We start from the raw sequence: 288,358 nt of genomic DNA, 5'->3' as shown, positions 1-288,358 counted from the left end.
GTGTTGAAGGCTGAGCTATAGTCAATGAACAGCATTCTTACATAGGTATTCCTCTTGTCCAGAAGGGATAGGGCAGTGTGCAGTGTGATGGCAATTGCATCGTCTGTGGATCTATTGGGGCTGTAAGCAAATTGAAGTGGGTCTAGGGTGACAGGTAAGGTAGAGGTGGCATGATCCTTGACTAGTCTCTCAAAGTACTTCATGATGACAGAGGTGAGTGCTACAAGGCGATAGTCATTTAGTTCAGTTACCTTTGCTTTCTTGGGTACAGGAACAATGGTGGCCATCTTGAAGCATGTGGGAACAGCAGACTGGGAAAGGGAGAGATTGAATATGTCCATGATTACACCAGCCAGCTGGTCTGCGCATACTCTGAGGATGCGGCTAGGGATGCCGTCTGGGCCGGCAGCTTTGTGGTGGTTAACATGCTTAAATGTCTTAATCACGTCGGCCATTGAGAAGGAGAGGCCAAAGTCCTTGGTAGTGGGCCTCGTCAGTGGCACTGTGTTATCCTCAAAGCGGGCGAAGAAGATGTTTAGCTTGTCTGGAAGCGAGACATCAGTGTCGGCGACGTGGATGGTTTTCTTTTTGTAGTCCGTGATTGTCTGTAGACCCTGCCACATACGTCTCGTGTCTGAGCCGTTGAATTGCGACTCCACTTTGTCTCTATACTGATGTTTTGCCAGTTTAATTGCCTTGCGGAGTGAGTAGCTACACTGTTTGTATTCTGCCATATTCCCAGTCACCTTGCCATGGTTGAATGCGGTGGTTTGCGCTTTCAGATTTGCACAAATGCTGCCGTCTATCCACGGTTTCTGGTTAGGGTAGGTTTTAATAGTCACAGTGGGCACAACATCACCTATACACTTCCTAATAAACTCTGTCACCGTTTCAGTCTATTTGTCTAAATTATTTTCGGAAGCTACCCGGAACATACAGTGAGGGAAAAAAGTATTTGATCCCCTGCTGATTTTGTATGTTTGCCCACTGACAAAGAAATGATCAGTCTATAATTTTAATGGTAGGTTTATTTGAACAGTGAGAGACAGAATAACAACAAAAAAATCCTGAAAAACGCATTTCAAAAATGTTATAAATTGATTTGCATTTGAATGAGGGAAATAAGTATTTGACCCCACTGCAAAACATGACTTAGTACTTGGTGGCAAAACCCTTGTTGGCAATCACAGAGGTCAGACGTTTCTTGTAGTTGACCACCAGGTTTGCACACATCTCAGGAGGGATTTTGTCCCACTCCTCTTTGCAGATCTTCTCCAAGTCATTAAGGTTTCGAGGCTGACGTTTGGCAACTCGAACCTTCAGCTCCTTCCACAGATTTCCTATGGGATTAAGGTCTGGAGACTGGCTAGGCCACTCCAGGACCTTAATGTGCTTCTTCTTGAGCCACTCCTTTGTTGCCTTGGCCGTGTGTTTTGGGTCATTGTCATGCTGGAATACCCATCCACGACCCATTTTCAACGCCCATTTCCAAGTGATTGACTTGGAGTTACATTGTGTTGTTTAAGTGTTCCCTTTATTTTTTTGAGCAGTGTATATAAACCCCAGTCGTACTTTATTAAATGCCTTTTCAAAGTCTGCTATGAATAGCAGGCCTGGTTTCACAGATTTTTCATAGTGTTCTATTGTTTCCAGTACTTGCCTAAAATTATCTCCAATGTATCGTCCATGTAAAAAACCTGTCATATTAGAATGAATAATGTCCGACAATACCTTTTTAATTCTATGCGCTATACATTTTGCTAGAATTTTTGCATCACAACACTGAAGTGTAAGGGGCCTCCAATATTTTAAATGGACTGGATCTTTATATTTTCCACTTGTATCCTGTTTCAGTAATAATGAAATCAGACCTTCTTCTTGAGTGTCTGATAATCTACTATTTACATAGGACTGGTTAAAACATGCTAATAACGGTCCTCTGAGTATATCAAAAAAGGTTTGGTATACCTCGACTGGTATGCCATCCAACCCTGGAGTTTTCCTCCCCTGTAATTTCACCTTCACATTAGTCTTTCTGTATGGCTGTTAATTTTACATTATCAATAGAAAAAATCTCTACAATTAGCTTCAGTTAGAGGAGATGGAGGCGACTGAAATGAAAACATATGATTAAAGTACTTTGTTTCCTCCTTCAAAATATAATTTGGTGAATCATGGGTGACTCCGTCATTTGTAACCAGTTTCAGTAAATTCATTTTGGTAGCATTTTTCCCCATATTCCATCCATTTTGCTTTATTTTTATAATATATTACACTTGAGCTTTCTTGAATAAGTTTCTCAATTTCTTTTTGTTTTTCCTCTAATTTATTTTGAGCCTCTATGTTACAGTTTTTATTGCTATCTATCTGTTCTGTTAGACCTTCTATTTCCTTTGTTAGTATGGACTCTTTTGACCTAAATTGCTTTTGTTTTCGAGATGAGTACTGAATTGCATGGCCTCTAAAGGCACATTTAAAGGTGTCCCATACAATAAGGGGATTTGCTGTACCTATGTTATGTCAGAAATAAAACAGTTATAAATTCCTCTGTCCTAGTTAAAAACAAGTTATCATCCAATAGGCTTTGATAAAATTTCCATTATCCTCGCCCACGTGGAAATTCAGTATATGACGGTCCGACTGGATTCTGTCCCCCATCAACACTTTTTAAACTTTTGGTGCCAATGAGAATTACATAAATTTGAGACATCCAGGTAAAGATTGAACATAAAAGAAAACCGAGGTGAATTGTGTGGTGTGCTTGTGCCTGTCTGTTGTACAGTGTGTAGGGGCTGAGCCATATCAGGCACACTGAAGGAATGGGAGTGTTGGGGAGAATGGTGATCGTGACTGGCACTCTGTTATTTTGCAGCACTCAACAGCAAGGTGGCTGCGACAGTCTTTATGAGAGCTCACCCCACAGGCTAGATTAGAGAAGAAAATGAGTGGTACTGTGAGGTCAAATCTTTTGTAACATCAAAATGTACTTATGACTGTAATATGTGATTGTCTCACCTACCTATCTTAAGGTAAATGCACTAACTGTAAGTTGCTCTGGAAAATGACAAAACATGCCAAAAAATAATAATATTGCTTTTGTGTTCAACTTGGAAAGGTCTTGGAAAGGTTTTGCTTGAGGTACAGTGCATACACTGTCTCACTGAGCAAGAGTGTTATTTACCAGATAATCTCTGAAAGATACACTGAACAAAAATATAAGCGCTACATGTAAAGTGTTGGTCCCATGTTTCATGAGCTGAAATAAAAATCCCAGAAATGTTCCATACGCACAAAAAGCTGTTTGTGAGCATTTCCCTTTGCCAAGATAATCCATCCACCTGACAGGAGTGGCATATCAAGAAGCTGATTAAATAGCATGATCATTACACAGGTGCACCTTGTGCTGGGTAAAATAAAAGGCCACTTTAAAATGTGCAGTTTTGTCGCAACACAATGCCACATAAGTTTTCAGAGAGCGTGCAATTAGCATGCTGACTGCAGGAATGTCCACCAGAGCTGTTGCAAGAGAATTGAATGTTCATTTCTCTACCATAAGCCGCCTCCAACGTCATTTTAAAGAATTTGGCAGCACAGTACGTCCAACCGGCCTCACAACCGCAGACCACTGTGATGCGTGATTTGAAGGAGTCAGGCACAGGAGGGTAAATCACAGTATACAGAGTTTATTCCGTAATCCAGCGTAACCAGTCCAGTGAGCAAAACAGACGCACTGGAACAAACATGCACACGGGGAAAATACCCCAGCAATACAAAAATACTGAGCTCAACCGAGCTACTAATCCTCACAATCACCCACAAAGACAAGGGGGCAGAGGGAACACTTAAACACGTACTAATGAGGGGAATATGAACCAGATGTAATGACAAGACAAGACAAATGGAATGATGAGATATGGAGCGGCAGTGGCTAGAAGGCCGGTGTCGACGAACGCCGAAGCCTGCCTGAACAAGGAGGGGAGGCAGCTTCGGAGGAAGTCGTGACAACCACGTGTAACCATGCCAGCCCAGGACCTCCACATCCGGCTTCTTCACCTGCGGCATCATCTGAGGGGGGGCGCTGAGGAGTATTTCTGTCTGTAATAAAGCCCTTTTGTGGGGAAAAACTCATTCTGATTGGCTGGGCCTGGCTTCCCAGTGGGTGAGCCTGGCTACCAAGTGGGTGGGCCTATGCCCTCCCAGGCCCACCCATGGCTGCACCGCTGCCCAGTCGTGTGAAATCCATAAATTGACTGATTTCCTTATATGAACTGTAACTCAGTAATCTCTTTGAAATTGTTGCATTTCTAATTTTTTCAGTATAATAAGCTATTATTAATATATTACACAACGTTGTGCGTGTGGTGCCGGAGGTGCAGAATTCTGACAGATCCTTATATTACTGTACCTTTAGACTTGTATCTTTGTTTGTAAAATCCCCACATCTGAAAAAGACAGCACATCGTTCACTTTAAGCATTTAAAGTACAGGTTGGTGGTAACTTAGAAAATTATATTGATTGCCGAATGATCTTTTTAACCAAATTGCACAAAGCAACTCAAATCTGTTGTCATCAACAGTGAGCAGTTAAGTCTTGTTTGTAACTCTCCCTTTCAGCATTCTCAGGAGTCAACAAAAGTCAACTGCTGACAGCTTGATTGTTCACAATGATTAGTAAAGAACAGACCTAAAGTTGGGGCATAGGCTAAAGTATGAAACAGAAAATGAAGTGGTGTCCACAGAAAGATAGATGAAATGTGTGTGAGAGCCAGAAAGAAACACTTCAAAATAGGAACCAGAACTGATGTGTGGGTGTGTTTTGTTAAGTATTGTCACCATCAGCACCTTCACCTTTCTACATCCAAAATGGTGTTCTTTGAATATCTTATTCCACCAGCTCGACTATGCTAGTCATAATCTGAGCTTTCGCTGATATGCGTATCTTTACATAACTTGTACATACAGGTCTTGGTACTAAATGGTTTATACCATATTGTTTCATATGTATTCACTTATGATTCAATAATGGCTAAAATAATAGCTTTTACATGGAGTTCTACATAGTTGAAGCATAGGCATTCTTACAATGCCTTTACAGTGATGCAAAGTGTAGGCTTCATGCAGGTCATCGCTGAAAACGTGTGGATGAACCCCATCTTGCTGTACAGTAAAGAGCTGACCTTGGTGAAGTAGTCGATCATCTCCTCCTGACTGATTCTACCATCCCTGAGAGGGTGAGGGGTCAAACGTCAATATTACAGTAACAAGACTTTGTGTGACTCATGGAACTAAACATATGTAGTTAAGATGTTGGCCATTATGACCAATACAGTAGCTTGAATTATTAAATGTACTATAACTGTCATGAATAGTTATGACATGTGATACTCACCGATTCTTGTCCAGGTCATCAAACTTGCAAAGGTATTGGAAGTTGGTCCAAATGATCTCAAATTCCTTCTGAGAGATGTAGCCGTCTCCATCAGTGTCTAACTTCTTAAACACTGACTGCGAAATATGACCAAACAATTAATTATCATTGTCATGTTTCAAAATTACATTCAATATTTCAAATATGTTGAACAGCCTACCTCTACCATCTTCTGTATGTGTTTGCTGATGATGGTGGGGTTGGCTTTGGGCTTCACTGAAGATGGCCATTCCTCTATCACAGGCAGGCTCAGGGTAGACTGACAAACCAAAATAGAAATGTGACAAGTATGAACCTTTCCTCTAGATTACACACAATTTCACCTCGGTGTCTGTGTGTCCCTGACACATAGTCGCCAATGGCCTGGCGGTGCGTGGCTCCCTCTGCAGGGACAGCTGATAGATCTCTTCCTCGGAGTGGTACTGGTCAAGAGATACTTGACAGGAACAAAACACGCTAATTTTAATGCCAACCGGTAACACAAATCTATCAAGTCATACAGTATCAGTCACCCGGGCCAGACCTTGAGCAGGTCCATGTTGGGATCAACACTGGGTGGTGTGGTTTGGATCAGCGGTAGCTCCTGGAGGATCGCATACAGCTGCTGGGTCTTGGCCAGGTTGATCTGGGTCTTTTTGCGGTCGCTCCAGTCGGGCAGGTCCAGGTGCACTGCGATCAGGTCCTTGAGGTGCACTCCCAGGATGGGGAAGCGAAAGCCTGTGCTCTCTGAGATACGCTGGCGGTACTGGCTGTAGTTCCCACAGGATGTCACCAGCTCCACCAGGTTGTTGAACACCTGACACAATAGGGACGTCACAGAATGATGGACATCACTTACGTTCCCCAGCAAGAAAACCAAACATGTCACTCAAACAGAAGGGGGAACTAACAAAGACTCACTGACCAACAACCAAAATGAAACAGGTGGGAGTTTTAGGAGGGGTTCTGAAAGACACACATTGGGGTGTCCACTAAAAGTTGACTAGCAACAACAACTGGAACCTAAAAGACACCTACCACGAGCGCCCACTAAATTTGCCCAAGAAGAGGCAAACAAAATTTAAAAAACACACCAAACTTAAAGACAGGAAGCACACCAAAAAGGTGGAGCAAAACAAAATCAGACAAAGGAATGTTTTTCTAGAGTTCTTCCACATCTCTCAAGACAACTGGAGCACCTGGGCCAGCACAGGTGGGACTGTGTGTCTTTGAGGCGTGAGATGGAGCTGTAACTGAGGCCCCCCACTACTGCCATCAGTGTTGAAGTTCTGCAGTTGTAACAACCTCTACAGAGAGACCAGAGAAAAACATATAACCCATCTGAGCACTAACATAGCCAACAAAAGCACAACAGGGAACACAAGACATGACCAACTTCAAGAGGCAGTTTAGATTTCTTTAACTGAGAATCAGTGGTACTCAAGAACTGACATAACTGACTTATCTTTATCTGAGGGAGGATTCGCACTGACCTAGTCATGGGTGTTGACTCTGTCTGACCTGGCAGTTGACTCTGTCTGACCTGGCAGTTGACTCTGTCTGACCTGGCAGTTGACTCTGTCTGACCTGGCAGTTGACTCTGTCTGACCTGGCAGTTGACTCTGTCTGACATGGGAGTTGACTCTGTCTGACATGGGAGTTGACTCTGTCTGACATGGGAGTTGACTCCGTCTGACATGGGAGTTGACTCTGTCTGACATGGGAGTTGACTATCCTTCGGACCTGCAAGTTGACTCTCTTTCTGAACTGGGGGTTGACTATCACTGACCTGGAAGTTGATTGACTGACCTGTGCGACCCTGATGAAGTGGGAGATGACTGCAGCCCTCTGGGAGGTGGTGGGCTTGCTGAGCACCATCAGCTGGATCCACTGAGACACACTGTTGAAGAGGGTGATGAAGCGCTCCAGGATGGGGTTGTCCACTGTGCAGCCATGCATCACAAAGCTGTGGTAGTCCTGGAACTGGAGGACAAGGAACCGTTTTAGACACACCGTCCAATATGCACGTATACACCCGGTCAAATGTGCACACAAACACACTGTCTCTCTCACACAAGTACAAATACAATGTATACTGCATCATTCAGCCAAAAGCAAAGAAGTCAACTGAGTAAGACCCAGAAAGAAGCTGGTGAACAGAGCCACCTGCTGGCCAGCCACTCACTCACCAGTATCCTACAGAAGGACATACTCCATGTAGGTGAGGTGCTCTGCTAGTTCAGAGGAGTCCAGGTGATCAAAGAGGAGAGATGTCTTCCTCTTCTTTGAAGTCAGACTGTGCTTGTTGGCTTACCGGTCTTCTCCACTCATATGGCAGCCTAGAGAGAATAAAAAAGGAAAATAAACTATCACTAGAAGTACTGTGAGAGTGTAGATGCACTCATGCACTCTGAAATTCTTTATACTCATTTAAATGATATGCTAAGCTGTCACTGTGAGGAGACTATGGCTGCCTGGCTGATTGCCTGGCTGCAGACAGGCGGCACTTACACACTGTCAATGTTGATGAGTGTGCTCTGGTGCTCCTCTTCCTACTGTTCCAGCTGCTCCTTCAGCCCTCTGATCTGCTCTGCCAGCTCTGGGTTCAGACCAAACTCTGCTGGGAACTCACTGATCCAGCACCTTATGGAGAGACAGGGTTAAAGGGAAAGAAAGTCAGGAAGGGAGATGTTAGTATTGTCATTTCTGGCACAGAGCCAGAGAGTATGGAAATCCTATACCTATGTGGAAATCATACCTGCATTGATGTCATACACCTACATGGATGTCATACACCTACATGGATGATGTATACATACAGTGAGGGAAAAAAGTATTTGATCCCCTGCTGATTTTGTAAGTTTGCCCACTGACAAAGAAATGATCAGTGTATAATTTTAATGGTATGTGTATTTGAAGCTGAGATTAGGAGCACACTCTTAAAGGGAGTGCTTCTAATCTCAGCTTGTTACCTGTATAAAAGACACCTGTCCACAGAAGCAATCAATTAGATTCCTAACTCTCCACCATGGCCAAGACCAAAGAGCTCTCCAAGGATGTCAGGGACAAGATTGTAGACCTACACAAGGCTGGAATGGGCTACAAGACCATCGCCAAGCAGCTTGGTGAGAAGGTGACAACAGTTGGTGCGATTATTCGCAAATGGAAGAAACACAAAATAACTGTCAATCTCCCTCGGCCTGGGGCTCCAAGCAAGATCTCACCTCGTGCAGTTGCAATGATCATGAGAACGGTGAGAAATCAGCCCAGAACTACATGGGAGGATCTTGTCAATGATCTCAAGGCAGCTGGGACCATAGTCACCAAGAAAACCATTGGTAACACACTACGCCGTGAAGGACTGAAATCCTGCAGCACCCGCAAGGTCCCCCTGCTCAAGAAAGCACATATACAGGGCCGTCTGAAGTTTGCCAATGAACATCTGAATGATTCAGAGGAGAACTGGGTGAAAGTGTTGTGGTCAGATGAGACCAAAATCGAGCTCTTTGGCATCAATTCAACTCGCCGTGTTTGGAGGAGGAGGAATGCTGCCTATGACCCCAAGAACACCATTCCCACCGTCAAACATGGAGGTGGAAACATTATGCTTTGGGGGTGTTTTTATGCTAAGGATCAGGACAACTTCACCGCATCAAAGGTTGGTGTCATAGTTAGGCATCGTGGGCTGTTGTGGGTAGTTACTGTAGGTTGGCATTGTCTTCGGCGGTGTAGCACGAAGCTAGCTAGCTAGCCGTTTTTCGAACAGAGTCAACACAGTAGCCACTGTGTGCTGTACTGTGGCAGCTAAATACAATATATTTGTGCTAAGCTAGCCAACGTTTAATTATTGCTGCGTTATGAAAGGAACTAGACACGGACACGAATTATCTGCTTAGTGTGTTAACACACTATTGGTGGTTTGTTGTGACCAAGTGTTGGTGCTAAACTGTGTGTTATTGGATGCTAGCATGCTAGTTAGCTATGGTGTCATAGTTAGCTAGCTGAATAAAGTGGGTTGAGTCTATTCCTTTAAACATTGAACCGCTGTGGTTCACAACTATTCTGATTTCTAAAGGTGGAAGTTGGGAGAGTTTTTGTTCGGGTGGTTCAGTGAAACAATTATAGTTTCTGAGGTGGAAGTTTTGGTGAGGGAGGCCCTGCTCTCTCCTCTCCCAGATGTTTAGTTCATTTCATTCCGATCTCCTCTGCATTATTGTAGCCATTTGCTACAGCCTGTCAACTATGCCTCTGCCTATCCCTGTTCTCTCCTCTCTGCACAGGCTACACAAACGCCTCACACCGCGTGGCTGCTGCCTCTCTAACCTGGTGGTCCCTGCACGCACCCCACACCTGGAGTTCCAGGTCTCAGGCAGCCTCTGGAACTGCCGTTCTGCTGCCAACAAAGCTGACTTCATCCCAGCCTATGCTAACCTCCAGTCCTTCGACTTCCTGGCGCTGACGGAAACATGGATTACCACTGAAAACACTGCTACTCCTACTGCTCTCTCCTCGTCTGACCATGTGTTCTCGCATACCCCGAGAGCATCTGGTCAGAGGGGTGGTGGCACAGGAATCCTCATCTCTCCCAAGTGGACATTCTCAATTTTTCCCCTAACCCACCTGTCTATCTCCTCATTTGAATTCCATGCTGTCACAGTCACTAGCCCATTTAAGCTTAATATCCTTGTCATCTATCGCCCTCCAGGTTCCCTTGGAGAGTTCATCAATGAGCTTGACGCCTTGATAAGTTCCTTTCCTGAGGATGGCTCACCCCTCACAGTTTTGGGGGATTTCAACCTCCCTATGTCCACATTTGACTCATTTCTCTCTGCCTCCTTCTTTCCACTCCTCTCCTCTTTTGACCTCACCCTCTCACCGTCCCCCCTACTCACAAGGCAGGCAATACGCTTGACCTCATCTTTACTAGATGCTGCTCTTCTACTAATCTCACTGCAACTCCCCTCCATGTCTCCGACCACTACTTTGTTTCCTTTTCTCTCTCGCTCTCCTCCAACACTACTCACTCTGCCCCTACACAGATGGTAATGCGTCGCCGCAACCTTCGCTCTCTCTCTCCCACTACTCTCTCCTCTTCCATCCTATCATCTCTTCCCTCTGCTCAATCCTTCTCCCTCCAATCTCCTGATTCTGCCTCCTCAACCCTCCTCTCCTCCCTTTCTGCATCCTTTGACTCTCTGTGTCCCCTATCCTCCCGGCCGGCTCGGTCCTCCCCTCCAGCTCCGTGGCTTGATGACTCATTGCGAGCTCACAGAACAGAGCTCCGGGCAGCGGAGCGGAAATGGAAGAAAACTAAACTCCCTGCCGACCTGGCATCTTTTCACTCCCTCCTCTCTACATTTTCTTAATCTGTTTCTGCTGCTAAGGCCACTTTCTACCACTCTAAATTCCAAGCATCTGCCTCTAACCCTAGGAAGCTCTTTGCCCCTCTCTCTCTGCCGTCAACCACTTTGAAAAGAAGGTTGACGACATCCGATCCTTGTTTGTTAAGTCTAATGACACTGCTGGTCCTACTCACACTGCCCTACCCTATGCTTTGACTTCTTTCTCCCCTCTCTCTCCAGATAAAATCCTGCGACTTGTGACTGCAGGCCGCCCAACAACCTGCCCGCTTGACCCCATCCCCTCCTCTCTTCTCCAGACCATCTCCGGTGACCTTCTCCCCTACCTCACCTCGCTGATCAACTCATCCTTGACCGCTGGCCATGTCCCTTCCGTCTTCAAGAGAGCGAGAGTTGCTCCCCCTTCTCAAAAAACCAACACTCGATCCCACTGATGTCAACAACTACAGACCAGTATCCCTTCTTTCTTTTCTTTCCAAAACTATTGAGCGTGCCGTCTTTAGCCAACTCTCTTGCTATCTCTCTCAGAATGACCTTCTTGATCCAAACCAGTCAGGTTTCAGGACTGGTCATTCAACTGAGACTGCTCTTCTCTGTGTCACGGAGGCTCTCCGCACTGCTAAAGCTAACTCTCTCTCCTCTGCTCTTGTCCTTCTAGACCTGTCTGCTGCCTTTGATACTGTGAACCATCAGATCCTCCTCTCCACCCTCTCCGAGCTGGGCATCTCCGGCGCGGCTCACTCCTGGATTGCGTCCTACCTGACCGGTCGCTCCTACCAAGTGGCGTGGCGAGAAGCTGTCTCCGCACCACGTGCTCTCACCACTGGTGTCCCCCAGGGCTCAGTTCTAGGCCCTCTCCTTTTCTCCCTATACACCAAGTCACTTGGCTCTGTCATATCCTCACATGGCCTCTCCTATCATTGCTACGCTGACGATACACAACTAATCTTCTCCTTTCCCCCTTCTGATAACCAGGTGGCGAATCGCATCTCTGCATGTCTGGCAGACATATCAGTATGGATGACGGATCACCACCTCAAGCTGAACCCTGGCAAGACGGAGCTGCTCTTCCTCCCGGGGAAGGACTGCCCGTTCCATGATCTCGCCATCACGGTTGACAACTCCGTTGTGTCCTCCTCCCAGAGTGCGAAGAGCCTTGGCGTGACCCTGGACAACACCCTGTCGTTCTCCGCTAACATCAAGGCGGTGACCCGCTCCTGCAGGTTCATGCTCTACAACATTCGGAGAGTACGACCCTGCCTTACACAGTAAGCGGCACAGGTCCTAATCCAGGCACTTGTCATCTCCCGTCTGGATTACTGCAACTCACTGTTGGCTGGCCTCCCTGCCTGTGCTATTAAACCCCTACAACTCATCCAGAATGCCGCAGCCCGTCTGGTGTTCAACCTTCCCAAGTTCTCTCACGTCACCCCCCTCCTCCGCACACTCCACTGGCTTCCAGTTGAAGCTCGCATCCGTTACAAGACCATGGTGCTTGCCTATGGAGCAGTGAGGGGAACGGCACCTCTGTACCTTCGGGCTCTGATCAGTCCCTACACCCAAACGAGAGCATTGCGTTCATCCACCTCTGGCCTGCTGGCTCCCTTCCTCTGCGGAAGCATAGTTCCGCTCAGCCCAGTCAAAACTGTTCGCTGCTCTGGCACCCCAATGGTGGAACAAGCTCCCTCACGACGCCAGGACAGCGGTGTCACTCACCACCTTCCGGAGACATTTGAAACCCCACCTCTTTAAGGAACACCTGGGATAGGATAAAGTAATCCTTCCACCCCCCAAAACAAAAAATTGGTAAAGTGGTTATCCCACTGGCTATAGGGTGAATGCACCAATTTGTGAGTCGCTCTGGATAAGAGCGTCTGCTAAATGACGTAAATGTGCCCTTGAGCAAGGCACTTAACCCTAATTGCTCCTGTAAGTCGCTCTGGATAAGAGCGTCTGCTAAATGACTAAAATGTAAATGTAAAGGGGCGATGGTCGGGGCCATGTACAGGCACATCTTGGGTGAGAACCTCCTTCCCTCAGCCAGGGCATTGAAAATGGGTCGTGGATGGGTATTCCAGCATGACAATGACCCAAAACACACGGCCAAGGCAACAAAGGAGTGGCTCAAGAAGAAGCACATTAAAGGTCCTGGAGTGGCCTAGCCAGTCTCCAGACCTTAATCCCATAGAAAATCTGTGGAGGGAGCTGAAGGTTCGAAGGTTCAGGCCCGAAACCTTAATGACTTGGAGAAGATCTGCAAAGATGAGTGGGACAAAATCCCTCCTGAGATGTGCGCAAACCTGGTGGCCAACTACAAGAAACGTCTGACCTCTGTGATTGCCAACAAGGGTTTTGCCACCAAGTACTAAGTCATGTTTTGCAGAGGAGTCAAATACTTATTTCCCTCATTGAAATGCAAATCAATTTATAGCATTTTTTACATGCGTTTTTCTGGATTTTTTTGTTGTTATTCTGTCTCTCACTGTTCAAATAAACATACCATTAAAATTATAGACTGATCATGTCTTTGTCAGTGGGCAAACGTACAATATCAGCAGGGGATCAAATACTTTTTTCCCTCACTGTACATGGAAATCATATATAGTAATACATACACTGAGTGTACAAAACTCTTTCCATGAAGGACTGACAGGTGAATTCAGGTGAAAGCTATGATCCCCTATTGATGTAACTTGTTAAATCCACTTCAAATCAGTGTAGATGAAGGGGAGGGGTCAGGTTAAAGAAGGATTTTTAAGCGTTGAAACAGTTGAGACATGGATTGTGTATGTGTGCCATTCAGAGAGTGAATGGACAAGACAAAAGATTGAAGTGCCTTTGAACGGGGTATGTTAGTAGGTGCCAGGCTTGAGTGTGTCAAGTGTGTCAAGAACTGTAACGCTGTTGGGTTTTTCATGCTCGACAGTTTCCCGCGTGTATCAAGAATGGTCCACCATCCAAAGGACATGTGGGAAACATTGGAGTCAACATGGGTCAGCATCCCTGTGGAATGCATTTAACACCTTGTATTCCATGCCCCGACGAATGGAGGCTGTTCTGAGGGCAAAATGGGGTGCAACTCAAGATTAGGAAGGTGTTCCTAATGTTTTGTACACTCAGTGTATGTCATATACTGTACTGTACATACATGGAAATCAAATACCTACATGGATATTACACATAGTAATACATACAGAAAGTATATCATACTCCCGAGTGGCGCAGCGGTCTAAGGCACAGCATCTCAGTGCTAGAGGCGTCACTACACAATCTGGCCGTGATTGGGAGTCCCATATGGCGGTGCACAACTGGCCCAGCGTCGTCTGGGTTTGGCCGGGGTAGGCCGTCATTGTAAATAAGAATTTGTTCTTAACTGACTTGCCTAGTTAAATAAAGGTTAAAATATAATAAAAAATATACTGTACATGCATGGTAATAATGGCTATAATATACATATCTTTACATACCTAAATGAATATCATTTACATACAGTGCCTTCGGAAAGTATTCAGACATCTTTTGTTACATTACAGCCTTATTCTAAAATTGATTAAATTGTTGTTTTTGTCTCATCAATCTACACACAATACCCCATAATGACAAAGCAAAAACAGGTTTATAGAATTGTTTGCTAATTTATTAAAAATAAAAAACGGAAATATCTCATTCAGACCCTTTACTCAGTACTTTGTTGAAGCATCTTTGGCAGCGATTACAGCATCAATTCTTCTTCGGTACGCTCCCCTTCTTGAGTTTCTCCCATTCTTCTCTGCAGATCCTCTCAAGCTCTGTCAGGTTGGATGGGGAGCGTAGCTGCACAGCTATTTTCAGGTCTCTCCAGAGATGTTTGATCGGGTTCAAGTCCAGGCTCTGGCAGGGCCACTCAAGGACATTCAGAGACTTGTCCCGAAGCCACTCCTGCGTTGTCTTGGCTGTGTGCTTGGGGTCGTTGTCCTGTTGAAAGGTGAACCTTCGCCCCAGTCTGAGGTCCTGAGCTCTCTTGAGCAGGTTATCATCAAGGACCTCTCTGTACTTTGCTCCGTTCATCTTTGCCTCGATCCTGACTATTCTCCCAGTCCCTGCCGCTGAAAAACATCCCCACAGCATGATGCTGCCACTACCATGCTTCACCGTAGGGATGATGCCAGGTTTCCTCCAGACGTGACGCTTGGCATTCAGGCCAAAGAGTTCTATCTTGGTTTCATCAGACCAGAGAATCTTGTTTCTCATGGTCTGAGAGTCTTTAGTTGCCTTTTGGCAAACTCCAAGTGGGCTGTCATGTGCCTTTTACTGAGGAGTGGCTTCCGTCTGACCACTCTACCATAAAGGCCTGATTGGTGGAGTGCTGCAAAGATGGTTGTCCTTCTGGAAGGTTCTCCCATCTCCACAGAGGAACTCTAGAGCTCTGTCAGAGTGACCATCAGGTTCTTGGTCACCTCCCTGACCAAGGCCCTTCTCCCCCGATTGCTCAGTTTAGCCGGACAGCCAGCTCTAGGAAGAGTCTTGGTGGTTCCAAACATCTTCCATTTAAGAATGATGGAGGCCATTGTGTTCTTGGGGACCTTCAATGCTGCAGAAATGTGTTGGTACCCTTCCCCAGATCTGTGCCTCGTCACAATCCTGTCTCGGAGCTCTACGGACAATTCCTTCGACCTCATGGCTTGGTTTTTGCTCTGACCTGCACTGTGGGACCTTATATAGACAGGTTTGTGCCTTTCCAAATTATGTCATGGAGGTGACACACAAGCACAGAATCTCACAACTAAGACTTATAACAGTTATTTCTCTGTGGCACCTCCATGATGTTCTATATTCACTCACTTGATAAGATGGCAGATTTGTGACCTGAGTTCAGGTGGACAGTTTTCCTCCAGAGACCTGTTGCGTGGTTAAGGAAAAAAATGACTTTTCCACCAAAATGATTTGAATCCCTTTGTCTGGTAATCTTATGGGCCATCGCTATCTGTAAAAAATTGCCCTGTGCTAGCATCTGGCACATACGTTTAAGAGAATAGTGGTGTGTCATTTGTCTGAAAGGATACTCATTGGAGAGTTTCTTGGCCAGGTCAGCAGAGGAGATGTACCAGGGATGCATCATGAGAAACATCCGGCCCAGAGGCTCATCATTCAGCCTGCCTTCATCATCTACCAGGAGAGGAGAGATACATGGATGACCTTCACTGTACAAGGCATTATCTACCAGGAGAGATACATGGATGACCTTTACTGTACAAGGCATTATCTACCAGGAGAGGAGAGATACGTGGATGACCTTCACTGTACAAGGCATTATCTACCAGGAGAGGAGAGATACATGGATGACCTTCACTGTACAAGGCATTATCTACCAGGAGAGGAGAGATACATGGATGACCTTCACTGTACAAGGCATTATCTACCAGGAGAGGAGAGATACATGGATTACTTTCACTGTACAAGGCAAGCTGCCAGATATTGTGTAAATCATTTAAATGGAAACTGCTGTAGTGGTGCACACTAAAAAACAAATCAAAATGTTTTCGAAGCAGGCACTGTCTGCAACTAAATCAGACACTACACCAGAAGAGAAGCAATTAGTGTATCCTTACCAAATGCTTCGACGCAAGCCTCTGTAAGATCATCCTGTCGCTGACTGATCCAATTTGATGAACTTCATCCTCCTCTGGCCCTCTCTGTTGTCTCCTCCGTTCACACTTACATTGAGACTGTGATGAGGTGTGGGAGTTAGAAGAAAGGCTGGGTGTTTGCTATTCTGTTGGGCAACCTTCCAACAGAGCCCTCTGATGAGTCTGTTAGTCCTCAGGCAGGCAGCTACCCTGCTCCAGTCAACAAGCCAAGAAACTGTCTTCCTCTTTTATGAGGCTTTCAGTGGAAGTCTGCTTCCTGCCCCACCTAAAACATGAACGTTGGTATAGTCATGAAAACAAAAATCAACTCTCAGATGGGTATTCAACTGTTCGCTTACTGATGTTAATACAAAATGGTCTATTTTTGTGACATAAGAACCTGCAATATTGCAGTATGTTTGTGTAATAATTCATCCTTCCACATCAGTGTTTTATCTGATTATAAATGATGAAAGGAAAAGATAATCCCAGCCAAATGATTACTCATCAGACAGAGATCAAAGTGTGTTGGTGACTGTTCAATCTTTCCCACATATCAAATAAATGTCAACAGTTATCTCAAACAAAATTCGACATTGCTCTGTTTTGCATACATTTCCTGACCTATTAGATACAGTACATGAGTCATTATAAAATTATTCCCAGCACTTGACACCACAACCAGTCTAACAACCAATTTATATTAGATCATAAAAATGTCTTACCCTCTTGAATTGACCCCAGCAGAATTGTCATAAAATGTGTAAAACTGGAAAATTGTCTGTCATCAAGTGGATTGCAAACATCAAGAGAACTTCGTTGACCCTGTTAAGACCTCATTAACTATCTCACTAAATGTAAATGTTAATGCTGTATATGAAAAGTAATTAGGATTCCATCATAAGACTATGAAAGCTGTGTGAACCCCTCCATTCCGTAATGTATTCAAAGCAGTTCGACTGACTCAGTTTCCTTTTTGCTGAGCAATTTAATGCGGTCACATTGCCTTTTCTTGACCGTGCCTGTTACGGATACAGGTACAATGTATGTGTTTTTGTGTTTTTCCTCTCCTTCTGCCCTAATCACAGGTGTCCTTTGTGTTCCTGATTGGTGGCCGTTGGGGTGTCCCACCTGTCCGACATCTGTTTGTCTGCTGATTGCTGAGGTGGACCAATCAGTGGACATTCCTCTGCATTGCACCACCTGTTTCTGGTTTTTCACTCACATCACACATCCCATTGTTTTAAAAGCCAGTCAGTTGTGTTTGCTGACAGAGACTCTTTTTGTTTGTGAGTATGGATACTGTGGTGTCCTGTTTTTTTGTGTATGCACCCATTTGCTGGTTACTCTGTATGGTAACTATGTTGTGTGTTCCTGGGAAAAGGGGGATTTAGCAAGTTGCCCTTGGGCATACATTACCCGTAGAAAGAACATTGTCTAAAAACACTAGTTAGACCCGAGCGGACCACCCACTGTATTTTTGTATGATTAGCAGTAGCTTAGCGGTTCTTGAGGCAGGCAAGATCAGTTTAGGGTTTTTTGACATTATTGTTTCATTCCTTGGGTCCTGCTCAGCACTTTTTCCCAAACCTTTACAGTGTGTTTGTAAATTTAAAAAAATTGTTTGACAGTAGCTTATGGTTGTCGGTGTATTTTTGTTCTCACTGTTTCCGTGTCACTATTCTAATTTGCATGAGTTATGTTACGGGTCTCTTGTCCATCCACCCTAGACTTTTAAAGCCACAGGGTTCGTAACAGTGCCCCAAAGTGTCAACCACCTTTCCTCTTAATAAAGTAAATGCGCTGACAAAGTATTGCTGTTGGTGGTGTGAATTATTATTAATTAATTATTAAGGGTTCTTGGTCAGTTGACATAACAAAACACTTACATGTTGTGATGGAAACATGTTTCTCTCCCCTCTGTCTCTCTCCCTCTTCCTGTCAACACACATACACACATCCTGAGGGTGGGGGTGTAATTGTGGTTATCCTTTCTAGTTATTCCGTTTCTTTGAGGTTGCAAATCCGTGACGTCATATGTCTGTGTGTTTTCACCATATCCTTGCTCATCCAGATTCACTACTTGCCTTTCTATGTAAATACATATGCCAACATATGCATATGACATCGAGAACATTTTTGGAGAATATTTGTATTTTCACATCTTTTAAATGCATCTGCAAGATAACTATAAAGATAAAGTAAATAAGATTATCAATAATGCAAATTCCATTTGAGCTGATGTACTCAGAGACAGTAACTGTGCCCAAGCTATCAAGCTCTAGTTTCCTGCTCCCTCTGTCCAGGCCAAGGGGTCATTTCCCATGACCCTATTCTACTGATGTGTGCTAGGAAACATGTGACTATAACAACAACAGTAGGAGGAAGATTGAAATGCTGTGAACCAAGCGGTTGTGAGTTGAAATCCCAGGTGAGGACATTACTTTATAAATGAACATGCCCATTGTAATCATGTGTCAAATATGTAAGTTGTATGTTAAAAGCACTGTGTGTAACTAGTTTCACATTATTTTTTAGGTAAAATGCCCAAATAATAATTTCTAGTTGAATGAACATATGAGACAAGCAAACACATCATTTTAAGTTGACTGCATTTTTTCCTATGTTTTCTCAAGTTTGGGCCAACAATATTTTTTTTGTTCAGCTAACACTTGGACTGAAAAGTTGAGTAAACAAAAAAAAGGCTGTGGAACACGTTACTTAATAATAATTTGTTGAAACTACTTTTATTTTTAATTTTTACAGTGTAGGGTGTTCATTACTGGAAGTAATTGGAGTACATGTACTGTACCCTTTCATGATATCAATGACAAAGACTGCAAATGAAATGTCATCCAATCATGGTTTGTTGTAAGTATTATATATCATATATAAAACAATTTAATTTAATCTCACAAGAAATGGAAATTGTTAACATATTTTAAGAGTTTAAATCATTTTTACATTTTCAGTATGAAACAGTTTCTACTGTAAGTAACCTCACTGCAGGGACAAGACACAGTAATGATTATACCATCCTAATGCAGAAAAGTCACAAACAAATATTGCCTTTCCCTTAAAGCTGTGGTCTTGCTTGGTTTGTGTCAGGCTACAAGTGTTGTCTACTGGCTCCTGACATTAACCACACATGCCTTTCAAATATCATGGCCTTTGGGACTGGGTCAGAGCTGCTATTAATGGACCATGTCTCCATGATAGTACTGCTGTGACTCTTGAACATTGCTGAGGAGGAGCAAGGCATGCTGGGGGCTGTAGTGAAGTGATACAAATAGGCTACAGTTATTTTCATCCCAGTGTTATAGAGAGAAATAACCAGAGGTGTCTGGCCACAGACTAGTAGAACAAATTCATAGCTATTACTGTACATTTTATACCAGCTGAACACTGTTCACATCTCCATGTCTCTTTTATTTTCCTGCAAATAAATAATTGTAATTTGCAACAAGTACTGTATGTTTTACATGACAATTCAATTTAGATTAATTTAGTTTCTAGATGTGAAATAGGCCTAATCTACACATATTCCCATGGAATAATAGGGACTGAGTAGTAATTGGCGCTCTATTTTGAGTATGCCCCGCCTTCTTCTCAATAGTAACGATCACTCCTATAAATATGGGAACATGACCCATCCATGTTGGTGCTTCAGTAGTAGTGTCTGGACTGGGTGGAAGTGCACCTGTCATTTTGTTATAACAAGGAAGCCGGTGTTAGAGCCGACACAAGAGTAGCATTATGTCAAAACCGTTGTCAGATCACGATAGAAAGAAGCAGATCTCCGTGAGAGGTCTTGCCGGTGTGGAAAATGTCGCAGAACTGAAGGTCGCTTTCAACAGGCATCTCCATTTTACACTGGTCAAGGACAGAAATGTGGCAACCAAACGGGATTACTACTTTGCTCTCGCCAACACCGTGCGCGACCACTTGGTGGGCAGGTGGATCAGAACCCAGCAGCACTATTATGAGAAAGATCCCAAAGTAAGTTCAACTATTGTAATGTTCGTATCACCTGTAGCCTACTAAAACCCATAGAACAAAAACCAATAGAAATGAAAATAAACAAATGGAATAAAATGTCAAATGTTCCCTTTGGTTTCACAAAATAATGCAGGTAATATAAAGCAAGTAAACAACATTGTAATATCAAATTCTAGTGGTCCTGGGTATCCCGTACAGGTATCCCATACATATACTGCAAAATGTATTTAAAATGCATCTGAAAATGTATTTAAAATGAATCTGAAAATGCATTTAAAATGTATTAAATATATTTTTTTTAATATTATTTTGCAAATGTTTTATATTTCACATCTTACATGTATTTCAATGAAATGCAACATAAAATAAAGTAACAAAGATTTTATTTTAAAAATTGTGGAACTGAAATTGGGTTGTTGATTGCCTCTGGGGTGTTTCATTTGATTTCATATCTGTAAAGAACAAGGAATTGTTTAGTCAAATTGGGAAAACATTTTGATTGCTTGAGCGTTTATATACCACACAATATTTTAGTCATGAATTTATTATTGTGTACCTCCGACCTCAGGTAATAGGCCTACCGTACCAGTGGCCAGAGGTATTGGCAGGATAACCATGCCAATTTAGGACACATAGGTTTAAAACATCATCTGATCTCCATGGCAATTTAATATGACACATATCATACATAATGTATACTTACCACTGAGTGAAAATGACAGATTTGAAGCCTGATTTTAGGTTTTCCCTAGTCACCCCCCATCAAAGTACTGCTGTCCACAGAGGGACCCTGTCCCTGGGTTAAGTCTCTTTGCCAAATGTTGCCTTGCTGCATGCAAGCGGTATCACCTTCTAATGTCACTGTAATGTTACGCCATGACATTTCCAATCCACTAGTGCTCCTCGGCCTGCGGGACCAAGATGGTTGTGTTGTAATTCTAGACCTCTCTGTGACCTTCTGTCCCCTCCTCTCCTGTACACATACTTTAGTTAATACAGGAGACTATATAGCTACAGTTGTAGGAGTAGCAGAAATGCCAATTGACATCAACAAATGTAAAGTAACAGGGAACAACTTTGTTTCCATGTCTTCATTGATTCGTTTTATCAGACGGAGCCTTCTATCTAGTTATGAATCAGCTTCTTCCATATCTACCTTATTAATGCTAAATCCTTACAGACAGTGACAGATAGTCAGTACAGTTGAACATGATCAAAAGCCGTAAGAAATCTTGACACAAAAAAAAGATATCATATGTATCACAGATATGTCACAAATATCATATATAATATTCCCTTTGTAAAATATGTATTTATGTATGTTTTAATACCATGTTTATACCAACTATGGTAATTACTATACATCAGAAAGATGCTGCCTGTACAGTACTTGCCCCCTGGCCTTCTATTTTATCACCCCATCCAAGGTCAGCTGGTGGTTATGGTGTCCCTAGCTGAAAGGTCAAAAGTTATTACCTCAAAGAAAGGTCAAGATAGAAACCCATATGAGCAGGGAGGGCAAGAGGACATTTAATCTTTGGAAAAAAACCAGGAGGCTGGTTAGTCTAAATTTATGAGAACATAGAGAGCTCTTCTCCTTACATGCCAAAAACGACCATTTATATGCACATTCTAATGCATCTAATAAATCTGCATATGATGTGTTCTTAGATAGGAAAACAGAAACAGGTAACCCACTGGGCAACTTTTTAGTGATATTAAAATGTAGGTGCGGTGGCTCATTAGAATATTTTGGGGTGTGGTTTTCTCACAGATCTTTTTGTGCAACCGTGAGTGAGTGTCATTCCAGTTGATCTAATCTGTTATACTGTCACATGTAATACACGACTATTGCCAGTGTCTTGTGAAAGACTCATGTGTGGCCTTGTGTCAATTGAGAACAATTGAAAAAAGTTAGTAGTTCTCAATTCTCTCCTCAGAGACCCACAGCTGTTCCAGAGGTAGCACACCTGTTTCAACATGTTAATAAACAAAATAATAAAACCTTTTGGAATTTCAACAATATAATATGGCTATTAAACCATAATTCTTAAAAAAAACTATGTTTCTGCAAAGAACCTTTGAGATTGTGGAAGGTTCTTTATAGAACCTTTCTCCATAACAATTCTATAAAGAACCATAAAAAATGGTTCTATATAGTCCATAACCATAGCGGAACCATTCTTGGTGCTATTTATAACTTTTTGTTATGGTTCTTTATAGAACCTTAGGAAAGGGTTCTTTACAGCACCATGCAGGTTCCATTTAGAACCTTATGAGCATGGTTCTTTATAGTGGCACCAAAAAGGGTTCCGCTATGTTACAAGTCAAAGAACCCTTATTTGGCACTATATAGAACCATTGTTTTCTGGTGTGAAGGGTATGTACTAAGATTTTTTTATACCTTGATGCTGGAGCTCCTCGCCACTGTTTAATAAACAAAACAAAAACAATAACAAATGCGCCTGGGGCGGCCAGAGGCACTGTTTCTCCTAATGCGGATCCCAGTTTTAACCCAATGTATCCAAATGATTACCAATTTTATGATAGATGGTCATATTTGTTTAGTACACATTTCCTCGATTTGCACACATTTATACAAGATAGAAAGCGCTTATGGAGGGTTCATTTAAACACTGTACCCCTAGAGTACAACATTAAAGGGAAATTTCAAAATGTTTCAACTTCATATTCATCATCTCCAGCACCACCCCAACATCAACATGCTGTATGTGAAAATGGCGCGTTTCTATGTTTTGCATAAAAGAAGATAGAGGAAGATAAGTGTTTCCAATGACATTGTCAACCAATTAGCAGGCAATGCCTACTAATAATTGGTTAAAATCATGATGCACACCGATGATATCTTTGGTGTTTCCATCTTTTTTTCCACAAAACATAGAAATGTGCCATTTTCACGTATGTTGATGTTGAGATGGTGCTGGAGATGATGAATATGAAGTCCCCGTGTAGCTCAGTTGGTAGAGCATGGTGCTTGCAACGCCAGGGTTGTGGGTCGATTCCCACGGGGGGCCAGTATAAAAATAAATAAAAAATGTATGCACTCACTAACTGTAAGTCGCCCGGGATAAGAGCGTCTACTAAAATGTAAAGTTGAACAATTTTGAAATATTCCTTTAAATAATTTATTACATTTGATAAAATAGCTCTCTACTGTATCAATTCCCTACCTGATACAGTTATGTTTTCAGACCTCTCTTTCACTATTCATGGTTATCACACTCAGACTAACCTTTACAACAACCCCAGCTGAAGCTATTTTTACCTAATCCAAAATGCCAGTGTTATGTAACACCAACAGCAATCTGTCTCCCGTAGCCCCTCTTCCCCCCTCCTCCCTGCCCTCTACCCCCTTCTCTCGCCTCTTGCTAAGTCTAAGGTGTCAGATTTCCACACGCAGACCATAAAAAGTAAAATCAATATTATTGGAATTTCCTTGACAGTTTGAATGGGTGCCCCTACAGTGAAATATTGTTACAGTATATCTGAATCATAAAACTCACGTCAACATTTGGGTTCAGCAAATGACTGTGACTTATCGGGTATTACCTGTAAGGCTAGAGATGCAGTACAACAATCAATAAGATGGTCATACTCTCAATATTGTCTCTTCTCTGGTTATTAGCTCTCCTATGGTATCCCTCTCATCTCTCTATCTCTCTCCCCCCCCCTTCCTTTCCTGTCCTCAGCGGGTGTACTACATCTCCCTGGAGTTCTACATGGGTCGCACCCTGCAGAACACCATGGTGAACCTGGCCCTGGAGAATGCCTGTGATGAGGCCATATACCAGGTGAGGGATGCTGACAGCCATACATCATGTCATGGATTCTGGCCAACATAGCGAAATGGGCTTTTCATTGCTGTAGCTCGCCATGGCAGTCAAACTGACTGCTACTTGTGTAACAAACATCCTCATTTTCAAATGTGTTTAAAGGTCTACCTGAAAGAAATACACTGAAGAAGAGTCTGTAGTGTGCCCAGACTAAAGACTAAGTTGTGGGTGGATGTTAAAGGTCCAATGCAGCCGTTGTTATCTCAATATCAAATCATTTCTGGGTAACAATTCATTACCTTACTGTGATTGTTTTCAATTTAAATGGTCAAGAAGAAACAAAAATAGCTTCTTAGAAAATAGCAATTTTTCAAGCAATAATTTTGCTAGAACTGTCTGGGAGTAGTCTGAGTGGCAGGGGAAAACTGAAAACGAGCGGTTATTGGCAGAGGTTTGGAACTTTTCTTATTGGTTTATTCACTTATTTACCGCCTGGTGTTGTCACCAGACAGGCCAAAACTCCATCCAACCAAAACAGGCTGACATTTCAGGCGGCCTTTTCAAACAGCTCTTACACTAAGGGCATCATCATCTTTTTCACAATTACACAGTATTATTCCAACCTCATTGTTTGGAAATATATATAAAACACAGGAAAATCACCTTTTTGACCTCACTAGGCCTTTAACCGCCAATTGGGCTCTGGTTAGACAGTGACCAGGACAAGATTCCAAAGAACATTTAACCATATTATTGGCACCAATCCGGCTCTGTTTTAACTGAATGTCATTGCCACAGAGCTGTGGTTTGAACCTGACATGACCTGAGCCCCTCTGTTCCATAGCTGGGTCTGGACATGGAGGAGCTGGAGGACATGGAGGAGGATGCTGGCCTGGGAAACGGTGGTCTTGGACGTCTTGCCGGTAAGCTGTCTAGCTACTTCCTCTCACAGAGAGAGCGTGACATTCTTGTGCCTTAGACAGTTTAGATCACTAGAATGATCTAAACATGATATAATGGTATAACATGATTATAAACATGATAAGTTAATTTGGCCAGTGTAATCCAAACCTTTCCTCAGCCTGCTTCCTGGACTCTATGGCTTCTCTGGGTCTGGCTGCGTATGGCTATGGTATCCGCTATGAGTTTGGCATCTTCAACCAGAAGATCGTCAATGGATGGCAGGTAACATACGCTCATGTGCTTTTGGGGGGCTTTACCCCATCATTTCCAGACCATAAGACACGGAGGAGTACTGAGAAACAACTGGTTTTGCTGAAAGTGCCCTACAGACTGTTATATAACTAAATGATTGACAGGTTGAGGAGGCTGATGATTGGCTGCGTTACGGCAACCCCTGGGAGAAGTCCCGCCCCGAGTACATGCGCCCCGTCAAGTTCTATGGCAGGACTGAGCACACCCCAGATGGTGTGAAATGGGTTGACACTCAGGTGAATAAAGGACAGGGGTTGGGGTGAGATTGAGGGTGCATATGAGGAAGACGAGTGAGTGCGTGTATATGTGTGTGTGTGTATGTGTGTGTGTGTGTGCGTTCGTGTGTGTGTGTTTGAGAAGGGAGCTGAAAAACAAGGTGTTGATATGGCACTGGATGCCAACAATGAACCATCATTGAATCATCAATGAATATGGATTCCGTTAGCAGGTTTGTCTAATCTCAGTCTCTTGTAATTGTGTTGACAGGTAGTGTTGGCTCTGCCATATGACACCCCTATCCCCGGGTACAGAAACAACATTGTCAACACCATGAGACTGTGGTCTGCAAAGGCCCCATGCGACTTCAACCTGAAAGACTGTAAGTGTCTGACAGAGGCCAGGGCACTATGTATGCGTTGCTTGGATAATTGTTTTCACCTTGACTCGCTGCAATCCACCAATTCATATGCTTATTTTGTTAGATCTGCAAATTGCTAACATTACTCATGTAACTCATGTTACATAATTGGCCACTGGGAACCATTGCCCTGAGGGTGTATTTTTCCTTTTCTCAACAGTCAATGTTGGTGGGTACATTCAGGCTGTGTTGGACAGAAACTTATGTGAGAACATTTCCCGAGTGCTGTACCCCAATGATAACGTAAGAATATATCTGAATGTCTCTCTAATATCCGGTGCAGTGTGGGATTTGATTATATACTGTATATAGATATACTGTAGAATATATTGCAACAGGTCTGCTCTATACTCTGTATTTCTTCACTTAAAAAAATGACTGGCATTGACTGGAATTTGAAATCTTATGTATTGTGATCACAGGAGGTTGGTGGCACCTTAATTAGGGAGAACGGGCTCGTGGTAATGGCTGGAGCGGAATCAGTGGAATGGTATCAAATACATCAAACACATGGTTTCCATGTGTTTGATGCCATTCCATATACTCCATTCCAGCCATTATTATGAGCCGTCCTCCCCTCAGCAGCCTCCACTGATTGTGATGCATTCAAGATGGCGACAAACAGATATGCAGGTCAGTGTGGGCTCACCTCTATATGTCTTCCTCCCCAGTTCTTTGAGGGCAAGGAGCTGCGTCTGAAGCAGGAGTACTTTGTGGTAGCTGCCACCCTTCAGGACATCATCCGTCGTTTCAAGGCCTCCAAGTTTGGCTCCAGAGAGATCGTCCGCACAGACTTTGCCCAGCTGCCCAACAAAGTGAGAACTACCTAGTGGTGATTCAAACATATACTTATTTGTCTCCATGTCACTTATGTCTTCATGTCACTGTTGATGTCTTGTTCAGATGTGGTGGTTTTGTATTCATACTTGTGGATCTCTGTATTTATATTGGTAGTACATTCTAAAGTTATACTTTATCAGTATAGTTATACTGCACGATGTGAATTATTTTCACTTGAACAGAAATTGTGATATAATAAAAAATTATAATAATGTACTCAATGTCTGCCACATCCAGGTTGCCATCCAGCTGAATGACACTCACCCAGCCATGGCCATTCCTGAGCTGATGAGGGTACTGGTTGATGAGGAGAAGCTGGATTGGGACAAGGTGAGTGGAGGAGATGACTATCATCATGACAACTGAATGTGTTTTAGAGGGATTTTACAGCTGTACAACTACACTGGTTCTGATGCATCAAACTAGGTAGACTGAATTATTTTCATTGGCATAGAGCTCGCCAGCTTGTAGTCCTAAAAACCGTAAATTAGTTAACTCTGGTTCTTTCAGTCATTCCTATGGGGAAAATGAATGGGGAAAGAATACCGTTTTGGGATAAACGCAGAAAATAAGGTCTGAGGTTAACACAGGCTTAAGAGATCTTATATGTTCTATGATATAACAGTCAGTTAACCAGACCTTAATGAATTATGAAGCCTTTATGTGATTTTTTAAAATTACATGAATGCTTCAAAATTAATAAAAAGTGACGTTAGCTGATGAAGATGATCTCATAGAACAAAACGTATAAGATCTCCTAAGCCTGTGTTTACCACAGACCTTATTTTCAGCGTTTATCCAAAACCCCTCCAGAAACTCAATTTATTTCCTCATAGGCTTTGGCCAAGAGCCATGGCAGAGTTGGTGCCTACTGCTAAATGACGTAAATGTAAATGTACAAAAAGACGCCATTACTATTGCTCTCTATTGCCCTGGACAGTAGTGTACTGTACATCTGGTATTACTGCCCAGGCCATTTCATATGGAGTTGTACTTCAGTAATTATACCAGCAGGGGGCAACAACGACCAGCATAGTAGAATGTGTTGGCTTGGGCCATAGAGATAAATAGAGGACTAGTGCCCAAAAGCCTGTTTTATCATGGGCAGCACCATTGAGGACTTTCACCATTTTTAATTATTCAACTGGGTCGGACTTCCTATTGGTTAAAGAAGGATCACATAATTCCATCCGGGTCTTCAGGAGGGATCAGCCATTCGATAACTGCAGGTGGCAGTAAGTCGCCAATCTTGGCTTTATACCTGTTCAAACAACACACTCCAGGTGGCAGTATGCACCCTTTCAGATTGTTTACCAACTCAGAAGTAGTAGAAGAAGACGCCATAATGGGACAGATACAAAGAGGAGTCCTCTATCATTTTCTATTGCTTTGGCATTTTTTACATTTACATTTTAGTAATTTAGCAGACACTGTTATCCAGAGCGACTTACAGTTAGTGAGTGCATACATTTTTCATACTTGGCACACACTACAAATAAATATTTAGTACAAATGTAAAGCTAAGACTACTAAGACTACCATTAATTTATCCTACTACTATCTAGAGAGTGTCATGAACCATGAGGTAAATAAATGTTTTTATTTAATTTATTATTTTCACCTTTATTTAACCAGGTAAGCCAGTTGAGAACAAGTTCTCATTTACAACTACGACCTGGCCAAGATAAAGCAAAGCAGTGCGATAAAAACAACAACAACAACACACAGTCAATAACACAATAGAAAATCTATATACAGTGTGTGCAAATGTAGTAAGTTATGGAGGTAAGGCAATAAATAGGCCATAGTGCAAAATAATTACAATTTAGTATTAACACTGGAGTGATAGATGTGCAGAAGATGATGTGCAAATAGAGATACTGGGGTGCAAATGAGCAAAATAAATAACAATGTAATAAACAATATGGGGATGAGGTAGTTGGGTGGGCTAATTACAGATGGTCTGTGTACAGGTGCAGTGATCGGTAAGCTGCTCTGACAACTGATGCTTAAAGTTAATGAGGGAGATAAGAGTCTCCAGCTTCAGAGATGTTTGTAGTTCGTTCCAGTCATTTGCAGCAGAGAACTGGAAGGAATGGCGGCCAAAGGAGGTGTTGGCTTTGGGGATGACCAGTGAGATATTCCTGCTGGAGCGCATACTACGGGTGGGTGTTGCTATGATGACCAATGAGCTAAGATAAGGCAGGGATTTGCCTAGAAGTGATTTATAGATGACCTGGAGCCAGTGTGTTTGGCGATGAATATGTAGTGAGGGCCAGCCAACGAGAGCGTACAGGTCACAATGGTGGGTAGTACAGTGGGGAAAAAAGTATTTAGTCAGCCACCAATTGTGCATGTTCTCCCACTTAAAAAGATGAGAGAGGCCTGTAATTTTCATCATAGGTACACGTCAACTATGACAGACAAAATGAGAATTTTTTCCAGAAAATCACATTGTAGGATTTTTTATGAATTTATTTGCAAATTATGGTGGAAAATAAGTATTTGGTCAATAACAAAAGTTTCTCAATACTTTGTTATATACCCTTTGTTGGCAATGACACAGGTCAAACGTTTTCTGTAAGTCTTCACAAGGTTTTCACACACTGTTGCTGGTATTTTGGCCCATTCCTCCATGCAGATCTCCTCTAGAGCAGTTATGTTTTGGGGCTGTCGCTGGGCAACACGGACTTTCAACTCCCTCCAAAGATTTTCTATGGGGTTGAGATCTGGAGACTGGCTAGGCCACTCCAGGACCTTGAAATGCTTCTTACGATGCCACTCCTTCGTTGCCCGGGCGGTGTGTTTGGGATCATTGTCATGCTGAAAGACCCAGCCACGTTTCATCTTCAATGCCCTTGCTGATGGAAGGAGGTTTTCACTCAAAATCTCACGATACATGGCCCCATTCATTCTTTCCTTTACACGGATCAGTCGTCCTGGTCCCTTTGCAGAAAAAACAGCCCCAAAGCATGATGATTCCACCCCCATGCTTCACAGTAGGTATGGTGTTCTTTGGATGCAACTCAGCATTCTTTGTCCTCCAAACACGACGAGTTGAGTTTTTACCAAAAAAGTTCTATTTTGGTTTCATCTGACCATATGACATTCTCCCAATCCTCTTCTGGATCATCCAAATGCACTCTAGCAAACTTCAGACGGGCCTGGACATGTACTGGCTTAAGCAGGGGGACACGTCTGGCACTGCAGGATTTGAGTCCCTGGCGGCGTAGTGTGTTACTGATGGTAGGCTTTGTTACTTTGGTCCCAGCTCTCTGCAGGTCATTCACTAGGTCCCCCCGTGTGGTTCTGGGATTTTTGCTCACCGTTCTTGTGATCATTTTGACCCCACGGGGTGAGATCTTGCGTGGAGCCCCAGATCGAGGGAGATTATCATTGCTCCCACAGTTGATTTCTTCAAACCAAGCTGCTTACCTATTGCAGATTCAGTCTTCCCAGCCTGGTGCAGGTCTACAATTTTGTTTCTGGTGTCCTTTGACAGCTCTTTGGTCTTGGCCATAGTGGAGTTTGGAGTGTGACTGTTTGAGATTGTGGACAGGTGTCTTTTATACTGATAACAAGTTCAAACAGGTGCCATTAATACAGGTAACGAGTGGAGGACAGAGGAGCCTCTTAAAGAAGAAGTTACAGGTCTGTGAGAGCCACAAATCTTGCTTGTTTGTAGGTGACCAAATACTTATTTTCCACCATAATTTGCAAATAAATTCATAAAAAATCCTACAATGTGATTTTCTGGATTTCTTTTTCTCAATTTGTCTGTCATATTTGACGTGTACCTATGATGAAAATTACAGGCCTCTCTCATCTTTTTAAGTGGGAGAACTTGCACAATTGGTGGCTGACTAAATACTTTTTTCCCCCACTGTATATGGGGCTTTGGTGACAAAACGGATCGCACTGTGATAGACTACATCCAATTTGCTGAGTAGAGTGTTGGAAGCTATTTTGTAAATGACATCGCCAAAGTCAAGGATCGGTAGGATAGTCAGTTTTACGAGGGCATGTTTAGCAGCATGAGTGAAGGAGGCTTTGTTGCGAAAAAGGAAGCCGATTCTAGATTTAACTTTGGATTGGAGATGCTTAATGTGAGTCTGGAAGGAGAGTTATGGTCTAACCAGACACCTAGGTATTTGTAGTTCGATTGAAGAGCTTGCATTTAGTTTTACTAGCGTTTAAGAGCAGTTGGAGGCCACAGAAGGAGTGTTGTATGGCATTGAAGCTTGTTTGGAGGTTTGTTAACACAGTGTCCAATGAAGGCCAGATGTATACAAAATGGTGTCGTCTGCGTAGAGGTGGATCTGAAAATCACCAGCAGCAAGAGCGACATCATTGATATACACAGAGAATAGTCGGCCCGAGAATTGAACCCTGTGGCACCCCCATAGAGACTGCCAGAGGTCCAGACAACAGGCCCTCCGATTTGACACATTGAACTCTATCTGAAAAGTAGTTGGTGAACCAGGCGAGGCAGTCAGTTGAGAAACCAAAGTTATTTAGTATGCCAATAAGAATGCGGTGATTGACAGAGTCATGGGCAAGTTGCAGCGGAGGGTGCAGAGCTGGTGGCCGGGGTAGGGGTAGCCAGGTGGAAAGCATGGCCAGCCGTAGCAAACTGCTTATTGAAATTCTCGATTATCGTAGATTTATCGGTGGTGACAGTGTTTCCTAGCCTAAGTGCAGTGGGTATCTGGGATGAGGTGTTTTTATTCTCCATGGACTTTACAGTGTCCCAAATCTTTTTGGAGTTAGTGCTACAGGATGCAAATTTCTGTTTGAAAAAGCTAGCCTTTGCTTTCCTAACTGATTGTGTATATTGGTTCCTGACTTCCCTGAAAATGTGCATATCGCGGGGGCTGTTCGTTGCTAATGCAGTACGCCACAGGATGTTTTTGTGCTGGTCAAGGATAGTCAATTCTGGGGTGAACCAGGGGCTATATCTGTTCTTAGTTCTGTAAATTTTTTGAATGGGGCATGCTTATTTAAGATGGAGAGGAAAGCACTTTTGAAGAACATCCAGGCATCCTCTACTGACGGAATGAGGTCAATATCCATCCAGGATACCTGGGCCAGGTCAATTAGTAAGGCCTGCTCGCTGAAGTGTTTTAGGGAGCGTTTGACAGTGATGAGGGGTGGTCGTTTGACCGCGGACCCATTACGGACGCAGGCAATGAGGCAGTGATTGCTGGTTGAAGACCAGATCCTGGTTGAAGACAGCGGAGGTGTATTTAGAGGGTAAAATAGTCAGGATGATATCTATGAGGGTGCCCATGTTTACGGATTTAGGGTTGTACCTGGTAGGTTCCTTGATAATTTGTGTGAGATTGAGGGCATCTAGTTTAGATTGTAGGACGGCCGGGGTGTTAAGCATATCCCAGTTTAGGTCACCAAGCAATACGAAATCTGAGGATAGATGGGGGGCAAGCAATTCACATATGGTGTCCAGGGCACAACTGGGGGCTGAGGGAGGTCTGTAGCAAGCGGCAACAGTGAGAGACTTATTTCTGGAAAGGTGGATTTTTAGAAGTAGAAGCTCAAACTGTTTGGGCACAGACCTGGATAGTATGATAGAGCTCTGCAGGCTATCTCTACAGTAGATTGCAACTCCGCCCCCTTTGGCAGTTCTATCTAGACGGAAAATTTTGTAGTTCGGGATAGACATTTCAGAATTTTTGGTGGCCTTCCTAAGCCAGGATACAGACACTGCTATAACATCAGGGTTGGCAGAGTGTGCTAACGCAGTGAATAACTCAAACTTGGGGAGGAGGCTTCTGATGTTAACATGCAAGAAACCAAGGCTTTTACGGTTACAGAAGTCAACAAATGATAGCGCCTGGGGAATAGGAGTGATACTGGGGGCTACAGGGCCTTGGTTAACCTCTACATCACTAGAGGAACAGAGGAGGAATATAATAAGTATACGGCTAAAGGCTTTAAGAACTGGTCTTCTAGTGCGTTCGGTACAGAGAATAAACGGGGCAGATTTCCGGGCGTTGTAGAATAGATTTAGGGCATTATGTACAGACAAGGATATGGAAGGATATGAGTACAGTGGAGGTACACCTAAGCATTGGGTAACGATGAAAGAGATAGCATCACTGGAGGTACCGATTGAGCCGGTCTCCGCGTGTATGGGGGGGTGGGACAAAGAAGCTATCTGAGGCAGGTTGAGCGGGACTGGGGACTTTAGAGTGAAATAGTACAATAACAATTAACCCAAACAGCAATAGGCTAGGCATATTGACATGGGAGAGAGGCATAACGCAATCACAGGTGTTATTCGAGAGGGCTAAGACAACAACTGGTAATGGCGACGAAAGTTTGGGCTGAGGCTAAACAGATAAACAGGACGGGGTACCGTGTAAAGGAACAGTCCAGCGGGCATCAGATGTGTAGCTGAGTGATCATAAGCTCCAGTGAACAGCAATAGGTAAGTCCGGGAGCAGTTCGTAGGCTGCTACAGCACAGGCGAGCAGGAGGCACGGCTGTTGATTGCGCGTGCTAGCGGGCCGGTACTAGCAGATGGATCTTCGTGGTCATCGCAACGGGAAGCCTGTTGAAACCACATCAGACGATTACGTCGGCAGACCAGTCGTGATGGATCGGCGGGGCTCCGTGTCGACACTAGGAGGTCCCGTCCGGTTGACGGAGAGGTGGATAGCCGGGAGATGTGCCTGGCTCGAGGCTAGCTCAAGGCTAACTGGTGCTAGCTTTGGGACAAGTGGTGATTAGCCAACAACAACATCCATTCGGTTGCAGCTAGCTAGTTGTGATGATCCGGTGGTAAGGTCCAGTGATTCAGTGATTCCGGCAGAAAATCCTAAATGCTCTGGATCGATAGCACGCTGTGCAGACTGGCCGATAATTGTCCAGGCTAGAGCTGGCTGGTAGGTAGTGCAGGCCACGGACAGTGGTGAAGACCGCTAACGGTGGCTAATAGCAATAGTTAATAGCAAGTAGCTAGTTAGCTGGCTAGTTTCAGCCCTGGGTTCTTGATAAAAGGTATGAAGAAATAATAGAATCCGTTCCACATTGGGTGAGGCGGGTTGCAGGAAAGTATATTTAGTTAAGGATGGAAAGTGAGATAGAGAAATATATACGAAAAACAAACAAAAAATCTGGCTATTTACACGAGGACACAACATAATACACGACCGCACTGCTATGCCATCTTGGATCTTACCTCTGTCCCTGTGTGTTTCCAGGCCTGGGACGTGTGTGTCCGTACCTGTGCCTACACAAACCACACCGTGCTGCCTGAGGCCCTGGAGCGCTGGCCCCTTGACCTGTTCCATCACCTGCTGCCCCGTCACCTGGAGATCATCTTCGAGATCAATCGTCGCTTCCTGCAGGTACGTACGTGTGGCAGATGGCAGCAAGACTAATGGTACCATATAGGAAGTGTTATTACAGATCAGTGTTCCTTATGCTTTATCTAACTGGAGCTATTGTACCACAAAGTGTTATTAGAGGCTAACTTTATTGAAATCCAACTGAATAACAAAACAATACCTAAATCTTGGTCACACCTGTCCCTCCAGTATGTTGCCTCTAAGTTCCCTGGTGACAATGACCGCCTGCGTCGCATGTCCCTGATTGAGGAGGGCGGATGCAAGAAAGTCAACATGGCTCATCTGTGTATCGTTGGTTCCCATGCGGTCAACGGCGTGGCCCGCATCCACTCTGAGATCCTCATCGCCACTCTGTACGTGTCCTACACAAACACATTGTTATGATTTACCAGTATTAGAACCCAAATGCAGACAAGTACACCAAGCCAGAGAAGGTTTAACAGGTTTATTTAAAATGTTCAATAGTCCAGGTTTCCAATAATAGGGGAAGAGCAAGTCCAGGTTACAGGGAGGGTAACAGATCCAGGTCAGGGCAGGTGTGGTACCGTAATGTCCTAGTGTCCGTGGTGAGTCCAAAAGAGAGGTCCGGTAGTGGAGAGCAGGATGGTGGTGGCAGGAGTGAAGCGGAGGCAGGAGTCAGGTTCCAAATATCTGTGGCACAGGAGAAAAAGTAAATAGAACAGGCCAAAACACAAAGAGCAAAAATAAACAGGTTGAGTCGGCAGCGAGACTAACATGGTCGTCTTGACTATGATCTGACGATGAGTGGTAAGTTTGACCGGGTCTTAAAGGCTGAGGTGATTATGGTGAATGAGCTGCAGCTGGAACCCTGACTCCCGCACACCAGACTTCACTCCTGCAATCAAGGACAGACAGAGGGAAGGGAGAGAGCAGAGAGAGAGCTACCTAGCAGCAGTAGGCCTAACAGTACCCCCCCCTCTACGGACGCCACCTGGCGGCCGGCAGGGGTTTATCGGGATGTAACCTATGAAACTCTCGGACCAGAGCAGGATCCACAATGAAGCTCCTGGGCACCCAGGAACGTTCCTCAGGACCATAACCCTCCCAATCCACCAGGTACTGGAAACCACGACCCCGGCGGCGAACATCCAGAAGTCGCCGGACAGTGTAGACCGGACCCCCACCCACGATCCTGGGCGGAGGAGGGGGGACGAGAGGGCGGGCACAGAGGGCTAACCGACACAGGCTTAATCTGGGAAACATGAAAGGTGGAATGAACCCGTAGGGAGGCAGGAAGCTGTAGCTTAACCGCGCAGGGGTTAACAATAGACAGTATCTTGAACGGTCCTATAAAACGAGGCGCCATCTTCTTAGACTCCACCTTCAATGGAAGGTCCCGTGACTTCAGCCATACCTCTTGACCAGGAGAGTAACCGGGAGCCTGGGACCGGTGACGGTTGGCTTGCCTCTGCATGTACGCCGAAGCTCGGGACAGAGCTACCCTGGCCTTCCTCCAGACCTTGAAGCAGCGGCGCATGTGGGACTGCACAGAGGGTACCGCCAGTTCCCTCTCTTGAGAAGGGAACAGGGGAGGTTGATAACCCAGAGCACACAGAAAAGGAGACAAACCAGAGGAAGCGTTAGTCAAGGTGTTATGAGCATATTCCACCCAGGGGAGCATGGAGCTCCATGACCCAGGGTTAGACCCTGTGACACAGCGAAGAGCGGTCTCCATCTCCTGGTTCGCTCTCTCGGCTTGCCCGTTGGTCTGGGGGTGATATCCAGAGGACAGGCTGGATGTAATGCCCAAAGCTTTACAGAAAGCTTTCCACACCTGGGAGACAAACTGGGGACCCCTGTCAGAGACGATATCCGTGGGTAGACCATGAGAGCGGAACACATGTTCAACCAAAATATCAGCCGTCTCTCTGGCAGTGGGCAGTTTAGGTAGGGCCAAAAAATGAGCGAAACTTAGAAAAACGATCAATCACCGTAAGAATTACAGTCTTTCCAGACGAGGGGGAAGTCCAGTGACAAAATCCATAGCGATATGCGACCAGGGCCGGCTGGGTATAGGTAGAGGTCGTAGATGACCAGCGCTGGCCTGGGTGGAGTTCTTACTTCGTGCACATACCGTACAAGCGGCAATGAAGGCTCGAGTGTCCGCCTCCATCGTGGCCCACCAGAACTTCCGTCGCACAAAGTCAAGGGGTCCGCGAAACTCCAGGGTGACAGGTAAGGGGAGACGAGTGAGCCCACTGAAGTACCTGGGAGCGAGCAGACTCAGGGACAAACATCCGGTTAGGAGGACCCCTCCCAGGGTCAGCTTGATGATGTTGAGCCTGTCTAACAATCCCCTCGATGTCACATGTGACGACCGCAATACTGCAGGTAGGAGGCAAAATGGGTTCAGGGTTACTACCAGTATCAACAGCCGAATGAACACGAGACAGGGCGTCAGGCTTGACGTTGCGTGATCCAGGACGGTAAGACAGAGAAAAATTGAATCTCCCAAAAAATAGTGCCCACCTGGCTTGGCGGGGGGTTGAGCTGCTTCGCTGACTGGAGGTAAGCCAGATTCTTATGATCCGTCCAAACGATGAAGGGTTGTTCCGCCCCCTCCAACCAATGTCGCCACTCCTCGAGAGCCAGCTTAACGGCGAGCAGTTCACGATTGCCAACATCATAATTCCTCTCTGCCTGAGAAAGTTTCCTTGAGAGAAAAGCACAGGGATGCAGTTTGTTATCTTCAGGAGAACGCTGTGACAACACCGCACCTACCCCAGTGTCGGATGCATCCACCTCCACGACAAACTGGCGGTCGGGGTCCCGGCTGCATCAGAATGGGAGCCGAGGCGAAGCGATGTTTCAGTTCTTCGAACGCTGATTCGGCCCCTTCATTCCAAGCGAACGGTCGTGAGATGGAGGTGAGAGCGGTGAGTGGCGCCGCAATGCGGCTGTAGTCCTTGATGAACCTCCTATAGAAGTTCGCAAACCCCAGAAATCGTTGAAGTTGTTTGCGGGTAGAGGGGGCTGGCCAGTCCGTGACAGCAGAGATCTTAGCTGGGTCCATCCGCAACTCCCCCTGAGCGATGATGTAACCCAAAAAGAGGTCTCAGACACATGAAATTCACATTTCTCCATCTTCACAAACAGTTTGTTCTCCAACAACCTTTGCAACACCTGGCGCACATGCAGTTCATGTTCCTGGGAGGACTCTGAGAAAATCAAGATATCATCCAGATAGACAAAAACAAACCGATTCAACATGTCCCGAAGGACATCATTGACTAGTGCCTGAAAAACAGCAGGGGCATTAGACAACCCAAAAGGCATAACCAGATACTCAAAATGTCCCAAGGGTGTGTTGAAGGCAGTCTTCCATTCATCACCTTTACGAATGCGCACCAGGTGATACGCATTTCGTAGATCCAGTTTCGTAAAGATGGTAGCACCATGAAGGAGGGGAAAAGCAGAATTAATCAAAGGCAGAGAATACTTGTTCTTAATGGTGATGTTGTTAAGTCCACGGTAATCAATACAGGGTCTGAGGGTCTTATCCTTCTTAGCAACAAAAAAGAATCCCGCTCCTACAGGTGACGAGGAAGGACGCATAATACCTGCCGCCAAGGAGTCCCGAATGTAGTTCTCCATAGCCTCCGTCTCCGGCCGGGAGAGATTGTACAGGCGACTGCTGGGGAGCGGGGCTCCTGGCTGGAGGTCAATGGCACAGTCGTAAGGCCGGTGAGGAGGAAGAGAAGTAGCTCTGTGTTTGCAGAAAACGGATGCCAGGTCATGATACACGTCAGGAACATTAGAAAGATCCATGGACTCCAGTGGAGGTCGAGGCACAGTACTGGCAGGAGTCAGAGCAGAACACAAACAATTCACATGACAAAATGTGCTCCATGAAACAATTTTACCTGTCACCCAATCAATGTGTGGATTGTGTCTTATGAGCCAGGGGATACCAAGGACCAGAGGGGTCTGTGGGCAGTCGATAATATGGAATTGAATGTTCTCCTGATGATTTCCCGACACTCTAAGACAAACAGGAACAGTCTGATGGGTAATATGGGTCAACAATTGTCCATTCAGACCCTTAGCCTGCAGCGGACAGTCCATAGGAACAGTCTCCAAATCCATTTGTTGAGCCCACTCTCTATCCAAAAGCTTTCGTCTGCACCAGAGTCAATCAGCGCACTAACAGAGAGATTCTGGAACTGCCACTGGAGGGATGCCTGGAGCAGAATGCGGGGAGAAGAGGAAGAATCCGCTGCTCGGCTCACCAAAACTTCTCCCATTAATGATGAGCCGGCCCTTTTCCCGGACGAACTGGGCAGGAAGGAACGAAATGACCAGCTTCTCCACAATACAGGCAGACCCGAGCCTGAATGCGGCGTGCACGCTCCTCTGAGGACAACCGTGCACGACCCACCTCCATGGCTTCGGGTTCAGTGCTCCTCGTATCGACTCGGGAAGACACGGCTTTCTCCGTAGGGAAGATGCGGGGAGGAGTTTGTTGATGACAGACAGGTTGCTTGGAACTAACACTCCTCTCCCGGCGGCGCTCCCGAATCCGATTATCCAACCTGATGGTGAGTGAAATAAGATTATCCAGCGTAGGCGATTCATCATATGACACCAATTCATCTTTTAAAGTCTCCGACAAAGCATTGATGAACACTCCTTGTAATGCCTCGTCATTCCAACCACTCACTGCTGCTAAAGTCCGAAACTCCACTGCCATCTCCGCCACACTGCGAGCCCCCTGCCGAAGAGAAAACAACCGTTTCGCAGCCTCCTTGCCTCGTACGGGGTGGTCAAAACCTTCCTCATCTCAGTGGTGAAGGCAACGTAAGCGTTGCAAATGTCCGACTGACTCTCCCAGACCGCGGATCCCCAGGCACGAGCGGAACCGCTAGTAGAGTTGATAAGGTAGGCAATACGGGCTCTTTCTGAGGCGTAGGTGAGGGGCTGTTGTTCAAACACTAACGAGCATTGAGTCAAAAAATCGCCACAGGTTCCCATGTTCCCGTCATAGCGCTCTGGAGCAGGAACAAAAGGCTCTCTGATCTGGGCTGAAGGGGTAGTAAGGGCAGACACTTGATTGGTGAGTAATTGAACCTGATTAAGCAGCACCTGACTGTCCTCAGCAATCGTCTTAAACAGGGTATCATGTTGGCCAAGTAAAATGCCCTGATTGGCTATGGCAGTCCAAATTTGAGTGCACTCTGGGGTGGTATCCGAGCTACTGTCTGCTGGGTTCATGATGGTCAGATCATACTGTTATGATTTACCAGTATTAGAACCCAAATGCAGACAAGTACACCAAGCCAGAGAAGGTTTAACAGGTTTATTTAAAATGTTCAATAGTCCAGGTTTCCAATAATAGGGGAAGAGCAAGTCCAGGTTACAGGGAGGGTAACAGATCCAGGTCAGGGCAGGTGTGGTACCGTAATGTCCTAGTGTCCGTGGTGAGTCCAAAAGAGAGGTCCGGTAGTGGAGAGCAGGATGGTGGTGGCAGGAGTGAAGCGGAGGCAGGAGTCAGGTTCCAAATATCTGTGGCACAGGAGAAAAAGTAAATAGAACAGGCCAAAACACAAAGAGCAAAAATAAACAGGTTGAGTCGGCAGCGAGACTAACATGGTCGTCTTGACTATGATCTGACGATGAGTGGTAAGTTTGACCGGGTCTTAAAGGCTGAGGTGATTATGGTGAATGAGCTGCAGCTGGAACCCTGACTCCCGCACACCAGACTTCACTCCTGCAATCAAGGACAGACAGAGGGAAGGGAGAGAGCAGAGAGAGAGCTACCTAGCAGCAGTAGGCCTAACACACATAAACATTACATTTAGGCTACATTACATTTGACACATTTAGCAGACACTCCTATCCAGAGCGACTTACAGTTAGTGCCTTCAGCTTAAGGCAGTTAAGCGAGACAACCACGTCACAGTCATAAGCCATTTTTCCCCCTCAGTAAGTAGTTAATTACACATTTAAATCATAATATTTAAATGTAACACATACACATCAGGTGTCAATTGATAGATTAGTAATTTGATGTGTGCACATTTTCAATGGATTAGTTTGAAGAGCTGAAGCAAACTAATTTGATAATATTTTGTACTACTGCATGTTCTGTGTGCAGGTTCAAGGACTTTTATGAGTTGGACCCACACAAGTTCCAGAACAAGACCAATGGCATCACCCCCCGTCGCTGGCTGGTTATGTGCAACCCCGGCTTGGCTGAGGTCATCGCAGATGTAGGGGAACTGTTGCAAAAACATTTAAAAAGTAGTGACAGTTTTGCATTGAATTTGTAGCCATACGTTTTAAATAATTTGTACAAATATTTATAATATCAGTGTTGTAAAATAGATGTTTCTGTTCATGATGAGAGCATCAGTAACCTGATACTTGCACACTAACATTTCTCATGTCATCTCTTTTGTCAGAGAATTGGAGAGGACTTTGTCCGTGACCTAGACCAGCTGAAGAAACTGTTGAAGTTCATTGATGATGACGCTTTCATCCGTGACATCGCCAAAGTCAAGCAGGTGAGTCTCGCTAAGTCACCAGCACGTTGTTTACCAAGATACTGTAGTACATCACAGGAGGCTGGTGAGGGAAGGAGGCTCATAATAATAGCTGGAATGGAGTGAATGGAATGGTATCAAACACATGGAAACCATGTATTTTATGTGTTTGCTACCATTCCATTAATTTCTTTCCAGCCATTACTATGAGCCCGTCCTTCCCAGTTAAAGTGCCATCAGCCACCTGTGGTAGTACTTTCTGTAATTTGGCAAGTTCTGTGCTAACTTCACGCCCCCATCATATCCTCCCTAATGTAGGAGAACAAGCTGAAGTTCGCTGTGCACCTGGAGGAGCACTACAAGGTCAAGATCAACCCCCAGTCCATGTTTGACTTCCAGGTCAAGAGAATCCACGAATACAAGAGACAGCTACTCAACTGTCTGCACATGATCACCTACTACAACCGTTAGTACTTCTCTCTCTCACTCACACACACACACACACACACACACACACACACACACACACACACACAATACCCCCCTCTTATCTCTTTCTCAGGTATCAAGAAGGAGCCAAACAAGCATTGGACCCCAAGAACCATCATGGTCGGAGGAAAGGTATGTTTGGTGCCCTTCAGCCTTCACAGTAACAGCATTTAGTTACAGGAAGTAAATATAGACCAATAACTCACATCCACAACTCATTATGTAACACCCTCTCCCCCATCTCCCAGGCTGCCCCAGGCTACCACACAGCCAAGATGATCATACGTCTCATCACAGCTATCGGTGAGGTTGTCAACCACGACCCCGTTATCGGCGACCGCCTCAAAGTCATCTTCTTGGAGAACTACAGAGTCACCCTGGCTGAGAAAGGTGACCGACTAACCCATAAACCCATGGGTCTCTGTTGTTGTAACATCTGACTAGACGTAACGTCTGGTATAATGTTTAGTTTACCCTCATCCTCAATCTACAATACTCTCCTCTTGTACTGTATACCTCTCTCCATCTTTCATTTTCTCTCTTCCCTCGCTTTCTGTTTTTCCCCACACTTATCGTTTCCCCTCACACTCCTTGTCCCCTCCCAGCCATCCCCTCTGCTGACCTGTCTGAGCAGATCTCTACAGCTGGCACAGAGGCCTCTGGCACTGGCAACATGAAGTTCATGCTGAACGGCGCTCTGACCATCGGCACCATGGACGGAGCCAACGTGGAGATGGCCGAGGAGGCCGGAGAGAAGAACCTCTTCATCTTCGGCATGAGAGTGGAGGATGTGGACGCAATGGACGCCGGCAAAGGGTGAGCAGGAAGACATGGACATGGGGACAGGCTGTGGGATACAAAGAGAGGGCAGGCTGTGCCAGAGGGCGATACACAAGTGGCAGGGTGGAGATACTGTTTGGCCAGGTCTCACTTGAATAAGAGATATCAGTCTCAACATCTAAGATAATATAGTGTATGTTTTTCTGTTGACGATGATAGAGACAAAAACAACCTGGAGAGCGCGTCGATCTGAACAGTGTGCTTTAAACACTGACCTTTGTCTTGTACAGATACCACGCCTCTGAGTACTACAACCGTATTCCCGAGCTGAAACAGGCCATGGACCAGATCGCTGGTGGCTTCTTCAGCCCTAAGCAGCCAGACCTCTTCAAGGAACTTGTGGACCTGCTGATGCACCACGACAGGTAATCACATACACACACACACACACACACACGTCTTTTCTTCAACGTATTCTTAACTAATGTTTTATGTACAGGTTCAAGGTGTTTGCTGACTATGAAGCCTACATCAAATGCCAGGATAAGGTCAATGAACTGTACAAGGTCAGTGTTATGCCTAAAAGACATAGGTCACCTGGTTCAGGTATCCGTCCATACCTTCTCAAATATTGATCTCCTCATCTTTCCTACCCTTCTGTCTGTCCATCTCTCTAAAAAACAGAAACCCAAGGAATGGACCAAGATGGTGATCCATAACATTGCAGGCTGTGGTAAATTCTCCAGCGACCGCACCATTGCCCAGTACGCCCGGGAGATCTGGGGCATGGAGCCCAGCCTGGAGAAGATCCCTGCCCCTGATGAGCAACTCAAATAAGCTGTGCGTCCACTCCACACAGTTCCCTTCTTCACCACTTACCCCACACTACCGCTGTTAGGAAATAAGCACCATTAGATGTGCCTGAGGGAAATGGCAAATAATTTCTTAAAGCACTTCCTACTGGGCACACATTGGTTGAATCAACATTGTTTCCCCGCCATTTCAATGAAATTATGTTGAACCAACGTGGAATAGACGTTGAATTGACGTCTGTGCCCAGTGGGTTGAATGACTTTAGTGATTGATGTCTTACTAGTCTGTCTCATACATAGAGTTCTGGCTGTTCTGGCTATTCACATGAATCATACCATCATTGTTCAAACCCCTTATCATGACATGCATTGAGCCCACAATAGCAGTAAAGGAGAAATGAAGCAATGCCTTCTGTTTTGTGACAACAGAGACATGAATTTACCGGTATTCACTGTTCTGTCACTAATCAGACCATGCAGGTATTAAAGTCTAAACTGCTGTTGTTGTGGAGAGGGCATAAGAGCTGTGTGGTGGGTTTTGTCTTTGGTTGTGCATTCTGTAGTATATATTTATGTATGTGGACTTGGATCCATTCTGAAAGAGTTTCTGTGGTTTTTCTGTAGTTTGAGCTATATGTATTTATCTTAGCTTGAATGCCGTCAATATTGTACATGCATTCTCATAGCATAGTCTCTAGTCAATGATGAGAACCATCATTCTCTTAGGGAACTGCCATGATTGTCACATGTTTGCCCCTCCTACATCCCCCCACCCCATCTACCTGATACGTACAGTGAGGGAAAAAAGTATTTGATCCCCTGCTGATTTTGTACGTTTGCCCACTGACAAAGAAATGATCCGTCTATAATTTTTATGGTAGGTTTATTTGAACAGTGAGAGACAGAATAACAACAACAAAATCCAGAAAAACGCATGTCAAAAATGTTATAATTTGATTTGCATTTTAATGAGGGAAATAAGTATTTGACCCCTCTGCAAAACATGACTTAGTACTTGGTGGCAAAACCCTTGTTGGCAATCACAGAGGTCAGACGTTTCTTGTAGTTGGCCACCAGGTTTGCACACATCTCAGGAGGGATTTTGTCCCACTCCTCTTTGCAGATCTTCTCCAAGTCATTAAGGTTTCGAGGCTGATGTTTGGCAACTCGAACCTTCAGCTCCCTCCACAGATTTTCTATGGGATTAAGGTCTGGAGACTGGCTAGGCCACTCCAGGACCTTAATGTGCTTCTTCTTGAGCAACTCCTTTGTTGCCTTGGCCGTGTGTTTTGGATCATTGTCATGCTGGAATACCCATCCACGACCCAATTTCAATGCCCTGGCTGAGGGAAGGAGGTTCTCACCCAAGATTTGACGGTACATGGCCCCGTCCATCGTCCCTTTGATGCGGTGAAGTTGTCCTGTCCCCTTAGCAAAAAAACACCCCCAAAGCATAATGTTTCCACCTCCATGTTTGACAGTGGGGATGGTGTTCTTGGGGTCATAGGCAGCATTCCTCCTCCTCCAAACACGGTGAGTTGAGTTGATGCCAAAGAGCTCGATTTTGGTCTTATCTGACCACAACACTTTCACCCAGTTCTCCTCTGAATCATTCAGATGTTCATTGGCAAACTTCAGACTGCCCTGTATATGTGCTTTCTTGAGCAGGGGGACCTTGCGGGCGCTGCAGGATTTCAGTCCTTCACGGCGTAGTGTGTTACCAATTGTTTTCTTGGTGACTATGGTCCCAGCTGCCTTGAGATCATTGGCAAGATCCTCCCATGTAGTTCTGGGCTGATTCCTCACCATTCTCATGATCATTGCAACTCAACGAGGTGAGATCTTGCATGGAGCCCCAGGCCGAGGGAGATTGACAGATATTTTGTGTTTCTTCCATTTGCGAATAATTGCACCAACTGTTGTCACCTTCCCACCAAGATGCTTGGCGATGGTCTTGTAGCCCATTCCAGCCTTGTGTAGGTCTACAATCTTGTCCCTGACATCCTTGGAGAGCTCTTTTGTCTTAGCCATGGTAGAGACTTTGGAATCTGATTGATTGATTGATTATGTGGACAGGTATCTTTTATACAGGTAACAAACTGAGATTAGGAGCACTCCCTTTAAGAGTGTGCTCCTAATCTCAGCTCGTTACCTGTATAAAAGACACCTGGGAGCCAGAAATCTTTCTGATTGAGAGGGGGTCAAATACTTATTTCCCTCATTAAAATGCAAATAAATTTATAACATTTTTGACATGCGTTTTTCTGGATTTTTTTGATGTTATTCTGTCTCTCACTGTTCAAATAAACCTACCATTAAAATTATAGACTGATCATTTCTTTGTCAGTGGGCAAACGTACAAAATCAGCAGGGGATCAAATACTTTTTTCCCTCACTGTATGGTGCCTAAGGGACAACCTCTGTGCAAACTCTCTGAGGGGACATAGGCCTGCATTAATATGTTGATCTGTATCTACAGTCTTTTTACTCAATCAGGTAGAAAACCAATGTTAAACAGCTTTATGTTTGCCAACTTGTGTATATGTTTTGTTTTTACCTAAAGAAACTGACGTATGCGTATAGTCCATTTGAAGACCTCTGAGGGCTAGCCTGGGAACCAGAGAAGAAGAGCCGTGGAGGGGTGGAATAACACAGCTGCTCCACAGTTGGAGGAACCGTCAGTGATTTGATGTTGAGAAACCCACACCATGGCCTTCCCAGCAGTCTTTTAGTTTCACCTTACGGCTGTCAATAATGCCAACTGTGGCCAACAAATCCCCATCTCCCCGTCTTTTTAGAATGTTCATCTAGACATACTAAGACAATAAAGTATACTAGACCCTTTGGCTTTTTGTTCATCACACACAAAGATTCCACGATCAGCATGTGTAGTCTAGATATGTTTGTATCTTAGAATTGAAGACCACAAACTCAAATGATGAAACAAGTATAGTTGCCAACTACTTTAATATGGACTCTGATTGATCATACTGACATGGTCAACATTGTCAGTCTGTGTGTTGATAAGTAACCCCATAAACAGAGCTGCAACGCATTGCAAATGGAAACCACGTGCCCTCCAAATTATTTGCCGCCCTCAATGTATTTATTAAGGCAGACTTTTTTTAAACACGCACACATACAGTACTAACATATACCAGTTCACTTCACGTTCAAATACAAATACTGTGTAGGCAACTCAACACTGAAACAGTCTCTGTGACTTGCAGTCTCTGTGACTAGGACCCAAGCTGTTATCAGTATACTGCCAGAGAGCTGTAAAGCATTAAAAGGCATGATGACGTAACGTGTCACCAGTTCTTCCAGATCATTAGTGTACTGAGACTGTGGGATGAATTCACAGAAGGACAGTCCTCTGACACATCCACATGCCCTGCTTCAACGGTTGATTACAATACAAACTTACATTCAATGTATGCACTTTATAAACAGTTGCTGTTTACTTTATATGGAGAGCACTTGCAGCAAATGCTAATACATAGTGAACGGTCATTCGAATTTAGAGATACACTATGGAGGTTTAGTTGCTAGTTGTTTATGCCAAATTTGGCTTGAATGTTGACTATATGGTGTATATGATATACCTTGTCTTACGCAAACATTATATGCTTTTGATCATGGGTGTAGGGAGGTGTGCCCCTTTCTGTCCAATGAGGTCAGTTTTGGATAATATTTCTGCAAGTAAGAATAAGAATAGAGAAACACTAATAAAACCCTAATCTTCTACTCCATAAAAACCTAAAGCTGGAACAGTACAGTGGGAACTCTTGTTCAATGTGTCTCTAAATAACTCAGGCTCAGCTGTTCTGGAATTGTCCGGTGGCACCTTCCAACTAGATTCATTCTGACAACTCATGCGGTTTCTTACTGGAGCAGTGCAGATTCCTCCAAACCAATTGCCACTATGGTAGATATCTGTTACTCGGCTTGCAACGTTTCTTACTTATAGACAGTACATGCATTGATAGCTAAGGGAAATAGAATGACTAATGTAAAATATCTACAGTATAGCTGTATGTCTTTCACCCTGTCCCCTGGTTCACTTTCTCAGGTCAAATGTCTATACAATACCCATCCGTTTCTCCTAATTCATGCTTATAAAATCTTATCATTACTTTTTTCCTATGTCAGAACTGTTACAAAGTATTGCTGAATCACAGTACTCTGGGTCCAAATGTCAAACGAGTTGAATAACCAGATTGGACAAGGTGAGTGGGGTTGCGGTCACATACAGTATTGGCCACAAATTGTCTTATGGAAAACAATTGTGAGACAAGAGATAGAAAAGTCAATAAATTAGCACAAGAGAACACCTTTCACCCACTACTAGTTGAATATGTCTCACTACCTTTTGTGACATAATGGTTTAGTCATTGGCTGTCCTCATGGACTGAATCCCTTTCTCGGTTTACTTATTGTCATTTCCATGTAAAAGGCCCCATGAACAATAACAAGTGAAGTTTATAGGCACATGTGAAATTGGGTGTCAAATGAAAGCTAAGAGTCTATATTTTGGAGAAATTAAGTCATACCATGGATTCGGAAAGTATTCAGACCCCTTGACTTATTCTATATTTTGTTAAGTTACAATCTTATTTTGATTAAAACTCAAAATTCTGTTACCAAATTGGTAATGAACTTTCTGCCATTGAAATTGTCATCTGCTACTGTCCTCCCTTCCACTGGCATACTGTTATGTTCTGTTGATAACTATTTTCTTTCTCCTTCATCTGGTGGTCAAAGCAAGATTGTGAAAAGGCTGGACAATCCCTCCTTCCCTCCAATTAATGTCACCTCTCCCAGCTCTTAGTGCAGGGGTTCTCAAACGGTTTTAACCTACAGAAAGTGTAATGACAACAGTTCCTCTCTCAATGCGAAAAATATTTCCAACACTCCCCCTCGATAACCACAAAGCCTCGTGTGAAATAGAACATTGTCATGCTCTGATCCCATATCTCCACATAGTTTTGCTAACAGGTGTCCAGGCAGTGAGTGTAGTTTGATGTAGTTTACAATTGAAGTTACCTGCTGCAGTATATCTCCGAGTTCTGTGCTCAGCACTTTTGGCTCCAGTTGCTCTTGGTGTATCATACAATACGTCCATATGGCAGAGGGAGACATATTCATAATTAGAGTGCAGAGGCCTGTCCGCCTTCCCGCCATAGATGGAGCCACATCGTGCAAAAGCCAACCATTTGATCCCATGGGTTCTGTTTTTCGTCAATATAGCCACGCAGCACACTGAACATCCCCTGTCCCATTGCATGCTCTGGAATCGTGAGACAGAACAATATAGCATCCCCCGACATGTATAGTGAACAAAAGTCAATGCATGGGCATCACAGCTAACGTCCATTTGGATAGGATAAACTTGGGAGTTTGAGTCATTCAGTCAGAGTTTCCTTTTGATTGCTATAGCATAACTTATTAGTTTAAAAGTGTTATCTGACAAAAGTTATTGATGTGAGTTTCTGTGCCTCTGCCTCCCAATTAATATGTTTCACCATATTAATTGCGGCCGATAATATCAAAGTCTCTGCAATAGTGTGTGGTTTCATAGCATAGTGGGCCTAGCCATTCACCGTGGGAATGATTCAAGTGCAACGTGAAAAGTGCAGCCTTTTCCTACGATCTAAGGGCACTCTCTGGTTGAATAATTTTCATTTAGATTTGAATAATTGTAATATAGATTTTTTTTAAGTTAACCTCATTACAATTATTTTGAGATACAAAGACGATATAATAATATATAGATTTTTTTGTATATAGATTTTTCTCCGGATTTTGGAAATTCCCCTGCACCCCATTTTCATGTCAGGTGACAAATTAGGAATGTTACAGATAGAAACGCAGGGACGAGAGTTGATGTGATTCCTTATCAGAGACACATTTGTTCTACATGGTATACAGTGCATTCGGAAAGTATTCAGACCCATTCACTTTTTTTCACATTTTGTTACCTTACAGCCTTATTCTAAAATGGATTAAATAATATAATTTGTTTTTTAAAAATCTACACACAATACCCCATAATGATGAAGTGAAAACAGTATTTTTTTTATTTTTTTTTGCAAATGTATTAAAAATAAACAACTGAAATACCTTATTTAAAAAAGTATTCAGACCCTTTGCTCTGAGACTCGAAATTGAGCTCAGTTGCATCCTGTTTCCATTGATCATCCTTGAGATGTTTAAAAAATTTGATTGGAGTCCACCTGTGGTAAATTCAATTGATTGGACATGATTTGGAAAGGCACACACCTGTCTATATAAGGTCCCACAGTTGACAGTGCATGTCAGATCAAAAACCAAGCCATGAGGTCGAAGGAATTGTCCGTAGAGCTCCGAGACTGGATTGTGTCGAGGAGCAGATCTGGGGAAGGGTACCAAAAAATGTCTGCAGCATTGAAGGTCCCCAAGAACACAATGGCCTCCATCATTCTTAAATGGAAGAAGTTTGGAACCACCAAGACTCTTCCTAGAGCTGGCTGCCGCCAAACTGCGCAATTGGGGGAGAAGGGCTTGGTCAGGAAGGTGACCAAGAACCCGATAGTTACTCTGACAGAGCTCTAGAGTTCCTCTGTGGAGATGGGAGAACCTTCCAGAAGGACAACTATCTCTGCAGCACTCCACCAATCAGGCCATTATGGTTGAGTGGCCCGATGGAAGCCACTCCTCAGTAAAAGGAACATGACAGCCCGCTTGGAGTTTGCCAAAAGGCACCTAATGGACTCTCAGACCATGAGAAACAAGATTCTCTGGTCTGATGAAACTAAGACTGAACACTTTGGCCTGAATGCCAAGCGTCACATCTGGAGGAAACCAGTTTCCCCAGCCCCACCGCTCATCACTTGGCCAATACCATCCCTACGGTGAAGCATGGTGGTGGCAGCATCATGCTGTGAGGATGTTTTTCAGCGACAGGGACTGGGAGACTAGTCAGGATCGAGGGAAAGATGAACGGAGCAAAGTACAGAGAGATCCTTGATGAAAACCTGCTCCAGAGCGCTCAGGACCTCAGACTAGGGCGAAGGTTCACCTTCCAACAGGACAACAACCCTAAGCACACAGCCAAGACAACACAGGAGTGGCTTTGGGACAAGTCTCTGAATGTCCTTGAGTGGCCCAGCCAGAGCCTGGGCTTGAACCCAATCGAACATCTCTGGAGAGACCTGAAAATAGCTGTGCAGCGACACTCCCCATCCAACCTGACAGAGCTTGAGAGGATCTGCAGAGAAGAATGGGAGAACTCCCCAAATACAGGTGTGCCAAGCGTGTAGCGTCATACCCAAGAAGACTCAAGGCTGTAATCGCTGCCAAAGGTGCTTCAACAAAGTACTGAGTAGAGGGTCTGAATACTTATGTAAATTTGATATTTCAGTGATTTTTAAATATTATTTTAAACCTGTTTTTGCTTTGTCATTATGGGGTATTGTTTGTAGATTGATGAGGAAAAAAACAATTTAATAAATTTTAGAATAAGGCTGTAAGGTAACAAAATGTAGAAAAAGTCAAGGGGTCTGAATACTTTCCAAATGCACTGCACATTTTTTTTCATGGTTCTTCTTTATTTTTACTATTTTCTACATTGTAGAATAATGGTGAAGACATCAAAACTATGAAATAACACATATGGAATCATGTAGTAACCAAAAAAGTGTTAAACAAATTAAATATATGTTATATTTGTGACGAGTACTGAGGATATTAGCTAGCTGAATAAACTAAGTTAGTCTATTCCTGGAAACATTGAACTACTGTAGATTACAGCAATTATAATTTCTAAAGTGGAAGTTGGAAGAGTTGTATTTGATTGTTTCAGTGAATGGCTAGTGAGGGAGGCCTCACTTCCCCAGATGTTTAGTTAATTTCATTCCGATCTCCTTTGCATTAGTGTAGCCTTTTCTTTAGCCTGTCAACTATGTGTCTGTCTATCCCTGTTCTCTCCTCTCCACACAGGCCATACAAACGCCTCACACCGCGTGGCTGCTGCCTCTCTAACCTGGTGGTCCCTGCACGTATGACCCACGTGGAGTTCCAGGTCTCCGGCAGCCTCTGGAACTGCCGTTCTGCGGCCAACAAGGCAGAGTTCATCTCAGCCTATGCTACCCTCCAGTCCCTCGACTTCTTGGCGCTGACGGAAACATGGATTACCACAGAAAACACTGCTACTCCTACTGCTCTCTCCTCGTCTGACCATGTGTTCTCCCATACCCCGAGAGCATCTGGTCAGCGGGGTGGTGGCACAGGAATCCTCATCTCTCCCAAGTGGACATTCTCTCTTTCTCTCCTGACCCATCTGTCTATCTCCTCATTTGAATTCCATGCTGTCACAGTCACTAGCCCATTCAAGCTTAACATCCTTAACATTTATCGCCCTCCAGGTTCCCTTGGAGAGTTCATCAATGAGCTTGACGCCTTGATCAGTTCCTTTCCTGAGGATGGCTCACCCCTCACAGTTCTGGGTGACTTTAACCTCCCTACGTCTACCTTTGACTCATTTCTCTCTGCCTCCTTCTTTCCACTCCTCTCCTCTTTTGACCTCACCCTCTCACCGTCTCCCCCTACTCACAAGGCAGGCAATACGCTTGACCTCATCTTTACTAGATGCTGTTCTTCTACTAATCTCACTGCAACTCCCCTCCATGTCTCCGACCACTACTTTGTATCCTTTTCTCTCTCGCTCTCCTCCAACACTACTCACTCTGCCCCTACTTAGATGGTAATGCGCCGTCGCGACCTTCGCTCTCTCTCTCCCGCTGCTCTCTCCTCTTCCATCCTATCATCTCTTCCCTCTGCTGAATCCTTCTCCCTCCAATCTCCTGATTCTGCCTCCTCAACCCTCCTCTCCTCCCTTTCTGCATCTTTTGACTCTCTATGTCCCCTATCCTCCCGGCCGGCTCGGTCCTCCACTCCTGCTCCGTGGCTTGACGACTCATTGCGAGCTCACAGAACAGGGCTCCGGGAAGCCGAGCGGAAATGGAGGAAAACTAGACTCCCTGCCGACCTGTCATCTTTTCACTCCCTCCTCTCTACATTTTCTTCCTCTGTTTCTGCTGCTAAAGCCACTTTCTACCACTCTTTGCGTCCTACCTCACAGGTCGCTCCTACCAGGTGGCGTGGCGAGAATCTGTCTCCGCACCACGTGCACTCACCACTGGTGTCCCCCAGGGCTCAGTTCTGGGCCCTCTCCTATTCGCTCTATACACCAAGTCACTTGGCTCTGTCATATCCTCACATGGTCTCTCCTATCATTGCTACGCAGACGACACACAATTAATCTTCTCCTTTCCCCCTTCTGATAACCAGGTGGCGAATCGCATCTCTGCATGTCTGGCAGACATATCAGTGTGGATGACAGATCACCACCTCAAGCTGAACCTCGGCAAGACGGAGCTGCTCTTCCTCCCGGGGAAGGACTGCCCGTTCCATGATCTCGCCATCACGGTTGATAACTCAGTTGTGTCTTCCTCCCAGAGTGCAAAGAGCCTTGGCGTGACCCTGGACAACACCCTGTCGTTCTCCGCTAACATCAAAGCGGTGACCCGATCCTGTAGGTCACCGCTTTGATGTTAGCTCTACAACATTCGCAGAGTACAACCCTACCTTACACAGGAAGCGGCACAGGTCCTAATCCAGGCACTTGTCATCTCCCGTCTGGATTACTGCAACTCGCTGTAATTACTGCCTGTGCCATTAAACCCCTACAACTCATCCAGAACGCTGCAGCCCGTTTGGTGTTCAACCTTCCCAAGTTCTCTCACGTCACCCCGCTCCTCCGCACACGAAGCCTGCATTTGCTACAAGACCATGGTGCTTGCCTACGGAGCTGTGAGGGGAACGGCACCTCCGTACCTTCAGGCTCTGATCAGTCCCTACACCCAAACGAGGGCATTGCGTTCATCCACCTCTGGCCTGCTGGCCCCCCTACCTCTGCGGAAGCACAGTTCCCGCTCAGCCCAGTCAAAACTGTTTGCTGCTCTGGCACCCCAATGGTGGAACAAGCTCCCTCACAACGCCAGGACAGCGGAGTCACTCACCACCTTCCGGAGACACTTGATACCTCACCTCTTTAAGGAATACCTGGTATAGGATAAAAGTAATCCTTCTACCCTCCCCCTACCCCCCCCCAAAAAAAATTTAATAAATAATAATAATACAAATTGATATATTGTAAAGTGGTTGTCCCATTGGCTATCATAAGGTGAATGCACCAATTTGTAAGTCGCTCTGGATAAGAGCGTCTGCTAAATGACGAAAATGTAAATGTATGATACGAAGAGGCAGGACGCAGAAATCAATAATGTAAAGGTTTACTTAACACTTGAGCAAGAGAACAATAATATGCCATTTAGCAGACGCTTTTATCAGAAGCGATTTAAAGTCATGTGCGCATACATTTTTACGTATGGGTGGTCCCGGGGATCGAACCCACTACCCTGGCATTACAAGCGCCATGCTCTACCAATTGAGCTACAGAGGACCACAACAAAGAGTGAGTACACGACATGACACTAAAAATCACACACAACACACTGAACAGTCCAAGGCTATATAGGGGTGTTGATGAGATGAGGTGCAGGTGCGCTGGAGGTGATTAGGGTGCATTGGGTTTCCATTCCTGTGTTGCCGAGGTGGTGCGCTCAGACCGGTGGCTCAGTAGACTGGCGAATCAGAGAACTGGAGGACGTCCCCCCCCCGACGCGCAGCTCCCGCCGCAGGACATCGCCAGCCAGGAGGACGACCCCGAGGACGAGGAGCGTGCCGGTCATGGCGGCGAAAGTCCCGAATTAGGTTGGGGTCCAGAACGTCCCCAGCCGGAACCCAGCTCCTCTCCTCAGGACCATACACCTCCCAGTCCACCAGGTAACGGAGCCGTCCCCCACGGAACCTGGAGTCCAGCAGGTCCCTCTCCGAATACGCTGGACTCCCGTCAATGTCCAGGGGTGGGGGGGGGGCGTACCCCGGGGGACGGCATCCGCAAGAGGACCAGGAACCACCGGCCTGAGGAGAGACACATGAAAAGTGGGTGAGACACGGTAGTGAGGGGGAAGGAGCAGCCGGTACGATACCTCATTTATCCGCCGGAGGACCAGGCTGTGATCCTCTTGGTGATCCAATTGATGGTGGGGTTGTGTAGTCTGAGTCAGGGCAATCCCAAGACGATCCGATGAAGGGGTGACGTGACGATGTGGAAGGACAGCTCCTTGTGGTGCTCCGGTAGTGTAGGAATGGTGATGGGGAGAGTGACGTGCGTAATGGTGGCTGATCCAAGTGGTTTATTGTCCAACGAGGTGACGTGTAGTGGAGAAGGCAGTGGCACAGTGGGCAACCCCCATTCAGAGACCAGCTCCCTATCAATAAGGTTCCCTGCTGATCCGGAATCTATCATTGCCGTGGAAAGCGAAGAGAAGGAAGAACCATTCACCATTAGGGGAACTAAAAACAATGGTTTGGTGACAGGTGATGACGGAACACTCACGCTGCGGCGACGGGAGTCATACCGCCTAGATAGGGAGCCGCCAGGAAATCTGTGGTCCGTGGTGGTGTAGGGGGTGCTGCCCACCTCCATGGGTGAGGACTCGGAGGCAGGGCAGCTTCCATAGCTCAGATGGGGTGAGCGTCGAGGCTCCGGGTGGTGTTGGGAATGCCGTCGGTCTCTCAACACGTCGTCAAGATGAATGGACGTGGCGATGAGGGTATCAAGGTCCATCTCGTCATCCCGACATGCGAGTTCCATTGTGATGTCCTCCCGTAAACCTCTCCTGAAGGTCGTGTGCAGAGCACGCTCATTCCAGCCGGAAGACGCCGCCACCGTGCAAAAGCTCAGGTTGTAATCGAACGCGGCCTCCTCTCCCTCTTGTAGCCGGAGGAGACGCTCACCCCCGTCCTTTCCCTCCATGGGATGATCGAACACCGCCCTGAACCAAGCAAGGAAGGTGGAGTAGGGAAGCTTTGCGGCCTCACCTCCTTCCCAGACTGCCGTGGCCCAATCCAGTGCCTTTCCCTTCAGTAGCGAAATCACCAACGCTTTCCTGGCTTGGTCCGATGGAGATGCCCCACGCTGACGCACCAGATACAGAGTAGCAGGAAGCCTCTATATTTCGTCGTTTTCCCGTCATAGCGCTCCGGAAGGGCGAGGGGTCCCTCAGACATTGGGGATAGCAGAGAGGAAGTGGACTGGGTGCACTCGCCGCTCCCTGAGGTGGAACCGGAGCGATGGTCAGTTATGCAGCGTTTGGAGCACTTCCTGCATGGCGGCGTTCAGCTGGGCAATCTGCTGCTGCTGCTGGTCAAGGAGCTGGGAAACTCCAGGAGGATTACCTGCTGCATCCATCTTCGTGATAGGTGTGTGATTCTGTGACGAGTACTGAAAATATGAAGAGGCAGGACACAGACGCAGGAATCAACAACGTAAAGGTTTACTTAACACTTGAGCAAGAGAACAACAAAGAGCGAGTACACGACATGCCACTAACAATCACACACAACACAACACTGAACAGTCCAGGGCTATATAGGGGTGGTGATGAGATGTTGAGGTGCAGGTGTGCTGGAGGTGATTAGGGTACGTTGGGTTTCCATTCCGGTGTTGCCGAGGTTGCCTGCTCCCCGCACCAAGCCAGTGGTGCGCGTCGTCAGCCCAGTCCGGCCCGTTCCTGCTCCCCGCACCAAGCCAGGGGTGCGCGTCGTCAGCCCAGTCCGGCCCGTTCCTGCTCCCCGCACCAAGCCAGTGGTGCGTGTGTCCAGTCCGGCACGGCCCGTGCCTGTTCCACCGGTGCCTGGTCGGCACCGGTCAGCTGCTCCACTCCGAGCCAGAGCAATCCGCTCCACCGGGGGTCCAGTCCAGCTCCGGTCAGCGGCTCCACTCGGAGCCAGAGCAGTCCGCTCCACCGGTGCCTGATCCAGTTCCGGTCAGCGGCTCCACCCCGGAGCCAGAGCAGTTTGATCCACCGTTGTCGGGTCCAGCTCCAGTCAGCGGTTCCAGTCCAGACCCAGATGTCAGCCCCTCTCCAGGTTCGGGGTCTCCCACACCAGGGTCCAGACAGGGCGTGGTACTTCGTGGGAGGAAGGAGAGAGGAAGCAGCGCGCCAAGGTCCAGACCAGACCAGGGGCGCAACGGGGAGGTGGAGAGTAAGTGGTGGTTACACCCGGAGCCGGATCCGCCTCCGAGGCGGAATGCCCACCCGGCCCCTACCCTGTTAGGTTTATGTGGCGCGGTCGGAGTCCGCACCTTTGGGGGGGGGGGTACTGTCACGCCCTGACTCAGGGGACGGTTATTTGTTGAGTCAGGGTGTGTATATTTCGTGTTGTGTTTATTTCTATGTTTAGTTTCTAGATCATTTAGATCTATGTTGGCCAGGGTGGTTCCCAATCAGAGGCAGCTGTAGCTCGTTGTCTCTGATTGGGGACCATACTTAGGCAGCCTTTTGGCACCAGTCAGTTGTGGGATCTTGTTCTGTGTGAGGTATGTTATTTTGTCTACCTTGGACTTCACGTTTCGTTTGTTGTTTTGTCGTGTGTTCATACGTAAATAAATATGAATACATATCACGCTGCGCCTTGGTCCTTCTCGTTAATGAACGATCGTGACAATTTCTTTAAGCAATGGCTTTTTTCTGGCCACTCTTCCGTAAAGCCCAGCTCTGTAGAGTGTATGGCTTAAAGTGGTCCTATGGACAGATACTCCAATCTCCGCTGTGGAGCTTTGCAGCTCCTTCAGGGTTATCTTTGGTGCCATTGTTGCCTCTCTGATTAATGCCCTCCTTGCCTGGTCCGTGAGTTTTGGTGGGCGGCCCTCTCTTGGCAGGTTTGTTGTGGTGCCATATTCTTTCCATTTTTTTATAATGGATTTAATGGTGCTCCGTGGGATGTTAAAAGTTTCTGATATTTTTTTATATCCCAAACCTGATCTGTACTTCTCCACAACTTTGTCCCTGACCTGTTTGGAGAGCTCCTTGGTCTTCATGGTGCAGCTTGCTTGGTGGTGCCCCTTGCTTAGTGGTGTTGCAGACTCTGGGGCCTTTTAGAACAGGTGTATATATATTGATATCATGTGACAGATCATGTGACACTTAGATTGCACACTGGTGGACTTTATTTAACTAATTATGTGACTTCTGAAGGTAATTGGTTGCACCAGATCTTATTTAGGGGCTTTATAGCAAAGGGGGTGAATACATATGCAAGCACCACTTTTCCGTTATACATTTTTTAGAATTTTTTTAAACAAGTAATTTTTTTTATTCCACTTCACCAATTTGGACTATTTTGTGTATGTCCATTACATGAAATCCAAATATAAATCCATTTAAATTACAGGTTGTAATGCAACAAAATAGGAAAAACACCAAGGGGGATGAATACTTTTGCAAGGTCTAGAACAAGAAACAATCGTAACAACATACAACAAATATGTTCACATATTTACCAAAACAAGGAATACATCCGCCGTCTTAAAAGCCAGAGAGGGAATCTAGAAGAAAATTGCAGACAGAGTAAATGTGCAAGTGAAGTGGCACGATTCCAATATCTAATAGGCCTAGATTACACACATGGGTGATTAGTAATAATGATTTCACTTTATAGAGAGAGCACCTTTATTGCAATGCTGGTGATATTAAGTGGCTATGGCCTAATATGTAAGTTGTAGTAGCGTATATCACAACTGCAATGATAGGCCCATTCCATAGCTTATGTAGGATGAATAATAATGTATTGAATTCATAGAGTGCTTTTCATGACAACACGGGCAACAATGTGTTCTATGTTTAGTTGTAAAATTTAGATTTAGATTTACGTAATTTAGCAGACGCTCTTATCCAGAGCGACTTACAAATTGGTGCATTCACCTTATAGCCAGTGGGATAACCACTTTACAATATGTTTTTTTTTTTTTTTATGGGGTGGGGTAAGGGGGGGTAGAAGGATTACTTTATCCTATCCCAGGTATTCCTTAAAGAGGTGGGATTTCAAGTGTCTCCGGAAGGTGGTGAGTGACTCCGCTGTCCTGGCGTCGTGAGGGGTGCCAGAGCAGCGAACACTTTTGACTGGGCTGAGCGGGAACTGTGCTTCCGCAGAGGTAGGGGGGCCAGCAGACCAGAGGTGGATGAACGCAATGCCCTCGTTTGGGTGTAGGGACTGATCAGAGCCTGAAGGTACGGCGGTGCCGTTCCCCTCACAGTAGGCAAGCACCATGGTCTTGTAGCAGATGCGAGCTTCAACTGGAAGCCAGTGGAGTGTGCGGAGGAGCAGGGTGACGTGAGAGAACTTGGGAAGGTTGAACACCAGACGGGCTGCGGCATTCTGGATGAGTTGTAGGGGTTTAATGGCAGAGGCAGGGAGCCCAGCCAACAGCAAGTTGCAGTAATCCAGACGGGAGATGACAAGTGCCTGGATTAGGACCTGTGCCGCTTCCTGTGTAAGGCAGGGTCGTACTCTCCGAATGTTGTAGAGCATGAACCTACAGGATCGGGTCACCGCCTTGATGTTAGCGGAGAACGACAGGGTGTTGTCCAGGGTCACGCCAAGGCTCTTTGCACTCTGGGAGGAGGACACAACAGAGTTGTCAACCGTGATGGCGAGATCATGGAACGGGCAGTCCTTCCCCGGGAGGAAGAGCAGCTCCGTCTTGCCGAGGTTCAGCTTGAGGTGGTGATCCGTCATCCACACTGATATGTCTGCCAGACATGCAGAGATGCGATTCGCCACCTGGTTATCAGAAGGGGTAAAGGAGAAGATGAGTTGTGTGTCATCTGCGTAGCAATGATAGGAGAGGCCATGTGAGGATATGACAGAGCCAAGTGACTTGGTGTATAGCGAGAATAGGAGAGGGCCTAGAACTGAGCCCTGGGGGACACCAGTGGTGAGAGCACGTGGTGCGGAGACAGATTCTCGCCACGCCACTTGGTAGGAGCGACCTGTCAGGTAGGACGCAATCCAAGAGTGAGCCGCGCCGGAGATGCCCAACTCGGAGAGGGTGGAGAGGAGGATCTGATGGTTCACAGTATCAAAGGCAGCAGACAGGTCTAGAAGGACAAGAGCAGAGGAGAGAAAGTTAGCTTTAGCAGTGCGGAGAGCCTCCGTGACACAGAGAAGAGCAGTCTCAGTTGAATGACCAGTCTTGAAACCTGACTGGTTTGGATCAAGAAGGTCATTCTGAGAGAGATAGCAAGAGAGTTGGCTAAAGACGGCACGCTCAAGAGTTTTGGAGAGAAAAGAAAGAAGGGATACTGGTCTGTAGTTGTTGACATCGGAGGGTCGAGTGTAGGGTTTTTTTGAGAAGGGGTGCAACTCTCGCTCTCTTGAAGATGGAAGGGACATAGCCAGCGGTCAAGGATGAGTTGATGAGCGAGGTGAGGTAAGGGAGAAGGTCTCCGGAAATGGTCTGGAGAAGAGAGGAGGGGATAGGGTCAAGCGGGCAGGTTGTTGGGCGGCCGGCCGTCACAAGTCGCAAGATTTCATCTGGAGAGAGAGGGGAGAAAGAAGTCAAAGCATAGGGTAGGGCAGTGTGAGCAGGACCAGCAGTGTCTTAACAAACGAGGATCGGATGTCGTCAACCTTCTTTTCAAAATGGTTGATGAAGTCATCCACAGAGAGGGAGGAGGGGGGGAGGGGGAGGATTCAGCAGGGAGGAGAAGGTGGCAAAGAGCTTCCTAGGGTTAGAGGCAGATGCTTGGAATTTAGAGTGGTAGAAAGTGGCTTTAGCAGCAGAAACAGAGGAAGAAAATGTAGAGAGGAGGGAGTGAAAAGATGCCAGGCCCGCAGGGAGTCTAGTTTTCCTCCATTTCCTCTCGGCTGCCCGGAGCCCTGTTCTGTGAGCTCGCCACGAGTCGTCAAGCCACGGAGCAGGAGGGGAGGACCGAGCCGGCCGGGAGGATAGGGGACATAGAGAGTCAAAGGATGCAGAAATGGAGGAGAGGAGGGTTGAGGAGGCAGAATCAGGAGATTGGAGGGAGAAGGATTGAGCAGAGGGAAGAGATGATAGGATGGAAGAGGAGAGAGTAGCGGGAGAGAGAGAGCGAAGGTTGCGACGGCGCATTACCATCTGAGTAGGGGCAGAGTGAGTAGTGTTGGAGGAGAGCGAGAGAGAAAAGGATACAAAGTAGTGGTCGGAGACATGGAGGGGAGTTGCAGTGAGATTAGTAGAAGAACAGCATCTAGTAAAGATGAGGTCAAGCGTATTGCCTGCCTTGTGAGTAGGGGGGGGGGACTGTGAGAGGTTGAGGTCAAAAGAGGAGAGGAGTGGAAAGAAGGAGGCAGAGAGAAATGAGTCAAAGGTAGACGTAGGGAGGTTAAAGTCACCCAGAACTGTGAGGGGTGAGCCATCCTCAGGAAAGGAACTTATCAAGGCATAAAGCTCATTGATGAACTCTCCAAGGGAACCTGGAGGGCGATAAATGATAAGGATGTTAAGCTTGAATGGGCTAGTGACTGTGACAGCATGGAATTCAAATGAGGAGATAGACAGATGGGTCAGGGGAAAAAGAGAGAATGTCCACTTGGGAGAGATGAGGATTCCTGTGCCACCACCCCGCTGACCAGATGCTCTCGGGTATGGGAGAACACATGGTCAGACGAGGAGAGAGCAGTAGGAGTAGCAGTGTTTTCAGTGGTAATCCATGTTTCCGTCTGCGCCAAGAAGTCGAGGGACTGGAGGGTAGCATAGGCTGAAATGAACTCTGCCTTGTTGGCCGCAGAACGGCAGTTCCAGAGGCTGCCGGAGACCTGGAACTTCACGTGGGTCGTGCGCGCAGGGACCACCAGGTTAGAGTGGCAGCAGCCACGCGGTGTGAGGCGTTTGTATAGCCTGTGCGGAGAGGAGAGAACAGGGATAGACAGACGCATAGTTGACAGGCTACAGAAAATGGCTACAATAATGCAAAGGAGATCAGAATGAAATGAACTAAACATCTGGGAAAGCGAGAGAGCGGGGCCTCCCTCACTTACGTTTCACTAAAACACCCAAATATAACTCTCCCAACTTCTACCTCAGAAACTATAATTGTTGTAAACTACAGCGGTTCAATGTTTTCTAGGAATAGACTAACTAAGTTAATTCAGCTAGCTAACTTGGTACAGTATTCTTCCGTGAAAACAGTCCAGGGCACCGAATCCTATGACGCCACAGCCAACTAGCATGCCAGCCTCCAACAACACGGTTTAGCACAAATACTTGGCCACAACAAACCACCAGTGTGTCAACACGCCAAGCAGATCATTCGTGTCCGTGTCTAACGTTGTGGGTTAGGCCCGACAGCTTGAGCGAGTCCGTCGTCAACTTATTCAGCCAGTTAGTTAGCTAGAATAGTTAGCATACTAGCTAGCCATTGCTTTCTGCCAATGAAAAAAACCCTCCTCCCACGGCACGAACACACAGAGAGAGCCAAGCTAACGTTAACTAGTCACCCATGTCCCGAATTCCCTTGAATGACTCTGGTTACCAGTATGTAAAAACAAAACAAAAATGTAGGTTATAACTTACCCCTAGCAGCTACTGTTAGGTAGCCAAGTGCAAAGCTAGCCACTGAATTGACTCAGCCAGTTCACGTCTGTTCGCTAGGTGGTTCCAGCTATTGTTTAGTAGCTATCCAGGTAGCAACAAGCTAGCTACATTTCGAGCACAGTAGCTACTAACTACCTAATGTTAACACTTCAGACAATGAGGTTAGAAAAACAGCTGAATGGTAGGCAGCTAGCTGGCGTAATTACAGGTACTCTCAAGCGTGAATCAACTATCTACAGTTGCTAATAGTTACCAGTAGCTACCCGCTAGCTAGTCCAGGTAGTGGGTTAGCTAGCCTCGTGCTTCACCGGGCTCAGCCGAATACAATACTTACCTACAATAATTACATACAATAACCTACGATAACTACCTACAATACCTAACTACAATCTAAATACATGGTTTAAGCTTTACTCGACACCATATAAGCCATATATGCCAAGCTTACCTCCCGCCAGAGAGAGACACAACCTCACCCGACGACTGCACCGACAAAATAAGTTAAAAATATAATTGAATTGAATGACTGTTTCTGAAAATGATTTGGTTTGGTGAAAGTTTAGTCTACAGTATTCAATAGCTAACCTGTTTGTTTATGCTATTCACGTAGTCTCCTTCATTTGGTCCAGAGGGTATTTGAATGGGGGATATGTGTCCAATCTATAACAGCAATGACGTTTTGAAAATCTGTGGGATGAATTAGGCTATTTATCATTTTTATCATGTTGCCTAGGTTTATTAATTTGAGATTAGCAAAGCATCACTGGCAGTCAACTGACCGCAGCCTACTGTACCTGCCATTCTGTAAAAGTCGTCCATGATTATATGGACAGCTTGATGGCCAGGGAATTTAACAAAGACATTAAAAAACTTCCAGTGGTAAAAAAAGGGTTACATTTGTTATATGGGTTGAGTACATTGACCAGATATGAGTGATTGTGCAGAAAAACGATAACGTTAAAAAATAAATTATTCTGAATGATCTAAAGGATGTATTCAAGGTCCAATAATTAGTTCCCTTTGTAAAGCACGGCGAACAATGCAGGCACTGATGTCAAGTGGATTATCCAAAAAGGGACAGGCCATAGTGACAAACAAAAATCTGAAGTCCCATATTTATTTACCAAGACAGGCTAAGATGAAGTTAACCTAATAGGTAGCAGGTGTGCTTCAGAGCATTCATTGCTATGGTTTCTGATCAGGCTCTCTTTCAAGCTCTCTTTCTGGAGCTGGAAATTCTGAGTTTACACAAGTTCTGGTTTGACAGATTTCTGGAATACCCCTCAGGTCTAAGTTCATGTAAAATACAACACAGCTATTAGATCTATCCTAGGCTACTTGTCCATGTTCTTCAGCATGAACTAGTCAAAAGCTGCTACTACTAGAATAGGGATCGTTTGTCTACATCTTTTGACCTGAGAACTACAACAAAAACAGTAGTTAATAAATGGAATGGATGTCCTGTTCTGATTTAAGTCATTGTGGAAAGTTAGTTGAATTAAGAGGTATTCAGCCATGGCATTGTAACCATTATTTTGGTTAACTAGCTAGCTAATGCTAGCATAACTAGCTAGCTACTTCTGTACAAATTGTTTTAGCTGTTACAGTGCCTTCAAAAAGTATTCATAGACATTGACTTATTCCACATTTTGTTGTGTTACAGCCTGATCTCAAAATGGATTAAATACATATTTTTTCTCACCCATCTACACACAATACCCCATAATGACAAAGTTAAAACATATTTTTATGATTTTTTTGCAAATGTATTGTAAATTAAATTCAGAAATATCTCATTAAAATAAGTATTCACACCCCTGAGTCAATACTTTGTAGAAACACCTTTGGCACAGATTACAGCTGTGAGACTTTCTGGGTAAATTTCTAAGAGCTTTCCACGCCTGGATTGTGCAACATTTGCCCATTATTCTTTTCAAAATTCTTCAAGCTCTTGGTTGTTGATCATTGCTGGACAACCATTTTCAGGTCTTGCCATAGATTTTCAAGTAGATTTAAGTAAAAACTGTAATCGGCCACTCAGGAACATTCACTGTCTTCTTGGTAAGCAACTCCAGTGTAGATTTGGCCTTGTGTTTTAGGTTATTGTCCTGCTGAAAGGTGAATTAATATCCCAGTGTCTGGTGGAAAGCAGACTGAACCAGGTTTTCCTCTAGCATTTAGCCCGTAATTAGCTCCATTTATATCCATAATATGATGCAGCCACCACTATGCTTGACAATATGAAGAGTGGTACTCAGTAATGTATTGAATTTGCCCCAAACACAACACTTTGTATTCTGGACAAAAAGTGAATTGCTTTGCCACATTTTTTGCAGTATTACTTTAGTGCCTTGTTGCAAAAAGGATGCATGTTTTGGAATATGTTTATTCTGTACAGGCTTCCTTCTTTTCACTCTGTAATTTAGGTTAGTATTGTGAAGTAACTACAATGTTGTTGATCCATCCTCAGGATTCTCCTATCACAGCCATTAAACTCTGTAACTGTTTTAAAGTCACCATTGGCCTCATGGTGAAATCCCTGAGCAGTTTCCTTCCTGTACAGCAACTGAGTTAGGAAGGATGCCTGTATCTTTGTAGTGACTGGGTGTATTCATACACCATCCAAAGTGTAATTAATAACTTCACCATGCTCAAAGGGATATTAAATGTCTGCTTTTTACCCATCTACCAATAGGTGCCCTTCTTTGCAAGGCATTGTAAAACCTCCCTGGTCTTTGTGGTTTCATCTGTGTTTGAAATTCACTGCTCGACAGATAATTGTAAGTGTGGGTTTCTGAAGGCACTGTATCTAAAGAAACGCCAGGGAATATGTTTATGGTTGAACTTTCTGTAAGTTTTCCTTCAAAAATGTTGCTCAAAGCTGCGTGCATAGTGCACTACAATAAGGACAGACAGTGCTTCCGAGCACGAGGTTGTGTTCCGAAATGTGCACTTGTGTTCTCCTGTTCTTTCAAGGGTGATCTTCCAAGAACACCTGAGAGAGCATACTGTCTAGTATGAGAGAACGCAGAGCGCTTCAAATCCGTTACATTTTAAATGTACTTAGATGTGACCTCTAACCTAAACAGGAAACTGCATCATCGCGCAGCCGGCGTGGTCATGGCTAGAAGGGATCAAATTAACATCATTTTAGCTAACCCTTTTCCTTACCTAATTCTCCTAATCTGCTATGTTAGTTATCCTAAACTGCTACGATACATCAAAACTGATGTTAATTTGACAAAAGCTGGATCCCTTTTAGCCATGACCAGCCTGCATCAACAAAGCTAGCTTTTATCAAAACAGTACGGTATTAACGTGTTTCTTTGACAGCCCTAAATAATATACATCTCTGAATTGATTTGGTAAAATGTAACAGAGTAAAAAGTAAGTTAGTTCCTTCAGAAATTACTTGAGTAAGAGTACAAGTACAGCGCTAGCAGAGAGTAACTAGAAAAGTACTAGTTCCTCCAAAAATGTAATTAAGTACATGTAACGCGTTACTTGTAGTGTGTTACTACCCACCTCTGATGAATGGAATAGCAGTTGTACAATATCATATGAATTAGAGGATGTATAGTATCATACATCTTACCCTGTCGTACAATAGTATACAAATTGGATGACATAACTTATCATATATCTTGGAGGACGTATAGTATTGCCCATCTATCTGACAACAGATTGCTTGTTTGACCATAACAGGACAATTATAGGAGAATTTACATTGGTGGGGAACTAACGACAAAGATTAGGATAAATAAAACGACAAAGGTTAGGTGAATTGGGTTACATTTAGAACAAAGGTTAGCTACAATTCTACAGTCATCCTTGACTTGACTCGAACATGCAACCTTTGGATTGCGAGAACTGTCACGGATTCCGCATCCCATCCTACTCGACCAACTTCCCTACGAATTTTAAGGTACGAATTTCACTGTACTGTTTTACACCTGTTTTATCACGTGCACGTGATGAATAAACGTTGAAACTTTCGTTTCTGTCTCAAGTAACTACTAACTAAACTCAGTCCATGCCCAAAGACATTTAACTAACCCAAGATAGACCAGAGCCTGTAGTTTCCAATGAGAGCAAATAAATCATAGTGGACAGAACAAGCAAAGAGGTGGGCAGAGCCAAGCACGAGCTAGTAAGATCCTATTGGAGCTTTATAGCATTTATATTCACATTTCGTTAGGAAACGCCTACTATGAATTGCGAGTGTGCAATAACTCAATTCGCCCATGCACTCCTTCTAAACAACACAAATTTTTTTGAAACTTTGGCAAAGGGTAACGTCTACAAAACGCAGTCCACTCTGTTTGTTACAGATTCTAGTTTTGGAAACAGATAACTGTATGGAGATCAAATGTTTAATCGATGAGAAAAGTAGCAGAATGTCGGCCAAAATCATTCTCGCGCCATCTTCCGCCACTGGGCTTCCTCTCATCGCTATATTTTGGTAGTGAGTGGAAACGCCAACCGGATGCTTCACATTTATACATCCGGTGAAATATCTGGCTCATTATTCTGTCTGTGACATGGTAATGCGCACACGTTAGTCATTTTGTGTGACAACTACAACTCCCACATTGCCGTTGTGATATCCCAGAACCGACCGGCCGATCACCTCTTCCGCAACCAACTTCCCCATTATTCAATCGAGAACCTTGTACTACTGAGCAGAAATGTCTGGGCTCCTCAGAACAATTTCAACCCGCACTGCTCCAGCTCTGCGGGGACCCATGATCACCCAGAGGGCCAGTGTCTTCACCAGACCGGCTAAAGACCCTCTCGGCCCCGCTGTAAGTAGCTTTATCTGTAATCTTGATACTGGCAATAATATAATTAGTAACTAGCTCGTACTAGGTGTTGTGGCATACGCTATGGTGTTGGGCCTGTGAGTCAACGTTATCTAGCTAACTAATTGATAGCTGAATGTTTATCAATGTATTATTGTCCTAATTCCACTATGGCGGGGTAACATCGCAACGACACACGAGTGTTTCATAGATTTGTCTTATTTTAGCAAAACATCCATTGAACATTTTAGTTAGACTGGAAGGTCACGTTAGCAAGTTAGCTAACAGTTAGCTAGCTAGGTCAGTTCGTGACAGGCCAGGGCAGAGATGCATAACTACCAAGCCAACGCCGGCTGACACACTGACAGGTCGCGGTTCTATTTTGCAGTATATTTTACTATATTATACCTTTTATAAATACCTCTGCTTTCCTATCAATGTAAAACGTTATTTCATTATTGCTATTGTGCTAATAATTTATTAACGTTTATTGGCGCGTTAATCTACAAGGTCGTGTTAGCTATGTAGCTACGTTAGCTTGTTAGGTAACATTGCTAGTCACTGATGATTCACCACATGACATTGAGGCAATCATCAGTTATATACATTTGAACATTCTGTAACGTTATACAACACCCTCAACATGGCACATTGCCTGGAATAACGTAACCATGTTTACGCTCTACCTCCCTTTTTGTAGGAGACAGTCATCGGACTGGGGATGTTCGCGGTGGCTATCCTGGGACCCTCCGGTTGGATTCTCGCCAACATTGAGAACTACAAGAAGAAATAATAACTTAACATGGACTCTGTCTTTTAGCTGGGACGTCCCGTACATTCTCTACTTACTTAAGACCCTCCTGGGACCATAATCACTTCAAAAACTCCTCTCTTAAAACCATGGAACAAATCCCCAACGTCCATGAACTACCTCTCCATCTCCAGTTTACTCTTCACTCCAGTCTGTTGACTGTCAGCCAATAAAATTGGCTGCACAACATCTCAAGAATTGTGCATTTTAATTGGCTTCTTCAAACAAGGAGTATGTTACAATAATGATAATAAAACGTATTTAAACTTTAAATGGTCTAGTATCAAATGTGCATGTTATGTGCGTCTCAAAAATGCCAACACCACCCATTTTAAAATTGCATGCGGAAAAATAAGCTGTAAGAGCTGTCTGTTTAATATCAGTGGCCACCAACAGTGTATCAGGTTCTTTCTGATTTACTATGGGTACTTGGAAGTTTGAAAATATAAACCATTTTACAATATTTCACATACCTGCAAATAATTGTTTTATGGGTTATGATGTAAGAAAGTACTGTAGCACTGATATTCTTGAAATAGTTATTTCAATCTAGTTGTCATCAAGTTGTCATCTCAATTATGATTTCATTTTACATTTACATTTTAGTCATTTAGCAGACGCTCTTATCCAGAGCGACTTACAGTTAGTGAGTGCATACATTTTTTTAAATAATAACAATTCATACTGGCCCTACTCCAAACGGAAAACGTTTTGCCACGAAAACGAGAGTTTCTATTGGACAAATTCAGGTAGGTCGCTCCGTTTTGGTTCTTAAACGGTTTCTGTTGCAAGATGTAATAATTACACCCCAGACTTAACTGGGCAGAAAAAATGCAATGTAACGTTCAATTAAACGGGAACGGTTCGGTTCTGAGCGACCAGTTGAAAAAAGAGGAAGGGTTGGGTTGCTGTTTGGGGAAACGTGCCGTTTAGTACAAGCCCATACGCAACGTAGTAAAAGTTTAATCGGAACTGAACGCACCCCTGGTGCGGTGGGTGGGTGTGACTGGCGCTCTCTCAAAACGGAGATCGGATATGATCTGAAACCCGCTGGCTCCTTTGACTACTAATTGCTACTTTTTTTGCCGTTACTCTAAATTAGCATTTTACTTCAATGAATTATAGCCTGGCAGACTAGGCTTGCTCCTCCAACTGGCTATTTCAGTTACAGAGGCAGAGCATACATTGAAATACAATCTCAGTGTAGTTTATAGCCTATAGCAGGGGTGTCAAACATACGCGAGGGGTACAATCATTTACATTAGTCATTTAGCAGACGCTCTTATCCAGAGCGACTTACAGGAGCAATTAGGGTTAAGTGCCTTGCTCAAGGGAACATCGACAGATTTTTCACCTAGTCGGCTCGGGGATTAGAACCAGCGACCTCTTGGTTACTGGCACAACGCTCTTAACCACTAAGCTACCTGCCGCCCCACCAGCCTACGGGTGGTTTGAGTAAAGACAACAATTTACTTAAATGACTAAACCAAATCGAAACTGAGGTCCCTCCCCTCTGACCTTCTCCAATGGGTTTTGAGGAGGTGAGAAGAGGTGGTGAGGAGTATGCGATTGAGATTCTCCCTGTGTAGAAATTATAATGGACCTACATTCATCAGCTTGCTAATAATCACTGTTGATAGTTTCATCCTAAAACTATCAATACCACCATCTGTTGGCAAGTAGCTGCTGTTACAATATAATACGCTGCTATAGAAATTAACATACTCTGGTGCATTCGCTTTTTTGTGCACCTTTGTGCTATGTCAATTATTGAGGCAAGGAGTTGGCTTTCATTTGCCTCAGTTACATTTGTTAGTGTAGATTTCATGTATCTAAGTCTGTGCATTTGAAAGTTTTAAAATATGTACAGAGTTGTGCTCACATGACCCCTAAAAAGTACTTATTGAATATGTCCGTCTCGTATTTAATGCCAATGCCATCAGGTTAAAACAGACAAAAGGAGTCAAGATGTTTGTTTACAATATATTTAGTTTATGACGTAATTACTTAAATGAGGAGTAGGAAGTGGAAAATGATCTGATGCATCACGATTAACTCAAATGAGGGCATCAAAGAAACTTGTCAGTGCATGATCGCTGTTCTGCTCTGCTTTGTCACAGAAAGGAGGAGGGTTGAACATTTCAGGTTCTTCCAATCCGAGCACCATGTCATAGAAACTCATACTGAGGATAAAAAAGACAGGCGGTCACATAAAAGGCTCTTTCGCAATTCATTTTTCTCTATTCCTTGCATCCTCTTTCCTTGCCTCCTTCTCAAACCACATTGAAGGAGATGGCCCAATCTTCCCCTAAGCCCGGGCTCCTGTAGCACCAAACCCTTCAAAAGGTAAGTGGTACACAATCTCAATTTTAGGCGCATCCTTGGGGATCTCCATTGGCGTCCAGGGATCCTTAAAGGGGACCTTCTCACAGGTTTGGTTATGGTGGAATATTTGATAAGCTATGCCCTGATAAGATGAACAATGATGGACACAACGTCAGAATTATTTTTTGCCCTAAATTTGGATTGAAATTGCACCATATCCTAGCTTCAATCTATTCAATTGTCTTTACACTTTGTCATTATACAGTTCAACCCCCTGATTAACAAAGATACTTGGCAAGATACTGGGTTGTGGCGTCTCAGGCTCTGCAGACTCTTGGATTGCATCCTAACTGGCATGTCGCTCCTACCAGGTGACGTGGAAAGGATCTGTGTCTGCATCACATTCTCTCACTACTGGTGTCCCCCAGGGCTCTGTTCTAGGCCCTCTCCTCTTCTCTCTGTACACCAAGTCACTCATCTCATTTCCTCACAAATATACTTACTGTGATATGTGGTTGTCTCACCTAGCTACCTTTAAAATGGATGCACTAACTGTAATTCACTCTAGATAAGAGCGTCTGCTAAATGACTAAAATGTCAATGTTATATGGCCGAAAAAATTATCATAATGGTTATGGGTGTCCTAAAAACCTACTACTACTTCCAGGTAGGCTCCTTTCACAGATAGCTGCTTCCAGATTCCAGAGGTCTGTGTGTGCATAGGTAGTGGTTTGTAAAAAAAGACATGTAAATATTGCTCTGGTGGGTTTGATGACATTTTTAAAGACTTACCAGTGCCCTCGACCAAAGGTGGTGATTCTTTAATGTGAAAAACATGAATTAGAAACATTCATTCTCAAAAGTACAGTCATACCAATGGGTAGTACTTTCCCAAATAGAGATGCAATCTGGCATGCCTCATACTTTTTGCATGTTTAGGCTATGGACAATATGTATGGTGCTATTTGATTAGCATATTGACGGTGGAATTAGTATGGTTCATTGTTATGATACTTTTAAAATAACAACGTTTTTCTGACTTACTGCATGGATGAGGGCGTTGGGCCAAGCTCCCAACAGCCAGACACAGGCTGATGGAAAACAGAAGGTAGGCTTGCATTGTTTGGCTCTAACATTGGTCTAACATGTAGTACCAGTCAAAAGTTTGGACACACCTACTCAAGTATTTTTATTTTTTACTATTTTCTACATTGTAGAATAATAGTGAAGACATCAAAACTATGAAATATGTGTCATATAGTAACCAAAAAAGTGTTAAACAAATCAAAATATATTTTAGATTCTTCAAAATAGCCACCCTTTCCTTGATGACAGCTTTGCACACTCTTGGTATTCTCTCATCCAGCTTCATGAGGAATGCGTTTCCAACAGTCTTGAAGGAGTTCCCACATGCTGAGCACTTGTTGGCTGCTTTTCCTTCACTCTGCGGTCCAACTAATCCCAAACCATCTCAATTGGGTTGAGGTTGGGTGATGCAGCACTCCATCACTCTCCTTCTTGGTCAAATAGGCCTTACACAGCCTGGAGGTGTGTTTTGGGTCATTGTCCTGTTGAAAAACAAATGATAGTCCCACTAAGCACAAAACAGATGGGATGGCGTATCACTGCAGAATGCTGTGGTAGCCATGCTGGTTAAGTGTGCCTTGAATTCTAAATACATCACCGACAGTGTCACCAGCAAAGCACCATCACACCACCTCCTCCATGCTTCAAAGTGGGAACCATACATGTGGAGATCATCCGTTCACCTACTTTGCGTCTCACAAAGACGGCGGTTGGAACCAAAAATCTCAAATTTATGTATTTTGTTTCAGAGACTTTTGCCGCCCAAAAACTTCAACATCCATTAATGAACATTGGGACAATATATTTCAACATCCAAACATTGGGAATGATGAGAAATGGAATATGGAAAATTAATGTCTATTTTGTGATGTCATAAATTTTTTTATAAAGGCGTTATAATGAAAACATTGTGACTTGAAGAGCTTTTACACTGTGTCTATCAGGGTTACATCCTTTACCTTGTGTAGAAAATATCAAGGAGGAAGACAATGTTTTCGTGAAGATAGGAACGTGATTTTAGCTTAACAACACTTTTGCCTCGTAACTAGCCACCCACGAGGGAGCTCAGAGAGCATGTCAGTATGACGGAAACGCCCCTCTTTACCAGGTTGCATAAAAGACTGAGATAAGAATTATCAGATCAGACTAGACGGACCTCAAGCTGCAGCTTTTGTCCATATTGGTCCCGACTCTGAAAATCAACACGAGGTGAAGACGACAAAGTTGCCTCCACTAACAATCAATGTTATGGCTGAGTAGCTGTTCTAAGTACTGTATCTAAGAAGTTGAATTTAAGTGGGACCATCCTGTTACTCTTCAAACCATCGTCTACTACACTGCTCTCATCACCCCACAGGGGATCATCGACACGGCTGATTAGCCGTCCTCAGAAGACCACTTCCAGAACGAGTGAAAGTAAACAGACAACTAAGAAGAAGGACATTGTGACCTCTTGTGGACAATCAGAGCCTTACATTTAAAAGGCCATCCAAAAGAGAAAGACCAATCGACCCCTTCCCACAAAGACCCGGGTCCAACAGAGATACACGACAAAGACCTCCAACACGTAAATACATGCATTGCTTCTTACCAAACGGGCGACAGTTCTGGGCAAAGTATTAGGATTACTATGAGCGTAGGTCCATGTGTATCCAAGTGTTTTCTCTCTCTCTCTCTCTCTCTCTTTAACTCGCCATCTTTTGTAATAAGTGTCATATTGTGTTAGTCCACTAGGGACCCGTTTTCATTGTATTAAGTTTCTAATCCCTACCTATACTGTGTACGTGTTTGTATCTTATGTTATCATTTTTAATTAGTTAATAAATAAAGAATGAAATCAATTTGTGTGGTACGGAATGATCAGTAAGACCCGGGTTCGTGCAGACTTAAAGAGCCTATGACTTTCAGAATGAGACTGATATGAGGTAAATGATTCATAATTCACTGTTAAATGATAAGAGATATCTAGATATCTTTAGAGTTAATTCGGGAAACGGGAACTCGTTAAACTAAATCCGAGATGGCGTAGCAGTGCGTTCGTGTTTTCTATAGTGTCCTCATGTAAATAGCCTGTTTTTTGTTTTTTTTGTCTTTTTCGTATATATTTCTCAATCTCACTTTCCATCCGTTAACTAAATATACTTTCCTGCAACCCGCATCACCCAATGTGGAACGGATTCTATTATTTATTTTTATCCAGAACCTCTGGCTGAAACTAGCCAGCTAACTAGCTACTTGCTATTAGCCAATGTTAGCGGTCTTCACCATTGTCCGTTGCCTGCACTACCTACCAGCCAGCTCTAGCCTGGACAATTATCGGCCAGTCTGAACATCGTGCTATCGAGCCAGAGCATATCGGAATTTCTGCCGGAATCACTGGACCTTAACACCTGATCATCGCAACTAGCTAGCTGCAACCGAATGGCTGTTGTTGTTGGCTAATCACCGCTGTCCGAAGCTAGCCCCAGTTAGCCTTGAGCTAGCCTCGAGCCAGGCCCATCTCCCAGCTATCTACCTCTCTGTCAACCGGATGGGACCTCCTAGTGTTGACACGGAGCCCCACCGATCCATCACGACTGGTCTGCCGACGTAATCGTCTGATGTGGTTTCAACAGGCTTCCTGTTGCGACGACTACTAAGATCCATCTGCTAGCCCCGGCCCGCTAGCCCACGCAATCAACAGCCATGCCTCCTGCTCGCCTGTGGCGTAGCAGCCACCGAACTGCTCCTGAACTCACTTATTGCTGTTCACTGGACCTTATGATCACTCAGCTACACAGCTGATGCTTGCTGGACTGTTCCTTTATACAGTACCCCATCCTGTATCTGTTTACCCTCAGCTCAAACTTTCATCGCCATTACCAGCTGTTGTCTTAGCTCTCTCAAATAACACCTGTGATTGCTTTATGCCTCTCTCCCATGTAAATATGCCTTGCCTATTGCTGTTTCGGTTAGTTCTTACAGTTCTCTTTCACTGTAGAGCCCCCAGTCCCGCTCAACCTGCCTAAGGCAAATCCTTTGTCCCACCCCCCACACACGCGGAGACCGGCTCAATCGGTGCCTCCAGTGATGCTATCTCTTTCATCGTTACCCAATGCTTAGGTTTACCTCCACTGTACTCATATCCTTCCATATCCTTGTCTGTACATAATGCCCTGAATCTATTCTACAACGCCCGGAAATCTGCCCCTTTTATTCTCTGTACCCAACGCACTAGAAGACCAGTTCTTAAAGCCTTTAGCCGTATCCTTATTATTTTCCTCCTCTGTTCCTCTGGTGATGTAGAGGTTAACCCAGGCCCTGTAGCACCCAGTATCACTCCTATTCCCCAGGCGCTATCATTTGTTGACTTCTGTAACCGCAAAAGCCTTGGTTTCTTGCATGTTAACATCAGAAGCCTCCTCCCTAAGTTTGAGTTAATTACTGCGTTAGCACACTCCACCAACCCTGATGTTCTAGCAGTGTATGATTCCTGGCTTAGAAAGGCCACCAAAGATTCAGAAATGTCGATTCCCAACTACAACATTTTCCGTCTAGATAGAACTGCCAAAGGGGGCGGAGTTGCAATCTACTGTAGAGAGAGCCTGCAGAGCTCTATCATACTATCCAGGTCTGTGCCCAAACAGTTTGAGCTTCTACTTCTAAAAATCCACCTTTCCAGAAATAAGTCTCTCACTGTTGCCACTTGCTACAGCCCCCCCTCAGCCCCCAGCTGTGCCCTGGACACCATATGTGAATTGATTGCCCCCCATCTATCCTCAGAGTTCGTATTGCTTGGTGACCTAAACTGGGATTTGCTTAACACCCCGGCCGTCCTACAATCTAAACTAGATGCCCTCAATCTCATACAAATTATCAAGGAACCTACCAGGTACAACCCTAAATCCGTTAACATGGGCACCCTCATAGATATCATCCTGACTAATTTACCCTCTAAATACACCTCCGCTTTCTTCAACCAGGATCTCAGCGATCACTGCCTCATTGCCTGCGTCCGTAATGGGTCCGCGGTCAAACGACCACCCCTCATCACTGTCAAACGCTCCCTAAAACACTTCAGCGAGCAGGCTTTTCTAATTGGATGGATATTGACCTCATTCCGTCAGTAGAGGATGCCTGGTTGTTCTTTAAAAGTGCTTTCCTCTCCATCTTAAATAAGCATGCCCCATAAAAAAAAAAATCAGAACTAAGAACAGATATAGCCCCTGGTTCACCCCAGACTTGACTGCCCTTGACCAGCACAAAAACATCCTGTGGCGTACTGCATTAGCATCGAACAGCCCCCGCGATATGCAACTTTTCAGGGAAGTCAGGAACCAATATACACAATCAGTTAGGAAAGCAAAGGCTAGCTTTTCCAAACAGAAATTTGCATCCTGTAGCACTAACTCCAAAAAGTTTTGGGACACTGTAAAGTCCATGGAGAATAAGAGCACCTCCTCCCAGCTGCCCACTGCACTGAGGCTAGGAAACACTGTCACTACTGAAAATTTCAACAAGCATTTTGCTACGGCTGGCCATGCTTTCCACCTGGCTACCCCTACCCCTGCCACCAGCTCTGCACCCTCCGCTGCAACTTGCCCATGCAGTACTGTGCAGCCGTGTTCATCAACCTGGCCAAGGCTTTCGACTCTGTCAATCACCGCATTCTTATTGGCAGACTAAATAGCCTAGGTTTCTCAAATGACTGCCTCGTGTAGCTCAGTTGATAGAGCATGACGCTTACAACGCCAGGGTTGTGTGTTTGTTTCCTACGGGGGGGCAGTATTAAAAAAGTATGAAAATGAATGCACTCACTAACTGTAAGTCGCTCTGGATAAGAGCGTCTGCTAAATATGTAAAATGTTCACCATCTACTTCTCAGATAGAGTTCAATGTGTCAAATCGGAGGGCCTGTTGTCTGGACCTCTGGCAGTCTCTATGGGGGTGCCACAGGGTTCAATTCTCGGGCCGACGCTATTCTCTGTGTATATCAATGATGTCGCTCTTGCTGCTGGTGACTCTCAGATCCACCTCTACGCAGACGACAACATTTTGTATACATCTGGCCCTTCATTGGACACTGTGTTAACAAACCTCCAAACGAGCTTCAATGCCATACAGCACTCCTTCTGTAGCCTCCAACTGCTCTTAACGCTAGTAAAACTAAATGCATGCTCTTCAATCGAACGCTGCTTGCACCCGCCCGCCCGACTAGAATCACTACTCTCGGCAGGTCTGACTTAAAATATGTGGACAACTACAAATACCTAGGTGTCTGGTTAGACCGTAAACTCTCCTTCCAGACTCACATTGAGCATCTCTCCAATCCATAGTTAAATCTAGAATCAGCTTCCTGTTTCGCAACAAAGCCTCCTTCACTCATGCTGCCAAACATGCCCTCGTAAAACTGAGTATCCTACCGATCCTTGACTTTGGCGATGTCATTTACAAAATAGCCTCCAAAACTCTACTCAGCAAATTGGATGTAGTCTATCACAGTGCCATCCGTTTTGTCACCAAAGCCCCATATACTACCCACCATTGTGACCTGTACGCTCTCGTTGGCTGGCCCTCACTACATATTCGTCGCCAAACCCACTGGCTCCAGGTCATCTATAAATCACTGCTAGGCAAATCCCCGCCTTATCTTAGCTCATTGGTCACCATAGCAACACCCACCCGTAGTCTGCGCTCCAGCAGGTATATCTCACTGGTCATCCCCAAAGCCAACACCTCCTTTGGCCGCCATTCCTTCCAGTTCTCTCCTGCCAATGACTGGAATGAACTGCAAAAATCTCTGAAGCTGGAGAATCTTATCTCCCTCACTAACTTTAAGCATCAGTTGTCAGAGCAGCTTACCGATCACTGCACCTGTTCACAGCCCATCTGTAATTAGCCCATCCAACTACCTCATCCCCATATTGTTATTTATTTTGCTCATTTGCAACCCAGTATCTCTATTTGCACATCATCTTCTGCACATCTATCATTCCAGTGTTAATACTAAATTGTAATTATTTTGGACTATGGCCTATTTATTGCCTTACCTCCATAACTTACTACATTTGCACACACTGTATATAGATTTTCTATTGTGTTATTGACTGTACGTTGTGTTTATCCCATATGCAACTCTGTGTTGTTGTTGTTTTTATCGCACTGCTTTGCTTTATCTTGGCCAGGTCGCAGTTGTAAATGAGAACTTGTTCTCAACTGGCTTACCTGGTTAAATAAAGGTGAAATAAAATAAATAAATAAATAAAAACAACCTTTCCCGTGATTAATTTAATCTAGTAACAATTAAACGTAGTAGGCAATTATTCGATAAATAATAGTCATCACAATAATGAAAGTCACGTCAAGACACTGGGTAATGTGACTATGACCTATGTCCTGTACATGTTAACACAAATATCAAACAAGCAGAGTTCGCAGTAATACTGTGAAATAGTGCAAACAATGCCTTTCCACTTGGTCGTTTTCCCAAGAATGAGCATGTCATCATTCACAGCAACCATAGAGCCTAAACTCCAATATACACATTCTACTAACTACAGATTTATCACAGGCAGCTATAATTGTAAAGTACATTGCCTCTAGGATGTTCATTGCCCCTAGAATGACGTCATGATATTGCACATTCTGTGTTGCCCAATAAAGTGTATTGCCTTCCATTGTGTTTTGCACTCTAGAACAAACTTTTTTCTACTCTGGGTTTTTGCATTGTGTTTGTGAGAATTGAAACCAATAAAAAAAACTGTGCTGGATAAAGATGCTCTCTTGATTTGTATATGTACATTTGATTGTTTGTATTAATAATAACATATTATTATCATACACACACTGAAGAAGGCTGACACCTAAATGTCTGTGTGAATTCCCCCCCTGCCTGCTGTAAAACAAGAAAAAGGGACATTTAAAAGCAGAAAATAGATTTCAGACGTTTTGTGTTTTATGTGTGAACCATGCTTCAATTCTTGGATTATCATCAATTTGACCTAGCATCATCTCCTGGGTGGTGTGCGTTATGACTGTCTTTGTTTGGCTCATTATGCCGTTAGTCTGCTATAAGCATAGAGTGAGTCATCTCTGAGGATGAGAAGTAGGATGTCACAAATGATTTGATCACGGAATCTTTTACTGTATGTAAACTAGAGGGTTTGATTTAGTCAGTGATTCAGGGCTTGTACTGATAGGAGATGAAGGCACATGGTCCAGTACTAAGTATTGTTCTATTTCATTGAAGCACACACAATGCACAACTGGAAATTAATGGAGGTTATGGAACAGGGAGGTTGTTAGAAATAGATCCATGCCTTTGAACAACCTTTATATTGTCTAGGAATTGTTTGATTAGTTTATCATTGCCTGTTGTAAAATGGAGGATGTGAACCTTGGGGCCTGGTGGCTGATTGTATAGCACTAGTAGTTTTGTATGGGAGGCTGGGGAGAGGATTACGTCTGCTGCAGCTCCACACAGTGGGCATGCCTTGTGCTGTGTAGTATTACTGAACTTTATGGTTGTCCAGACAGCAGTGGATGGTGTTGTGATTGTGGGTGAATAGCCGTATTCGGCTTGAATACCATTTTGGAGATTGGTGTGTTTATGTTATTAATTTAAAATTTTCACAAAAACATTCCATATTTTAAGTAAAGATTATTTATTGTTGTATGTATCAGATTCAAACATACATACAGTAATATACCTTTGGATAGTTTATAGCACGGTTCTTCAATTCCGGTCCTGGAGGGCCGAAACACCTCTGTTTTTCATCCTCTCCTTCTAATCAGGGGCTAATTCAGACCTGGGACACCAGGTGAGTGCAATTAACTACCAGGTAGAAATAAAAAACAGAAGTGTTTCAGCCCTCCAGGACTGGAATTGAAGAACCCTGGTTTATAGTTTATTATAAACTGGGTGGTTCGAGCCCTGAATGCTGATTGGCTGAAAGTCGTGGTATATCAGACCATATATACCACAGCTATGACAAAACATTTATTTTTACTTCTCTAATTACATTGGTAACCAGTTTATAATAGCAATAAGGCACCTCAGGGGTTTGTGGTATATGGCCAATATACCACGACTGTCACGACTTCCTCCAAAGCTGCCTCCTCTCCTTGTTCAGGCAGGCTTCGGCATTCGTCGTCACCGGCCTTCTAGCCACTGCCGCTCCTCTTCTCATCATTCCATTTGTTTTGTCTTGTTTTTTTACACACACCTGGTTCATATCCCCTCATCAGTCCCTGTATAAGTATTCCCTCTGCTCCCCATGTCTTTGTGTGTGATTCTTTCCATGCGGAGGTGTCGATAGCTAGGTGGACCATTATGCACTTTATAATAATAATAATAATAATAATAATAATATGCCATTTAGCAGACGCTTTTATCCAAAGCAACTTACAGTCATGTGTGCATAAATTTTTACGTATGGGTGGTCCCGGAGATTGAACCCACTACCCTGGCGTTACAAGCGCCATGCTCTACCAATTGAGCTACAGAGGACCATCGCCGGGATATTCACCCGTGTGTTTTGCTTTCCCAGTGTGCCGTTAAGTCGCACTAGTTGTTTTACGCATTGCTGTGAACCGCTGTATTGGCTGAATAAACCATTATTCTGTGATTTACACCTCCTGCGCTTGACTCCGTCCAAATCACCCGCTACAGAATCACACACCCGAACAGCATGGAGTCAGCAGGAGCGGGGAATATGCCTGGAGTCGTTGAGCGGGTCCGGGAACATTCCAACATGTTAGCCAGCTTGGGCGAAGCGATGGATCGGGTTCTCCAGGCCGTCCAGCACCTGGAGAGGAGAGGACCCGACCCTGCAGAACCAGCTGAGCGACCGGATCCAGCCACCTACACACCAGCACCCAGAGGTATTCACCTGTCTCGACCGAGGGAATACGACGGGACAGCGGCCCGCTGCCAGGGTTTCCTCCTGCAGCTGGACCTCTATTTCAACACCATCAGCCCTGCTCCATCGGATTGGGAGAAGGTGTCCGCCCTCGTCTCCTGCCTCTCGGGGAAAGCCCTGGAGTGGGCCAATGCGGTCTGGAGTGAAGGAGGAGACGCGTTGGACTACTACGGAGGGTTTGCTCGTGTCACTCTTGTGGCAAGAGAGGACATTCTGCTGCACGATGTTGTCAGAGTTCTTCTGGTTCTGGAGGCGGCAGGCAGGGCACTCTCGCAAACCCACACTCGTTCAGAGCCCTCTGCTGCGCATTTCACCATCCACGTCAACTTCCCTGATTACACGGTAGTTCCCCAGTGTAAGACACTGGTAGATTCAGGCGCAGCTGGGAACTTTATGGACAGGTCTTTAGCTCTTAGTCTATGTATTCCATTGGTTCCCCTGTCTATTCCATTACCCATGAAAGCACCTGACAATCAACCATTAGGGTCAGGTTTTGTTAGGGAGGTTACAGCACCAGTCACTATGATTACGCAGGAGACCCATAATGAGCAAATCACGTTTCACATTATTGAGTCCCCTGATTTCCCTGTTGTGTTGGGCCTTCCCTGGCTAGCACTACACGACCCCACCTTTTCATGGCCACAGAGGGCTCTCACGGGGTGGTCCAAACAATACCTCCACCGTGCGCATTCCCCCCGAATACCTCGATTTGGCGCATGCGTTAACTAAAACACAGGCGACCAAATGACCACCCCATCGGGCGGGGGTTGTGCGATAAACCTCTGGTTAGACGCTGTGCTGCCCAGGAGTCATGTATATCCCCTGTCGTAGGCGGAAACGGAGGCTATGGAAACATACGTCTCCGAGTCCCTGCGTCAGGGGTTCATATTTCCCTCCACTTCACCCGTCTCCTCAAGTTTCCTTTTCGTGAAGAAGAAAGACGGGGGTCTGCGCCCTTGCATTGATTACCGTGCACTTAATAAAACTACCATTCGCTATAGTTATCCTCTACCCCTAATTTCCTCTGTGATTGAATCAATGCATGGGGCGCGCTTCTTCACGAAATTAGATCTCAGGAGTGTGTACAACCTGGTGCGTGTCCGGGAAGGGGATGAGTGGAAGACACAACCATGGGGCATAACGAATACCTGGTGATGCCTTACGGGTTGATGAATGTTCCATCAGTCTTCCAGTCCTTTGAGAATGAGGTGTTTCGGGACATGCTTTGTCGCGGTGTGGTGGTCTACATCGATGACATCCTGGTGTATACCGCTACGCGCGCCGAGCATGTGTCCCTGGTTCGCCGACTGTTGGAGCATGACATGTATGCCAAGGCAGATAAGTGTCTGTTCTTCCAACAACCCGTCTCTTTCCTCGGATACCACATCACCACCTCAGGAGTGGAGATGGAGGGAGACTGCATTTCAGCCGTGCGTAATTGGCCGACTCCAACCACGGTAAAGGAGGTGCAGCGTTTCATTGGCTTTGCCAATTACTATCTGAGGTTTATCCGGGGCTTTGGCAAGGTCGCAGCTCCCATCACCTCTCTGTTGAAGGGTGGGCCGTCCCGGCTCCGCTGGCCTGCTGAGGCTGACAGGGCTTTCAGTAACCTGAGGGCTCTGTTCACCTCAGCCCCAGTACTGGCCCATCCCGATCCATCATTGCCGTTCGTAGTGGAGGTGGATGCGTCCAAGGTAGGGGTTGGCGCTGTCCTATCCCAACCCTCGGGCACACCACCCAAGCTCCGCCCCTGTGCCTTCTTCTCTAAGAAGCTCAGCCCGGCGGAACAGAACTATGACGTGGTGATCGGGAGCTGTTGGCTGTTGTCAGAGCCCTGACAGCGTGGAGGCACTGGCTCAAGGGGGCGAAACACCTTTTCCTTGTCTGGACTGATCACCGTAGCCTGGAGTACATCTGGGCAGCGAGGAGGCTGAACCCTTGCCAGGCCAGGTGGGCCTTGTTCTTCACCCGGTTTGATTTCATGCTGTCCTATATACCAGGCACTATGAACTTGAAGGCAGACGCACTGTCACGGCTGTACGACACAGAGGAGAGGCCCATAGACAACAACCCATACTCCCGGCCTCCTGCATTGTGGCGCCGGTGGTGTAGGTGGTGGACGCAGACATAGAGCGGGCGTTACACACAGAGCCATCTCCTGCGGTACGTGCCGTCTAGTGTCCGTGATCGTCTTATCTATTGGGCACACACATCCCCCTCCTTTGGTCACCCAGGCATCGGCCGTACAGTGTGCTGCCTGACTGGGAAGTACTGGTGGCCTACCTTGGCTAAGGAAGTGAGGGTGTATGTCTCCTCCTGCTCGGTGTGCGCCCAGAGTAAGGCACCTTGGCACCTTCCAGCGGGTATGTTACATCCCTTACCAGTTCCACAACGGACATGGTCCCACTTATTGATTGACTTTCTAACTGATCTTCCCCTCTCTCAGGGTAACACCACCATCCTGGTTGTTGTGGACCGCTTCTCTAAAGCCTGCCGCTTCCTTCCTCTGCTCGGTCTCCCCACGGCCCTGCAAACTGCGGAAGCCCTGTTTACTCATGTCTTCCGGCACTACGTGGTGCCAGAGGACATACAGTCATGGTAAAACGTATTGGTCTTCACAAAGTTCGCTGCTTCAGTGTTATGAGATATTTTTGTCAGATGTTACTATGGTATACTGAAGTATAATTACAAGCATTCCATAAGTGTCAAAGGCTTTTATTGACAATTACATTAAGTTTATGCAAAGAGTCAATATTTGCAGTGTTGACCCTTCTTTTTCAAGACCTCTGAAATCCACCCTGGCATGCTGTCAATTAACTTCTGGGCCACATCCTGACTGATGGCAGCCCATTCTTGCATAATCAATGCTTAGAGTTTGTCATAATTTGTGGGTTTTTGTTTGTCCACCCGCCTCTTGAGGATCGACCACAAGTTCTCAATGGGATTAAGGTCTGGGGAGTTTCCTGGCCATGGATGCCCCAAACAATCGGAAAGGGGATTCATCAGAGAAAATGACTTTACCCCAGTACTCAGCAGTCCAATCCCTGTACCTTTTGCAGAATATCAGTCTGTCCCTGATGTTTTTCCTGGAGAGAAGTGGCTTCTTTGCTGCCCTTCTTGACACCAGGCCATCCTCCAAAAGTCTTCGCCTCACTGTGCGTGCAGATGCACTCACACCTGCCTGCTGCCATTCCTGAGCAATCTCTGCACTGGTGGTGCCCCGATCCCGCAACTTTAGGAGACGGTCCTGGCGCTTGCTGGACTTTCTTGGGCGCCCTGACGCCTTCTTCACAACAATTGAACCTCTCTCCTTGAAGTTCTTGATGATCTGATAAATGGTTGATTTAGGTGCAATCTTACTAGCAGCAATAGCCTTACCTGTGAAGGCCTTTTTGTGCAAAGCAATGATGACGGCACATGTTTCCTTGCAGGTAACCATGGTTAACAGAGGATTAACAATGATTTCAAGCACCACCCTCCTTTTAAAGCTTCCAGTCTGTTATTCTAACTCAATCAGCATGATAGAGTGATCTCCAGCCTTGTCCTCATCAACACTCTCACCTGTGTTAACGAGAGAATCACTGACATGATGGCAGCTGGTCCTTTTGTGGCAGGGCTGAAATGTTCATTTTCATGGCAAAGAGGGACTTTGCAATTAATTGCAATTCATCTGATCACTCTTCATGACATTCTGGAGTAAATGCAAATTGCCATCATCAAAACTGAGGCGGCAGACTTTGTAAAAATTAGTATTTGTGTCATTCTCAAAACTTTTGACCATGACTGTAGTGTCTGACCGGGGTCCCCAGTTTACGTCTAGAGTCTGGAAGGCGTTCATGGAACGTCTGGGGGTCTCGGTCAGCCTGACCTCTGGGTTTCACCCCAAATCGAATGGGCAGGTGGAACGGGTGAATCAGAATGTGGGTAGGTTCCTGCGGTCCTATTTCCAGGACCGGCCAGGGGAGTGGTCGGTGTTCTTGCCATGGGCCGAATATGACCAGAACTCTCTCTGCCACTCCTCCACTAACCTGTCACCATTTCAATGTGTTTTAGGGTATCAGCCGGTCCTGACACCATGGCATCAGAGACAGACCGAAGCTCCTGCGGTAGACGACTGGTTTCGGCGTGCAGAGGAGACATGGAACACCGCCCACGTCCACCTCCAGCGTGCCGTGCGTCGCCAGAAAGCCAACGCTGGCCGCCACCACAGTGAGGCCCCGGTCTTTGTACTGGGTGATCGGGTCTGGCTCTCAACCCGCAACCTGCCCATCCGCCTGCCCTGCCGGAAGCTGAGCCCGCAGTTTGTGGGGCCGTTCAAAGTCCTGAGGAGAGTTAACGAGGTTACGTATAGGTTGCTGCTCCCTCCTGATTACCGTATTAACCCCTCGTTTCACATATCTCTCCTCAGGCCGGTGGTGGTTGGTCCGCTCCAGGAGTCTGAGGTGCCCTCTGGACATCGAAGGGATCTCGGCATACTCCGTCCGTTCCATCCTGGATTCGAGGCGTCGGGTGGTGAGCCTTCAGTACCTCGTGGAGTGGGAGGGGTATGGTCCGGAGGAGCGGTGCTGGGTCCCGGTGAAGGATGTCCTCGATCCCTCGCTGTTTCTGGATTTCCACCGTCGCCATCTGGCTCGCCCTGCTCCGCATCCTCCTCTGGAGCACTGCTGGAGCTGCGCATCAAGGGGGGGTAGGTACTGTCACGACTTCCTCCGAAGCTGCCTCCTCTCCTTGTTTGGGCAGGCTTCGGCGTTCGTCATCACCGGCCTTCTAGCCAATGCCGCTCCTCTTCTCATCATTCCATTTGTTTTGTCTTGTTTTTTACACACACCTGGTTCATATCCCCTCATCAGTCCCTGTATAACTATTCCCTCTGCCCCCCATGTCTTTGTGTGTGATTGTTTCCATGTGGAGGTGTCAATAGTGCGGTGGAGCATTATGTACTTTATCGCCGGTATATATTCACCCGTGTTTTGTTTTCCCCAGTGCGCCGTTAAGTCGCACTGTAGTTGTTTTACGCATTGCTGCAAACCGCTGTTTTGGCAGAATAAACCATTATTCTGTGATTTACACCTCCGGTGCCTGAATCCTTCCAAATCACCCGCTACAACGACTAAGGGCTGTATCCAGGCACTCCGCGTTGCGTTGTGCATAAGAACAGCCCTTAGCCGTGGTATATTGGCCATATACCACACCTCTGACCTTATTGCCAATGCCCTCCGTCAAAGGTGGTGAGACTGTAAAAAACAACATATGAATTTCAAGTATAGTTACACCAAGAGGAAGAAAACCATTTCTAAAAAAAAAAATGCAACATGGCATCCCCCCTTTATTTATTTTTTGAATCTGGTGACATTGAATGAATTAATTATCTTTTACCATCTACTTTAATTTACAAAGAAACAACATTATCTGACTTACTGCATGGATGAGGTCGTTGGGCCAAGCTCCCAACAGGCAGACACAAGCTGATGGTAAACAGAAGGTACTGTAGGCTTGCATTGTGTTGCTCTAACGTTGGTCTACTGGAAACGGCTTGCGCTCACTCAGTAGCAGTCTTGGTAGAAGTTCTCTGACACACCTTAAGGTGTACTTATATACACCTCTCACTAAGGCCAGAGAGAGAGAGAGAGCGCGAGAGAACGAGAGAGAGAAAGTAGCATGAGGGCAGGCAGTAGCAACCTTAATCCAATGACCTCGTAGAGAGATTTGGAGAATGTAACCACTATCAATTTCAAAGATGGCGCAATAGGTGCAAGGACTGACAGACCATGAATTGTCATGATAGTTTTAATGATATTCCCATTGATTCTTGAATAATATAACTTCTACCATGAGATGATAACACCTGTTTTACCCTACTATAACCCCAAATCGGAGGTTGTATTATTCCATTCTTTGTTTTTGTTGTCATTTGAGTCTTTATAATCAAACAACGTATAACTTCAACATATGTTTCATTGACCCTGAACTTGCAAAGTTTGTGTTTCATTCTTTCAACCCTCATCAGAACACAAATATTCTGGCAAAGGCCAAAAGGCAGAAATGTTAGTACAATAAATAAATAGTGTTACTTTGCCAGCACAGTGTGGAGGGGATTCTTTTGATTTAAACTATTTTTCTATCTTTCTCCAATGCACCTGAAAGGGTTGATGTATGTTAAACCTTTAAATGTGCTTTCACTTTCTTGTGTGTGACTGTGAATTCATGTCAGCTTCCAGGTGTGTTTAACATCTGTGTGTTTTGTTGGGAATTGTGAGGAAGGTCAAAGTGCCATACCTTCTCATGATTATTTTTTACAAATCCATACCCTGTTGTGATGGGGCAATGTACAGTGAGGGAAAAAAGTATTTGATCCCCTGCTGATTTGGTATGTTTGCCCACTGACAAAGACACGATCAGTCTATAATTTTAATGGTAGGTTTATTTGAACAGTGAGAGACAGAATAACAACAAAAAATTCCAGAAAGACGCATGTCAAAAATGTTATAAATTGATTTGCATTTTAATGAGGGAAATAAGTATTTGATCCCTCTGCAAAACATGACTTAGTACTTGGTGGCAAAACCCTTGTTGGCAATCAGAGAGGTCAGACGTTTCTTGTAGTTGGCCACCAGGTTTGCACACATCTCAGGAGGGATGTTGTCCCACTCCCCTTTGCAGATCTTCTCCAAGTCATTAAGGTTTCGAGGCTGACGTTTGGCAACTCGAACCTTCAGCTCCCTAGGCCACTCCAGGACCTTAATGTGCTTCTTCTTGAGCCACTCCTTTGTTGCCTTGGCAGTGTGTTTTGGCTCATTGTCATGCTGGAATACCCATCCACGACCCATTTTCAATGCCCTGGCTGAGGGAAGGAGGTTCTCACCCAAGATTTGACGGTACATGGCCCCATCCATCGTCCCTTTGATGCGGTGAAGTTGTCCTGTCCCCTTAGCAGAAAAACACCCCCAAAGCATAATGTTTCCACCTCCATGTTTGACGGTGGGAATGGTGTTCTTGGGGTCATAGGCAGCATTCCTCCTCCTCCAAACACGGCGAGTTGAGTTGGATGCCAAAGAGCTCGATTTTGGTCTCATCTGACCACAACACTTTCACCCAGTTCTCCTCTGAATCATTCAGATGTTCATTGGCAAACTTCAGACGGGCCTGTATATGTGCTTTCTTGAGCAGTGGGACCTTACGGGCGCTGCAGGATTTCAGTCCTTCACGGCGTAGTGTGTTACCAATTGTTTTCTTGGTGACTATGGTCCCAGCTGCCTTGAGATCAGCCTTGAGATCATTGACAAGATCCTCCCGTGTAGTTCTGGGCTAATTCCTCACCGTTCTCATGATCATTGCAACTCCACGAGGTGAGATCTTGCATGGAGTCCCAGGCCGAGGGAGATTGACAGTTATTTTGTGTTTCTTCCATTTGCGAATAATCGCACCAACTGTTGTCACCTTCTCACCAAGCTGCTTGGCGATGGTCTTGTAGCCCATTCCAGCCTTGTGTAGGTCTACAATCTTGTCCCTGACATCCTTGGAGAGCTCTTTGGTCTTGGCCATGGTGGAGAGTTTGGAATCTGATTGATTGATTGTTTCTGTGGACAGGTGTCTTTTATACAGGTAACAAACTGAGATTAGGAGCACTCCCTTTAAGAGTGTGCTCCTAATCTCAGCTCGTTACCTGTATAAAAGACACCTGGGAGCCAGAAATCTTTCTGATTGAGAGGGGGTCAAATACTTATTTCCCTCATTAAAATGCAAATCAATTTATAACATTTTTGACATGCGATTTTTTTGTTGTTATTCTGTCTTTCACTGTTCAAATAAACCTACCATTAAAATGATAGACGGATAATTTCTTTGTCAGTGGGCAAACGTACAAAATCAGCAGGGGATCAAATACTTTTTTCCTTCACTGTACAAGTACAGAACCAAGTCATATGACTGAGATGTTGATGACCTTATTGTTTCTGTTGTACCAGCATACTGTTTGTACTGTAGTCCGTGTTATATCTTGATAAAAGACTGCAATGCTGGTTTATATACGTTTTCATGGGTTTAGCATATCATATGACTCTTTATTTTTGCTTGGTTGATAGCTTACTGTACCTGACATGGAGGACTCTTTTGATCTCTTTGATGTGTGTGGTAGTGTGCTTGATTACATTTACAATTTAGTCATTTAGCAGACGCTCTTATCCAGAGCGACTTACAGTTAGTGAGTGCATACATAATTTTTTTAATTTTTCATACTGGCCCACCGTGGGAATCGAACCCACAACCCTGGCGTTGCAAATGCCATGCTCTACCAACTGAGCTACATCCCTGCCGGCCATTCCCTCCCCTACCCTGGACAACGCTGGGCAAATTGTGCGCCGCCCCATGGGTCGCCCGGTCGCAGCCGGCTACGACAGAGCCTGGATTCGAACCAGGATCTCTAGTGGCACAGCTAACACTGCGATGCAGTGCCTTAGACCACTGCGCCACTCGTCATTACCCCCATTATTGCATGGAACTCCCATCTCATATTGCTCAAATGAACAGCAAACATGCTTTCAAAAAACATATAAAGCAATAACTCACGGCATAACGCCTCTCCCCTATTTGACCTACATTGTGTGTTTGTATTGATATGTAGGCTACGTGTGCCTTTTTAAAATGTACACTACCGGTCAAAAGTTTTTGAACACCTAGTCATTCAAGGGTTTTTCTTTATTTTTACTATTTTCTACATTGTAGAATAATAGTGAAGACATCAAAACTATGAAATAACACATATGGAATCATGTAGTAACCAAAAAAAGTGTTAAACAAACAAAACAAAAATTTGATTTGAGATTCTTCAAATAGACATCCTTTGCAAAGGGTGGAGCTGACCTGCAATTTCAGAGCAATCAGTGGAGGGTTAGGTTCCATGGCCACAACCAGCTCTAACAATGCTAGAGAAGGAAGGCCCTCCCTCACAGGGCCCTCCTTTGACACAGCATGCACTTGGAAGGCTTCCACACCAAACTATTAGCCAAGGAAATACCATCAGAGGTTTACAAGCATCAAATAATTATAGGAAGCAGCTGAGGTTTATTACTGTGTGTGTGTTTTATAAGAGGACATGTGCGTCAATGGGCATGCACTGTCTGGTCCATTTTGTCGGATAAAAAAACGGAAAACATGGATAATCATGTCTTCTATCAAATTAGTGAACAATGCTTCTTCACCCAAGTTGATGTGAACAGGATGAGGTAATGCCATGGCACTGTCTTCTCCCAGAGATCCACCCTTCACCTGCCAATGGACTAACAAATAACAATCCCTACCAAGAGAGGGCCTCTTTTCCCCACAAGTGCTGAAAGTGAGTCATGTCTGTAAGGCAAGGCATACTGTAAATACAAGATAGTTACAATGTTCTATCCGTGACTGATGAGACACGTTCGTTCAGTTCCATATTCTTTAAATAAAGGCAGAGTTTTTCCTGACGTGACAATTGATGCGAATGGACAAAGAAGAGTCTACCTCTGGCCTTCCATATTTACCGTAATGCTGTTTTAACAGGGCTTTTGACCTTGCAAAGACGTGCAAAGCAGATGTACTGGAACAGAAAGCACAGAGATGCCAAATTGATCTGAACAGTTGAATGAAGCATGGAGAAATATCTCACACAATATTCCCTCGGAAGCAATCACTTCTCTCTCTTTTGATAGCCACAATTCAGATTTGTTTCAAAGGATGTGAAAAGTCAGCTAGTACATTTCATGCAAAATAAAAAAAAGTGGTGAAAATGGGTTACTCTTTTCTTGAACCCTCCATTAGCTTTCATAATGCTGTTATAAAGTGGACATTACAGATATCTTTAAGAGAAGCATTTCAGTTTATTAGAAAATAAATGCTGTTTCTCAAGCGTGCACTCTCCCTGCACAGGCTGGCAGTCTGGGACACTGACTTACAAGCTTTGCTTTGATAAGGGCCCTGAATGCAAGATGAGTGTGTGAGTGAGTTGAACATGTTGCAATGCTTGTTGAGTTTTAAATGAGTTGGAAACATAGTTGCCAATAATAGCAGTATTTTGAATAGGATCAAATCTATTGCGGTATATTCCAAGAAGTCCTCTTACAGTATCGATGTGTATTCCAAAACCACTCACTGGCTTGTTTTAAAATTGGTTTGACAGAAGTGAAATAATATGAAGCACATGTTTCAAGTTTTAGCATGTCAGGATTTACCAGTGAGAACTAACGCCACATAAAAACTGATAGTTGATCAGGGTCATCGAAGGGAAAGAAATGTGTTAGCGATGATGAAAGCCAGATGAATGTCTTGGAAATGTCTTGCGAGATAAGTCAGAAAGAATTGTTCTTTAGACACTGAACCACTGATGTGAGCAGCTGGTGGCCTACAGTGTAAAAAGTTTCATGTTCCCCGTGTGTACATTAAAGACACATTTTTACACTCAAACTCTTGTGTGTGCCCGTTTCATGTACAGTACAACAGCCTACCTAAACTATACACAATCAGTGTCCTTAGCAGACATAGATAGTCTAGTATACTATTCATTCATTTGTGTGTACAAGGGACAATTTTTCCTAACTCTTACCTGTGTGTAGCAGAGAACAATATTTCCTCTAAAGATTTCTGAGAAATGGCACGCTTGGTGTTACTGTCCAAGAGACGTATCACAGCACACACTTCAGATACTGGAAACAAAAAGTATGTCACAAGCAGGAAGTTCACCAAAACCAGCCATACCTCAACCCAATGGCTAAGAACATTTCAAAACACACACCAAAGCCCTGCACAGAGATTACCACTTTATGTTAAAATTATATGAATAAAGATGTGTTCTCTCATATGAACAGGTGGATTAATTTTGTCATTTTATTTAACAATCTATGACAATCTCGCATTTTTCTAGCATATTCCAAGAATGGACATGGGGGGGTTTATTTTTTTATTTTTATTGCTGAATGTGAAATTAAATACACTTTCACTGACTGAAAAAAATGGTCTGCTGCTTTTTACCATGCACCCATCTAACCTTGACCACAAGCACATGCAGAGGAGAGGTGGAAGAAAATAAATACAGGATGAATCTGGCAGCACTTCTATTGGGTGAGGAGAGGGAAAAGATGGGGGAAATATCACATTTAAACTAACTAGAGAAGCACTGTCTTCTTTTGCATTCAAAATTAGACCCAGAGTGTGAAAAACCAAAAGGAGAGAAAATCCATAGGTGAGATGAGACAGAAAACCATTGTCTATGTCACTGTGTCTTCATCATACAGCAGTTACACGTTCTGTTTCAAATCCTACTTGTCAGTTCGGTTGTCATCTAGATTAACCTGATGATTTGTCCTGGTACAGTAATTTTAGTTTTTTTGGTGTATTTAAAAACGTATATGACCAGTTTTGCGAGATTATCAACTGTTTTTTGTCACTACATTTAAAATGCATTGTCAAAACAAGCTCCTCCTACATTTTTGACAGTTATGAAACCTTTACCTTTCCATGGAGTGGAGGACATAGAAGTTTGAGCAAATAATTTGTTAACTTTTGAAATTGATAACCAGTTAGTTACATACTTCATAACAGGCAACAAATTACTATCCTTAAGACTGAGCAGCACTCAACATTAGTGAATGAGACCCTTTAAAGTGGTTAGTCATTACTGTAGACTTGCATGTTGTCTGCTTGGTCTCAACTCAGTGAGATAAGAATTAATGAACACAATAAATCAATGGACATGAATCTGTGAATGAGAAAAATTGACAATTTGAGCAATGGCTGTATAACGGCATGAAAAATGTTAATGATATAAATATGTATTAAGATCATGTTGCTTCTTCTTCTACACTATAGGCATTACATAGGTTTCACACAACACACTACAGTCACCTCTTAGAAAATGATGTCATCAAACAGAGCAAAATAGAACGTTTGCATATTTTGGCATTTTATGACCCTCCAACGTTTCACAGCTATTTATCTTGTATTGGTTTAGTGTGTTCAGTTCTGTTCTCCACTCTGCTTTACTTCTCTAGATGGGAGTGCTCAGAGGAATAGCAAGTTGGGTGTGTCCTTTATGTCCTTGGGGGGACCTTAGTCTCAGGTCTGATGGGAGAGGGAGAGGGAGAGGGGGAGGGGGGAGAGGGCAGAGGGGTGGGTGGAAGTCCTGAGACGCTGTGCGGCCCTTTACTCTGGTCACGGGGACACAATGGACAGGTGAGGAAGAGGAGGAGGAGGAGGCGGCATAGGGGGTCATGGGAGAAAGTCTCTTTGTATTGAGCCACTATCACTGATGGCAGACTAACTGCTACTGTACACTGGCAAATGGCATTTCTTCTTCAGAATCACAGATAGGCCAGGACGTTGGAGGATTAGCCTGTTGGGACAAGGAGGGGGCCATTAGACAAGCCTTACCCTGTTGGGACAAAGAGGGGGGCATTAGACAAACCTTACCCTGTTGGGACAAAGAGGGGGGCATTAGACAAACCCTACCCTGTTGGGACAAGGAGGGGGCCATGAAACAAACCTTACCCTGTTGTGACAAGGAGGGGGCCATGAAACAAACATTACCCTGTTGGGACAAGTAGGGGGCCATGAAACAAACCTTACCCTGTTGGGACAAGGAGGGGCCCATGAAACAAACCTTACCCTGTTGGGACAAGGAGGGGGCCATGAAACAAACCTTACCCTGTTGTGACAAGGAGGGGGGCATGAAACAAACCTTACCCTGTTGGGACAAGGAGGGGGCCATGAAACAAACCTTACCCTGTTGGGACAAGGAGGGGGCCATGAAACAAACCTTACCCTGTTGTGACAAGGAGGGGGGCATGAAACAAACCTTACCCTGTTGGGACAAGGAGGGGGGCATGAAACAAACCTTACCCTGTTGGGACAAGGAGGGGGCCATGAAACAAACCTTACCCTGTTGGGACAAGGATGACCGGGGTGGGGTGGGGAAGGTTAGGTGGGGCAGCTGTAAACACACATCAAGCAACGACATGCAGAACTCTCTACCCAACAGAACTCTCTACCCAACAGAACTCTCTACCCAACAGAACTCTCTACCCAACAGAACTCTCTACCCAACAGAACTCTCTACCCAACAGAACTCTCTACCCAACAGAACGCTCTACCCAACAGAACTCTCTACCCAACAACAGCACAACCCTGGAGCCCAGGCTGGGCCTCACTGTGCATCAGCAGCTTTCCTCTACTGATACAGCTTGCTTTGGTGCCCAATAGAGCAAGGAGTTGGTACAACACCACATTAGGACATCTAAACACACACACACACACACACACACACACTCCTTCACTCAGAGAGCAAAAATAACCTGCGTTGCATTCATCAGATTTTCTATTGGATGCCAAAAATGATAAACCCTATAGGCGAATTATATTCATGTAAACATACACCTTATGATTAAGTGGTTTATATTGCATGATGTGGAAGGGGAGGGGTAATGTTCAAATGGGGCTAGACCCCCAGAAGAACGCAGCCTGGAAAGAAAGAAAAAGCCAAAAGAGAAAACGTGTATAAAAAATGATGTCCATATAAGAAAGGCTACAAAAACCTCCACTGGCCCTCTGGCATCGGCATACAGCAAAAGGCACCACAATATTACTCTATTTTTTAAGTTGTGAAAAAATTGGCACGTGTTTTTATGCTGTAAATCAAAATGTACATATAAATAGAGTTTTCCCTATAAAAAAGTCTTTGCTGTTAACTAGTAGACAACTTTTGCTAAAATGAAAATAAATATTTCATTTGTTTAGAATATCTGTCAGTTATATAAAATAAAAATATTTCTTATAGGTGCAGGTTTATAGTATATAGATTTTTGTTGGTAGGTCGTCTTCTTTCTTTAGTGGGGTGCATTGTCCGGTTTGGACCGCGAGTGCGTCTGTCTGGTCTGTACGTTCCCGCGTGCACCGTGCCGCCCCGAAGAGTGCGACTGAGAAGTCCGACTGTCGGCCGGCCTGTAGATGGTGGAGGGCTCGGCATTCATATTCTGCATACTGAGAAAGGGCGTGCTCTCGCCCTCCTCCTCCTCCGACTCGCTGTCCGTCAGGCAGCTGCGAGAGCCGTAGTCCCGTGATGCCTCGTATCCTCGCGGCGCTACGTGGCCGTTCAGCCTGGACCTCCGCAAGCGCCGACCCCCACCACCACCGCTGCCTGACCCACTTCTCTTTGGTTGCTCTCGGGAGGAGAGGTACTCCTGCGTGGTCTCGTAGTCTTCTTCCTCAGCCAGCCGGTAGGGGCTGGATGGCAGGCTGCCCGTGCTGTCGTTCAGGTAGGTGCGTCGCTGCTGCCGATAGGGCTCCTGGCGCTGGACATCGTGCAGGGGGACCTGGTAGCGCCGCAGCAGAGGCTGGTCATCTTCCAGAGGGTAGGGGGTGTGGGCGGCTGGCGGAAGGGACATGGCCTGGCTGGTGTTGGGGGAGGTGATCTGGAAGGTAGGCACCTGCGGGGGCAGTGAGTAATGGAAGTCCACTGGAGAGAGGCGGGCCGGCGTCGTCAGGGCCGACACATACCTGTGGTGAGGGTGAAGATGGGGTGGGGAGTGGGGAGGAGAAGGGCAGGGAGAGGAGAGAGAGGACCAGGCCAAACAGCAGCAGCTGAGTTAGATGTCATGTCTAACAGAGTGACGTGGGACAGGGACCCACCATCCACAAACAGCAGTAAGAAATGTTGTTGAGTTAGTGTGCAGAGGTTTGTCAGTTGTGTGTGGATGGTGTTTGTGATATCCTGTTTGTCTGTACAGTCAGTTTGCTATATCTTTGTTATGTTCATGAATGCGTTCATCTTATTGGTTAATGTGACCTTTAGCCAGTGTTGGGGAAGCTACTCTGAAAATATAGTTAACCAAGCTACCAATTACTTCACACTGGAAGAAGTTAAGCTACACTAAAGCTACCCTTAAGAAACAAAAAGTTCACTTAACTAAAGTTTATTTGAAAAAGTAGTTCACCACATCCAAACTACTTTGTGAAAAATTATCATATGTAAATCTGAAATGTCATTGACTACAAATTGCAAGGATCACATCACTTTGGGGTCATAATAACAGAAAGTGTTATTTAGCTTATTAAACATAAAAACGATGAAAAAGAAAGGAAATTCTTGCCTACTTCACCCATATTTTATTAGATTTGTGCCAAAAAAAAAGTAGCGTGTAGTTCCAGTAGTTAGCTACACTGCTACACGGCAAAAAAGTTATTAACTACTGAAAACACTACCAAGATTTTAATTTAGTTAAGCTACCACCAAGCTACTGCAAAATGTAGTTAAATGCCTAGTTGAACTAGCCTACATGTAGTTCAATACTCCCCAACACTGCCTTTAGCCTTAGAGAGGCTTATATCTAGGGAAAACATCAGTGTGTGTGTTGCTGTGTTGTGCTGAGTTTTGAGGTGTTATAATGTTTATATTGTACAATGTGTAGATATGTCCCATTAAACTAGTGTCCCTCTCCCCCAGTACAGTCCATCTTCCTTCATATGTTATATGGCACTGGGGAAAAACACAGTACACACTTTAGGAAAAAGCATCTGAAAGATCCAATGGCAAATCTAAAATAAAGGTAATCACCATTCCACTGTAATCCTGTTGGAAAGATTAGCATTGTGATGCTGCCTGGCATTGTTCAGTCAAATGTTAATTATAACCCACCGTAGCTATTAGCTGAGCTCACTCTCACTAACTTAAACACTCTAAAACTAAAATCTTACCATCTTAATTGAAACAAATGAGTGGTTCCAGCTAAAATGAGTGAATAGAAACAAAAGTTCTGTAAACTTCGCTAAACCTCTGGAAAAGATGAAGATGTGTCCCTACAATAACATCTGTGCTCGATCTTTAGGCATACAGCAACCCAGGGCGGAGATCACAGTAGAGTTGACAACCACAGCCACACCAGAGACCTGCTCGCTAGAGCTCCACCCCAGAGATCAGATCTGTTGTTCTACTCTCCTTGTCTTAATGAAGCCCTTACGGTATCCAGCCTCCTGTTTTGCTGCCATACAGAGTTAGGGGAGTACAGTACAGAACAGTGGGCTTGACATAGCAAATTCTTCACAAGAAATACAGCTGTCTGTGGGCTCTCTCCTGTTGACCGGCTTTGACACGCAAAACACTTTTGACCTTAATACAGCAAAATACAACTGGATATAACTGCATTTTTATATACCTACTTTATCCTTTATCAGAACAGGACACAAAAACAGTAGCAATTTTGAGACCTGCCTGGCCTAACTCATCCTGTCTGACTATGGTAGAGTAGTAGTTGCCATTGACGCTTTCAAAGTACCCTCGCTGGCCTCCAGGGGCTGATAGAGAGCCAGCTGTAAAACGAGGCCTCCTACGGTGGGCACTAGAACATGCCCCAGTGCCATAACCACAGAGATGGGCCTATTCCTTTCCCACCTGTCGCTGTGTGGAGAGTCCCCCAGCGAGTCGAACGAGTCTCCGTAGTGCAGGCCCGGCCGGTGGGGCACAGTAAAGCCACAGTGTGCGGCACGTCTAGCCCTGGCCTCCATGCACGCAGGACTGTTGCATTTACTGGTCCCCACGGAGGACGACGTCATGCCCGGCGAGTCCGAGAGGACACTGTCAGTCCGCTCCAGGCTCCACGTCCGCTCCTCGTGTCTGAGATAAGAGAGGACCAAAACATAGGTTTCAACCAGAGTATTGTCTAGGGTGTAGGTGTATGCCTGTGTGAATTCTCCTGTGTGTGTGGATGTGCATGTCAAAACATTTACCTGTAGTGCGTGTAGAGTGTAAGGTGGATGTTGAGTGAGGGCGGGGTTACCTGTGAGTGGATGAATGGGCATGGGTATAGGAGTTGTGAGATCTGGAAGACGCATGGCTGCCGGGGAAAGAGGCCACTGTTCCATGCCGTATGACTCGCTCTGTTGCAGGCACATTCTTTGAGATATACTAAAACACACAGAGAAAGGGTTTGGAGAGATGGTATGAAATTATGTAACTTTACTACTACAAAGACTGTCCTGACAGATTTGAAGCTCTGTTGATTGACCGTGTGTGTGTTCTGGAGGGAGAGGCTTAGTTATTGAAGGCAGTTAACCTGTGACATCACTACCCTTCAAGAGAGTACACATGGTCCACTATAGGAAAGTAAAATTATGTATCCTATAGTACAAAAACTCCACAAACGAACATATAAATAAAAAATCAACTTATCCATCCATTAATCATAACAGATCAGTCAGTAAAATAATCAATGGATGTTTGACTCACATCTACCATGGGTATCTCCTCAGGGCCAGGTCCTGGGTGATTGGGTCCGTTCGCTAGGTTCCGGTTGGGGTGATCTGCACACATGTTCTGCCGCAGGTGATTGTGCATCTTCTTCCTCTGTTTCCTGTGGAGGAGAATACCCCAGTCACTCACATAGCACTGGAGTTGAGATAACCGTCTATGCTAGGGTCTATCGAACACAGCTAAACCTATTGTATCCTGCCCTGGGCTGGCTTACTTGGTTTTGCAGTAGGCCACCACACACACGATTCCCACCACCAACAGAGCCACGCAGATACCCGTGATTGTCAGGACTCTTTTCTGATAGAGCTCCTCCGCCTCTGTGGACAGCACACACACACACACACACACACACACACACACACACACACACACACACACACACACACACACACACACACACACACACACACACACACACACACACACACACACACACACACACACACACACACACACACACAGTACAAGGAAAAAAGAACAAAACAACATCAGTCCCTTGAAGTTGAAGGTGTTAACACATAATATGTATCCCTTCACACCATATCCTGATCCCACACCCCTCCTCCTGTCTCCGCAGGTTCTATACTCCTACACTAACCAATACAGCAGATGCTGCTCTCGCTCTGTACGTCTATCAAAGCAGTAGACATAATATAAGCCAGTTAAAGCTAGTAAATATGAATTGTTATTATTGGAATAATTGTTGTTTCAACATCCTTAACCAAACAAGATGCCTGGGGTACTTAGTAGAAACGCGCTCAAAATGTTTGACATTTAGATGGCTGACATTAACTGGGAATTTGTACAGCATTGTCTAGAAATGATATTAAATTCATGTTAATTACTGTAGCATACGTGTTGTGTAAATGCAGTGTGAATGGTTGGGCTGGGTTTACTGTAACTCATGTCGCTGTTATGGATCCCTGTTATAGAAGCATCACTCTAATGGAGGTCTACCCAAAACAGGTTGAAACAGAAACGCTGTCCCAAATCTGCTGCTCTGATTGTAAGAGTGCCTCATTCATCCAAGGGATCGCTTCTGACGAATAGCCCATCAGATCAACACTCAGCTACATAGAGGCCTCTCATCCTCTCACTGTCCGTTCTGCTAGACCATTTTACACTGAGGCACTCAAACAAGCAGAATCGCAGGTAAGGGGTCCCTGCAGGCTTTGAACATGCTCTACATTCAACGCTCTCTAGTATAACACAAATGAATGCAAAAAATAAGATTTGTTTAACTATTGTTATTACATGTAATGTTACAAAACATTTAACTAAAACGTATTTTCAACCTCTTTCCTTTCCCATAGAAATGCTCCTGTGAGGAGGGGAGGATGTGGCTTAACCAGGGGAGAGTGGAGGGAACAAGGGAAATACGAGGGAACAAGGGAAATACAAGGGAACAAGGGAAATACTGATGGTAGTAGTGGGCCTGTGATAAATAATGTAATAAAAATGAATTGCATTTGTACAGCTCCTCCCATCTGAGGTTGCCTCTCTCTCTCTCACCCACTCCCTTCGTTCACCAGCAGCACAGGCCATTTTACATCAGCCTGTCGCTGCAACTCTGTTTTCTGTCACTATAAATAAATCACCAAGGCTACTATTTATTTATAGTGGAAAAGAGCAATAGGTCAGCCGTATTGGTTGTTATCTAGCGATAAAGAATTTTCAACAGTGAGAGGAAACATTCTCGGAGCCTCACACAAATGTACCTGAATGTAGTTCCACCATTTTTTTTTTACAGTGAGGTCTCATAAGAAAATATACAACTCTAGTATCACAGGCAATTCCTCGGGAAAGGAGGTACTGAAAGAACAGACTATTTCTGTATGCTCTAAATAAGGTATGACATGCTCATACCACAGTAACTTAATTAAAAAGAGCACAGTCACACAAAGCATTCTACTTTTACAGACAATTCTCAACCATAGTAAAGAAATGAATGGGTGCAGGTAGAACAGAGAAGGTTGACTTACAAACAAGTATAGTGAGGTTTCAAATGAGAGGAGGATAGAGGTTAGAGGTGAAGTGTTGAGGAGATGAGGATAATAACACAGTTAAGATGTTGGGGGGGGTAGTCAACTGTAAACCTGGCATAGCATGCTAACAGGGGGCAGAGGTAGAGGAGGGGAAAACATGAAGCAAACCCTGAAGGCTTTGGTTGATAGAGGAGAACATGGGTGTCCTATTTGCAGCACTCATCCTGAGCTCCTGTCTGTGTGTCAATGATGCGGCTATGGATTCTGTCGTTGGCTAATACAAGTTGAAACATGGTACAGTTCCTGCTTTATAATAGGTGGACCAATAAAACATGTGCCATCACTATCAATTAAAAGTACAGTACGGGAAGTACTGAACAGTGTGTGTGTGTGTGTGTGTGTGTGTGTGTGTGTGTGTGTGTGTACGAGAGAGATAGAGGGAGAGTGTGAAAGAGAGAGAGGGTGGTATATTTGTGTGTGTGTGTGTTTACGTGTCTAAGGAGGGCTGAGAGGTTATACGACTCTTTCCGAGTAATGTAATTCAATTCACACTAGTGTTAACACTAGCCCGGTGAGTGCTAACAGAATCACATGAAACTACGCACTCGCACTGTTTATTCTGACGTAAACAGCAGGCTCGCTGAGAGCCACGGAGGCTTACGCAGATAAGTCTGAAGTCATCAAACCCGGAGAGAAGATTCCAGAGGGAGTCAGACTCTAGTAGGACACCACTTCTGCCTGAGGAGAGGATGGACGGAGGGGGAATCTAGTCTACTCCATATGGGAGGATCCATGAATCAAGCAGGCTTTCATATTGATTCTACAAGTCTATACTCCCTTAAAACCAGCTCATCAAGAAACCAGCTCATCAAGAAACCAGCTCATGCTCTCCTGTCAGATTGTTTACATGGTCTAATGTATTGTACATGTAGTGATGAGGGCTGCAGATCAGGACACCCATGATAATGTTAGAGGGAGGTTCAGCTCCACAGGGCATGGCCAGTGCGTTTTTCAGCCCAATGACTTACGGTTATGGTTGATTGACAGATTGATTGGTTAATCAATGGGACCATTTACTTTAGAGTCCAGAGGGAATGGAAGCATGTCAAACAGAACGGAAGTAGATCTAATACACAGCTCTAGTCAAGCTGGGAATTCAAATGAAGGATTGTTCCATACCCATAAATTCAATCCCAAGATGCTCTGCCATTGCAGAAAGTTGACAGTTGGAAAACAACAACAACAAAAAGAAGAAAAAAAAGAAGAGAACAGTTTAGGAGAGACACCTTCCAACATAGATAACCAACAGATATATCCAGTATGTGCATTGAGCAACAGGACTGACGGGACAGTCTGAGACATGGATGGTGAGTCAAGAGTTACAGTAACAGGATGGAGCTGGACAACATCAAGATAAGACATCCAAACAAGCACCACACACAGACACAAGACAAGCAGACAAGACAACAGCAAGCAGTTAGTTAGACTAGACTATGGCATGCAAAACCAGACATCCACTGCCATAATGACTACATGGGATCTCTGGGCCAACCATTAAAGGGTAGATTAAGACATAGTGCACTACTTAGCTAATGAAACATTATATTACCACTACAGATGGGCCTCTAGTACAATAACATAGTTTTCAAAGTATAGATTAGACTCCCAGTTAATAGATTAGAATGTATTAATTAATTAAATCTATTATCCAGACTATAAGGGATGTTAGATGTTACTTCTTCTGTGACTCACTACATGGCAGTCCAATGTTAATGTTCCATTCAGCACAGGCAACTCCATTCAGGGAGGATTTGATAGGACATGACAAGTTACCATGTTATCATGTCTCATGACATGTTAACAGAAAAATCTTACCTGTTTGCAATTGGAATACAACATCAGATCAATTCATTCTGTAGTCTTGCATTATAACCGTGTGGTGGGGACGGGAGGGGCTGACTGCTAGACAATAAGTGCATGTACTGTATGAGATGTAGAACCTGTGACTGCTCTCACAGAGGGATACATGTATTTGTGAAGACACCATCAACCCCATCTAAGGACCAGCACTTTGATACTATTGACTAAGTGAAGGTGTTGCTTCATTTCATCCGCAAAGAAAAGTGATCCAGTCAGATTTGGAGGGGAGATTATATTGCATGGGAAGGCCATGGGGAGAAGTGGAGAAGGGCTGCCTGCACCATTCCATCGTCTGAGCCCATACAGTATATCTGAAAGCTCACTTGCTCTACTCGGGTTGCAGCAAATCCCTGCTGTTGTCATGACAACATGCTCTTGGTAAGCCCGGCCCCGGATGAGGGGCTGAGGCGGTCAAGCTTTTTGTACAGGAGTCAATGAGATCCCTGGGGTAGGGGGAACACCCTGATAGGAGGAGGTAAGGGAACTCTTAAGTGGGATGGATGAGGTTTGGGGAGAGAGTGTGTAGGGGTGGAGAGCATTCTATATGCTCCTATATAGTTCTGTTTTGGCCTCAAAACTAACTTCACAGCATGATAATGATTGCATTACTAGTCCAGAAATACTGAAGAGGATGATTGTATATGACAGTGGCTCTACAGTCTCCTCCGTTAATCTACACTGTTAGGGTAATCGCACAAGTATCAATACAGTCATTCGAAATGGGAGAATCGTATTCTAGCAGGTCAAGTTAACTGTTTGGAAAATGTAGCCAACAAGCAAATTCTTAGGTTATGAGATGCTTTTCTTCTTTGAATGACTAGTAAAGTAAGTACATTTCTAAAGTCCTGTTTGGATTTACATGTTTTGCTACAGTGCTGTCACTGGAGTAGGCCTGACCTCTGTCTGTGTGCATGACAGACAGGAATGTGCACGTTTAGAGAAAATTGGTGCACAGAAATGACCTGCTCTCTGAATTCAATGACACATGTCAGATCTCGCACTGGGAGAGGGTGGAGAAAGGGTTGAGCTTCACCCCTTCTGTCTGCCTTTTCTCTCATTCACTTTGTTATTAAGTGGAGCATTCAGCTTGTTCCCAATGCTACTTGTGTGTACACGCAAAGTCGTCTCTCAAAGGGGTCACGCATGGCTGGAAACTCTTGGGGTATTTCTAAGGATAAGATTAAGATAAATGGTTTATGTACTAATGAATTAATTATATCCCTGGTTGGTCCCGATGTTAATGAAATATTTGGTCCTGTCTGATGTTTTTACAGTATTTTAATTGTGGATATCTTAATGGAAGAGGTTTGAAAGCGTCACCCACACATCCTTTCTAGGTTGTCTCAGCATGTTATTTGAGGAAAAAAGGCTTAGCTCGGTTGACTAGAGTTGACAATGAATACACTTCTTGAAAAGAGAGGTAATTGTGTTAATCTCAGTTGCACTAAGGTTAAACATAACATTACAGTAAGATAGATGTAGCTGTAGAGTGAGAGAGCTCCAACACACTGCCTTCTGCTCTGGGCTAGCACTTCAGTACAGTTGAGTACAGTACCAGGCTGTATGCATGGGCTCTGGTAAAGGTCTGTAGGCGCTTATATTACATATGGTATATGTTTTGCAACTGAACAGTATACATGAGTCTGTTTCTTTAGCTAACATTCCACTCCTTTTCATTGCCAAAGAGACTGGCCTTTCGGCCAGAAGTCTGTGAGTTGTTGCGATTCTGGATGGCCAGATAGCTACCAACAATGACAAGAAACTGCCAAGTGGGGAATCGTAAGCGACTTGTTCCAGCTAGTTTCATCTGGTTCTTGATACAATGTCTTGTTTTGACTGATTTTATGTCAATGCTAATATAACTCAAATTCACTAGCTAGCTAACCAACAACTGTATCAATGTATTTGAGAGACAATAAGTGCTCATTGTGCACATTTATTTATGTTTTCAATAAACATTGGAGAAGAAATATAGTTTACATGTTGTCAACAATCTAAGCCAACCCCGTCTGTTTTGCCCCATAGTTGCACACGCATCGGTTTTGTTACTAAACAACCAACCCATCTATATGCACTTGGATTTATGGCAGAGTTTCTCATTGGTTGTTGGAAATAACATAAATATTTTCCATGATAACTTGTGGAGCCTCAAAAATGGAATTATAATAAATAACAAAGTCAAAAACAAACACATGGCACATGACATGGAGTACATGGAGTGGAATGTTAGCTAAAGAGACTAGTACCCAGGGCTGTCATTCAATGTCATGTCATGGCATATGATTTATAGTATTGCAATATTGTAGTTATCTGCAGTGCATATCTGTCAGCATCATAGAGCCCCACGGTGGAGGTGTCATAATACCCATACAACCTAGCGGTCAAACAGGGAAATGGTTCCAATCATTTTTACAACATTAATTTTTCCCATAGGGAATTTTAGAAACACTTAAAATGAGGGCTGTGTTTCATGTTGGCTTACCCTGGTGTGACGTTTTGTTAACCGTGTACATCTCTCTCAGACAAGGTGACTTTTATCAATATTTTTGCCTGTATTTACCCTCAAAAATGAAATGCTAATTAGCTGCCTCAAATTTACATGTTGTCAACAATCTAAGCCAACCCTGTCTGTTTTACCCCATAGTAGAGCCAAATATATTGATAAAGGTCACCTTGTCTGAGAGAGATTTACATGGTTATCAAAACGTCACACCAGGGTAAGCCCACACGAAACACAGCCCTTATTTGAAGCGTTTCTAAAATTCCCTATGGGAAAAATTAATGTTGTAAAAATGATTGGAACCATTTCCCTGTTTGACCGCTAGGTTGTATGGGTATTAAGACACCTCCACCGTGGGGCTCTATGATGCTGACAGGTATGCACTGCAGATACAGTGGGGGAAAAAAGTATTTAGTCAGCCACCAATTGTGCAAGTTCTCCCACTTAAAAAGATGAGAGAGGCCTGTAATTTTCATCATAGGTACACGTCAACTATGACAGACATAATGTGAAGAAAAAAATCCAGAAAATCACATTGTAGGATTTTTTATGAATTTATTTGCAAATTATGGTGGAAAATAAGTATTTGGTCAATAACAAAAAGTTTCTCAATACTTTGTTATATACCCTTTGTTGGCAATGACACAGGTCAAACGTTTCCTGTAAGTCTTCACAAAGTTTTCACACTCTGTTGCTGGTATTTTGGCCCATTCCTCCATGCAGATCTCCTCTAGAGCAGTGATGTTTTGGGGCTGTCGCTGGGCAACACAGACTTTCAACTCCCTCCAAAGATTTTCTATGGGGTTGAGATCTGGAGACTGGCTAGGCCACTCCAGGACCTTGAAATGCTTCTTACAAAGCCACTCCTTCGTTGCCCGGGCGGTGTGTTTGGGATCATTGTCATGCTGAAAGACCCAGCCACGTTTCATCTTCAATGCCCTTGATGATGGAAGGAGGTTTTCACTCAAAATCTCACAATACATGGCCCCATTCATTCTTTCCTTTACACGGATCAGTCGTCCTGGTCCCTTTGCAGAAAAACAGCCCCAAAGCATGATGTTTCCACCCCCATGCTTCACAGTAGGTATGGTGTTCTTTAGATGCAACTCAGCATTCTTTGTCCTCCAAACACGACGAGTTGAGTTTTGACCAAAAAGTTATATTTTGGTTTCATCTGTCCATATGACATTCTCCCAATCCTCTTCTGGATCATCCAAATGCACTCTAGCAAACTTCAGACGGGCCTGGACATGTACTGGCTTAAGCAGGGGGACACGTCTGGCACTGCAGGATTTGAGTCCCTGGCGGCGTAGTGTGTTACTGATGGTAGGCTTTGTTACTTTGGTCCCAACTTTCTGCAGGTCATTCACTAGGTCCCCCCGTGTGGTTCTGGGATTTTTGCTCACCGTTCTTGTGATCATTTTGACCCCACGGGGTGAGATCTTGCGTGGAGCCCTAGATCGAGGGAGATTATCAGTGGTCTTGTATGTCTTCCATTTTCTAATAATTGCACCTACAGTTGATTTCTTCAAACCAAGCTGCTTACCTATTGCAGATTCAGTCTTCCCAGCCTGGTGCAGGTCTACAATTTTGTTTCTGGTGTCCTTTGACAGCTCTTTGGTCTTGGCCATAGTGGAGTTTGGAGTGTGACTGTTTGAGGTTGTGGACAGGTGTATTTTATACTGATAACAAGTTCAAACAGGTGCCATTAATACAGGTAACGAGTGGAGGACAGAGGAGCCTCTTAAAGAATAAGTTACAGGTCTGTGAGAGCCAGAAATCTTGCTTGTTTGTAGGTGACCAAATACTTATTTTCCACCATAATTTGCAAATAAATTCATTACAAATCCTACAATGTGATTTTCTGGATTTTTTTTCTCATTTTGTCTGTCATAGTTGACTTGTACCTATGATGAAAATTACAGGCCTCTCTCATCTTTTTAAGTGGGAGAACTTGCACAATTGGTGGCTGACTAAATACTTTTCCCCCCAACTGTAACTACAATATTGCAATACTATAAATCATATGCCATGACATGACATTGGAAACAGGCCCAATGTTTAATCATATACTGTGGACTTTTGTAATTGCATATCGTACATTTCCCCTTTTGTTCATGCGAAACTAGAGAACCCTACGTGACATTTGAAGAGCTACAAGAAAGCAGACACAGATTTATGTTTTGTTAATGTAAATCTCTTTTGGATACATAAACTGCCCTTTAAAAATCTACTCACGGATAAATACTAGTTAACAACATAGAAGTTGAAGTGCAAACACTGGGGTACATAGCAACATTGAGTGGGGCACAAAGGCATGATCCCACACAGTGTGCGGACATACATCAGAGCCAATAGCTTCAAGGCATGAGCTGCCGAGCTCAAGTTCTCCACATGCCTCTCTCTAATCTGGGTGTAATTGTGAGGTTGACGGACATCCTTGCTGGGGTTGCCAACGTGGAGCGCCGGTACAGGGTTTAAGTCTGTCGCCCCGGGCCACTAGTTCTATTCAATACTGCACTGTAATTACAGGGCAGGAACTAAGAGCTGAGGGGGACCTCTGTGAGAGCAGGCAGCCAGGGTCTGTTGTTTTACGGTGAGGATGGCATTCTGCTGCTGCTAAAGCTTGGGACTTGTTCATACAAAAACAGTGAAGAGTATTGCAGGGCAAGCTAAGAGAGATTTTGTGTGTGGTCAGGGAAAACAACTGTGAGAATGGCATTCTCCATACATGTCCTGATCCATGATGTGACTAGTAAAGGCAGGTGTTGTCATTGTAAACTGCCTGTGCATTTTATAAAGACCAGCATGTTCCGTATAAAGTGATGCAATGCCTACATGCTGACTTTGTTTATTGCATTCCCATGGGATTTAGAGATGATACATGAACGGATAGTCAAAAATGACCCTGGGATAGTTTGTCTTATCAATAACAAATTGACAAAAGATACAAATAAATTAGAAAATTAGTCAATTTGTATTACAATTAGCAATGTCATTAAGCTAAATCAGGTGTCATCAGTCTAATTCTTAACAGCCATGTCACCTGACATACATGTTGGATAACTAATGCAATATAAATCAGGGTCTTTCTGTCCATGGATCAGCACTAATTTTATCACAAATTAATGTGTTTGATTCGATATCATACAAGCATTATTGTCATGTTGTTAGGGAGGGTTTGATATTGTATCATGTGTTTTTCATTAGACTGCGCTGCCGTGCAGTCAACTAGTAGTAGAGGTTTCAAATATCTGGAGGTACACTCAGCAATCCAACTCAGTTAGGGTTATTTCTAGCAGAGCACATGCAATTACTGTACATATTAACGTCAAGGACATTCAGTACCAAGTCACATGCAGACGTCCAGTGTATGCATCGCTATGCTAATTCTCTCTAATGCAGTAATTTGTTCTAAAATTAGAACATCAACAAATGAACGGTGTTGGTCTGAGGGGAGCATCGCCACGGGACAAGGTAGTTGAATTGATGAGTCAACAGACACAGATGGTAGAATAACAACTATGAAGGGCAACACAACACGGCGCCCATGCCTCAAGTCAACGTGCAGGACAGACAGACAGGACAGGACAGGACAGACAGAAGAGGAAATGGACATACGGTAGAAACTGGCCATGACGTAGTTTTGACAGCGGTCACCAGTAAAGTCATTCGGACACCTGATGGAAGGAAACAAAACCGCAAAAAGAGAGGGAGGAGGGAGGAGAGAGAGAGAGAGAGAGAGAGAGAGAGAGAGAGAGAGAGAGAGAGAGAGAGAGAGAGAGAGAGAGAGAGAGAGAGAGAGAGTGAGAGAGAGAGAGAGCACGGGTGGGGGGGGAGAGGATATGCACAAGAGACAGGGAGGAGGTGAAGGGAGAACGAGAGAGAGAGACAAAGAAAGAGAGAAGCAGAAAAACACTGAATTAGAACCGCAGCAACACCACGGACAGTAGAAGCAGAGTGATCCCACCGGTGACACCATTGTGCCGCACACCACCCATGGCTTTGGTTGACCTGAGAGGGAGGAGGATGAGGAGGAGAAGGAAGAGGAGGACTATAGAGGTAACACAGTGACAACCGTGACTCTGTTCTCAGCTGTTGGTGTCATGTGAACATACTTTTGTAAGGATTGGGCATGCGCAATCGTAACGGCTCAGTCTGCAAGCACCGCGGGCCGAAGTATCCATCCGGACATCTGGGGAGGAGGAGAGGTACAACGTGATATGGAAAACACAGCACTGAACTCTGTACACACGTTAATGGTGAAGGCCTGAGAGAGGTTACATTACAATATGCAATATTATGGTGGGGCAGAAACATGGTTCTTCTACCGGCATCCCTGCCTCAGTGTGCTATATATTACAAAAACATTACTAGGTTTTGGTTTACTTGCTTAGTAAAGTAATTGGGTTAGCAATTAGTGCCGCTCAACAAGTGTGAATGTCTCTTGCTGAACAGAAGGCAGTTGACCATGAGGACTTCTTTGTTGCTGTATCATCTAACAATCAATAGTGTCATGAGTTCAAACAAATTAACACTCGTAGGTTAATTTATACTCATTAAGGCAACATTTCCACACCACCAGTTCTTAGCAAACCAACTGCAGCAGTACCCAACGGCATCTGTCGATAAATAATCAGGAACGTGGAAGCATAGAAATTGAAATATTGGGATTGAGGCATATAGCTGGATCGAACAACAGACACTGTAGGACATGGACTCATCTCAACATTAGACAACTTTTGAAGGGCTGAAAATGTCTGGATTCTGGAGTTAACCATCACTTTAACAAACTGTGCCTTTGCATTGGATGGCACTTTATAAAACAGCCAGAGGAAAACATGGCTGGCAGAGTGAGAGTGAGTAGGAGGGTACACTGTTCAAAATACAAAAGCATTCCCTTTTTTTCAGTCTCTCTTCCGCTCCCTCTCTCTGAATATCTAAAATTCTGCGGATATAATGCCGCCCGTCCCCACCTCCCCCTCCGTGTTGCAGACAGGCTTTAACTGACAGGTACACCGGTGAGGAAGGCAGAGGTCATGGAAACAATGTTGCCCTGATTGAGAGTGCCAGAGGGGTGGGCCTACATGATTTTATTTTATTTATTTTATTATTATAGTGTCATGCATCTTCAGGATGCCCAGCCCACATGGGCTTATAAAACACTGTATTTGCTATAGCAAAATAAAATAATCATGTCTATATATGCACACATACATATATATATATAAACATACGTTCATACGGCAGTGAAAAAGAATTGAGGGAACAAAAAAACATTTCAAGTATACAACTTACATGTACAGGTAGAGGGGTGCAGGGGGAGGCCGACCCACAGGGACGAAACAACCCCCTCTAATCACACCATCCCCCTCTCCTTCTCTCTTTCTACCCTCTTGACCTCTTCCTTTTTCACGTGGGCTTGCAAATAGCCCTCCGTCGTTTGACTTGGGTCACGTGTAGTAGTGTAATCATATTTTGAAACTTTATTAAGAAAAACATTTTAAAAGAAAGAGGCCCCCGGCCTCTGCACTTTATCTTATAGCAACCACATAAATTGGCCATGATGTTCGTTCCTCTTTCTGCCTGTCTGGTTCAGCAGAGTGCATTTCATTTGGTAAAGACAGTTGACTCACAGAGTTACAGTGTCACGTCTCATGTTGGAAAGCTCTGTTGAGTTTGCTCTTGAACCACCACAACCATATTTATGGGGACACCTGTCCACTTAATCAAAAACGCTGCAGCAGCCCCTCCCACAATCATTCTATTCTTCTTCTTCTTCTGACTCCTCTGCCCCCCTCTCCCATAATCCTTTCAAATCAGGATGTGCTGTTCATTGAGCGGTGCCAAAATGTCACACTCTCTCTCCACCAACGGGACCGCCAATCCAACAGAAGCAATTCCGCATGATTTATGAGATTTACAAAATGCCTCCCAGGAGTATTATGCTATTCCTTGCCAAATTACTCTTACTGAGTGATATGTTAACCTGAGGATCACACAACAAGGGCTTCTGGGGAAATGACTGTCTCCGTAAAATAAACAAATGTTGAACTCAGTCCTCATAAAATAACACACTTATAGAGCACATATTGAAACAAATCAAAATCGGTTTGAGTGTTTAAACAGGATTAAATATCTTCTTTCAACATAAACCAAGCAAACCCATTGTCACGCCCTGACTCTGGGGACTCTTATTTGTTGAGTCAGGGTGTGATTTTCTATGTGGTGTAGATCTATGTTTATAGTCTAGTATGTCTAGATCTATGTTGGCCGGTGTGGTTCCCAATCAGAGGCAGCTGTCGCTCGTTGTCTCTGAGAGGGAGGCGCTACAGGAGGCTAAAAGGGAGAAGGAAAGTGTAGAGGCACGGCGAGAGGAGCTGGTTAGGCAGCAGAAGGAGCGGGGGTTAATAAAGGAACCCAGTCCCGCGCCTCGCACCAAGCAAGTGGTGCGTGTCGCCAGTCCGGTCCGGCCCGTTCCTGCTCCCCGCACTAAGCCAGTGGTGCGTGTTCCCAGTACAGCCCGACCCGTTTCTGCTCCTCGCACCAAGCCAGTGGTGCGCGTCGCCAGCCCGGTCCGGCCCGTTCCTGCTCCCCGCACTAAGCCAGTGGTGCGTGTTCCCAGTACGGCCCGACCCGTTCCTGCTCCTCGCACCAAGTCAGTGGTGCGCGTCGCCAGCCCGGTCCATCCTGTTCCTGCTCCTCGCACCAAGCCAGTGGTGCGCGTCGCCAGCCCGGTCCGGCCCGTTCCTGCTCCCCGCACTAAGCCAGTGGTGCGTGTTCCCAGTACGGCCCGACCCGTTCCTGCTCCTCGCACCAAGACAGTGGTGCGCGTCGCCAGCCCGGCCCGGCCTGTTTCTGCTCCTCGCACCAAACCAGTGGTGCGCGTCGCCAGCCCGGCCCAGCCTGTTCCTGCTCCTCGCACCAAGCCAGTGGTGCGCGTCGCCAGCCCGGTCCGGCCCGTTCCTGCTCCCCGCACTAAGCCAGTGGTGCGTGTTCCCAGTACGGCCCGACCCGTTCCTGCTCCTCGCACCAAGACAGTGGTGCGCGTCGCCAGCCTGGCCCGGCCTGTTCCTGCTCCTCGCACCAAGCCAGTGGTGCGTGTCGCCAGCCCGGCCCGGCCTGTTCCTGCTCCTCGCATCAAACCAGTGGTGCGTGTTCCCGGCCCGGCCTGTTCCCGCTGCTCGCACCAAGCCAGTGGTGCGTGTCGCCAGTCCGGCCCGGCCTGTTCCTGCTCCCCGCACCAAGACAGTGGTGCATGTTCCTAGTCCGGTTCGGCCCGTGCCCGCTCCTCGCACCAGACCAGTGGTGAGTGTGTCCAGTCCGGCACGGCCCGTGCCCGTTCCACCGGTGCCTGATCCAGCTCCGGTCAGCTGCTCCAGTCCGGAGCCAGAGCAGTCCACTCCACCGGTGCATGATCCAGCTCCGGTCAGCTGCTCCACTCCGGAGCCAGAGCAGTCCACTCCACCGGGGTCTAGTCCAGATCCAGGTCAGCGGCTCCACTCCGGAGCCAGAGCTGTCCGCTCCACCAGTGCCTAATCCAGCTCCGGTCAGCGGCTCCACTCCGGAGCCAGAGCAGTCCGCTCCACCGGGGTCCAGTCCAGATCCGGTCAGCGGCTCCACTCCGGAGCCAGAGCAGGCCGCTCCACCGGTGCCCAGTCCAGCTCCGGTCAGCGGCTCCAGTCCGGAACCTGAGCAGTCCGCTCCACCGGTGCCTGGTCCAGCTCCGGTCAGCGGCTCCAGTCCAGACCCAGACGTCAGCCACTCTCCAGGTTCGGGGTCTCCCACACCAGGGTCCAGACAGGGCTTGGAGTATAGTGGGAGGAAGGAGAGGGGAAGCAGTGCGCCGAGGTCCAGACCAGACCAGGGGCGCAACAGGGAGGCGGAGAATAGGTGGTTGTCACGCCCGGAGCCGGATCCGCCTCCTCCACCCGGCCCCTACCCTGTTAAGTAAAGGTTGTGCGGTCGGAGTCCGCACCTTTGGGGGGTACTGTCACGCCTGACTCTGGGGACTCTTATTTGTTGAGTCAGGGGTGTGATTTTCTATGTGTGTAGATCTTTGTTTAATAGTCTAGTATGTCTAGATCTATGTTGGCCGGTGTGGTTCCCAATCAGAGGCAGCTGTCGCTCGTTGTCTCTGATTGGGGACCATAATTAGGCAGCCTATTGGCACTAGTGGGTTGTGGGATCTTGTTCCGTGTGAGGTATGTTGTACCTTGGACTTCACGTTTCGTTTAGTTTGTTGTTTTGTCGTTGTTTATTCGGTTCAAATAAACATGTATGCATATCACGCTGCGCCTTGGTTCGACCAGTCCTTCAACGAACGTGACACCCATACATAGCCCACTAGCATTTAGGCAGAACAAATCCCTTAGACTAAAGACACAGTATTGAACCCAAAGGCAGTTAGCAGTCAGATATCTGATGAGTATTCTCCTTAGGGAGTCCCTTATCCTTCATGAAGAATAATGGCCTGTTGAGTCTTACATGTACTGTACCTCCAACCTATTGCGCAGAGCATAACAGAGCTTTCGTACTCTATCCTGATTCATGCCATTCACTGTTCCCGTCCGTCTTTTTGTCCCTGACTTGCAGGAATCCTTATCGAGCAGACATTGCTGATGTGGCTGATATTGTGTATTATGAAATACAGCGCTACATGTCAGGGACATAATTACCTATAGGGTCATTCGTTAAAACTTTTCCTTCCCTCTAAAGAACGTTATACTTCAAAGTCAAGGGCATAACAATAGGGCCAGCTGTCGGCTGGACTTGTTCAGACGGTGAGTAATACCCGCTGAAGCCTGGCCTATATTGAATGAGATGGCTTTGGGGCAACAATTCCCTGCAGGCCTCCACTGCATTATTCGACTTTTTTGGACCCGTGCCTCAACCGTGAGTGAGTTAGCTGCAGCAATTGAGTTATTGCTCCCTCCAATTTGTACACAGCTTATCGAATGGCTGTTGCAGCCATGTCCTCATTGCTTGCTGAACAGTGTTCCTGGGGCCAGCTGAACACACACAACGGCTGGCCAGTGGACCTGCACACCATTCTTCACCTTAGACAAATATGGAAGCATATGTGATATTTACATAATGGACCAAAGCACACTATAATAGGTGATACTGTAGCTGTAGAGATGTAAAACACAACAGCACACCACTCTTTCCCTGGCACAGGCTGTCATATTGATGCAAACTGTTACTATGCAGGATTACAGCACCGTAAACTTTTACTTGTTCTGAAATTGCTGCAAAGACTTGTCTTTTGCAAGGCCAACACCCAGTATACAAACGCATATACTCTATGTACATTCTTGCATATGCTGTTATACTACAGCTTCTGCACACCTACACATTTCAACATATAAATATTCAAATGCACATCAACACGTTCAAACTAGCATATAGCTAGTACATCCAGTACACATGAAGCAGAATCTTACCTAGAAAGCTAATCAGCTCATCGTTGCCACATTCACAATCAAGAGAAAAACATTTATCTTCCAAAAACAAAATGTTTTTAGCGCACTTGATTTAAAACCAATGTTGTAAATCTGACCCTCGTTTCAAAGGTCTTGAGATGTAAACAACAATTCTCTTTAGCTCGCTCGAGGCCTCTGACTGGCGTAAATATTTGTTCCTTACAATACCAGTGAATCATGACATTTCTAAAGGCCTTTTCATGTGCGAGGCTCCTGCACGCTAAACGTGGGCTGAGAATGATGAGCAGACCACAATCTATCCTCCTTATCAGCAACCAAAGTATACATGAAAGAGACACAAACCCCTACAATAGACATCTTTACATACTGGCAGTGCCTTCCTGTACTCTTCTGCTATGCTGGGCCTCCTGTAAGAGAGAGGGGGCTGGAGGGATGCTAAGAGGAAGATGAATGGGGGGATAGATGGAGATTACAATCATATGATGGAGACAGGGAATAGGGCTCTGATATGTTGGAGAAGAGGGTTTGAAATCACTTGACATGACTGGAGTCTTGATCCTGCAATTGATCTCTCATTACAAGAAGGAAAGAAGACAGAGGCTGAAAACAAAGACAATTGTCCAAGTACAGTTCAAAATACCATCAAATGTTGCACTAGGTCAAATCCTGAAATAGCGGCGAGGACTCACTTGCAGGAGAGCTGATTGATACCATGTATAAAGTAACAGTCGCCGCCGTTCACGCAGTAATCCTTCTCTGTGTCGTTGCATCTTCTGGCGTGGCCCGAGCCTGGCGATAGTGTGGTGGTTACTGTAGAGGAAGACAGAGTTACATGTTAATAACACAGCCGTAAGAGTACTGTAGGCAGTTAGAGCTTTGTTACTGGACTAGAGTACAATGTATATTCTGTAATCGGAATAATACTTCAAACTAAGGAGGGCTCTATTCGGGGGACTTCGGTAGAAGAGTAGAAAGACAGTGTGGAACATGCTACAATATACAGTTTACTGGTACTGTATGCAATGTAGGCAGCGCATAGAGACAGGTGCAGCAACTTTCCCCTCCAGATGGCGTTTCTGATCAGGTCAACCAGTTGCTCTTTTGTGAGTGATTTTATACACAATCCAAGACAGAAACACTCACTTCTCATTCAATCACTCATCCTCCACTTAAAACGGTCACATCTTTCCTTCCAAGAATTGTATTGTGTCTCTCAGTAGTGTTGACACTGACTCAAGACGCTCTATGTGCAAAGATAAATATTTCCTCCTGAAGAGCGTAGGAGTCCCTGTTTATTCCTTGATTCAGATCTTTAGAATGGAATGGCCTAAATGTCATGCTGACTAATCCTCCACTATTATGTAAATAGTGCTAAGAGGTTTGGGATGAAGCCTGAGGAGTAGCAGAACTGGGCAAGGAGAAGAGGAGAAGTGGGAGGACTCCTCTGTTAAATGTTGGGACGTAGCCTCTGTACACTGGCCAGATTTCAATCCGCACCTTGCTGGGGTGTGACAACATGTTTGTGTTTCCCAATTGGAGGTTGGTTGACAAATACATACTTGTGAATGTGTAGCCTACTTCCGTACATACAGTATTGTTATGATATGGGGGCAAGGCTAGTGTTCGGACATAGACAAACACACTATCCAGGTTACACGTCCACACTCCATTCCCCCAGGGGGCAGCAGCAACCTTGTCCAGAGGCTGAGCCTAGTTAATAAAACACATCAGGTGCTGCCAATTAGGGTGATCGTCAGTCAGTGTCCCAGCTGGCTAGCCGTGAGGCTGCTGGTTTTGTTTAGATTGGGCATGCCTTTGTCATTCTTCCTTTTTGTACATATTTATGTTTCATCACCATCTGAACAAATAATAATCCACTTGGACTGGCCAACCAACAGGTTTAAGACGGAGCTGGCCCTAAACTCGGTAAGTTGCTGTCTCCTGGGCACATGTGCATCCAACACGGTCCTCAAACGCTGATTTCTCACATAAATGCACACATTCATTCAGGTTAACTAGGCCTAGGACCACTAGACATAACGAGTCAGGTTACAGACCATGTTACTAGGCCTAAGACCCCTAGACATAACGAGTCAGGTTACAGACCATGTTACTAGGCCTTGGATCCCTAGACATAACGAGTCCAACAATATCCATAGGCTAGTTACGGTTTCGTAACAGTATGCACATTGGTATACTTGCAATCCTAACTCAATTCACTTATCAAAAGATCTACCCAAATTAAATTCCTGCTTGCAGTAATTTGATACATTGTAAATTCAGTTGGTGCTGTGGTGGCCATGGTGAAAACAATATTACACAACACACACACACACACCAGACACCGAGGCATGCATGAATGAACACAAAACACAAAGCGCCACCTTTTGTCACTGTGTTGTCCACAAATTGACCTCATTCATTCCAACTATTGATTTGAATGATCCTAATTGGCATACACAGAGGGATACATAGGTAGAGGAAGAGAATGAGAAAAAAAAAGAAAGAGAGAGAGAAAGACATTGCTGCTAACCTGACCTGTAATTGGTATCATCAGCGTGTGATGAACAAGGCCATCTGTGGTAAACTAAAAACATGCATTTGAACTTAGCTCTGAATACGTTGCACATGTTCTGTTGGATAGCACATGTAACCTATTCTAAAGCAAAAGACACATATTGCAGAAACTGTTTTCAATAAAATGGGCAAAAATCCACAAACTCAACAGGAATGTTTTTTTCTCCGAAAGTGCACAAAGCTTTGCAAATACATTCTCCGAAAGTGCACAAAGCTTTGCAAATACATTCTCAGAAAGTGCACAAAGCATTGCAAATACATTCTCCGAAAGTGCACAAAGCATTGCAGATACATCACTGCTATTGCAGAAACCTGTTGCAACAAATCATACAATAACAGATTGTGTGAAGGACAAATTGTACCTGTAGCCAGATTCCCCTGGCCCCTCAACTCCCCAGTTAACTCACTCACTATCCATTGCATAACATAGCAGGGAATATGAAGAAGGGAAGAAAACATCCCAGAACAAAAGTACCATACACTTTGCTAATAATAGTGTTCTCACAGCATGCACAATTCATACATGGAGAGGTGCCCGTTGGCCCAGGTCCAGCTGTAGCAGTGCGTGTATAGTGCTCTCTGTCTGTCTGAGAGGAGCGGAGGTGCTCCCACCATGCCAGGAGGGAAAGAGTTTACAGTACCCAGGCTCTACTACTTGTTTATCTGTGAGGGAAACTAATGACGTGGGTTAACCACTGCACATTAAACTTAATTGCCGCAAGTGGGCGAGAGCACTTGTGTCTTTTAAAGACAGCTTCGTTTTAAATCACTCTCTCACACACTCCCTCATCTCTTTTACGAAATGATCCTCTTATTTCCTTGTTGACTTAAAGGCCCAGTGCAGTCAAAAGCTTGATTTTCCTGTGTTTTATATATATTTCCACACTGAGGTTGGAATAATACTGTGAGATTGTGAAAATTATGATAATGCCCTTTTAGTGTAAGAGCTTTTGGAAAAGACTGCCTGACATTTCAGCCTGTTTGGCTGGGTGGGTTTTTTAAAGTTATAAGACCAATAACAAAGAGAGTTCGCCCTCCTTTCTGTTAGTTTTCAGGTTACACATCCCTCCAATTAGGCTCCTCCAATTAGGCCACTCTCTCAGACCACTCCCAGACAGTCCTAGCAAAATTCTTGCTTGAGAAATTGCATTTAGCTAAGAAGCTTCTTTTTTTTTTTTTGTTGACCATTTTAGATTTAGATTAGATTTTAGTCATTTAGCAGACGCTCTTATCCAGAGTTAGTGAGTGCATACATTTTTTATTTATTTTTTCATACTGGCCCCCCGTGGGAACACACATTTTAATGGAAAACAATCACAGTAAGGTGATTAACTGTTACCCAGAAATGATTTGATATTGACATAAAAATGGCTGCATTAGACCTTTAACTCTTGGATCCAAAATGTATAATTGTGATTTATGAGAAAACATTTATTTGGATAAATAGCTAATTGTTTTGTATAGTTACACAAACTGTGCTGTTCAGAGAAGTGACTATAATGAATCAGACAGTGTATGCATTTTGCACCATATTGTGTTTGTGGAATAAAGGCAGTGTCTGACAGAATTAGTGTAGAACACCAAATATGTCCTTGTCTATCTGTGATGATCAATGTAGACAGTTGAGTAACACTTCCTGTTAATGTCATCCTGTCATACAGGAGCACTCTATTCTTCATTATTAACCCCTCTATAGACCACTCAATACCAATGGGATTTTTTTATTAGTCGCAATGTTGGGTTATTGGATTGTAGGTGATTTAAGTGCCTTTGCTAATCAGTGAAGGAAGTGTGCTCCTTTCGCACGGCATGGAAAAAAACTATTCCTTCAGTTTAATCCAGGTAATAGTTCCGATATATACAGTGCCTTCAGGAAGTATTCAGACCCCTTGACTTATTCCACATTTCGTTGTTACAGCCTGAATTCAAAATTGATTAAATAATTTTTTTTTTCTCTCACCCATCTACATGTAATATGCCATAATGATAAAATGAAAACATGTTTTTAGAATTTTTTGCAAATTTATTGAAAATGAAGTACAGAAATGTCTCATTTACATAGGTATTCACACCCCTGAGTCAATACAGCGATTACAGCTGTGAGTCTTTCTGGGTAAGTTTCCACAGGGGCGTTCCACACCTGGATTGTGCAACATTTGCCCATTATTCTTCTTCAAGCTCTGTCAAATTGGTTGTTGATCATTGCTAGACAACCCTTTTCAGGTCTTGACACAGATTTTAAAGTAGATTTAAGTCAAAACTGTAACTCGGCCAATCAGGAACATTCATTGTCTTCTTGGTAAGCAACTCCAGCGTAGATTTGGCCTTGTGTTTTAGGTTATTGTCCTGCTGAAAGGTGAATTTATCTCCCAGTATCTGGTGGAAAGCAGACTGAACCAGGTTTTTCTCAAGGATTTTGCCTGTGCTTAGCTCTAGTCTGTTTCTTTTTATCCTACAAAACTCCCTAGTCCTTGCCGATGACACGCATACCCATAACATGATACAGCCACCACCATGCTTGAAAATATGAAGAGTGGTGCTAAGTGATGCGTTGTGTTGGATTTGCCCCAAACATAACACTTTGTATTCAGGACATAAAGTTAATTTCTTTGCCACATTTTTTGCAGTTTTACTTTAGTTTTACTTCTTGCAAACAGGATGCATGTTTTTGGAATATTTGTATTCTGGACAGGCGTCCTTCTTTTCACCATGTCATTTAGGTTAGTATTGTGGAGTAACTACAGTTTTTAATCCTATCACAGTTATTAAACTCTGTAACTGTTTTAAAGTCACCATTGGCCTCATGGTGAAATCCCTGAGCGGTTTCCTTCCTGTACGGCAACTGAGTTATGTACAGTGAGGGAAAAAAGTATTTGATCCCCTGCTGATTTTGTACGTTTGCCCACTGACAAAGAAAACATCAGTCTATAATTTTAATGGTAGGTTTATTTGAACAGTGAGAGACAGAATAACAACACAAAAATCCAGAAAAACGCATGTCAAAAATGTTATAAATTCAATTGCATTTTAATGAGGGAAATAAGTATTTGACCCCCTCTCAATCAGAAAGATTTCTGGCTCCCAGGTGTCTTTTATACAGGTAACGAGCTGAGATTAGGAGCACACACTTAAAGGGAGTTCTCCTAATCTCAGCTTGTTACCTGTATAAAAGACACCTGTCCACAGAAGCAATCAATCAATCAGATTCCAAACTCTCCACCATGGCCAAGACCAAAGAGCTCTCCAAGGATGTCAGGGACAAGATTGTAGACCTACACAAGGCTGGAATGGACTACAAGACCATCGCCAAGCAGCTTGGTGAGAAGGTGACAACAGTTGGTGCGATTATTCGCAAATGGAAGAAACACAAAAAAACTGTCAATCTCCCTCAGCCTGGGGCTCTATGCAAGATCTCACCTCGTGGAGTTGCAATGATCATGAGAACGGTGAGGAATCAGCCCAGAACTACACAGGAGGATCTTGTCAATGATCTCAAGGCAGCTGGGACCATAGTCACCAAGAAAACAATTGGTAACACACTACACCGTGAAGGACTGAAATCCTGCAGCGCCCGCAAGGTCCCCATGCTCAAGAAAGCACATATACAGGGCCTTCTGAAGTTTGCCAATGAACATCTGAATGATTCAGTGGAGAACTGGGTGAAAGTGTTGTGGTCAGATGAGACCAAAATCGAGCTCTTTGGCATCAACTCAACTCGCCGTGTTTGGAGGAGGAGGAATGCTGCCTTTGACCCCAAGAACACCATCCCCACCGTCAAACATGGAGGTGGAAACATTATGCTTTGGGGGTGTTTTTCTGCTAAGGGGACAGGACAACTTCACCCCATCAAAGGGACGATGGACAGGGCCATGTACCGTCAAATCTTGGGTGAGAACCTCTTTCCCTCAGCCAGGGCATTGAAAATGGGTCATGGATGGGTATTCCAGCATGACAATGACCCAAAACACACGGCCAAGGCAACAAAGGAGTGGCTCAAGAAGAAGCACATTAAGGTCCTGGAGTGGCCTAGCCAGTCTCCAGACCTTAATCCCATAGAAAATCTGTGGAGGGAGCTGAAGGTTCGAGTTGCCAAACGTCAGCCTCGAAACCTTAATGACTTGGAGAAGATCTGCAAAGAGGAGTGGAACAAAATCCCTCATGAGATGTGTGCAAACCTGGTGGCCAACTACAAGAAACGTCTGACCTCTGTGATTGCCAACAAGCGTTTTGTCACCAAGTACTAAGTCATGTTTTGCAGAGGGGTCAAATACTTATTTCCCTCATTAAAATGCAAATCAATTTTTAACATTTTTGACATGCGTTTTTCTGGATTTTTGTTGTTGTTATTCTGTCTCTCACTGTTCAAATAAACCTACCATTAAAATATAGACTGATCATGTCTTTGTCAGTGGGCAAACGTACAAAATCAGCAGGGGATCAAATACTTTTTTCCCTCACTGTATCTTTGTAGTGACTGGATGTATTGATACACCATCCAGTGTAATTAATAACTTCACCATGCTCAAAGTGATATATTCAATATATTTTTATTTTTTTTACCCATCCACCAATAGGTGCCCTTCTTTGTGAGGCATTGGAAAACCTCCCTGGTCTTTGTTGTTGAATCTGTTTTTGAAATTCACTGCTCGACTGAGGGACCTTACAGATAATTGTATGTGCGGCGTACAGAGATGAGGTAGTCATTCAAAAATCATGTTAAACACTATTATTGCACACAGAGTGAGTCCATGCAACTTATTATGTGACTTGTTAAGCACATTTTTTTGTCCTGAACTTATTTAGGCTTGCCATAACAAAGGGGTTGAATACTTATTGACTCAAGACATTTCAGCTTTTCATTTGTTATTAATAATAAAAATAAATAAACATAATTCCACTTTAACATTATAGGGTATTGTGGGTAAGCCAGTGACAAAAAAAATCTCAATTTAATATATTTTAAATTCAGGCCGTAACACAATAAAATGTGGAAAAAGTTAAGGGGTGTGAATACTTTCTGAAGGCACTGTATTGTTTATACAGTATATCAACATGTTTGACAATACCATCATTTTTGGGATTTTAAATCCATTGATCTTGCAATTCAGTTATACAGTAGAACCATTCAGTAGCTTCAGGGCAAAGGAACCGGAATCAATACTAAATCTGGGTGTTATTTAATTTCATTTTTCAAGGTGCCTTTTGGTCTCTGAAATGTCTGATGGTTGTAGCTCAGTCTGTTCCTGTTCTGACTGCTACAGACACCCTGCCAGTCCTGACTGGTGCAGGGTTGACTATTATACCTACACACTATCCATGCTACCACAATTCTGACACGTTTTCCCGAGCTCTTCAACTGTACTGTGAATACCTGCTGAGGCAGCATGGTTTCATGGAGAGGGGAGGCGAGTAAGCTGACTGTCTGAGAGGGAATGTTGAGCTAAGACAGCTCAGTGTACAGAGAAAAACAACTTTTTGTCATGCGTCTAAATAAAGTAACATTCTCTTCAATACCAAATGATGATCAAGGCAGGGAGAAAGTGGACCACATTATTTTCCTACAAAACACATAAGGAAGTTTGGATTGTAAGATCTCTCCCCTCTCTCTCACTCTCTCTTCTCTTTCCCTTTGCCTCTTGCTTGCTGTCATCTTTATAGCAGAAGACACTTCTTTTATGTGCATTCGTTCCCAAGAGGCAGTCCAGGAATGGGGCTGCTAAAAATGGGTGACAAACGAGGCGCTTCATCCTGATCACAGCGTCTAACGCAGGGGTATTCAACTCTTACCCTACGAGGTCCGGAGCCTTCTGGTTTTCTCTTCTACCTGATCATTAATTGCATGCACCTGGTGTCCCAGGTTTAAATCAGTCCCTGATTAGATGGGAACAATGAACAAATGCAGTGCAACTGGCTTTGAGGTCCAGAGTTGAGTTTGAGGGGTCTAGGAGGTAGAAATAGGGAGCTTTCCGTCTCTGTTGTTGGGTCAGTATCTCCTGTCTCACAGAACCATGGCTGGGTCAGAATGGTGTCTACTGGCCTTGGAACCCTTCGGGCCTGTGGCAGTTTACCAATCAGGGAGCAAATCCATTCTCATGTACCTGGTTTCTCATGTTTTGTAGCCATGTGGCTGAGTAAGTCAACCCCTGACTATGTTATTTCACCCTTCAGCAGAGGAATATCCTGGTCTACCCTGGTTGACCCTTTACATTCAAAGCCTCATGACTGAGACAGGTTCACAGATCCTCTAACCCCAAGTGAAGGTCAGTTCCCCTGTCTCATTTTTACATTTGAGTCATTTAGCAGACGCTCTTATCCAGAGCGACTTACAGTTAGTGAGTGCATACATTTTCATGCTTTTTCATACAGTCTCAGACTGGGTTTGATTATGTGCTCTCATTCCCTTAGGGTTAGGTCAGTTTACCTGGTCTACTAACCCCAGGTTTTGTTTTTCCCAGTCTTGGGCTGACTGGATTTCCACAGTGTTAGCTCTAACCCAGGGGTTTGGCCAACAGGCTTCACCACGGAGTTTGATTAATCCTTCATGGCCAGAGAACTGAAAAGAAAGACTGGGGGTGCAAAAGGGGCCATCTGGAAACCTTCATAAACATGTCTGTCTTTCCGCGCTCTCTAAAGGGTTCTAGGAAAGTCGTAAAAATGAAAGGAGAGGTCCCTGTTGCGCTGTGTTTTTTCTTCTTGAGGCACCTCTTCTGGGCACATGCTCACTACGTATTCTGGAGGCTAGCCCTGTTCTGCACCTCACACTCACAACCTTCAACAAATCGGAGTGATTACACTATATTCAGTACATCAACAGGGTCCTCATCACTAGGGCCACACAGAGTCAGTGGAGGAAGCTGAATTTTACCAACCCAGAAATTGTCTTGTATTTTTTTTTAAACGACTGCATGGAAATGATTCCAACTGCAAATATTGCTGCAAAGCAAGATTTCTTTTTTTTTTTTTACTTTTTTTACATTTTAGTAGACGCTCTTATCCAGAGCGACTTACAGTTAGTGAGTGCATAAATTTTTTCATACTGGTCCCCTGTGGTAATCGAACCCACAACCCTGGCGTTGCAAGCACCATGCTCTACCAACTGAGCTACACTATTAAGATGCAGACAATAACTCTAATGAAATATTCTCAACAGCAGATTCCATAAGGCTCTGGCCATTACTCTTCTCCATGAAGAGCATGAAGTAATCCAGTTATGTTTCGGGAAAGAGAGCTATTAAAGATGGAATAAGCAGCTAAGGACAAATATGTTTCTAACTCTGAACACAGCATAGTGAGACAACCAAAACCCTTAGACACTAGGAAAGACTTGAGATGTCAAATTTTGGTGGGACCCAGTTCAGATTATATAAGTCACCATTAGTCATCCTAGCCTATATCTTAACTGGAATAAACCAAGTCCAGGTCATGGGAAAGAACATGGTTGGTAAGAGAAAAGGTCCAAAGGTGCAAGCCCCAAGCTTCAACTGACAAATTAAGCGTGTGGGGTATCTCCAAAAGCCCTGACATATTTCACGGCTAAGTCTATATACCAGCAGCAGAGTAGAAAGCCCTACATAAACCCCCTCCCCAGTCTCTTGTTACAGCTGGGACTGGGATCTCTTATCACTTTGCTAGGGGTCAATTTATACTGCATGCATTCTTGCTGCATTCGTGTGGTTTCCATTATGTGTAACATCCCTCTTTCTTCAGAGGGATTCTAACAGTCTGTCCATTTCAGTCCTCACTGTGCATGGATACATTTATTAAGGGAAGATAAATGAATAGGCCTACATAATATGGTAGCTGCTGATAACAAAAAGAGTAGTTCACAAGATCATTTTGGTAGCAATGGCTATCTTACGCCACAGGGCACCCGGTTTCACATCTCAATGATAATATGACTGGCTGCCAGTTGGGTGCTTGTCTGATGTGTGGTGAGAGCGTGTGTGTTTGTGTAAGTGTGTGAGGTTGAGGGACAGGAAGTGAGCTATATCTCCTTTGTCTCGAGGCAGCAGTTATACAAGTGTTTAACTGTTGTACTCTGTTGGAATATATGAGTTGCAAAGCTCAGCATGACCATACACTCCAACAAACAGCAGAACTGAAAAATCTAAAATCCCTTACACAAACACTGCAAACACAAAAAAAGCACACTACCCCCCCACCTCCCACACACAAACCCACACAAACACAAACAAAGCCAGTATCTATCTATCGCGTGTCTTCGTACATTTCACAAGTTGCACCGAGTTCAATGAGACTGCTCCAACATCAACAGCCTTATGGGAACTTGATCACTGTTTAGGCAAAGGGCCAGAACAGAACATTATCTCTACCAAGAATTTGAGAGACACATAAACACAACATTACTAATGATAATGCACCAAATACCTGTTTCAGGAGAAAAGTGACCATAATTATTTCAAGGACCATCAAACTGGAGAGAGAGGCGGATTGTTTGAAATGTACAAAATGGAGCCTGCTCTGAACTTTATACTAATCTCCCCTCTCATCATGTTTTCATTTATGTTCTTGCCTCTTATTACCCTTTCTCAACAGCATAGCTGATATGCCTGGTCTTGCCTGCCACAGTCATCTCAGCATTAATGGGAAATCAAATAGTGCCATAGCATGCGATTGCACAATAGCCACTCATGTAAACAAGCAAAGTGAACTTACTGAGGAGGAGGAGGAGGAGGAGGAGGGGCTGGCACTGTTGGGCAGCAGGGCAGGTTGGGTGGTAGCAGAATGGGTATAGTCAGGCCAGGTGTTGGCTGGAGCAAAGGGCCTGCAGCGGAGAGGGCTGGTCCCCAGAGTGTCCTACTTTCAGAGGACCATGTGGCCCCATTTGTGGTCCCCCCCTGTCATCCCTGCTCTGTTTGGTGTAGCTGTAGTGTATGTCAGTGGATAACTCTCCTCTTCCTCTCCCCCCCTCAGATCCAGACGACCAGGGGTTTTGGAGCATGTGGATGTGGAACCCTGAGCTAGCGCCCGGGGCAGCAGCAGGAGGAGACAGGCACCCAGGCCCAGGATGAGAAGGAGGAGGGTGTTAAGAAGCAAGAGGAGGCCCCTTCCGGCCCCAGAGCCCCATCTACAGCCCAGCCGGGGATGGCCACGCAACGCAGGGCAACCCAGCCTGGTGCCACCTTCAGCCCCCTCCTCACTAACAGACAGCTGCACAGGGAATGGATACACACAGAAATCCAGGTCCATCCACTGCCTGTTCAATGCACTGTCCCTTCCCTCAGCAGCTTGCACTGGTAACAGTGGTAGTGCAGGCTTTGCAACCCTGCACCAGATTCAAAATACACTCACAACAGCTCCATCTCTTTGTTGGATCCCCTGGAGTCCCCATGAGAAAGTATCCCCTTAGTGCTTCCTGCGCAAGAAAGCGTGTCCGCTCTGGATCACACCTCTCCCATGCCTCAGCCCTCCATCCCTCCCAAACACACGCACTGCCCACGCACTCTGGCGGCCATGACATTGGACATCAGAGCACTGCTGCGTGGTGGCAGATGGTGCTGGTCCACTCCATGGCCAGAGGACAAACTAACAGTGGAGGAGGTCACTGAGCACAGAGAGGCCAAACAACCTGACCCAGCCCAGAAGCACCGTGTCAACTCCTACTCCAGTCTCAGCTCCAGCCCCAACCAGCTCCCAGCAGACCAAACACCAGGGGCCCCAGTTATCAACTATGAGTACATTTCTTACTAAATTCTGGTGTACGTAGAGATACGCAACATATACGCATGTTTTCATTGATAAATCAGAGATATTATATTTGTGCGGTCGTGAACGAGTGCTACAACCCTAGCTGGAAAACGCCCTCCATCACCTTTTATGGTAACAAAAACGCCCTCATTTGCTGTACGATTTGGAGATGTTCGAACTGGGCCATGATAGTTCCTAAAAGAAAGCTCAATGGCAAATTTGATCACATTTCTGTAGAGGTGTGGGCAGAATGTTGCAGTGACTTTTCCAATCAAAAAATGCATGCCAACTAGCTAGTGCAAAACACTGGCCGCACATTCTGCAAGATTGATTCTCCTTTCGAACAATTTAAAAGTAAATGCTACAGCCGACACTTTGTGAATTGTTGTTCAATATTTTGTTAATCAGTACATGATTGTATTTCCTATCTCCTGCCTTGGCATAGGCTCTGAAATTAAATAGACCATGATGTCCCGCTCCTATACTGTAGTCTACCCACACTGTCACGTACTGCCAAGGCTCCCACTCTAACTTTCGAGCATGCTTGGCTATTGAATGAGTGATTGATAAATGGTAGCCACCTAGTTGTTGTGTAAACTAAACATATTAGATTACTGGATAAGAGCGTCTGCTAAATGACTAAAATGTAAATGTAATGCTGCTATGCGATCTCCTTACCAATGGCAAATGCATCTGTTTATCATTAGGCCTATGTTTGAATGTTTTGATTAGCCATTATTATCATTCCTGTGCATTAAACACATCCCATTTCCCTCAAACACACAATAAGCCTATTTGCTTGCAATACAGTTGATCACCCTTCTAGAAGCTTTGAGATTTGCGTGATGATACACACACTTTCCTGTCAAGTTAAAAATTGATAAATACCAACCGTAGAAAAAAAAACTGGTGCACGCAAGGTTTAGTCTTTTTTGTGCGCACGCACCTTGATAAATGAGGCCCCAGTACTCCTAACCTCAGCTCCAGCCCCAGCAGCAGTCCTCCTAACCTGGGCTCCAGCTCCAGCTCTAGTCCTAACCTGGGCTCCAGCTCTAGTCCTAACCTGGGCTCCAGCTCTAGTCCTAACCTGGGCTCCAGCTCTAGTCCTAACCTCAGCTCCATCCCCAGCAGCAGTCCTCCTAACCTGGGCTCCAGCTCCAGCTCTAGTCCTAACCTGGGCTCCAGCTCCAGCTCTAGTCCTAACCTGGGCTCCAGCTCTAGTCCTAACCTGGGCTCCAGCTCTAGTCCTAATCTGGGCTCCAGCTCCAGCTCTAGTCCTAACCTGGGCTCCAGCTCTAGTCCTAACCTGGGCTCCAGCTCTAGTCCTAACCTGGGCTCCAGCTCTAGTCCTAGCCTGGGCTCCAGCTCTAGTCCTAACCTGGGCTCCAGCTCTAGTCCTAACCTGGGCTCCAGCTCTAGTCCTAACCTCAGCTCCAGCCCCAGCAGCAGTCCTCCTAACCTGGGCTCCAGCTCTAGTCCTAACCTGGGCTCCAGCTCTAGTCCTAACCTGGGCTCCAGCTCCAGCTCTAGTCCTAACCTGGGCTCCAGCTCTAGTCCTAACCTGGGCTCCAGCTCCAGCTCTAGTCCTAACCTGGGCTCCAGCTCTAGTCCTAACCTGGGCTCCAGCTCTAGTCCTAACCTGGGCTCCAGCTCTAGTCCTAACCTGGGCTCCAGCTCTAGTCCTAACCTGGGCTCCAGCTCTAGTCCTAACCTGGGCTCCAGCTCTAGTCCTAACCTGGGCTCCAGCTCTAGTCCTAACCTGGGCTCCAGCTCTAGTCCTAATCTGGGCTCCAGCTCTAGTCCTAATCTGGGCTCCAGCTCTAGTCCTAACCTGGGCTCCAGCTCTAGTCCTAATCTGGGCTCCAGCTCCAGTCCTAATCTGGGCTCCAGCTCTAGTCCTAACCTGGGCTCCAGCTCCAGTCCTAACCTGGGCTCCAGCTCTAGTCCTAACCTGGGCTCCAGCTCCAGTCCTAACCTGGGCTCCAGCTCTAGTCCTAACCTGGGCTCCAGCTCTAGTCCTAACCTGGGCTCCAGCTCTAGTCCTAACCTGGGCTCCAGCTCTAGTCCTAATCTGGGCTCCAGATCTAGTCCTAATCTGGGCTCCAGCTCTAGTCCTAACCTGGGCTCCAGCTCTAGTCCTAACCTGGGCTCCAGCTCTAGTCCTAACCTGGGCTCCAGCTCTAGTCCTAACCTGGGCTCCAGCTCTAGTCCTAACCTCAGCTCCAGCTCTAGTCCTAACCTCAGCTCCAGCACTAGCCCCAGTCACACTCAAGGGGCCACGTTCACACAGCCCTGCAACTCAACCCCATGCATGTCCACTGACCAGCAACGTAACATAGTGTAGCTCCCATCATGACTTCCCTCTCTCTGCAGATATAGAAAACAGGACCCAGGAAAGAATCATCCATCGCGCCCCAGCAGACTTAATGAAGTAATGAATACTTTTGGGGCGAGACCACCAAAAACAGGAGGCAGAGGGATGAGGAAACAGAGGTGGGGATAGGGGGACAGCTGTGGCAGGCAAACTACAAAAGGCAACAGTCCTGAGCGTTAAGCAGTGGAATGGTAAATATCTGTTCCTCATGACCAGAGAAACCTTTACCCACCATAGTGAAACACACCTTGAACCGACACACTGGGCCTGATCACAGAGTAGCAAGAGGTCAGAGGGTACACAGGCCTCTCAATGGCCAACTCTCTGGGAATGTCACCACACACACACACACACACAGGGAAACCTATAAAACCACCAAACCAGTGATTGAAACAACAAAGCAGTCTTATCTTTTTTGTTAGGTTGTATTTAAGTGAAGTGGGTCGATTTGTGGTGACTGAGGGCCCCTGTCAGGGTGTTCTCCAGTGGACTGTAAATACAGAGGGCTTGGCATGAATCTCCCTGAATGAGGGCCTGCTCTACTCTGACATGACCACCGGCGCTCGCCCATACCAATCAATGCCTATCGATTGGCTTACAGGTACTTCACATTCAGCCACGTTTACAACCCAGAGAAAGAAAAAGAAAAAGAGGGAGAGAAAGAGGGGAAACGCAAGGGGGGGTTATCTAATTTAAACATACTATGTTTCCTGTAGCCTATATCGGAAAGAGATGTCAGGACTTTTAATACAGGGAAAGTAAGAGAATGATCAAATACAACAGAGCGAGAGAAAAGGACAAGGCTAATAAGGAGAACAGGTTTTGTAAGAGCACAGCTGTAGGCTATATGTGTTAAAATAGTATTAACTAGGTGTTGCTAAAGAAGTCATGGCGAAATACCCTCAGTTTATTAGGTACACCACTCTGTTCACGAAAATAGTTTGCTCCTACTGACAGTGAGTCACGTGGCCGTGGCTTGCTATATAAAGCAGGCAGACAGGCATTGAGATATTCAGTTACTGTTCGATTGAATGTAAGAATGGCAAAACTAGTGACCTAAGCGACTTTGAGCATGGTATGATCGTCGGTGCCAGGCACACTGGTTCTAGTATTTTAGAAACAGACGGCCTCCTGTGGCCGAAAACAGCTTGTTGATGAGAGAGGTCAAAGGAGAATGGCAAGAGTCAAGCTAACAGGTGGGCCACAAACAGGCAAATAACGGCGCAGTACAACAGTCGCGCGCAAACAGCATCTCGGAACGCACAACTCGTCGATCCTTGTCACGGATGGGCTATTGCAGCAGATGACCACACCGGGTTCCACTCCTATCAGCTAAAAACAAGAAGAAGCCACTCCGGTGGGCATGTCATCACCAACAGACAATTGAGGAGTGGAAAAACATCACCTGGTCTGACGAATCCCAGTTCTCTTTGCGTCATGCTGATGGCAGAGTCAGGAATTGGCGTAAGCAGCATGAGTCCATGGCCCCATCCTGCCTGGTGTCAACAGTACAGGCTGGTGGTGATGGTGTAATGGTGTGGAGAATGTTTTCCTGGCACACGTTAGGTCCCTTAATACCAAGTAAGCAACGTTTGAATGCCAGACCTTGTAGAATCCATGCACCGAAGAATTCAGGCTGTTCTGGAGGCAAAGGGGAGTCCAATCCGGTACTCTATAGATGGGTGTACCTAATAAACTGAGTCTATATGGTTTTGTATGAGAGGGGCAGGTGTGTTTGGCTTCAACATTTACATGGGTAGGGGGAGAGTCTACGTGTGTGCGAATGCGCTTGCGTACATAGGTATGTATGTGTGTGTGTTTGTGTGTGTGTGTGTGTGCAAACTGCTGTTGGTGGGCCCCAGCATGACTGATGAGGTTGGAACAATCAGCCGCGCAGCTGCGTTTTCCATCAACACATTCCTGGGAGCTCACGCGCTCTCCCTTTCTCTCTGTGGGGCTGTGTAGAACGCCCCCTAGGGAAGCGACCCTCAGCCCGCGGACGTACGAGTGCCTCGCAAACGCTTATCACAACACGGCAGCCTGCAGGAGATGCACAGGGGGCTTCTCTCTCTCTCTGAGCTTCCCTTGCCACATGGAGCACTGCAACCAGCAGCGGCTACCATCACTGTACTGTACCAGAAGTCACATAAACCTGTACTGTAGTGGTCTGTGACAGGTTTAAAACATGAACGTAAACTCACCTGAAGGCCAGTAAAGTATTCCGATATGGCCTTATCAATGACATTAACAGAAGGGAAATACAGTACCAGTCAAAAGTTTGGACACACCTACTCATTCAAGGGTTTTACTTTATTTTTACTATTTTCTACATTGTAGAATAATAGTGAAGACATCAAAACTATGAAATAACACATATGGAATCATGTAGTAACCAAAAAAGTGTTAAATAAATCAAAATATATTTTATATTTGAGATCCTTCAAATAGCCACCCTTTGCCTTGATGACAGCTTTGCACTTCTTGGCATTCTCTCAACCAGTCTTGAAGGAGTTCCCACATATGCTGAGCACTTGTTGGCTGCTTTTCCTTCACTCTGCCGTCCGACTCATCCCAAACCATCTCAATTTGGTTGCGATCGGGGGATTGTGGAGGCCAGGTCATCTGATGCAGCACTCCATCACTCTCCTTCTTGGTACATTAGCCCTTACACAGCCTGGAGGTGTGCTGGGTCATTGTCCTGTTGAAAAACAAATGATAGTCCCACTAAGCCCAAACCAGATGGGATGGCGTATCGATGCAGAATGCTGTGGTAGCCATGCTGGTTAAGTGTGCCTTGAATTCTAAATAAATTACAGACAGTGTCACCAGCAAAGCACCCCACAACATAACACCTCCTCCTCCATGCTTTACGGTGGGAACTACACATGCGGAGTTCATCAGTTCACCTACTCTGCGTCTCACAAAGACACAGCGGTTGGAACCAAAAATCTCAAATTTGGACTCCAGACCAAAGGACAAATTTCCACCGGTCTAATGTCCATTGCTCATGTTTCTTGGCCCAAGCAGGTCTCTTCTTCTTATTGGTGTCCTTTAGTAGTGGTTTTCTTTGCAGCAATTCGACCATGAAGGCCTGATTCACACAGTCCCATCTGAACAGTTGATGTTGAGATGTGTCTGTGACTTGAACTCTGTGAAGCATTTATTTGGGCTGCAATTTCTGAGGCTGGTAACTCTAATGAACTTATCTTCTGCAGCAGAGGTAACTCTGGGTCTTCCATTCCTGTGGTGGTCCTCATGATAGCCAGTTTCATCATAGCGCTTCATGGTTTTTGCGACTGCACTTGAAGAAACTTTCAAAGTTCTTGAAATGTTCCGTATTGACTGACCTTCATGTCTTATAGTAATGATGGACTGTCGTTTCTCTTTGCTTATTTGAGCTGTTCTTGCCATAATATGGACTTGGTCTTTTACCAAATAGGGCTATCTTCTGTATACCCCCCTGTTAATTGAAATGCATTCCAGGTGACTACCTCATGAAGCTGGTTGAGAGAATGGCAAGAGTGTGCAAAGCTGTCATCAAGGCAAAGGGTGGCTATTTGAAGGATCTCAAATATAAAATATATTTTGATTTATTTAACACTTTGTTGGTTACTACATGATTCCATATGTGTTATTTCATAGTTTGGATGTCTTCACTATTATTCTACAATGTAAAAAATAGTAAAAATAAAGAAAAACCCTTGAATGAGTAGGTGTGTCCAAACTTTTGACTGGTACTGTATGTACTGTATATGGAAATCCCACTGTATGACTGCACAGATGCAGACTGCAGAAAAAAAAGGTATTAGCGAGAAATAAGCAAGTTCTGCTTAGACTGCATACCGGTAGACCAAAATAGTGCTGGACTAACTAAATCATTAAACCCAGCCACCCACTCTGACATCTGTGCAGTATAACTATAATTGGCACTTTGTCCAGGTACAATGTGTTTCTTTTTACTGGTGAAAAACAGTGACGTTGGTAAAATCTCCATAGAAGAGCAGCTAGTCCATACATCACCTTCGCCCTCTTTTTAAATATGCATGAGAAGAGCAAGTTCACTGTCGGTGTAGTTTTAGCAGAAAAACACAGCAGTTGATTTTTTTCAACGCCAGATTTGTGAAACATGTTCTGCAGCTCTCAGCTTTTCCTATTGGATGAATGGCACTAGTATGGTGTTTTCATGGTTACATTGGAAATACTGCTTTGTACAGCACTGGTGAAGGCATAACGCCGAAACATATGCCCTTTTGTGTTTATTTTGAGCACTACTGTAACCGTTTGTATTCTTTCGAGCATGGATTCAATTAAGTCGATTATTTTTGCATCTCTGCCTCATTATTCCTTTTCATGGTTTGAGTATTTTATTTCACCTTTATTTAACCAGGTAAGCCAGTTGAGAACAAGTTCTCATTTACAACTGCGACCTGGCCAAGATAAAGCAAAGCAGTGTGATAAAAACAACAAACACAGAGTTACATATGGAATAAACAAAACGTACAGTCAATAACACAATAGAAAATCTATATACAGTGTGTGCAAATGTAGTAAGTTATGGAGGTAAGGCAATAAATAGGCCATAGTGCAAAATAATTACAATTTAATATTAACACTGGAGTGATAGATGTGCAGAAGATGATGTGCAAATAGAGATACTGGGGTGCAAATGAGCAAAATAAATAACAATGTAAATAACAATATGGGGATGAGGTAGTTGGGTGGGCTAATTACAGATGGGCTGTGTACAGGTGCAGTGATCGGTAAGCTGCTCTGACAGTGAGGGAGATAAGAGTCTCCAGCTTCAGAGATTTTTGCAGTTCATTCCAGTCATTTTCAGCAGAGAACTGGAAGGAATGGCGGCCAAAGGAGGTGTTGGCTTTGGGGATGACCAGTGAGATATACCTGCTGGAGCGCATACTACGGGTGGGTGTTGCTATGGTGACCAATGAGCTAAGATAAGGCGTGGATTTGCCTAGAAGAGATTTATAGATGACCTGGAGCCAGTGGGTTTGGCGACGAATATGTAGTGAGGGTATGAGTACCTTTTGAACTCTATATATTTCTTCTCCTACGCACCGACCACCTTTCCTTTTAGCCTGAGCGCAAACCCTCATACTGGCTTTCTACATGGGTAATATCAAATAGCTGGTCTTGTAGTATGAATAAAGGCCATTTGTTGTCTAGGGCCTATATTTAAGCAATAAGGTCAGAGGGGATGTGTGGTATATGGCCAATATACCATGGCTAAGGGCTGTTCTTATCCACGACGCAACGCAGAGTGCTTGGATACAGCCCTTAGCCGTGATATTGGCAATATACCACAAACCCCTTAGGTGCCTTATTGCTATTATAAACTGGTTACCAATGTAATTAGAGCAGTAAAAATACATGTTTTGTCATACCCATGGTATACGGTCAGATATACCATAGCTTTCAGCCAATCAGCATTCAAGGCTCGAACCACCCAGTTTATAAAAAGGAATATGGAATAGGTCTATTAATGCTTTACAGAACATTTCCCCACAAGAACTACAGGGGTCTACAATATTACATCTGTAAATCTCAGTAACTCTATTCCCCATTTCCCATCTCTCATGTCTTGTTAAGTTATGAATCCAGATTCCAGATTGCTCAAGTGGTTAGTGATGTTTAGTGCACTCAGTTTTTTTCCTTGTAAAAACACACCAAAGTGAAAATCAATTTAGCTGGTTTGTTTCACTGTGAAATGGCCGCTCCACAAGATCACAGGCTACTCCCAGGCTGCCCTTTCCCTTTCTTTGACCTGTGAGCTTACAGCCTCGGACCACATGCACACACACAGACTTCAGACAGACCACCATGCTCAGGGCCCTCCCCAGCGGCTGACACCAGACAGGGAGGGGAGCCATGGGCTGGCACAGGGGAGCAGTCTGGTGCTGGGTGGTGGAGGAGGGAGGGCAGAGTGTGGTGTGTTGGGGCTGGTATTCCTCCGACAGAGCAGACAGTGTTCAAAGGCAGCCATGTGCTCTATTGGATCCCTCTGGGGGACAGGAATGATGGCGTTAGAGCTAGGTGCTGTTTGTCTTCATTACCCATAGGCCCTAGATCTCAGGGTCTTACACGCGCACACGGGCATGAACACACTGGCGAGCGCAAACACACACACACTTCCCGTCCCCCTCTGTGTTTACCCTAGCCTTGTTCAACCTTTATGGGACAGCAAAACCGGAGTGACGGCCAACATGACTAATGATCTCAATTACTACAGGCAATTATCTGCAAAAGCTTGTGTGTGTGACGTGTGTGAGTGTGTGAGTGTTTGGATTGGAGTGAGGTGATACATGGAGGGGGAGGGTTCAGAAAGACATGTGCCATGATGCCGCTAGTGTAAAGGTGAGAAAATGAGACTGGGTGTCACTATCCCAGCACCTAACTGGCTGTGTGCAGTGGAAACAACATGTTACTGGCTGCGTCTGTGGACAAAGCCGGCAAACTCGGACTGCATTCTAAAATGGGTGTGAAACAGTCTCCTCTGCAAAGCAGCTGGGGTCTACTCCTCCTCATCTCTCTCTCTGTCTCTCCTCCTTTACGCTCTCTCTCAATCTCCATCTACCTTGCTTTATCTTTCTCTCTCTGTCTCTCTCCCTTTACTCTCTCTCGCTCTGTCTCCATCTACCTTGCTTTATCTTTCTCTCTCTGTCTCTCTCCCTTTACTCTCTCTCGCTCTGTCTCCATCTACCTTGCTTTATCTTTCTCTCTCCCTTTACTCTCTCTCGCTCTGTCTCCATCTACCTTGCTTTATCTCTCTCTCTCTCTCTCTCTCTCTCTCTCTGTCTCACTCGCTCTCTAGCAGGCACACATACACAGATAATACTGCGGCTACATACTGCTACAGCAGCACACTGCAGCAGGTAGGCAGCCTTTCACCACTGCAGCCTTTCACCACTGCAGCCTTTCACCACTGCAGCCTTTCACCACTGCAGCCTTTCACCACAGTAGGCTTTCACCACTGCAGCCTTTCACCACTGCAGCCTTTCACCACTGCAGCCTTTCACCACAGTAGGCTTTCACCACTGCAGCCTTTCACCACAGTAGGCTTTCACCACTGCAGCCTTTCACCACTGCAGCCTTTCACCACTGCAGCCTTTCACCACTGCAGCCTTTCACCACATTAGGCTTTCACCACTGCAGGCTTTCACCACTGCAGCCTTACACCACTGCAGCCTTTCACCACTGCAGCCTTTCACCACAGTAGGCTTTCACCACAGTAGGCTTTTCTCTTATGACCTTAGGATGAAAAGCAACCCAGGCAGTGACTCAGATGAACCATACTTCCTCTGTTCACATGAACAAGAATGCATATTGTACCTGATGAAGATTTTCTTTGAATCATTCCTTTCTTCCCACCTGTCAAATACGACAGGAAAAGCCCACCCAGGGAGCACAATGCTATACCAAGGCCTATATCTTATCACACACATTCAATACAAGGCCTTCTTCATTCATTCATTTAGACATTCACGTTTTTTGCCATCTTTGTTCGTATCAAGCTTCCTGCCACATTGTTGGCTAAATACAGCAAGACAGGTTTACCTCAGTATTCACCATATTTGCTGCCATTTCTTTATTGATGTCGTCTGGGACAGCCCCTTCCCCAGCCTGTGGGCATATCACCCTGATACACCCTATCTTGCCTCCTGCTGCCTCCCCCCTAGAGCACGGTGGAACTAGGCATGCTGTTGTAACAGAATGAGACTTGTCTATGAGACAGCTAGTATTTACATAGAGTGCGAGACACACACAACACACACAACCACACAGCCTTCCTCTTAGCAGCAAATCACTATGACGGTGAATGAAGAACAACAGAAATCATAACATCTCTCTCCACATCTCGACAAAATCCAACACGCCATCTCATTGCTAATCTATGTTCCAGCCAAACACGCAGCAACATGCCAGTATTCCCCCTACTCTGACAGACAGTTAGGCCATGGCTCAGTACTCACTGCTTTGGACATGAACAGTGCTCGTGGAGTTGGAGTTCCCCAGAAGGTTCTCCGCCACACAGGTGTAATTTCCAGAATCCTCCAGCTTGGCTCTGATGATCTGGACCCTGGAGTTCTTCCTATGGCAGAGGGGACACAAACAACTTAGTCAAGGGAACCAAAATGGCATGGAAACATAACCCGTGGCTGGGGACAGAGATATAGAAAGACAACACAACTAGGCTCGAAGCACCTAGCCTAGCAACAGGAACGGGGCCTCAATACAAGCCAGATTTTAGTGGGATAGATACAGTTACTTTCAGCAGGGTAGAATCTGACAGTTATCAAGTGTGTTATAAAAGGGGTCCTTGGTTTTATGATACCTGCTCCTTGTACCAGAAATAAGCACTCACACACCCTCAAAGGGAAGTGGTTATGTTAAAATACATAGCTGAGAGAAGCTATGGACACAGGAGTAATGTAGGCTATAGGAATGTAAAGATTTGCGATATGGAACACGGTGTGTGGAATCTAGGGCCCGGCTTATTCATCAACCCAGTAACCAACTTTGATTTAAAAAGCCCCCTAGTCTTTAAACACTTCTATGCTGCAAATTGTACTTTCTGTTATTTCACTAATTAAGGAATTTGCTCATAATCCCCTGGCATAGCACTTTATCATCTAATAAATAATGTTGAAGTCTCTGTGTTGATGTTTCACTTTCAAAAATGCTTTTCATTGTTTGGGTCAGCTGGTAAAAGCATTAGGAGAAAACTACTGAAGGAGAAATGACTGCCTTGCCGTGACTTGTGACATTTGTCTGTTTTGTTAATACTACCACATGCTAAATGTGTTAGGAGCTTCAAGAGATTGTAGATGTACTCACTGGCTGGACTTTATTTTGACCTCTCTGCTTTTCTTGAGCTCACTGCCATCTTTGAACCATTTGTAGGTAGGGCTGGGGTTCCCTGTAGCCTCACATTTGACCATGAGCCTGCTTCCCTCGTCCACCATCAGTGGGTTCCTCATTCGCTTCAACTTTGGGGCAATAGCTAGAAAGAGACAGAGAAAAATAGTTAAAATGATACATTTAGCTACTGATTGGTGTTCACTTTTGAAATGGGTTTAAGACGTGAGAGAGAGAGAGAGAGAGAGAGAGAGAGAGAGAGAGAGAGAGAGAGAGAGAGAGAGAGAGAGAGAGAGAGAGAGAGAGAGAGAGAGAGAGAGAGAGAGAGAGAGAGAGAGAGAGAGAGAGAGAGAGAGAGAGAGAGAGAGAGAGACACACACAGAAAGACACAGAAAGACAAAGGAACAAAGACAAACATGTCAGGTCACCAAGAGCTCAGCCATCCATCAACTCTCTCGTATGGCCAGATGAGGTCACCAGAGCCACTGCCAGCTAAGCCTCTACACCATACCTTTAGACAAAGTCAGTATCACTGTCAAACAGCGTACATTTTACATTGTCTTCAATCAAACAGGAGCTAGCTTCAAGTATTCACAACGGAACAAAACACAAAAAAGCTATTTGGATTGATATGCTCCAACGAACACAACAAGAAATAACTTAAACTAATAACAGGACAGGGATGAACTGTTCCCAGCAGGCTCTCAGAATTGCTCTCAGAATGTGGTATGAATGTAGAAAAAAATGCAAGACCCAGTAATCGCTGCTAAGGCCTCTACGATTTATTTCTCTCTACCTCTCATCTATATTGTGACATTTTTATAAGCCATAGATTGACAGAAAAATGATTACTAAAGATGTAGCTAGATGTGCAGAAGGAGATGCCACCAAGTTCTTAAATGAACTACTATACAAATGAGGATAAAGTATAAAATTAGCACATACATGTTTGGTAATTACCTTTTATGTACCATTTATCAGGACAGAATGACCATTTTACTACCAATTATAATTACCAAGTATGAAGCTACTTATCTCATGTCCATCAGATAAGTATTACTGTTAGCTACCTTCTATCACTGGGATGACCTCTGTTCTCCATTGAGCAACAGTAACCAACGTTGATTGAAAAGGCTAGGGGGTAATGAAGCCGAGTTAGCTGATGAATGCACAACACATGTCCATCAAATGTCCAGGGTTAGACCATAGACCACACTGTCATGTCCAGGGTTAGACCATAGACCACACTGTCATGTCCAGGGTTAGACCATAGACCACACTGTCATGTCCAGGGTTAGACCATAGACCACACTGTCATGTCCAGGGTTAGACCATAGACCACACTGTCATGTCCAGGGTTAGACCATAGACCACACTGTCATGTCCAGGGTTAGACCATAGACCACACTGTCATGTCCAGGGTTAGACCATAGACCACACTGTCATGTCCAGGGTTAGACCATAGACCACACTGTCATGTCCAGGGTTAGACCATATACCACACTGTCATGTCCAGGGTTAGACCATAGACCACACTGTCATGTCCAGGGTTAGACCATAGACCACACTGTCATGTCCAGGGTTAGACCACACTGTCATGTCCAGGGTTAGATCACAGTGTCATTTCCAGGGTTAGACCATAGACCACACTGTCATGGCCAGGGTTAGACTGTAGATCACACTGTCATGGCTTGAGTTAGATCACACTGTCATGGCCAGGGTTAGAACATAGATCACACTGTCATGGCCTGGGTTAGATCACACTGTCATGGCCAGGGTTGGACCATAGATCACACTGTCATGTCCAGGGTTAGACCAGAGATCACACTGTCATGTCCAGGGTTAGACCATAGACCACACTGTCATGTCCAGGGTTAGATCACACTGTCATGTCCAGGGTTAGACCACAGATCACTGTCATGTCCAGGGTTAGACCATAGATCACACTGTCATGGCCTGGGTTAAATCACTGTGTCATGGCCAGGGTTAGACCATAGACCATACTGTCATGGCCAGGGTTAGAACATAGATCACACTGTCATGGCCTGGGTTAGATCACACTGTCATGGCCTGGGTTAGAACATAGATCACACTGTCATGGCCAGGGTTAGACTGTAGATCACACTGTCATGGCCTGGGTTAGATCACACTGTCATGGCCAGGGTTAGACCATAGATCACACTGTCATGACCAGGGTTAAACCACAGATCACACTATCATGTCCAGGGTTAGACCATACACCACACTGTCATGGCCAGGGTTAGACCATAGACCACACTGTCATGGCCAGGGTTAGACCACAGACCACACTGTCATGACCAGGGTTAGACCATAGACCACACTGTCATGGCCAGGGTTAGACCATAGACCACACTGTCATGGCCAGGGTTAGACCACAGACCACACTGTCATGGCCTGTCATTTAGTTTACCAGAGACTATAGAGTCGAGCATTAGAAGAGTGCAGAAGGACAGATGCTCGGAGGCTGAGTTAGCTAGGGGCATTTCCATCTAAAAGGACCCATGAGCACCAACATGTGAAGTTCATTGGAGCATTTCAAATTGGGAGTCAAATGAAAGCTAAGAGTTTATATCTTTAAGAAATTAAGGCATATTTACATTTTTCAAGCTTTTTCCATCCTAAAAATGTGGAATAAGCAAAGGCTTTGGTTTCGGGTCAAACAAATGGAAAAGGGGTCTTAGACAACATCTACCAGAAAAAGTGGTAGATGTCTTAAAAAGTAAAGACGACTGCCAAACTAATATCAACACATATTTATTTTGGGAGAAATGTTTTTCCTTCTATAGGTTTTAGAAACATTGCCTTGTGCCTTGTAAATCCGCTACCAAAAACCCACACATCTTTAAGATATTTTCTCATTTCTGTCTCTCATGAGGAGGGAGGATAATGAAAGTTCACAGAATTAACAAGTAAAGGTGGACTGATATCAAGTTTGTTAATTAATTATTAAGTGATTAAATGATTAATTATGTTACCAAATCTGTAATGGAATTATAAATCATAGTAGTTACAAACAACAGTTGGGCCACCTACAGTCCTCCCTTCCACTGGCATACTGTTATGTTCAGCTCCTACAGTGCCTTGCAAAAGTATTCATCCCCCTTTGTTGGATTACAACCTGTAATTTAAATGGATTTTTATTTGGATTTCATGTAATGGACATACCCAAAATAGTCCAAATTGGTGAAGTGAAATGAAAAAAAATATTATTTCAAGAAATTCTAAAAAATAAATAACGGATAAGTGGTGCGTGCATATGTATTCACCCCCTTTGCTATGAAGCCTCTAAATAAGATCTGGTGCAACCAATTACAGTGGGGGGAAAAGTATTTAGTCAGCCACCAATTATGCAAGTTCTCCCACTTAAAAAGATGAGAGAGGCCTGTAATTTTCATCATAGGTACACGTCAACTATGACAGACAAATTGAGGAAAAGAAATCCAGAAAATCAAATTGTAGGATTTTTTATGAATTTATTTGCAAATTATGGTGGAAAATCAGATTTTTTTTCTCATTTTGTGTGTCATAGTTGACGTGTACCTATGATGAAAATTACAGGCCTCTCTCATCTTTTTAAGTGGGAGAACTTGCACAATTGGTGGCTGACTAAATACTTTTTTCCCCACTGTACCTTCAGAAGTCACATAATTAGTTAGATTGCACACAGGTGGACTTTATTTAAGTGTCACATGATCTCAGTAGATACTGTATACACCTGTTCTGAAAGGCCCTAGAATCTGCAAGACCACTAAGCAAGGGGCACCACCAAGCAAGCGGCACCATGAAGACCAAGGAGCTCGCAAAACAGAAGTACAGATCAGGGTTGGGTTATTTAAAAAAATCTGAAACTTTGAACATCCCACAGAGCACCATTAAATCCATTATTAAAAAATGGAAAGAAGATGGCACCACAACAAACCTGCCAAGAGAGGGCCGCCCACCAAAACTCACGGACCAGGCAAGGAGGGCATTAATCAGAGAGGCAACAAAGACACCAAAGATAACCCTGAAGGAGCTGCAAAGCTCCACAGCGGAGATTGGAGTATCTGTCCATAGGACCACTTTAAGCCGTACACTCCACAGAGCTGGGCTTTACAGAAGAGTGGCCAGATAAGAGCCATTGCTTAAAGAAACAAATAGGCAAACACGTTTGGTGTCCACCAAAAGCCATGTGGGAGACTCCCCAAACATATGGAAGAAGGTACTCTGGTCAGATGAGACTAAAATTGAGCTTTTTGGCCATCAAGGAAAACACTATGTCTGGCGCAAACCCAACACCTTTCATCACCCCGAGAAATGTTTTTCATTGGCAGGGACTGGGAAACTGGTCAGAATTGAAGGAATGATGGATGGCGCTAAATACAGGGAAATTCTTGAGGGAAACCTGTCTCAGTCTTCCAGAGATTTGAAACTGGGACGGAGGTTCACCTTCCAGCAGGACAATGACCCTAAGCATACTGCTAAAGCAACACTCGAGTGGTTTAAGGGGAAACATTTAAATGTCTTGGAATGGCCTAGTCAAAGCCCAGACCTCAATCCAATTGAGAATCTGTGGTATGACGTAAAGATTGCTGTACACCAGTGGAACCCATCCAACTTGAAGGAGCTGGAGCAGTTTTGCCTTGAAGAATGGGCAAAAATCCCAGTGGCTAGATGTGCCAAGCTTATAGATACATACCCCAAGAGACTTGCAGCTGTTATTGCTGCAAAAGGTGGCTCTACAAAGTATTGACTTTGGGGGGTGAATAGTTACAAATATTTTGCATCTTCAAAGTGGTATGCATGTTGTGTAACTCAAATGATACAAACAATTTTAATTTCAGGTTGTAAGGCAACAGAATAGGAAAAATGCCAAGGGGGGTGAATACTTTTGCAAGCCACTAACTGTTTAATTTCTCTTTCTGTCGTCTGGTGGTCAAAGCAAGACTGTGAAAACAGTCTGGTCAACCCCTCACTCTCCCGCTCTCTGCCACTCTCTCTCTTCTCTCTCTCCAGTTAATGTCACCTCTCCTGGCTCTTACTGCCACCTACAACCCACCCTCTCTCCATTTACTGTAAAAAGCAACCTCACCCACTGAGCACCGACCGACACTGGATATCCATTGAAAAGTAGTTGAAATTTGGTTGAAATGTAGTTGAAATTTGGTCATTCCACCCTGGCTGGACCAAATCTGAACCAATCATAGAGGTCTATGTTTCACAAGTTTGGACAGTACAGTAGAATAGTAGAGACCAGTACATAGAGCACAAGTCCAAACTTCTGAAACATAGATGTCTATGAATGGTTCAGATTTGTTGTGGTCCGGACCAAACAAATGTGATCTTGTTTGGGGGCAGAGCTCATTACAATAATCGGCAGTTTGTAGAATAATACCCAAATATGCAAAAGAAGGATATTGCAAATTTCTACCTTTGTGTACCTATTCAGGATACATCACCATGAAGAGAATGATATTCACATCTATAATTATGCATTTCTATATAGTACAGATCAGGGACCCATGATGTAATTCCTTTACCATAATTCCGTCACCGGATGTAAATCCACTTCACCTACTGTAGTTCAATAACCACAATATGTTTGTTTCAAACTCAAGGTTTCATGTCATAGCTGACACCCCATTCTTTCTGCAGACATCTTTGAATCTTAATTCGTAGCAGATATTTAACTTTGGAGTTTTGCGAAATTGTGGTCGCAAATAAATTGAGGGAGATTTTACCGTAATTCTATTGCCAAACTTTGCATCTGCACAGTTCTTCCAGTAAATTTGTTTTTGTGAAATATTCTGTGTAAATTGTTCAAAGTAGTCCTTTTGCATAGGGTTGTATGGTTTGTTAAACTTTGAAATCAATGGTTTTTGTTTGGCATTTTAAAGTAAAAAATCTTAGTCAAAGTGTAAATCCGTTACCATGGAATTGCCCCTAGCAACAGGGTCAGCCCAGCTCTGGGAGGATGGAGGATGGATGGGTAGAGGGAGGGAGGATGGGCTGTACAGTTGGCGTCTTCTCCCTCCCTATGGTCACTGGCCTGTTCTGCTGTCACAGCTGACAGCTGCACACATGTTAGTTGAGGACTGGGATTCCCCCAGGGTACAGAGGGGAGGGGTGAACAGGGGTGAAGGGGAGGGGCTTCTCAAGGTGAGGTTTCTGTCTTTCTTATTCCCTCGCTCGCTCTGGTTCTCTTTCAGTCACATTATCACAGTAAGTCATCATGAAGTTCCAAATAATTCCCTCATGTCTCAATCTCTGACTCTTGTGAAAATATGCTGTTCATGTGGGAGGGAAATTGGAGCACAATTGGAGGTCTACTTAGAGCCAGTTGGAGCTACAGTATGTTTAGCAGGGCATCTATCATGGTACAGCTACGTGGATAACTGACAGGCATTGATTCTGGTGAAATTGGTAGGCATGGATAAGTATCTCAAAATGTTGGCTAGGATCGTGGTTAAGTATCTCAAATACAGTGGGGGAAAAAAGTATTTAGTCAGCCACCAATTGTGCAAGTTCTCCCACTTAAAAAGATGAGAGAGGCCTGTAATTTTCATCATAGGTACACGTCAACTATGACAGACAAAATGAGGAAAAAATATCCAGAAAATCACATTGTAGGATTTTTAATGAATTTATTTGCAAATTATGGTGGAAAATAAGTATTTGGTCAATAACAAAAGTTTCTCAATACTTTGTTATATACCCTTTGTTGGCAATGACACAGGTCAAACGTTTTCTGTAAGTCTTCACAAGGTTTTCACACACTGTTGCTGGTATTTTGGCCCATTCCTCCATGCAGATCTCCTCTAGAGCAGTGATGTTTTGGGGCTGTCGCTGGGCAACACAGACTTTCAACTCCCTCCAAAGATTTTCTATGGGGTTGAGATCTGGAGACTGGCTAGGCCACTCCAGGACCTTGAAATGCTTCTTACGAAGCCACTCCTTCGTTGCCCGGGCGGTGTGTTTGGGATCATTGTCATGCTGAAAGACCCAGCCACGTTTCATCTTCAATGCCCTTGCTGATGGAAGGAGGTTTTCACTCAAAATCTCACGATACATGGCCCCATTCATTCTTTCCTTTACAGGGATCAGTCGTCCTGGTCCCTTTGCAGAAAAAACAACCCCAAAGCATGATGTTTCCACCCCCATGCTTCACAGTAGGTATGGTGTTCTTTGGATGCAACTCAGAATTCTTTGTCCTCCAAACACGACGAGTTGAGTTTTTACCAAAAAGTTATATTTTGGTTTCATCTGACCATATGACATTCTCCCAATCCTCTTCTGGATCATCCAAATGCACTCTAGCAAACTTCAGACGGGCCTGGACATGTACTGGCTTAAGCAGGGGGACACGTCTGGTACTGCAGGATTTGAGTCCCTGGCGGCGTAGTGTGTTACTGATGGTAGGCTTTGTTACTTGGTCCCAGCTCTCTGCAGGTCATTCACTAGGTCCCCCCGTGTGGTTCTGGGATTTTTGCTCACCGTTCTTGTGATCATTTTGACCCCACAGGGTGAGATCTTGCGTGGAGCCCCAGATCGAGGGAGATTATCAGTGGTCTTGTATGTCTTCCATTTCCTAATAATTGCTCCCACAGTTGATTTCTTCAAACCAAGCTGCTTACCTATTGCATATTCAGTCTTCCCAGCCTGGTGCAGGTCTACAATTATGTTTCCTGTGTCCTTTGACAGCTCTTTGGTCTTGGCCATAGTGGAGTTTGGAGTGTGACTGTTTGAGGTTGTGGACAGGTGTCTTTTATACTGATAACAAGTTCAAACAGGTGCCATTAATACAGGTAACGAGTGGAGGACAGAGGAGCCTCTTAAAGAAGAAGTTACAGGTCTGTGAGAGCCAGAAATCTTGCTTGTTTGTAGGTGACCAAATACTTATTTTCCACCATCATTTGCAAATAAATTCATAAAAAATCCTACAATGTGATTTTCTGGATTTTTTTTCCTCAATTTGTCTGTCATAGTTGACGTGTACCTATGATGAAAATTACAGGCCTCTCTCATATTTTTAAGTGGGAGAACTTGCACAATTGGTGGCTGACTAAATACTTTTTCCCCCACTGTATAACCCATCATGGTAATTAGTGAATTGAGTATAGCTAGTTATGATTCCAATGGTTTGGCTGATAATAGGAAAAGAAGAGCAGTTTTTACATGGCAAATGTATTGTTTAAAAGGAAACTCATTCAATATATTCTGACGATGTGGCCTGGGAAAAAGAGCAGTGGTGTAAAGTACTTAAGTAAAAATACTTTAAAGTACTACTTAAGTAGTGTATTGGGGTATCTGTTCTTTACTTTACTATTTATATTTTTGACAACTTTATACTTTTACTTCACTACATTCCTAAAGAAAATGATGTACTTTTTACTCCATATATTTTCCCTGACACGCAAAAGTACTCTTTACATTTTGAATGCTCAGCATGACAGGAAAATGGTCCAATTCACATCCCTGGTCATCCCTACTGCCTCTGATCTGGCGGACTCACTAAACACAAATTATTTGTTTGTAAATTATGTGTGTTGGAGTGTGCCCTTGGCTATCCCTAAATTTAAAAAACTAAGAAAATCGTACCGTCTGGTTTGCTTAATATAAGGAATTTGAAATTATGTATACTTTTACTTTTGATACTTAAGTATATTTTAGCAATTACATTTACTTTTGATACTTACAGTGCTATGAAAAAGTATTTGCCCCCTTTCTAATTTTCTCTACTTTTGCATATTTGTGATACTGAATGTTATCAGATCTTCAACCAAAACCTAATATTAGGTAAAGGGAACATAAGTGAACAAATAACACAACAATTACATATTTATTTCATTTATTTCATAAACAAAGTTATGCAACACCCAATTCCCCTGTGTGAAAAAGTAATTGCCCACTTACACTCAATAACTGGTTGTGCCACCTTTAGCTGCAGTGACTCCAACCAAATGCTTCCTGTAGTTGTTGATCAGTCTCTCACGTCGCTGTGGAGGAATTTTGGCCCACTCTTCCATGCAGAACTGCTTTAACTAAGTGACGTGTGGGTTTTCAAGCATGAACTGCTCGTTTCAAGTCATGCCACAACATCTCAATTGGGATTAGGTCTGGACTTTGACTAGGCCATTCCAAAACTTCCAATTTGTTGCTTTTTAGCAATTTTCATGTAGACTTGATTGTGTGTTTTGGATCATTGTCTTGCTGCATGACCCAGCTGCGCTTCAGCTTCAGCTCACAGACGGATGGTCTGACATTCTCCTGTAGAATTCTCTGATACAGAGCAGAATTCATGGTTCCTTCTATTAAGGCAAGTCGTGCAGGTCCTGAGGCAGCAAAGCATCCCCAAACCATCACACCACCACCACCATGCTTGACCTTTGGTATGATATTTTACTGTGGAATGCAGAGTTTGGTTATCGCCAGGCATTACTGGAACCATGTCGTCCAAAAAGTTGAATCATCTGTCCATAGAACGTTCTTCCAAGAGTCTTGATGATCATCCAGGTGCTTTTTGACAAACTTGAGTCAACTTTTTGGACGAGATGGGTCCCATTATGCCTGGCGAAAACCAAACACTGCATTCCACAGTAAGAACATCATACCAAAGGTCAAGCATGGTGGTGGTGGTGTGATGGTTTGGGGATGTTGAGATGTTGTGGCAGGACTTGAAACAAGCAGTTCATGCTTGAAAACCCACACATCACTGAGTTAAAGCAGTTCTGCATGGAAGAGTGGGCCAAAATTCCTCCACAGCGATGTGAGAGACTGATCAACGACTACAGGAAGCATTTGGTTGGAGTCATTGCAGCTAAAGGTGCCACAACCAGTTATTGAGTGTAAGGGGGCAATTACCTTTTTCACACAGGGGAATTGGTTTTGCATAACTTTGTTTATGAAATAAATGAAATACATATGTCATTGTTGTGTTATTTGTTCACTTATGTTCCCTTTATCTAATATTAGGTTTTGGTTGAAGATCTGATAACATTCATTATCACAAATATGCAAAAGTAGAGAAAATTAGAAAGGGGGGCAAATACTTTTTCATAGCACTGTAAGTATATTTAAAACCAAATACTTTTAGACTTTTACTCAAGTAGTATTTTACTTGGTTACTTTCACTTGAATCATTTTCTATTAAAAAGGTATCTTTACTTTTACTCAAGTATGACGAGAGATTACGAACATTATGGACAAGTTGGCTGAACTGACTGATAAATAGGTCCACATTGAAAACTAAAGGTATAGAAACCGTAAATGACTTGGTAATAGTAAATACATGTATTTCCATGACAGAATTCAAAAGCAATTTTGGACTGACCAATGTAGATATTTTCAAATACATGCAACTTAAAATGTCCATATCAAGACATTTCTATTTGAAATCTTTTGGACATCAGATCAATCTTGAGGGAAGCGTATTTGAGGATATTCATATGACAGGCAAGATACACTACATGGCCAAAAGTTTGTGGACACCCCTTCAAATTAGTGGATTCGGCTATTTCGGTCACACCCGTTGCTGACAGGTGTATAAAATCGAGCACACAGCCATGCAATCTCCATAGACAAACATTGGCAGTACTGAAGAGCTCAGTGACTTTCAACGTGGCACCGTCATAGGATACCACCTTTCCAACAAGTCAGTTCGTAAAATTTCTGCCCTGCTGGAGCTTCCCCGGTCAACTGTAAGTGCTGTTATTGTGAAGTGGAAACGTCTAGGAGCAACAACGGCTCAGCTGCAAAGTGGTAGGCCACACAAGCTCACAGAACGGGACCGCCGAGGACTCTGAAGCAGTGGAAACGCGTTCTCTGGAATGATGAATCATGCATCACCATCAGGCAGTCCGACGGACAAATCTGGGTTTGGCGGATGCCAGGAGAACGCTACCTGCCTCAATGCAGTTTGGTGGAGGAGGTGGGGCTGTTTTTCATGGTTCGGGCTAGGCCCCTTAGTTCCAGTGAAGGGAAATCTTAACGCTACTGCATACAATGACATTCTAGACGATTCTTTGCTTCCAGCTTTGTGGCAACAGTTTGGGGAAGGCCCTTTCCTGTTTCATCATGACAATGCCCTCGTAAACAAAGTGCGGTCCATACAGAAATGGTTTGTCGAGATCGGTGTGGAAGAACTTGACTGGCCTGCACAGAGCCCTGACCTCAACCCCATCAAAAACCTTTGGAATGAATTGGAATGCCAACTGAGAGCCAGGCCTAATCGCCCAACATCAGTGCCAGACATCACTAATGCTCTTGTGGCTGAATGGAAGCAAGTCCCCGCAGCAATGTCCCAACATCTAGTGGAACGCCTTCCAAGAAATGTGGAGGCTGTTATAGCAGCAAAGGGTGGGGGGGACCAACTCCATATTAATGACCATGATTTTGGAATGAGATGTTCAATGAGCAGGTGTCCACGTACTTTTGGCCATGTAGCGTATACAAAACCTTGCAGAGAGCCTATCCAACTGACAATCTACTGGAACCAAGACTTACAAATAATTGATATTGGCACAAGATGGCGGGAATGTTGGAACATAATTAACAAAATTGCAGTTAACGAAAATGTACGCTTAATCCAGTATAAACTAATGTATAGAATTTATAACACAATATACAAAATTCACAAATTCTACAGCACAACAGCAGAGTCATGTCTTAAGTATAAAATGAACAATGACTCAATAATCCATGCCTTCTGGGAATGCTATGAATTCAAAAAGTTATGCGCGGAGTTAGAAATCTTTATTTGTATTTATTGAATATTAAAACATACAATCTACCTGCAGTGAAGCCGCTCAACATTGACATTACATTCAGTTATCTAACAGACTCCCATCCAGAGCGACCAACAGGAGCAACCAGGGTCAAGCGCCATGCCCAAGGGCACATCGACAGATCTCCCATCATGTCACATGTGCAACCAGAGGGAAAATAACTCTAGACCACTTTTACTCCACACACAGAGACGCATACAAAGCTCTACCTCACCCTCCATTTGGCAAATTTGACCATAACTCTATCCTCCTGATTCCTGCTTACAAGCAAAAACTAAAGCAGGAAGTACCAGTGACTCGCTCAATACGTAAGTGGTCTGGTGACGCGTATGCTACGCTACAGGACTGTTTTGCTAGCACAGACTGGAATATGTTCCGGGATTCATCCAATGGCATTGAGGAGTATACCACCTCAGTCATTGGCTTCATCAATAACTGCATCAACGTTGTCATCCCCACAGTGACTGTACATACATATCCCAACCAGAACCCATGGATTACGGGCAACATCCGCATCGAGCTAAAGGCTAGTGCTGCCGCTTTCAAGGAGCGGGACACTAATCCGGACGCCTATAAGAAATCCCGCTACGCCCTCAGACGAACCATCAAACAGGCAAAGCATCAATACAGGATTAAGATTGAATCCTACTACACCGGCTGACGCTTGTCGGATGTGCAGGGCTTGAAAACTATTACGGACTACAAAGGGAAACCCAGCCGCGAGCTGCCCAGTGATGTGAGCCTACCAGACGAGCTAAATGCCTTTTATGCTTGCTTCGAGGCAAGCAACACTGAAGCATGCATGAGAGCACCAGCTGTTCCGGACGACTTTGTGATAACGCTCTCGGTAGCCGATGTCAGCAAGACCTTTAAACAGGTCAACATTTACAAAGCCATGGGGCCAGACGGATTACCAGTACGTGTACTCAAAGCATGTGCTGACCAACTGGCAAGTGTCTTCACTGACATTTTCAACCTTTCCTTGACCGAGTCTGTAATACCTAAATGTTTCAAGCAGACCACCTTAGTCCCTGTGCCCAAGGAAGCGAAGGTAACCTGCCAAAATGATTACCACTCACGTCGGTAGCCATGAAGTGCTTTGAAAGGCTGGTCATGACTCACATCAACAGCATCATCCCGGATACCCTAGACCCACTCCAATTCGCATATCGCCCCAACGGATCCACAGATGACGCAATCTCAATCGCACTCCACACTGCCCTTTCCCAACTGAACAAAAGTAACACCTATGTGAGATTGCTGTTCATTAACTACAGCTCAGCATTCAACACCATAGTGCCCACAAAGCTCATCACTAAGCTAAGGACCTTGGGACTAAACATCACCCTCTGCAACTGGATCTTGGACTTCCTGACGGGCCGCCCCCAGGTGGTAAGGGTAGGCAACAACACATCTGCCACGCTGATCCTCAACACTGGGGTCTCTCAGGGGTGGGTGTTTAGTCCCCTCCTGTACTCCCTGTTCACCCACGACTGCGTGGCCAAACACAACTCCAACACCATCATTACATTTGCTGACGACACAGCAGTGTTAGGCCTGATCACCGACAACGATGAGACAGCCTATTGGGAGGAGGTCAGAGACCTGGCAGTGTGTTGTCAGGACAACAACCTCTCCCTCAATGTGAGCAAGACAAAGGAGCTGATCATGGACTACAGAAAAAGGCGGGCCGAACAGACCCCCATTAACATCGACAGGGCTGTAGTGGAGCGGATTGAGAGTTTCAAGTTCCTTGCTGTCCACATCACCAACAAACTATCATGGTCCAAACACACCAAGACAGTCGTGAAGAGGGCACGACAACACCTTTTCCCCCTCAGGAGACTGAAAAGATTTTACATGCGTCCCCAGATCCTCAAAAGGTTCTACAGCTGCACCATTGAGAGCATCCTGACCGGTTGCAACACCGCCTGGTATGGCAACTGCTTGGCATCTGACCGTAAGGCACTACAGAGGGTATTGCGTACGGCCCAGTACATCACTGGGGCCAAGATTCCTGACATCCAGGACCTATATACTAGGCGGTGTCAGAGGAAAGCCCAAAAGAATTGTCAAAGACTCCAGTCACCCAAGTCATAGACTATTGGCCACCGGCCCAAGCTCCCAACCGCCAAGTCACCAACCCACCAAGATCCCCCCACAGTTCCCTGAGAGCTGCCCCTCAAAATTTTAGTCAACCATCCGAGGACCCCCACCTAAAGCCCCCAACCCCCCCAAAAAACCTCTCCCTACATTATTTTTTATCAACTCCCCATTACATATGTCACCATAGTACATTTACTGTTAATCCCCATCATTTAGTTACATTAATTTCTGTTAATGCATGGATTAATTAGGCCTACAGTCATTTACCATTCTCATTCTTGGAGTGGAAACATTGTTTGCAGAGTTCACAACCTGCTACACTTGAGAGAAACAAGTTCTGATTTATTTCATACCATCATTTAAATTTTTTCATTGTATTTTGTTAGGAGCGCTCCATGTGAGCAATGAGCATGTGTCTGCTTTTCTCTCGATGGGGTGCGTGCCTGAGCACGCATAAAAGTAGGCTAACTGGCCTGCTGCGCACAAATGTAGGAAAGTGCCCATTTGGGGATGTCTGATTTCTGATCGTCTTAACTAACTTGTTTCTCAGCCATTTTTTCTAACACTCTCCCCCTCGATAATCACTAGGCCTCGGTGTGAAAGAGCAAAATGTCGTGCTCTGTGGATCCCATATATCCAGTGGAAACGTCATAAAATACCTGAACACATTTCCCCGGAATAGGCTAGTTGATACAATGTTGCAAGTTCGCTAGCGACACCATCGGGCCTGACCTTTCTATATAAAGTCATTGGGCCGGGCCCAATTGATTTGATTGATTTGACACAATGTTGCGCTTCACTAGCGATAGCTCAAGTCAAGACAGATAGAAAGAGGCAGACAGACGCAGCAGAGAGATTGAAAGAACCTGCATTTTAATTTTTTCTTAGTTGACAATAGAAGTTATAGGCCTACTGCTTTAGCCGCCAATGGCTCACGGTGTCCATATGGCAGAGGGTGGTGCTCTCGCTTTAGAGGAATTTAAAGTTTTAGATTTGTATATTTTTCATTCCGATTTGTATTATTAAACATGTGACAAACCAAAACGTTATTATTGAAATGAAACTGTTCCACGAAAATGTGCATATGAAAATCATAACTGGCAGATCGGTAGAAATGGTAGAATAAATTGTAAGCTTCCCCAAATGCTTCCTAGGAATAGACTGTAGTGAACAGAGCGCACATTTCTTTGTACTGCATAATTACAACGGTGGTGTGTGTGTGAAAGAGAGAGATAACGAGAGGGGTGTTGTAACTAAGATTGTGCCTATTAAAACTGAGCACAAAGGGACAGCTATGCGATCCATCGCAGAGAAAAGTGCTCACCTCGATCCAGCACCAGTGAGTGTAAAGCACCACTCACTGTGCCGTGCCCAGCACTGTGGGTTAGTACACCTAAGTTTAGAATTGTAAACATATAGAAAATAGAAGTGGAAAACTATTGCGAGCACTTCTCCAGATCACTTGATATCCACCACAGGGGGAGAGAAGAGGGAGAGAGAGAGAGAGAGAGAGAGAGAGAGGGGAGAGGGACAGAGAGAGACCTGACTCAATTCAAACTAAACTGTCTATCATACAGCAGAGTGTGTGTCCAACTCCAAACCCCCACAACTGAATAGATAAGAATCATGTGCACACTCATGCAGCACCTGTACTTCCCGCTGCTATGTACTGGTGAACCGGTGTTTGAGGTGTGTGGTTGCAATATCAACAGTGCCTTATCTCTGGTATATCTTGGCATGCATAATTTAAGACTGTTTAAATTGTGTGCAGCGCAATGGACATATAATACACAATGTCTCAGGAAAGACTGTCTGGGTTGTCAATACTTAGTATATAGAAAACAGTGGGCCTACAGGCCATGGGGAAAACATTTGCACTCAAAAATGAAAGGCGGCGCGTACGTCGCATACTGTAGCTCCTATAGCCCTCTACATATAAAACAAGAGAGAGACAAGCACAGACACAGATCAGCTTTTTTCTAAGAGAAAGAAAGAGAAATAGAGACAGACATGGAGAGAGATGCAGCAAGGAATACTTCAGGAGAAATGTTAGGTTATTTGATGTGTAATTAATATTGTATATAGCTGTAGATAGTATACACTGCATAATGAAACGATACCTAGTAAGCTAGTGTTTTGAGGGTGGACTGACTGTATTATCTGGCATTAAAAACCCCTAGAGTCTAAGCCTGGGGGGGTTTGTGGTAAATGGTGTTGCATCGTGCCTAAGAACAGCCCTTAGCCCTTAGCCAGAACAGCCCTTAAACCCCCCCCACAAGGAAACAGAACCAATAGAGCATCCAGGAATGGTTGTCATAATATCAGAGTTCAGATGGACCTGCAATCTGTATTGTTAGGGGATCTGAAAAACTAGGATCAGTCAATGGGAAATATAATTATAGTCTTAGGCAAAGTAGTCGGTAGACATTTTACAAATTGGGAGGTTCAAGACCCTCGTAAGACATCACAGTAAAATGGAGGGATGTATTGCAAAAGGAAATATCAAAATGGTGTTATACTTGGAAAGATGGGTTAATCTGTGGACATCGGAGGGTTGAAGTTAAGATCAGAATGAATGGTGGATTGGCCGCTGTGGGTGAAAATCCAGCACTTGCAGAAAGAGGAAATTAGGATATATATATATATACTGTATATGTGTGTATAATTATTTTTCTACATGTATTATTTGTTTTACATGTGAGTGAAAATAGCTGTAAGTAGCAGTAGAAGTACTGTTGTCCATTAGTTTTCTCCAATCAGGGGAGGGGTGGTAGGGTTGGGGGAAAAAAACAAAAAAATAATAAGAGAAAATTAGGGTGTCCAATACAATCTAAAATACTACATAAATAATAGGTGATGACTTCAATTAAAACTGAACATGTAGGTGCACCAAAATAATCACCAGTCGTCCTCATTTTTGAGGGATTGCCCCACTTCCCCGACCTAGTAAAGAAGATAGGCCGTCTGTCCTAAAAACCTATATGGAAGAGAATGACTCATATTTCGTCTACATCCCTCTGTGGAAATCGCTAGGCGATATTGAGCTCTTCAGAATGTAGTGAGGTTTGATGGAATGTTTATTGCAGTAAGGTGAGTTCCCGTTGAAAAAGATTGCAGATATAGATGGTCCACTACACCACAACACAGAGTACTTCAACCCTACATAGTGTTCAGTCTGCAGTGTGCTCAGACAGTCCACTTGTAATGTGCAGTAAGGAACCATTCAGCCTACGTTCAGACAGTCTACGCTAGATGTTCAATACCCCTCAGTATTCACTCGGTGTGATACTAAACAAGTATCCTTGCACAGCCTTTGGATTTGGAACTGGCCTTGATCATTCTGTGAAGATATTGATAGTACTTGTTACTGGTAATGCTGACTATGCTCTCTAACCCATACCTTTGTCAGAATGACTGTATGTACATAGAAACAGCAGAGGCCTTTCTGAAGGATTAAACATACAGTGAGATACAGTACAGTATGGAGTAACAGCAGAATAGCTTGGCCCTGTATACTACAGGGAAGAGAGGGGAACTGCTCCGTCCTATGTATGCTACATGTCCTATGACAGTCAGACCCTACACCCTGCCTGGCTCTGCCACCTCTGCTCACTTTGCACTGCCATCCCTGCGACGAGCCATCGGTCTTCCTGCACAACCCAGTCATGATGCCTTTCTATTCTGGCCCCACAGTCCTCACAGTGGAGGAATGACTTTCCTGCTACTGTCAGGAGGACAGCCGAGTTGCTGACCCATCCCTTCAAACAGCACCCTGGTTTCTGACCTGGCCCCTCCTTGTACTTCCTGTACCTGCGTAGAACATCTGACATATTACGTATACTTAGCACTATATAGTCTAGCTCCCAACCAATACGAATAACCAATAATAATATTCAGAAGCACAAACTTTGGTACGAGAGTTATGTGCCAAGATTTTCTCTGCTTCACCTTGTGATGCAACAGTGATCTGCAGTATTTCAAACTACAAATGATACTGACAGTTCAGGCATCATCTTTGCATTGTTGCTGTCAAAATGTCATTGTTATTTTTGACGCATTTACTTATAATGCTTGGATCAAGTGGTTGTTTCAAATTCCTTACTGAATGCAGTTATTGTAAGTCGTCCTGAATATGGTAGACGATATCAGAGAATAAAAATGCAAGATTACCTAAGGAATAGCGTTTAGAAATACAACATGATGAAACATTATTGTTCTGATCCCAGGGTAGAATCTGTTCTTGTGGGTTAGCCTGTGGTTCCCCCCTCGTTAGTCCAGTCTAATGTGGCAGAGCTGCTCTTATAAGGATGCCTGACTGTATTGGAGCAGGCCCAGATCTAGACCACTTCCCTAGACAACCCCAAAAGTGTTATACTTTCAACAAAGATGCACTTTCTGGGGTTCCATCTATAATTGTAAAATACATTGGTTTTAGTGTTTAAAGGGATACTGCGAGATTCTGGCAATTTCTCTACTTACCTAGAGTCAGATGACCTCATGGAAACCCTTTTTATGTCTCTGCTTACAGTATGAAGGAAGTTACAAATAGTTTGACTAGCATATTCTAACTAGCGTTAGCGTAATGACTGGAAGTCTACAAGTATGCTATCGTATTCAAAACTACCTTAATTGCCAGAATCTCACAGTATCTCTTTAAGAAGAAGAAGCCAAGTTAGTTTAAAGGAGCAGTTACATAAATCTAAAGAGTATCAGGAAACATCTATACTAGACCAGCAATTACACTAGTGAATTTAACCCATCAGTAGCCCATCCTTTTCTCTGTCCTTTGGAATTATGTGATAAGATGTGACAACAACTGAGTTACCTAGCTTCTATCATGTACAACACTCACATTGATGAAACATCTATTGACAGCTCTGTAAATCTTGGTGAACTAACTAATCAAAGGTTGTGCCATCTCTCTAATCTGCCTGCGATTTCTTTTAAATAACTGGAATATATCACTATAATGCAGCTACCATAATGCTTTTAGTGTCAATCTTTAGGAACACTAGTTACAGTGCATTCAGAAAGTATTCAGACCCCTTGACCTTTTACACGTTTTGTTACGTTACAGCCTTATTCTAAAATTGATTAAATAAACATTTTTCCTCATCAATCTACACACAATACCCCATAATGACAAAGCGAAAACAGGTTTTTAGAAATGTTTGCAAATGTATTAAAAATTAAAAACAGAAATACCTTATTTACAAAAGTATTCAGACCATTTGCTATGAGACTCAAAATTGAGCTCAGGTTCATCCTGTTTCCATTGATCATTCTTGAGATGTTTCTACAACTTGAGTCCACCTGTGGTAAATTTAATTGATTGGACAGATTTGGAAAGGCACACACCCGTCTTATATAGCTGACAGTGCATATCAGAGCAAAAACCAAGCCATGAGGTCGAAGGAATTGTCCGTAGAGCACAGAGATAAGGATTGTGTCGAGGCACAGATCTGGGGAAGGGTATCAAAACATTTCTGCAGCATTGAAGGTCCCCAAGAACACAGTGGCCTCCATCATTCTTAAATGGAAGAAGTTTGGAACCACCAAGACTCTTCCTAGAGCTGGTCACCCGGCCAAACTGAGCAATTGGGGGAGAAGGGCCTTGGTCAGGGAGGTGACCAAGAATCCGATGGTCACTCTGACAGGGCTCCAGAGTTCCTCTGTGGAGATGGGAGAACTTTCCAGAAGGAAAACCATCTCTGCAGCACTCCACCAATCAGGCCTTTATGGTAGAGTGGCTAGACGGAAACTGATGAAACCAAGATTCAACTCTTTGGCCTGAATGCCAAGCGTCACGTCTGGAGGAAACCTGGCACCATCCCTACGATGAAGCATGGTGGTGGCAGCATCATGCTGTGGGGACGTCTTTCAGCGGTAGGGACTGGGAGACTAGTCAGGATCGAGGGAAAGATGAACGGAGCAAAGTACAGAGAGATCATTGATGAAAACCTTCTCCAGAGCACTCAGGACCTCAGACTTGTGTGAAGATTCACCTTCCAACAGGACAACGACCCTAAGCACACAGCCAAGACAACGCAGGAGTGGCTTCAGGACAAGTCTCTGAATGTCCTTGAGTGGCCCAGTCAGAGCCCGGACATGAACCTGATCGAACATCTCTGGAGAGACCTAAAAATAGCTGTGCAGCAACGCTCCCCATACAACCTGACAGAGCTTGAGAGGATATGCAGAGAAGAATGGGAGAAACTCCCCAAATACAGGTGTGCCAAGCTTGTAGCGTCATACCCAAGAAGACTCGGAGCTGTAATCGCTGCCAAAGATGCTTCAACAAAGTACTGAGTAAATGGTCTGAATACTTATGTAAATGTGATATTTCCATTTCTAAAAACCTGTGGTTTGCTTTGTCGTTATGGGATATTGTGTGTAAATTGATGAGGGAAAGAACGATTTAATCAATTTTACGTAACAAAATTTGGAATAAGTCAAGGGGTCTGAATACTTTCCGAAAGCACTGTATATACAAATCTATACAAGGGGCCATCAATACAATTTGCCCAATTTCGTAAGCACCATTCTACCCTCACATTCTCTGCAGTGCTCCTAATCCATTGCTGATTGGAGCAACTGTGTATATACCAAGTTGTACAGGGAGTGGCTAAGGGTTTAGTACATCGAATATAAATTATTTGTCTCTAAATGATCTGAGCCATTTCAAGACGAGCTGTCAGTGCCTTCTGCACTTGCTGGAATCAAACACAAGGGAATGTCTAATCAGAATAAAGACCATGCATCATAGATCAATAGGAGACATGTTATTTTTAGTCCAACCCCAGCTGCACACATCTCTCACAAGCCTAGTTAGAAAACACTTAGAGAAGACAGAGCCTCAGAACTGTCAACAGCTTCCTGTTAGGTTAAAAAAGGAGGGCTAATGATCATTCTCACTGCAGGGGGTAAACACACACACACACACACACACACAGTAAGCAATCGCAGCCAGCCAGATGAGGCAGAGGGAGATAGGAGCTCATCCTCGGGTTTAACCTCAAGGTGTTTTTGCTGCAATGGCGACAGAGTTGGCGCAAAGTTATGGTGATCTCCAGCCAACTTTGTTAGTTATGTAACGTCCTCAGACTAATCCTTGGCTGAATGCATCCCAGCCTCTTACTGCTATAGGCTCCATGTAGCCTTGTGATTCCTGATAACAAGATAAACCAACCACAATACAAAACAACCCAAGCAGACAAACAGTAATGAATCTTCACCTATGACAAGATTACCAACAGCCTACTCATGTACCCTGCTCTTCTCATTATGTCTGGTTCAGCACATCGTTTTGTAAAGGATGAGCATTGAGGAAATTAAATGTTAAAATTGAGACTTGTCTACAAAACAGTCCAGAGAAAAAAAAACGTTGTGCTTGATTTACATACATCCGCTTCTGCTACCCAATTCAGAGCAGCACACAGCCTGAGGAAAGCCTAGTAAGCCATATTCCCAGGCTCTGGTAGTCAGTCTGTCAGTATGGCAGAATGTTCCGCACCGATACAGAGGTCTGCCCTTGCTACACAAATCACAAGAGGTCTGCCCTTGCCATGCAAGCCAACAGAAACACATCCACTCTCCACCCAGCTAACAACAAATGTTCCCACAACTTTAGAGTCTCATTAGGTCATTATCTAATGTTTTCACAGGAATGTTCCAGTGACACGCAAGGACTGTTTCCAAGAGACCATTTCATTAATGTCAAATGAAACATGGTTGCCATGTTCTCAAAATATAACATATGTTTTAGACAAGTTTCATGAGAACGTTGTATGAACACTTGTGTCCGGTTTTCTGTGGGTTAGGAAAATATTCCATCAACTTTCCACCAAACATACACAGAACATGGTTAACATATTCTCAGAATATAAGATATTAATGTTCTAGAAATGTTTCATGGGAACGTTGCAAGAACATTCCTGTGTATCTGTCATCAGGCCATCACCTGATGGTCCCAAAGAAACGTTCTCCACAAAAAAATATATTGTTTCATTACACTGTGGCAGAGCCCATCAAGGCTGTGATTGGTGAACCACTGAGCCATTCACAGCTCTTTGTTGGCAAGGTGAGGGACACACACACACAATGAATGCTTTTAACATTTAACATAGTGTTTTTATCTGACTATTCTCTCATCATTGATTTGATGTACTTTTTTCAGCAATTTTAGGGCTTTTTGTGTAGTGGTCTATTGTTGGTGGGGCATACAACCCTGTTTTAATGTTACTCCTGAATCACTATGATCAATAAAATATGTTTTCTTGAATGTACTTTTAATAGAGCTGAGATAAAGTCCATTCACCCTATTGCTTACACCTATCCAGTTGTTTCAGATCTACACAAGTGCCTAGGAAGAAGGGGTTAGGGTTTGTTCTGGACAGGGCCTAACTATACTGGCCCAATAAGCACACAACTTAGGGATAACCCTTATTGGGACAGTGGTTAGGGTGTTTGTCATTGATGCTGGTGGCCTGGGTTTGAAATCCGCTAGGGGAGTTACCCTACTCTAACATTCTTAGCAATATACAGTATGTTCATGTAATTATTTGGCTACATTTACAACATTCCTAACTTATCTAATTAAAATAAGACCCTGATCGAAAGATGAGAATCTGTAGGATTACCCCTTCAGCACAAATTAAGGCCACATTTCCACTACCTCTCATAAATGATCAGTTGTTATTAATTCTATATAGCTGAGCATCTGTCCATTGTCTTCTTGAAATGCACTTTGAAGTCAATCTCAGCTGTGTTAAAGGTACACACTCATGATCATTGAGATTCAGGACTAACATTACTGGGTAAAATGCCCCACCAACATTAGACCACTACACAGAAATACATAAAATGGATGAAAAATTAAATCTATTCCGTGTGTGCCATTCTATTGTCTTTCATGTCAACATAAAACAGATAAAACGGTCTGAACATTTTAAATCAGTCAAACACCCCAAAGCCATACAGCATGAAGCATGAAGACTATAAACTACAACTGTGTGTAGAATAAATGTACAGTCACAAGCAGTACAGTACAACAGATATGAAAGGAGGGACAAACTGAAGAAACAGTGTGCTACTTGAAAGCTTAACATAGTTCTTTTCCCTCCCCTAAAAGTTTTCAAATGGAGGCTCAGGCTCTCTTTGAGGTGCTGTTTTATAATTTTTTCCTCTAGACATAGCACTGCAGATTACCATCAGGTTAGCTATAACACAATGCTCCTCTCTGAGTCAATAGGCACATTGTCTGACTGGTGACCAGAGAGATAGACAGGAACATCACACACAGATAAATGGGCTGTAGTAATAATTATTATTATTATTATTATTAACAGGCTGACTGACCCACCAAACGGAAAAACAGTTGTTTAATAATGGAGCTGGGAAATACAGAACTCTGCAGAACTGTTTACTGTCGTAGTAAATATATAATGTTATAGCTTGGTCTGACTAAAATCTTGTGCATGACCCATTTTGTGTTGGGCCTTTGTATTCAATACAATGGACAAAAGAGTCCTATCTTGTCAGCCTTGTCAGCAGGTGGCTAAGGACAACACCCACGCCATAGGTCTCTCAGTTCTTCCAACTCACGAGTTCTTGCTCTGAGGCACACACACACACACACACACACACACATCATCACTGATAAACACACACACACACACACACACACACATCATCACTGATAACACACACACACACACACACACACACACATCATCACTGTTAAACACACACACACACACACACACACACAAAAATCCCCTTCTCTTAGGCTGAACATCTGAAGACAGAGAACCCGACTCAGAGCCAATGCAACAGTGATACTAACCTGGAGGGGACCTCGCCCAACTCATCAGGACCAATCAGAAGATCAGAACTACTAGATTCAACCTACTTCATTTTATTGTATAAAATGTCAGCACACAATGTTTCGGGGCTCTCTCAGATATCTCCCTACGAGATTGACGAACGGGTCCGTGCACGCGATTCCAGATATCTTTACCTCTGAATAAACTGCCTTTATTATACCATATCCACCCTGTCCAAAGTCTCTACTTGGTCTCAGTTCTCCAGTAAACTTGTTTTATCAACATTACCTAAGGGCAATTTTAAATTAGCAGAACAAATCAAATCAAATGTTATTCGTCACATGCTTCATAAACAACAGGTGCAGACTAACAGTGAAATGCTTAGGGGAGAGCCGGGAGGAAAGTAACACGGGGCGAAAGTAACATGGCCATTTTCTCAGATAACACAGAAGCTAGAATGACGTAGTAAAGTCAGCACGTTCCTAATGTGGACGAAGAGCTCCATGCAAAGAAACAGCCCAGTCTGACCCTGTTTCGCCGAGTTATCAACAAAAAGTGGTATTGAGCAACGTAAGTAAAAAAAACTGACCCGGAAGTGTTTTTCAGTTGTAGAATTGTGTTTAGTTGTTTAAGGTTCCAAACATATGTCATTTTTTTTAACCCATCTAGTGACAGTATAGGTTTCAAGTATCATGCTAGCTAGGCTTGGGTGTTAGCCTGTGAGAAGTTACAGGACAGATGGGTGGGACGAAAGTAACACAATGTAAACTGATGACCTGGAATAAAATAAAGTAAACATTTAAGCACAGGCCATTGTCTCCTCTAGTTCATATTGCTTTTATAATGTTAGCAAAATATCAACAAGTGACTGAATGTTTGAAAATTATACATGACATCATTAAATGTCTTAATCAATTGACTTGATGGATCAGCTTCTCACATAAGCTTTTATCGACAGGTTAGTGGTTAAAAATATATATCTTTATGATTCTGGGGGTCAATTACCTTGAGTCAAGCCATGGCAATGTGAGGAGAATAAAGACGTTTATTCTATCAAGACACGAGGAGCGCGCATGACAAGGACAGCTGGAGCGCACCTGATTGGTCGGGCTAAGCATTAATAGTAATTGAAAATGGTGAAAAACATCTTACTACATTCCCATTAAAGTGAGATGAGAAAATGATGCTTAATATAACTTTTATGTGATCCATTTTAGTCCGATGAATATTGTAATGCAAAACATTGCGGTTGCACAACATTACGATGTTGACACATGGTTCATTTTCATAAATTTCGAACCCATACCATTAATTATTCAAATTGACACAAACATGAAATTATGTCTGATAGTAAATTTGTTGAAAGTAAAGAGCATTACAAACCAGAAATTTAGATAAGACCGATTTTGTGCACTTCAAGTTGCCTGCAGGTAAGGGAGAAGATATACGGTCATGCCTGGTGCCCAAATTGATGACGTATGTCGCACAATGAGTGTGGAGAGGAATGGATTCGGTTCAGTCAGTCGTCCTGATGAGCCCTTCCCAGCTAGGTAGTTTATATGCTGGGCTGGCTAGCTGGCAGCAACAACAGGATGGTGCTGGTTAAAACTTGTAAAGAAAGTTATGTTTATTTTGAAGGGCGAGGGAGAAATAACTTGTAGTATTGGTCACCATCTGGAAGTCACCATGACATGCCAATTAGCTAAAGTAACAGCCCGGTGTTAATGACCAGTGCAACTGTGTTGGGAGGTGCTTTGCTGACGTGAGTTGCATCCCACTGGGCTTTTACATGTCGCAGGCGGTATTTAACGTGGCCAATTTGTTCATTTTATTTAGAGTAGGATAGCAGCCTGCACCGAGAAATAACTTGTAATATTGGTAGTAACCATCTGGATGTCACCGTGATACAGTCTACACTGCTCAATGGGGAGAGTTTGCGCTGCAAGCTGGTAACATAACAACACGGGGCACAGTGTCCTTCACTCCCGCTTGCCGCAGTAAGGAGGAAAGTAGCTAGATAGTGTAGCCAATATCAGGCCAGAGACAGCTAAAGCACATTAATTGTAGGCTAGTGATTTGTACACGTACGGCATTAACGCCTACATTTTTGTGAAAATATAATAATAACAATTACTCTGATAAAAGCTGAATGATTCTGAACACTCTCCCAATACATTTTCAAAATTTCTCACTGAAGTTTATAGCCACAAGCACAAACTAGCTACCTAGCTGGGAAGGGCTCATCAGGATTACTGACTGAACCGAATCCGCTCATCTCCACTCGACTATTGCTGCGCGACACTATGTCATCAATTTGGGCACCAGGCGTGTCTGTATAGCCTCTCCCTGCAGCTAAACGCTCTCTCATAACTAACTAAAACAAACGTACATCCCTTCTCCTAAATGTGTTAACAGCTTTCAGGCCAATTTCATGTCAAGAAGATTTTGTATTCTATGAGACTTTGGTGGCAATAGCCTAGATCTGAGACAAACCGATTAGAAAACGATGGAATAATCAGCACATTAAAAGAGAAGAAGCAATAGATCTTGAGCCCTCAGCCGTGGTGGTGTGACTGCTGCTGCTGTGAGGGAAATCTCCCTCTCTAAATTAGAGGGAGAAACCTGAGTATGGGCCTGGGTGAATGGGGTGTGGGGAACGAAAGACAATACAATACAGTGCCTTGTCTGTGTGACCTGCTGATATAGCCACGGTATCTTAGATCATAGTGTGACTTCCCAGGTCTCTGATTGAGTGTCTCTCCGGGGGCCTGGCATTTCAGACACGGTTTTAACACCCTAGTGAAGGCAGAATGAGGGGCGCAGGCCCTCTTTTATAACCCCTGGAGAGGGTTCACAGGTTGGATTACTCACACAGCCACAGATGCTTTAGCTTAGGCTACAAACCCCCCACACTGACACAAAGAGGACAAACATTTTTCCTCCCAGTCAGTATTGAATTAATGGTTAAACCTGCCACGAGAGACTGTGTGTGGACCCGAATATCCAAGACCCGACATGGGACCCGAGCAGGTCCGGGTCCAAATTCTAACTTTTCCCTCGGGTCCAGGTCAGGTCCTGTTTGATTGTCATCGGGACTCGGTCCTATGTAACTACAGCTGATAGACCCGAGTGGCCCCGAATGCACCTGACCACTGCTCTGGATAGCCTTTAGCATATTTATTTTATGCTAATAAGGTGAATTTATTGAATTATAGAAGGCCTAGCCAACATATAAATACCTATTTGTTAACCAGAAGAGCAACTTGGCTGATAAACATTATTTCACTCGGGTCCAATTGAGTCTGGTCCAGGTCGGGTCTAGGTCTGGTTGTCATCGGGTCCATTCGGGTTCAGTTCTTATTGGTCTGATCCAACTTCTTGGACCCGAGAAGACCTCTAATATGGTACCTAAAGAGAATGTTAAATCATTCCTCTAGTGTGGGACAGAGTAAAGTGGAGTAGGACTTTGAGATTGGGGTAGGTATTACCTGCGGCCGCGGGTCAAACTGCAGTGACATGTTGCGGCTTGCAGCAGCAGCCAGTGAGAGAGCACATTGCTGCGTTTGTGACTCAGAAGACAGCAGCTGCAGTACAATTCAAATGGCAGAGGGGTTTCCTGCGAGAAATGAGGGAACCACTTGGCAAAGGAAACACTGCCACTAAGAACTAAAGCTGAGAGACAGTGGACGGCCCTGGGTGTGTTCTGTTGGTCCATGCTTACTGTACACTGTGAGGAATACGGTTACTGTGTAATGTGTGATACTGTACTCTGTAAGCCTTGTCCTCAAGGGAGTGGGAAAACATGGGAGAACGAAACTAAACACAATAGTTTTAGGCTGCTGTATAACGAGACACGTTTGTGAAAGTCAAATATGAAGAAAAAAAATTTACGCGCTGCGGTCGCTGTCAAGGTGTTCCCAAACCAGCTGTGTGTTGTCGCGGTGTTACCGTGGTGTGCGCAGTGAGGTCCCCAGCTCATTGAGAGCTTTGATTTGGGCTCGCACGCAAAAGGATCATTAGACCACACCAATGCGCCTACACTGCTGAAGCCAGATGTGCTGCTACATGTATGCTGCCCACATCAGGAATCCCTCCCATGTGACAACCTGGCGCTAAGCTTTGACAAGACAAGGTAATACATTCTTTCACAGGGCTTGCAGTCTCCCACCACTGCAACACAGCCACACACACACACAGCCACACACCTCCAAATGTCCTCTCCAGCGATTCATTTTTACCTGATGTTGGATCCAATTCGCTCAACTCTTTCTCTTTGCGTTCTCTCTCCTCTTTCCGTGCCCTTTTCCCCCCACTCTTTTTCCCCTTCTTCTCCTTCTTCCTGTCCTCCGACATGCTGTCAATTGAAAGTGTAAATCCTCTCAGGAAAAAAATTAACGAAAAAAACAGGTAGTCCTGTGGGGAGCGTGTGGCAAGCGGGCGCTAGACTCTAAGCTTGTCAGAGCGTCTCCCCTCTTATATAGACTTGCACCAATCACCCACAGTAGGGAAACACCTACTTACAGCAAGGCAAAGAGAGAGAGCAGAGAGAGAGAGAGCAGAGAGAGAGATAGAGGACCAAAGAGGGAGAGAGACTAAGGAGAGAAAGGGGAGGGAAAGAAAGAGAGGGAGGGTAGTAAGAGAGAGCGAGGGGGTGAGCAGGGAGGCAATTCATTGTTCCCTGCCTAGAACTATCAGATAAGCACAGCCTCTTCTAGGCCCTCAAGCTGGAGCGGAGACCTGAGAGGCAAAATCCCAAAACACCCCCTTCCTCTCTTGCCCCTCGCCCTCCACTTGCGTGTTCACGCGGGTAGGGGTTAATTAGGTATAGAGGCTAATTAGACCCTCCGATAGCCACTTTGACCATGCCAGCAACGCTGCCGGCTTCAGAGCGAAGTGGAATCACATAAGGCACCACATTATTGTTGAGTTTGCGCAATGAAGAAAAAAGAAATATGAAGAGGCGTGCCTAATGATATGACATGTGCCTTTGTTTATGTCTGATTTCGACATTTGACACGTGTATAAAATTAAATACCTCCCAAATTAAATGTTTAACTGTTACTGAGGTTCACATCTTGTAAAACAACAGGTGGAATTTGTTCATTTGAATTACGTGTTTTATTATTTAAAAGTGGAACACAAATTGCATCATTCAAGTCGAAGTTGATTAGTTTATTGATCCCCTTGCCACTCTCTGGAAGTCAACAGAGGGCCCTCCGAGCGAGTTGGTAGTGGCGAGGGGGTGGTTTGGGATTCACAGAGAGAAGACCCACAGAACAGAGGAGATGGCCCATATAGCAGGCCACTTGTAGCCTCCCCCAGCCCCAGCAACCCCTAGCCTGGAGCATCTAGTCTTTATGACTGACCCATGCACCCCTGGAGAGGGGCCAGTTAACCCCTCCCCCACTCTGACCACCCAGCTCCCTTTGGGTCTGACCCCCACTGTGCAGGTTGGTGAGGGGGTCTCTAAACAATAACATGCTCCCCAAACTCACCTCATCTGGTTCTGATTTAGGTAATGAACACTGAAACCTAACAAGAGGATATGCATTGAAAACAATGAAAACTAGAAACTTCACAATGCATGACATATGCATGCTCCTTACACACAAACATAAATTTCCTCTCCACACCTCTCACTCTCCTTATTTTCTCTCTTCCTCGCTCGCTCTCTCTGCCCCCTTTCTACCTCCCCTTTTCTCCACTCTGTGTCCTCCTACCCTGCAGTGTTAGCAAGCCCCAGCATGTCTGTGGTTGTGTCTTTCTCTGCTGGCGTGTCGTCATCACCAACCTGAGCAGCAAGCTCTGTCTCTCTCTCACACTCACACACACACGCAGTCTGTCTTACAGATCCTTCAACACTGCACAGCAATCACACAGTGTAAATTACTGCTGATAAAGCAATGCAATTAAATCCAATAGCCTGACAAATAAAGTTATATGATCTTAGAAGCTCGAAGAACCATTCACATACGTCTGTCAGAGACAGACAGATCGAGTGGCGAATGAGGTGAGCCCCTCCCCTCATCATGAAGAGCCACTCGCCCGCCCTCTAATCATTCTCGGGCATGCCGAACTTCCACACACTCTTGCGAGTTGGGGAATTTGGTGCGATATCTCACATATGGTATCAGTGAACAGGGGTTAAGTTCTCTTTCAATTATTCGTTTCGATATCTCACATGAAGGATATGGCCAACTCCCATATCGCAGCATGCAGGCACGAATAGTGAACTGACAGTGCATGTAGCTGATTCACTGGTTTTGTAGTAAAGCGGTTTTAAAGGAGAGATATTTCATCTCCATGATTTCCAGCGGCTCAAAAAGCTTCTGTGAAATAGCCTCAAGCACAATAGACTAATCCCATGATGGGACTAAAGGCTTGGGAACTGGACGTAAGCGACATGCCCCCTTCATGAAACGACATAACAAGGGCTGTTTTCCCACTGTGTTATTGTCAAAGAAAATATGACAGGCCAAGACAGTGATAAGATAGACCTTAAAGAGATTCTCGTATACCTTTTAGTCAGTAGATCTGTTATAGCACTCACAAGCCAAAAGTGAGCCTTTGGGCCCTCCCTGCATCCTCAGGATAATGCTGGGTAGGCCTCTTGCTAGCTGTCATTCAAATGCAAGTGGCTGAAGCTCATTGGCTAGAATTGAAATTGCTAGGGGACAGTAATTCTGCTCATAGATTATGCATGTGGTAGGTTAAAAAAATGCTTTCTTAGTCACCAAAGTACCGGAGCATGTCATTAACAGTGGAGAACGCATTCCCTCTGTCCATAAGGTCCTGCAGAAAGCATAAAACCTCTGATACAGAGCATTGGTAAGGAATTCTCTGTTTTTGGTCACACCACTTCTCAAAGACGCACCACTTGTTTCCATACAGTGAAGGAGCCCTGGTGCTCAGTGTCAATGACCCGAGAGGCAGACCTGTCACATCCAGATTTAACCTCTCACGGGTCAGGCCGAGGGGGCCATGGTTCCTGGGTGAGGGTGGAAAATCTCTGTTCTCTTGGGTCAGAAGATCCCTGCGTAACAGGAGTTGCCAGGGCTAGTCATACAGCAGGAGAATGATCTCTGCTATCCGGAGCTTGCCTGGCCATCGAGGGGTTACCAAGATGAGGGACGAGCCTTCTTCCCTCACTCTGACTACAGTGGGGAGTATGACACTTAGAGGAGGAAAAGTGTAACGCAACACCCTCGGCCAAGGGTGTGCCAGCGTGTCCACCCCCAGTGTTGCGTCTCCTGCTAGCGCGAAGAACAATGGGTAGTGTGCGTTTTCTTTTGCGATGAAGAAATCTACGGATGCTTGACTGCATCTCTCCCAGATCTGTTTCACCACTTGGAGATGGAGTCCGCTCCTACATTCAGTACTCCCGGGACATGAGTTGCGCGAAGGGACAGTAGATGTGCCCTGCGCCACTGAATAATCCTGACGGATAGTCTGTAAGCACAGGGAGTGAGTGCCACCCTGGCGGTTGATGTAAGCCACCAAGGTCGTATTGTCTGTTCTGATCAAGACGTGACAATTCCAAAGGGAGGGTAGAAAGTGTTTCGGTGAAAGAACCACTGTCAGTAATTTGAGGTAATTTATGTGAGCAATGTAGAGTTTATTGCATTCCCCTCGTGAACTGCGCCCCAGCGCGGCGTCACCTCAATTGTCAGATAAAGGTATCCTCCGCATGTCTCTCGGCTCTCCGTCACTGGAAAAGCCCCTCAATCTTCGTTTCTGGCACTTCCCTAGGGGTAGTCGTCACCACCTTCCTCTTGCCACTACCCCTAGGGGAGAGCTAGAAACTAAGATTGAGGGGCTTTTCCAGTGATTGAGGTCCGAGAGACATGCGGGGGATACCTTTATCTGACAATTGAGGTGACGCCGTGTAGACATATGTTGGGCAGACACCCAGTACTGGAAGTTTCTCATCCTCAGTGGGCCAAGAGGTACTACTGAAATGGTGACGAGCGCCCCCTGTGGAAAGGGAGAGACATTGTCGAAACGATGCAATGAGGTCATCTAAGAGTGTTGCCTGATAAGAGAGAGAATCCAGCATTATGCCTATATATTCTATTCTCTGTGTTAGCACCAAACAGCTATTTTTTCTGATTGATCTTGAACCCCAGCTCGGAGAGGTGGGTTACAAGGGAAGCAATGTCTCTTAATGCTTGCTCCCAGGATGGGGAGCAAAGCAGGTAATTGTCTATGTAGGTGGAGACTCTCAGCCCCTGAACATTTGGGGAGCTAATGCTAGCCCGAATGGGACAGCGTGGTATTCGTAGGCTGAGCTGTGCTAGTTGACGCTTAGCCATGAGGCTTTTGTGTTGGCCAGCTAGTGTTCACCCAGTGGGCTAATAACCTAGCTATAGTTAGCACAGTGTTAGCCAAAGAAAGCCGCGTGAGTAGCATGCTTTTTCAGTCTGGAGTCTCTTTTGACCGTAGCAAGGTGAAGTGTACTGGTCAGTTTAGCCAACAAAATGAGTGAACGTTAAATGTACTGCACGAGAGTAAGCTGGCAATTCCACCGTAGGTAGGTGAGCCAGTAGCAGCCGGCATCGTCGAGCTGACAGCGCAAGAGTGAGGGGGTTCGAGTGCCTACCTCAGTGGCCATAATACATTGAATCACAGAGTCAAGGTTGGGCCGCGGTCAAGCCACTGTTACCCTTCCTACATCCCTAATTCGTGGAAAAAGGCCAGCTAACCCAGTAGTGCCTGCTGCGAATTAGCCTTGACAGGCGTGAGGTAGCTTATTAGGTGCCTCATGGTCAGTGTTGGTGGCAACGCGTTTTGCAGTAACGAGTAATATAACAGAGTTACTGTTCCAATTTGAGTAATAATATTACAGTTACTGATCAAAGAAATAGGTTTTTACATTTGCTATCATTCCCTTCCTATTACAGTTATTGATCCAAATACAGTGGGGAGAACAAGTATTTGATACACTGCCGATTTTGCAGGTTTTCCTACTTACAAAGCATGTAGAGGTCTGTAATTTTTATCATAGGTACACTTCAACTGTGAGAGACGGAATCTAAAACAAAAATCCAGAAGATCACATTGTATGATTTTTAAGTAATTAATTTGCATTTTATTGCATGACATAAGTATTTGATCACCTACCAACCAGTAAGAATTCCGGCTCTCAAACACCTGTTAGTTTTTCTTTAAGAAGCCCTCCTGTTCTCCACTCATTACCTGTATTAACTGCACCTGTTTGAACTCGTTACCTGTATAAAAGACACCTGTCCACACACTCAATCAAACAGACTCCAACCTCTCCACAATGGCCAAGACCAGAGAGCTGTGTAAGGACATCAGAGATAAAATTGTAGACCTGCACAAGGCTGGGATGGGCTACAGGACAATAGGCAAGCAGCTTGGTGAAAAGGCAACAACTGTTGGCGCAATTATTAGAAAATGGAAGAAGTTCAAGATGACGGTCAATCACCCTCGGTCTGGGGCTCCATGCAAGATCTCAACTCGTGGGGCATCAATGATCATGAGGAAGGTGAGGGATCAGCCCAGAACTACAAGGCAGGACCTGGTCAATGACCTGAAGAGAGCTGGGACCACAGTCTCAAAGAAAACCATTAGTAACACACTACGCCGTCATGGATTAAAATCCTGCAGCACACGCAAGGTCCCCCTGCTCAAGCCAGTGCATGTCCAGGCCCGTCTGAAGTTTGCCAATGACTATCTGGATGATCCAGAGGAGGAATGGGAGAAGGTCATGTGGTCTGATGAGACAAAAATATAACTTTTTGGTCTAAACTCCACTCGCTGTGTTTGGAGGAAGAAGAAGGATGAGTACAACCCCAAGAACACCATCCCAACCGTGAAGCATGGAGGTGGAAACATCATTCTTTGGGGATGCTTTTCTGCAAAGGGGACAGGACGACTGCACCGTATTGAGGGGAGGATGGATGGGGCCATGTATCGCGAGATCTTGGCCAACAACCTCCTTCCCTCAGTAAGAGCATTGAAGATGGGTCGTGGCTGGGTCTTCCAGCATGACAACGACCCGAAACACACAGCCAGGGCAACTAAGGAGTGGCTCCGTAAGAAGCATCTCAAGGTCCTGGAGTGGCCTAGCCAATCTCCAGACCTGAACCCAATAGAACATCTTTGGAGGGAGCTGAAAGTCCTTATTGCCCAGCGACAGCCCCGAAACCTGAAGGATCTGGAGAAGGTCTGTATGGAGGAGTGGGCCAAAATCCCTGCTGCAGTGTGTACAAACCTAGTCAAGACCTACAGGAAACGTATGATCTCTGTAATAGCAAACAAAGGTTTCTGTACCAAATATTAAGTTCTGCTTTTCTGATGTATCCAATACTTATGTCATGCAATAAAATGCAAATTAATTACTTAAAAATCATACAGTGTGATTTTCTGGATTTTTGTTTTAGGTTCCGTCTCTCACAGTTGAAGTGTACCTATGATAAAAATTACAGACCTCTACATGCTTTGTAAGTAGGAAAACCAGCAAAATCGGCAGTGTATCGAATACTTGTTCTCCCCACTGTACATATTTGTGATTATTATTCCCTCTCTGTTGGAGCAATGAAAAAGAATCCCCCCGCTCCAAATTCTAATTGTTTCCGTCCTCTCACCAAGTTCCTGTTTACACCCGCACTCACTACTACTAACTGCTTTAGTGAGGGAGATGAAACATTTACTTTCTCAGCGTGGAAGTACTCCCATTACCTTGATTTGGTAGGACCAGTGTTGGGGAAGCTACTCTGAAAATATAGTTCACCAAGCTACAAATGACTTTACAATGGAAGAAGTTCAGCTACACTAAAGCTAGTTTACTTAACTAAAGTTACTTTGAAAAAGTAGTTCATTACATCCAAACTACTTCATGAAACATTATCGTATGTCAATCTCAAATGTCATATGCTACAAATTGCAAATACAGATCACTTTGGGGTCATATGTTAACAGAATGTGTATTTTAGCCTATTAAACACAAAAACGATGTTTCAAGTGAGAATTAAAGACAGGTCTGAAGCCAAAAAATAAAGGAAATGATTGCCTACTTCACCCATATTTTATTAGATTTTTGCCAAAAAAAGTAGTGTGTAGTTCCAGTAGTTAGATACACTGCTACATGGCAAAAAAGTAATTTACTACTGGAAACACTACCTAAATTTGAATTTAGTTCAACTACTACCAAGCTACTGCAAAATGTAATTAAATTACTAGTTACATGTAGTTCATTACTCCACAACACTGGGTAGTAGCCTAGCTAGTTAGCACAATGTTAGCCGGAGGAAGCTAGCACTTTGTCAGTTTTGCAATAAGCAGTGAAGCTACGACAGTCGGTTTAGTTAACGCAGCACAGTGGGGTGTGGGTTGAGCTAACGAGAGAGAGAGCGCTAATAATTCTACCCTTTCAGGTAGTGAGCTAGCCAGGTTCACTAAGCCTTGCAGCTAAGCTAGCCAAGTCTCCGTATCTAGCCGTGTGACGCTAGCTACCACAGGAGACAAAGGGAAGAAAATGCGGAAAAACTATTATTTTGGTAAAGTCACCCAACACAGAAGATGAGAGCTGAAAAACCTGCGCTCAGCGGCGTAACCTCGCGGCACACCTGCGAACAATTGAACAGGAAAACAGATCAAGTCATGCTGAGGATAGCTTAGGTAGTGAACGTTATTTATAATAAGGGTTACATGGAAAAAAAATAGGACATCTCTGAAATGAAAATGGATGGCCCTCCATTCAGCAAAATATATTTCACCTAAACCCTCCCTGAATGCTTGAAAAAAAAACAAGTGACCCTCCCCTATACCCAAAACAATAATTAAAACAAAGTGGATAGCAGAGAACATGTCTACTGTTTACCTTCACTTCTTGAACAGACCAGTGCCATATATATGCAGTTTTAGAAACTGTTCTTCGTCCTGCAAGCATTACATGCCAAAGCGGGAATTTTTATAGCACACAGAGCTGCGGGCCAGAAGGTTGTTGGTTCACAGACCACCGTGGACAAGAATGGAAAGATCTCCTTTATAGTAAAAGTATTGCATGTACTGTATTTGCAGGTCCGAGAAAAAATATCATGTTATAAACATTTCATGCAATTCTACGCAATTTTAAATATTAGCGGATTTTTTTTTTAATACCACAGAAATGACCGAAATAACAGGCTATGAATGGACAGAGAGATACAGTTGAAGTCGGAAGTTTACATACACCTTAGCCAAATACATTTAAACTCAGTTTTTCACAATTCCTGACATTTAATCCTAGTAAAGATTCCCTGTTTTAGGTCAGTTAGGATCACCACTTTATTTTAAGAATGTGAAATGTAAGAATAATACTAGAGAGAATGAATTTATTTAAGCTTTTATTTCTTTCATCACATTCCCAGTGGGTCAGAAGTTTACATACACTCAATTAGTATTTGGTAGCATTGCCTTTAAATTGTTTAACTTGGGTCAAACGTTTCGGGTAGCCTTCCACAAGCTTCCCACAATATGTTGTGTGAATTTTGGCCCATTCCTCCTGACAGAGCTGGTGTAACTGAGTCAGATTTGTAGGCCTCCATGCTCGCACACGCTTTTTCAGTTCTGCCCACACATTTTCTATAGGATTGAGGTCAGGGCTTTGTGATGGCCACTCCAATACCTTGACTTTGTTGTCCTTAAGCCATTTTGCCACAATGTTGGAAGTATGCTTGGGGTCATTGTCCATTTGGAAGACCCATTTGCAACCAAGCTTTAACTTCCTGACTGATGTCTTAAGATGTTGTTTCAATATATCCACATACGTTTCCTTCCTCATGATGCCATCTATTTTGTGAAGTGCACCAGTCCCTCCTCCAGCAAAGCACCCCCACAGCATGATGCTGCCACCCCCGTGCTTCACGGTTGGGATGGTGTTCTTCGGCTTGCAAGCTACCCTCTTTTTCCTCCAAACATAACGATGGTCATTATGGCCAAACAGTTCTATTTTTGTTTCATCAGACCAGAGGACATTTCTCCAAAAAGTACGATCTTTGTCCCCATGTGCAGTTGCAAACCGTAGTCTGGCTTTTTTATGGTGGTTTTGGAGCAGTGGCTTCTTCCTTGCTGAGCGGCCTTTCAGGTTATGTCGATACAGGACTTGTTTTACTGTGGATATAGATATTTTGTACCTGTTTCCTCCAGCATCTTCACAGGGTCCTTTGCTGTTGTTCTGGGATTGATTCGCACCAAAGTACGTTCATCTCTAGGAGACAGAACGCGTCTCCTTCCTGAGCAGTATGACGGCTGCGTGGTCCCATGGTGTCTATACTTGCGTACTATTGTTTGTACAGATGAACGTGGTACCTTCAGGCAATTGGAAATTGCTCCCAAGGATGAAGCAGACTTGGAAGACATTTTTTTTCTGAGGTCTTGGCTGATTTCTTTTGATTTTCCCATGATGTCAAGCAAAGAGGCACTGAGTTTGAAGGTAGGCCTTGAAATACATCCACAGGTACACCTCCAATTGACTCAAATGATGTCATTTAGCCTATCAGAAGCTTCTAAAGCCATGACATCGTTTTCTGGAATTTTCCATGCTGTTTAAAGGCACAGTCAACTTAGTGTATGTAAACTTCTGACCCACTGGAATTGTGATACAGTGAATTATAAGTGAAATAATCTGTCTGTAAACAATTGTTGGAAAAATTACTTGTGTCATGCACAAAGTAGATGTCCTAACCGACTTGCCAAAACGATAGTTTGTTAACAAGATATTTGTGGAGTGGTTGAAAAATGAGTTTTAATGACTCCAACCTAAGTGTATGTAAACTTCCGACTTCAGCTGTAGGCCTATGTGTTCATCATATTTCTCCAATGCCAAATCAGTGTGTCTTGTTTGCAACGAAAATGTCCCAGTTTGCAAATAATTCAATCTGAGACGTCATTAGGAATCTGAGCATAGTACTTTCAAAAAGTAGGCCTACCTTTCCACAGCTTAATCAATTGATAGTGACAGAATTACATTACTTCCCAAGCAAAGTCAGCCTCTGAATGTCGAAGAAACGAAACAATGATATCCCACATGCATCGAAGTCATGTCTTTCCAGGGTATTTTACAGCTTGTTTCTAGCATAAAGCATCGCGGACCAAAGCGCTGTTGTAGATCACTTTATATAATCAGATCCATTTTATTTTCCTCAAAATCTTAAGCTAACAAGGGGTAGGCCTGTGCTTTTTGCCATTTTCTTTAATAAAAGGTAGGCCTATGGCATACCCTCTCATACCCCCTGAATTCAAGTTCGTTTTAACTTAACAGCCCTTCACTGACATGGAGGTAGGCTATTTAAAGAGTGCATTGTGGGTGGAGGAATTGACTGACAAATCTATGGATATAGCAGCTTATAGCCTAATTTCGTCGGTCAAACAGGTAGGCCTACCTCTTATTTTTTCAATAGGAAGAAATAGGCTCCAACACAATGCCCTCTTGTTGTTAGTAAAGTCTAATTAAAATGAAGATTGTTTAAATGAATTATGCCTACTCGAATTTGCCTACTTTCAGCACCATGAGCTGTTCATTTCCGATTGATTGTGCCACGGCTGCTCCTTCAAGTTTCAGCACCAGAATGTAAGTTATTTGAATCTGGCTTATTGTGAGGTCAATAACTCTGATAAATACATAATGGGCAAGAAACATATTGTTTTTAATCAAATCAATTATAGTAGTAGCAAACTATCAAAGTTGACCTCCGGTCCTCCTTCTCATCTTCGCACTCTCCTTCTCAAACTGAACAGAACATAGGCTATAGACTAATCTGAGCGCAAGTGCATTTTTTGGACTAGGCCTAATAAACAAATATTTTCTGAAGAAACCTTTTGTTAAGCAGCACAAAAAAAGTTTTTGATGCGCAAGAGCAGAGCAGGCCAGGGCTCAGGGTTAGAATATCGATTGCAGTGTTTAACGAAACCTAGTTTTATTGACACCATCCCTATCTTAGAAGTATAAGATAAGCTTCTCCGAGCATACACTTCATAGCCTATAGCCTGTAGATCATTTGATTGAGACCACACTAAATAGCCTATAGGCGCAATTGATATTGCCTGCCCAGCGGAGAATCAGAAATGAGGGGCGGCATCGGGCACACATCGATATGCACTACCGGTCAAAAGTTTTAGAACACCTACTCATTCAAGGGTTTTTCTTTATTTTTACTATTTTCTACATTGTAGAATAATAGTGAAGACCTCAAAACTATGAAATAACACATATGGAATCATGTGGTAACCAAAAAAGTTAAACAAATCAAAATATATTTTATATTTGAGATTCTTCAAATAGCCAGCCTTTGCCTTGATGACAGCTTTGCACACTCTTGGCATTCTCTCAACCAGCTTCACCTGAAATGCTTTTCCAACAGTCTTGAAGGAGTTCCCACATATAAAATATATTTGGATTTGTTTAACACTTTTTTGGTTACTACATAATTCCATATGTGCTATTTCATAGTTTTGATGTCTTCACTATTATTCTATAATGTAGAAAATAGTAAAAATAAAGAAAACCCCTTGAATGAGTAGGTGTTCTAAAACGTTTGACCGGTAGTGTATAGCCTAATAAGCAACTAATTCTAAAACACTGACAAATATTGAAATGTCATCAATTACAAATTACATGACCCTCCCCTGGACTAGATTCTAAAAAATACTAAACCCTCCCCTTGACTGAAATTGAAAAAGCATGACCCTCCCCCATTTTCCTCCAGGTAACCATTCTCTAAATTTCGATCTGTCCCTTACACTAGTACTTTTCGTGAAGAAGATAGGTGAGAATGATCAGAGGGCGGGTGAGTGGCTCCTTATAATGAGGGGAGGGGCTCACCTCATTCGCCACTGCTGTCTGTCTTCGACAGACGTGTGTGATTGGTTCTTCGAGCTTCTGGTGAGTCCCTCATGTGAGATATCGAAATGAATCATTGAAAGAGAACCACCCATTACTAAGAAAGGTTTTACATTGATGAGAGTTGAATGAGATTCTCAAGAGATATCTATTTTTTCCCCCTGAGAATTGACCTTTTACTGTAATGTAAAAATGCGTTGATGTCACGTCTCGAACGCTACCTCCAGAGGTCGCTCAAGACACTTGCCCGACAGTTGCCCCCCTCCAAGCACAGCAGTGTAAACAGAATTGTCTCATTGAGCCCAACACTCCTACAGTAAAAATCGTAGTAGCAAAGTAATGTTTTTGAAACAGCTGAAATGTTTAAGCATTTTCCTTATATTAGAGACTTGTTTTAATTCGTTTTTTTATACTGAAATTGCAGTAAAATCTGGTTACTTTGAAATGGATGCTGTAGCTTTAAGGGAATCTCAGAACACAAGCATCAACTGGCCAGTAAATTAGAAACTTTTTCAGTCGCAATTTGCTTTTTTTCATGTAATGATTTGCATGATTATGCACATACTTGTGAATTGTTGCATTATTCAAGAGTGTAATACGGTTTTGTTGCTTTAATCAAGAGTGTAATATGCTAGCTGCTTGCATAGCTAGCTAGTTGAATAGTTTGCATGCTTAGCCTACTGGCTAGTGGCTGCTGTAACATTTACGGTACTGTGATGAGGTGTGAATGACGGAGTCAGGCGCAGGAGGTAAAACACTGAAATCAAGAGTTTATTCAGTGTACAATAATGTAGCGCATATAGCGACAGAACGAAACTAGCACAAGGGAAAATCAACCTTGGTTGCATACAAGTAAAGAGTAGCTCAACCAAGCTACTCACTCTCACAACGAACAATCACTCACAAAGGACAAGGGGGCAGAGGGAACACTTATACACAGACTAATGAGGGAATGAGTACCAGGTGTGTGTGATTGACAAGACAAGACAAATAGAGTGATGATAAATGGAGCGGTAGTGGCTAGTAAGCCGGTGACGACGAACGCCGAAACCTGCCCGAGCAAGGAGGAGGGGCAGCCTCGGCTGAATTCGTGACAGGTACATTTGAGCTACGAAACAAGAACGTCACCCAGAACCCTCTCTTGGCTCGTGACATTCCCATTGCTAATGTGAATTGAAAACATTATGTACATATTATGTCAATTGAAATTTCGTCCCGATACCTCTACTTCAACTCTCTTCAATGAGAATACGCTCTAATACTTAACCTGGCACACTTAAGAGCACCTTTACAATCAGGACATTACTCTGGTCATTGATAGTATTGTACAATGACAATGTCCGGGCTACCCTGTAACCAACAAACTAGGACACCCAATGAAACTGGCATAAGTTAAAGTCCGTATGACTCATCTTCTGGTTTGGTATCGGGCCTCCCACAGGTGTGGAGTGGGGGGGGTGGAGAGGTAGGGAGGGGGTCGTCATGTCCCAACAGGTCAGCCCGCTCACCGCAAATCTCAACTCAGGGAACTTCAAAGGCCAAATAGAGGCCAGATGCCCAATGCCAACTTGGTCCCTCTCTTTCTCATTCCTTCTCTTTATCCAACACTTAAAATCGCTCCCTCTGTTTACCTCTCCTTCTTCTCCTCCTCTCTTACAGTTTCTACAAGGTGATCTAATCTGTCAGCGGTGGTCTTCGGTGTGTCAGGAACCAACCCCTTCCCTCTTCCTCCTCACCCCCTCTCCTACTCCTCACCCCCTCTCCCCTCCTCCCCCCTCTGTTGAGCAAGATGAGACTCGTTACCGTGCCTTTGCCTGTGCTGTTCTCTCTGGCACTAGTGTCTGTGTGTATATGTGTGTGTTTGTGTGTGTGTGTGCGTCACAGAGTGTGTCAGTGTATAATGTAACAGTACTGTAGGTATAAGAATAAAGTGACTCAGGCAAGAGGACGGGGAGTTTAGTTAAACAATCTCACTGTTGTAAGTGCAGTGTGTTCTTTGATAAGGGCATGTCTCAAATATTCAAAGACAGCCATCTTGACAACAAATAGAAGGAAAACAAATATGTCACTGTTTTCTTCCCCACTATGTTCCTGCCATGACATGATATCCTGTGTTGTGAAAGGAGAGGAAGAATAACATTTGTGTAAATTGATGAGCTCTCTGCCCACAGCCCCCAACCTTTTCCTCCCTGCTCCCCATGGACTCTTGTTTTCAGGCAGTGCCTCCACCAAGCAAATGGATGGAAGATTAAATAAGGGATAAGAGCAGACTAAAATGGCTGCACTTATCCATGTGTGTGTGCATGTGCCTGGGAGTGTGTACTAATCTGGGGATGTTGTGGGTGTACCAACCTCACGTCTACTCTTCATCCTGTTTACAATCAAGAAAAGGCGGCTATGTACGACAGTGGAGGCTGGTGGGAGGAGCTATAGGAGGACGGGCCCATTGTAATGGCTGGAATGGCATTAAGGAACAGAGTCAAACATGTGGTTTCCATATGTTTGATGTGTTTGATACCGTTCCATTTATTCCATTCCAGCCATTACCATGAACCCGTCCTCCTATATCTCCTCCCACAAGCCTCCACTGATGTATGATCACACACATACACACACACACATCTGCAGACTACTATGGACGCCACATCAGTCCATGTCTGTCCAGCTCATAAAGAGAAAGTCCCAGTCACTGACTGACCCTGTCTCTACTAAGTACAAAGGAAAGAAAGACAGATACTATATGCAGCTAAGTTTCTCTCTCGCTCTCTCACACTCACACACACATACACACACTCTAGCCTTTTGGGAACCTAAGTGAGATTTTGGGCCATTAAGCCTGGCTCGCAGTCGGCATTCCAATTCATCCCAAAGGTGTTCGATGGGGTTGAGGTCAGGGCTCTGTGCAGGCCAGTCAACTTCTTCCACACCGATCTCAACCAAAACATTTCTGTATGGACCACGCTTTGTGCACAGGGGCATTGTCATGAGGAAACAGGAAAGGGCCTACACCAAACTGTTGCCACAAAGTTGGAAGCACAAAATCGTCTAGAATGCCATTGTATGCTGTAGCGTTAAGATTTCCCTTCACTGGAACCGAGGGGCCTAGCCCGAACCATGAAAATTAGCCCCAGACCATTATTCCTCCTCCACCAAACTTTACAGTTGGCACTATGCATTCGGGCAGGTAGCGTTCTCCTGGCATCCGCCAAACCTAGATTTGTCCGTCGGACTGGCAGATGGTGAAGCGTGATTCATCACTCCAGAGAACGCATTTCCACTGCTCCAAAGTCCAAAGGCAGCGAGCTTTACATCACTCCAGCCGACACTTGGCATTGCGCATTGGTGATCTTAGGCTTGTGCTCCTAGACGTTTCCACTTCACAATAACAGCACTTACAGTTGAACGGGGCAGCTCTAGCAGGGCAGAAATTTGACGAACTGACTTGTTGGAAAGGTGGCATTCTATGACGGTGCAACGTTGAAAGTCACTGAGCTCTTCAGTAAGACCATTCTACTCCCAACGTTTGTCTATGGAGATTGCATGTCTGTGTGCTCGATTTTATACACCTGTCAGCAGAATAGTTAGAATAGTATATGTACAACAGCAGTAGTTGAATAGGATGGCTTTGACTATAATAAAGTAAATACATATGAAATGGGTAAAACAATATGTAAACATTATTAAAGTGACCAGTGTTCCATTATTAAGGTGACCAATGTTCCATGTCTATGTACATAGGGCAGCAGCCTCTAAGGTGCAGGGTTGAGTAACCGGGTGGTAGCCAGCTAGTGACAGTGACTTAAAAAGCCATCACTAGCCGGCCTCCACCCAATACCCTGCCCTGAACTTAACAGTCTGATGGCCTTGAGATAGAAGCTGTTTTTCAGTCTCTCGGTCCCAGCTTTGATGCACCTGTACAGACTTCGCCTTCTGGATGATGGCTCAGGTGGCTGAGGTCCTTGATGATCTTCTTGGCCTTCCTGTGACACCGGGCACTGTAGATGTCCTGGAGGGCAGGCAGTGTGCCCCCGGTGATGCGTTGAGCAGACCGCACCACCCTCCTGAAAGCCCTGCGGTTGCAGATGGTGCAGTTGCCATACCAGCCCGACAGAATGCTCTCAATAGTGCATCTGTAAAAGTTTGTGAGGGTCTTGGGGGCCAAGCCAAATTTCTTCAGCCTCCTGAGGTTGAAGAGGCGCTGTTGCGCCTTCTTCACCACACTCTCTGTGTGGGTGGACCATTTCTGATTGTCAGTGATGTGTACTCCGAGGATATTTAAGATTTTTAATTTCTCCACTGCGGCCCCGTTGATGTGGATTGGGGCGTGCTCCATCTGCTGTCTTCTGAAGTCCACGATCAGCTCCTTCATTTTGTTGACGTAGAGGGAGAGGTTATTTTCCTGGCACCACTCCGCCAGGGCCCTCACCTCCTCTCTGTAGGCTGTCTCGTCGTTGTTGGTAATCAGGACTGCCACTGTTGTCGTCTGCAAACTTTATGATTGTGTTGGAGGCATGCGTAGCCACGCAGTCATGGGTGAACAGGGAGTACAGGAGGGGGCTTAGCACGTACCCTTGTTGGGCCCCTGTTTTGGGGATGAGCGTAGTGAAGGTGTTGTTGCCTACCTTCACCACCTGGGGGCGGCCTGTCAGGAAGTCCAGGACCCAGTTGCACAGGGCGGGGTTCAGACCCAGGGCCCCGAGCTTCATGATGAGCTTAGAGGGTACTATGGTGTTGAAGGCTGAGCTGTAGTCAATGAACAGCATTCTTACATAGGTATTCCTCTTGCCCAGATGGGATAGGGCAGTGTGCAGTGCGATGGCGATTGGATCATCCGTGGATATATTGGGGCGGTATGCAAATTGCAGTGGGTCTAGGGTATCAGGTAAGGTGGAGGGGATATGATCCTTAACTAGCCTCTCAAATCACTTCATGGTGACAGAAGTGAGTGATATGGGGCGATAGCCATTTAGTTCAGTTACCTTCGCTTTGTTGGGTACAGGAACAATGGTGGACATGCAGACTGGGATAGGGAGAGATTGAATATGTCTGTAAACATTCAGATTGGTCAGACCAGCGTTGAATAGATCTTAGCACACGTACTTCCTGTTTGAGTTTCTGCCTGTAGGGAGGAGCAGAATGGAGTCGTGATCTGATTTGCCAAAGTGAGGACGGGGGATGGCCTTGTAGCCATCCCGGAAGGGAGAGTAACAATGGTCGAAAGTTTTTGAAGGGCCAGTACTGCAGGCAATGTGTTGATAGAACTTCGGTAGCGTTTTCCTCAGATTTGCTTTATTAAAGTCCCCAGCTACAATAAATGCAGCCTCAGGTTATGCGGTTTCCAGTTTGCACTGTCTTGTGTAGTTCCTTGAGAGCTGTTGTGGTATTGGCTTGAGGGGGAACATACACGGCTGTGACGATGACCGAAGAGAATTCTCTTGGGAGGTAAGGCGGTCGGTATTTGATTGTGGTGTATTTTAGGTTGGGTGAACAAAATAACTTGATTTCCTGTACATTACCACAATCACACCATGAGTAGTTAATCATGAAACACACACTTCCGCCTTTCTTCTTCCCGGAGAGTTCTTTATTCCTATCTGCGCAATGTACTAAGAACCCAGCTAGCTTTATGGACAGGGACAGTATATCTGGAGAGAGCCATGATTCCGTGAAACAGAGTATGTTACAGTTCCTGATGTCTCTCTGGAAGGAGATCCTCGCTCTGAGGTCATCTACTTTATTGTCCAGGGACTGAACATTAGCGAGTAATATACTCGGAAGCGGTGGATGGTGTGCACGCCTCCTGAGTCGGACTAAAAGTTAACTCCGAATACTTCTTCTCTGCTGGCTGCATCTTGGAGCAGCCTCTGGGTTAAGTTCATTCACCTTGGGGGGTACGAACAAAGGATCCAATTCAGGAAAGTTGTATTTCTGGTCGAAATGCTGGTGAGTTACCTCCGCCCTGATATCCAAAAGTTATTTCTTGCAGCATGTAATAATGCAAAAAAACTTTCTGGGCTAATACTGTGAGAAATAACACACACACAAAAAATTACTGCAAAGTTGCGTAAGGCATTGCATCGCAGTGCTAGCTGTGCCACTAGAGATCCTGGTTCGAATCCAGGCCTTAGACCACTGCGATGCAGCAAATCCAGGCTCTGTCGTAGCCGGCCGCGACCGTGAGGCCCATGGGGCGGCGCACAATTGGCCCAGCGTCGTCCAGGGTAGGGGAGGGAATGGCCGGCAGGGATGTAGCTCAGTTGGTAGAGCATGGCGTTTGCAACGCCAGGGTTGTGGGTTTGATTCCCACGGGGGGCCAGTATGAAAAATAAAAAATAAAAGAATGTATGCACTCACTAACTGTAAGTCGTTCTGGATAAGAGCGTCTGCTAAATGACTAAAATGTAAATGTAATAGGCACTATGATAAGTATGATAAGTGTACCATATTACATATTGGATCACAAAGAAATACTACTTTTACATTACTGTGTAGTTTACGAATAAAATGGTCTGACGGTGAAGTCGACATACTCTGTATTCATATCCAGAAAGAAAGAAACTCTCTCACTAAAATAAATTTTAATAGAAAGTTAGCAAAAATAGTTAAGATGTTGCTACCATGGAAAGGTAAATACCTGTCTATTTAAGTAAAAATCACCCTGATTAATTATTTTGTCATATCTCAGTTTACTTATTTACGTATGGCCCTGCCTACACCGAACCTTTTTTTTTTATATATGAGCAAAAGATATTCCACTTTATTTGGAATGGCAAGCCAGACAAAATTAAACGGGCCTATTTACATATAACGAATATGAATTCAGAGGGCTGAAATTATTAAATATTAAAGTATTGAACCTCTCACTGAATGCTTCAGTCATACAGAAGTTGTACTTAAATCTGAACTGGTTTTTACAGCAGGTGAGTCAGAATGTTCCAAAATTGCATTCTGAAAGTATTTAGACTTTTTCCACATTTTGTTACGTTACAGCCTTATTCTAAAATTGATAAAATAGTTTTTTTTCACTCATCAATCTACACACAATACCCCATAATGACAAAGCAAAAACACATTTTTTTATTTTTTTGCAAATATGTTCCAAATAAAAAACGTAAATATCACATTTACATAAGTATTCAGACCCTTTACTCAGTACTTTGTTGAAGCAACTTTGGCAGCGATTACAGCCTTGAGTCTTCTTGGGTATGACGCTACAAGCTTGGCACACCTGTATTTGGGGAGTTTCTCCCATTCTTCTCTGCAGATCCTCTCAAGCTCTGTTAGGTTGGATGGGGAGCGTCGCTGCACAGCTATTTTCAGGTCTCTCCAGAGATATTTGACCAGGTTCAAGTCCGGGCTCTGGCTGGGCCACTCAAGGACATTCAGAGACTTGTCCCGAAGCCACTCCTGCGTTGTCTTGGCTGTGTGCTTGGGGTCGTTGTCCTGTTGGAAGGTGAACCTTCGCCCCAGTCTGAGGTCCTGAGCGCTCTGGAGCAGGTTTTCATCAAGGATCTCTCTGTACTTTGCTCCGTTCATCTTTCCCTCAATCTTGACTAGTCTCCCAGTCCCTGCCGCTGAAAAACATCCCCACAGCATGATGCTGCCACCACCATGCTTCACCGCAGGGATGGTGCCAGGTTTCCTCCAGACGTGACACTTGGCATTCAGGCCAAAGAGTTCAATCTTGGTTTCATCAGACCACAGAATCTTGTTTTTCATGGTCTGAGAGTCTTTAGGTGCCTTTTGGAAAACTCCAAGCAGGCTGTCCTGTGCCTCTTACTGAGGAGTGGCTTCCGTCTGGCCACTCTACCATAAAGGCCTTAGTGGTGGAGTGCTGCAGAGATTGTTCTCCCATCTCCACAGAGGAACACTGGAGCTCTGTCAGAGTGACCATCGAGTTCTTGGTCACCTCCCTGACCAAGGCCCTTCTCCCCCGATTGCCGGTTTGGCTGGGCGGCCAGCTCTAGGAAGAGTCTTGGTGGTTCCAAACTTATTCCATTTAAGAATGATGGAGGCCACTGTGTTCTTGGGAACCTTCAATGCTGCAGAAATGTGTTGGTGCCCTTCCCCAGATCTGTGCTTCGACACAATCCTGTCTCTGAGCTCTAAGGACAATTGCTTCGACCTCATGGCTTTGTTTTTGCTCGGACCTTATTTAGACAGGTGTGTGCCTTTCCAAATCATGTCCAATCAACTGAATTTACCACAGGTGGACTCCAATCAAGTTGTAGAAACATCTCAAGGATGATCAATGGAAACAGGATGCAACTGAGCTCAATTTCTAGTTTCATAGCAAATTGGTCTTAATACTTGTGTAAAAAAGGTATTTCTGTTTTTTTCCCCAAATTATTTTGCAAAAATGTCTGAAAACCTGTTTTCACTTTGTCATTATGGGGTATTGTGTGTAGATTGATGAGGATTTTAAAATGTTTTATCCATTTTAGAATAAGGCTGTAACGTAACAAAATGTGGAAGTCAAAGGGTCTGAATACTTTCCGAATGCACTGTATATAGAAATGTCTGCTCTATTCAAAATTACAACCAACTGATTGCAGAATTACAGCAAAAATGGAAAAGGCAAGTGGAAGTGGAAGAAGGTAAGGAACTTGTCCGTCATTGAAGACCAGAATTGGTTAAAGAAAATTGTGATAAATAAAAAAGTATACCAGTTTAATCTAAGGACCCAAAAATTGACAGCTGCACCATACAGGTTGCAAAACAGTTGGGAGGAGTGTCACGGATTCTGCCGAGGCTGCTCCTCCTTGTTCGGGCAGGCTTCGGCGTTCGTCGTCCCCGGAGTACTAGCTGCCACCGTTGAATGTTTCTATGTTTGATTGCTTTTGTCTGTCTGTTGCACCTGTGTCCGTTTGTGTCTAATTGTGTGTCCTATAAGTTGCCTGTTTGGTGTTGGTTAGTTTGTGTGTTGTTATTCGCCTGTCCGTTAGTGCTGCGTGTTTTTCTCTGTTTATTGTTTTATTGGTTTACGCACAGTTTGCGTAATCGCTTGCCTCTGTTTATTGTTGAGGCCGTTCATTGTATTGTGCTTTGGTTTGCACTAGTAAACTTTGTTGGACTAAGCTTCGGTGTCCTGCGCCTGACTCCCACACCACATTTACCTCAGCCATTGACAGAACAACACACCATTATGGAGTCAGCAGGAGCAGCGGCGGGCCCCAAGTCGCTGGAGGATCGGATCAGCGACCAAGACACCATGATCCGGCAACTTGGGGCCGCCATGAACGAGGTGTCCAACACGCTGCGCCGATTGGTTACGGGAGAGGTGCCCACGCCTTCGCACACCTTACCATCACCATCGGCCAGTCCTCCTCTCCCAGCACCGGAACCCAGTGGCATTCGGCTCTCGCTCCCGAGGGCATATGATGGTTCTGCAGCCGGGTGTCAGGGGTTCCTCCTGCAGGTGGAACTCTACCTGGCCACCATACACCCTGCGCCCTTTGGATACGAGAGCGTCTCCGCCCTCATCTCCTGTCTCTCCGGCAAGGCGTTGGAGTGGGCCAACGCCGAATGGAGGGGAATAGACGCCGCCACCATCACCTACGCGGAGTTCTCCCGCCGCTTCAGGGCTGTGTTCGATCATCCACCTGAGGGGAATGCGGCGGGGGAGCGTCTGTTCCACCTCCGACAGGGGAAGAGGAGTGCACAGGAGTTCGCCCTGGAGTTCCGGACTCTAGCGGCGGATGCGGGGTGGAATGAGAGGGCCCTCATCGACCATTACCGGTGTAGCCTACGAGAGGACGTTCGTCGTGAGCTGGCCTGCAGGGACACCAACCTATCCTTCGACCAGTTGGTGGACATTTCCATCCGTCTCGACACCCTGCTGGCTACCCGCGGACGTCCCGAGTGGGGGTCGTCCATTCCACCCTCCAGCACCTCCGAGCCGGTTCCCATGGAGCTCGGGGGTGCTGGCGCTAGGGAGAGGAGGAGAGAGAACCCGAGGGGGGCCGTCCCCTGCACCAACTGTGGCCGTGGAGGACACACTGCGGCTAGGTGCTGGGGAGGGTCTCCTGGGAGAGGGGACAACAGGTCACGCACTGGGGAGTCATTTCAGGTGAGTAGGCGTCCCACTTACCCAGAGCTCTCTGTTGGTCACTTGTGTATACCTGTGAGATTTCCACAGGTGGCACCTCATTCCCAGCATAAGGCGCTAGTAGATTCAGGCGCAGCTGGGAACTTTGTTGATCGTGAATTTTGTTATAGGTTAGGAATTCCCCTTCGGCCGGTAGAAGCCCCCTTTCCTGTTCACGCCCTAGACAGCCGGCCGCTGGGGTCGGGGTTGATCAGAGAAGTCACAGCACCACTTAAGATGACGACGCAGGGGGGTCATGAGGAGATCATTCAGTTTTATCTGATCGACTCTCCTGCGTATCCCGTGGTGCTGGGGCTTCCCTGGTTAAGCGCCCATGATCCTACCATTGCGTGGCAACAGAGGGCTCTTATGGAGTGGTCTGCCCAGTGTGTAGGGAGATGTCTAGGTGTTTCCTTAGGGGCGACCTCGGTGGAGAGTCCGAACCAAGTGCCCGCAATGCGCATTCCCCCTGAATATGAGGATTTAGCACTTGTGTTCAGCAAAACGAGGGCAACACGGCTACCACCTCATAGACAGGGGGATTGTGCGATAGATCTCCAAACAGGAGCGGCACTTCTGCGGAGCCGTGTGTATCCCCTGTCTCAAGAGGAGACCGCGGCTATGGAGACTTACATAGCAGAGTCCTTGGCACAGGGATACATACGGTCCTCCACTTCCCCGGTTTCCTCGAGTTTCTTCTTTGTGAAGAAGAAGGACGGGGGTTTGCGCCCGTGTATTGATTACCGTAGTCTCAATCAGATCACGGTTAAGTACAGTTACCCTCTTCCTCTGATTGCGACTATGACGGAGTCATTACGTGGAGCGCGGTTCTTCACAAAGTTAGATCTCAGGAGCGCGTACAATCTGGTGCGCATTAGGGAGGGGGATGAATGGAAAACAGCATTTAGCACCACCTCGGGTCATTACGAGTATCTCGTCATGCCATACGGGTTAATGAATGCTCCTTCAGTCTTCCAATCCTTTGTTGACGAGATTTTCCGGGACATGCATGGGCAGGGTGTGGTAGTATACATCGACGACATCCTAGTGTACTCTTCTACACGAGCCGAGCATGTAGCCCTGGTGCGCCGAGTGTTGAGGAGGCTGTTGGAGCATGACTTGTATGTCATGGCAGAGAAATGCTTGTTTTTCCAGGAGTCCGTCTCCTTTTTGGGTTATCGATTGTCCGCGTCTGGTGTGAAGATAGAGGTTGACCGTGTGTCGGCCGTGCGTAATTGGCAAACTCCAACCACTGTAAAAGAGGTGCAGCAGTTTTTGGGTTTTGCTAATTACTACCGGAGGTTTATCCGGGGCTTTGGACAGGTGGCAGCTCCCATTACGTCCCTGCTAAAGGGGGGTCCAGTGCGTTTGCAGTGGTCAGCTGAGGCGGACAGGGCATTTGTTAAACTAAAGAACCTGTTCACTTCGGCTCCGGTGCTGGCGCATCCGGATCCCGCTTTACCATTCCAAGTTGAGGTAGACGCGTCCGAGGCCGGTATTGGGGCAGTCCTTTCGCAACGGTCCGGCACGCCACCTAAACTCCGCCCCTGTGCGTTCTATTCTAAGAAGCTCAGCTCGGCGGAGCGTAATTATGACGTAGGGGACAGGGAGCTGTTAGCTGTAGTCCAGGCCCTAAAGGTGTGGAGGCATTGGCTTGAGGGGGCTCAACACCCTTTCCTCATTCTGACTGACCACCGTAACCTGGAGTACATCCGGGCAGCTAGGAGACTAAACCCTCGTCAGGCTAGGTGGAACATGTTCCTAACCCGGTTTGTTTTTAAGATCACATACATCTCAGGGTCCCAGAACGGTAAGGCAGATGCCCTGTCCCGGCGGTATGACACAGAGGAGAGGTCCATTGAGCCTACTCCCATACTGCCGGAGTCTTGTTTGGTGGCTCGAGCGGGCACGAGCGTACCGACCCTACTCCCCCAGAGTGTCCGGTGGGGCGGACGTATGTTCCGCTCGAGGTTCGTGACCGCCTTATTTATTGGGCTCATACATCACCCTCCTCTGGACATCCAGGTATTGGCCGGACAGTGCACTGCCTTAGCGTGAAATACTGGTGGCCAACGTTAGCTAGGGATGTGAGGGTGTATGTCTCCTCCTGCTCGGTGTGCGCCCAGTGTAAGGCGCCTAGACATTTGCCCAGGGGAAAGTTACATCCCCTGCCCGTTCCACAACGACCATGGTCCCACCTCTCGGTGGATTTTGTGACAGACCTTCCCCCCTCCCAGGGGAATACCACTATTTTGGTCGTTGTGGATCGGTTTTCCAAGGCCTGTCGTCTCCTCCCAATGCCGGGTCTCCCTACTGCCCTACAGACCGCTGAGGCCCTATTTACCCACGTTTTCCGGCACTATGGGGTGCCCGAGGATATAGTGTCTGACCGAGGTCCCCAGTTCACCTCCAGAGTCTGGGGGGCGTTCATGGAACGCTTGGGGGTCTCGTGAGCCTTACCTCGGGTTACCACCCAGAGAGCAATGGGCAGGTAGAACGAGTCAACCAGGATGTGGGTAGGTTTCTGAGGTCCTATTGCCAGGGCCGGCCGGAGGAGTGGTCAAGGTATATCCCATGGGCAGAGATGGCACAGAACTCTCTCCGCCACTCCTCCACCAATCTAACACCTTTCCAGTGTGTTTTAGGGTATCAGCCGGTTCTGGTACCATGGCACGAGAGCCAGATCGAGGCTCCTGCGGTGGATGAGTGGATTCGGCGCTCGGAGGAGACGTGGGACGCTGCACATGTCCATCTGCAGCGGGCCATCCGTCGACAGAAGGCGAGCGCCGATCGCCACCGCAGTGAGGGACCGGTATACGCACCGGGGCATCGAGTCTGGCTCTCGACTCGAAACCTGCCCCTCCGCCTGCCCTGCCGGAAGCTGGGTCGGCGGTTTGTGGGGCCCTTTAAAGTCCTGAGAAGATTGAACGAGGTGTGTTACATGTTACAACTGCCTATTGATTTTAAGAATATTAACCCCTCGTTCCATGTGTCTCTTCTCAGGCCGGTGGTAGCTGGTCCACTCCAGGAAGATGAGATAGGAGAGACCCCTCCGCCCCCATTGGACATCGAGGGGGCTCCGGCGTACAGGGTCCGGACCATCTTGGACTCGAGACGCCGGATGAGTGGTCTCCAGTATCTCGTGGAGTGGGAGGGGTACGGTCCGGAGGAACGGTGCTGGGTGCCTAGGAGGGACATCCTAGATCCATCCCTCCTGACTGAGTTCCACCGTGGTCATCCCACGCACCCGGGTCCGCGTCCTCCTGGCCGTCCCCGAGGCCGGGGTCGGCGCACGGCTGGAGCCGCGCGTCAAGGGGGGTACTGTCACGGAATCTGCCGAGGCTGCTCCTCCTCCTTGTTCGGGCAGGCTTCGGCGTTCGTCGTCACCGGAGTACTAACTGCCACCGTTGAATGTTTCTATGTTTGATTGCTTTTGTCTGTTGCACCTGTGTCCGTTTGTGTCTAATTGTGTGTCCTATAAGTTGCCTGTTTGGTGTTGGTTAGTTTGTGTGTTGTTATCGCCTGTCCGTTAGTGCTGCGTGTTTTTCTCTGTTTATTGTTTTATTGGTTTACGCACAGTTTGCGTAATCGCTTGCCTCTGTTTATTGTTGAGGCCGTTCATTGTATTGTGCTTTGGTTTGCACTAGTAAACTTTGTTGGACTAAGCTTCGGTGTCCTGCGCCTGACTCCCACACCACATTTACCTCAGCCATTGACAAGGAGATTTTCGATGTACTGATTCCATGGCACATGGTTTATGAACTGATACACAAAACAACACCGGATTCAAAACGTAGAGTTTTTCAATTTAAATTATTATACGAAATTCTTTTAGTATCAAAAGTAAATGTACTTGCGAAAATATACTTAAGTATCAAAAGTAAAAGCATAAATAATTTCAAATTCCTTATATTAAGCAAACCAGACAGCATCATTTTCTATTTTTTTTTTTTACGGGTAGCCAGGGGCACGCTCCAACACTCAGACATCATTTACAAACGAAGCATGTGTTTAGTGAGTCCGCCAGGTCAGAGGCAGTAGGGATGACCAGGGATGTTCTCTTAATAAGTGTGTGAATTAGACCATTTTCTTGTCCTGCTAAGCATTCAAAATGTAATGAGTACTTTTCGGTGTCAGGGAAAATTGAGTAAAAAGCACATCATTTTCTTTAGGAATGTAGTGAAGTAAAAGTAGTCAAAAATATAAATATTAAAGTAACGTACAGATACCCTAAAAAACTACTTAAGTAGTACTTTCAAGTATTTTTACACCACTGATATAGAGGATACAACCATCCTTGCTCTGCAGATTTTGCTGCAAAGAGACAGAATCATTAGATCACTTATTTTGGTAATGCCCATATGTAGCTTGTTGTTGGTCGCAGGTTCAGGAATGGCTGAAGAATTGCAACATTTACCTGGAGCTATCTCTGCAAATAGCACTGCTGGGTGACTTGAAAAGCCATAGTCAATTGAGCAATAATATTTATTTTAATGTTTTTATTTAACCTTTATTTAACTAGGCAAGTCAGTTAAGAACAAATTCTTATTTATAATGACGGCCTACACCGGCCAAACCCAGACAACGCTGGGCCAATTGTGCGCCGCCCTATGTGACTCCCAATCACGGCCGGTTGTGATACAGCCTGGAATCGAACCAGGGGGTCTGTAGTGACGCCTCAAGCACTGAGATGCAGTGCCTTAGACCGCTGCGCCACTATATAATAATACTTTTAGTAAAAATATTCATCTTTAACTTACAATCTGTAGAAACTATGAGAATAGAAAGGTTCAGAACCTTAGTGAAACATTACAGCACAGTTGAAAAGTATATGGCAATTAGAAATCAAAACTGGATGGGTTTCAGAGATGGGAGGGGTTGAGGGTAGCTGAAGGGTGGGACTAAAAACAAATAAAAACAAAGAAAACATCTATATAGTATGTATAAGCTGTAAGTAAAAACCTAAGTATTGTTGTCGATTATTTTACTCCAATTAGGGGAGGGGTGGTAGGGTTTGGGTAAAATAATAAAGAAGGAAAAAAATTGAAAAAAATATATATGGTGTATTGGAAATGATGCAGACAATTACATTAATAGAACCCACAGTCTATCTGCAATATTAAAGCTGATCAACCCCATAAATGTTTTTTAGAAATAAAACACAGGCACACACCCAGTACACATAGAATACTCTGACCCTCTGTTCTACTCCATTAGGAAGCATCTGTTGTTTCTCAACAGTCGGGCCCCGGGGCTGTCCTGTGATGAGGCTCTGGTGGCGGGGCCGAGAGAGAGGGCTGGGGTGGGGTGGGGAGGGCTGACATTAAGAGTAAATAGAAATAATCTGGAGCCAACCCCTAAAAGTTCTGGATTGGATTCCCTGGATGTCCCACTCATAAACCCTTCCCAGGCCCCATCTCTGCCGGCATCCCGGGCCAACATCCAGCCCCAACACCCATCACCAGCCCCACATCCCCTCCTGCAGCCTGCTCTGCTCTCAGATCAGACCAGATAGCTGTCTTGTATGATGAAGCTGCGGAGCGCCCCTCCTTTCAGAGCCCCTCTTTCCTATACCTGCACATCGTCACACAGACAGCACGCCGCTCAACAGCACTTTTACCCTTTCACAAGCACACTGGTTTATCTTTCAAGACGTAATGGTTTAAACACCCATCACATTGTTTACATCTGTCTGCTTTTCTGCAAGCGGAGTGTGTGGGGGTGTGGGGGGTGCAGAATGGGGACTAGTCCCTGCTTTTAACACTTGCCTGTTGACTTGACTCTGAGAGATGAAGCAAGGTTAGCAGTGGGAAAAATTGAAAATAAAAGAAAGAGGGAGTATGTAAAGGATCAAGTAAAGCAGTGTAAGACACAGGATTGACAAGCAAACAGTGTGCTCTCGTTATCAGATAATACAAAACAGTCCTAGCTGCTTCTTAGCCACCTTGGAACAAGATATTCATTTGCTTGCTTAGCTGACCACACACTGAGACATGGTCTTGTTAAACCACCGAACTACACATGCAGGTAACTATGTAATTATCATTCTACAACCTGGTTCAGCCAGCCTTTTGAAATTCAGGCCTTAGATTGACACGGGACATATATCTCTACGTCACTAACAGTCTGGGGGATGCGGATGGTGTCCCTGTATCTGTGTAGCTGTGAATGACACAGAGAGGCTGAATGAGGTGGGGAGAGGCAGCCTGGTCTCATAGACTAGACGTAACATAGTAAATGTAAATCCAGGACACTCATATTAATATAATATAATATGCCATTTAGCAGACGCTTTTATCCAAAGCGACTTACAGTCATGTGTGCATACATATTTAGGTATGGGTGGTCCCGGGGATCGAACCCACTACCCTGGAGTTACAAGCGCCATGCTCTACCAATTGAGCTACAGAGGACCACAGTATGATATGTTACGTTTGGTATGGTTACATAAGACAAATGGTTACTTAATAACCTTTTACTGCAGTGGGCTATATCAGGGTCACACAGAGTGATTATTGGTAGTCTTAAACAAATCTAATTTGAAACAAAAGTATACACCTCACACACAAGGTTATGGGCTTTTACATTTTACATTTATTCAATTTTGAGTTTGCATCCCAATATTACACTTGTACATTACAGAAGACTGAAATATAACCGTTTGACGTAGAAATATCAGATTTTCATCTGTTTTTAAAAATAGCTTGATTAATTATGAAATTATGAAAAATATTAATAGGATTCCACCCATGAGGCCAAAGAGGACGCTTTTGGTCGTTGACTGCAGGAAAGGGCTATGGCAAAAACGAAAGTAGGGTAGTTGGATGGGTTGGTGTATAACACAAATGTTCAGCAACCCAAAGGTTGCAAGTTTGAATCTCACCATGGACAACTTTAGCATTTTAGCTAATTTGCAAATACTTACTCCTTTTTAGCTGCTTTGTAACTACTTAGCATGTTAGCTAACCCTTTCCCTATCCTTAACCCTAAACCTAACCTTAACCCTTTTAGCTAACCCTAACCTTAACTCTTTAACCTACACTATGTATAAAAGAAAAGCAGGAAGCACCAGTGAATAAAGCAAAATGGAATACCATCAAGTTCGTGAGAGTGTCATCTTTCCATAGAGGGGTCATAATATAGTTTGTAGGCCAAACTGTTCGGACACTACAGACGATTTTGTGAGAAGACCGATTTTCGGGATGTCTCATGGTCTGACAAACACCGCTTTAGCTCTGTCACCTTTCACCGCAGATGCGGAAGTGTGACATATGTGGATGCTGTGGATTGAGACGCATCCAATGCAACAAAAAATAATCTCTAATTTAAATGGACAGATTTGTATGGGAATGTTGTTGTTATGCTAATTTGATTTCCGCGGGGGTGGACATCAACCATTTTTTTTTTTTTTTTTTATGTTGTTTTGTTTTGTTTAGAATTTGATTAGAATTATTTGTTCTCTTTTTAGGCCTTTTCAATAGTGAATTTAATCTTGCTTATTGACAATGTTCAGCCATAACGCAATTTACAGTAGGCCTTTCCCCTATATCAGTGTGAATGCTATTGAAGCCATGCAATTACTTAAAACAATGTGGACTGCAAATGGGTTCAAGTTAACATATTTAGTAAAGATGGGATGGGTATACAGTTTGTTATTTCGTTTCTGTAAGCCATTTGACAAACTATAATGGACTAACATTGGAATTAGAGTTGATTCCAGGGCAAAACATAAAAGACCATCAATTCACAACCTGAAGCGTTCACATATTTCGCCATGGAGCACGTTCTGATTGGCCAGTGAGGGGCCAAGCCTCGACACACCCACAACTTGTTTATTCATCAAAACCCAGTACTTTCGAGCCAACGCCAGCAAGTGCACCTATAATTGTGATAGTGAAAATAGCAAATATATTTCTGACTCACCCCTGAACCAATAGCGCTACCGCCTGCACTTAGATTTGCATTAGGTTTGTTAAAATAGAGCCCATAGTATGTTTTGCAAATTCGTAACATATTGTACGTTTTGCAAATTCGTAACATATAATACGAATGGTAATTCGTAACATATCATACAAAATGGGTGATGGACATCCACAAATTAATAAAATGCCTTGCAAAAGTATTCATCCCCCTTGGTGTTTTTCCTATTTTGTTGCATTACAACCTGTAATTTAAATGGATTTCTATTTGGATTTCATGTAATGGACATACACAAAATAGTCCAAATTGGTGAAGTGAAATGAAAAACATAATCTGTTTCAAAAGATTCAAAAAAATAAATAATGGAAAAGTGGTGCGTGCATGTGTATTCACCCCCTTTGCTATGATGCCCCTAAATAAAGATCTGGTGCAACCAATTACCTTCAGAAGTCACATAATTAGTTAAATAAAGTCCACCTGTGTCCAATCTAAGTGTCACATGATCTGTCACATGATCTCAGTATATATACACCTGTTCTGAAAGGCCCCAGAGTCTGCAACACCACTAAGCAAGGGGACACCACCAAGCAAGCGGCAACATGAAGAGCAAGGAGCTCTCCAAACAGGTCAGGGACAAAGTTGTGGAGAAGTACATCCCACGGAGCACCATTAAATCCATTATTAAAAAATTGAAAGAATATGGCACCACAACAAACCTGCCAAGAGAGGGCCGCCCACCAAAACTCACGGGCCAGGCAAGGAGGGCATTAATCAGAGAGGCAACAAAGAGACCAAAGATAACCCTGAAGGAGCTGCAAAGCTCCACAGCGGAGATTGGAGTATCAGTCCATAGGACCACTTTAAGCCATACACTCCATAGAGCTGGGCTTTACTGAAGAGTGGCCAGAAAAAAGCCATTGCTTAAAGAAAAAAATACAACACATTTGGTGTTCGCCAAAAGCCATGTGGGAGACTCCCCAAACATATGGAAGAAGGTACTCTGGTCAGATGAGACTAAATTGAGCTTTTTGGCCATCAAGGAAAACGCTATGTCTGGCGCAAACCCAACACCTCTCATCACCCCGAGAACACCATCCCCACAGTGAAGCATGGTGGTGGCAGCATCATGCTGTGGGGATGCTTTTCATCAGCAGGGACTGTGAAACTGGTCAGAATTGAAGGAATGATGGATGCCGATAAATACAGGGTAATTCTTGAGGGAAACCTGTTTCAGTCTTCCAGAAATTTGAGACTGGGACGGAGGTTCACCTTCCAGCAGGACAATGACCCTAAGCATACTGCTAAAGCAACACTCAAGTGGTTTAAAGGGAAACATTTAAATGTCTTGGAATGGCCTAGTCAAAGCCCAGACCTCAATCCAATTGAGAATCTGTGGTATGACTTAAAGATTGCTGTACACCAGCGGAACCCATCCAACTTGAAGGAGCTGGAGCAGTTTTACCTTGAAGAATGGGCAAAGATCCCAGTGGCTAGATGTGCCAAGCTTATAGAGACATACCCCAAGAGACTTGCAGCTGTAATTGCTGCAAAAGGTGGCTCTACAAAGTATTGACTTTGGGGGGTGAATAGTTATGCACGCTCAAGTTTTCTGTTTTTCTGTCTTATTTCTTGTTTGTTTCACAATAAAAAATATTTTGCATCTTCAAAGTGATAGGCATGTTGTGTAAATCAAATGATACAATCCATTTTAATTCCAGGTTGTAAGGCAACAAAATAGGAAAAATGCCAAGGGGGGTGAATACTTTTGCAAGCCACTGTACAAACCATACAAAAATTAACATATCATACTAAATGGATTATCACAGATTTACGTACAGAATAATACTAAATGCTCTGAGACCAGGTTGGAACTGGAGAACTGCTGTCTGTCAGAATGCTGGCACAGCAGCCCTGCAGGGGAGACACACACAATGCAAATCAATGTGACTGACATCTGGAGGCCTCAGGAAAGGGAAAGGGCTATTTCTCTCAAGGTCAGTTTCACCAAGGTCATCTCAGATTCCAAATCAATGACAACACTGCTGAGCAACAGCTGAAATGATACAGATGGAAAGAGAACCCAGACAAAATTGATTCCTCCATTTATTATGTTGGAAACTGGTGAATATATTCCAATCTAGCATGGCCATTTAGTGAGAGGAGCAAAAAGTGTGCTTTAGGAGAGAGAGGTAAAGAGAGAGAGGGAACGAAAGAAAGTGAGAGAGTGGGAGGGCAAGAGAGACAGAGCGCTAGAGAGACAGAAAGACAGAGAGACAGAAAGAGAGAGAGAGAGACAGAGATGAGCAAAGAGGAAGAGAGAAGGAGAGAGAGAGAGGAGGGAGAGAGAGAGAGAGAGAGAAAGAGCGAGTGAGCGAGCGAGCTAGAGAAAGAGCGGGAGAGAGAGTATTTAAGTGTTTAATTAGGAAGCGTTCCTGGGTGGATTCAGCTCTTTGACGTTTCCGCAGCGCACAGCTGTCACCATGGAAACCACACTCAGAGAGGCTAGAGAGAGGGAGAGTGAGAGAGGGAAGGAAGAGAGTGTGAGAAACCAGCAGAATGGAGAGAGGAGAGAGAATGAGAGGAGAGAGAGAGAGAGAGAGAGAGAGAGAGAGAGAGAGAGAGAGAGAGAGAGAGAGAGAGAGAGAGAGAGAGAGAGAGAGAGAAGAGGAGAGGAAGGGAAAGAGAGAGAGCTATAGGGCGGTTGTAGTCTGACAACTGCACCACTTCATAACACAGATGTCCATGAAGGAGAGGAAGGAGAGGAGGAGAGAAAGGAGAGGAGGAGAGAGGGAGCCTGGGCTGGGCTGTGCTGAGCCTGCTGGGAAACACTGCAGCAGCACCATTTCTGAGCGGGGGAGAGGAGAGACGACAAACACCAGCACTGGGCATGCTCCACTTTCAAGGCCAACAAGAAAATGAGATTTCAGCTCTTTAGTCTCTTGGCTCACTCAGCTCTCTGCCTCCGTCCCATCTTCCATCTGTCACTTCAGTCTTTATAACTACATCATACCACTATCCCTCTCCATCTCCTGGAAATGGCCCTATACTAAATGAAAATGGACGGATTTATCTATTAATTGATTGATCTAATGGTGGATTGATTGGTGAAGACATGTCTCCCTCTTATGGCCCAGTGGCTGACTCATCTAGTGACAGAGAGACAGAGACTGGGCTGAAAGAGAAGAGATGGGCATAGCAACACAGCAGCCAATAGGGCATGCTACTGCAATAACAGGCCACCAGAGCATCCACACACACACAGAGAGACACACACACACACGCACACAGGGACCTGTCACACGAACAGCTCTCACTGTCTCCCAGCTTATCTGACATCACTTCCTCTTGGTGACAGGGTGCTACACCTTACTGTAACTAGTGATAAGACACAGATGATATCACTGACTAGAGGTTTACGCCCCAGCCTCGCCTACCCATCAGTGTCTCTGGGGGTTTGATGGTGCAGGCCCAGGCCACACCCACCCTGTTAGAAAGGCACCCTCGCCTCTTTCTGACAAGTCACTGGATATTCACTGACCCCTCCATGACATCAGTGCTCTGTCAGAACTACAGTGTGTGTGTGTGTGTGTGTGTGTGTGTGTGTGTGTGTGTGTGTGTGTGTGTGTGTCCGTCTGCACATTCGTGTGCATGTGCACATGTGTGCATGCTTAAAAGTTGTGTGATGCGGTGATGTCGAAGGAGTCAGGCGCAGGAGGGTAAATCACTCTAGTGCGCAAAACAGGCGCACTGGAAAATACACGGCACACAGGGAAATATCACGGCGATACAAAATACATGGAGCTCCACCGAGCTTCACTATCCTCCACAATAAACAATCACACACAAAGACAAGGGGGCAGGGGGAACACTTATACAGGTACTGATGGGGGGATATGAACCAGATGTGTGTAATAAACAAGACAAAACCAATGGAATGATGAGATGCGGAACGGCAGTGGCTAGAAGGCCGGTGACGACAAACGGCGAAGCCTGCCCGAACAAGGAGAGGTGGCAGCTTCGGAGGAAGTTGTGACAAGTTGGGTGAGTGGGTATGAGCATTTATGCAGTAAATCTTTGTGTTTGGATGTGTGCGGTTATGCTTTGACCACAGAATAACGATATTCAAGAGGAGGATGTCAATTGCCTCTTAACATTTTGTTTTTAAATGATAATTTGTTGCTTGTCGATGATAAACAGTATGAACCAGCAGTGTACTGTATGTGTGGGCAACTGTGGGTCTGCTTGACCAGACTATGGTCTCAGGGAGTTAAACAACCATTAATCCTTAAGAGTCTATTGATGCACATGTGTGTCAATCTAACTAACATAATACAAAAATCCCCATCAAAATCCCCCCGCAAGTGTCACAGGACTCGTCTGAAGGTAACCCCTACAAATTAATGGAAGTATGGAGGTAGTTTTGTGCCAACAAAAATAAGCGGTTAAATATGTATCCAAAAAAACAAAATATTTCCTGAGCTTTCTTATATCTTACAGGACAGACACTTCAAAACCTTACTCCTTACGATTAATTTTTTACTGTCTTTTTTTGCCATTTATGAATATGTTATTCAATGCGTTTCTATGGGCTATAGTAGTAAAGGACAAATTCAATATTTTATCAATATTTTTTTGATACCTAAAGGGGTCATACAATTCTAAATCAAATACCTAAATGATCCATGGTATGGCAATCTTAAAACAATTCCATTTGTTAGCTTAGTACCCCCACCCCCACTATTGTCAAGCAGCCCTGCCAACCGAATCGACAGTAGGACAATAACAGCCCGCTGCCACCATGGCATGGCAGATTGTTGTTGTGATAGAAGCAGGAGGGGATCTACTCCATGTTCTGCTCTCTCGCTCACTCACCAAGATAAACAGACAAACACTCTCCCACATACTCTCACAGTTTAACAAACACACACCCACATAGGCCAAGGCCTTCACACAAACACATATGTGGGCTCTCACTAGAGAGCAACACATACTCTATCCAAGTACCCTCAGACCTGCATGGCTGTATACATCCTCTTACAGCCAAATGCAGAGAACCTAACACTCACACACACACACACACACACACACACACACACACACACACACAAACATATACAGTTGAAGTCGGAAGTTTACATACACCTTAGCCAAATACATTTAAACTCAGTTTTTCACAATTCCTGACATTTAATCCTAGTTAAAATTCCCTGTTTTAAGTCAGTTAGCATCACCACTTTATTTTAAGAATGTGAAATTTACATTTACATTTTAGTCATTTAGCAGACGCTCTTATCCAGAGCGACTTACAGTTAGTGAGTGCATACATTTTATTTTAATTTTTTATTTTTCAAACTGGCCCCCCGTGGGAATCGAACCCACAACCCTGGCATTGCAAGCGCAATGCTCTACCAACTGAGCTACATGGGAAATGTCAGAATAATTATTATTTATTAAAGTTTTTATTTATTTCATCACATTCCCAGTGGGTCAGAAGTTTACATACACACAATTAGTATTTGGTAGCATTGCCTTTAAATTGTTTAACTTGGGTCAAAAGTTTTGGGTAGCCTTCCACAAGCTTCCCACAATAAGTTGGGTGAATTTTGGCCCATTCCTCCTGACAGAGCTGGTGTAACTGAGTCGGGTTTGTAGGCCTCCTTGCTCGCACACACTTTTTCAGTTCTGCCCACACATTTTCTATAGGATTGAGGTCAGGGCTTTGTGATGGCCACTCCAATAACTTGACTTTGTTGTCCTTAAGCCATTTTGCCACAACTTTGGAAGTATGCTTGGGGTCATTGTCCATTTGGAAGAACCATTTGCCACCAAGCTTTAACTTTCTGACTGATGTCTTGAGATGTTGCTTCAATATATCCACATAATTTTCCTTCCTCATGATGCCATCTATTTTGTGAAGTGCACCAGTCCCTCCTGCAGCAAAGCACCCCCACAGCATGATGCTGCCACTCCTGTGCTTCACGGCTGGGATGGTGTTCTTCGGCTTGCAAGCTCCCCCCTTTTTCCTCCAAACATAACGATGGTCATTATGGCCAAGCAGTTCTATTTTTGTTTCATCAGACCAGAGGACATTTCTCCAAAAAGTATGATCTTTGTCCCCATGTGCAGTTGCAAACCATAGTCTGGCTTTTTTATGGCGGTTTTGGAGCAGTGACTTCTTCCTTGCTGAGCGGCCTTTCAGGTTATGTCGATATAGGACTCGTTTTACTGTGGATATAGATACTTTTTTACCTGTTTCCTCCAGCATCTTCACAAGGTCCTTTGCTGTTGTTCTGGGATTGATTTGCACTTTTCGCACCAAAGTACGTTAATCTCTAGGAGACAGAACGCGTCTCCTTCCTGAGTGGTATGACGGCTGTGTGGTCCCATGGTGTTTATACTTGTGTACTATTGTTTGTACAGATGAACGTGGTACCTTCAGGCGTTTGGAAATTGCTCCCAAGGATGAATCAGACTTGTGGAGGTCTACAATTTTTTTCTGAGGTCTTAGCTGATTTATTTTGATTTTCCCGTGATGTCAAGCAAAGAGGCACTGGGTTTGAAGGTGGGCCTTGAAATACATCCACAGGTACACCTCCAATTGACTAAAATGATGTAAATTAGCCTATCAGAAGCTTCTAAAGCCATGACATCGTTTTCTGGAATTTTCCAAGCTGTTTAAAGGCACAGTCAACATAGTGTATGTAAACTTCTGACCCACTGGAATTGTGATACAGTGAATTATAAGTGAAATAATCTGTCTGTAAACAATTATTGGAAAAATTACTTGTGTCATGCACAAAGTAGATGTCCTAACCGACTTGCCAAAACAATAGTTTGTTAACAAAAAATGTGTGGAGTGGTTGAAAAATGAGTTTTAATGACTCCAACCTAAGTGTATGTAAACTTCCGACTTCAACTGCACATACGTCAATACATAGATGCACAGGAGGTCCATCCATGTAAATACAAGTAAACCCACACAGTCTCAAATTCCTTGGACAAACTGGACATATTTGATATACAGTAAAAGTACAGCTGTAGTGCATAGTGTATTCTATTTTTCTGGCTGGAGAGTTCGCCATTGCATTAGTCATGTTAATAACATAAATTCAGTCCAGATTTCATTTACATGTCTGTGTATCACAGCCAAGGAGCTATAAAACTAGGAGGTATTTAAACTGACAACAGTGTCAAGTTGAGAAACATGGGAACAGGTCTAGTTCTTATCAGTCCCCCCCCACCCACCTCGCTCCAAAACCACACACAGACGTCCGCTCTTCGCTTCGCATTCTTCACATCAAATCAAATTCCTCACGCGCTCTCAGCTCGTCCTTTATCTCCAGAATGTGCTCTGAGAACAGCACAAACATGTCACAGTGAGGAAGCTGCAGAAAGCCTCACTCCCTCTCTCTCCACTCCTCCTCACTCAAATCATTTGCATTTCTGCTTTTGCCTCTCTGAGCCCAGCTTTGCCTTATCGACAGTCTCTCGCTTATCTCTTTGTTTATTTTTCAACAATGCAGACCTTTCCTGTGTGGTCAAGGAGCATGGTCTGGAGACTTTGGCTTAGCGTGAAGGGGCCTTAGATACAGTGAGCAGGGGGTGATAAGAGGCCCGGGGGCAGGAGTGTGGCCGCTGATGAGGGTGTCAGGACACCCCGGCCCCGCTCTGCTCTGGGATATGACAGACAGGGCTGACAGGAAGCCGGGGCTGCGACTGGGCCATCTCACAGCGACAGGCAGACAGCTCCGACACACAACACTCTCCCCATGCTCCAACAATAGCACAGCACCATGCCCCCATACCAGGGGAGCCAGTGACTCACAACCAGCTACACTGAGGGACCAATCCACAGAGCCATGGACACGCCATCCAAACCAGCAGCATGGTGGCAAAGCAGCACGGAAACGGCACACTACTTTCCCTCTGTTCATTCATAGCTGGATTGCCCATGCAGGCAGAATCTCTGATCCTGCCAACAAGCGAGTGAGTCAGCATTGGGTTAGTTATTGGGAGCCTTAGAGAAAAACTGTTACTGTATCTAAAACAATGTACCCACCTGTTCCCTAGCTAGCAATATTTCAGCTCGGTTCAGTATAGTAGTGGAGAAAAAGTACATTTTCTTACAATATACCAGCAGGAATACAACCAGAAACCAGTGTTAAATACGGCAACAGTCACTATGACGAGGTATACAGTGCATTCGGAAAGTATTCAGACCCCTTTACTTTTTCCACATGTTGTTACGTTACAGCCTTATTCTAAAATGGATTAAATACATTTTTTCCTTATCAATCTACACACAATACCCCATTAATGACAAAACAAAAACAAGTTTTCAGAATGTTAGCTAAATTATACACAAAAAAACAGAAATACCGTATTTACATAAGTATTCAGACCCTTTGCTATGAGACTCGAAATTGAGCTCAGGTGCATCCTGTTTCCATTGATCATCCTTGAGATGTTTATACAACTTGATTGGAGTCCACCTGTGGAAAATTCAATTGATTGGACATGATTTGGAAAGGCACACACCTGTCTATATAAGGTCCCACAATTGACAGTGCATGTCAGAGCAAAAACCAAGCCATGATGATCAAAGGAATTGTCCATAGAGCTCCGAGACAGGATTGTGTCAAGGCACAGATCTAGGGAAGGGTACCAAAAATGTTCTGCAGCATTGAAGGTCGCCAAGAACCCAGAGGCCTCCATGAATCTTAAATGGAAGAAGTTTGGAACCACCAAGACTCTTCCTAGAGCTGGCTGCCCGGCCAAACTGAGCAATCGGGGGAGAAGGGCCTTGGTCAGGGAGGTGACCAAGAACCCGATGGTCACTCTGACAGAGCTCCAGAGTTCCTCTGGTCTGATGAAACCAAAATTGAACTCTTTGACCTGAACGCCAAGCGTCACGTCCGGAGGAAACCTGGCACCATCCCTATGGTGCAGCGACGCTCCCCATCCAACCTGACAGCGCTTGAAAGGATCTGCAGAGAAGAATGGGAGAAACTCTCCAAATACAGGTGTGCCAAGCTTGTAGCGTCATACTCAAGAAGGCTCGAGGCTGTAATCGCTGCCAAAGGTGCTTCAACAAAGTACTGAGTAAAGGGTCTGAATACTTACACTGCCGTTCAAAAGTTTGGGGTCACTTAGAAATGTCCTTGTTTTTGAAAGAAAAGCAATTTTTTTGTCCAGTAAATAACATCAAAATGATCAGAAATACAGTGTAGACATTGTTAATGTTGTAAATGGCTATTGTAGCTGGAAACGGCTGATCTTTTATGGAATATCTACATAGGCGTATAAAGGCAGCAACCATCAGTCCTGTGTTCCAATGGCACGTTGTGTTTGCTAATCCAAGTTTACCCATTTTAAAAGGCTAATTGATCATTACAAAACCCTTTTACATTTATGTTAGCACAGCATAAATTGCCAAGAAACTGAAGATCTCGTACAACGCTGTGCACTACTCCCTTCACAGAACAGCGCAAACTGGCTCTAACCAGAATAGAAAGAGGAGTGGGAGGCCCCGGTGCACAACTGAGCAAGAGGACAAATACATTAGAGTTTGAGAACCAGGAGCCTCACAAGTCCTCAACTGGCAGCTTCATTAAATAGTCCCCGCAAAACACCAGTCTCAACGTCAACAGTGAAGAGGCGACTCCGGGATGCTGACCTTCTAGGCAGAGTTGCAAAGAAAAAGCCATATCTCAGACCTGCCAATAAAAAGAAAAGATTAAGATGATCAATTAGCCTTCTAAAATGATAAACTTGGATTAGAAAACACAACGTGCCATTGGAACACAGGACTGATGGTTGCTGATAATGGGCCTCTGAATGCCTATGTAGATATTCCATAAATAAATCAGCCATTTCCAGCTACAATAGCCATTTACAACATTAACAATGTCTACACTGTATATTTGATCAATTTGATGTTTTAATGGACAAAAAATTGCTTTTCTTTTGAAAACAAGGACATTTCTAAGTGACCTCAAACGTTTGAACGGTAGTGTATGTAAATGTGATATTTCCGTTCTTTTTTATAAATTTACAAAAATTACTACAAACCTGTTTTTGCTTTGTCATTATGGGGTATTGTGTGTAGATTGCTGAGGAAAGAAAACAATTTAATCAATTTTAGAAAAAGGCTGTAACGTAACAAAATGTGGAAAAAGTCAACAGGTCTGAATACTTTCCGAATGCACTGTACGTGATACGAGGCTCGTTTACTGTCAGTGGGGGCCTTTGAGGTGGTGAGAAGAAACATGCTTAGACAATGAGCAGCGAAAGCACACATCCCATGTGTGGCAAATACAGATGCAATCAAGAGGAAAGGGAAACAGACAGGGTTCACTCTGTGGATCCCCTGTACAAACTAACTCTGACTAGGTTACTATAAGTCTCTGTAAGGGATATCATTCTGCCATTAAAAGCAATACAACCACACAGCCACCTATAGAATGGGGTGTTATTGCTCTCTAGGCTCTCCAATGCTGATAGGTGATGGGGTCAGTGTGTCAGTCTAGGGACCAGCTAGAACACAGCAGCGCACCACACACAGACACACACACAGCAGCTCTGCTCTCTATCTTTCAACAACAAGCCGAGAAGGGACCAGACGGAAAGAGGGCCTGTTTGTGAAGGAAGATAAACACGCTCCTGCAGCCAGTCCAGTCCACTCCAGATTACAGCAGCTAAATAATGAAGTGGAGCCACGGTGGAGGGAGAGAATAAAGAGATGTGAAATGATACAGATATAATATGTATAATATAGGTATAAATGATATACTCCTACTCCCTGAAAAACACACTAAGTCTCACTGACAAAGACGTACTGTATTTGACCTTTCAAAGTGGACTGGACTGGCTGCAGGAGCGTGTTTATCTTCCTTCACAAACAGGCCCTCTTTCCGTCTGGTCCCTTCTCGGCTTGTTGTTGAAAGATAGAGAGCAGAGCTGCTGTGTGTGTGTCTGTGTGTGGTGCGCTGCTGTGTTCTAGCTGGTCCCCAGTCTGACACACTGACCCCATCACCTATCAGCATTGGAGAGCTTAAAGAGCAATAACACCCCATTCTATAGGTGGCTGTGTGGTTGTATTGCTTTTAATGGTAGAATGATATCCCTTACAGAGACTTATAGTAACCAAGTCAGAGTTAGTTTGTACAGGGGATCCACAAAGGCTCCAAAGGGAAGCACAGCCGCGAGCTGCCCAGTGACACAAGCCTACCAGACGAGCTAAACCACTTCTATGCTCGCTACGAGGCAAGCAACACTGAAGCATGCATGAGAGCACCAGCTGTTCTGGATGACTATGTGATCACGCTCTCCGTAGCCGATGTGAGTAAGACTTTTAAGCAGGTCAACACTCACAAGGCCGCAGGGCCAGACGGATTACCAGGACGTGTACTCCGAGCATGTGCTGACCAACTGGCAAGTGTCTTCACTGACATTTTCAACATGTCCCTGACTGAGTCTGTAATACCAACATGTTTCAAGCAGACCACCATAGTCCCTGTGCCCAAGGACACTAAGATAACCTGCCTAAATGACTACCAACCCGTAGCACTGACGTCTGTAGCCATGAAGTGCTTTGAAAGGCTGGTCATGGCTCACATCAACACCATTATCCCAGAAACCCTAGACCCACTCCAATTTGCATACCGCCCCAACAGATCCACAGATGATGCAATCTCTATTGCACTCCACACTGCCCTTTCCCACCTGGACAAGAGGAACACCTACGTGAGAATGCTATTCATTGACTACAGCTCAGCGTTCAACACCATAGTGCCCTCAAAGCTCATCACTAAGCTAAGAATCCTGGGACTAAACACCTCCCTCTTCAACTGGATCCTGGACTTCCTGACGGGCCGCCCCCAGGTGGTAAGGGTAGGTAACAACACATCTGCCACGCTGACCCTCAACACAGGGGCCCCTCAGGGGTGTGTGCTCAGTCCCCTCCTGTACTCCCTGTTCATTCATGACTGCATGGCCAGGCATGACTCCAACACCATCATTAAGTTTGCCGACGACACAACAGTGGTAGGCCTGATCACCCACAACGATGAGACAGCCTATAGGGAGGAGGTCAGAGACTTGGCCAGGATAACAACCTCTCCCTCAACGTGACCAAGACAAAGGAGATGATTGTGGACTACAGGAAAAAAAGAGGACTGAGCATGCCCCCACTCTCATCGACGGGGCTGTAGTGGAACAGGTTGAGAGCTTCAAGTTCCTTGGTGTCCACATCACCAACGAACTATCATGGTCCAAACACACCAAGACAGTTGTGAAGAGGGCACGACAAAGCCTAATCCCCCTCAGGAGACTGAAAAGATTTGGCATGGGTCCTCAGATCCTCAAAAAGTTATACAGCTGCACCATCAAGAGCATCCTGACTGGTTGCATCACCTACTGGTATGGCAACTTCTAGGCCTCTGACCGCAAGGCACTACAGAGGGTAGTGTGTACGGCCCAGTACATCACTGGGGCCAAGCTTCCTGCCATCCAGGACCTCTATACCAGGCGGTGTCAGAGGAAGGCCCTCAAAATTGTCAAAGACTCCAGCCACCCTAGTCATAGACTGTTCTCTCTGCTACCGCACGGCAAGTGGTACCGGAGCGCCAAGTCTAGGTCCAAAAGGCTTCTCAACAGCTTCTACCCCCAAGCCATAAGACTCCTGAACAGCTAATCATGGCTACCCGGACTATTTGCACTGCCCCCCCACCCCCACCCCATCTTTTTACGCTGCTGCTACTCTGTTAATTATTTATGCATAGTCACTTTAACTCTATCCACATGTACATATTACCTCAACAACCTCAACTAGCCGGTGCCCCCACACATTGACTCTGCAACGGTACCCCCCTGTATATAGCCTCCCTACTGTTATTTCATTTTACTTCTGCTCTTTTTTTCTCAACACTTTTTGTTGTTGTTGTTTTATTTTACTTTTTTATTTAAAAATAAATGCACTGTTGGTTAAGGGCTGTAAGGAAGCATTTCACGGTAACGTCTATACCTGTTGTTCAGGAATGCTTGCCCTGAATGGGATTTGTTCTGGAGTCCTGATTAGGAAAACTCAAAGCTAGCTGTTGATATGCGCATGCAAGTCTGTCTCTGTCTGCATGCCATTGTTTTGGCAGATATCTACGGAGAGATATGATGATGCAAAACAGGCAAAGTGCTGTCAAGTCACGAATGTTGACAATTACTGCCAATAAACACAACAGTAAATATATGAGCAATTAACACCTACTCTTTGATCCATGACAGGTTTAGATACATCCAATAGCATCAATATGGTGGATATCACAATTCCCCTATTCTGCATAGAACATATGTTTCAATTGTTTGCTTTTTGCCTCCATAAAGAACAAGAGCTGCGCCTCCAACTGGAAAGCATCCCCTTCACTGCTGCAAAGAGGAAACAGTTTAGTCTTAGTCCACCTCCCACCACTTCTAACAACAGTCATTCATTCTTTTTCAAGCCTTTTCATGTCAATGCACACCTACAACATACCTGAGGAAACAAACCCTCTCTCAGGCTATGTAGCGTGTGTGGGGTGAGCATGGCCGGACACGTTCCTTAAACACACCGTGAAGCGCCCAGCAGGAGTGCCGGCAGCCTCTCTCCTCCGCACGCTGCACACAAACACTGTTGCCCTTCCCATGGTCCTTTGTTCCTGTCGTTTTGTTGGAGTAAAGTTCCTGTCCTGGACACTGTCTGCTTCCTCTGAACATCTATCATTACAAGTCATGAGGACACACTCAGACACACACACACACACACAAACACACGCATGCACACACTTGCTTTCATGTCTGCATGGTTATATTAATGCATAAATAACCACACAAATGTGAACAAACAAGTTCAAGTAAGCACCTTGACACAGATGCATATATCAAAGGATTAGCACATACTGTATATCTGAGTGCATGCACACACATCTTGTGGATGAATGACCCTAGGTGTTTTCCTACCTATTAGATTGAGATCATTACCCAATATTGAGTGGGGATGTCCTGAAAAGGGATCTGTGTTACTTGCATAGGATTACCACATATAGAAATATAAGTTTCATAACTGGTTTCAATGAATGCAACATCTGGTTCCATGTCTGTCTACAGTTGAACTGTCACAAGGAAGTCTGTTTTTTTTCTGCATGTCTGATTTTGTCAAGACTGATATTCCCAAGTAGTAGGCCACATGATTAGCATGAGATGCCAAGACATCTGACACAAATATAACATGCACTCCTGCACTCCTGCTGGGCGCTTCACGGTGTGTATAATATATAAACTCACCTTACAGGACATTCAGGCTATGCTTAGAACCTCCTTGATGCATTTCTCAAATCGAGAGAGGATATAGCTGTATTATTACTTCTGGAAAACAAAACCGACTCAAAAATAAAAAATGCATTATTAAAGGAGACATTTAATCTGTTTTGCAAAAACAATGTTCTGTGATTGCAGCATGAGCGAAAGAGCTCAAAGATTTTAAATACGGTTCTGGTTTTGATAAGCCATCATGAGAGAAAGAGAAAGAGAGTAATAAACTGCCTTGAAGCCGTTTGACCAGGAGAATACAGCAGAAAGCAGAAAGCCACCCAGGCAGCAGAAATAACATCAGAGGCTGGAAGAGAGAGGAGAGATAGAGAGAGATGGGAGAGAGGAGAGCGAGAGGAGAGAGAGAGAGAGAGAGAGAGAGAGAGAGAGAGAGAGAGAGAGAGAGAGAGAGAGGGGAGAGAGGAGAGCGAGAGGAGAGAGAGAGAGAGAGAGAGAGAGAGAGAGAGAGAGAGAGGAGAGAAGGGGGAAGGCAGTGAGTCTGTCTGTTATGAAAGGTCACCTACTGTGCTGTCCTCTAGCAGCATGATGCTCCCTGTGAATCTGCCTGACACCTGACTGGCATCTGTGGGGATGAGGTCTACTGCAGTGGGGAGGCAGGCAGGCAGGCTGGTGGCCGGGCACACAGAGTTACTGATGAATTGTTGATGAGCAGCTTCCGGGCAGAAAGCACTGGCTGGGGTAAATCAATTATCTCAGCTACCTTCATACTCAAACCTCCGGCCCCCAACAAATACACACACACCTGCACACATGCATGCATGCATGCGCACGAACGTACACACACACACAACGGCAATTAATCACAGAAACATACTCTCTCTCATCCACTTACCTTAATCAATAACACTAACTTAAATATACTATACATAAATGAATCAATATTCTGAAATGGCTGCACTAAGTCACTATCACATAAAGTGACTACTATGTCAACTATTATTAATAGGTGCTATAGCAGCACATACAGTAGGAGTAAATACAGAGTCACCTCTGACTCTAAAGGAAAATATTGTGAGACCTTTCATCAAATCAAATCAAATCAAATCAAATGTTATTGGCCACATGCGCCGAATACAACGGGTGTAGACATTACAGTGAAATGCTTACTTACAGCCCTTAACCAACAATGCATTAATTTTTTTATAAAAAATAGTAAAATAAAACAACAACAAAAAAGTGTTGAGAAAAAAAGAGCAGAAGTAAAATAAAATAACAGTAGGGAGGCTATATACAGGGGGGTACCGGTGCAGAGTCAATGTGCGGGGGCACCGGCTAGTTTCATGCTGTGCTTAGTTATGTTGATTTAGATATTTAATTCAATATTTCACTGGCTAGATAGCGGAGAATTACTGAATAATTAAAGAGGCAGGGTAAACTTCAGTTGCCTTCTAAAAGCAGCAGGAGACTGGCCAATTAGTCCCAGCAGCCTGGCCAATAAGCATCACACAATCACAGGACACTGACCAATCAGCCTCAAGCTACTGCTGGACACTGGCCAATCGTTTCAGGCTGCTGGATGCAGCAAACACAAAACGAAGGGAAACTAACAGGTAAACATGTCAGGGCTACAGTAATATCACTTCAAGGCTGTTGAGGGATCAAAATGATTGACAGCTGTTCTAATGCACAGCTGGAGTTGGGTGACTGAAGGTTTAGCCAAAACCACACACGTACACAGGCCTAATAATTGACACCTTCTCACACACACACAACCCTTGGTAAAATCCTCTCTCTGTGTTGCCTTCCATGAACAATATACAGTATATCCACAAAGTAATGAGAATATGGAATAGTCTGATTCTAAAAGTAATAAATGTGTGATTGTGTAAGCGTACAAACAGCCAACAGCCAGTGAGGTAAGTCCTGTGGCCACAGCTGGATTGCATATGAACTTCAGGTTGGCTCTAGGGCGCAGTTTGTCTTTTGTGTAGACTAGTATTCAAATAAGTGGGGCAGGGAAGAAAACAGAAAACAGCTTCACTGACATTCCAGCATGACTCAAACTACTTTTTGGTCTGTTTCCCCCTGGCTGCCAAGAATCCTGATCATATACTGCCTCTATGTGGTGAATGCAATGCTTTCTTGTCTGCTAAGAATGACTGAGTCATTAAGCAGAAAAGCATAGGTAAAACATGTCAGCTGTCATCAACAACCATGAGGTATTTTCCTGTTTGTTAAACTGCTAAATATTGTCCCCTATGGACCTGCTATTCTCAGTTGCCATTAGCATGTTCTACATGTACATACAGTGCCTATAGAAAGTCTACACTGCCTTGAACATTTTTCACATTTTGCTGCCTTAAAATCAACTACAGCTGTGAAAATTGTACTAAATCTTAGGGCAAGATACAGTGCATTCGGAAAGTGTTCCACATTTTGTTACGTTACAGACTTATTCTAAAATTGATTAACTAATTTTTTCCCCTCATTAATCTACACACAATACCCCATAATGACAAAGCGAAAAAAATAATGTAAAAAAATACCGTATTTACATAAGTATTCAGACCCTTTGCTACAGTGGGGGAAAAAAGTATTTAGTCAGCCACCAATTGTGCAAGTTCTCCCACTTAAAAAGATGAGAGAGGCCTGTAATTTTCATCATAGGTACACGTCAACTATGACAGACAAAATGAGAAAAAAATATCCAGAAAATCACATTGTAGGATTTTTTATGAATTTATTTGCAAATTATGGTGGAAAATAAGTATTTGGTCAAAACAAAAGTTTCTCAATACTTTGTTATATACCCTTTGTTGGCAATGACACAGGTCAAACGTTTTCTGTAAGTCTTCACAAGGTTTTCACACACTGTTGCTGGTATTTTGGCCCATTCCTCCATGCAGATCTCCTCTAGAGCAGTGATGTTTTGGGGCTGTCGCTAGGCAACACGGACTTTCAACTCCCTCCAAAGATTTTCTATGGGGTTGAGATCTGGAGACTGGCTAGGCCACTCCAGGACCTTGAAATGCTTCTTACGAAGCCACTCCTTCGTTGCCCGGGCGGTGTGTTTGGGATCATTGTCATGCTGAAAGACCCAGCCACGTTTCATCTTCAATGCCCTTGCTGATGGAAGGAGGTTTTCACTCAAAATCTCACGATACATGGCCCCATTCATTCTTTCCTTTACACGGATCAGTCGTCCTGGTCCCTTTGCAGAAGAACAGCCCCAAAGCATGATGTTTCCACCCCCATGCTTCACAGTAGGTATGGTGTTCTTTGGATGCAACTCAGCATTCTTTGTCCTTCAAACACGACGAGTTGAGTTTTTACCAAAAAGTTATATTTTGGTTTCATCTGACCATATGACATTCTCCCAATCCTCTTCTGGATCATCCAAATGCACTCTAGCAAACTTCAGACGGGCCTGGACATGTACTGGCTTAAGCAGGGGGACACGTCTGGCACTGCAGGATTTGAGTCCCTGGCGGCGTAGTGTGTTACTGATGGTAGGCTTTGTTACTTTGGTCCCAGCTCTCTGCAGGTCATTCACTAGGTCCCCCCGTGTGGTTCTGGGATTTTTGCTCACCGTTCTTGTGATCATTTTGACCCCAAGGGGTGAGATCTTGCGTGGAGCCCCAGATCGAGGGAGATTATCAGTGGTTTTGTATGTCTTCCATTTCCTAATAATTGCTCCCACAGTTGATTTCTTCAAACCAAGCTGCTTACCTATTGCAGATTCAGTCTTCCCAGCCTGGTGCAGGTCTACAATTTTGTTTCTGGTGTCCTTTGACAGCTCTTTGGTCTTGGCCATAGTGGAGTTTGGAGTGTGACTGTTTGAGGTTGTGGACAGGTGTCTTATACTGATAACAAGTTCAAACAGGTGCCATTAATACAGGTAACGAGTGGAGGACAGAGGAGCCTCTTAAAGAAGAAGTTACAGGTCTGTGAGAGCCAGAAATCTTGCTTGTTTGTAGGTGACCAATACTTATTTTCCACCATAATTTGCAAATAAATTCATTAAAAATCCTACAATGTGATTTTCTGGAGAAAAAAAATCTCAATTTGTCTGTCATAGTTGACGTGTACCTATGATGAAAATTACAGGCCTCTCTCATCTTTTTAAGTGGGAGAACTTGCACAATTGGTGGCTGACTAAATACTTTTTCCCCCACTGTATGAGACTCGAAATTGAGCTCAGGTGCATCCTGTTTCCATTGATCATCCTTGAGATGTCTCTACAACTTGATTGGATTCCACCTGTGGAAAATTCAATTGATTGGACATGATTTGGAAAGGCACACACCTGTCTATATAAGTTCCCACAGTTGACAGTGCATGTCAGAGCAAAAACCAAGCCATGAGGATCGAAGGAATTGTCCATAGAGCTCCGAGACAGGATTGTGTCGAGGTACAGATCTGGGGAAGGGTACCAAAACCTTTCTGCAGCATTGATGGTCCCCAAGAACACAGTGGCCTCCATCGTTCTTAAATGGAAGAAGTTTGGAACTACCAATACTCTTCCTAGAGCTTGCCGCCCGGCCAAACTGAGCAATTGGGGGAGAAGGGCCTTGGTCTGGGAGGTGACCAAGAACCCGGTGGTCACTCTGACAGAGCTCCAGAGTTCCTCTGTGGAGATGGGAGAACCTTCCAGAAGGACAACCATCTCTGCAGCACTCCACCTATCAGGCCTTTTTGGTAGAGTGGCCAGACGGAAGCCACTCCTCAGTAAAAGGCACATGACAGCCCGCTTGGAGTTTGCCAAAAGGCACCTAAAGGACTCTCAGACCATAAAAAACAAGATTCTCTGGTCTGATGAAACCAAGATTGAACTCTTTGACATGAATGCCAAGCGTCACGTGTGGAGGAAACCTGGCACTATCCCTACGGTGAAGCATGGTGGGGGCAGCATCATGCTGTGGGGAAGTTTTTCAGCGACAGGGACTGGGAGACTAGTCAGGATCGAGGGAAAGATGAACGGAGCAAAGTACAGAGATCCTTGATGAAAACCTGCTCCAGAGTGCTCAGGACCTGAGACTGGGGCGAAGGTTCACCTTCCAACAGGACAACGACCCTAAGCACACAGCCAAGCTAACGCAGGAGTGGCTTCTCAAGGACAAGTCTCTGAATGTCCTTGAGTGGCCCAGCCAGAGCCCGGACTTGAACCCGATCGAACATCTCTGGAGAGACCTGAAAATAGCTGTGTAGCGATGCTCCCCATCCAACCTTACAGAGCTTGAGAGGATCTGCAGAGAAGAATGGGAGAAAAATACAGGTGTGCCAAGCTTGTAGCATCATACTCAAGAAGACTCAAGGCTGTAATCGCTGCCAAAGGTGCTTCAACAAAGTACTGAGTAAAGGGTCTGAATACTTATGTAAATGTGATATTTCCGTTTTTTGCAAACATTTCTAAAAACCTGGTTTTGCTTTGTCATTATGGGGTATTGTGTGTAGATTGATGAGGGGGAAAAAACAATTTAATCAATTTTAGCATAAGGCTGTAACGTAACAAAATGTGGAAAAAGTCAACAGGTCTGAATACTTTCCGAATGCACTGTATATACATATATTTTGTCAAAATTTCTCAGGCTCAGTAAATTTGTTGGGGGTCATTGATGGACAACGATATTTAAACCTTGTCTCTGATTTTAAATGCAGATTTAAGTCAGGACTGAGACTAGACCACTCAGGAACACTCAACACCTCTTTGAAAGCCATTCTGATCTGTCTTTTGCATAAAAATGTGTGTAATTGTCCCGCAGAAAAATGTAACCCTATCACAGGGTTAGGTTTTCAGAAGACTGAGGCGGATTTTCCTCTAACTTTTTACCTGGGCTTTGCTCCTTTCATATTTCATTTAATCCTAACAAACTCCCCAGTCCCTGCCTGTGACAAGAATACACATAACATGATGCTGCCACCACAACACTTGAAAATACAAAGGGATCAACAACATTTCATTCACTCCGTATTAAGGGCCTGTATGACAAAGTGAAAAGAAAGAAGCCTCTGTTAAAAATCCACTCCAAATCATCCATTCTGTTTGTAACAAGGCTGTGAAATAATACTGCAAGACAACATGGCAAATAAATGAACTTTTTGGCCTAAATTAAAAACTACAGCGGTCAAATCCAATTCAAAACAACAAAGAGTGAAACACTCTTGCAAGTAAGCATTTCGTTGGACGGTGAAAACTTGAAACTTGATATAGAATTACAACAAAGACTTGTTGCAGCCTGGCAGTGGAAGCAACAAGTTAGAAATTACATAGCTCTGATAGTGGATGAAACTAAATATCTCATATCAGAATTCACTCAGCCACAGTATTGCCTTTCTGGGCTATCTGAAGCATTGTGGAGTGAATTTACAACTCGTCAATGACAAGGTATTATGGAAGCTTGGCCTAGCATCACTCCTTATCCCTCAAAACCCTCAGAAGCTCTCTGATCCCACTGGGCCTGGACACACACTCCATCTCACCATGGACTCACAGGACTGCTGTGGTGATGGGAAATCAGTGTATATTCCACTAGAAACCAATGATCATTACAGATATCATCTTTAGCCTCCACCAATGGTAGAAAATACATCAATGGCGTTATCTAAAACAAATCCTGTAGCTACATGTTCCTGTCCACGACCATAAACAACCTCCATGTCTTCATATGAACCCTGTTCGTCTGGGCTCTTACTGTGCCTTTGAACCTTTAATTACCCTAGGCCTTTAATCAAAGTTCAAAACACTCCTTTGAGGGTCTGGTTGGTACTATCTGACTGTGGTTTCTTTTTGACTCATTCCATTACTGCTAATAGCTTGTGTAGCACCACGTCTATCAGTCAATGTGAGTAAGTGTAATTGCATAAGCGATCCAGGAAGAGGCGAGAGAGACGATTGAAAATAGCCCTGCCCTCTTTTCCCATAGCTAGTAGTCTAGCAGTCGTACATCTGGCTGGTGACAGAGCCCTGGAGAGTAGAGGAAAGAGCCAGCGGGGCTCAGTGTATAAATACATCACCCAGGGAACACACACAACACCCTACACAAACATTGATCATCATGTGTGACCTGAATCAATACCAACTCCTTCCTGAGGATCCCACTGCTAAGTCAGTCAATGTGCCGCTCTGGCCTCAGCCCCCAGTCCATCACACACTGGCCTTTCTGAGATCCGCAAACCCCTGCTGTCTTACAACTACAAACCTCAAAAAGTCTAAAAACCATTCAACTCCATTACTATGCAATTACACTGCAAATAACGCAAATACTTAAATGCTATCTAATAATAACATGTAAAAACATGTTAATACATTGTTGTTACTAGAATAAGTATACATTGTTACTACATAAGTATAAGAGCAACACAATATCTTCCTGATGTCATTTATATATACATTTGATTTGATTTTGATTTGATTTGAATGTCCACTACAGGTAAATATAAGATCCTCCTGTAGTGCTTGTGGTAAGATACCAAAACAGCACAGATGTGAGCACAGGCACTCTGTGTATGAGCTGAAGAGATGGAACAACATCCCACACTCCCGTCTATCCAGCAGTAAGGAAGTTGGACGGAGAGAGATGCACCTGATGAAGCTGCTGCCTGCAGGCCTCCCACACAGCAGCCAGGTACCAGTCTCTACCAACAGAGGGCCTCATCCCAACCTATCAACATCTCTTTCTATTCTATTGACCCTAGTGGTCTACACACTATATCCTGACATCACTAAATCCTACCTCTTAACCTCAGATTCCCATTGCAGTCATACCAATCCATAAAGCCTACCTGTTCCTGACCAAAGTCCATTATTTCATATTGGTTCCCTGTGCGCCTGCCTGTTGAGGTGTATGACCATCAGACATACTCCTCATGTAGAGGGAGCAAAGCCCTGGCCCCATCAACAGATGTTATTCATGTGTTGTGCCATATAGCTGTGCTCTGTACCAGAGTGCTCTCTCGGTTCACTGCTGTACAGAGCCATGGGCAAATCCATGCCTCCCACCTCACTGCAGCTGTGACCTGTCAGCAGTGGGAGTAGATGCTTCCCTCCAGTGTCATACCAACACTATTTTGCAGTTGTGTTCTTCTTCATATCATATGTGCTGGTACTTATTTATGCAATGTTTGTCTGGATATGAAATGCATGCTATGCAAAAAGACAACAAACATTAATACACCAAGGATAAGTACAGAGCAAAATCCCAAATAGAGACAGGACACGCACGACACAGACACACACACACACACACACACACACACACACACACACACACACACACACACACACACAGACAAATACATAGGCTAGAGGGTGCTAATATGTAGGTCTCCTCCATGGAGTCTATGGGTAGACAAAAAGCTAGGGGCCCCCGCCACACTACCTTCAACTACAGTCTTTCAATCTAGGCTGAGCCATAAGGGACGGGCAAAAAATACTATTCTTATCCCAAAATGTGAGCTAAAAGGCAGACATGACATATTTTAAATCCCAGTCAGTCAGTGTGCCCGTGCTGTCCTTCTGTCTGACTGCCTGTCAATCCAGAGAGGCACAAAGGCAACCAGTGCTACAACAGCCCGTTCAACTGGGGCCTCCTATCAGATCTCAGAACAGTTCTAAGACAAATCACATCAAATAAATAGAGTACAATGGGCCTCTTAATATCTTCTGAACTACAGTGTGGTACTGTATAAACTCCCTTGTCTTATTTAAAAACAAACTGCCAACTCAAGAGGAAATGTATGTGAGCAATGTTCATAAATAGCAACCATCAGTACCTTTGGTAGAAACTGCAGCCCATCCTTGTTAGTAACATAATCCACCCATCACAAATCAAGTAAGGAACAAATTGTGCCTCATTCAAGCTGGAACAGAGAGATGCTGCTAAATGCTGAACCTGGAGTGTCACAACTTTTACTCAAGACAATCAACTTAAAATGTCCTCCTCATGCATCCAGCTATAGTTTTAATGGGGGGGAAATACATAATCTACATAAACATAAAGCTCTATATTCAGAAATCTTCATATGATTACCATGTTCTCCTGTCTTAAGTTTAACTGGAGCTTAATATCCAATGTTGCTAATATCCAGGAGCTGTAAACTAGTGAATTGCATTTAGAATTGAAACCACCCTGCAAGTCACATGAGTAAGAGTATAAAACTATGGACCAATAAATTGTCAGGTGTAGCTCCATTCCAGGTGGTAATGTGAAGCAGTGGAGGCTGCTGAGGGGAGGACGGCTCATAATAATGGCTGGAATGGAGCAAATGGAATGGCATCAACCACATGGAAACTATGTGTTTGATGTATTTGAAACCATTTCACTAATTCCGCTCCAGCCATTACCACGAGCCTGTCCTCCCCAATTAAGGTGCCACCAACCTCCTGTGATATTAAGATCCTTTGTGATTTGTGTCATCACATGAAGAGTTGTCAGGCTCAGCCCATTTAGGCCTTCGGCAACTCTGGTCAGTTACTGCGCCAAAGAATCAGCACCATGGACAGGGGTTTAAGTTGCCATTTTGCCCGTCAGTGTCAAAATTCGTGCTTGTAACTGATACATTATATGAGAGCATGGACAGACTGACCACACAGAGGAATGAGATAACTGCAATGAGGGGAAATACAGCCATTTCCTCGAGGTCAAGGAAGTCGGGAGACCCTGGTCTTAGTTTGATTCTGGTTGCACGTTGTCGTCTTACACATAAAGCATAGGCAACAATAATGCTGCTCAAAACGTGGTAAGAAAGATCGACCATGGGTACATCCAATTGACCTATTTCTCTCTATGGCTGAGCCTAGTATCCTTCTATTTCTTCTTTACTCTCAGGATCTGAACATATAGGGTGAGGGCCAGGGCCCTCACCCTATATGCTTGTGCGTAAATCAGTTTCACCCCCTGACCATAGCAGTTTACTTCCTTAATACGCAGAGAGCAGCATAGTATGACGTTGATGGGGATGGGAAAGTAGGCTACAGGTTCGATGCGTCCTAACTTGTGTTGAAAGGGATCCACTGCCGGCACCGTTGCTCTGAAGGCCCAGAACACAAGCGCAAAGCAGCAACCGGCAGGCTTTAGAGATCCCCCAGGCTGCCTCATCATAGATTTTCATGGAAATATGAAACATATTGAATTGACATGTAGACTACTACTGCCACTTTAAGAAACGTGACCGTACTTATGCATTTGCAAATCAGGTTAGAATTATTATTTTTTTGCATGAAGGACAGATTTCCACGAGAATCAATATCCACGTGTGTGCGTGCATGTGTGTATGCGTGTTTATGTGTGTGCGCGTAGGCCTACTGCATCGACACTCGCATTAATGCAACGTCTGCTGCACGTTGGGTAATTCATTGTTTTAATCAACCAAATGATCCACGCCTTGCGTTTCTGGAATCTTACATGTAAAGTGCCTGTGTGTGTGTGTGTGTGTGTGTGTGTGTGTGTGTGTGTGTGTGTGTGTGTGTGTGTGTGTGTGTGTGTGTGTGTGTGTGTGTGTGTGTGTGTGTGTGTGTGTGTGTGTGTGTGTGTGTGTGCGTGCGTGCGCGCGGTGTGTCAATGGCATCATGAAGCCTATTGATACCTCTAGCCTAAATGTTTCTATATTCGAATATTGCAGCAGAGATGTCCATGGGCACCCTCACCCATCTGTTACTCACTCTCAAACATTAAATCACTATTCCACATGTAGCTAGACTTATGGACAGGGGAAGAACGTATATGGCTAGTTGCAACTGAAGGAAGTACAGTCATAATCATTTGATGTGCTTTGCCAGGTTCGACTTCAGTGGCAAGATTAAAGAATAAACTTACCGCAGTTTTCACACAATATCTTCCCAACATCTTTTTTTAGATTCTTCCCACTAGTATCTACGGGAGCATACGATGCCTTGAAAACCAAGGGCTCCTCGGTTGGGTCCATGAAAAAAATGTACTTGTGATTCTTTATCACTGTGGTGCACGGAGCCTCCGATCCGAATTCCCCCACGGTGACGAGCTGCTCCCGTCCCAGACCCCCGCTGTTCCGCGGCCACACGTCCAGCACTTTGACACTCACACGGTACGGCTCCGCTGAGACGTTCAGAGGCGCAGACTGCACCTTGCCCTCGATCACCACAGCGGATTTGTAAGCCTGGTCCTGCAGGGAATTCAAACTCGGGGAGTAGCAGGCGAAGGAGACCCCGATGACCAGCATGGATAAATGTACTGAATCAAGCCTCATGCCGCCTGCTTTGGCTCGGTGGTCGCTGATCGCGTTGTGGCAGGGCTCTCTGGGCTGCGGGGCGATGGCGGTGGAGCTGGGTTGAAGGAAGAGACAGCAAATAAGCTCCAGTAGCACGGCAGCGCGGCAGACCTTGCGTAAGTGTCCATGCCATCGGGATCCGCTGCTTTTTCCAATAATTTTGCAATGTGGAAATACCAGCTAGGAACCGGAAACCGCGTAATGATGCTGGGTTTAAAATCCCATCACTGCATTCTGCTAAAAATACATTCTAAAATGCAAGGGATTCATGGATTCTCCCCATCAGAAGATGCTCCTATGCTGCCATAGTAGCCTATCCGCAAGACGACGCCAGTCTATCTTTGCCCAAAAATTGCAGTGGTCGGGTGGGCGCCGTGCTCAGCACTGATGGTTTTCTGTATCATTCGCCGCAGAGAAAATACGCCAAATGCTGCAGTGAACAATTCGTTTTATAGTCCACTTGCAAAAAATGCATACGATTCATGCCCCTAACGAAACAGTGTTTTGTTCCACGGGTAATAAACCGCCTTTTCCAACTACCCTGTCTCTCTCCGCCTCCCCCACTTACCAGAGACGGAGAGAAATATGCGGATTGCGAAGGGCTCCACCACAAAAATGATATTTAAGATTGGAGCACTATGATGTAGCCTACCCCGACACCAATGCTCGGTCACCACACTACCCCCAAACGCCGACAAATGACAATCACTTCATGCTCTTCCCCATCACCAGACGGTTTCACGTTTCAATTTAATAATTAAATAAAACAGAAAAATGCATCACGCGTCCCGTTTTAAAATTGCGTATTACAGTGGACATAGGCCTATCCCTAAAAAAAAGAAGATAAAAGATCGATTGAAAAAGCTGCAATCAGTTCAGCAGATAGAAGGGGTTTCGGCTGTGATGACTAACGCTGTGAAAGCGCGATTCAGAGCCTGAGATTCTTCAACAGACTGTTTTAAATGAGTTTTTGCTTCTCATTCCATTATTAAGTCATGCCCTGCATTCAGGTCACATTCGTCGTTCTGCCTCTGAAAAAAAACAGATGCTGAGGCGCTGCATCAAATCCATACAACTAAAACAGCTGCGAATGGCCTTTAAAGACAGCAGAACTGAGAGCTATCTTTCATGCATGGACAGGCACTTGGTGCATATTCAAATGTATTGTGTGGGCTGTTAATGAGACATGCCTAATGGCATGGAGAGAAAATATGAAATGGGAATTGATTATATATAGCCTACACATTCAGATGTTAAATAATATACTTCTTATTTGAAGTGAATATGTCAACTAAGTTAAAGGACAATATTATGTTGGGCTTAATTTGAATGCGGAGAGAACCACTGGACTTGAAGCTGAATGCTTTCACGAAGGGCGACATCTGTTGACCAACAAACATTCCCCAGAGCAGGTGAGGAACGTGAGGTCATATTCTGAAATGCTCGCCTCGAATGTGACCATTGTTTTAGCAACATACTCAATACAGACAGAGAAAAAAACAGACAGATGGACAGACAGACAGACATAAATGATATTAGCAACACAGCCTAAAACATGCAGGATGTTGACTAAAAACATTGAAGGAAAATTTCTCCCCAGCCTCCCCACTTGGCACACACTGGTTGAATCATCGTTGTTTCCATGTAATTTCAATAAAATTACGTTGAACCAACGTGGAATAGACATTGAATTGACGTCTGTGCCCAGTGGGTCGTTACTATTTTGGCCCACTTTATCACATAAAAAAACGTTTATTGCCTCTTCTCTGACAACATCAAAAAGCTTGAGATTTTTATTTGACCCTCCAGTGAACAACACATAAAGACATATTGAAATGTACCCACTGGGCACACACTGGTTGAATAAACGTTGTTTCCACGTCATTTCAACGGAATTACGTTGAACCAACGTGGAATAGATGTTGAAATGATGTCTGTGCCCAGTGGTCAAAAGTCTGTCATTGATATCGCCCCACCCCTCCGCCAGAAACACTCATGTACACCATTGACAAGGTTTGACACAGATTCTCCAACAAATAGGCCAACGAACGAAAGGGCTAGATGAGCATGAGAAATGCCCAATGAGACAAGCTTTTGGGCAGCAGTGCTATCTAGCCCACTCCATGATCTTCCAGTGGAATGCACGAGATAGAAGAGCAGGATGACGCTGTCCATGGTTCTGAAACCGCATCACATCCAACTGGAGATGCAATTTACCTGTTCTTTCATGAGGCTCTTTAAAGTGGTCTCTTCAGTTGTTGTCTTATATTCTGTAAGTGGTAGTACTACCATTTAATATATCCATTAAAATACATTTTCCATGCAATTTAAATTTAACCACCACCCACATTAGTCCGAGATTAAACCGCCCCTATAGGCTAATTAACTTGTCATATGACAAATCTTCTAGGAAAATGCAATACTTGTCGTCGTCCCCCCCCCACCCCACCCCCACACACACACAAAATAAGATAAGGAGTATAATTTCTCCGACTTTCAGGATAAACAGGTAGGTTTTATCTTACGACCAATTGAAGAGAACCTACAACCTCACCGAAGTTAAATTATTAGGCCTACATGATTGGGATATGCGGAGGGAAACGAGACCATCCTTTATTTTACCACAGAAGAGCAAGTCTAGGCCTACAGGGTTTTCAATGAATAAAAATGTTTTTAATGATTTAAAAAGGTGTGTTCAATGAATTACGATTTATATTGCTTACGATTAAATTGACTAAATGCCTTTTGAATTGGAGGGATAGATTTGGTATAAGAAGCAACACCAGTTTGTGGTTCTCTTCAAACATGTACCGAGAAAGTACTAGCGGGTTTGAGAAATCTTAAACTGCAATTTCTAAAGAGCAACAGTGCGAGGCGCACGCCTCTTGCAGTTCACCCAGTAACTGAGCGTGCTGACATCACAGGACAAGCGTGCGGCGTTGAACTTGTAGGCTACGTGCGTGCCTCTCCATGCCACGACTCGCTGTTTCTTTCCATCTTGTGAAGCGGCGAATCAGTGAGGCAGCACCACCGTATAAGTGTTGACAGTAGGCCTGCAAGGAGTTATTCGCCTTTTTCGTGTCTGTCTGCTACGAGACTACGCCGAGGTTGTTCAGGCGCTCTGCCTGCAGACTAAGCGGGGTAAGATATGCCTATCCTTGTTGCACGTTAATAGGTCTATGACGTTGGGAAGAGGACGACGGGTTTATTTACATGTCATTGGGTTCATTACTGCAATCCTCTCACTTAATCGGTGCTCCGGTTTGCAAGCGATTTCCCTCAGCAGCCTTACCGTGATGGAGGAGGTTTCCGATAATATCAAAAGTAGTTGCCAATCAAGCCATGTTGACAACCGGCACTGCAGTGAATTGACAGAAGCTTATAAGACATGTCTGCAGAAGCCTATGGAGACCGACAACCTATATAGCGCCCTCGGGTTTGAGTCATACACTCTTAGGAAAAAAAGGTGATATCTAGCACCTAAAATGGTTATTTGGCAGTACCCAAAAGAGAACCCTTTGGGGTAAATCCTTTTGAATTCAATCACTTTTTGACAGCACCCCTTTTGATTTGAACAAAAACTTCCATACATTGTAGAAGGGCTCAAAGTTATTCTTTGGACGTGAATGCCAAAACATTCAAGAGATAAAGGTGCTCAAAGTTGACCTGTTTTGCATACCCCACCGGGCACAGACGTCAATTCTACGTTGGTTCAACGTAATTTCATTGAAAGGACACGGAAACAACGTTGATTCAACCAGAGTGTGCCCAGTGGGATGAGACATCAATGTCTTCATCACTGGAAAATATCAACGAGATTTATATAATTTAATAGCTTACAAACAGGGTTGTCAAACTTTTTTATAATTTCGTGAAAAAAAAGTTTAATAGAACATGTGACATTATTTTTTAACCTTTAACGTCAATTAGGCCTATCTAAAACTGCGTAAATATTCGCCTATGTTGCAGCTTAGAGCCTATTTTACATAATTCTGAGGTTTTTGTGTTGTGCCCGCCATCGGTTAAGGGTGGGTGTCATGTTTTGGCTGATAAATGTATTAAAATGGGAATAAAATTGAAATGTCAACTTTCAAATGGTACCACAAAGATGGGAATGTTGACTTGAATGGGGATATCTGTTTTAAATTATACCGTCAATCCTCCATATGAAACTTATTGAAATCATAGAAATATAGATCATAGAATAGACATGACCATTTAAGTTCAAATTCAACGTGGGTGGACCAGCGGCCAATATTTATGGTAGTAATTAGAAGTAAACATTTCAATTCAATTTACATTTTAATAGTGTAGCCTACCAACTAAATTGCAGTGGTCTGAAGAGATAGAATTCATAGAATGGACCTATTTCTATTATTTTAAATGTATTCAAGAGCATGTTGAGTCTCAACTGATAGCAGACACAACACAAAACCTCAGAGGATGTAAAGTAGGATCTAAGCTATAACATATGTGAATATGAAAAATATCTGAGTTTACACGTTTTTAGATAATTGACTTTAAAAGGATAAAAATGTACTTAATACAAAATATCTATAAATTATAAAATATTTTGACAACACTGTTTGTAAGCTTTTAAATGACATCAAACTCAACTGTTTATATTTCCCAGTGATGAAGATATGGATGTCTCAATGTATGGTGCACGAGGTATGCAAAATGGGTCAACTTTCAGCACCTTTATTTCCTGAATGTCTTGGCATTAAGGTAAAAAAAATTAACTTTCGAACCACTTCTTCCATGGGCAAACATGAATGGAAAGTTTTGTTTAAATCAAAAGGGATGTTGTCAAAAAGTGATTGAATTCAAATTGATTTACCTTTGAAGAACCCTTTTTGGTTCCAATTATAACCCTTTTGGTTCCAGGTATAACCTTTTTGGGTTCCATGTAGGACCCTTTCCACAGAGGGTTCTACATGGAACCCAAAATGGTTCTACGTGGAACCAAAAAGGGTTCTCCTATGGGGACAGCCGAATAACTGTTTTCTTCTAAGAGTGTAGCATAGATTACCTCTACAACAAACTTAGGCTATTTTACCTCAAGAAATGACTATCAGTGTTTTCTGCAATATCCTTTGGCAATCCTTTTACTGACATGACACCTTTTTAAGTGTTTTATGAGATTGCTGGACATGTTCTAGAGCCCTCAAACTCAACTCTGGACCTCGAAGCCAGTTCAACTGCTTTTTTCCCATTGTTCCCCTCTTATCAGGGACTGATTTAAACCTGGGACACCATGTGGATGCAATTCACTATCAGGTAGAACAGAAAAACAGCAGGCTTCGGACCTCGTAGGGTAAGAGTTGAGTACCCTTGTTCTAGAGTATTCAACCTTTGCTTTTGATCACTTTCATTTGCAGTGTGTGTTTTGGAACAAGCATCCTGGGCCAAATTATCCAAAAGATCAGAGAATGTGTATGAACTGATCATTCCCTTCTATAAGATTGACATATGATCCAAAACGAACACACAAAATGAAACTCTCATCGACCAGCATATGAAAATGCCAATGTGACTCCAGGGAAGGTGGGACAAACTTTTCAGACTGCATTTTAGAGATACTTTACATCATGAAACATGCATGTAAATTATATAGCCTACAGACTTAATTAGCGTAAGATTTGCTACTGAGTGAGAAAATGCAGAACATTCCTCTATTTTCAGAGGTGGATCTGTTTTCTGTGTTATTCTGCTTCTTTCACCCTTGTGCCCATGAAGATAAGTCATCCTGTTGTGGGGATAAGTCAACACTGTTATGGGGATGGTCAAAAGCATGAATCCAAATAATAAAATATCAAGGGACCATTGAACCAGTGTTCTTGTCCATCACAGTTCAAAATCTTTGGACTCATGAAGAAGACAAGTTAAGAAAATAATTTTGCCCATGAGAACATTCTTATGACAAGTGGAAGCAGAACACCAACCGAATATTTAAAGAAGTGTGTGTGTGTGTGTGTGTGTGTGTGTGTGTGTGTGTGTGTGTGTGTGTGTGTGTGTGTGTGAGAAAGAGAGAGCAAAAGCTGCCATGCCAAAGGAGGATGCACTAAATACAAACTTAGGGGAAAATAAATAAAACGTGAATGTTCTTTATCTCTTGTTGGCTCTGTACAAAATCAGCTACACATTTTAATCTTACCTTAGCACATTATAGTCTGATGTGTGAATCCAAAACGAGGCAGTGGGATAACTTAGTCGAAGGATAGAATCACATACAATAAATAAAAAATGCTGTGAAAAAAATCTCACAGAGGCCTCTGAACTGACGGACGAGAGAGCTAAACACGATCAAATATCCATGGAATTCTATTGTCGTTATTAAATAACTTGCTTATAGGTATGAGCAGTTCTCTAAGAACGTTTTATGGGTCCTGTTAGTTTGCAAATGAGACTGAAGCAATAAAACAATGTTTTTCAGCAACATCATGGCAGTTTCCTTTTCGATAGAAGTTTTCCTTCGGTCTACTTGTAGCCTGGACATTTTGATTAAACACATTTGTAAACAATTTGTAGGCTATGTTAACGTTTTTTAACTTGACGTCTGAGATAAGGCTATCCATTTTTTCAACAAATGTCCCGTCATACACGATTACTTTGCTCGAGCAACAGCGACAATTTTCATTTATTAGGGCTATTTTCCACTTTCATAAATAAATTACACGTTACACCCTCTGTCCAACAATCTGTAAAAAATAACCAAAGTGTTTGGGCTGTATGAAGCCAAATGAAAAACACTAAAGCAAAGTCTATTCAGGAATAATATTATTTTCACTGTGATGACACAAGACCAGTAATTGTTTGCTAAATAAACAATTGCAAATAGGCTAGATGAAGCATCTACCGCTCGTGTCAACATCACTTTTAAAATGAAAATAAATAAAATGTAATTTTGTTTATTTAATTTAGTTGACAATAGGCCTACATTGCACAGACACCCAGGTTTCAGTTTTCAAATGAATTGTGTCAGAGTAGGCTACAGGCCTACAAAGTTCCCATTGGCATTCAGGTATATATTGCCAAAATAAACATTTCCAGAACGAAACAATGTATATCATTCGATGGCCTGCATGTGGGCTAGACTAGAAAATGGAAGTATTGAATCTGTTTTATTTCTTGATAGATATTCGGTAGTTCTATAGGCCTGAAAGAGTCACAACATCATACATATCAAACGAAGATGTGTGTGGTCATATATTAATGTATTAAATACATTTGAATAAGAAGGAACTTAACAATCAAATCAGCATCTTATAATCGAAATATTAGATCCATTTAATTCCTTCCAATTGTTTTTGTCCCATAATGGTTACACTTATTTGTGTCCGTGTTCTTCCCTTCTAATACACATTTATTTTATTGCAACGTAAATCGCTGTGACTTTAGCATTTTCTGACAAATACATAGTTTAACACTTCCTTTACACCCTGACAATGGCAATAGCTATTTTTCACCAATGATACATCCATTAAAAAGGAACTTAAATTAATTAAATGTAAGTTTAAATCCAATAGAAAATAACATTATTCAGCAAATATAATTATGTAGCATTAAAATTTGTTTATTCGATTACACACGAGATAGAAGTTTTACTTTTGTTCAATAAAACATGCTATTTTACATAGGCTAACGATGGACTAGATATAGTTGCTACTTTTTTAATTCCCACAAGTTAGAAGACAATTAGCATATAAACAGATAACATACGAAAAACATAGTTCTGAAAGCTGTTCATTTGGACTGATGGACATACGATTTCATTTTACGACTAGGATAATAATAAGCTAAATAATAGGCTATAGGCCTACATATCGAGTTTTTGGCTCCCAGTTTAACAACTTCCATTTCAAATAAATAATAATAATATGTTATGTCAATTATCACATTTAAATATGTAAAATTGACATGTTAAGTTTAATTAAAATATAGCCAAAATGAACATTTGTCTCCAAGTTATTTGTGCAGTTTGGAGCTCGTGAGAACACTAGGCCTACTATTTTCGCATTCAAATCAAGAGACTTGGCTTTAATTTACAAAAAATAATATGATCAATGTAGGCCTATAGATCTGAGAAACGAGTAGGTATCATAAAAGTGCACACTCATGACATGTAGCCTATTTTCTAGTAGGCCTAACAAATACTCTATTTGGTAGGCTTGCTCTCTATTTGGTAGGCCTAACAAAACGAATGGTAACGCTAAGTCGACTACATTGACAGGAGTATGAAAGAAAGACTCACCCTATCACCATGACTGCGTCTCTGTCTCGGCCTAAATTGAATCATATCATCCCAAGGTCGAAACATGAAAGGTTGGTAAGGACAACTGTAATTGATGAATAAGCCAAACCGAGCCACTTAAATCAACAGACTGTCTTAGTAAACCTAGCAGCCGGAGTCTTGTTTTAGCCCATTACCGACCTGTGCCTGTGCAGGCAACGTTCTTGTATTTTGTTTCCAAATAGGGGGTTTCTCTCACAATACTTGTAATAGAGAAGCGGCTCAGGTTTCCAAATAGCACGAATCAAGGCTTTCAGATGGTAACAGTGAAGGTCAATTAGTAGGCCTACATTGGATAGAGTAACAACGTGTGAAATATAATTGGTGTGAAACCAAATAGCTAAGTATAATAGATGGTGCAGAGTATTTGCACGCCGCAAGGGCAACCCTAACCCATGTATAGCCTAATGTAAAATGTTGCCTTGAATGTGAGCCTCTGGACTGGATTGTAGCCACCATAAGCTGTCAGCATTCTATGTATGGCTTGTGGGAAACAGAGTTCTTCGTTTTTATTTCACCCCTGCTTTGTCCCCATCTTTTCCCATTTCCCATTGCATCATAAAAACATACACAACACATTCGCAAACATAAGACAATACCCAACAGTGCAATAAACGAGTAATAACCCCAGTTATTGAGGAATAATAGGCCTACATGTTTTTCCATTAGTAAAGGTAAGCCCTTTTTACGCATATGATTTTACTCATTCATGTTTTACGCATACGATTCAAGTAAAATACCAAGCTTTACTGCACTTCTGGATTGCTCTTCATCCAATTTGATTGTCAAAATAATAACTTCGATTTCAGTTTTGAAGTGGTAAGCTTGCATCAAACAAAATAGCCTGAGCATTTAGACGGTGATGAAAAACGGCTATTCATTTATGAATGCGCCACGACTGTATTTAGGCCTAAAGGATAATATAGAATTTCCACTTTGAGGCGGTCTCGATAGATATTGTTCTTGTATTTCCCTCTGTGTAGATCTCGCGAGAGTGGTGGCGTGGCTGGCTGGCTGTGGGGTTGCAGTAGACAGAGGGAGAAGGCAGGCAGGCAGCATCATGGCGGACAGAGACAGTGGAAGTGAGCAGGGAGGAGCAGCCACGGGCCCGGGCGTTGGTTCCATGCACCCAGTGACAGGAGGGGCGGGCTCGGCTTCCGGGCTGCAGCACGAGACGCAAGAGCTAGCGTCGAAACGGGTTGACATTCAAAACAAACGTTTCTACCTGGACGTGAAGCAGAACGCAAAAGGCCGCTTCTTGAAGATAGCCGAAGTCGGGGCCGGGGGAAACAAGAGCCGCCTCACTCTCTCCATGTCAGTGGCAGTAGAGTTCCGTGACTACTTAGGGGACTTCATCGAACATTATGCCCAATTAGGTCCTAGCAATCCGGACATCGCACAGGATGAGCCGAGGCGAGCACTTAAAAGCGAATTCTTGGTCAGGGAGAATCGGAAGTACTACATGGATCTGAAAGAGAACCAGAGAGGCCGGTTTCTGAGGATTCGACAGACCGTGAACCGGGGGCCCGGTTTGGGATCCACGCAAGGCCAGACGATTGCTCTTCCTGCCCAGGGACTTATTGAGTTTCGTGACGCTTTGGCCAAACTCATTGACGACTACGGAGTAGATGACGAACCTGCGGAGTTGCCGGAGGGGACCTCCTTGACCGTGGACAACAAACGCTTTTTCTTCGACGTGGGCTCCAATAAATACGGAGTGTTCATGAGGGTAAGCGAGGTGAAGCCAACATACCGCAACTCTATCACGGTGCCCTACAAAGTGTGGTCAAAATTTGGGAATACGTTCTGTAAATACGCGGAGGAGATGAAGAAGATCCAGGAGAAACAGCGGGAGAAAAGGGCATGTGAGATGCAGCAACAAGAGGAGATGCATGCTGATGATGCGGACGAGGATTGATATAGCGCAAAAACATGCAAAAAAAAGTAATCAAAATAACAAAAAGAGAAATTATAATTAAAAACTTTACTGTAAAAAGAAAGAGATCTAAAGATTTAACTGTAACTGTTTAACTCCAAGGGAGCACCACCCACAAAAAAGAAACCTACACAAACTGACAGTAATGACATGTTGTCACCCATCGCTGGATGTTACCCACTTATCCACCATTAATACAGTAAGCGGCTGCTAAACAAAGTAATAACATTATATATGAACCGTGTTTCCTACTTGATGACAGATGATAAAGAACTGAGTGTTTATTTCCCTTATTAACCAATACCTTTTGTACACGTTAAAGCTATTATAAAAAGTGTTTGCAATTTTCAAATGGAATTATTGCCGAGTTATAGAAAGTGAGCTAATGACTTCAGCACAAATCAGATATTTTAGTTTTTTTTTAACCAAAATGTAAAACCTTTTTAAAGGGTTGTCATTGTGTACTTGCCACCCTATTTACCTTTACCTGTGAGTAGAGATGTGTTTACACAAATCATAAATGTATGAGGGCTAGGCCTGCATAGGAATTTTGTTTAGATGTCATGCAGTCTGAAAAAGGTACATAGGCAATGTCATGCAAGGAAATAAGTGCTCACTCTCTCTTGTGCATTGCATTGCATCAAACTCGAACACATTGAACTGGTCAATGGAACTCGACATGAATACCTTCAAAAGGAATATAACTGTTGTAACTTTTGTTTGAAATTGAAGTTGTCGTCATGCAGATTGGTATACTATAGACTACCTTTGTGTCTCGTTGTCATGCAATGTGTTTTTTAGAAAGGTACTCGTCTTAGATTAAGGAAGTGCAGTGACAACATGCAGCAAATGACATGACAAGTGCTTGAGAACAGCATATTTGTAAAATAGAGCACTCAACCCTGCTAGCACCACCTAATTGGCTTCATGGTCTATTGAGTGCTAAAACAAAAAGTAAAGCATGGTTTTGTGAATCTGAAATGTATGTCAATGTCAGCACTTATGGAACAGAGGTTTTCTGTTGGGGAATTTGACACACAAAGGAACAGAAAATATCAGTCAACCAATAGGATGCCAAGGTGCCAATGAGTTTTGTTGCTGCATGTTTACCTGTACAAAGCCTGATGTTAGTTTTCCAACATTGTGGCTCAAGGACCTCTCTCCAAGCTGGTTTTCATCCCTGACAATGCTCAACTCTTTAGCTTGAATGCTGGTATGACTCTGGATATCTCATCAAGTTTTATAAACCTTGTCAGTTTCCAAAGAAGCTGGCAATAAATCAGACCATGACAAATGTACCTTAGTATTCAGTGGAAAGATCACTTGGCAGATTGGAGTGAAAAGCAGCAGGCCTAACTGTCCTTGAGCCCCCTGATTGGCGCTACTGGTGTTAATGATACCCAAATGGGTGTGTCCTCTTCAGCATATTAACAACCTGGTGCCTTACACACTCCGCATGCTTACATGCTGGCCTGGTGCTTTGGATCATGGCTTGGGTTATTCTTTTCCCCATGTATTCCCCGGTATGCCACAGCATAACTTGTGGTGCTAAAGAACCCTAAAGAAAAGGGGCAGATTACTAAGCGTTTTCTGCAACCTTCCTCCCCCTTCCCCAACCTCACTCCCATCCCCAAGCCATCCAGGTATCGGCCTACATGTAAGCATGGAAGGGGGTGGTCACCTAGAAGACGATGCAGAGAAACCTGCTCTTCACAGGCCCAGCCCGGTGAGGTGGAGCGGAGAGCAGGGGCTGACTGGAAACATCACTGTGGACTGGATTCAGAACGCTTGTTGGAGCCCCCCTTGTGATATTCTCTGTGTGTAGTTCTACGACTTGGGCAGTAATGTGTAATTTGTAAGTTGCTAAAGACCTCAATTACAGGGGAGTAGTAAGCATGTCTTATTTTGTTTTAGTTTTTTGTTTGAACTTTTCAATGTTATTTCACATTATTTGTAATTTTGAATGTTTTTTTGCTCACAACGGATATTTTCTTTTTTCTTTTCAGTGCAACATTTCATTACTGTGTGCAATATCGTATGTGCCAATGGTGGCAATATATGTATATCAATTAAATATATGATTAATATTTGAAAGCATGTGGCTGAATTCCATGTTTATTTCTCTTCAAGGTTTTATATGCCTTTATCTGCACTTAAACAAAGGTCTGGGAGGAGAAATCAATCTAACAAAGCAAGCTTCATCCTGCCTGATGAGGGCAAAACCGACGCAATAACATTCACACTAACTAACATGCTGAGGATGAGGAATAGTATCGTCTGTCTCATGGGCCTCTATCACCTCTCCCTCTGGCTTGGGAAGAGTGAAGTGATGGGGTGGGGTGATTGTAGGGGCTGAGAATATATGTTGAGTTTTGGTTAAAAGGGAAAGCAGCATGCAGCCATGTTTCCTGATTTGATTTAAAACGGTGCTTTGGTACCGGTACGATACTTATGAAGGTGTATGGTGAACTCCTGTCTTCAGTGGTTGTTTGTAGCACATTGCTTTCCTAGCTGGATGAAATGTCTGACCAATATTTGTTTGAAATGATCTCAACAAGGAATGTCTTTTTTTCTCTCATGTTGCTTCCCTTTTCAAAGACGATTATGGATTAACTCATTCGGTGGTGATGCATCGAATATCATTTATGCACATTTTACAAATTGTAATAAAATTTTAATACATTTAATTTACCCACATCTGACAAATGTATCTTCAATATGTATGTGCTTTTTCTCATGAGGTTCTCTCTTGTAACAAATGGCAATGTAGGATTGCCAAACTGGGCAGGGTTTTTCTACTCACTGTCTAATTGGGTTATGAATATTGGTAACCTCCAGAAACGCTCTTCAATCAGATAAAACTGTATCATGTGGCCTATTTCATGTTTCTGATTATTTACTTACTATGTAAAAATTGGTTATATGGTTGGCAGTGCTTTTTGATATGCATTTTGTGTTTGATCCTAGAAGGATTCTGTCTTTTTCGTTTTGCCAAACTAACACTCACAGCTCAATGTTCTATCACCATGTGTAGTAGCTAATTGGTTCTATGTTTCCATGTCATGAGCTCACAGCTTCCAACTGTAACCACCTGATTTGGAATTGACAGCACATACTGTATGTCATAATCCTAACTTGAAATCTGCACACATCTCAAATGTGTGTGCAGACCTCCCATTAACATCAATGTGCGATTTGAAGTCAGAAGGGAACAATTGAGTGCTTGAATCTATAGATTTTGAATATATTTGTCACTGCTGGCTTACTAGAGCAACCACCACCTGCACTGCCAGTGGAGAGACTAAAACATGCTACTGATTTCAGATTTGTAGGGTTATGAGAAGCTTCAGGACTAGCACTGATATGTATTATTTGGTATTTTATTAGGATCCATATTAGCTGTTGCAAAAGCAGCAGCTACTCTTCCTGGGGTCCACACAAAGCATGAAACATGACAGAAGTTAGAACAGAAGGAGACCTGCTATTTGAGATGCAAAGGCCATGTAAACATTGAAATATAACACAAAGAAAGGTACAGGTCACAGGAGGTTGGTGGCACCTTAATTGGGGAGGATGGGCTCGTGGTAATGGCTGGAGCAGAATTAGTGGAATGGTATTAAATACACCAAACACATGGTTGATGCCATTCGCTCCGTTCCAACCATTAATTATGAGCTGTCCTCCCCTCAGCAGCCTCCACTGGTATGGGTATGTATTTACATTGCCTGCCCAGTATGTTTAGTCAAATTCATTATTCATTGACCCAAAAGGGCCATGTGGCCTACTTCTAGGAGGGCAAACTCAACACTGCTACAGTGGCAATATTTATGATTTCTATGATGACAAACACATTCACGTCTACTGCAGTAAACTACAGAGTGATACATGTTGCATGTTGTGCTGGCACTAGTCAGCTTGTGCTTTTGGCCAGCAGGTGTCTCTATCTAACCAATCCACAATCTTCATAGTGACATGGATGTCTCATGTCTGGTGACTCACTCTTTTGAACCAATTGGTGTCAGAAGTGGGATGGCGTGCAAGGAGGCCATTGAAGTGTCCCATCGGGATAGTATGATGGACTTGTGGGGACTAGCTTCTGATGGAAGGGGATAGAGTAGCAACCTCAGTACAACAGGGACCTCGACAAGACAAGAGGTCTGAGCCTCTTGGTTGAATGTTTAAACTGTTGGACTGACAGTCACAGGGACCTGTCGGGTGCAAGTCCCAATCGGGCTACCTCCACATTTGCTACAATATCATAAGGACAAATGGAAATGGTAGATGAATTGCAAAGACTTGCCCTTATCATAACTCAAATTCAACTGCATTACAGTAGTCATTCCACGTCCCTTTTTGATGAGTGAGGGAAATGGACCAATGCTGCCCAAAAGCTCAGTCTTAACGCAAATATGCCTCGCTTGCGATACGTTTTTGGAAAAAATTGGAACTTAACTTTCATATGAGCGGGAAATAATGGTGGATGAAATGGGAGCGTAAGGTGAGAGGATGTTTCCTAACCAATGATATGTGTTAACCCTATATGACTGACAGGGGTGAAGTTTAAGCCACCACGCAGCGCAGCCATTTTGGTAGCTATAGAACTGTTCATTTTGGCACCATTTTTTAGATTTAGTCTTAGTCATTTTAACTAAAATATAATTAATTCTTAGTCACATTTGTCATTTGAATAATGATTTAGTCTAGCTGTCAAAATGACGAAAACAGTGGGCCATTTGCGTCAACTAAATGCCATTTGATTTTATTCACATTACATTTGTATTCCCTCATTAACCTATAGTAAACATAAATCACTGACTTCCATGTCCACAAACATACATAGCCTTGTCCTAACAACATATTTCCTATAATTCCTATAATAACATATCCTATTCTCTTCCCAACAGCAGAAATATGACAAACACTAGCTATGTTTCCATCCAGTTGGCAACAGATTTTCATGCAAATATTCTAAAATCTGCATAAATAAAATTAGCATTTTCCCACCAGAGATAAATCTGTGCGTGATGACATAGTGCACATAAATATCACTTTTGCAGTTAAATTCCCATGTACCGAATAAAAAATACAAGTTAAATGGGTTTCCATTGGATATTCAACTCTACTGATGGTTTTGCCCCTCAAAAAAATTGCATTATATAGGGAGTGTGCCCACTCTGGTATTGGCACGTGCGCTCTAGCCAACAGCTGGCAGATACAGTGCGGGTATAGCCTACATGATGAGATGAATATGGACAAAACAGCTAGATTAATTTAATTTGTCAAACGGCAGCCAAGCATCGATCATCATGTGACCAGAATAAGACCCTCGATATTTATTGAAAATTTGCATCAAGCTCATCACGCTTGCACTTTCACCACCCTGTTAAATTCATAACTGATTTCATCTGCTTAATAAACTGCATGCTTTCCCGAGTCGTAGTGGGAGGACCACACAACATGTCATCGCATGACTCCAAGTTGACTTCGATATGATGGTTATTATATCAATATTTGTGCATAACTGTTTCCACCTCCATTTGTCGCATAATTAATTTGACCATCATAAAAAGATCCCACCTCGTCTAGCTGTTTTGTTTTGTCGACATTTGTTAAGTTTACTGACAAATTTGCTGTTTTCCATCAGGCCTGGAGTGATAAAAAAAAAAAATCCTATATGTACTTTACTCAAATAAAAAGGTTGAATGGAAACCTGGTTATATACAGTGCATTCGGAAAGTATTCAGACCGTTTGACTTTTTCCACATTTTGTTAAGTTACAGCCTTATTCTAAAATTGATTAAATTGTTTTTTTTCCCCCCTCATCAATCTACACACAATACCCCATAATGACAAAGCAAAAACAGTTTTTTTGAAATTTTAGCAAATGTATTAAAAATGGAAATATCACATTTACCTGTATTCAGACCTTTACTCAGTACTTTGTTGAAGCACCTTTGGCAGCGATTACAGCCTTGAGTCTTCTTGAGTATGACGCTACAAGCTTGGAACACCTGTATTTGGGGAGTTTCTCATATTCTTCTCTGCAGATCCTCTCAAGCTCTGTCAGGTTGGATGGGGAGCGTCGCTGCACAGCTATTTTCAGGACTCTCCAGAGATGTTCTATCGGCTTCAAGTCCGGGCTCTGGCTGGGCCACTCAAGGACATTCAGAGACTTGTCCCGAAGCCACTCCTGTGTTAGCTTGGCTGTGTGCTTAGGGTCGTTGTCCTGTTGGAAGGTGAACCTTCACCCCAGTCTGAGGTCCTGAGCGCTCTGGAGCAGGTTTTCATCAAGGATCTCTCTGTACTTTGCCGTTTATCTTTGCCTCGATCCTTTGCATCCCCACAGCATGATGCTGCCACCACCATGCTTCACCATAGGGATGGTGCCAGGTTTCCTCCAGATATGACGCTTGGCATTTAGGCCAAAGAGTTCAATGTTGGGTTCATCAGACCAGATAATCTTGTTTCTCATGGTCTGAGAGTCTTTAGGTGCCTTTTGGCAAACTCCAAGCGGGCTGTCATGTGCCTTTTACTGAGGAGTGGCTTCCGTCTGGCCACTCTACCATAAAGGCCTGATTGGTGGAGTGTTGCAGAGATGGTTGTCCTTCAAGAATGATGGAGGCCACTGTGTTCTTGGGGACCTTCAATGCTGCAGACATTTTTTGGTACCCTTCCACAGATATGTCCTCGACACAATCCTGTCCTGGAGCTCTACGGACAATTCCTTCGACCTCATGGCTTGGTTTTTGCTCTGACATGCACTGTCAACTGTGGGACCTTATATAGACAGATATTGTCCAATCAATTGAATTGACCACAGGTGGATTCCAATCAAGTTGTATAAACATCTCAAGGATGATCCATGGAAACAGGATGCACCTGAGCTCAATTTTGAGTCTCATAGCAAAGGGTTTGAATACTTATGTAAATAATCTATTTTTAATTTTTAATAAATTAGCTAAAATTTCTGAAAACCTGTTTTTGCTTTGTCATTATGGGGTATTGTGTGTAGATTGATGAGGATTTTTAATTTATTTAATCCATTTTAGAATAAGGCTGTAACGTGACAAAATGTGGAAAAAGTCAAGGGGTCTGAATACTTTGCGAATGCACTGTATAAGAATATATAACAATTATCTGGCCATGTAAATTCCTAATAATTCAGCCACATAGACATTACATACAAAACAAACAGACACACAGGAGCGCAGCGAGAGAGAGTAGTAAAGGACCAGTTGGCAAAGTAGTAGGCTATAGGTTGCACCTCCATCACTCTGTCACTCCCATCCACAGTTTTTATGCAAGTTAAGTCATGCCATATATAAAAAAAATCTTGACAGTAGTGATGGAAACAGGAAGTTTCGGTACAATTTTATAAATGCCAACAGCTCATTTGTACATTTGACATGGCTGAATATTTTGTGTCAGTAAAATTAATTATGCGAGAAATGGCGGTGGAAACGCCTTTATGCGCAAATATTGATATAATAACCATCATATGGAAGTAAACTTGGAGTCACAAGATGATATGTTGTGTGGTCCTCCCACTACGACTCGGGAAACCATGCAGTTTATTAGGCTACAGATGACATAAGTTATGACGAACTTCACAGGGTTGTGAAAGTGATGAGCTTTATGTTCCTTTCCAATAAATATCGAATATCTTATTCTGGTGACATGATGATTGATGCTTGCCTGCTGTTTGTCAAATAAAAATATTTTAGCTCTTCTCCATAATAATCTCTTCATGTAGACAAGCCTACCCTCACAGCCTACCCACACTGTATATGTTGTTGGCATCGCATGTGCCAAGACCAGAGTAGGTACATCTGCTATTTAACACAACAGTTTTTGTGACAAAACTATCAGTAGAGTGGAAAATGCGATGGAAACACATTCAACTTTAGATTTTTATTTGGTACATGAAAAGTTAAAACGAAAAAGTAAATTTTGTGTGTACTACGTCATCACGCACTGACTTTTATCTGCAACAAGTCCGTTTGGTGGAAACACACCACTGGTGGGAAAATGCGCATATTTTCTTTATGCAGATTTTTGAATATTCGCATGAAAATCTGTTGCCAATTGGATGGAAACCTAGCGACTGCCATTGTTATCAACGTTCCACAGACGCGGCAGCCACATTAATGTCCAAAAGTAGAACGGGGGCTAATGACTTTGAACTTGAGTTAATGGCCGTTTCGCCCAGTGATGTAGTCGAGTCTCTAGGCCTCGAGTCCAAATCGAGTCCCAAGTCCCCTGTGCTCGAGTCCGAGTCCAAGTCCGAGTCACCAATGGTCGAGTAACGAGACCCTATGACTGAAGTCCAAATCCCCGTGCTCAAGTCCTTGTCCAAGTGCTCAAGTCTGAGTCACTCGCCCACATTAACTCAAAATAAAGTGATTTACCCAGTCAGATGTAGTGTAGTAGAACGAGGGATTTAGTCAATAAATAGTTTGTTGTTCATTTTCCTTTCTTTCTGTGCCACCAAATGTTTGCATATAGGCTATTGTTAATGTTGGCGTGGCCACGTTCAGTTGCAAAACGTTCTCGAACGTTGCCACGTTCAGTTGCAAAACGTTCTCGAACGTTGCAGATAGAAAATCCTGAATAGAGCCAACATTATTCCTTATTTAAAATGTGAGGCATGTTTGTTCTACATAGCATATTTCTATCTGAACATTCCAAAACGTTGCTTCCTGCTGAATGCGCCCCAGATTATTAGCTATAGTTAGCTAATGAGGTAACATGACCTAACAAGTTGTAGCCTAAACAAACGGTCCGCAAGAAGCCTAGTTTTACTTTATGAATGTTAAATGTGGCCCGCCAATGCACGATAGAAAGAAAAAAACGTCGCTTCAGTATTATGGGTCATATCTTTTGAACGTTAATGGCTAACCACTGGGCCCAGATGTCAGTTCAACATATAGTTTTGATTTACATTTACGTCATTTAGCAGACGCTCTTATCCAGAGCGATTTACAGTTAGTGCATACATTATTTTATCATACTGGCCCCCCGTAGGAATCGAACACACAACCCTGGCGTTGCAAACACCATGCTCTACCAACTGAGCTACCTCCCTGCCGGCCATTCCCTCCCCTACCCTGGACGACGCTGGGCCAATTGTGCGCCGCCCCATTGGTCTCCCGGCTACGGCAGAGCCTGGATTCGAACCAGGATCTCTAGTGGCACAGCGAGCACTGCGATGCAGTGCCTTAGACTACTGCGCCACTCGGGAGATAACATTTGGTTGAGTTGTCAACTAACGTGAAATCAACAAAAATGTCACCATGTCATTGGATTTAGGTTAAATGTTGGGTGAAAAAAAGCAACAATTCCCTTAAATTGATTACTTTTGCTAATCCAATCAGTTCTCCACGTTGATTCAACGTCAACACACATATTTTTTGGGTTGAAATGATGTTGAAACAACGCTGATTCAACCAGTGGGTAGCATCAAGTAGTTTTCTCTGAGGAAAAGAGGGAGACTACTACTTGGGCTACAGAACTTGGCTATGAAATGCAGTGGGGAAAGTGTGAGGGTTGAGCGAGACTACAAATTCAAAAAGGTTTCTATACTCAAGGGAGAGAAACATAGCTAGACTGTTGTTTTACTATTAAACTTAATGCTGCTATTGTTTTTAATTTTGTAAAGCAGCTTGTGTTTCTTAACCAGGTATCTAACCAACCTGGTCTCAGAACCTTTCGTATTATTCTGTACATAAATCCGAGACACTCCATTTTTTATGATATGTTACATTTCGTATGGTATGTATTAATTTGTATAATAATAATAATAATATGCCATTTAGCAGACGCTTTTATCCAAAGCGACTTACAGTCATGCGTGCATACATTTTAGTGTATGGGTGGTCCCGGGGATCGAACCCACTACCCTGGCGTTACAAGCGCCGTGCTTGGATAGCTGATGCTGTTTAAATTTGTGGTTGTCCATCACCCATTTCGTCTGATATGTTCCGAATTACAATTTGTATTATATACTGAACAAAAATATAAACGCAACCTGCAACAATTTCAATGATTTTACTGAGTTACAATTCATATGAGGAAATCAGTCAATTGAAATAAATTCATTAGGCCCTAATCTATGGATTTCACATGACTGGGAATACAGATATGCATCTGTTCGTCACAGATACCTTAAACAAAATGGGCCTCACAGTGGGCCTCAGGATCTCATCACGGTATATTTGTGCATTCAAATTGCCATCGATAAAATTTAATTGTGTTCGTTGTCCGTAGCTTATACCTGCCCATACCATAACCCGACCGCCACCATGGGGCACTCTGTTCACAACATTGACATCAGCAAACTGCTCGCCCACACGACGCCATACACGTGGTCTGCGGTTGTGAGGCCGGTTGGACGTACTGCTTCTCGTTCTCTTAAACGACGTTGGAGGCGGCTTATGGTAGAGAAATGAACATTAAATTCTCTGGCAACAACTCTGATAGATGTTCTTGCAGTAAGCATGCCAATTGCATGCTCCCTCGAAACTTGAGATGTCTGTGGCACTGTGTTGTGTGACAAAACTTCACATTTTAGAGTGGCCTCTTATTGTCCCCAGCACAAGGCGCACCTGTGTAATGATCATGCTGTTTAATCAGCTTCTTGATATGCCACACCTGTCAGGTGGATGGATTATCTTGGCAAAGGAGAAATGCTCACTAACAGGGATATAAACAAATTTGTGCATAGCATTTGAGAGAAATACACTTTTTGTGGGTATGGAACATTTCTGGGATCTTTTATTTCAGCTCATGAAACATGGGAACAACACTTTACACGTTGCATTTATATATTTTTCAGTATAATTGTGCTTATCTTTTAAGTTCTCAATCTCTCCAAAAACTCTTGTCTAGTCCACTTAGTCAGATTTTAGTCACAGAGAATCTTGTCTCGTTTTAGTCAACTGAAATGAAAAATAATTTTCAGTTAGTTAATCGGTTTTTCTGGGTCTATTTAGTCAGCTATAGTCTCGCCAATTGCCACTTTTTCAATAGGTATTTCACAAATATTTTAGTGACTATTTTTGTTGACCAAATTAACACTGCTATAGAAATGCATTTATTAATGTCTACATTAGTTTATGACAAGCATTCTATTACAGACACCTTAATGAATACTTAAAAATTATATGAACTGAACTGAACATGAAAATAAAAACAAACAAATAAATACTGTATAATTCCATTAATTCCTATGGAGGACTGCTCCTTCTGGGGAGTGCCAATATGGCTGACCGATGGCATCAAAGCCTCTCATTGTCCATTACATAGCATCAGCCATCCAGGGTTTATATACATCATTGGTCGTAACTTTAGGCCATGTGAAAACACAGCCGGGTGCAACTTTGCTAAACTGCATATCTTTTTTTTTCTTCATTTTAAGTCATTTAGCAGACGCTCTTATCCAGAGCGACTTACGGGAGCAATCAGGGTTAAGTGCCTTGCTCAAGGGCACATCGACAGATTTTTCACCTAGTCGGCTCAGGGATTAGAACCAGCAACCTTTCGGTTACTGGTATAACGCTCTTAACCACTAAGCTACCTGCCGCCCATATAGTAAGTGTATCTTTTGTATTTGTAATATTTTTTATCGCTGGTATGAAAGTTAAAGGGGGGCTGAACTTCCTGATTTCGCCTCATTTTTTGGCTTGGTCAATAAGAAATGCAGCGGCCATGACTGAAACCAAACGATAGTTGTCTTGGGGGGGGTAGTTTAATGTGGGTGTGTCTGTGTCTTCACACGTGGTAAGCATTTTGTACATTCACTCTGCCAAAACAGTGCAGAGTTAGTCACACACCCTTCTAGATAACTTGAATCCGTCTAATCAGGTCTTGTGTCTTGAAGTCTAGCCACACTCTTGAGCCAATTAGCATCAGCCTGCCTATGTGCAACTGTGACAAAATTGGTTTGATGTTGGAAAGCCTATCCCTTTGGCTAGTTAGGGACCATCAATAAATTACACAATGTAAATGGGACAATATTTTCATGTTGCACATCTTTTAGTTGTCTCATTAAATGCTAATTAATATTTGTATATGAATTTCTACAGTTTATAGTTGGTTTGAGGTTTTTAAGTCATTGAAATTTGGAGCTATTAACCTTTTAAAATATTGTCCCATGTACATTGTGTAATTTTATTGATGTTCCCAACTAAACCCCATAGGGATATCTAACAGAGTACCACAGTATGATTCATAATACCCATAAAACCTATGTGTCAAACAAGGAAATGGTTCCAATCATTTTTCCACCATTCATTTTTCCTATAGGGCATTTTAGAAACACGTAAAATAAAGTCTGTGTTTCGTGTAGGCTTACCCTGGCGTGACGTTTTGATAACCGTGTAAATCTCTATAAATAGACAGAACTCTGGTGAAATAAACCGTTTTGTCATCATAATGCTTGGCACTGGCACCATAATGTAAAAATGCATAGAGTAAAATTAATCAGAGAAGGTGATGGATGATAGATGGAATGGCGTCAGGTCAGTCAGTGTTGAGCGACTGGGAAAAGGCTACAGAGACAAGCGGGAACCACACTAACTTCTGTTATGAGTGTGGGGACGCACTGCCTCAAGCTAAGGTGGAGGACACAGCCTTCTGTTATGAGTGTGGGGACGCCCTGCCTCAACCTAAGGTGGAGGACACAGCCTTCTGTTTCGAATGTGTGGAATGGAAGAGGAAAAATAAAAAGGTGTTGAAGAGAGTGAGGAAAGAAGAGGTTGACTTTGAATTTGAGGACGATGGCAATAAAAAGGGTGATGGGGTGTCGAAGAAGACTGGTGGCAAGTACAGAGTAAGAAGTACGCCAGACTGAGTTCTGGAAGTGAAATGGAAGTGAATAAGGCCGATTTAAGGGAGGTTGAAGGTGTGGCGAAGAGCTCAGAGTCCGAGCCTTGTATTGATGGACATGATAAAGAAGAATCTGGTCCAATAGGAGTGACATTTTGGGAGAAAATGGATCCTTGGCTTTTGGCAGATCCATTTATGGTTTCAGGGTGGGTGAGTAAGGATTTGGGTGCAGTTGAATCAGTGAGGGTAACTCGTAGTGGACTTGTGATATTTGTTTGTGTTTCTTCTGACCAGAGGGATCAGGCGCTCTGTGTCACGCAACTTGACTCAAGATCTGATTCTTGCTTTGCTCTTACAAACAGGGTGCCAGTGAAAGGAGTGCTCCATGGGGTAGCATTAAGTGTGGAGATGGGTGTTACAGGTGCCATGTTTATGGTTATGTTGCAGCAGTGTGTAACAGGGAGATTCCAAGATGTGGGAAGTGTGCAGGAGGGCATGGGACAGAGGAGTGTGTAGTGTCGGTGAAAAAAGTTGTGTGTGTCAACTGTAGGGGTGCCGGTGCAAGAGAGGCAGGTTGAGGTGGCCAGGGCCAGAGTAGTACAGAAGGTGTCGTATGCTGAGGCAGTGAGGAAAGTAGAGGAGGATGGGTCAAGGGTGAGAGATCCTGAGAGTAATGCTCCTTTAGTACATTATTGGGGCTAGGGAATCAGGGGAGGATGGATTTCAATTCAGATTTCAATCTTCTAAAAAAATCAAAGATTGTTCTCCATCCTCCCCTCATTCAGAATCTACAATTTTCATTGTCATGGCATACTTGGTTAAATAGCTATTGACAAGGGAAACCCAATATATCCAATATAAAACTAAACCTTACCTTGGTGCCTAACCGAACCATATCGATTACCACAGTATAATACCCATAAAACCTAGCGGTCAAACAAGGAAATGGTTCCAGGCCTACAAGAAATACAGCCCTTATTTTAAGTGTTTCTAAAATTCCCTATGGGAAAAATGAATGGTGGGAAAACTATTGGAACCATTTCCCTATTATGACACCTGCACTGTGGGACTCTATACCTACTTAAACAATACTTTCCTGTGGATATTTTGTCTCAAATTTCGAGTAGCTGAAGAACAAACCTCACAGATAACCAGTACAGTAAGTTTAAATGTAATTTTATTCAACATTCTGGCATGTAAGGTACATTTACACGATTTTGCAGGCATTCATTTCAGGTTGTATATGCAATTAATTGTGTATTAGAGCCTGATTAATCAGACTACCTCCAAGCGTGGTCGGCTGAGTTTTGAAATTTGGAGCGCCATAGTCAATTAGATAGCCACAAACTTTTTAGTTGCCCGATATTATGACTTCTGCACTCCTTTTAAAGAGGCTTTCCTTTCGAAATATAAGGTTTCTAGAAGTTATACTATCTTTGTGATGATCCTGAGAAATGTGATTGATTACTTGCTAATAATCTCATTGACCAGACACTTCTGCCCATGCACAATCGGGGGACGAATGGTACTTTCAAGACAACTGGGAACTAGAAAAAAAGAGGTCAAATCGTGACGTCAGTGATCTTCAAGGTCGGAGAAGTCAGAGCTCTACTGCCCCATTCATGTCATGTCGGGAACTCCTAAATATGACCTTCCTACTGGGAAAAATGCACGTGAATGCCCCTCCAACTTGTAATTCCAATTATGAAACTTGGTTATGATATCGGGACCCACTGGCATAGCGCAGTTTATCTGTACCCCCGCAAAGCCCACCAAAAAATCAAATGCGTTAGCCACTCAAGAGTATAGGCTACCGATCGCTGTCCATGGTTCTGAAATTGCCATTTCTACACAGCTGCCTATCGATGGGCTATCAGATTATGTGGTGCTATTGCTTGTAGTAACCTATATTATTGCTTCAATGGACACATGTTTATTTTTGTTTGTTCGTTATTTTCTCATAAGCCTAACATTTGTTTCAAGAAGCTATAGGCCTACGGTGTCGCAATGCTGTTATTTAGAATACTGGCTGGCGGCAATATTGTATTTACTTGTTCAGTAATTAAAGTGGGAAATTAAAACATTGCAGATTGTGAAATGAATTTTCCATGCAACAGCGTACTAATCAGTAACTATTAGATTTGCTTTAGGCCTGTAGCCTACCTCAGCGGTCCTCGCGCTCTATCGCAGCTTGGATAGAAAGTGTGTGCTGCGTAAAACCAGTCTTGATGCCAAATAATACAATCAGTCCACCGTCAAAACAATAGCTTACTAGGGATTGTTTCATTATGCAGACAACGCAGTCTAGCCTATCTATAGCTATATACAGTATTTAGCTGGTAGACTATTTATATTACACATTTGAACTTGGACTCCACGCTGTGGGCTATCCGTCTCATCACTCGTAGGCTTACCAGTGTTCACAAAAGGAGGTCGATCTCATGAGCGCCACTGGGTCTCTGGCAGTCATCAGCTTGGTTTTCTGGGAGATGAGGAGGAGAAGGAGGGCCGGCACTCTCACTAGAGGAACTGTCACTGTTCTGGAGGGGAGGAAGAAGAGGAGTAAGGCCACTGTCATTGCCGGGCCCAGGAAGTGAGGTCTCTGTCGGGACTGGGAGGCTGCTAGTACTAGTTGCTGCATAAGTAGGCCTGCTCGCTTCCACCTGCCATGGTGTTTCGTTAGTCGAAGGAGGTGGTAGCTTTGCTGATGTGGTTATCTTCGGTAATTTGGCACAAGATTTATCCGATTTTTGCGGCGTTGTTGTGCAGCACTTGGTCTTGCCTTTTTTTTTTTTTTATCCATCTTGAACAACGCACGCACTCTCCAGCCGAGTCCTACCTGATTAACCAAACTTTTTAAAAAAACTTAATAGACAATTAGGTGAGGAGGCCTAAGAGGGCTTCCGCCGACGCCGCTGAGAAATATTGTCTGTCTTACTGATCTACTACCATGTAGATTGGACAACAAACACTTCGCTTGCTACACGTGGAAATTAAAAAGGAAGGTTACTGTCCATTTTTTTTAAAATTATTGACATAGGCTAGGTGTGAGATGACAGGCGCATTGAGCCCCGGGGATTCCGCTACTCAGATCTTTCCCACATGCTGAACTCTGACGTCACACACCACTGAAAATGGCCACAAACATGGCCGCGGTTTCGTCTGTCAATGGTGAGAATGGTTCTTGCGTTCCTTATGAGGACATGAATGCTCCAAGTAGTTCCTCCGAAGTTAACAAGTCTTTCCTCCGATCACCCTGACATGATGTGAAGGTGGCACAGATTGATCCTGTAGTGTATTAAAGATTATGACTATTCTAGAGGGACAAAGAAAATATGTTTATCTTAGTTCAAAAGTAGCAGTTGTAGGGTGACGCCCCAGGGGAGACGGGTGATTGGACCGCAGAGGGAGCAACCCATATTTTCACATTGTTTATAAGTATAGGCTGGGGGCACAGGAAAGCAGAGCAGCCATCACAATTCGAGAACACTGCTCTCCGGGGGATCTTGACTCCTGTAACTCATGCTGAAAGCTTGTGATATGAATAAACCTTATGATCCAAGTTCAGTATGAGCAGACTCCTTTGTTCATCAGCAATAATTGCCAGCATTTACTCGATACGACAATCCCCCAGTTTACGACTTGGAATTCCGAGTTGGATGACCATTCAAAACTATTTTTCCCAGTCAGGGCTCGTTTTTTCCCTAGTTCCCAGTTGTCTTGAACGCACTGAAGTCAGATCTCAGAGATTTCCAAGTTCCCAGTTGTCTTGAACAAGGCAGAAGTTAGCATCCTCATCATCAAACTACACCTGGAAACCATTGAGGGGCGGGACAAGATGGCGGCGTGAGTGGTTGCATTAAACCGGGATCCTGAAAACATTTACATTTTAAACAAGCCCTAATCTGATTTTGACGTCCTGAAAACCATCATCCCTGTAGTCGTTTCAAATAGGCTACAACCAGCAGATGGTGCAATTGGTTAAAGCAATATGTTGTGATGTGATGGACTTTGAGGAGTGATGCTTCCAGAAAGACACTGGGCGCATTCCTCTGCCCAGGCTGGTGCCTGCCAGATCTTACAACGCCTGGATAGGTATTTTACGTATCAGCTAATCACACGTTATAGCAATCTGTCGGTCGATAGCCTCTGCCAAGTCCCCAACAACCAGATGGTCCGGTTTTCAGGGCAAATGTTAAGAGAGCCTGTGACAGACTTCCGCTTTTGGACTTTTACAAGGCGAAGCTCCATTTTAACTCCTCCTCCACATTTACTGGAATTTTTTTTATTCTCGTCAAAACCAGTATGTAGGGGATCTAGTTTCAGCCGTTAGTCAGTCGCTGATGCAGTCATTGACGTAGCACGCAACCATTGTTTGATGTGTGCAACGTCTGAGAAGGGTAACGCGACCAATGACTTCAGGATATGGGAAACAACAGGTCTTACTATCAGTTTTCCATCAAAGCAGGAATGCTTTACTGCGTACAGTAGACTTTAAGCCTACTGGACAATTGTCCATAGTTTTATTTATTTTTTTTATTTTTATTTTTTTTGGGGGGGGGTATTGTCCATTGTTTGTATTTAAATGTATCATAATTGTTTTCGAAATCGAATAATTTTTACCTTAAACCTATCCATATAATTTTACTCATCTGATGAGACCAATTGCAGCTACGGATTAAAACGTTTTGGTAGAAAAAAATGCTTAATTTACAAGCCAAAGTGTTTGAACACCAGAGAGTGCTATTCACTTGAATTTGAAACTTGGAAGTGGGGCATTGTGTAAGATAGATATTTGCATCTCTGAAGACAATTGTAGACTTATCTTTTTCTATATGTTAGTGTTTTTCGTTGGTTAGTTTGGTTTTGAGAAAGCGATAGAGAGTTTATACGGGATGAAGAGGACTAGAGATCTACAGGGGGAGGAGCTATGGAGTTAGGGGAGGTGGAGTGGTAGAGCTTTTGGAAAAGAGGAGAAGAGGAGCCAGTTTGCAGAGGAGAAATGTGACAAGTAAAATCACAATGTGCAATTGGATTGTTAGATAAACAACATTTTTAGAATTGCAATCCAATTGCACAATCCAGGCAATAGAAACATGGTTTTCTAACAGCAGCTGGTTTTGATCTCTCTCTCTCTCTGTTCAACAGGATGCTGTTACTTCTTTTACAGCTAGGTTGGCTGAGCTCTGTTTCCTGACAGTTTCCCCCACCAAGATAATTATTGTGTGTGTGTGTGTGTGTGTGTGTGTCTTACAGAGCAGGAGATAGAGTGAGAGACAGTTCATGGAATGCTGTGATGTCATCAGCTCAGTCATACACAAAGGCAAGGAGGAGGACACACAAGCACACTCACTCTCCCGAGTAGTTACTCTGCCGTGGAGCGTCTGAACCCCACTGTGAGTACATCCTCCTTAAACAACACATCCTTTCTCTCACACATTCTGCTGAATTCTCTATCACTGACTCACTCGCTTCTCCTCTTCTTTTGTATTCTTTTCCACTAAATGTTGAGTTTAAACCAATCTGTTCTCAGTCTCAGGCTACCTTTGTCTCCCACCATGTGTTGATTGTGCTGTTTCCATTGTTAATATTACCACCATGCCTAGTGAAGTCCTTTCAGCCCCTCTGCTAGAGCAGCATTCTACTCATGCTGTCCTGGGATATGACCCTGTAGTTCGGTTACGGCACAACAACGACCATGTTAAAATGGAGCAGCCGTCTCATGGGAGTAAAACAAAAAAAAAGAAGGGCGGTTGGAAAGGGATGTGTGTGGGGGGGGGGTTACTGACGGCAGAAAAAATGCCCCATTCCTTTGGAATCTCCTCCCATCCAGGGCCAGACAGACTCTCAGAGCCCTGACATGGCTTGAGTGAGGAAACCAGTTTGAACTCTTTCACTCTCCCGAAGGAGGGAAAGGAGATTGCTGAGATTACTATGAATTGAAAAAGAAGGCAATAAGCAGTTACATCTTAAGAGGAGAAGAGACAAAAGGAAAAGTAAGAAAATACATCTAAAGACAAGGAAGAACAAGTGGCTAGGAGCACTTAACAGCAGCAGGATTAGCATACAGTAGGGAGTGCCAATCATCTACAGTGCAGACAGAGGTTGTGATGTGTCATTTTCCCTGATGCAGATTCACCCAGCCATGGCTGCCTGATGAGGACGGGTGTGTGTGTGTGTGTGTGTGTGTGTGTGGAGGGAGTGTCAGTGCCGAGGACGTCAGAGGAAGCTGTCTACAGCTGGTGTATGTGACAGAGGAGCCTCGATCTTCTTCTTCTTCGCCTCATGAAGCTTGTTTAGAAACCAACACATCTTCAGAAAACTGTGGACCCAAGGAGTCAGGACAGTACCCATCCACGCCCTGCTAGACTGGGCGACCTGCTGGAACAGCTCATATCTCCTTACCCCTCCACCTCCAGCCCACCACCACCATGCTGCAGCAGATACTAAAGGACATGTACATCGATCCTGATGTGCTGGAGGCCCTGAACGAGGACCAGAAGAAGACCTTGTTCCTGAAGATGAGACAGGAGCAGGTGCGGCGTTGGAAGGAACGTGAGGAGAAAGAAGAACGCAGACCAAAGCCAAGTACAGGTACTAACCTCACCCCTCCTTACCTCTCCTGCTACATCTTCCTGTGTGACAGGAGGCTGTGTAACATTTGTGCAAAAAAAGTATAATTACCTGCTTATGAAATAAGCCTACAAACACGTTTCATTGAAACCTACCCATCTGGTCTTCCTAAAGCCAGATACATCAGGCAAGTCACAGATATGTTGGTGTGTTTTTTTTGTTGTTGCTGTGGATTAACTAATATGGAGCTGCCTTGTGAAGTTGAGCTGCAAGCATGTGGCTTACCTCTGAGAAACATCCTGTGATGTGCTTGAGGCTACTGCCAATGTTTCAGTATCAACTGCTGCATGTTGGCAGGCCCTCTGTATGTGGGTCTGTGTCTGCCTGCAAGTAGGTTATGCACTTTGTTTCAATGAGATGGCATTATCTGTTTATATTATGAGTGTCAGCCAGCCTGAGAGGAGGTAATGGCTGAAAAGGCTGAAAAGTCTTCTGTTAAATCACTACCTGCAGTTTCTCACCAGTTGTACCATTTACCATCACAATAGGAACACTGGAGGGTATGTGGAAGTAGCCGGCCTCATGTAGCATCACTGGGGTGAGAGAAATAGGTCTTCAACTCGGGTTTCTAGTCACTTCCAATAACAAGTATGTCTGGGAGAGTAGGCCTACTGCCAGATCAGGATGTGACACTGCTATCTCATTTGAGGAAATTACATACTTACAGCTGATTCACCGTTAGTTGATTGAATTGTTGGTTCACTAATCAATCGTTTTTAAAGGGGCATTATCAGTGAACACAGCCCATCTGAGACGAAGCTGTCCACCCACTAGACACACACAACAAACAGCCTGAAACAGGCGCCATACTGAATCTGATGCACTCAACAACAAGAGAAAAGAATGTCTAATCAGAATATGTCTGGCTGCTTTTCCGTGCGTGTGTGTGTATACAATGCCCTGCTTTAGATCATCTTGTTCCCAGTGAAGGACTAGTGTGTGCGAGGGAGAGGCAGGCTGATGTCTGGAATGTGTGTGCGTGTGTCGGAAAAACAGATAACAGATTCAAATAGGAACACGCGATAGACAGAACTAGTGGCAGTTTCACCGAGTATATCTTGGACTGTATGTGTCACGATCGTCAGGGTAAGGAGTAGACCAAGGCGCAGCGTTGCAGGCAAACATACTAATTTATTAGCGAAACGTGATCAAAACAACAAAAGACGGTAACGTGACAGTACACGGTTAAACACAACCAACTCGAAACAAGAACCCACAAAACACAAAGGAAAACCGACAGTTTAAATATGGCTCCCAATCAGAGACAACCAGCAAACAGCTGACACTCGTTGCCTCTGATTGGGAGTCACTCAGGCCAACATAGAAAATGACAAACTAGAACCCCCAACATAGAAATATAACACATAGAACAAACACACCCTGGCTCAACAAATAGAGTCCCAGAGCCAGGGTGTGACAGTACCCCCCCCTAAAGGTGCGGACTGCGACCGCGCCTCAATAAGAGCTAAACAGGAGAGGGCTGGGTGGGCATACCTCCTCGGCGGTGGTTCTGGCTCCGGCCTTGCCCACCACCCTCCAATCAACCCCCCATAGCGCCCCTGGTCCGGTCTAGCCCCGCTGGCCGGAGCCGGACTGACGACACGCACCCCTGGCTTGGTGCGTGGAGCAGGAACGGACCGGACCGGGCTGACGATCGCACCCCTGGCTTGAGTGCGTGGAGTAGCACCTGGCCGAACCGGGCTGACGATACACACCCCTGGCTTGGTGCGTGGAGCAGGAATGGACCGGACCGGGCTGACGATGCGCACCCCTGGCTTGGTGCGTGGGTAGCAACTGGCCGGACCGGGCTGACGACTTCGCACCCCTGGCTTTGTGCGTGAGCCGAACGGCCTCACCGGGACTGACGACTCGCACCCCTGGCTGGTGCGAGTAGCAGGAACGGGCTGAACCAGGCTGACGCACTCGCACCCCTGGCTTGGTGCGAGTAGCAGGAACGTTCTGGACCAGGCTGACGACTCGCACCCCTGGCTTGGTGCGAGTGGCAGGAACAGGCTGGACCAGGCTGACGACTCGCACCCCTGGCTTGGTGCGAGTGGCAGGAACAGGCTGGACCAGGCTGACGACTCGCACCCCTGGCTTGGTGCGAGTGGCAGGAACAGGCCGGGCCGGGCTGGCGACTCGCACCCCTGGCTTGGTGCGAGTAGCAGGAACGTTCTGGACCAGGCTGACGACTCGCACCCCTGGCTTGGTGCGAGTGGCAGGAACAGGCCGGGCCGGGCTGGCGACTCGCACCCCTGGCTTGGTGCGAGTGGCAGGAACAGACCGGGCCGGGCTGGCGACGCGCACCGTAGGTTTGGTGCGAGTGGCAGGAACAGGCCGGGCCGGGCTGGCGACGCGCACCGTAGGTTTGGTGCGAGTGGCAGGAACAGGCCGGGCCGGGCTGGCGACGCACACCGTAGGTTTGGTGCGTGGAGCAGAGACAGGCCGGGCTGAGCTGGCGACGCACCCCGTAGGCTTGGTGCGTGGAGCAGGGACAGGCCGGGCTGGGCTGGCGACGCACACCGTAGGCTTGGTGCGTGGAGCAGGGACAGGCCGAACCGGGCTGTGGAGACAGATAGGAGACCTGGAGTGAAGAGCGGCCACCACCCGTCCTGGCTGAATGCCTACCCTCACACACTCTGTGTGTGGCATCCGCACAGGACGTACAGGGCTGTGTACCCGTACTGGCATAACAGCACGTGACACTGGAGCAGGATATCCGGGACCGCGGAGAGCCATTGGAGACCACGCAGCGTTGAGCCGGCACACTCCGTCCCTGGCTGCATACCCACCTTCGCACGACACGCCGGGGGTGCTCGCACAGGACGTACAGGACTATGCCGGACCACTGCGTGGCACAGTACGCCGCTCCGCATACCGCGGAACCTGCCCCGTCCCATGCTGCCATGCCTGAGCACGGGAAGTTGGTTCCGCTTTCCATCCAGGCTCCGCCAACCTGCCTTCTGGCCCCCCAAACCCGGTGGCCTCCTCTCCAAATCGCCCTGTGGCAGCCTCCTGCTGCCCAGCCGCCCATGCCGTGTGCCCCCCCCAAAATTTTTTTTGGGGTTGCCTCTCGTCCTTCCGACGATGACACTGCTGACGCCGCTGTTCCTCTCTCGCCAGGGCCTTAATCCTACCCCAAGGTCCCTTGCCCCCGAGCATGTCCTCCCAGGACCACGATTTGCCCACCTGGGCCATCGCCAACCTCTCCATCTCTTTACCTGGCGCTTCCTCCCATGTCCAGTCTGCCTGCTCCTGGACACGCTGCTTGGTCCTTTTATGGTGGGTTCTTCTGTCACGCTCGTCGTAGGGAATAGATGAAGAGGACCAAGGCGCAGCGTTGCAGGCAAACATACTCATTTATTAAGCGAAACGTGATCAAAACAACAAAAGACGGAAACGTGACAGTACACGGTAAAACACAACCAACTCGAAACAAGAACCCACAAAACACAAAGGAAAACCGACAGTTTAAATATGGCTCCCAATCAGAGACAACCAGCAAACAGCTGACACTCGTTGCCTCTGATTGGGAGTCACTCAGGCCAACATAGAAAATATAACACATAGAATAAACACACCCTGGCTCAACAAATAGAGTCCCAGAGCCAGGGTGTGACAGTATGTTAGAGAGGGGATCATGTTTTCTTGTATTGTGTATATCAGCTAGAGTAGAAGGCTCATTACATACATAACTACAAACAGAGAAAATGCAGGCTGTAATTCTATCCTGAAACTGGTTTGGTGTACTGCAGAATCTTGCCTGTCTGCATTTTCTTTCTGTTGGTCGCCAGTCCCTGTATGAGAAATCTGTGTCGTAATGACTTGTTTCACAATGTACTTTCCCTTGGCATTCCACTGAAAGAATCTGAGATCACAAGACAAACCCCAGAGCTTCTAATTGAGAAGTTTGGTCGAGAGAGATTTGCAACAGTGGATGAAAACGAGTCTCTGTGATGGCTGGCTGTAGGTCACTGTAGCACATGTCAGTTTGTGCATTGATTCTGCCTGACGTGTGTGTCAGATCAGGAGGAAGTCTTTTCTTGGCTGCCGTTGACAACAAAGCACTGATTATCAACCAGCTGAATGTCAGACAGGGAGGAGGGAGAACAGTGGCCTCTCTCTGCTAACGACCAGGGCAGCTGTTCCTACAAGTCAATGGCCCCCCGATAGACACTGCAGTGTTACACACACACCCCAATACACACCGCAGTGTTACACACACCACACTGGACTATAGGGTTAGAGACCCTTTTATAGCACATCTCATAGTCACAGTTCACGTTGAAACATGAAGTGTTTGGAGACTGTTGCAGACCTAGTTTGGTGGTTCTTGATGTGAAGCAGAGGAAATGGTGGTCTGTTACAAGCACAGGACCCAGGTGTCTGTGCAAAGCAGGAAGTGACTCCAGGCCCACTGGCCCATTCCTTCCAAATATGAACTGCGAACAAAGCAGGAAGCGCGCAGGACATGGTGGAGAACAAAAAGAGACAGCTCAATGAAATGGCTTTGACCATGTCTTAGTGCACACGGTAGAAAAGGTTTTGTGTTTTTCATCTGTTCAGTTATGTTTATGTCATTTAGTTTGGGGTGTATATACTGTAGTTAATGTGTTGAATGTTTGTGTAACTACATTAGTGTAGCGTGTACATGTAGTATGTGTACATCTGTATAATATGTAGCATTTAGGCTACATGACTAGTGCTGTGTATGACAGTTTTGCACTACGTCTTGGCGTGTAAGTACCCATTGTATGTGTTCCTGTATGTGGTTAGGTCCATTTTTGGTTTGTGTCTGAGCTTTGAGCACAGAACGTGGCAGACTGGTGACGTTTGCTAGTGGCAGATGATAGACTGAAGTGCAGGGCGGGGCGTCTTATTGCCACAGTAACTAGTCCAACCTATCCCTGAACGCTCCACAGATATGCAGATTTCAGGAATATAGTACGTACTAAATCAGAAATGGCACTGTTTGCGTTACAAACTGGAGGGGAACATGACTTCGGCCCGGGGTTTATGAGGGTCTCAGAGCAGAGGGGGTGGGATGTGAGTCAAGGCATGAAGGAGTATTGGGACAGGGTTCCGAGAGTCCAGAGCGCCAATTTGACAAGTGTGAAGTCACACATCCCAAGTCCCACATTGTCAGCTCTAGTTAGTGTCTTGCATGTTGAGAGAATTGTCTGTTTGCCTACGGTGTGTTTGCCTAGCTAGTATGTCTTGACTTGCCTGGGCTGAGTCCAGGGCATGTCATCGTGGTTTACCCCGGTGGAATGCCCTGTATTTGCCGCAGGACAGGCTGGCAGAACCAGTTCGCTGGTAATCTGCTCTGGAGGAGTGCCTCTCCTTCTTTTCAACCCAAACCCTCACGATTCAGAAAAGTTGAATGTCCTCAATGAGGCAATTCGTTTTGTAGCAATCACAATACATACATATTTAAAAACAACATCAGAATAGCAAAGGATATTTACAAGCAAGTAGGCTGGATAAGTGCCTCTACTGATCCTCTACTGATCCGGTGTGTGTGTGTGTGTGTGTGTGTGTGCTGTTTTTTTTCTCCAAGAAGGAACATTTCTCAGCCTTAACTCAGTGTAGTCACGTCATATTATTCAATGATGTGGTGGCTTTTCTCTTCTTTTTCCATCTGTTCCACTGCTGTCCATATATGGAGCCCATCATTGTCTGTTTACCACAGAAACATAAATATTAAAAATCTTGGTTTTGCTCATTTGGCAAGAATGTCTCTTTCTCTGTTGCGTCCAATAATATAACTCCAGTGTGTGTTTGTGTGTCCCCTGTAGCCAACAGTAAGAATGTGAGCTGGTTGCTGGGCAGGGATGGAGATGTTGCGGTCATGGTGATTGGAGAGATGGATGAGCTGAAGAACTCTAAACTCATCTGCTCAGGGCCTGTGGAGAGGAAAGCACCACCAAGCCTGCACAATAACACACGGTACGGACACCTCCGCAATACCAGCAGTGATTTTACCTGCAGTTCTGTGGAGTTGTGATAGTGGTATCAAATTGAGTGAGTGGTTGGTTTTTGTGTTTGACATTTTCTATTATCCCTGTTTTGATTTTCCTGTCTGGTCCTGTCTGTCCATCTGCAGCCACCAGACAACCCCCCTAAAGAGCAACCTGATAAACAGAACAGCCTCAGAATCTATCAGAACTGGGAGAGAGAACCTGCTTCCCAAAACACAGCCAGGGGTACAACTCAATTTAAAGGTGAGAGTTTGTGTGTGTGTGTGTGTGTGTGTGTGTGTGTGTGTGTGACCTTCCTGTTGCTGTCATTAATCTCGGACACAGCTGAGGGCCAGTGAGACGAGGGAGAGTCATCGCTCAGCAGCCAAATAAATCACCCCTTCTATCTCTCCCTCTCCTGACTCTTCCCTCACTCATCCCCCTCTCTTCTCCTCCCCATTGTTACCTCCAACACTCGCAAAAGACCTCTCTCCCTCTTCTCTTTCAACCACATCCTCCTCCATCCCTCCCTTCCCTCTCTCCATCCTGTCTTCCACTTTGTTTTGTACAGGCCCTGTCATTATCTCCTCCCTATTGCATGTGTGTTTTCCGCTATCTGTGAGTCAACGGAGGCTGCTGAGGGGAGGACGGCTCATAATAATGGCCGGAACGGAGCAAATGGAATGGCATCAAACACCTGGAAACCATGTGTGTGATGTATTTGATACTATTCCGCTCCAGTCATTACCACGAGCCCGTCCTCCCCGATTTAAGGTGCCACCAACCTCCTGTGCAGTGAGTCCTTAGTGTGTGTGTATGTGCCACCCCTGTGTGTTTGCGTAAATCTATATGTGTAAATTAAGTATTTTAATGAAGTGTGTAGGAGGGGGAGTGATTATTATGTATTGTTTATTATGTGTTATAGTAAACCCTGCATATTTGGTTTGACCCTAGAAATTTGAACCAAACCATGAAATTGAGAAGCGTGCTTGTGTCACATGTATTGTGTGTGTGTGTGTGTGTGCTGGGAGAGGTTACCTCCGTTTTCACGCTATCTTAAAAAGAGGGAGAAGATTTGCAGCGTTGGCATGGCAACCCTTTGCACATTGTGAGCGCAGGCCATGGTGGACACTCTGTTTCGCCTGTAGAGCATACCAGTGCCCATCCCAGGCACCCACGGCGGGTACCGCAAACAGAACATCAGAAATGTTTATAGAATAGTCCGAATAAGCACAAAGAAATGAATCTAAATAGGCCTTGTGCCGGTCTTCAGTGTGCTTACACTGTAAGTAGGAATACTTTATACATTTGTTGGACACCCATAACAGGTTCCAGTCAGAGAAAGTCAAGTGTGTTTAAATCTGTCATACCAGCTGACATGTTCCTGCTATTCCAACAGGAGAACAGTGAGGAAGTGAGGACATTGCCCCCTCTACAGGTATGTTTATATACTGCACATATCAGTGCTTTGTCTGTCTGCTCAGGAGTTATTAGTGACCCAGTAATGCCTGTGTTTGTGTGTTCAACCCACAGGTGTCAGTGAGTGAGCAGCAGCCACCTGCAGCACTGGAAAAAGTAAGTACTATATGAACACATTTGTGAGTTTGGGTTCTGTACATAAGGGTTTGTTATGTACACTATGAGGACATTTTTTTGTTTATGCTTTGATAAAGGTAGGTATGCAGCAATGTAACAGTATTAATACTGAATAAAACGACTATTAATACATGTAATCAAGTGTAATTTAAACAAAGACAGGAAAGCACAACATTAGTCTCATAGTATTCCTGGCCTAGGTATGGGGTTGAGAAAGCAACAAATGAGTCATTCTCTCAGTGGTGCTAGAAGGGGCAGGTTTCAGCACGAATAGCTATGATACAGACATAGATGGTTAGAATTTGAAAAACGTGTTCAAATATCCTGGCTAAGTGTGGTTTGCATCTCACTAATCCACCCTACAGCTCTCCTAAATATGTCTTGATCACGTCTGTGACTCTTCTGGACACCCACACCCTTTTTCTCTCTCTTTCCCTATCACCCTCTCTTTTTCTCTCTTTCCCTCGTTCCAGGGTGCGGAGGTTAGGCCAGCTGTCCCTTCACTCTCAGCTCTCTCCAGATCCTCTTTCTCCCAGCTGTCTCTCTCTCTCTCTCTCTCTCTCTCTCTCTCTCTCTCTCTCTCTCTCTGTTCCAGCCACTCCTGGCCGCCTCACCCCTCATACCTCTCTCTCCGTCTTTCTGGGGGAGCAGCTGAACTGTAGCAGTCCCCCAGTATGTATGTCATCGCTCTCTACCACATGCTGCAATGGGACTGGGTTGGGGTGGGGTGAAGTGGAATGAAGGGTGTTTCGTCGTGTGTGTGTGTGTGTGTGTGTGTGTGTGTGTGTGTGTGTGTGTGTGTAAGAGGAGCTGAATCACTGGAGCTTGGTTGGGTTTCTGGGCTCCTCTGGAGCAGATGGTTGATCAGGGAATTAAAACGCCAGAGACAGGGAGGGTGTCAGTCACAGATGGATGGGATTGTGGGATTGTCTCCTGAGGTTTGCGCAGGGGAGATCTCCTTTCCTCTCTTCTCTTCTCCTACTGCACGCAGCCAAGCCGAACCACAGGAGAAAACTCTCTATCACTCCGTTCATGCATCCTTACACAAGACTCCTCCCAAACATACCACTGCACGTCTCTGCCAACCCATGTCAAAGTCCCAATGCACAACCCCACCCTTTTATTAAATATGATTGGTCTGAGAGACCGAGATTCTCAATGAAATCTATTTTGTGTGATGTTGTCCAACACTTACTGTATATGAAAGCATTCCGTCAAACCTCTCAGTAACCTAAAGACATTTGATTCAGGTAGAAGAACTGTTGCTGAATATGCAAATCAAATGGTACGAATGAATCAGACACTGACTGTTCTTTCCTGTTTCCCCAGCAAGCTGAGTTGAAGCAGGATTTAGAGGTAGACGCTCCGGAGGAGAAGCCAGTCCTCCCGTCCTACAGACCTCACTCAAGAGCTGGCCCTGCCAACCTGAGGCTGGATACCACGCTGTCCCCTGTCCCCAAGAACTTCACAATCACACCATCCCCTGTCCCTACCGTCACACCGTCTCCTCTCCCCAGCACCGTAACAGTGTCTTCTGTCCCCAGCAGTGTCACACCGTCTCCTATCTTGAGCAGTGTCACACAGTCTCCTGTCTTGAGCAGTGTCACACCGTCTCCCGTCTTGAGCAGTGTCACACCGTCTCCTGTCTTGAGCAGTGTCACACCGTCTCCTGTCTTCAGCAGTGTCACACTGTCACCTGTCCCCAACAGTAATGCCATAAGAGATGCTCTAGAGAAGAGCACTGCCAAAGCACGCGCTCCAGTGAAGACCGTCACACCGTCTCCTGTCATCCCCACCATCACACTGTCCTCTGTCCCCAAGACCATCACATCCTCCCCCGTCCCTAGCTGTGTCAAAACGTCTCCTGTCCCCAGTGTGACACCGTCCCCTGTCCCCAGCTCCACTCCGTCCCCTGTCCCCAGTGTCTCACCATCCCCTGTCCCCAGCTCCACTCAATTGCCTTTCCACAGGACCGTCACTCCATCCCCTGTGGCTAGCAGCACGGCCATAAGAAACGCTCTAGAGAAGAGCACCACCAATACACATGGTCCAGAGAAGACGACCGTCGTCCCGCTGTCCGTCACAACCAGACTCCACCCAGAGGAGCCGGCTGAGCCCCACCCCCAGGAGACAGCCTGCAGCAGAGGTAAGAGAGTAGAGCAGCATGGGAGATTGGGTCCCCTCCATAGAGATCTCTACTTGGAAGTGACCTGTTTTACGATGAACATTGCCATTAAGGGCTTCCACCATTTTAAAGTAATCAACTGGGTGGGGATTCCTATGGGTTGGGAGCAATCAGCCATTGATCAGAGCATTGTCTTCTTCAAATTGGGTTGTACGGTTCGTAAATGCTTTAAGCTATATTATAGTGGCCACAATAAATGAATGACACACAACATTTGGTTCAGGACTCCAGCAGTGCAGGTGGCAGTAAATCACCAACATTAGCTTTATACATTTTTCAAACACAAAAGAAGAAGAACATTTAGACAGCCTCAATGGCACAGATACAACATTCCAACACTGAGCTAGGGTCAAACTTGAATGTATTGAGATTGTTGTGATGGTAATGATGATGTACATAATGGTAATGAAGATGTACACAATGGTAATGAAGCTGTGCCTCTTGTTTCCCCCCTAAAAATAACCATGTGGGAGCTATTTGACAAGGATTATCTGACTTCGAAGCCCTTTCACCTGGTGTGTGTTCATAATGGACAGTTATACCGTGGTTCTGCTGTAGGCCCCTATAGTGTAGGTTAGGTTTTCCTAGTGCGGTTAGCGAGGGGGATTTATTTGCCCAGTGTCCTAGCCAAATGCTGCCTCAGCCCACTGGAATCTTTATGAACTGGCAGACTAAAAGCGGGCCAGTGCAGCCTTGGGGGGTGGGGTGGGGGTGGGGGGGTTGTGTCATGGTCCCACATCTCCTCTGCCTCTCTATTGGCTACTCTCGCTCTCAGGGAAATCTCTTCCTATGTCTGTTTGTCTAACGCTTTCCACAGTCCCTCTTAACTAACATGACTTTTATTTATAAGTGTATGATGATAGCTGTCTCTTATGTCTCTGAGCCTCACATATAGTTTTAATTGCTTTGCCCTTGTAGTTGATTGCTTTATGGCAGCATCTATGTGTCTTGTTGCAAGAAATTGTTAATTTGGCCTCCCCTATTCCATAGAATTCCTCAGTATCTTAGGTTGTCTAGCTTTCCCTAACTGTGCAATATTAGGAGTGAGTTTAGTATCAGTCTAATTAGCAGTGTTTGGACTGTGTTCCTCTGGGTGATCAGGATAGGCTGGTGGTTTTGATCAGCGACCCACATCCCCGCTCGACAGACAAGTGACCCAGTTCACAAACCAGACAGACAGACTGAGAGGGAGCTAGACCAGCACCACCCAGTGGACGACTGATCACACTGCAGCCAGTCCTCTACCAGAGTTAGTCGGAACAAAACTGTCTCCCCCTGCTGGATATGTACTAACCTTACAATGAGGTGAAGAATTGTGTTTCTTTGTCCTGGCTGTGGAACCTGTAATTCAGGTAGAACATATTCATCGGTTGCATGTGTCTTCACAATTTTGAGACATTTCAAGTGAAGATGGCGAAGTCGTATGTCATTTGAATGAGTTACTTCTTTTGGGATGTTTTTAAATAATACACATATATATATATATATGGGATTGATGAGAACTGTGCAAACCGAGAGACAGCCATGGTTAAGTGTGTACGTGTTGTTCATGTAGGTGCCCATATTTCAAGTATGGGAGAGCCTATATGTGTTCACACACAGTTTGATGGAGTTTATGTTAATGTTTATTACTACCTCTGACAGGTTTTATTTCGGGGTTTAATGTGTTAATGTGCAAGTTTGTGTGAGTATATAAGATATGAGTGTGTTAATGTGTATGTTGACCTATGTCCATGCATGTAATGCGTGTGTGTGTGTACCCCAAGGGTGGGGTTGGGGTAGAGAGTAGGTGATAGTGTGCGTGTGAGTGTGTGTATGTGTGCATGCGAGTGTATCAGTCTCCTGCAGCTGCTGGCTCGCTGAGTGTGTGTGCCTCTCTCTCTCCCTCGGCTTTCCTTTCCTCTCTTCACCTTCAGAGAGAAGGACACACATTCCAGCGCTGCTTCCCAACTCTGTCCCTGGGCGACGCTCGGCCAGAGCTGATAAGTGACAGGGCCCCCAGCCTCCACACAGTGCCGTGCCGCGCGCCCTCCTCCTCCCCACGCCTCCTCCTCTTCCCAACCCTGACCACCCCCCCTCCCGCGGCCTGGCTCAGTGCACAGAAGTGCCGCTCCGGAATTCTGCCCTCTGCCCCACTTCTGCCCCCCATGCCAGAGAGGAGGGGGTATTTAAAGAGATAGGCTTGCTTTTATTTTGGTGCTGGTGGATGACACTGCAGCCCCCTCTCCCCCACTGTGTGTATGGGCTGGGGCTGGGCGGAGGTGTGAAGAGTGGGAGCCGCCTCGGAGGTCAGTCTGAAGACACAGTGAGACAGAGACAGCCACTGTATCATATTGACCAGTGACTTCGAGCACTGTGATCAGGTGTTGCCAAGGCTTCCTCAAATGGCTGATCAGTTAGTTAACTGCTTTTTTCCGCTCCGGTTGTGTTGACGGAGCTGAGAGTGTATCGGCTTGATGTTTGGCATTTGGTTTCTGGTAGAACGTTCTGCATGGGTATGGGTTTGGGCAGTTCTTGGTTTGTTAAGACAGGTTAGGTTGGCGTCTAGTTTCTAGAGGTATCGGGTTCATCTTCCTCACATGGATATTTTCTCAGAGGCATAAAATATATATATATATATATATATATAATTATTCTTACTATTCCCTCACCATACCCACATATAATGGTCAGGAATACGATGCACCCTTGCGCTCTCAAACACATGCGCGCACATACTCCTTGCGTTTAGCATTCCTATCAGAACCAACATCAAGACTCTGAGCTCAAAAAAACCCAAGCACCAAAAAGCCTCCGACCACGCGTGCGTGTGTGACACTGTGCTTGTGTGTATGCGTGCGTGCGTGCGTGTGTGTCCGCCTCAATCGCTGGAGCCTATCCAGGGTTTCCGTGGTGACCACACAACACAGCGAGACAATCAGAGGCAGGCCCACGCAGCGCGGCGAGAGGACATTAACACAGGAACTGCGGGTCAGGGTGCAGAGGGTGGGAGGGAGAGGAGGGAGGGAGGGAGGGGAAAGAGGGAGAGGAAGGAGGGGGGCAGAGGAAGGGAAAGGGTTGAGCGAGTTAGGGCAAGAGAGAGAGAGGAAAAACAACAAACGAAAAGTAAAACCTTTAAAGATAGTTTGGGCCTCTCTTTCATGCCTCACCGCTATCAAGTGTTTGCTTTAAAGCTTCTTTGGCCATAGAACTGACTGCCTCTCCTGGGCTGCACACAAACCCCCTACACTATACACATAACCTCTATGTGCGTGTCTGAATTTCATGTGGTGGGGTTAGTCAGAGATGGGTGCATGCGTGACTGAGTTGGTGAGCAGGAGGGTGTGTGTATTTGTGCTTGTGTGTGTTAAGGCGAATGTGGTGTGAGGGTCCAATTTCTATGTGTTGGAAAATGAGCGTGTGCTTGTCTGTACGTGTGTGAGTACAGTGGGTATCATAAGTATTCACCCCCCTTGGCTTTTTTCACATTTTGTTGCATTACAAAGTGGGATTGAAATAGATTTAATTTAGATTTTTATCACTGATCTACACAAAATACTCCATAATGTCAAAGTGGAAAGAATTCTACACGTTTTTACAAATTAATAAAAAATGAAATAACTAAGATATAGTCGTTGCATAAGTATTCACCCCCTTTGTTCAAATTTGGCTTTTCAAACCACATAAGTTATATGGACTCACTCTATATGGAATAACAGGGGTTGACATGATTTTTTAAATGACTACCCCTTCCTCTGTCCCCCATACATACAACATATGTAAGGTCCCTCAGTCAAGTATTTAATTTTAAGCACAGATTTAACTAAAAAGACCAGGGAGCTTTTTGAAAGCCTCATAAAGAAAGGCAGTGATTGGTAGATGGGTAACAATAACAAATCAGACATCGAATATATCTTTAAGCATGGTCCAATTAATAATGATGTTGTGGATGATGTATTAAACCACCCAGACACAACAAAGATAAAGTTGTCCTTCTGAACTGAGCTGCAGGACAGGAAGGAAACTGCTCAGGGATGTCACCATGAGGCAATTAGTGATTTTTAAAACAGCTACAGAGTTCAATGGCTGTAATGAGAGAACTGAAGATGCATCAACAACATTGTAGTGACCCACAATATTGACCTAAATGACAGTGAAAAGAAGAATACAAATATACAGAATAAAAATGTTCCAAAACGTGCATCCTGTATGCAACAAGGCACTAAAGTAATACTGCGACAACAAAAAACACGACAATGGAATACACTTTTTGGCATAAGTGCAAAGCCTTATGTTTGTGGCAAATCCACATGACTGAATGAATTCCTCCTTATTTTCAAGCATGGTGATGGCAGCAACATGTTATGGGTATGCTTGACATCGGCAAAGACTGGGGAGTTTTTCAGGATACAAAGAAACGGAATGGAGCTAAGCACAGGCATAATCCTAGAGGAAAACCTGGTTCAGTCTGCATTACACCAGACACTGGGAGATGAATTCACCTTTCAGCAGGACAATAACCTACAACACAAGGCCAAATCTATACTGGAGTTGCTTACCAAGAAGACAGTGAATGTTCCTGAGTGGCAAAGTTAGTTTTGACTTAAATGTGGTTGAAAATCTAAAGCAAGACTTGAAAATTGCTGTCTAGCCATGATCCCCAACACCTTGACAGAACTTGAAGATTTTATTTTAAAGAATAAACAAGGTGTGCAAAGCTCTTAAACTAACCCAAGAAGACTCACAGCTGTAATCGCTGGCAAAGGGGTTTCTGACGTGTATTGACTCGGGGTACTTATCTAATCAAAGTATATTAGTGTTACATTTTTCATGAATAAAAAAAAAAGTCATTTTTCTTCTTCCACTTTCACATTACAGAATATTTTGTCTAGATTGTTGACAAAAAATGACAATTAAATCTATTTTAATCCCACTAACATGATAAAAAGTTAAGAAATTCAAGGGGGGTGAATACTTATGATAGGCACTGTATGTGTGTTTAAGCGTGTGTGTGCTCACACATCTGTGTCCCCCGGGGATGGTGCTAAAATTACTCGGCTCCTCAAGCCTTCTGGTGTCTGAACAGCGTCTGTCTGCTCCCCATCGCTGTCCCTGTGGCCCTCCTCTGCTCCTCCGCTCCGATCCCTCCGTCCCTCAATTATACCCCCTCCCAAACATCGTGCCTCTCTCACACACACATGCATGCACACACACACACACACGCACCAACTACACCCAGCTGCGTCCCTGCTCCACTTCCTATAAAGATGACCTCCAGTCTGGCATACTACAGCCCAGGAAGGAAGAGTCCGGGAGGGAAGAGGGGAAGAGCGAGGAGGAGAAGGGGAAAGCACAGAAATAGGAGAGGAGATGGGATCAGGGAGAATATTCCATGATGGCAGTAGGCTGTCAGACCTCTCTTATTAGCATTCCCAGTTACAGGGATGCTCGACAACAGACCGAGACATAGTAACCATAGTCAGCTTCAGCTCTATTCGTTGATGCAAGGCACCTCTAACCATTCATCTAATGTCTGCCTCTGTCTCTCTCCCAGATATCCGTGTGATGGCAGCCTATCGCAGGGTCATGTCTGAGGATGAGGTGTCTGAGGGGGGCGGAGACACCTGTACAGGGAGTGGTCGTGTGGCTCAGCTCATGAAGAACTTCAGTGTGAAGAGCCTCACGCCCCCCGCACAGACCCCTCCTCCCCGCGGCAACAAGCCCCCCATCCCCACCAAACCCAACTACCTGCGCCTGGTTGCCAACCCCTCACTCAGGTAATCCACAGCACCTGACCAACAGGGCCACCCGCTTTCCCCCATCCCCACCCAGGCCCCACTGGACACTGCTGGGCACCCAGCCTGGGGTCTCAGCCACTGTGGACAGGGAAGCAAGGAGGCAGGCCGCAAGGCTCTCAGGACACAACCAAACCTTTGACTCCATTGCTGTTACTCCAAAAGCAAAGCAATGAGAATAGAGCTTTTGACATTTTTACTTGTGCCATGTTTTAATACTTTGTTTTATTTTGTATTTTAAATTGTACAGTACTGTAATTTCTCTCTGTGGGAAAAGGTGAACCAAAAGCGTTGATTGTAAAGAGCATCTTCCTTTGTTTCCTGCTTTTGCCATTATATTCAAGGTATTATTGACCATATCATACCATGTATTCACCTGTTGATATAATTTTTTTTATCTTATGTACAAATACCACTTTATTGTTACATTTAGCGTACAATATGTTCACAAAGCTTGTGCAATGCTATCAAGGTCATAAACATGTTCTTGAAATTGCAACAAATCATTACAAATGTCAACTTGAATGACACAGTACATTTGTTTCGTAGTTAAGAGCTTAACTGTTGGCTACTAAACATAAAGAAACCTGTTCAGTGTGCTAACATTGGCAGAGCCAAATTGATCATACATAGCTGTCATGACCAAGGAGATGGGTAGAGTACAGTATGGATGGATAGACTGGTAGAACAGGATGAGTTATCCTTCCTCCACAGCGCTCCTCCCTGGGAGTAGCACCCTTAGCTTGTTTACTGTCACTTATCCCCTGTCTGCCACCTGGCCGAACAAGCACCTTGTGCCATCTACCTGAGATTGACCAGTGACAGTGCCAAACGCCTCTGCTCTGTGTCCCAGTGGACCAAACACTGGCAAGCCACACAGTCCATGCCAAATAATACTTGTTAGCTCTGGGTTATCGTTCTGTTATTTTCTCTGTTTCCTCAGTATTCTATCTCACTTTTATAATTGGTTGCACTCTTTTTTTTATTTTTACTATGCTAATTGGGAGAGCGAGTGAGGATGATGTCTGTTGTGCCTGTGTGTAATGAGTGTGTTGTCCCACACAGGGTGTGTGTTGCACTATGTGTGTGATGTCAGGCCTGTGTGGCGCAACCGCAGTGGAACAATAAAATCATTTGACCCCTCCAAGCGCTAGTGATGTGAGTTTTCCAAGAGGCAAGGCGGTGTGTGTGTGTGCCTTCTGTATGATTCTCTCTCTATATATGTTTTGCGGCACAGACATTTACACCCAGTAAACTTTGGTTCCTTTTAGATTCCATGAGTGAAATTCAGAGTGAAAGTTGAGGAAAAACTCCCTATAGGCTTTCCCTCCCAGATCCCTATTTGAGTAGTTAATATGAAACATCAATTCCCTCATTTAACCTCTCTTGGCTGCCCCCTGCTTGCCAGTCAAAGCAAAGCATTATACCTCTGAGGAGATGCAGTGCCCGCCAGAGAGGAAAAGAGGAGCTTTATGACAGGGAGGGTGGTGTGTGTGTGTGTGTGTGTGTGTGTGTGTATGAGAGGGAAAGAGAACAACGAAGAGAGAGAGTGAGTGAAGCAGCTCTGGTTAGCCCTAATACACAGTATGACATGCTATGGATACATTTCAGATGACACGACAGAAGGCATTTAGCACCCTGTTGATCATAACTTTAAAGGTAGTTTCCCAAACCACAAACAATCATATTTATTTAACGTTGTATTCAACAAAGGGTCACATTTGTGCATGAGCGTTTTATAATTGACAGCAGTTATGCACCAACATAAACAAACAATAGATTGTGACCTCGGGGTAGTAAACATGTCCTCTTCTGATCCACATGTGTTTGATTAGACTCATACAGACAGAGTGGAGGTAGTTCTATTGTCTGGGAGGACGAGGAGGAGTGATGTTGATTTTGACGAGGTGGTAGCAGGAGGGCCCTGTGATGTCATGCAGTGTTTTATCTCAACGCAGTCAGGGGGGGATGAGACGCTTTGGAAGTCCACACATCAGCATTGTGGAGGATTTTCGCACACACACACACCAAAACACACATGGACACACACTGAAACACACACACAACACACACAAGCACTCATACTGACACACAGCCATGCGTGCAGACATTCACACACAGAGAGACACACAGTGATACAAAACTGTGCGACAGCGCCTAGCTAGATCTCTCCCTGTGAGCCCAACAATGGCTACGGCTGTTCTCTGACGCACAGAGACGTCGCTGAGCAGTTTCCAGGCGAGTGCAGGAGGCCCCTGGTACCCCCCAACCGCTCCTCCTCTCACACCACAACCCCCCCCACACTACTCCTCCTCCTCTGGCCACCGGCACCATCGGGGCCCTCTGATGAGAGATAAAAAGGGGCCGTTGTTGTTGCGGCGCAGGGGAGATGGACGCCTCTGTTTTTCTCTTTCTCTCTGCCTCTATCTCCTGACGCCCACAGAAGGGGAAGTAAGGAAAAAAGCCAAGTAGAGCCGTGGAAGAAAAGCTCTGCGTTCTGAGGCGTTCCACTGCCCCCCACCACCCCTCACCCCCTCTCTCCCTCCACCAGCCCCATCCCCAGCACCCCAGCCTGGAGGAGTGGAGCAGAGAGAGAGACGAGAGAGAGGGGGGCTGAGGCCATGTGATACGGAGAGCATGCGGGCACGGCTTCACCCCCAGGCAGAGCGAGCGGGGGCCTGCTGTGTCTCTCCTGCATGATTAATCTGGCTGAGGGGCAGGAGGACTGCCACAGCCCTGCCTGCGTGGTTAACTCCCTGCTCACCACGTCCTCACACACTCTAGCACACACTAGCACAGACTCCGAAATGTACACCTAAACACACAAAGGCTTCCACACACCTCTGTGTAAGGCTGTAAAACACTGTAGGTGGGAGACAAAGTGGATTCACCTGCATAGAGAGCTCAGATTCAGCTTCTCTGAGGTCCTACAATACTGTAGCTATACTTTTCTTTAGCCAGCCTAGAGGCACAAGTCCCTCAAAGTCACTCACAGAGCAATATACCATATATCCATTGACACTGATACTGTTCTTTCTATCTATGGACAGGGCTCCCAGGTATGGCCTAGACATGAATAAAGAAGCTAAAGAAAGCCCATCTATGGGAATGTCCACTGGACATGTGCTAGTTCTATGACATGATGAAGGACCATGTGATTGGCCCCCAGGTCTGTGACCATCATCTCATGTGACCACCATTAGTCATGTCATCATCGTCTCCAAGGCAACTTTGTGCACGGTGGTTTTCTGTCTAATTCACCCGAGGCAGACAGAGAGATGTGTCATACTGCTCCTTGTCTCTCAGACAAGGGGCACCAGTTATGTCATGGTCAAATCACCATGACAGACACGTAGCACCGCGGCAACGCCACGTTGTTTTAAAAAGTTACTCAGATATTCACAACGACTTGATGTGACTCAGACATAATCCAAATAGAAACATATCCTTACAAACAGTGTCCTATATTTGGCCACTGGTCCATTCTGGCACTGTCCAGGCCTAGTATTATGGTGTTAAGGTGTTTTCAGGTTGGTGGAGGTGCCTGGCACAGCATGAGGCACGAGGCCAGTGACCAGGCAGCCATGCAGGCAGGCAGGCATAGGGTTAACATCCTGCAGTCCACTCTGCATTGACTGGAAAGGAATGAAGTGTCAAGCGTGTTCTCACCGCAGCGAGACGGTCGAAACCCTGCCTCCCCCCTCTAGCCGTCCCTCCACCCTCCTCCTCTTCTTCCTCCTCACCCCCCGCCCGCCTGCCCCCAGCAACCTCCCACAGCCGTGACCAAATTATTTTCAAGCCTCCCGAGATTCGCCTCGCCAGACAAAAATCTGCAGCACAGCCCTGATTCAGTGCACAAACACGCAACCTCCCTCGTCTTTCAACGCCTCTCTGCCGCCACTTTGAAGAAAAAAAGAGGCCTCTTTTTTTTTTATCAAGGCCTCCACTAGGACGGCTCTGTCTGTTTACACTCGACAGATTTAAATGCTCCCAAAAACAGCGCCCACAAAACAACTCTGCCTCCTCTCTCACAAGGTCCAGTCTCTCTCTCCTTTCTCTCTCGCTCTCTCACTACATGTTTTTATTGGTGTCTTAGAATACCATGATTTTAGAATGTTGTGTCAAAAGGTCGGTGATGACACGGTTAGTGTCTCGGTCGAAAAAGTGCCAGAGGAGTGTAAAACGCAAAAGGGCGAATGAGAGTACGAGAGTGAGAAAGGGAAACCAAGACAGAGAGAGGATGGACACCCCGTGATTGAGAGGAGAAGAGAGCAGGGGGGAGAGAGTAGACAGAGAGAGGTGGAGAGGGAGGGAGGGAGAGAGAGAGAAAATAAGCCCCACCAGCGAGTAGGCCACACAGCCCTGCCAAACTGCTTTTAAAAAAAAAGCCCTCTGTTTTATTTATAGTGCGCTGTATCCATGGCAACCGGAGAGGTCAGGCAAGCTGGGCCTGTGCTTCACCCTGCTCTGGGGATTAGGATTTCACAGAGGTTCTCAGATGTGCGGAAGGTGGGCTAGAGCGGCTCGCTGCTCACCGACGCAGGCAGCCCCACTGCCTAGTGGGAAAGCTGGGCCCTCCGAGGGAAGAGAGGGGGAACAGCCAAGAGCCCAGGGAATTCTCCGGGAATAGCGGTTTGGTGGTGGTGGTGGTGGGTGGGTGGGGGGGGCGGTTGGGGGTAGATTCACTCGCAGGGAGAGAGGTGTGGAGCCAGCTTTAATGAGCTAGGCCCTGTTCCACGGGGCTCGCTGGAGTTTGTTATCTATTTGGCTTTGTTTTCACTCTCATTTTCACCCAAATATAAGGACAACAAAAGGTCACGCAAGGTCAGGGAAAACTTTGTCTCCCTCAAACTCACCTTATGAATTATTTACACAGACCCTCATTTACCCCTGGAAAGATATCAATCTTGGCTCTCTATACAAAACATAGCTACACGTACAGCTATAAATTAAAGGGAAGATAAAACAGTCCTGAATCAGGGTGAAATAGTATTCTAACTCATTGTGATCCAATATGATATGGTGAAATTGTGATCCTCAGCAGAGTCATTATCCAGTGATCCTGAGAGACCAACTGTGTTGGAGAGACGGTGCACTATCGTCACTGCACGTCCAACCAGAAGAAGGAGAGCTCTGTGAGGCAGGGAGGGACATTTTTGTGGCCTTGTTATTTTCATCCCGAGGACTGCGTGAGAGAGTCCTTCCAAATCCTGCCGTGGGAGCCAGTTGGAGTAGACCAGCGTGAGGGAGAGGGGGAGAGAGAGAGACAGACAGAGAGAGAGACACGGAGGGGGGGGGTTGATTTGCCCTCCAAGAACTGCACCATGTGAGTGGTAGTTTACAGACCACCAGATTCCTCCTGGGGCATGGGACACAGTCAGCGTTGCTAGGAGACAGGCATAGGGGCTAGTGATGCCGTGTGTGGAGGTTGATGGTCTAATGTGGAACTGGGATGGGACTCACTCTACCACTACACCCTATCTAGGAGTCAATGTGACAGGAAAACAAGCAGCACAAGATATGGGTGGTGTCCCAATGTTGGAGTGCGTAATGACTCGCCCTATCTCTAGGGGGCACCATCAGCACCATCAACACCTGCGTCACATGGCTGGTTCAGCCAACATGGCCTCTGTGAGCTGTGGTTGCCAGGATACCGTAGATGTTGCGAGCACATGATGGCTGTTGTTGCCTGGGGGGTGGTCGGTATGGCGTTCAGGGAGATGGCCACAGTTCACGGGGGAAGGAGGGGGGGTGTCCATGTTGCTAGGAAATGAGCTCCGCCAGTGATGGCTGTGTGTTAGGTTGTTAGAGTGAGTGAGAGGCAAGTGAAGCTAGCCAATCAAGTTAATTAAGCATGTTGGTCCAGAGCACAGAGCTCAGGTCAGGGTTGTGCTCATTTCAGTCCTCACCAACACTAGCTCAGATTACAGTGAGATTGAGGGAAAGACGGAGGGAAGTGAAATATGTGAGGAACTCAGTAAGACCAGGGTCTGTGTAGCTCTGGCCCATCCCCAGGCGATGGAGAGAGCAGGTCGCGCCAGTGCAGACCATTCCAGACTCTTTATGGAAGGGGACACAGCAGGAACACATTAAACTGTGTCCTGGGAACAAAGACCACACATAGCCAGGCCACTCACACACCACACACGCACACGCACACGCACACGCACACACACACACAGTCCATTAGCCATTCAGAATACACACTGAGTAACACTGATACATGCAAACACACATGCACAATACACACAAACACACAGAGATTCTCCAAAATTAGTCTTTCAGTTTAGACATATGATAATGATTATTATTATTATTATTATATTATTATTATTATTATTATAATGAGAAGTCACTGTCAAATTTCAGTTAACCAGTTTAGAATAGGAATGTTGTGATAATTACAGGTAGAAATGTTGTAATACGGTTATTACCCATACCCAGCAGCATTGAGTTGTTTGTGGTGTTAGCTGTACGATGGAAAGTTAGGCAATTATCAACTACTTGGGAAATGTTAGGTGCCTGAAGGTATTGAGTCTGTTTGATAATGCTGAGTTATCTGTCTGGGAGTGTTGGGGTGTCTGTCTGGTGTGTGTTGGGGTGTCTGTCTGGTGTGTGTTGGGGTGTCTGTCTGGTGTGTGTTGGGGTGTCTGTCTGGGAGTGTTGGGGTGTCTGTCTGGTGTGTGTTGGGGTGTCTGTCTGGTGTGTGTTGGGGTGTCTGTCTGGTGTGTGTGTTGGGGTGTCTGTCTGGTGTGTGTTGGGGTGTCTGTCTGGTGTGTGTGTTGGGGTGTCTGTCTGGTGTGTGTTGGGGTGTCTGTCTGGTGTGTGTTGGGGTGTCAGTCTGGTGTGTGTTGGGGTGTCTGTCTGGGAGTGTTGTGGTGTCTGTCTGGGAGTGTTGGGGTGTCTGTCTGGTATAGTGTTGAGTTGAGTGTCTGGTATATTGTTGAGTTGTGTGTCTGGTATAGTGTTGAGTTGTGTGTCTGGTATAGTGTTGAGTTGTGTGTCTGGTATATTGTTGAGTTGTCTGTCTGGTATATTGTTGAGCTGTGTGTCTGGTATAGTGTTGAGTTGTGTGTCTGGTATAGTGTTGAGTTGTGTGTCTGGTATAGTGTTGAGTTGTCTGTCTGGTATATTGTTGAGTTGTTTGTCTGGTATAGTGTTGAGTTGTGTGTCTGGTATAGTGTTGAGTTGTATGTCTGGTATAGTGTTGAGTTGTGTGTCTGGTATATTGTTGAGTTGTGTGTCTGGTATAGTGTTGAGTTGTGTGTCTGGTATAGTGTTGAGTTGTGTGTCTGGTATAGTGTTGAGTTGTGTGTCTGGTATAGTGTTGAGTTGTGTGTCTGGTATAGTGTTGAGTTGTGTGTCTGGTATAGTGTTGAGTTGTGTGTGGTGTAGTGTTGAGTTGTATGTCTGGTATAGTGTTGAGTTGTATATCTGGTATAGTGCAGTGGCGGTCAGTGCCGTTTAAGATGAGTGAGGACTCTTTTTTTTTCATGAGCGTGGCTTTATTTCTGTTGCAGCATATTGGATGACTGTCATTCATATTCCATTCACCCAGTTCAATGTAACATTGATAGGTTTAGGCTACTACATGATACTCTAATTTTCTCTATGCCCATCATGTGGTTGCTACAACCTACCCTATGAATGAAAATTTACAACGTAGGTGCACACAGGTCGAGAGAAAATGTTGAGGTGACAGACAGTGACACATTCAATACCGCCTTGCACACTCTTGCCTTAATCTAGCTGATCTAGGGTGTAATCATTAGTCCGATAGTTTCTATTAGACAAATTCAGGTATGTTTATCCCTGTTTCATTCCGTTTAAGAAACGTTTTTCAACAGAATAGGCGGAACGAATACACCCCCTGATCACGCGTAAACACAGTTCACTTTCAAAGCAGCCATGATGTATTCCTTCTCGCATCTATGCGCTCTCCTCCTCTCACCTTTTCCCTTTGTTTTCTGAGTTCATTTACATTTACATTTACGTCATTTAGCAGACGCTCTTATCCAGAGCGACTTACAAATAGGGTTCAATGCACAACACATCAGCTGTATGTGAACAGGCGAAAAAACCTTTCCAAACCATATCATAACCGCTACACGCAGCCTACATCGTTGTCACATTATTAGCTAAATTAACGTCATAGTCAACATAGCTAATAGAACCAACGCGTTAGTAAACCCGCTACAATCACGCAGTAACGTTACAGTGTATAGTCAGTAAGCAGTTTAGCAATAAATTAGTAAAACCAAAAGCTTACCTTGACTTGGAAGAGTTCCAGTGTTGTGTTGGATGGTCCTAGCCAGCTAGCTAACATAGCATCCCTCTGTTTGAGCAGGGTGTTTGAGTAGGCTAAACTAGCTAGCTGCATTTGCTAGCTAAGTAAGTGAAACTGAAAGTGAAAAGAAATGAAGAAATCTCTCTTTCTATACATATATATATATATATATATATATATATTTATATATATATATATATTGTGATGTCACGAGAGGCTGTGTCCTGGAGGGACGTTACATCCCCCTGAGGTGGCTGCAAACCCAGACAGCTATGGCTCCATCTGCTGGTATGGTCGGGAACTCCAACCCTCTATGGCCAATCTTCCCACGCAGCTGAAACCAATCAGGAGCTGATGAGCTGAAGGTTTGTTGAAGGGAAGAGACACGGTCTCCAACCTGGGCTCTCTGGAGGACAAGAGTGCTGCACGTCCACTTCCATGAGGAATATAAGGATTTGGAGATACTTACCTTTGGGAAATACTCACCTTTGGATATATGCACCTGTGGAAATACGTGTGGGACATTTGGAAGGACGTTTTGCTGGGTTGGCCACTAGCTGCAACGTGGAATACAGTAAGACTGGGGAAAAGTTATTTGAGCGAGGAGAGTTATGATTTTGGATGTGGAAGAGACATCCCTGAACTGTTAACCCTTAAAGAGCCACCAGAGAACAGAATTGTGTTATACTTTCGTTAGTTTCCCAAGACCTTTAATAAAATCCTTGTTTTGGTTGAACCTGGTCTCCTTGCACTACTTGAGCAATCCCGCTGAAAGCTGTGTAGCCTCTCGTGACATCACAGATGGTGGAGAATACGGGCACGCTCAGCGTTAATAGTGCATGTCAGAGGAGGATACCGAAGGTTTGATCACCCAGTTTTCCAAGTTGGCCGTAGGCTCCCCGCCGACTGAAATGGAGGACATATTGAAAGCCCTTGTTGCTGGCCAGCAAGCCCAGATGCAAGCAAACGTGGCTCTCTGGGAGGAGCAAAAGAAAGCCAACCTTCTGAAGGCAGAGGAATTGCAGTTGCAGAGACAGAGGGTGGTCCAAAATACCCGCCCAATAAAGGCAAGTGACTTTATATCTAAGATGGGAGCTACCGATGACATTGAGGCATACCTGCATGCATTTGAGGCCACGGCCACTAGGGAAGCCTGGCCCAAGCAACAGTGGGTTGGTCTGTTAGCCCCCCTTTCTAACCGGGGAAGCGCTGAATGCTGTCCGGGACCTGGGCCCTGACCAGGTTACTGACTATGATGCCCTGAAGTCTGAGATCCTCAGCAGATATGGACTCACAAAGTTTGGTATGGCCCAGCGCTTTCACAGCTGGACCTTCCAACCAGACCAACCTCCTCGGGCGCAGATGCATGAACTTGTCCGAATCGCAAGGAAATGGCTGGATCCGCAGAGGAATACAGCAGCGGCGGTGGTGGAGGCCGTTGTGGTGGATCGGTACCTACGCGCCCTGCCTTATGAGGCAAAAACGGTTCATCAGTCAACAGGCCTTGACCACGGCTGATCTGACTGTGGAAGCTGTGGAAAAGTACCAGGCCACAGCGGAGATGCTGAATGCTTCCCGAAAAAGACCCCAGGAGTGCGGCCCCACCACAAATGGGGAAAACCCGTCCAAAGGACCCCCAAGGTCTCGAACCCCGCCGCGTCAGGACTTATCCCGGCTCCAGGGGGAGCCAGAAACCAGGCGGGTCCAAGAAGAGTACACCAGGATGGGGAAACTCGACAGTGTTACCGGTGTGGGGAGATGGGACATATCTCCTGGCAGTGTGGGAAACCAGCCGATGAACCTATGCCCACTGCGGAGTCCTCCAGCTCAGCACCCACACATCGTTTTGCCTCGCTCTTGGGAGTCGTAGATGGCGGCCCAGATCGACCCCCACCTGCCCGGTAACTGTGAATCACCATGATGTGGAGGCCTTACTGGATTCTGGTAGCCGGGCCACCCTGGTGCGTAAGGGATTTGGTGGGCCCAACGTGTCTGACCCCGGGGAAAGTCCTCCCAGTTTCCTGTGTCCATGGGGACACCAGAGAATACCCCATTACTGAACTTACAATGACCAGCACACGGGGAACCATACACACGACGGCGGGGTGGTTGATTCCCTCCCCGTCCCTGTCCTAATTGGACGAGACTGCCCAGCCTTTTACCCACTCTGGAGAGAGTCTCAGGAGAGGATAACCCGAGTACCTCGGAAACGGAGAGGCAAGACTCATCCTGGGAAGGCTCCGGTGCAATCCTCCAAATTACTCACTCCCGCCCGGGCTCTGATAGGGATGGCAGGTGCCCAGACCGACACAGAGACGGAGCTACAGAATCTGGACAAAGAACTGTCTGGTCTGAAGGGGACCGCTGAGAGGTATCGTTTGTTAAAGCAACAGTTAGACATGAAGACAGAAGAGTTAGATATCCTCCAGGCTAAACTCCAACAGAGCTCCTGCCCTAAGCAACAGGAGGAGCTGGAGAGGCTGCGCAGGACCATCGAGGAGTGTGAGGAGACCCTGCGCAGTAGTAAGGAGGTCCAGAAGAAGGCAGAGGAGAAGTACAAGGTGTTGGAGAACAAGATGAAGAATGCGGAGGCAGAGAGAGAGAAGGAACTGAAAGCTGCTCAACAGAAGCTAAACTCTGCTAAAACCAAGGCTGATGCGTTCAGTAAGAAACTCAAGGAGAGACAACAGGAGGCTGAGTCCCTGGTCCTAGAGTTGGAGGAGTTGAAGAGAGAGCAGTCTGGCAAGCACCACGGCAATGCGGACGCCCTCTCCCGGCGTGATGCCTTCTTCGCTGCCTTTACCCCGACGAGGACGTCGGTCCCGAGGGAGGGGGATGTGTGATGTCACGAGAGGCTGTGTCCTGGAGGGACGTTACATCCCCTGAGGTGGCTGCAAACCCAGACAGCTATGGCTCCATCTGCTGGTATGGTCGGGAACTCCAACCCTCTATGGCCAATCTTCCCACGCAGCTGAAACCAATCAGGAGCTGATGAGCTGAAGGTTTGTTGAAGGGAAGAGACACGGTCTCCAACCTGGGCTCTCTGGAGGACAAGAGTGCTGCACGTCCACTTCCATGAGGAATATAAGGATTTGGAGATACTTACCTTTGGGAAATACTCACCTTTGGATATATGCACCTGTGGAAATACGTGTGGGACATTTGGAAGGACGTTTTGCTGGGTTGGCCACTAGCTGCAACGTGGAATACAGTAAGACTGGGGAAAAGTTATTTGAGCGAGGGAGAGTTATGATTTTGGATGTGGAAGAGACATCCCTGAACTGTTAACCCTTAAAGAGCCACCAGAGAACAGAATTGTGTTATACTTTCGTTAGTTTCCCAAGACCTTTAATAAAATCCTTGTTTTGGTTGAACCTGGTCTCCTTGCACTACTTGAGCAATCCCGCTGAAAGCTGTGTAGCCTCTCGTGACATCACAATATATATATATATATATATATATATATATATATATATATATATATATATATATATATATATATATATATATATATATATATATATATATATATATACAGTGAGGGAAAAAAGTATTTGATCCCCTGCTGATTTTGTACGTTTGCCCACTGACAAAGAAATGATCAGTCTATAATTTTAATGGTAGGTTTATTTGAACAGTAAGAGACAGAATAACAACAAAAAAATCCAGAAAAACGCATGTCAAAAATGTTATAAATTGATTTGCATTTTAATGAGGGAAATAAGTATTTGACCCCCTCTCAATCAGAAAGATTTCTGGCTCCCAGGTGTCTTTTATACAGGTAACGAGCTGAGATTAGGAGCACACTCTTAAAGGGAGTGCTCCTAATCTCAGTTTGTTACCTGTATAAAAGACACCTGTCCACAGAAGCAATCAATCAATCAGATTCCAAACTCTCCACCATGGCCAAGACCAAAGAGCTCTCCAAGGATGTCAGGGACAAGATTGTAGACCTACACAAGGCTGGAATGGGCTACAAGACCATCGCCAAGCAGCTTGGTGAGAAGGTGACAACAGTTGGTGCGATTATTCGCAAATGGAAGAAACACAAAATAACTGTCAATCTCCCTCGGCCTGGGGCTCCATGCAAGATCTCACCTCGTGGAGTTGCAATGATCATGAGAACGGTGAGGAATCAGCCTAGAACTACACGGGAGGATCTTGTCAATGATCTCAAGGCAGCTGGGACCATAGTCACCAAGAAAACAATTGGTAACACACTACGCCGTGAAGGACTGAAATCCTGCAGCGCCCGCAAGGTCCCCCCTGCTCAAGAAAGCACATATACAGGCCCGTCTGAAGTTTGCCAATGAACATCTGAATGATTCAGAGGAGAACTGGGTGAAAGTGTTGTGGTCAGATGAGACCAAAATCGAGCTCTTTGGCATCAACTCAACTCGCCGTGTTTGGAGGAGGAGGAATGCTGCCTATGACCCCAAGAACACCATCCCCACCGTCAAACATGGAGGTGGAAACATTATGCTTTGGGGGTGTTTTTCTGCTAAGGGGACAGGACAACTTCACCGCATCAAAGGGACGATGGACGGGGCCATGTACTGTCAACCTTGGGTGAGAACCTCCTTCCCTCAGCCAGGGTATTGAACATGGGTCGTGGATGGGTATTCCAGCATGACAATGACCCAAAACACACAGCCAAGGCAACAAAGGAGTGGCTCAAGAAGAAGCACATTAAGGTCCTGGAATGGCCTAGCCAGTCTCCAGACCTTAATCCCATAGAAAATCTGTGGAGGGAGCTGAAGGTTCGAGTTGCCAAACGTCAGCCTCGAAACCTTAATGACTTGGAGAAGATCTGCAAAGAGGAGTGGGACAAAATCCCTCCTGAGATGTGTGCAAACCTGGTAGCCAACTACAAGAAACGTCTGACCTCTGTGATTGCCAACAAGGGTTTTGCCACCAAGTACTAAGTCATGTTTTGCAGAGGGGTCAAATACTTATTTCCCTCATTAAAATGCAAATCAATTTATAACATTTTTTACATGTGTTTTTCTGGATTTTTTTGTTGTTATTCTGTCTCTCACTGTTCAAATAAACCTACCATTAAAATTATAGACTGATCATGTCTTTGTCAGTGGGCAAACGTACAAAATCAGCAGGGGATCAAATACTTTTTTCCCTCACTGTATATATATATATATATATATATATATACACACACTACCAGTCAAAAGGTTGGACACACCTACTCATTCAAGGGTTTTTCTTTATTTGTACAAATGTTTACATTGTAAAATAATAGTGAACACATCAAAACTATGAAATAACACATATGGAATCATGTAGTAACCAAAAAAGTGTTAAACAAATCAAAATATATTTTATATTTGAGATTCTTCAAATAGCCACCCTTTGCCTTGATGACAGCTTTGCACACTCTTGGCATTCTCTCAACCAGCTTCACCTGGAAGGCTTTTCCAACAGTTTTGAAGGAGTTCCCACATATGCTGAGCACTTGTTGGCTGCTTTTCCTTCACTCTGCGGTCCAACTCATCCCAAACCATCTCAATTGTGTTGAGGTCAGGGGATTGTGGAGGCCAGGTCATCTGATGATCTTGCTTCTCCTTCATTTCTGAATAAATTAATTTGTTCAAAACATCTTATTCACTGCAGTGCTAGCTAGCTGTAGTTTATGCTTTCAGTACTAGATTCATTCTCTGATCCTTTAATTGGGTGGACAACATGTCAGTTCATGCTGTAAGAGCTCTGATAGGTTGGAGGACGTCCTCCGGAAGTTGTCATAATTACTGTGCAAGTCTATGGAAGGGGGTGAGAACCATGAGTCTCCTAGGTTTTTGTATTGAAGTCAATGTACCCAGAGGAGGACGGAAGCTAGCTGTCCTCCGGCTACACCATGGTGCTACACTACAGACTTCTGTTGAGGCTACTGTAGACCTTCATTGCAAAACAGTGTGTTTTAATAAATTATTTGGTGACGTGAATATATTTAGTATAGTTTTATCTAAAAAGGATAACTTTTTTAACTTTTTGCCATTTTTGTTTTTATGAAATTCACTGAGGAGGATGGTCCTCCCCTTCCTCCTCTAAGGAGCCTCCACTGGTATAGTGTTAAGCTGTGTCCAGTCTAAGAAGTCGGAGCAGATAGGAGGTTTGGGGCTTCGGTTATCAGGAAGGACAGACACAAAGGCCTCAGTGTGTTCTTCAGTAATTGGATCTGCACCATCCTGGTGCCCCCAAGACCCTAACCCTCCTCCTCCTCCTCCTCCTCCTCCTCCTCCTCCTCCTGCTCCTACTCCTCCTCCTCCTCCTCCCTACACACAGCACCTTCACCCTGCCACACCACGCCAATCACACACACATTAGATCTGAGGGGTTTTGCATCATGAGTTCAGTATGCCCACCCTCTAGCTAATGCAATGCATCAGTGTTGTCCTTAATTATTTTCATCCGCATCATCACAAGTTGGACTTATTTGTGTATGCTTGGCTTTAGGAGTCCTTTATTAGGTTACACTTTACCAGAGTCTCTTTAGTTGAGAAAGTATTTATAGTTAGGTCCTCATTATCCTACTAATCTTTAACCCAGATTACAACAAACTGGCTCAATTGCCAACCCAGTCACTCCCCAATGTTTTCTTTTGTAGTTTTCTTTTTCTTTAAACAAAAATAAAACTTCTAGCCAGAGTTGAGTGTTAAGCCACAACCCGGAGGTTATCGACCAAACATTTGGGAATAACCACAACTAACCACAACCAAAATCCTTGTCATCTCCCATAGTGTTACAGTAAAAAAGGACTAATACATACTAGACCAACGCTGCCGCCGGGATACAGCATGCCTGTCTAGTGCACCCCAATGCAGCACCAGAGCAATTTGGGCCTAATTTGGGTAAGTCACAGAAGAGTGGTGTCTGTTGTTACGTAATAAAGGAGACAGCTCATCATCTGGTCTCTCATCTTATTACAGTAAACTCCTACTATTGTCCTGTTCTGATACATTATTTTCCTACCTGTTCCCTCTACCTGTATTCATATTGCTGTTCAGCATGCACTCTATGGGGATCATACATTTTGCTTGGATGTTTCTCTAATTTGGTTTGGACAAGTGTCATAATTCTATGTGCGGCTATCTTGTGTGCGGCTACAAATTATTACAAATGAAAGTCAAATTATTTGGTATTGGTCTTAATTTTATTGTGTGATGTTGTATGGCCACACATCCAGCTGCTTCACTTGTAAACTCGAGGCAGAGAGATTAGTCCTCTCAAAATGGCTGACATTTTCAGTGAAAACACAGTGTCCCATTTCTCTGCCGTAGCTTGGGTCCTGTTCCTCTCAGTTTTTCTCTCTCTACATCTCTCTCTCTCTTGTTCATATTGTCCAACGATTCTGTTGACGTTGCTTTTTTTTAACGTTCCTCTTTTCCCCATCCAACACAATGAACCAGAGTCCAAAAGAAGCGCAGGGTGAGTGGGCGCCAGGCAGGCAGCTCTGCTCCGTGGGTCCAGGGAGACAGGCTCCAGCCTGCACTGTGAGAGAGGGGCTGAACTTGGTTCTCCTCCGGTTCTGGTGCTGGCTCACCGGCAGGCCCCCGCGGCTTGGGCCCCGCTCCAGGACGGGCGGCAGCAGAGCGGACAAAGGAGCTCAGTCTCTACAGGGGGTGTTGGGAGGGTGGGGGTGGTCTTATCCTCCCGGCTCAAACACACGCCACCAGCTGCTGCCCCCTTCCTGTGCTTTCATTAAAGCAGCCTCCCTCCCGCTCCGCTGCGTAATCCAGCGGGTTTACAGAATGTGGATGAGGTAAATATCTCTCTCTCTCTCTCTCTCTCTCTCTCTCTCTCTCTCTCTCTCTCTCTCTCTCTCTCTCTCTCTCTCTCTCTCTCTCTCTCTCTCTCTCTCTCTCTCTCTCTCTCTCTCTCTCTCTCTCTCTCTCTCTCTCTGCGTCCCCCATCTATTTCCTCATCCTTCTCTCCCTCTATATCTCTCACTTTGTACCTGGGTCTATCTCTGGCTCTCCTCCCTAACTCTGTTTCAATGTTTCTTTCCTCCTGCTCTCTCTTTCTGTGTATCGTCCTCCTCCAGTCCACTCCCCCAAATTCCTCTCTTTCTCCTTCTCTCTCTCAGTGCAGGGGCCAGAGCAGAGAGAGGTGGGAGTAGCCAGCTGTACATGCTTCTTCCTCCACATCATTACTGCACAATTAAATATCTGTGTTTGTGTGTGTGTGTGTGTGTGTGTTTCGCTGTGGCTGCGCTGCGGTGGTGAACGGCAGTCCGTTCTGTTCTGTTCTGTTGTGTGTGTCCATGGATCCTGTCAGAGCCTCAGTGTTTCCAGCACTCAGCTCAAAGCCAATCTGAAGCCAGGCACTGGCAGAGGGAGCGCCTGCAATGTAGGGCGCCCGGCAAGCTGGACGCAGGCAGAATATCAACGCTGCCCGCATGGCAGCCACTCCTCCTCCCAGCAGCCCACCTGCCGACTTGCGCGCTCCAAGAGGAGGGGGGAGGATGGGGTGAGGGACAGGCTGCAGGAAATTGGCAGGTAGTTTCCAGACCCACTTCCCCGCGTCGCGCCCAATTAATCAGAGCTGCGTCCATGCTGGATGGACCCCTACATCCAGGAGGGGGGTGGGGCGGGAGCCGGGGCTGAAGGGGTGTAAGAGAAAGAGACTGCGGAGGTGAGAGTACGTATAGGTGTGTGTGTGTGTGCATGTGTGTGTGAGAGAGAGAGAGAGAGAGAGAGAGAGAGAGAGAGAGAGAGAGAGAGAGAGAGAGAGAGAGAGAGAGAGAGAGAGAGAGAGAGAGAGAGAGAGAGAGAGAGAGAGAGAGAGAGAGAGAGAGAGAGAGAGAGAGAGAGAGAGAGAGAGAGAGAGAGAGAGAGAGAGAGAGAGAGAGAGAGAGAGAGAGAGAGAGAGAGAGAGAGAGAGAGTAACAAAGAAGCGAGAGAGATGGGGAGGGAGGAAGAGAGTCTGTGGCTGGGATGAGGGTTGTCAGTGCTGGGTTGATTCCAGACTCACAGTCAGAACTACAATCATCGGCGCCCTTCTCTGGCCCACTGCTCTCGTCCTCTTCCAGAGTGCTCTCTGTGTTCCAGGATTGATCAACCTGCCTCTCTTTCTCTCTCTGCTGGGCCTCTCTCTCCAGGCACAGGATCAGTTTTCAGCAGCACCTGCGTAGCTGAGCTCCTCTATGTTTACTCCCCGTAGCTCCTAGCACACCTGGACTCAGGCTACCCCACCCCCTTTGATCTCTCCTCTCTGCTTTTTCTTCCCCCCTACTCTGTGGTCCCCTGAGTGGCTGGATGTTGGTCCTCCTCTTTCACCTAGTTGTCATTCTTCATTTTAATTTTCCTGACCAATAATGTGTTACTTGTGAGTGTATTTGAGTTGGTGGTTGGGGCAGGGGGCAATACATTCAAGTTTGTGTGTTGCAGGTGTGTGTTTCTGGCATGCGTGTGTGTGTGAGCAGTGTGTGTGGCACACGGCGCTGCAAGGAGGCCAGTGGAGGCACGGTGTGGTGCAGTGTAGAGCGAAGAGGGGAGACAGCTGCCCTGACAGATGCCGAGAGGCAGAACCCCACCGGGGAGCAGGGGGAGGGAGCTGGCACTCTCTCACCCCAACGGAAACACCACAGGCTGCAGAGGAAGTGGGCAGGGGGACAAACCAGGGGACCCAGAGAGAGAGAGAGAGAGAGAGAGAGAGAGAGAGAGAGAGAGAGAGAGAGAGAGAGAGAGAGAGAGAGAGAGAGAGAGAGAGAGAGAGAGAGAGAGAGAGAGAGAGAGAGAGAGAGAGAGAGAGAGAGAGAGAGAGAGAGAGAGAGAGAGAGAGAGAGAGAGAGAGAGAGAGAGAGAGAGAGAGAGAGAGAGAGAGAGAGAGAGAGAGAGAGAGAGAGAGAGAGAGAGAGAGAGAGAGAGAGAGAGAGAGAGAGAATCACTGGTATATTAATTATGAACTCTATTATGATTGGTAGTATTAATGGTGGGGCTAGAATGTGACATCAGGTAGAAAGGATAGTAGTAGTTCTAATACAGTATTCATAGTTGTAGAGGTAGTGGTAGAGGTAGTGGTAGAGGTAGTGGTAGTGGTAGAGGTAGTGGTAGTAGTAGAGGTAGTGGTAGTGGTAGTGGTAGAGGTAGTGGTAGAGGTAGTGGTAGAGGTAGAGGTAGAGGTAGAGGTAGTGGTAGAGGTAGTGGTAGAGGTAGTGGTGGAGGGTAGAGGTAGAGGTAGAGGTAGTGGTAGTGGTAGAGGTAGTGGTAGAGGTAGTGGTGGAGAGGTGGTGGTAGAGGTAGTGGTAGAGGTGGGAGGTGGGGGTGGTGGTAGAGGTAGTGGTAGTGATAGTGGTAGAGATAGAGGTAGGAGGTAGAGGTAGTGGTAGTGGTAGAGGTAGTGGTGAGGGTAGAGGTAGTGGTAGTGGTAGAGGGTGGTGGTAGAGGTAGTGGTGGAGGTGAGTGGTGGGAGGTGGAGAGGTAGTGGTAGTGGTAGAGGTAGTGGTGAGGGAGGGTGGGGGTAGTGGTGGGGGTGGGGGTGGGAGGGTGGGGGTGAGTGGTGGGAGGTAGTGGTGGGGAGGTGGTGGTGGGAGGTAGAGGGTGGTGGTGGGGGTGGAGTGGTAGAGGGTGGGAGGGTGGTGGTAGTGGTAGAGGTGGGAGAGGTGGAGGGTAGGGGGTGGGGTGGTGGTAGTGGTAGTGGTAGAGATAGAGGTAGTGGTAGTGGTAGTGGTAGAGGTAGAGGTAGTGGTAGAGGTAGTGGTAGTGATAGTGGTAGAGATAGAGGTAGAGATAGAGGTAGAGGTAGTGGTAGAGGTGGTGGTAGAGGTAGTGGTGGAGAGGTGAGGTAGTGGTAGAGGTGGGAGGTAGTGGTAGTGGTAGAGGTAGTGGTGGGGGTGGGAGGGTGAGAGGTGGGAGGTGGGGGTAGTGGTAGAGGTAGAGGGTAGGGGTGGGAGGTAGTGGTGGGAGGTAGTGGTAGTGATAGTGGTAGAGATGGAGGTAGAGGTAGGAGGTAGTGGTAGGGGGTAGAGGTGGAGGGAGGTGGAGGGTGGTGGTAGAGGTGGTGGTGGTGATAGTGGTAGAGATAGAGGTAGAGGTAGAGGTAGTGGTAGAGGTAGAGGTAGTGGTAGTGGTAGAGGTAATGGTAGAGGTAGAGGTAGTGGTAGTGGTAGAAGTAGAGGTAGAGGTAGTGGTAGAGGTAGAGGTAGAGGTAGTGGTAGAGGTGGTGATGATGGTCTTAAAAGTCCATCCCCAAATCTAAGTTTGTCAGCCGTATATACACTGAGTGTACAAAACATTAGGCCACCTTCCTAATCTTGAGTTGCACCCCCTTTTACCCTCAGAACAGCCTCAATACGTTGGGGCATGGACTCTACTAGGTATCGAAAGCGTTCCACAGGGATACTGGCCCATGTTGACTCCAATGCTTCCCACAGTTGTGTCAAGTTGGCTGGATGTCCTTTGGGTGGTGGACCATTGTTGATACACACAGGAAACTGTTGAGCGTGAAAAACCCAGCAACGTTGCAGTTCGTGACACACTAAAACCGGTGCACCTGGCACCTACTACCATACCCCGTTCAAAGGCACTTAAATATTTTGTCTTGCCCATTCACACTCTGAATGCCACACATACACAATCCATGTCTCAGTTGTCTCAAGGCTTAAAAATCCTTCTTTAACTTGTCTCCTCCCCTTCATCTACACTGATTGAAGTGGATTTAACAAGTGAAATCAATAAGGGATCATAGCTTTCACCTGGATTCACCTGGTCAATCTATGTCATGGAAAGAGCATGTTTTGTACACTCAGTGTGTATACCTCAAAAGTGGCATAGTCATGCCAAATTCCACACCATCTGTTGTGTAGATCCAGTTACATGCAATAGAAGATAGATCCTGTTACATGCAATAGGATAACTCTGTAGGTTTCAATCCCAAATGATTGGTAAAGATTGGCACCATCTAATTCCAGCCCAAATCTCCTAGTCTACATCCATCTCAAAGTTACACATGACTGGTTCATCCTTTCATTGATGTAACTGTATAATTTGATCTCTGCATTAGAAGCGAAACTACTGATAAGGTGAACCACACATCATCATGCTCATGGAAGTATAAGTTATTTTTTCCCCCACACATATCACGGTGAATTTAAATTAAATGTCCTCCTGAAGTTAGATTTAGCGTATCTTTCCTATTCATTTGGGATCGAGACCTGAAGAAAACCTGTCTAGAGTGGGATCAACGGAACAGCTGCTGGGGAATGTGGACTGAGCTGACTTCCCACTTTAAAGGTATGGAGATGTCAAAAATTATTTTATTTGTATACGTGAATAGTTTATACGTGTGTACATTATGCTACTTTGTTTACATTGTTTATATGAATATCTGTAGATGTAATGCACACCTCAGGAAAAAATAACATGACTAATGTTTTATTAGTAAAGCACATTGATCTTTATTGAAAGAGCCAGGTTGAAATGTGATGATGGTGACCAGAAAGGTTAAGGAAACGCTCGACTGATGGGTAAAGATTAGAAAACCACATGCCAAGAATCTTTATGACTCAGTGTTTCCTTTTCTCCTCTTTCCACAGAGCATGTTCACCAACACACACAATGAGAGTACAACATCATGATAACATCTAGCTAATGTCTGTATGTATGAGTGTGGAACCTGTTGAAAGTTACAAGGTGTATTACCTGTTGATTGTGTGTGAGCTCTGCCGCATGCTCTGTAAACCAAATGTACAGTTAATTCCTGGAGTATGCGAATTGAGTGTCTGTTTTTGGATATACGGTTAGGGTACAATATTGTTCCCTGGGGTACAAAAATATTAAAATACACATAATGTACCTTCAGAGGTACACACAATAATCTCACATGGTACTGTTCAGTACCTTTTCGGGTACATGTGCGGATAAAGAGTATAATGGTACATTTTTGTACCCAATATTTAACATTTTAAAAGGTATAATAATCACACTTTCACTCTAAAAAAAATGGGAGTGAAGGTACATTTCTGTTTGCCAGGGTAAAAAACGTATTTTGCGTACCCTCAATACCTACTATAATGTATAATGATTCATTTTTGCCACCTAAAAGGAACTAATGGCTTTGTCACTGGGGTGGTACCCTAAAAAGGCAACATTTTACCATAATCATTATCATTATTATATTTCTAAGCATGCTCTAGTGCAGGTACATTTTTTAAAATTGTTTTACATTTTTGCATGTACCGTGATTGATTGATTAATCTTATGCTTCACAAAGATTAATAATATAAAAACGAAATCAATCAGTTTAAATATCTTAGGTAGTCTCCTCACAATGTTTTCTAACCCTGGCAGTCATTATGAATGCAGGTTGCGGGTGGACACAAATTCCAACTGTTGGATATCCTAACTCTGGCTGGATTCCAATTACACATCACTTTTCAAACCAGCATAATGTGACTTGCAGGTAGGGTTGCAAAATTCTGGTAACTATCCCAAATTTCCCAGGTTTTCCAGAAATCCCGGTTGGATGATTCCTGGAAACAAGAGGGAATAAGCAGGAAATCCTTCAACCAGGATTTCTGGAAGATCTGGGCAAAGTTACCAGAATTTTGTAAGCCTACTTTACATTGACATTTGAGTCATTTAGCAGACGCTCTTATCCAGAGCGACTTACAGTTAGTGAGTGCATACATTTTTCATACTGCCCCCCCGTGGGAATCGAACCCTCAACCCTGGCATTGCAAGCGCCATGCTCTACCAACTGAGCTACAGGAGGGCCTACTTGCAGGCCTGATGTGACCTGTAAACCCTCTGAATGGCACACATGCACAATCCATGTCTCAATTGTCTTAAGGCTTAAGATATCTACACTGATTGAAATAGATTTAACAGGTGAAATCAATAAGGGATTTCACCTGGATTCACCTGGTCAGAGGGGGTATTCCTAATGCTTTGTACACTCAGTGTATATACCAGAATTTTGCAACCCTACTTGCAGGCCTGATGTGGCCTGTGAACCATGAGTTTCAGGCCACTGTCTTAGGGTAAAACTAGGCCTTATGAGATATGTAATCAGTGGCGATTTTAGCATATAAATCTTGGTGGGGCAAACTCAAACATTTTTTTTTTATACATGCCAGCAAAGCCACTACATAACACAACACTAAACAATACATTAATTGCACTATAACGGTGACAAATGGTGCCTACAAACTGTTAGGGCCTACATAAAGCTGTCCCAACAGCAGAGCTTTCCTTTCAGTGCCATGGATTGAATCCTTACCACTGCTACACCTGGCTATCAGTGGAGCCTTGTCTGGCAGCGAAACAGTTCATTCAGCCTCATTTACTACCTTTTTAAAAACCATAGCTGATATGGCTGACTTGCTAAAACAAATGTGGTTACTACTGACTCCTTGTGGATTTGTGTAAGTCGATAAGAACCACATTCTCCTTCAATAATAACGAACGCCAAAATGAGTTGTGACTTTTCAAATCAAATCAAATTGTATTTGCCACATGCGCCGAATACAACAGGTGTAGACATTACAGTGAAATGCTTACTTACAAGCCCTTAACCAACAATGCATTTGTAAATATATATATATTTTTTAAGTGTTAAGTAAAACAATTAAATAAAAAATAACTAAAGAGCAGCAGTAAAATAAAATAACAGTAGGGAGGCTATATACAGGGGGGTACCGGTGCAGAGTCAATGTGCGGGGGCACCGGCTAGTCGAGGGTCTTAAGGCTTTAAAATATTGAAGTCTTAAGTACTTTTGAACCGTACACAAACATTGTTACATTTATGTTCAGTAAATTCATAATGTTTGTTCTTATATCATTAACACTTAGCTCTAAGTATAAGCAAGTGCAAGCAAACGAGCTGCGACGAGGTAGGCCTATTCGATGTTGAGGCCTTAACTCTTCAAGTCACCACAATTTGCGATTTCCGACTTGTGTAATGTTTATGTCCAATGGCCGATGAGCACTGATACGTTTTATCTATAATTTCTCTTCATATGACAAGGATGAAAAGGATTTGCCAGTAGATTGTCGACGTGATTCATGATGATGACTGCTTGTCTAGCTTGCTAGCTAAGATTTTGAAAGTATGATGTTGACATGATCAGTCCAATCAAAGCTATGGTAGATATAATGTGATTTTACATCATTTTATCTGTGGCCAATGACCTTAAGCCTTCTTGGATGGGCACTTCTAATGTAAATCTATGGCAGCACCCAAGGGGGCTTGAACTGCCTAGCTCTCCGTGTAGATTCTGCAGTGATGTAGTGTTCCCATGAGTGACAGAACACTGAGCCAATCATGGAGCAACTAGAGAAGATTACCAACGCCTACACTGTATTTTCCACTGGCTGCCCCTTCACCACAGAAAGCACTGAGCTAGGCTGAAACACCTGCATTTTGGAGCTGCCTTACTTAAGAAAGCAAGAAAGAGACCATGTTTATTCACTCAAATTTGTTTTTACATTGTTTGCAAACTAATATGTAACACATATTGACTGTAAGTCGCTTTGGATAAAAGCGTCTGCTAAATGGCATATTATATTATATATTATTATATATTAATGCCAAAATAACATGCAAAACAGGAAAAAATATATATAATCACGTTTTAGCTATACAGGTGGGGCTCAAAACAGGTGGGGCTCCACCTGCCCTGAATGACGGGTAGCTACTGTATGTAATGTATTGTCAGAAAGTGTTTCATTTGAATGATAGCATACGCCTAGGAACGCACTTGGTGAAGGCCACAGGACTGAAAATGAATGTATTCAACAACCATGTCTCTTTCACTAACAAATACAGTCATGGGTGGTAACTCAACAATTCACTCGAAAAGGCAAGGCACACTGGGAAATTATATTGGCGGCATGGCTTAA

General features: G+C 44.6%; 5 protein-coding genes, 1 long non-coding RNA gene and 1 pseudogene across 9 annotated transcripts; 4 read left to right on the top strand and 3 right to left on the bottom strand.

The window, feature by feature from the left end:
* Window positions 1–4,236: 4,236 nt before the first annotated feature.
* LOC121580252 lies at window positions 4,237–17,163 on the bottom strand (annotated as a pseudogene).
* Window positions 17,164–20,032: 2,869 nt separating this feature from the next.
* Window positions 20,033–45,656, top strand: LOC121579600 (glycogen phosphorylase, muscle form). Its single transcript, XM_041894342.2, has 21 exons — window positions 20,033–20,372; window positions 24,083–24,184; window positions 25,011–25,089; window positions 25,248–25,351; window positions 25,486–25,617; window positions 25,868–25,979; window positions 26,179–26,261; window positions 26,690–26,833; window positions 27,096–27,188; window positions 34,082–34,228; window positions 34,418–34,581; window positions 40,344–40,458; window positions 40,651–40,752; window positions 41,050–41,197; window positions 41,294–41,352; window positions 41,469–41,610; window positions 41,826–42,036; window positions 42,291–42,425; window positions 42,500–42,566; window positions 42,685–42,840; window positions 45,376–45,656. Exons 1-20 carry the CDS (start codon window positions 20,130–20,132, stop codon window positions 42,835–42,837), a joined length of 2,535 nt encoding a protein of 844 aa, XP_041750276.1. The 5' UTR covers window positions 20,033–20,129; the 3' UTR covers window positions 42,838–42,840; window positions 45,376–45,656.
* LOC121579601 lies at window positions 20,652–21,315 on the bottom strand. Its single transcript, XR_006002932.2, has 2 exons — window positions 21,076–21,315; window positions 20,652–20,824 (listed from the first exon to the last, which is right to left on the bottom strand). It is a non-coding gene; the product is annotated as an uncharacterized LOC121579601 (long non-coding RNA).
* Window positions 45,657–65,955: 20,299 nt separating the features above from the next.
* Window positions 65,956–67,224, top strand: LOC121580251 (cytochrome c oxidase subunit 8B, mitochondrial). The gene is made up of 2 exons (XM_041895307.2): window positions 65,956–66,143; window positions 66,841–67,224. Exons 1-2 carry the CDS (start codon window positions 66,027–66,029, stop codon window positions 66,931–66,933), a joined length of 210 nt encoding a protein of 69 aa, XP_041751241.1. The 5' UTR covers window positions 65,956–66,026; the 3' UTR covers window positions 66,934–67,224.
* Window positions 67,225–91,250: 24,026 nt separating this feature from the next.
* Window positions 91,251–219,174, bottom strand: LOC121579599 (pro-neuregulin-2, membrane-bound isoform-like). 3 transcript variants are annotated; one of them, XM_041894339.2, is made up of 11 exons: window positions 218,586–219,174; window positions 135,889–136,054; window positions 135,024–135,142; window positions 113,066–113,186; window positions 106,552–106,610; window positions 99,690–99,713; window positions 96,740–96,842; window positions 96,502–96,625; window positions 96,053–96,180; window positions 95,668–95,889; window positions 91,251–93,776 (listed from the first exon to the last, which is right to left on the bottom strand). In XM_041894339.2, exons 1-11 carry the CDS (start codon window positions 218,992–218,994, stop codon window positions 93,107–93,109), a joined length of 2,145 nt encoding a protein of 714 aa, XP_041750273.1. In that variant the 5' UTR covers window positions 218,995–219,174; the 3' UTR covers window positions 91,251–93,106. The 3 variants fall into 3 exon arrangements, with proteins under 3 accessions (XP_041750273.1, XP_041750272.1, XP_041750274.1); XM_041894338.2 differs by lacking the exon at window positions 218,586–219,174 and adding an exon at window positions 163,861–164,055; XM_041894340.2 differs by lacking the exons at window positions 99,690–99,713; window positions 106,552–106,610 and adding an exon at window positions 107,049–107,125.
* Window positions 219,175–222,023: 2,849 nt separating this feature from the next.
* On the top strand, window positions 222,024–231,341 carry LOC121579597 (transcriptional activator protein Pur-alpha). The gene is made up of 2 exons (XM_041894337.2): window positions 222,024–222,156; window positions 228,292–231,341. The coding sequence occupies exon 2, from the start codon at window positions 228,369–228,371 to the stop codon at window positions 229,224–229,226; it is 858 nt and encodes a 285-aa protein (XP_041750271.1). The 5' UTR covers window positions 222,024–222,156; window positions 228,292–228,368; the 3' UTR covers window positions 229,227–231,341.
* A 15,046-nt stretch (window positions 231,342–246,387) lies between these two features.
* Window positions 246,388–265,364, top strand: LOC121579596 (flocculation protein FLO11). Of its 2 annotated transcripts, none has more exons than XM_041894335.2 (9): window positions 246,388–246,508; window positions 247,326–247,465; window positions 248,203–248,663; window positions 254,501–254,651; window positions 254,788–254,926; window positions 256,062–256,100; window positions 256,196–256,237; window positions 257,588–258,404; window positions 263,977–265,364. In XM_041894335.2, the coding sequence occupies exons 3-9, from the start codon at window positions 248,501–248,503 to the stop codon at window positions 264,201–264,203; spliced, it is 1,578 nt and encodes a 525-aa protein (XP_041750269.2). In that variant the 5' UTR covers window positions 246,388–246,508; window positions 247,326–247,465; window positions 248,203–248,500; the 3' UTR covers window positions 264,204–265,364. The 2 variants fall into 2 exon arrangements, with proteins under 2 accessions (XP_041750269.2, XP_041750270.2); XM_041894336.2 differs by having other exon boundaries at window positions 246,390–246,508; window positions 254,809–254,926.
* The last annotated feature ends 22,994 nt before the right edge of the window (window positions 265,365–288,358 follow it).

The sequence above is a fragment of the Coregonus clupeaformis genome, chromosome 13 (genome assembly GCF_020615455.1).
Source record: "Coregonus clupeaformis isolate EN_2021a chromosome 13, ASM2061545v1, whole genome shotgun sequence".
In the NCBI taxonomy this organism is placed as follows: Eukaryota; Metazoa; Chordata; class Actinopteri; order Salmoniformes; family Salmonidae; genus Coregonus; species Coregonus clupeaformis.
The sequence above is the reverse complement of the archived record's forward strand: the minus strand, read 5'-3'. Positions and strand labels throughout refer to the sequence as shown.

Coding starts and splice junctions, on each gene's coding strand:
- LOC121580251 (XM_041895307.2), top strand. CDS start 66,027: ATGTCTGGGCTCCTCAGAACAATTTCAACCCGCACTGCTCCAGCTCTG. Junction 66,144..66,840: donor AAGACCCTCTCGGCCCCGCT/GTAAGTAGCTTT, acceptor CCCTTTTTGTAG/GAGACAGTCATCGGACTGGG.
- LOC121579596 (XM_041894335.2), top strand. CDS start 248,501: ATGCTGCAGCAGATACTAAAGGACATGTACATCGATCCTGATGTGCTG. Junction 254,927..256,061: donor GGGTACAACTCAATTTAAAG/GTGAGAGTTTGT, acceptor CTATTCCAACAG/GAGAACAGTGAGGAAGTGAG. Junction 256,238..257,587: donor CACCTGCAGCACTGGAAAAA/GTAAGTACTATA, acceptor CTGTTTCCCCAG/CAAGCTGAGTTGAAGCAGGA.
- LOC121579600 (XM_041894342.2), top strand. CDS start 20,130: ATGTCAAAACCGTTGTCAGATCACGATAGAAAGAAGCAGATCTCCGTG. Junction 41,198..41,293: donor CATGATCACCTACTACAACC/GTTAGTACTTCT, acceptor TCTCTTTCTCAG/GTATCAAGAAGGAGCCAAAC. Junction 42,037..42,290: donor GCAATGGACGCCGGCAAAGG/GTGAGCAGGAAG, acceptor TGTCTTGTACAG/ATACCACGCCTCTGAGTACT.
- LOC121579597 (XM_041894337.2), top strand. CDS start 228,369: ATGGCGGACAGAGACAGTGGAAGTGAGCAGGGAGGAGCAGCCACGGGC.
- LOC121579599 (XM_041894339.2), bottom strand. CDS start 218,994: ATGAGGCTTGATTCAGTACATTTATCCATGCTGGTCATCGGGGTCTCC. Junction 113,187..135,023: donor CACTGTTCATGTCCAAAGCA/GTGAGTACTGAG, acceptor CTTCCTCTACAG/TAACCACCACACTATCGCCA. Junction 93,777..95,667: donor GACTCTCCACACAGCGACAG/GTGGGAAAGGAA, acceptor CCCTCACCACAG/GTATGTGTCGGCCCTGACGA.